This window comes from Gopherus flavomarginatus, chromosome 11 (assembly GCF_025201925.1).
Source record: "Gopherus flavomarginatus isolate rGopFla2 chromosome 11, rGopFla2.mat.asm, whole genome shotgun sequence".
Taxonomy (NCBI): Eukaryota; Metazoa; Chordata; order Testudines; family Testudinidae; genus Gopherus; species Gopherus flavomarginatus.
In genome coordinates this window covers 50,518,256-50,781,859 of record NC_066627.1, presented here as the reverse complement: position 1 = coordinate 50,781,859, position 263,604 = coordinate 50,518,256, and the positions used below count along the sequence as shown (strand labels likewise).

At 53.1% G+C, this 263,604-nt stretch overlaps 10 protein-coding genes across 23 annotated transcripts; 4 read left to right on the top strand and 6 right to left on the bottom strand.

Annotated features, from left to right (window-relative positions):
- The first annotated feature begins 1,479 nt into the window (after positions 1 to 1,479).
- Positions 1,480 to 15,537, top strand: DUSP15 (dual specificity phosphatase 15). Its single transcript, XM_050918416.1, has 7 exons — positions 1,480 to 1,941; positions 5,883 to 5,916; positions 9,087 to 9,169; positions 10,168 to 10,217; positions 11,291 to 11,365; positions 11,944 to 12,115; positions 14,958 to 15,537. The coding sequence occupies exons 1-7, from the start codon at positions 1,921 to 1,923 to the stop codon at positions 15,168 to 15,170; spliced, it is 648 nt and encodes a 215-aa protein (XP_050774373.1). The 5' UTR covers positions 1,480 to 1,920; the 3' UTR covers positions 15,171 to 15,537.
- A 12,306-nt stretch (positions 15,538 to 27,843) lies between these two features.
- Positions 27,844 to 36,251, top strand: LOC127031489 (interferon regulatory factor 4-like). Its single transcript, XM_050918346.1, has 8 exons — positions 27,844 to 28,314; positions 28,756 to 28,942; positions 29,707 to 29,810; positions 30,228 to 30,339; positions 32,365 to 32,484; positions 33,619 to 34,014; positions 35,078 to 35,196; positions 35,747 to 36,251. The coding sequence occupies exons 1-8, from the start codon at positions 28,141 to 28,143 to the stop codon at positions 35,885 to 35,887; spliced, it is 1,353 nt and encodes a 450-aa protein (XP_050774303.1). The 5' UTR covers positions 27,844 to 28,140; the 3' UTR covers positions 35,888 to 36,251.
- A 2,879-nt stretch (positions 36,252 to 39,130) lies between these two features.
- FOXS1 (forkhead box S1) lies at positions 39,131 to 41,924 on the top strand. The gene has a single exon (XM_050918324.1). It carries the CDS (start codon positions 40,007 to 40,009, stop codon positions 41,582 to 41,584), a length of 1,578 nt encoding a protein of 525 aa, XP_050774281.1. The 5' UTR covers positions 39,131 to 40,006; the 3' UTR covers positions 41,585 to 41,924.
- A 15,202-nt stretch (positions 41,925 to 57,126) lies between these two features.
- MYLK2 (myosin light chain kinase 2) lies at positions 57,127 to 73,428 on the bottom strand. Of its 2 annotated transcripts, XM_050918287.1 has the most exons (15): positions 73,198 to 73,428; positions 71,435 to 71,649; positions 71,058 to 71,143; positions 69,757 to 70,132; positions 68,817 to 69,188; positions 68,608 to 68,765; positions 67,440 to 67,545; positions 65,661 to 65,754; positions 65,248 to 65,357; positions 64,332 to 64,473; positions 63,223 to 63,293; positions 62,686 to 62,814; positions 61,862 to 62,014; positions 60,965 to 61,097; positions 57,127 to 59,691 (listed from the first exon to the last, which is right to left on the bottom strand). In XM_050918287.1, the coding sequence occupies exons 3-15, from the start codon at positions 71,065 to 71,067 to the stop codon at positions 59,611 to 59,613; spliced, it is 1,935 nt and encodes a 644-aa protein (XP_050774244.1). In that variant the 5' UTR covers positions 71,068 to 71,143; positions 71,435 to 71,649; positions 73,198 to 73,428; the 3' UTR covers positions 57,127 to 59,610. The 2 variants fall into 2 exon arrangements, with proteins under 2 accessions (XP_050774244.1, XP_050774243.1); XM_050918286.1 differs by having other exon boundaries at positions 68,608 to 69,188; positions 73,198 to 73,427.
- Positions 73,429 to 80,231: 6,803 nt separating this feature from the next.
- Positions 80,232 to 113,810, bottom strand: TPX2 (TPX2 microtubule nucleation factor). Of its 8 annotated transcripts, none has more exons than XM_050918267.1 (17): positions 113,639 to 113,810; positions 99,935 to 100,104; positions 99,511 to 99,633; positions 97,887 to 98,022; positions 97,122 to 97,256; positions 96,196 to 96,318; positions 94,523 to 94,656; positions 88,049 to 88,206; positions 86,912 to 87,083; positions 86,585 to 86,723; positions 85,761 to 85,977; positions 85,415 to 85,513; positions 84,370 to 84,546; positions 83,319 to 83,465; positions 82,685 to 82,796; positions 81,446 to 81,633; positions 80,232 to 80,645 (listed from the first exon to the last, which is right to left on the bottom strand). In XM_050918267.1, the coding sequence occupies exons 2-17, from the start codon at positions 100,035 to 100,037 to the stop codon at positions 80,535 to 80,537; spliced, it is 2,274 nt and encodes a 757-aa protein (XP_050774224.1). In that variant the 5' UTR covers positions 100,038 to 100,104; positions 113,639 to 113,810; the 3' UTR covers positions 80,232 to 80,534. The 8 variants fall into 8 exon arrangements, with proteins under 8 accessions (XP_050774224.1, XP_050774226.1, XP_050774230.1 ...); XM_050918269.1 differs by having other exon boundaries at positions 99,935 to 100,064; XM_050918273.1 differs by having other exon boundaries at positions 99,935 to 100,000.
- Positions 113,811 to 117,875: 4,065 nt separating this feature from the next.
- BCL2L1 (BCL2 like 1) lies at positions 117,876 to 147,104 on the top strand. 3 transcript variants are annotated; one of them, XM_050918412.1, is made up of 4 exons: positions 117,876 to 117,900; positions 118,266 to 118,334; positions 119,997 to 120,673; positions 144,270 to 147,104. In XM_050918412.1, exons 3-4 carry the CDS (start codon positions 120,122 to 120,124, stop codon positions 144,405 to 144,407), a joined length of 690 nt encoding a protein of 229 aa, XP_050774369.1. In that variant the 5' UTR covers positions 117,876 to 117,900; positions 118,266 to 118,334; positions 119,997 to 120,121; the 3' UTR covers positions 144,408 to 147,104. The 3 variants fall into 3 exon arrangements, with proteins under 3 accessions (XP_050774369.1, XP_050774368.1, XP_050774370.1); XM_050918411.1 differs by lacking the exon at positions 117,876 to 117,900 and having other exon boundaries at positions 118,219 to 118,334; XM_050918413.1 differs by lacking the exons at positions 117,876 to 117,900; positions 118,266 to 118,334 and adding an exon at positions 119,440 to 119,528.
- A 1,032-nt stretch (positions 147,105 to 148,136) lies between these two features.
- LOC127031523 (cytochrome c oxidase subunit 4 isoform 1, mitochondrial) lies at positions 148,137 to 158,156 on the bottom strand. Its single transcript, XM_050918429.1, has 5 exons — positions 157,976 to 158,156; positions 155,878 to 155,974; positions 152,270 to 152,431; positions 149,609 to 149,740; positions 148,137 to 148,652 (listed from the first exon to the last, which is right to left on the bottom strand). Exons 2-5 carry the CDS (start codon positions 155,972 to 155,974, stop codon positions 148,516 to 148,518), a joined length of 528 nt encoding a protein of 175 aa, XP_050774386.1. The 5' UTR covers positions 157,976 to 158,156; the 3' UTR covers positions 148,137 to 148,515.
- Positions 158,157 to 159,154: 998 nt separating this feature from the next.
- LOC127031487 (bactericidal permeability-increasing protein-like) lies at positions 159,155 to 179,532 on the bottom strand. Of its 2 annotated transcripts, none has more exons than XM_050918344.1 (16): positions 179,452 to 179,532; positions 174,259 to 174,395; positions 172,540 to 172,654; positions 169,891 to 170,019; positions 168,543 to 168,698; positions 167,107 to 167,170; positions 166,261 to 166,321; positions 165,798 to 165,889; positions 164,908 to 165,084; positions 164,191 to 164,250; positions 163,568 to 163,735; positions 163,257 to 163,324; positions 162,833 to 162,875; positions 161,938 to 162,001; positions 161,743 to 161,819; positions 159,155 to 159,378 (listed from the first exon to the last, which is right to left on the bottom strand). In XM_050918344.1, exons 2-16 carry the CDS (start codon positions 174,359 to 174,361, stop codon positions 159,337 to 159,339), a joined length of 1,419 nt encoding a protein of 472 aa, XP_050774301.1. In that variant the 5' UTR covers positions 174,362 to 174,395; positions 179,452 to 179,532; the 3' UTR covers positions 159,155 to 159,336. The 2 variants fall into 2 exon arrangements, with proteins under 2 accessions (XP_050774301.1, XP_050774300.1); XM_050918343.1 differs by lacking the exon at positions 179,452 to 179,532 and adding an exon at positions 174,678 to 175,066.
- Positions 179,533 to 192,708: 13,176 nt separating this feature from the next.
- On the bottom strand, positions 192,709 to 194,412 carry ID1 (inhibitor of DNA binding 1). 2 transcript variants are annotated; one of them, XM_050918436.1, is made up of 2 exons: positions 193,849 to 194,412; positions 192,709 to 193,214 (listed from the first exon to the last, which is right to left on the bottom strand). In XM_050918436.1, exons 1-2 carry the CDS (start codon positions 194,245 to 194,247, stop codon positions 193,170 to 193,172), a joined length of 444 nt encoding a protein of 147 aa, XP_050774393.1. In that variant the 5' UTR covers positions 194,248 to 194,412; the 3' UTR covers positions 192,709 to 193,169. The 2 variants fall into 2 exon arrangements, with proteins under 2 accessions (XP_050774393.1, XP_050774394.1); XM_050918437.1 differs by having other exon boundaries at positions 192,709 to 193,211.
- Positions 194,413 to 223,476: 29,064 nt separating this feature from the next.
- HM13 (histocompatibility minor 13) lies at positions 223,477 to 252,451 on the bottom strand. Of its 2 annotated transcripts, XM_050918352.1 has the most exons (13): positions 252,220 to 252,451; positions 250,113 to 250,211; positions 246,934 to 247,016; positions 244,906 to 244,994; positions 244,018 to 244,103; positions 243,724 to 243,849; positions 236,789 to 236,846; positions 232,622 to 232,705; positions 230,949 to 230,985; positions 229,533 to 229,635; positions 227,964 to 228,049; positions 225,171 to 225,368; positions 223,840 to 223,936 (listed from the first exon to the last, which is right to left on the bottom strand). In XM_050918352.1, exons 1-12 carry the CDS (start codon positions 252,412 to 252,414, stop codon positions 225,218 to 225,220), a joined length of 1,197 nt encoding a protein of 398 aa, XP_050774309.1. In that variant the 5' UTR covers positions 252,415 to 252,451; the 3' UTR covers positions 223,840 to 223,936; positions 225,171 to 225,217. The 2 variants fall into 2 exon arrangements, with proteins under 2 accessions (XP_050774310.1, XP_050774309.1); XM_050918353.1 differs by lacking the exon at positions 225,171 to 225,368 and having other exon boundaries at positions 223,477 to 223,936; positions 252,220 to 252,447.
- Positions 252,452 to 263,604: the final 11,153 nt, after the last annotated feature.

Here is a 263,604-nt window from a genome sequence, read left to right as displayed (position 1 = left end):
GCTCCGGGCTCTGCCAGGGATTTTCAGACCTTTGTCAGGTCACGTGCTCTTCCTGCCTCATTTTCCCCACCTTAAAAAGGCAGATAATGTGTCTTCCCTGCAGCACAGGGTGTCATGAAGTGCTTTGTAATCCACAGCTGATGGGTGCCAGAGAGACAAAACATTATTTCTTTACTAAAAGGACTTAAAGGGAATCTACCTGCAGCCTATTTTCAAAAGAATGCCCAATTCTTTTTACACCATTCCACCTTTGTCAGGGGCCTGCTGCCTGGTTGTTTGCACAGCTCTCAGTGTGCATGAAACTTTGCAGAAGGCAGAATGTGAACAGGATCCCTGCCCCAAATAGTTTAAAGTCCTAAAGGCACAGCAGATACAGTACCAGTACAAAGTGAGTCACAAGGATCTAAGCAGGTCCCCCATTATTATAGTACCAAACGCCTCACAATCTTTAAGGGATTCAGCTTCACAGCATAACACAGGACTATTATCCCTGCTGCAAACATGGGGAACTGAGCCACAGAGAGACTAAGGGATTTGCCCAAGGTCACACAGGGATTGTCTGTGGTGGAGCAGAGAATCAAACTGCAATTGTCTCAGTCCCAGGCTAGCGCCCAGCCAGATCCAAAGTCCTCTAAAGTTCAAAAGCGTTTGGATCAGGAGTTTTGCCTGAATGCCTCTCAATGCTGAGCATGAGCATGTAGCAAAGAGGGCAGGTGGTTACTTACTGCTGGCGGCTGGCATCCCTTGGGGAGCGGGCTGAAGGAGGTATGTCTGTAGATAAGGAGCGTACTCATGAACATAGTATGTGGTAGGTTTCCGAGTAGCAGCCGTGTTCGTCTGTATCCGCAAAAAGAACAGGAGTACTTGTGGCACCTTAGAGACTAACACATTTATTTCAGCATGAGCTTTCGTGGGCTACAGCCCACTTCATTGGATGCACGCAGTGGAAAATACAGTAGGAAGATATATATATATATATACACACAGAGAACATGAAACAATGGGTGTTACCATACACACTCTAACTAGAGTGATCAGTTAAGGTGAATATGTGGTATGTGCTCAGGCACCCTGACATTGATGGACAGTTCCTGATCGCCACTTTCTGTGATCCCTTGACCTTGCATTCCACTCTGCGAAGGCTGCATTATCACGCCTGGCAGTACAAAGCAAGAAGTTACCCAAGAGGAAGGGAAGTTTTGCCTGTGTGTGAGTAGCAAGAGCTGGAATTGCTACCAAGCTAAGCTGCAAGTTTCTCTTGAGAGGTAGGAGTTCTGGTCTCATAGTACTCGCTGCCCTGGGAGATACAGGCAGGAGCCTGCATCCCTTTGAGCATTCAGCTGCACGGCTTAACAGACCTTCCTTCTAAGAAAGCAAGAGGGACAAAGGGTTTTGTTATTTCTGCAACACTGAGGCTTTGTTCAGATTTGCTTGGAAAGCAGGAGCACTAAGTCAGCAGACAGCATGGCCTTAGCACTCCCACATGAGTGCTGAGAGGTGGGGTTTCTCCTCTGTTGTCTCTGCCCTGGGCAAGAGAACAACTGGTACAAGGCACTTTGAGAGTAGCTTCACCATCTGGGAGGGAAGCAGCTCCCCGCAGGAGAAGGGCTTCTGAAGGGGCCGGCTGAGGGATTCAGTGAAGGTTTATTCTGTGCTGAGATGTGCAGCTGCTGCAAGGAGATCAGTTTTGCTGCCTGTGAAGAGAAAAAACAAGCAAGCTGCCACTATTACAACAAACAAACAAACTCTCACAAAAACCAGCGACTGTGGAGGTGTAAATCTCTTCATGACCAACACTGACATCCTGTCATTGAACATTTTGGAGAGGCAGCTAAGATTTCAGCTGGGGAAACGCCGTGCCACAGCATCAAGAGACAACACCTGCGCCCCCCTGGCCTTCCACAGTAATTGCTTTGCACCATGGGAAATGGCATGAACAAGGTAAAGATAAACACTCTGAGACACTAGTTTTGTGGGTCTCTGTTCTCTCTGAGACAGGCTTTTCAGAGCTTTTAGAGTGTGAGGTCTCTTTATTGGACTCTGTTTCTTGGAAAGCAAGAGCCAGGTGCCACTTCATGTTAGATTTCAGGACACCCTCGTGTATGCTTAATTTTAAAATGAAATCTGTTTAAGGGACTAGCAAAAACCAGCTTTTCTAGTAGAGGTGGGTCTTTAACTACAGATTGAGCACAGCTGGACAAGAAACAATTTGGGGATTCTTTAGAGGTCATGCAATTCAGTGGGTGAGGTCCTTCTTACAGGTCTGGAGTGTCGGTAAGGGTTCTAAGCAACTCTGCTACTACCCTAGGAAGACAGTGAGTAGACAGGCATCAGAGCTGATCAATGGTGATCCTGGGATTCCTCCCCAGGAGATTACAGCAGTGCCACCAGTGAGGCCAGGAGGTCAGTGCATGGCCCAGGACATTACCCTGTGAAGGTGGAAGAAAAGTTTTACATCACCTTAGAGAACTAGATGAGATAAGCACATGACAAGAGATCTCTAAGGCATGAGCTTGGTACTGCCCCACTCGGCTACTCAGCTTTTCCAGCAGCAGCTGCTCTAACACCACAGACTTTACTGTATACAATATCCAGGGCATAGCTTATCAGAGAGGGCAGCCACTGCTTCTCCTTCAGGGAAGTTTTCCTAAGTTATAAGAAAGTGACTTTATTTGCCTATGTAAGAACCTCCACTCTTAATCCTTTAAGCATTCTCTCTCTCTCTACACTATCACTGCACAGCAAAGAGTTTTGTGATATTTTGGATGAACGATGCAATATATCAAAGCTATTGTATTTCACGGAGGAGTAGGACTGAATGAGGCATGTTACTGTGTAATAAGGACATTCCTGGATACATAGCCATTGCAGTTTCCCTTTTAGCTGTGTCCTTTCATTACAGCAATCTCTTAGCATCTAATTTCTATGATACACCTCTACCCAGATATAAAGCTGTCCTTGGGAGCCAAAAAATCTTACCACCTTATAGGTGAAACCGTGTTATATTGAACTTGCTTTGATCCACCAGAGTGTGCAGCCCCGACCCCCCGGAGTGCTGCTTTACCATGTTATATCCGAATTTGTGTTATATCGGGTCGTGATATATCAGGGTAGAGGTGTAGTTGAAAGTTAGTTTGTTAAAGGCACATTGCCTATATAAATTATATCCAAATTGTAAATGTTTTAAAAACACTCTTATGAACAATGAGGTCAATAGAAACATTTCCAAATTTACTTTAAAAAAAAAAGTGAAACTGTAGTTTTAAGCTTTCCCCTGCAGTGTCTGCAAACCAACCACTGAAACATCAAGAACTTGAAACTGACTATAAAGAAGTCAAATGCTCGACTAGGAAATAGGGAATAACTAGCTAGGTGGTCATGCTGCTGAAAAGGATCTGGGGGTTATACTGGACCACAAGCTGAATATGAGTTGTCAATGTGATGCAGCTGCACAAAACGGCTAATATGATTCTGGGGTGTTTTAACAGAAGCATTGTATGTAAGACACAGGAGGTAATTGTCTCACTGTACTCGGCACTGATGAGGCCCCAGCTGGAGTATTGTGTCCAATTCTGGGTCACAACAATTTAGGAAGGAGGTGGACAAATTGGAAAGAGTCCAGAGGAGAGCATCAAAAAGGATCAAAGGTTTAGAAAACCTGACCTATGAGAAAAGGTTAAAAAAACTGTGCATGTTTAGTGTTGAGAAAAGAAGACTGAAGGACAATCTGATCACAGGCTCCCATATGTTAAGGGCCATTTTAAAGAGGACTGTGATCAGTTGTTCTCCATGTCTACTGAAGGTAAGACAAGAAGTAATGGGCTTAATCTGGAGAAAGAGGCATTTTAGATTAGACATTAGGAAAAACTAACTGTAGGGGTAGTTAAGCTCTGGAACAGGCTTCCAAGGGAGGTCATGGAAGATCATTGGAAGCTTTTAAAAACAAGGTGGACAAATACCTGTCAGGGATGGTCTAGCTTTATTTGGTTCTGCCACAGCACAGGGGGCTGGACTCAATGACTTTGAGGTCTCATCCAACTTTACTTTTCTATGAAATGTGAAAACGACTCCATTAGTTTTCATTGGCCCCAGGCTGAGAGAAATGTAAAAATGTAAACAAAGAGGTTATGAGTACATTGAATTTTTAAATGTCTCACTTCTAATAGTCTAAGGTGCTATTAGTAAGGGAGTAAAGAAATGTTTGTTTCCAACCTATGGTTTGGAAGTTCATTCTGTCCCTAACAAAGTTAAGTCTGCAACAGATGTCTTCTCACTATGGGAAATAGCAGCAGGTAGATTACTGGAATTGAGTAATTGTGGGAATTAAAGTATTTAAAACTTTAGGACCAGATTTTCAGAAGTTTAGGTGCACAATTGCATGTGCAAAATGTGCACCTCATTTGAATGCATAATTACCATGATTGCATGCACAGATCAGACATGCAGTTGTGTTCCTAAATTCTGTGACAAACTGGCCTGCTATTCTTTTGTTGGGAACAAGTTTTCTTCAGAAGAAAAAGAAAGAAAAGGAAGGACTTCTGATAGGACTGGCACTATTTGGCTAAATGGAGGAGGGAGTGTGATCTAGTGATCTGAGCAGAGGACTGCTGGATTCTGTCCCTGATTATGCCACTGACTTCATAGTTGGCCTTGGGCAAGTCCTGTAACTTCTGTGCCTTATTATATCCCTGTTTTAGAGATGGGGAAACTATGTTCTAATTCCCCAGTGCCTGAGGCTTAATGGATAAGTGACTTTTGAGGTTCTCAGATGAAAAGCATAGCAAAGTGCAAATTGTTGTTAATTATTAATGATTATTTAAAAAAGCAACAGCAGTTTCCCAGAGTCACATCCTTCCAAGCTGTGACAGCCTCAAAGGAGCCACCAACTTATTGTCTAAGACTGAACGGCTCCAAGGGCCAAATTCTGCAGTTACATCCATTCTGTGATTCTAAATGTGATGCCATTCCAAATGAGTCAGTAAGGTTGCAGAGATTTAACTGAGGGCAAAATGTATCCAGTAGTATCTTTGGGCCAATAAGCGAGGACGGGGGAGTTTGTGTTCTTTAAGTGACCAATTAGAGATCTAAGACCGGCCATAGGGAACAGGTGTTTTCCTCCTTCCCATTTATGGGCTTGATGGTATGATTCATGCCATTGTTCTTACTGGACCTGATCCTGCCAGGCACTGAGGAGCCCGTTCGCTGAGTGCCACGCTATAGAATTAGCAAGTTGTGAGATGTGCTCTGACCCCAGGGATGGGCGGGCTGCTAGCCCTCCTTACGCAGGAGACCCATCTCACAGGTCGATGGACGCAGCCAGAGTCAAAGCAGAACCCTCACGCTATTTGAGGCACCATGCACAATCTCTGTCATCACAGGACTTGCTTTAGTGACTTCACCAGCAGGGGGGTGGGCAGGGGTCCAGGAAGGGGGAGGGTTGGTGGCACAGAGTGGTGGTTTCCTTTTTTTGTTTTGGTTCTTCTTGGCTTGTTCTGAGAGGCAAGCATGCTACATGCTTCCTCTCTGTCTGAACGCTGGATGGGGCGGTGGGGGGGAGAGAGGGAAGGGATGCATCCTGACTATCACTACAAAAGATGTTTTTTTTCCCCTCCTGCTGATAATAGCTCACTTTAACTGATCACTCTCCTTATAGTGGGTATGGTAACACCCATTTTTTCATGTCCTCTGTGTATCTTCCTACTGTATATCTTCCTACTGTATCTTCCACTGCATGCATCTGATGAAGTGAGGTTTAGCCCAGGAAAGCTTATGCTCAAATAAATGTGTTAGTCTCTAAGCTGCCACAAGGACTCCTGTTCTTTTTACTAACACACCAGGAGTCGCCCTCTTTCAGGCTGAATCTTCTCTTTTGTGTCCTGCAGGTTCTCCCTGGACTTTACCTTGGGAACTTCATAGGTGAGCAGCACTGATGAGACCACCCAGAGAACTGTCTGAGCTGGGAAGTTACCGATAGTCTGTGTTGCGTGATGTGTATGTAGTCCTCTCCCCACTGTCCCCCATTATGAGGGAGCCTTGTTCTCTCCAGGCCCTGACAATACTGTGCGTGCTTATTTAAACCAGAAGCACTGGTATCGAAGTGATGAATATCCTGAGAGGTGACATCCATAAGAGCTGGAGATGCTCAACTACACAACTTGTCCTACAGAAGACAGGGACATTCAGGGGTTGTTCTGTGCTGCATGGCCATGGGAGAGAGATTTCGCCCTGATTTGGTCAGGATTAAGAAGTGTTGTCATATCTCATTAAGCTCCCTGTGCTCCTGGGTCACTCTGTCATAGGCATTGTCACCATCGTGGCAGGCCGAGAGGCATCAGCACCCCCTGCAAGAATCCCTTCCTCTGACTTCCTGATTCTTGCATTTAACTCAAGTGCCAACGGCAAGGCCCTGCCTACTCTCCTACCTACCTCTGCTCTCCTCTCCTCTATTCCCTTTTCTCCATCTCTCACTCTTCCCTGTGCTTGGGAGAGGCGCTCTGCCCCTTGTCCACTCACGGCTCTCGTGCCTCACCTGCTTTATTTCCCAGTGTGATCAGTGTTCTCAGCCCCGTGCAGGGGTGAGATAGGAAATTGTGGTGCCCAGAGAGAGGAGTAAAAAGCTAGACAGGTAGGAGGGGCTCTCGTTCAGTTCGGGGGATGTGAACCACAGCTGTGAGGAAGACAGAGCTGATGATGTTGGGGAGCAACGGTTAAAGAGCACCAAACTGACTCTGGGCATCATGAAGTAGTACCACACATGTGTGACTCCGACTGTCTTGTGTTCCAACACCGTGACTCTGCCTCTCCCACTCTGACACAACATCTTGATACCAGCTATAAATATCACAACATTGAGGGTGGCAATTCTTCTGCCCTACAGACAACTAGCAGTAGACAGGGAAATCTGTTAGCTCATGCAGTATACCAGTGGTCACCTGCTTCCCCTCTGGCACATGGTGTCAGAAACCCAGCTGGCCGCCTGCTGCAAAATATCACTGTGTGGTGTTTGCAGGCATTGTGTTTCTCTACGATGACGATGGCACATGAGCAGCAGAGTGTAACCATTTATTTCCCCAGGCTCAGAGCAGGAGATCGGGGAAGGGAAAACAAGACAATTCTTCCTCTTGTTCCCCCTTACTGGCCTCAGTAACTCATAGGATCTCAGGATTTACAGGTGGAAGAGGCCTGGTCAATGAGTGAGGCTATGCCCCTGCCAGGAGAGGATACAGTGGAATCTCCATCCTTAGAGGTTTTTAAGGCCTGATTTGACAAAGCCCCGGCTGGGATGATTTAGTGGGTGTTGGTCCTGCTTTGAGCAGGGGGTTGGACTAGATACCTCCTGAGGTCTCTTGCAACCCTCATCTTCTATGATTCTATGATACAATCCCGTCAATAGAGGATGCATCTGATAAGACACTCAGTTATCTCAGAAAGGCCATTGGCTTTGTTTCTGTGCATTAAAACAGGCAGTTAATTGACTGAAAAGCCTTCTCGGAAGCCTTTGTCCAATGCACAGGGGATTCGAGAGTAGTTTGGACCAAGACTCCGAAAGGCAGTGGGAACACAGATTCCTGACCAAGATGAGGGATTACAACAGGGGAAGCACAGATTCATAGATTTTAAGGTGAGAAAGGGACCATTACGATTGTCTAGTCTGACCCCCTGTATATCACAGGCTAGAGAATTTCACCCAGTTACCCTGTACTGAGCCCCGTATCTACAGCAGGCGGCATCCAGAATACTCAGACTCCAGGTTAACCAGAAAGGTTAAACAAGTCCAAGGCCTGCTACATTCAGTCTTGGGCTGGTGCCACACAAGCACTGCTCAACCAAGACATTGTGGGTCATGAGAGAGATTTAAAGTTCAATAGCTTGTGAACAGGCCAGAGCTAGAACCATGTTTTCCAATTGAAAGCATCCTCTGTCCCTGGTAGGTCACGAAACACTGGAAATTAAAATCATATCAGTCTAAGTACCGGCATTCTGACTGCCAGCCCCTCAGACTAAGGTAATACAAACAGATAAAGGGATGGGGAGCTCTTGCTCTCCCCGTATCCCCCTTGAATTCTGACATGGAGCAGCTCTCTTAGATTCTCTATTGTATTAAATATTTATCTAGTGCCATTAGCACATGATGCTTTAGAACTGCAAGCCGATGCTTTACACCACTTGAACGTTTAGAATCCCAAAGCTTTGAGATGGGAAAAGGTAGGGCCTAACTAGCAGCTTGCAAACTAACAGCTGCAAAAATCATAAGAGAAAAACCTGCTGCAAAGATGCCTAGTTGGCCAGACCAGCATGCCCACCTTGCAGAAGATTAACCCTAGTCCTGAACTAGTGGCCAGAACCAAAAATACTGAGACCTGTTAGAGGAGCTAGGCCCCTGTTCTGTAGGAAAGGGGAGGACATCTAGGAATCCTCATTCAGGTAGGTGCAATTCAGAAGATGACAAATGCAACAAAGCTACTTGAGCGTATGTCAGGAGAATTGGGGAACAATCATCAGCTGAGATAAGTTCAAACACTGAAGAGTTCAGGCAGACTGGGCCACTCTCAGACGTGCTGTAAGTGGGTGCAGCTCCATTCCTGCAGTTAATGGGTAGGGTAAATTGTGCATGCAGCAATACAAGCTGCTAGTATTTATGGTATGCTTGCATGTGGGGGAAGAGAGTGTTCCTTCATGTGGGAGCATTTGGATGTGTATATGCTGCAAATAGGTATGTGAATGTATTTGCAGGTGTGTTTGCACACATTTTTCCAAGCATGTGTTCATTATGCTGTGGCATGTTGGTGTGTGTTTGAATTCATTCAGGTGTGAACAGGCAGGGTACGTGTTCATTTAGGGAGGTGTCTTTTGGTGTAACGTGTGTGCAGGCATAGGGATTTATAGGTTGTTTTCATCTGTGGCAGCATTTGCTCACCTGCAGTATGTATGGGCACCTGTATATGTGTGTGTGTGTGTATAATGCAGCTATGTGTTTCTATGATGTGTGCATGCTTATTTGTCTGCAGAGGTGTGGCAGGCATGCTTGTGGGACGTGTAAGAACTAAGTACATACTGGATTCTCATTGTGTTTTTCCTTCTTTCAGATGCCAAAGATTTGGAGCAACTGAGCAGGAATAAGATCACTCACATTATTTCAATCCATGACTCTCCCCAGCCACTACTGCAGGTAGGTACCTAAGCCCCTGACATCACCCCTCTGCCTTCTGCTCATCCACTCGCCCCTAACATCCTCCTTCTCCCTCAAGAAGAAAAGCCACAGTGATAGCTACCCTCCCTTCAACAGAGCTGCTTCATGTGACTCATGGTCACATGAAGTGTCATTTTGATGGGCAGCTGAAATCCCAGGACACGGTGCTGCTGAATCAGCACAAGCACGTCTTCCCTAAATGGACTTATGACCCACATGTGCCAGAGCCGGTGCTGTGGGTTAGAAACGAACAGCAGCTCCCCGTGCGGGAGGTGGAGATGGAATAACGCTCCAGGCCTAGCGTGTCTGCTGTGCTTCGCACCTCCTGCACCTCTCGTGGGTGCTTGGCTGTTCCAAGCCTCGTGAGACGTAGGGAGAACTGCCCTGGACTTGTTAGTGCTGTGCCTTTCCTGGGGTTTGTGTCCAGCATTCACGCTGGCTGCAGCAGCATTAGATCTGGCTCACAACTGCCTGTGCCCTGGCCTCCAATGTCAGTTTATTTCAATGGTAAATATATCTTCACCTCAAAAAAAAAAAAAAAAACAGTCCCAAAAGAACTGGGCAGCTCCTTCGGCCTTCCTGTGGATATAGCCCCCAAATCCAAGAATCCCAAAGATATACCCAGAAAGCAAAATGATCAGGGACTGTCTGCTCTTTGGCCTGAGTTAGAGATCACTGTGTCCTCATCTCTGTTTATCTTGTCGCTATCCGAAGTCACCGATTTCCTTCCCTGATCCCTCATTCCTTGGTCTGAATTCCCAGGTGGATAGTGGACATTGCTCCTTGGACTCTGGGAGCATTTCCAGGAGCAGAGGGAGGAGGTACTTGCTGGGGTTGGGGTAGGGAAGTAGTAAGTCAAGTGCTAAAGGAGAGGTGCCTTTGTAGAGTGAGCAGCTCTGGGGCAGCACTTTGGGAAAATAAGACCTTCTGATCTCTCGGGGGTCCTACGTTTGACCTGTGCATTTTATGCATTTCAGGAAATTACTTATCTTCGCATTCCTCTGCCGGATACACCCGAGGCCAACATGTAAGTGCCAAGCCAAGGCTGCTCCAGAATCAGAGTCCCAGGGAACCTTGGAGCTTGCAGGACAAACTGGGGGATAGGCACTAACTGCACTGCTGAGATCTCAAACCAGCTGACTCAGGTGGACACTCAGGATGGCACCCCACAGGAGAGTCCTGTAGGATGAAACAATCATACCATGCTGCTGGGACGGCGTCACAGTGCAACATCCTGCCTGAGCTTAGTTTGAGAGGTCACAAGCTAGTTACAAGTTTCAGAGTAGCAGCCATGTTAGTCTGTATCTGCAAAAAGAACAGGAGTACTTGTGGCACCTTAGAGCCTAACAAATTTATTTGAGAATGAGCTTTCGTGGGCTACAGCCCACTTCATCAGATGCATAGAATGGAACATATAGTAAGAAGATATATACACATACAGAGAACATGAAAAGGTGGAAGTTGCCCTACCAACTCTAAGACCACCTAAGCTAGTTACAGACTCCCTAAAATCAGGATGAGTGGCAGCCCGGTTACGGCACCACTAGAGAATCCAGTGGCCACAGACCACTGCGGGGGAGGGGTAGCATGCTTAGCTGAATAAAAGGGGGGCTGGGGGCAGAAGGGGGAAAGGGTCACACTGTGGAGGCATAAATAACAGAGCAGGGCTGTGCGGGCCTATGCAATGCACCCAGCACTGAGGTATGCGAGCGCTAACCGAGGGCTCAAGCAGACAAGCTGCCAGAGGCCAGAGATTGGCTCAATTTCATTAACTCCTGGGAAGTGCTCCACAGTCCTTGGGTGTGCCTACTGGACTGGTGAGTAGAGCACTGGTGCCCTCCGGAAGCCTGGCAGCTGCTGCTTTGGAGTCCTCTGCTGCAGGGTGCGTTGAATAGCCAGGAGCATCAGCCCCCCAGCATGGCTGGAAGCACATGCACCATGCTGTTAAATCAGCAGCTGTGAATGGTACCTAGGAAGGAAGCAGTGATCACTATTTTACTTGGCTCTCTTTGCCCTGCGTGCCATGGGGACACCTGCTGCTCCTGGTAAAATCCTATTTCACAGCCTGGAGTCTTCATTCTATTTTATTTTTCCCGCTAGCAAGAAGCACTTTAAAGAATGTATCAGTTTTATCCACTACTGTCGCCTGCATGGAGGGAACTGCCTTGTTCACTGGTAATGCTCCCTTCCAATGACCCTTGTGCAGCATTCTCCCAAGTACAGTGCAGTGGGAAACTGGGCTGGGCAGCAGAGTCCCCAGAAGGCCCAGGCTTTGTAGAAAACAAACTGGGCTGCAGCTTACGAACCAAAGCAAGTGGCTGACGGGCTCTGGCTGGGGACTGGGGTGGTGCCTGAAGTCAGAGATCACACGAGTGTCTCCCTAGCCCAGCTTGATTTAAGGATGCCATTGGGTTAGGGGACTGTTTACCAAGCAGAAAGGGCAGCATTAGCTTCAATTGTAATGGGGAGGAAGAGGAACCGATTTAGGAGCAGGATTCCAGGAAGTGGCTCGTGTTTTCACTTCTTCTAGGGACTGTAATGTTTGTATAGAGATAATCAAGGTCATGGTGGAAGTGCCCTGTCTCTAGGAGAAGAAATTCTCTAAGGAGGAACTGAAATAGCCATGAAGAAAGAAGGAGCGCATGGTGGTGGGGGTGCCCCTGGGCTTGAAGGAGGATGGCTATGATTGGGGGTAGGGATGAGGAAGAAACAGCAAAATCAAGGTCCTGATTTCCCGCCCCCCCTGACTCCAGCCTTGCGGGGATCTCCCGGAGCACCACCATTGTTGTCGCCTATGTCATGGTGGTGACAGAGCTAAGCTGGCAAGAGGTATTGCAGGCGGTAACAGCAGTGCGGCCGATTGCTAATCCCAACCCCGGCTTCAAGCAGCAGCTGGAGGAATTCGGCCGTGGCCCCGCACGAAAGGTGAGAGCAAAAGGTTGGGTATTGCCATGGTAACTGTGGTCAGTCCTTATATAACGCTTCCCAGGCACTGTGCAAGCCCAGGGAGAGGAGGACTCAGAATCCCCAAAGAGCAAGGGAGAGCTTGGAACCGAGAGAGAGAAAGGAAGTTCATTAGAAAGAGATGGATCAAGACGTAGGATCCAGCAGTGGGGGAAGGCATCAGAGAGATCTATAATCCCCCACAGAAGAGAGAGGCTGTCCTGAGAGAGATTCCCAATGAGAGAGGCACACAATCCACCCTCCTTCCAAACACAGCATATGGCCACGCCACCAGGGCTAGCACCTCGCCAGGCCTATATGACCCAGACTCCTGCCCGTAGCTTGGACCAGGTCTCCACCAGGTCACTGTAGCACTCATCGCCTGCTTGACCATTCTGCACTGCCCTGCCACTTCATTCCTATCGGTCACTCACATGGCCACAAGCACAAACCAGGGGCATGTTCCTTGCCCCATTTAACAGGACAGCCTAGGTAATTACAGGCCTGTTCGCCTGATGTCGATCCCAGGCAGGTAGTGGAGCGGCTGACACAGGCCTCGATTAATAATGAATAAAGGAGGGCATTGTAATTAATGCAAGCAGCATGGGTTTATGGCAAATAAATTCTGTCAAACTCATATATATACTTCTGTAAGGCATTTGACTTGGTATCAAATTATGTTTTGATTAAAAAACTACAATGATATAAAATTAACATGGCACACACTGGCTATTAATAGGTCTCAAAATGTAATTGTAAATGGGGACTAGTCATCCAGTCAGTATGTTTACAGTAGGGTCTCGCAGGGATTGGTTCTTGGCCCTATGCTATTTAACATTTTTATCAGTGACTTGGAAGAAAACATAAAATCCTCACTGATAAAGTCTGCAGTTGACACAAAAATTGGAGAGTGATAAATAACGGAGAAGAACAGGTCACTGATTCAGAGCAATCTGGATCACTTGGTAAACTGGATGCAAGCAAACTATGCATTTTAATATGGCTAAATGGATATGTATTCATCTAGGAATAAAGAACAATGGCCACGCTGCCAGGATGGAGGACTCTGTCCTGGGAACTAGTGACTCTGATGGTGGATAATCAACTGAACATGAGCTCCCAGAGTGCCACTGTGGCCAAAAGAGCGAATCTGGGATGCATAAACAGGGGAATCTTCAGCAGGAGCAAAGGGGTTATTTTACCTCTGTGATTGGCACCGATGTAACTGCTGCTGGAATCCTGTGTCCAGTTCTGGTGCCCACAGTCGAAGAAGGCTGTTGATAAATTAGAGGCAGTTCAGAGAACATAAGAACTTAAGAACGGCCGTATCGGGTCAGACCAAAGGTCCATCTAGCCCAGTATCTGTGTACCGACAGTGGCCAATGCCAGATGCCCCAGAGGGAGTGAACCTAACAGGCAATGATCAAGTGATCTCTCTCCTGCCAACCATCTCCACCCTCTGACAAACAGAGGCTAGGGACACCCTTCCTTACCCATCCTGGCTAATAGCCATTTATGGACTTAACCACCATGAATTTATCCAGTTCTCTTTTAAATGCTGTTATAGTCCCAGCCTTCACAACCTCCTCAGGCAAGGAGTTCCACAAGTTGACTGTGCGCTGCGTGAAGAAGAACTTCCTTTTATTTATTTTAAACCTGCTGCCCATTAATTTCATTTGGTGGCCCCTAGTTCTTGTATTATGGGAACAAGTAAATAACTTTTCCTTATGCACTTTCTCGACATCACTCATGATTTTATATACCTCTGTCATATCTCCCCTTAGTCTCCTCTTTTCCAAGCTGAAGAGGCCTCGCTTCTTTAATCTCTCCTCATATGGGACCCTCTCCAAACCCCTAATCATTTTATTTGCCCTTTTCTGAACCTTTTCTAGTGCCAGTATATCTTTTTTGAGGTGAGGAGACCACATCTGTACACAGTATTCGAGATGTGGGCGTACCATGGATTTATATAAGAGCAACAGTATATTCTCAGTCTTGTTCTCTAGAGAAGAGCCATGAAAATGTTTCAAGGATTAGAAAACACAATTTAGAGAGAGAGATTGAAGGAGCGCAGTCTATTTAGCTTAAGGGGTAGCTTGACTACAGTCTACAAGTACCTACATGGGGAACAAATATTGAATAATGCTCTCGCCAGTCTAGCAGAGAAAGGTCTAACACGATGCGCTGGCTGGAAGTGGAAGCTAGACACATTCAGACTGGAAATAATACACTCTCCCCATCCTCCAGTACCGTGCATATCACCTCTCGGCCTCCCTTGCATCCAATGTTGCAGGATCACCACTTCCCAGGACCTGGGATTTCTGTCCATTTGAAATATGGCATCTGCCGCAGCCCAAGCTGGGTTATTGGTTTGCTCCTGACGGCAAAGGAAGAGCACCACCTATAGAACCATCAACACCTGTTACACCTCAATATATCCTGGAGGTTGCCCATCTAAATACCAGGCCAATACATTTCCCTTTACAGGGGCCAGTTCCTCAGTTGGTGCGAATGAGTATCACTATTGGCTTCCATTGAGCTACCCAGATTAATACCAGATGAGGATCTGGCCCATAACGTGTGGGTAGTGCAAGAGAGAGGCAGGAGAGGGTCTAGGAGCCGTGGGAGAGGAGAATAGGCCACAGTGTGTTGCAGCACATGTTCAACCTCAGGAATTCTGCCCTTTGTGACATAGCTGAACAGGGCCATCACAAATCTCTGAAGTACCTGGCATTGGCCACTGTCAGGAGACAGGATACTGGGCTAGATGGACCATTGGTCTGACCCAGCATGGCCATTCTTATGTTCTCCTTACACCCTGCAGATTCACAGACACCTGGAGCAGAGATATGGAGCTGACACGTTCAATGATGAGAAGGAGATAAGGCTCCTGCTTCCAGCAGACAGAGAAGGCACATCCAGGACAGATGGACCCATGCAGGGACTGGTGCCAAGGAGCAGAGACATCAAGAACACAGTCCCCTTTCTGCTACGAGTGAAGCAGATGTTCTCCTGCATCCCCACGTGTCTGAAGTGAGTCCGGCTGAGGCACAGAGAGGAGGGAAGTGAGGCATTCTGGGAAAGTGCATAGCCTAATGTATCAGACTGGCAAATGCCAAGGCCTAGAAAGGGACATCCCTGCTATTGTATGTCATGGGAGAGGTATGGTCCCATGGAGCAAGCACAGGCATGGGAGCCAGGAACTCCTGGGTTCCCATCCAAGCTCTATAGTCTTTCTGTGGCCTTGGGCAAGTCACCTAACATCTGCCTCAGTTTCCCCATCTAAAGTGTGGGGGGTTAATTCTTATGTTTCTATTTCCCAGGCTGCTGTGAGGGTTGGTTAGTAAATATACAAAGGACAGTGGGAGGGTTAGATGTGCTGACTGTCATCATAAGTGAACAGAAGGGCCCCGGCTTACTGAGTGCTACAAATCAGCTGTGCAGGAGGGGATTTTCCTGCTGCTAAGAGCCAGTGTTGGAAAGCAGCAGCCAGGGATGGACTTTGGCAGCAAACTGTAACACTTCAATAAATGCTGCCCTGAACCCATACAAATAAAATAAAGCGTGGGGGGATGTCTCTTTATAGATGAGGGTTTCTCATCAGCAAGTGGTTTCCACTGTCCGGGGGGATCGTATAAGAAGTGTGTGTGTGTTTTCCATTAAACCCAGTACAGCAGCCAGGAGACAGCTCTCATGCAGGCAGAGGTCCAGATGTAGGCAACAGTGAATGGTGTGTTAACAGGGTTGCACTACATTTCCCCTGATCCTAGTGTGCTCTCCCACAGGGCTCCAATAATATTTAACACAGGGCCAAGTATTGCTAGAGCTGAATATGAAGCCATTTTGTTTGAAGACTCTTTACATACTTATTTCTTAATAAACGTCTCATCAGTGCAGAGTTTTATGTACATTTCAGCACAGGGCAGAGTTTGATCTGAAAAAAGGGGTGTGCTGATTGGGGAAGGCTGGGAGTGAGCAAGGCTCTCTGGAGCCAGAAAGAGCCTTTGGGAGTATATAACATCCCTGCCAATGGTGCTCCCGCGCAGCCGCAGCGTGGACTAGGATGTTAATTATTAATGCATACTGCTAGTTTAGTTACACAGTGCCTAATGTGCACCAGTGCTTTGCAGAGCAAATAAAGAGACAAAATCTCTGCTTTGAAGAGCTTACACAGCCCATGGCCCCAGTCCCACAGGGAGCTTCACCCATGAGAACCTCTGCATCTGCAGAGAGCTCCATGGACATCACAGGAGGCAATGCAGGCATGGGGCTCTGTCTGCACAGAGCTCAGGATCAGAGCCTGACATCATTCCAGCTGTTTTGGACATTGTGACGAACTGGGAATGTTCTTAATATTTTCTCTGAATACTGTGTTGGTGCCTTAGTGTCCCCATGGCAGTTCTTAAATATCTGGCAGAGCAAAGGGCCAGTGCACCTAAATGCCTGACCCTCTGTCTCCTAGCAACTGATGGCCTGGGCCCCTCCTCTGCAAAGGTGCCAGCTGAAGGTGTTGGAGACAAAGGGATCAGGTGGCCTCCTGGCCCAGGAAAGGAACTGAGCAGAGAGGAGGGGCTGGAGGGGGTGGTTGGTCTGGAGCTGGCTGGGGATGAGGAGTGAAGTGCAGACGTGGGGGGTCTGGCTCACTGCCCCCCAGAATGGACCCGGCCGAGGGGTCCAGTTCTCTGTACCTACAAGCTCTGTTTTAGACCCTGTTCCTGTCATCGAATAAACCTCTGTTTTACTGGCTGGCTGAGAGTCACGTCTGACTGCGAAGTGGGGGTGCAGGACCCTGTGGCTTCCCCAGGACCACACTGGGGTGGGCTCAGTGTGGGAAGCGCACAGAGGGGCAGAGGATGCTGAATGCTCCAAGGAGAGACCCAGGAGGTGAAGACGTGGGAGCTTCTTGCCCTGAACAAGTCTGCTCCAGGGGAGAGGAGGCTCCCCAGAGTCCTGACTGGCTTGGTGGGGAGCAGTTCCAGAGCATCACCTGGTGACTCCGTGACAGACATTAAAGTTAATAAATTAGTGTAAAAAACAACTCTATTAGAGAGTGTCCCCCTTCACCCTCTGTCCTGACATCTAGTACTGCCCCTCCCATGGCAGCATTGTCCTACCATCTCAGTCCTGGGTGACAAGAGCTTGGAGGCCCATGTGCGAAAGTGCAATTCTAAAAAAGAGTGAAGTAAAGAATTCATACAGCTGTGTCCCCGAGTGCGGACTGCCAAAGAACTGGACATGGCTGGCAAGCGCCCCGGGAGCCTGGATAGCGAAAGGACGTTGACTTTATCCCTACCACACCAGAGTTAAATACCCAACAAACCTGCACCTTTGGGCACCATATTCCTGCCTCTACATTACCCAGTAAAATCAGAGGACAGAACATCATCATAACGGCTGCTGCTGCCTGACACCCTGGAGATTCCTGAGCAAGGAGCTCTTTGGCGGGACACATGAATCTGATTGGATTCCTAGCCTGCAGGCTCTTCAGGACATGGGCTCTATCTTCCTAGATGTCTGTGCAGCACCGGGCACACTGGTGCCTTAATCCTCCCTGGGTGTTACAGCAGACGAATTGAATACCAGTCACCTTGAAGTGCTCGATAAGTATGCTGGATTTCTATGATTCAGTGCTAAGCATTTTCCTATGGGCGATGCCATTGGCTATGCCCACACTGTGAGCTATGAGCGTGATTCCCCTGCTTGTGTTCACATGCCAGTGCTGGGCATTGCAGCCAGGGTAGCCCAGGGAGTGAGAGTGGAGGCATAGCTGAGAAGTGCCAAGTGCAAACCCACCTGAGGCCAGTGGATATGTACTTGCCGCTGCCCTGTGCTCCTGTGTCTACACTGCTGTTTGTACTCACACTAGCTCCAGAAGTGTTAGTGTGAGTCCGTGTATAGGAGCAGGGGAAATCGCCCCATGCTTGTACTGCAGACACAGCCATAGTTCGGCTCTGTGTTGCCCACACTGCACCCTTGTTCAGGAGCCCTGTTCTTATGCTAGGCAGAGGCTGGCTAACAGCTCAGAGCCTGCCGGAGGTGGTGACATTCTGAAAACCAGACATGCCCCTGTCACCCAGCCCTCCTTTTGCTGGACGGTCCCCAGCCTATTGTGTTGAGGTCCCACCGCACTGGGCCCGGCGTCTGCTCTTATGTGTCCCTTGGTCTGAGTAGGCTGCAGCCTCCATCTGTCCTCCCTTCGCAGAAATGGGCCCCACAGCCCAGCTGCCCCAGGCCCTGTGCTGACTGCCCTGTCGTTTAAGCCCACCCTCTCCCAAGGCTCTAGCCATGTGGGCACTCAGGGTTTACAGTTCACCTCTTCCGGGACATGCTCTAGTGAAAGCAGACAGCCACATGGGTTTTGTGAGGGTTCTCAAAACAGCCATTCGCCCCTCCTGCACACCGCAACTCCTCCTCCTCTGTGTGCAGAGAGTTTCCTTCTTCCATAGCAGGTCACGCAGCTAAGTGAGACCCCTCTGCTTCAACATGCCCCTTTGTGCCTCCACCCTACCCACTAACCCAAGCTTCCTGTGTCCCTGCGGGTTCCTCTGAGTTCCCCTTTTCAATTCCTCAGCCTTTGGGTTTTTAATGGTTGTGGTTTCTAGGTTCCCTGGTTTCTTGGTTTCCCTTTTTGGGAAAATTCCATGGCTTCAAACTCCAGCCCCACAGACAGACATGGCCAGCTGGTTTCTCCAACTTCAGCCATCCTATTGTTCAGAGGTGCTCCCACTGGAATGGGAGCGATCTAGATGTAACGATAACGAGCCTCCATTGCCCCTGGACTGGGAGATATTGTGGCACAACCCTGACAGCACACGGATTCCACTTGCGTGGAGGCACCTGATGTTACAGCAATTTCATAGCATCAACCAGAATTCATAACTTGTACATCGAGAGATTCCCCCATGCCTGCGGTGGTATATTCCTCATGCCAGGGTCCCACATTCTCTCCTCCCAGGCGAGCCACTGCGTGTTCCCCATTATTATTTATTTTCTTTCTGGCTGGGAGAGGAATTACTCAGGATGTCAACATGTTAAACCCCATTGGGATGATGGGCGGAGCTGAAATGCATAAATGATAAGGCCCAAGGGGATCACTCTGATCATCTAGTCCGACCTTCTGTACAACATAGGCCATAGGACTGCCAGGATTGCCAGCCCCACATGTTCAAAAATCAGGATTCAGGCTCACCAAAAATCATGAGATTATGTAAAAATAACAGATGTGGTGATCTTTTTATTTGCCTTCTGTTTTTGAGCCTGTAGAGTGCACTGGGGTCACATTTTGGAGCTTTCTCCACAGCCATGAGGGCTAGAAATGTACTTTTTCTTTAAGAATGAAGGCTGATGTCATCCCAGATCCACTTGACTCCAGGAGCTGGGGCTTTAAGGAAAACAATAATTATCATGAGACTCGGCAACACTAGACTTCTCTGAATTAATTTTGGTTTGAACTAGAGTATAACTAGAGATGGGGCCATTGTGCTAGAAGGTGTGAATGGCTACCATCACCTAGTACTTTGCTCTACAGTCAATTAACAGACCTATTTGAAGCTGATGGGTGTGTTAACCTGATGCAAAGGTGCAGCATGACCACCATTTCCCCTGGTGTTCCAATTGTCACTAAAATCAATAGGGTTCTCCCCAAGGATGCCTAGAATTTTCCCTGGAATTTTGGAATTGATCAGATGCAGTTGTCGGAAGTTCTCATGTTACAGATGCAGAAGTGTCGCTGAGATGAGTGTAGAACTTGCTTCACTTGGCCAGTTATAGAGTTTTAGGCCCTGATTTTCAGCCAGTGAAGACACCGAGGTACATAGGCAGCTGCACACCTAACTTCTGCATAATGCAACTGCACACCTGGATCAGGTAGCTGCACACATAACTAAGGAGATGTATTTGCGTATGCAGTTTCCTAGTTTGCATGCTGAAGTGTCAGACACAGTTATCAATTAGGCACACATTTTGTGCAGGCAGTATTCACCTGAACTATTAAAATCCAGCCCTTGCTGGTGTGATGAACTAGGAATGTTCTTAATGTTCCCTCTGAATACTCTTGTTGCTTCAGTGTCCCCATGGCAGTTCTTAAGTATCTGGCAAAGCAAAGGGCCAGTGCACCTGAATGCCTGGCACTCTGTCTCCTAGCAACTGATGGCCTGGGCCCCTCCCCTGCAAAGGTGCCAGCTGAAGGTGTTGGAGACAAAGGGATCAGGTGACCTCGTGTCCTGGGAAAGGAGCTGAGCAGAGAGGAGGGGCTGGAGGGGGTTGTTAGTCTGGAGCTGGCTGGGGACGAGGAGTGAAATGCAGACGTGGGGGGTCCGGTTCACTGCCCCCCAGAATGGACCCGGCCGAGGGGTCCGGTTCGCTATATCTACAAGCTCTGTTTTAGACCCTGTTCTTGTCATCAAATAAACCTGTTTTACTGGCTGGCTAAGAGTCACGTCTGACTGCGAAGTGGGGGTGCAGGACCCTGTGGCTTCCCCAGGACCCCGCTGGGGCGGGCTCGCTGTGGGAAGTGCACGGAGGGGCAGAGGATGCTAAATGCTCCAAGGACAGACCCAGGAGGTGAAGACGTGGGAGCTTCTTGCCCTGAACAAGTCTGCTCCAAGGGAAAGAAGGCTCCCCAAAGTCCTGACTGGCTTGGTGGGGAGCAGTTCCAGAGCATCGCCCGGTAACTCCATGACAGCTGGCAAAGCAGAAATGTATTTATATTTGTGGATGTGGTTTTGTGTATTTGAAGTGCAGCTGAGGGCACGGTTAATTGTAGGTTAATATTTAACTCCATTTTTGCAACGCTAGTTCATTAGCATACAAAGTATAAAGATTATTAAGTAGCCTCACTTTCCTCCTGCAAATGCTGCCTAGGAATCCAGACCAGGGATAATTAGATCTCTCCTGTTCAGTATGTCACTGCCTCAGCTATTAGGAGAACACATGAAATCCCTGGCTGATACGAACATGTACAGTATGAAACTCTCCCCAATTTATATGTGGCTGGATGACAAGTTAATGGGCTCAGATTATCCCCTGGGCTCTGGATTTGATCTATGGAGGCCACTGGAATGGGGTTTTTAATGCCTTGAGGGCTTCACAGTACATTTCCCAGGAGAGGAGGAGGGACATAAGCGCTTCTTTAGTGAAATAGACGTGATGAATTCACTGACTCCCTTTCGATGGAATGAAGTGGTCTGACTTGCCCTTGTTGAGGAGAGAACAGTGTCATGCCAGCTACCTAGGTAAAGTGTTACCATGCTAGAGTCAAAAGCCATCCTTGCCCACTGCCCATACACATCGCTGTCACCTCCCTCTTAGCTGTCCTGCCTATTCTTCCTTTCCTGGAAATTGGCCGGGACACTGACTCCTGGCCTGAGTCAAACTGAGATTTCACTGCGTCACAGAGACCAGCCTGATGGAATTCCCCTCCGTAGTGAGTGCGGTAAGAAGAGTGATTTCCTGTGCTTCTCGAGTTCCCCCACGCAACTGCCTCGAAACCAGTTCATGCAAGCGAAAGCTTCCCGGTGGGCTGGGTGACACAGAGTGAGAGTGCAGGCAGAAATTAACAGCAAGGAGGCCCCTGCCTTCTGTCACTCGCGCAAGCTTTGCCTGCGAATGTTTCTCCTCTGTGACAGTGGATTGATCCTAACCTGGAGTTTCACCCTCCAGCCCCCTGAAATGCACATCTGCCAACTCCCTCAGGGGCAACAGCAGGTTCTGCAGGGCAAAACTCCAAAGTGGTGCCTTTATTCTGTCACTGCCCATGGTTCAGTGTCTGGGTGCTAGGTACATCACAGCATGAAGCCAAGGCCCCTGACCCAGGCAGCTTGCAGTCGAGATACACAATGTGCAGAGATGCCAGACCAAGGAGGGAGGGATTCCACATTATTACTATTTGCTTTTCCTAGTGGCCCATTTTTGTGAATCTTAGGGGGGTTTGACCCAACCCTTCCCTTGTTGCCAGGCAAATCCTTCAGGAAATCCTTTGGTCTCAGCTCTGCCCACAGGTACACGCATCCAAGCCCACTGGCGATGTAGAGCCCAATCGCATTGAAATCAATGGAAAGCTCCCCTGGCCTTTGCTGAATAAGGGAGCTGGAGCAGGCCTGGCGGGGTGGGGGTAAATCTGGATCTCAGCGAGATTGGGTGGATGTGCCAGATCAGGCCCATTGCATAAGGAGAATGATCTCTCTGGCTCCGCAGTGTCCCATGTACAATATCCACCCTGCTGGAACAGAGCAGAAACACTCCAGCTTGCCAGACAGGTTGCAAGGGCTCCAGAAACGTATCCTGTGTGAGGCTGGGCATCCGTCCTAGGGCACACCTGCCTTGTAGGGCCACTGCAGGCATCCCCTGCCTCAGCTTTCCCCTCCCAGGTGGGGCCCTTCAGCCTTCCCCACACAGGCTGGGTTTCATGCCAGGACTCAGCCCTTCAGCTGAGTAACTAAAACTTAACTCCTTCCATGTAACAAGAGCCCAGCCCAACAAGAAGTTCTTCCTCCTGCTACCCAGCCTCCTGGGCTCCCGTAAAGTCTCTCTGTTCTGGGACAGAGCACTGACTCCCAGGCTACACTTGCTCCCTGGGGTTTCTGCCCCTCCATGAGTTCTCTGCCCTTCTGCGAGGCCCAGGAGTTCATCATGCTGCCACCTGACCCAGGAGGAATCTCGCTCCCTTAGGGGAGGCAGCTAATGATGGCACTGGTAGGGCTGGTTGAACAGGTCCCCTGGCACTTAAAGATGTTCCAAAGAAGCACTGAAGCTCACTGAAGTCTGGGGGTGGGGGGGGGGTCTCTTGCTGGTCCGTCTGCACGGTCCATTGCAGAGAGGCTCCTTGCCCCTTGTTGACCCTGCACAGGGTCAGGCCCAGTACTGCTCAGTTTGCTGGCCCAGTTAAACAGCATGGGGAGGCCCATTGCTAACCCAAGCACAATTAGCACCTGTAGCTCAGTACAGGGGTCCCGGAGAGCAGGCTGGGCAGGTCTCTATAGCACCCCCAAAGCCAGACAAACAGAGCCCTGGAGTCTATGGCACATGGGGACAGATGGGGGAACACAAGGGTGTCAGTCAGCCTGGACATGCCATGGCTTATTCATTCCAATGATTTCCATTGAAGTGAGGTGGTTAGGTTTCAGGAGCCCCACACCTGCCCCCTCAGACCTCAGGCTACCTCCCTCATGGCACCTCCCTGCTGGGCACCAACAGGATACAAACCTTTGGCCTCTCGGTTGCTGGTAATGACTAAAATGTGCCACCCTGAGGGCTGGAGCAGGGACAGGGAGCTCCCCGGTAAGGACAGAACAAACACCCAGAGGAAAACTACATCCCCAGCCCCAGCCCCAGCCCCCAAAGGCCAAGGCTCTCTGGGCCCTGAGTCAGGGCAGCGACCGCCCTGGCAGGCTCCTTCCAGCCTTTCCAACAAACAGAACCTGCAATTGAACCTCTCCAGGGAGAGTCCAGTCCTGTGGCACACCAGGTCTCCTACCTTTGTTCCTGTCCAGTCCCCTTCACCTCTGAGCAAGCTCTTCCCACCCCCCAGCTTCCATCCTGTTCCTGGTTAAATGCCACCAGCTGAAAGCTTTCTCACACCCAATGGCAAGTAACAGGCCAGGCCCTGCTGGGAATTAACTCCTTGTTTACCTGCTCCAGCATGGGGTCGGTGCACCCTGTCCCTGGGCTGTGCCAAATGAGTCTGAAGGGGCTCTGACAGATTCTATGGGCCAAAGTGTCCACCTCACACAAACCAGCACTAAGTGGAGATGCTGCTGCTCAAGAACTGAATGGGCCAGCGAGTCTGACTGAGAATGGTGCAGGCTGTGAAGTGCCGGGGCAGACAGACATCCTTGGACCAGGGTTGAGAGACACTGGCAGGGTAGCATGGGGGAGCTTGTCCTGCTCTGGCCCACGCTCTCTCTGTTCTATGGATAAAAGATTTTTACCCTGGCTGCTAATCTGGCATCTTTCGCCATTATTCACCTCACTACAGAACAGACCAGCCCTGGTGGGAGGCAAGACCTAGATGTGAGACAGAGAAGAGCAGAGATTTGTACGAAAGCTGTTGGACAGCGGGTGCTCCATAGACACAAAGCCCCCTCTGAGCAGATCACCAAACAACAGACCACCTCGTGGTTACAATGCAGAGGGGGGTGCATATTGGTGGCTGCCCAGGAAAATGATTTGCAACCAATATCATTGCAGAGAGCTGGACCCCATGTTTATTGCTCTCACTGAAGTCACCCGTGCCCCCAGCATGAGGGGGGTTTGCTGGCAAAAGCAGGGCAAGGAGAAGAACATGAAATTAAGACTAGGCCTGGCCAAAATATTTTGCATTAAAAGTTTTTGGCTGAAAAATCCCTTTTTTCCAAACATTTTTACTGAAATCACTTTCAAAATTGTTATTAATGTTCTTCATTTACAAGAAGCCTCTGTTTCTTATTAAAAACCAGGCTTTAGTCACCATATTTTCTTTAAATGATTTTAACAAAAATATGGATGAAAATATTGGTTAAATTTTTGGTCAAAAATGTGGCACGCAAGTGGACAAAACACAGAACAGAGAGGCTGTTCTCAACCCTGCAAACCAGATCCAACTTAGAAATGTTTCACAACGTCGTTTTCCCTTTTGGGGGCTAGGTTTAGTCAAGGCATGAACATATCCTTCCCAGGAGGTCACTGCATTGATTCCAAGCAGCTTTGTTTTCACTGCCAAGAGAGGTGTGTTTGTATATCAGAGCTAACTTGGGATAGTTCTCTCAGGGTAAAACCCTAGAGGAGACAAGACTGAAGGTTTGTCTCCACTGCAAAAAGGTGTGTTTTTAACTTGGCTCAGTGAACTCAGCTTAAAGCAGCAGTGAATAAGACATGGCAGCAACTCAGCTTTAAAGTGGGGTTAGCCGTTTGCAGGCTCCCCTGCAGGTTTCACCCTGAGCTGCTAACCTGAGTTAAGAGGTGAGTTGCCGTGTCTTCACTGCTATTTTAACCCAGTTTAGCTAACTCGCTAACTAACCCATGTTCAGAATACACCTTTCCTTGCAGTGAAGATGTACTCAAAGGAGTTTCAACCTCAGTGCAGCTAGCTGAGATTAATCCCAAGTGGGGGGATAGGCTTAACATTGATAGTTATGACATTTTTGGAGGTTGCCCCAGGTGTCCATGGCAAATTACTACCACCTGCTGTGGGACAAAGCCCTGCCCGTGTCCACCAGGGCAAAGTCCCCCCAGCCACTGGCTACTGGAGACACAGGTGCTCTGCTCTGGGTTAGTTCGTTACATTTTATTACACTTGTGGTCCCCCGCTGGGCACACCCATCCGTGGAAGCAGTGCTCCCCAGTTCACTGGTTTTACCTGCGTTCAACACTCTCCTTAGGGCAAACTCTTAGACAGGTTTATAGTAAAACCAAACTGAAGTTTATTTAACAGAGCTTGAAACAGAGATTCAACTGAAAGCAAGAATAAGGACTTGGAGACACGAGGTTACGGGGCAAGAGCAACATAAACTGCAATCTGTAGCCATTACTTCATAACAAGTTACCTTCCTGTCTGACAAGGTATTTCTCACCTCACAGCTCTTTTCTAGTTCCAAAAGCTGGAAACCAATTTTCATGAGACAGCCCCAGCTGGTAGAGTCACTCCTCTGTAACTGAAACCACTCGGGCCATTTCCTGTGCTCTTACACAATCACAAGCTATTGTCTCTTAGCCCAGGTAGCCCCCTCCTGTGAGAATTCTCCTGGGGTTCATTTGTCTTTGTAAATCTTCCAGCCTGCATCTTGCTGAGACAGTAAATATAGGAAAAAGAATAGGAGTCCTTGTGGCACCGTGCCTATTCCTATTCTTTTTGCAGATACAGACTAACACGGCTACTACTCTGAAAGCAGTAAATACAGGCTGTCTCCATCGGTGCTCCCTGTTTCCATGTTGACTGGATCAGCTCTCAGCCTCCCACTCATCAGGTGTTCGGTTGCATTCCCAGCGAATTTGGAACATAATATCTACGTGTTCTGTGGCTCTCAAACTGTTTCCCGTGCAAACCTCTTGCAATCCCCATGGCTTAGCTTTCAGCAGAGCCCCACACGACTGCCCTTGGGTGAAATATTTAGAAGATGGCTGGATCGGGCGATTAAACCCACCTGGGCATGGCTGGGTCACACTAGCTACAGTGAGCTAAAAACTACAGGGCTTTCTCGCTGTGCAATGCTCTGCTTCCGGCAGTGAAGATACAGCCAATGCCATATGCTGGCCCGGCCCAGCACTGGTCATCTTCCAGCTCCTGGACATATTTCCATTATCAACACATTAGTAATGGGCAAACAGGCCTGACCTTTGGAAGTTGTCCATGCCCATGGTTCAGTGGGAGACTCCTTCCATTAGTATCCAGTTACTAGCTGGAAATGGCTCTATGATTCATTTCAGCGAATGACCAGCTATAGCCCCAAATGCACCCATCTCTCTGTAACTTGCTTGACAGTGACAAGGTCACCCTTTTATCTATCGATTTTGCTTCATTGTTTCCCATTATAAAACCCCAGTTACAGCCTCAGGCCAGGGGGGAGCAAGATAAACTGGAAGATGCCAGGGTTGAACGATTCCTTTACAGCACTGCATTGTGGTCAGGAAGCGGCTGGTGACTGACACAGGGCCAAATCCAGCTGCATTTTCCTTATTGCATAGAATATGAAACAATGAAAACGTTGATTGTTCGCTGGAGAAGCCCGTTAATAACCCAGCAGCTCTGGCTTCCAGCCACAGCAAGGAGTTGTGGGAAATACAGGGAAGCCAGGATCCAAGCAACAACCAGGTCTGGGTCCCGGTTTCCATATGGTTGCCATGCAGTGTCCTCCCACCTGTTCTTAAAGACCCACAGCTAGCAGGCAACCAATTTTTCATAACCCCTGGAGAGATTGCTACACTGCCAGGCTCTACTCGGGCTGGTGGATGGAGTTAGAACAAAGTAAAACTATTTCTCCATGTTTATTCACTGCCCCCACCCCACCCCCCCACACACTGTTCCTCACAACTTCTTGTCAACTGCTGCAAATGGGCCATTCTGATTACCACTACAAAAAGTTTTTTCCTCTCCTGCTGGTAATAGCTCATCTTAACTGATCACTCTCCTTAGAGTGTGTGTGGTAACACCCATTGTTTCATGTCGTCTGTGTATATTATATATCTTCCTACTGTATTTTCCACTACATGCATCCGATGAAGTGGGCTGTAAACCAGGAAAGCTTATGCTCAAATAAATGTGTTAGTCTCTAAGGTGTCAAAAGTCCTCCTGTTTTTGGGGGGTTAGAACAGGCTCAAGAGGTGTCACAGGCTGTGACCTTCCCTGCAGGCTCCCAACCCCCTGAGCTCTACAGCGCTGCAGGAAGCAGTCACTGAGCCCTGCCCTGGTCCCATCCACACAGGTAGGCACCGAGCTAACATCATGGGGCACCAGAACCTAGGCCCTGACCCAGGGCTCACCGTCTGGCTAGTCCCAGCCCCATGCCACCTGGGGGAGAACAATCCCCATCCCAGTCCCCTGGCGAATGGGGGGTCCCTGTTCCATGGTCCCGGGAAAGTGGGGTGCTCCTTGACCCATGTTACTTGGGGACAGGGGGGTCCAGCCCCTTATCCCCTTCTCCCTGAGGCTCCAGTCCCTTAGTTCTTACACAAAACTGAAAGCAGCGGCCGCAGGAAAGAGAAAGTGAAAACGTCCTTGCGCTGCTCTTTCGCTTTCGTCCTGCCTGCTCCAGCACCTTCTCCGGGGACACAGACGGTGCCTGCCCCCCGTGAGCGCTTCACTCCGCGCCCGCCTGGCTGCGCTCCTCGGCCCGCTCCCGCGGGGATCGGCCAGCGCGCAGGGCAGGGCCTGGGGGGCCAGCAGCGCAGCGCAGCACAGCGCAGCCCTCGGGCCGCCGGGGGATCGCGGGGTGAGAGCCGGGCCGGGCGCTTTGGGGTCCCGCGGAGAGCCCCGTGCGCAGCGCGCCGGCGGGGCGCCGGGGCTAGGAAGGGTCCGGCTGGCCAGGGCAGCGCACATGGCGGAGACCGGGAACCACATGCGGCTCAAGGAATGGCTCATCGCCCAGATCGACAGCGGCAGGTACCCGGGGCTGCGCTGGGAGAACCGCGAGAAAACCATCTTCCGCATCCCCTGGAAACACGCCGCCAAGCAGGACTATCGGCAGCAGCAGGACGCGGCGCTCTTCAAGGTAGCGGGCGGGCACGTGGCGCGGCGGGCAGGAGCCGAGCGGAGCAGGTCCCCGGGGAAGAGATCGGAGCCTGCCGCCAGCCTCTGGGGCGCGGGATAAATCGCAGCGCCCAGCGCCTGCTCCCACCCTCAGCTCCAGTCCAGCACCTCCCTTCGCTGCCTCTCCCATCGCCCTCCCCCCGGCCCCCGCTCCCTGCGCCCTCCCCAGCCCTCACACCAGTCTCCTGCCATCCACCCCCTGGTCTGCGCCACCCGCAGCCCCCCAGACTGGCGCTTGTGCCCTTCTCTCAAGGGCTGTTCCTGGCACCGTGCACCTGTGCTGCGCTAGGCACCTGCTAAGCTGCCACCTGCCTGGTTCTTCAAGAGGCTGGGTGGGGTGGCACCTCCTGTGGTTGCAGGGCGAAGTGCTGGGCAGCCTTTGCCCGTTTCCTTGCCGTTGCAGGCCTGGGCTGTCTACAAAGGGAAATACCAGGAAGGAACAAAGGCAGACCCCTCCACCTGGAAAACCCGCCTCCGGTGTGCCTTGAACAAAAGCACTGATTTTCAGGAGGTCCCCGAAAGAAGCCAGCTGGACATCTCCGAGCCATACAAAGTGTACCAGATCCTGTCAGATGGAGCCAGAGACCCTGGTATGGCGTCCTTGCGACCTCGGTAGGGAGGTTGCCTCTTCCAACTTGAGATGGAGCCACAGTTTCTTGTTGCTTTACAGGAAGCATTTCCCACCCCTCCTATTTCACAAACAGGGCCCAACCCAGAGTCACTTTTCCCTAGGCTGGTCCTATCCCAATCACCCTCCTCTGCTGGGATCCAGTCTGCGCTGGGTACATTCGTTCGTTTGCAGAGAGCACCCAGGTCTGGGCCTGAGGGAGGGGAGCAGTTAAATGCCAAATGGGGCATTCTTATCCCCAACTCCACCTGGGAGCTAGGCAGGGCAGTGCCCGTGCTGGGGCATTGCCATGTTCAGAAGGAAATAACCCCTAGCAGCAAACCCTCCCTGCCACCGGGGTGGGGCATTGGCAGAGGAAATGTGTCCTGATTCTACAGCAGGGCTCTTCCAGCCGCTCAGCATCCCCTGGAGCCGGCTTTGGGAAGATAGAGCATGTCCAGGTTACGAGGAGCATGCCCATAGCTCAGCAATGCCAAGCACTTAGCAAGCAGAATACGTTCACATTGCAGGAAACTTCGTCCCTCAGCTTTTCGGGGTTCATTCGAGGTTGCTGGGAGCTGGGGAAGTGCTGGGTTTGATTTCCTTATGCAACTGTGGAGCCACACTTTTCAGTGAAAGGAAGGGCATGAAGTCGTTCTTCTGCGCAGAGATCCCAGGGAGGGCGAGTATTCTCACAACAGCTCTATTGCTCTCAGGCGAGTAACAGATTTGATGTTATCTCTGCAGAGAAGGAAGGCAGCCTGGAGTCCCCTCCCCCAGAAGAACAGCAGGCGAGCCAGTCCCCAGCCCCCAGGGACATGGAGAGGGGAGTTAACTGCGAGCCAGACAAGGTGCGAGTGGGTTGAGGTTATCATCTCCACTGACTTTTCACTTGGCCAGTTCTCTTTCCTCCTTTTGTCTTCCCCACAGAGAACGTGGGTTCCAGGTATGATAACAAGTCTTGGTATTTTATGAGTGTCCCATGCAGATCTCTGGCTCCTTTCATTTCATGATACTTTGTATCTGTCTAGTGCCCTTTATCCAAGGATCTCAAAGAGCTTTACAAACATCTAGCTGAGAGCCTTGCAGCCCTGCTTTGAGGTAGGCAAGGACTGTCCTCATTTTACACATGGGAAACTGAGGCACAGATAGCAGGGAAGTGATTTGTCCAGAGAGCCTGGAATAGAACTCAGGTCACCTGGTTCCCAGGTCTTTGCTTGACTCCTCCCTTCGTCCTGTTCTCATGAGTTCTGTTCTCTTCCTCCCAGGCTAGCGTGTCCTCGGGTTTGGAAGAGGATGGGAAGAAGGATCTGATGGAGACCTCCCAGACTTCTCCAGTCCCTCTGGTCTCCCACTTACCAAGTCATCCAGCAGACTCGGGTAAGGAAGGGGACTTGTCCATTCCCAGCCTCTCATCTCCTTGCCAGTACCCACGACAGCGGTTGCTAAAGATGTTAGTTTTGATTTTTTTAAGATTAATTTCACTCATTTTTTGTTCACCCCCCTCACTGCTTCTGACCAGGGATGGCCCCGAGCCTTAAAGTCTGGGTTCAAACTCTCCCAGGGTTTGGGCTGGCTTCTGATACCCTCTAGTTCCGCAGTGGTTACAGGAATCCCCTACTCTTTTTCAGAGTTCCCTTTAATTGAGTGAATTCTGTCACTATAAGACATGGGCACAGACCAGAACCAGTGATCCAAATACCCCTGCACTTTGGATGCGGATCTGAAATCATGGTAGCTCTGCCCATCTCTGGTAACTATATTCCAGCCAGGAAGCTAGCTACCCTAACAGATAATGTCCCAACTCAGAGCTAAATTAGTTCACTTTACTCAGTGCTTCTTGTCAGCAGCCTGCGAAAGAAACATGCCCTCGGTCGGTCCCTGCACTGACTCGGGTTTTAGTTACACAGTGGTTCTCAATCTTTCCAGACTCCTGTAGCCTGTTCAGGAGGCTGATTTGTCTTGCGTACCCCCAAGTTTCACCTCGCTTAAAACTACTTCCTTACAAGATCAGACATAAAATACAAAAGGGCACAGCCACTAGTACTGAAAAAGTGCTGACTTTCTCCCCGTGACCATATAATTATAAAAGGAATCAATTGGAATATAAATACTGTACTTCCATTTCAGTGATACTTCAGCCTGTTTTTCACCTGTGAGCCTTGTCTGAAGCCCAAGCCCCACCACTGGGCGCTGAAGCATGTCACTTAGCTTCACGGGCCTGCCCCAGCGCTGTGAGGCCCCAGGCAATTGCTCTGCTTGCTTCCTCCTCATGCTGGCCCTGCACTTCCGACCCCTGGGTGAGAACCACTGAGTTACAGCACATGCTGGTAGTGCTTTGCCAAAGCCCTGGCCCAGGGCTATGGTGCACAATTTCGGCCGTGTATGCAGGGCACAGCTCATTGACATACACTGCCTAGGACACAGCTGCTCTACAGTGAAAAGATCAGAGTTACCATAAATTAGGTAGCGTGTTGGTCAGAACCTGGGAACCTGCTTTTGATCCTTTTACTTCCAAGGGCTTTTAAGAGTTTCCTGAGCAGCGAGCAAAGGGCTGTCAGCCTGGCTGGGTTTCCGGCTCCCGATTCAGAGCAGCTGTGGGAGTGTGTCTAATGAGTAGAGCTCGAGAACACAGGCAGGACTACTGGGTTCTGTTCCCAGCTCTGCCACTAACTCACTCTTTGATGTTGGCCAAGTTACTTAGTCACCTCTAGGTGCCTCATTCCATGCCTCCATATAACGAGTGCAACAGGACTTCACGCCGGGGTGCTCAGGGCCCCGATCCAGCCCTGTTTGGCAAGTGCTTTGAGCTGTGTGGATGAAAGGCGCAATATTTTCTGTTGTTAGTCTTTGTCAGCTGCCTGTGGGTGCCATATAATGAACCTGTTGGCTGCTGTCAGAAATGTCAGGTGCATGCAGACAGAGCAGCCCCGTGCTCTGTAGATCTTGGGAACATACGTGGCTGAGGAAAGGAGAGCAGGGGTGGGAGAGGAAGAACAGGGAGAGAGCTACAGGCGAGAGCATTTGTTGCCCAGGTGTCTAATAGACAGAACATCTAAACTCCAGGCACAAATCCTGCTCACTCTCTCCCAGCCAGACACACTTTGTTCTGTGGGGCTGCATGGGTGGGAGAGAGAAGAGATTTGCCACGAATCTGTGGGAACATGGGCCATTCTGAGCCCTGCTCTGCTGCTTCCCAGATGACTTTTCCTGCAGGGCAAACAGACTGCCAGAGAGGAGCTCACCAGCTCATGGGCTCTCTGCCCCTGCCCTTGGGAAAAGCCTGGGCACCCAATAACAAGTGCTGCGCTCAGGAGAAACTCTCCCTGTCTCCTGAGGCAAAGAGGGCATTAGACTGACTGAAAGTGGATAACTTTGCAAGCTCAGTTTGTGGTTTGTTCCTAGGGTATCAGGTGAAAGGGGTTTTCTGTGGCTGGAGCCCAACACACGCTCGCTTTCTGCAGAGCCCACAGCCGAGTGATCCCAGCTCCAATCACGTCCCCACTGCAGACATCAACAACTCAGGTAGAGGAATGGAAGGGGGCCAGCCTGGGATCTCCCCCTCTGCTGCACAGGGGACAGAGGCAGAGGGGGAGACTCTGGCCCTATTGAAATCATTGACTTCAGTGAGGTCAGAATTTCACCCACTACTGGGATTCCGGGGCTTGGGGTCTCCAGACCGTTGGGAACTGAAGTGCCCTCCTACAGTTTGGGTGCTGAGGTTCTGCTGGGCTCTGCCAGTGGGATCCCAGTCCTGGCTGGACAGACGTGCACACACCGACCAGGGCCCCTGGATGGCCATGGGATCAAGGGGTGACCCCTGGCTTTCTGTCCCTTCTGAGGCTCATTCAGTGTTTTCAGTTAAGCGTGTGCACATAGGGGAATTAGGGGTTTGCCCTTCCCCCAACGCAGCAGCTCGCAACCCTGGGGCTGCTCTAACTTACCAGATGGTCCCTGCAGCAGCCCAGAATTGGGAAAGGGTGTAAATCCCGCTCTGCCTGGCTTGCCTTCGTGTGGGGGCGGGTGTTCTGATCCAGGGCAAGCTGGGCCCGGCTGGGTTTCCCCTCACAGCACCAGGTGCTCGCCGTTCCAGCTAACGGTGCCTAAGCTCCTGGACCAGGCCCATGACAGGAGCGCCTGGCCCCAGCACTGACATCCCTCCTCCCCTCCACAACGCCTCCTGGCCTAACTCTAGGCAGCCGGCCGGCAGGTCCCCCGCTGCACCCTCCACTGCTGCAAGCTCCCCGCAGGAGCAACATCCAGCTCGGGTGGGGGCTGGGCCCCAGCCTGCACTGTGGTTCGGGGCAGCACTGAGCGCATGGCCTGGCTCCTGGCAGCACAGCACGCTGTGACTGCTCCCCTCCAGTGGCTGGAGAGGTTCACTGCTGAGGCAGCATGGAGCAGGGGGTGTTACCTGACGCTCTAGCGCCCTGCAGCACTGGGCTGCCTTCCAGCCACCTCCCTTCCTCCAGGTGGTTCCCTGGGAGGTGGCTCGGCTCTGTCTGAGCCAGGGAGCTGAGCCCAGGGCCATCAGTGGCCGAGGGACCCGTTCAGTGCCCTGGCTGTGACTGAGCGTCAGTGACCCAGATACCCACCAGCCCCCACTTTCATCCATTGCCTCTGAGAGCTTCCCCTCTTCCCTCCCCTGCCCCCGCCCAGATTGCTGGCTGCACGTCCGCCTCTACTACCATGACGTGCTGGTGAAGGAGTTCACCACCCGCACCGCTGAGGGCTGCCGCATCACCTACCACCTGGTGCCGGCTGACAACGAGCGGCTCTACGGCCCATCCTCCATGGAGCAGATCCAGTTCCCCTCCCCCCGCCTGCTGACCGGCGACAGCAGGATGGCAGGCATGACAGGCGTCTTGGAACGGCTTCTTCCCCACCTGGACCGGGGCGTCCTCCTGTGGGTGGCCCCCGAAGGCGTCTTCATGAAGCGGCAGTGCCAGGGCAGGGTGTACTGGAATGGGCCCATGGCGCCGCACAACGACCGACCCAACAAGCTGGAGAGAGAGAAAACCTACAAGCTCCTGGACACCCAGCAGTTCCTGCAGCGTATGTGCCGATTCAGCGTGCCCGGGGTAGCTCAAGGGCATGGCAGTGACATGCTCGGGGAGTCTGGGAGACCTGGGCAAAGGACATGAGGAGGAGAGGAGCACACAGCCCATCTCGTCCTGCCCTACCCACTGGGCACTTGCTCTTTGCCTCAGTGACCAGGGCCTGGGAGGCGCTTGTGCTCTAGTACGTTACAGAATAGGGCAGAATATGGGACTGAACTGACTGGAATGTCTGTGCCTTGCTAGCCTGTGCTGGTTTGAATCAGAGCCGCTCAGCTGTGTGTTATATGCCCTGTACAGCCAGCAGCGATTCTCCTTGGGCTCCAGTGCTAAGAGCCTGTGTTTTAGGAGCAGGAGTTAGCTTTGGGACAGGATGAACCAGTACGACCCACGGGTTTCTTCCTGCTGAGACCCCCATTTGGGAGCTGGAAGGAGCTCGCTGGCTCTACTGCCTAGGGAGGGGACTGGCATGAGTCCCATTCCTGCTGCTACCTCCCTCCCTCCCTCCCTCAAGAGATCCAGGCCTTCCCCATGAGCCTGTGCATGGCCCAGTGAAATCTCTGTGCCCAAGATCCAGTGACCCTGCAGGGTCCTCCCCCGGTGCAGATCCTTTGGACTGTCGTGTCTCCATCAGCCCCCGGGGCAGGGTCTGTCCAGCCCCCAGGCGTGTGTGCGTCAGTCTCTCGAGAGCGCTCCAAGCAGGAGCAGCACCAAGGTTTCTGATGCCCTAGGTGGACGGCCATTTTGCCGCCCCCCGGGGCCCCGGTGGACCTACCACAGTAATGCTGGTGGACAGTCCGCTGCTGGAAAGGCAGGTCCACCAGCGCCTTTAGACCAGCACACCGTCTGCAGAAATGACTGCGGCAGCTCCACCGGAGCCTTTCCAGCAGCGGACCGTCCGCCGGCATGACTGCCGTAGGTCCACCGGACCCGCGTGCCACCCCCCCCGGCAAAATAGCGACCCCCCCAAATTCTAGCGCCCTAGGCCATTGCCTAGGTCGCCTAAATGGTAGCGCCGGCCCTGGCTCCAAGTCACAGCTGGAAATGCTTGTGGGTTTCAGAACTACGGAGCTACCTGAGTCGTGGGGAGCCCGCGCCCCAGTATCAGATCCGCCTGTGCTTCGGAGAGGAGTATCCCCCTGCCCCAAGCCAGAACTTTCAGAAGCTCATCATGGCCCACGTGAGTATCAGGGGCGGGCAGAGGGGGTTCTGCTGGACTTGGCCGGCTGTTTGTCCGGGGTCTGTCACGCTGCTCCTGTGAACTCCGGGGTGGGGCACAAACACTGACTTTTGTTTTATCCTGCTCCGCCCTGAGGCCCCGCCCTTGCTCCGCCTCTTCCTGCCCTTGCTCCGCCCCTCCCAGGTCTTTCCCCCCCCCGGCCGCCACTAGCTCCTCTCCGCGACTGTCTCCCATTGCCCTGAGGTGTGGGTTGTAAATCGTGCTCCTGAGCCCTGGCACAAAGCAGGGCACAGCAGCGGGCGCCTGGCAGCTCTGACACATGCTGCTGCAAGAAAGGAAGCCAGAGGCTTCGTAGATCCCAGCCCACCCTGTGCTGGGCATGCAGGAGCGCACAGAGTCAGCTTGCCAGGTCGGTGCGTGCTGTCAAGAGGCAGCCAGTGAGTGCCGGGGAGCGAGGGAGGTGGCCAGGGTGAGCTGTAAGGTAGAGCATGGCCCTGCCCACGCACAGTTTGTCTGCCTGCAATGACCCGGCCACTCTCTTGCGTTGCAGGTTGAACCAGTGTTTGCGCGAGAACTCTTCCTTCATGCCCAGCGCATGGGGCCGCTGGCACAGCGCGACTCCTCACAGCCATATGCTACTGATGCTTCCAGCCACATCACCCAGATCCTGAAGCAGCTGTGCCAGCCCTGAGCTCCTGGTAGAGGAAGACGGAGCCAGCAAGGTGCCTCGACCTCACTCACCCTCGAGCCTGTGTAGCATGGAAAAGATGGTGCCCTCCCCGCACACACCCCACTAGCCCTGTCTCTGGAGGCCCTGTAACCCAGGAGCAGCATGCCGCTGCACATAACGACTAGAGCCCTGGAATCGGCCCTGTAGATCTATTTGCATTAGCCCCTCTCTGGGGGAGCATGTGCTTTATCTGCAGCTCAGGCATGGGGACTTCATCCCAGACTAACCCGTGGCAGGATAGCTGGGATGTGGCTCTGCTGGAGTACGACAGGGGAGCTGGGACATGGCAGGTTACGTTGATACAGAAGAAGTGTTGATTTTTGTACCCTGGCTGCTGTGATTTATTTCTCTGGCTGCAGCAGGGTGATGGTTAGTTCTGTGACCCCAGGAACCTGCCCTTCCGTAATGGCTGTGAATGAAAGCGCTGGTTCAGGAGCACAGAGCTCAGGACAGGGCAGTGGGTTCAGGGCAGCTGATGACAATAAAGTAAAATGGAGACAGTAAAAGTTACGTCCATTCCCCCACCTTGGAGCAGTAGCTCCAAACGTTGCCATCTGAATCTAGTGCCCAGCAGCCCCACAGGGCAGGTGCATTCAGCCCAGAGCAGCTGCCCTGGAATTCCCTGCTGCGGGCGCCGGCTGCTCGGGAGAGTGAGTTCCCCGCAGCGGCTTTGCGGCCCGCAGGTGCCATCTAACGGAGAGCAGGCAGGAGCGGCATTAGCTCGGGGTCTGAGGAGAGGTTAAAGCCAGGGCTCTTTCCCCTGGCAATCACGGGCCTGGCTCTCCCAGCTGGGAGATGAGTGCGCTACCTTGGCCTGCCTCTGCCAGGCTCCCGGGATCAATGCTGGCGTGGCCTAGGGCTGCTCTCCTCACCTGGGGACATGGCCTGAAGAAACTTTCTGAGGTCCCCAGTGCCCAGCTCCTGGGATGGCCCCAGCCTCTGTGGTGAGAGGCTGGCTTGGGCTCATGGATTGGGCCTGGGAACCGTGAATTCCTGATGTCTAACCCCAGCCCTGGCAGTGACTGTGTGTCATGTCCCGGCTCCGTGCCTCAGTTTCCCCCTATGTAACAAGGGGCTATTACTGCCTCCCTGATCACTGGGCTGATCGGATGCCCTTTGCTGAGTGCTTTGGAAACGGGTGCAGGATCATTACTGGCTGAGCCTGCTGCAGTGACTCCTCCCCCCAGGCATGTCAGAGCCCCTGCTGCAAGCCCAAGGGCAGCGCCAGAGGAGCCAGTCTCTCTCCCTACCCCACCACTGTATTTTAGCTTTGCTCTTGGCTTGGCCAAGAGGGGCACAGAGCGGGGACTAGCTGGGAGGGGGCTGTTTGCTGCGCCAGGCTGGGCACGCCGGCTCCAGCCCCAGTACAGCATAAGCAGCACGCTTGGCTTCGCCTCAGCAGACGCCTGTTGGCTTGCAGCAGCCAGCATGTGAATATGAGAGCAGAGGTTTGCAAAGAAGGGCCCACACCCCTCCCCTGCATGGCCTTGGAGAGACTTTCTGGGGCGGGGGCAGGCGGTGTGGGGTGAGGAGCAGCTCGCAGGGGAACACCCCTTCCACCTCCCGCCTTGGGTAAGCAGCACTCACCTCCTCTGCAGTGAGAGTGCCCCCTCCCGTTTTCATCAACTTCAACCCTGGGGAAGCCTGCAGATGCCTGGCTCTGCCCTGTCCTTTCCCAGGGGAGCAAAGGCGCCTTGGCCCTGGCCCTGCTGTTCAACTCGGAGGCAGAGCAGTGGCTTGCTGGGCTTGTTGCATTCCAGGCCAAGTCTCAACACGCTGCCTGTGGGGCAGCTCTCCTCCCTGTCCTGCACACTGGCCTCCCTCTCCATCCTGGCTCCCGCTCACCTTCCCTTCAGCTCACCCGGCCACGCGTCACCTGCTGTCCCACGCACGGGCCCTCCGCACGCCTTCCTTCCAACCTCTCCGTCCTGCTACCACTTGTTCTCCAGCCTACCCACAAGGCACTGCACTCGTTTCCCGGTCCCTTCTCCTTTGGCTGCCCGGGCACCAGCCGCACAGCAATGGGGTCAGCTGGGCACCGGATGGGACCTGGCCCAACAGCAGGGAAATGCTGGAAAAGTCAGGAGTCCGTGTTCACAAGAGCTTGCCTGAGATTCACTGCGTGGGAGAGGCTTCCCTGATGCCCTCCACGGGACTGCCCAGAGGTGGGTGCAGCTGGGCTTGCAGGGCTGAGCCTGTCAGAGGGTGGGAGGCCCCAGATGCTACCCCACGGGTAGAGCCTCATGGTGAGCACAGGACAGCGACGAGACCCCATGGAGAGTAAATCAGGGAAAATGAGATGCATAAACCTCAGGAAACAGCTAGGTGAACAATAGAGAGAGAAAACTCCACTGCACCAGGGTGCCCAGTGCCAGCCGGGAGCATCCCTGGTGCAGACTCCCTGCTGTTAAATCACCAGCGCTCCCTGCAAAGGGGGTCTCTGAGCAGTGTGCAAGCTCCCCCAAAGGGCTCCAAAGCCAGGGCATCGGCTACCGGACACGAGAACCAGCCTGCCCCGGGAACAGTACCTGGCACAGAGCGAGGTGGGGACTGGCTGCAGAGAGCAGCCACTTGGGCTAGTGAGGCAGGAGGGAGCCAGGTCTCAGAAGCAGGGACTGGGAGGCAGTGTGGCCTAGTGGTTTGAGCACAACTGAGTCCCAGTCTAGGATCGAGTCCTGGCTCTGCCACTGGCCTGCTGGGTTCCCTTGGGCAAATCACTGCAGTGCCCAGTGCCTCAGTTTCCCCACTCCATAGGTAAAATGGGGATAATGATACTTGTAAAGTCTACCTAGGGACGGGCTCAGTGTTACTGTTATTAACATCCCAGGTCTCCACTAGAGGGAGCCAGGAACCTAGAGGAGTTTATTCTCCCAGGACAAACTAGCTCCCCCTTACCCAGGGTGCCAGTGACCCCAGCAGCCCTGTGCACAGTGACACGCTGCCGCCCCCTTGCCTGCAGCCTCCCCCTACTCTGCCTTGCCTTGCCTCTTGGTTACCACCTCCGAGGCGCAGAAAACCAGGCCACTGGCCATGCACCCTCACACCCAACCTGACCGTCCCCCGCCCCCCCAGCTCTTTTCCAGAAGCCTGACCCCGCTGCCCACAAGTCTGCCCCCCTCAGCCCCACTGGAAGCCCCACCCCTGGGCAATGCATCTGCCCCACCCCAAGCTGGTCCCCAGCCACTGGACCTGGGTGTGCCCCCTGCCGCAATGCACATGGTTAGCTGCCAAGTTACCTCTGTGTGTAACAAAAAGCCTGGCATGCCACGTCCCCCGACTGGCACATGGGCACAGAAAAACAGGCCAGGCTGATCAAAAATCAGCCAGTGACTGCCAGCTCTGCACCCCTTCCTTCTCCCCCTGGGGATCCCCTAAAAAGCCCAAAGTCTCCCCACACCATTCTCTTCCCTCCCACAGGCTCCCTTGCCGGGGCAGAGGGGCAGGCAGGGGGCACTGAACATTAAACATTCGATAACAAAGCCAGTGCACAGAGCTGGGGAGAGCAATGGTGAGCAGATCCCCAGGAGATCTGAGACCCCCCAAAAAGATGGGGCGAGGGGTGTGAAAGAGCCCTAAGATCCCTCAAAAGAGGGAGCATGAGTGCGGATCAGAGACCTGGCTCCCCAGCGAGAACGCGGGCACAAAACCCAGGCTGCCTCACCCCAGGGCTCCCCCAAGGACAGAAAGCCTGGTACTGAGCTCCCAACTCCCTCCCTCCCTGTCCCTTCCACCCCCTTGCTTCCCACCCACTCTGTCTGGGAACAGCAATGCTGCGTGCCCTGGATTGACCAGCAGCCTGGTTGTGTTTCCTCCTCAGCCGCCTGGCTCAGGAACCTCTGAGAATGAACAGGAGACGGATTATCAGCTCCTTCTGCCCCTCGCTCCACCCTAGGCGGCCCCCACAACGCTCCGGGCAAGAGGAGGGACTTTCCGCCCCCTTTCGCCTTTTTCAGAGGTGGGAGGCTGGGCTGCAGCAGAGTTTTAACCGAGTTGGAACAAGGTTTCCACAGGAGTCGGAGCTGGGAGTTCGCAGCGGCCAGCTGCTCCAGACGGGACGGGAGGGATCCCTGCCTGGGAAGGATGCAATTGGAGTATCCCATCCCTGCCTCCTCTCTGCGCATCCTGCCTCCTGTCTGCGACCAAGGAGGCTGCGGCAATCTGGGGATGGTGCTAGCCCCATGCCCCAGCTCAGAGCCACCCCAGAGCAGCGGGTCGAGTGCTGGCAGCGGGGCCCCCTCCCAGATGGGTGAGGCCACCAAACCCCCCTACAGCTACATCGCCCTCATCACCATGGCCATCCAGAGCACCCCGGAGAAGAGGATCACCCTGAGCGGCATCTACCGGTACATCATGGGCCGCTTCACCTTCTACCGGGACAACAAGCAGGGCTGGCAGAACAGCATCCGCCACAACCTCTCGCTCAATGAGTGCTTCGTCAAGGTGCCCCGGGATGACAAGAAACCCGGCAAGGGCAACTACTGGACCCTGGACCCCGACTGCTACAACATGTTCGAGAACGGCAGCTTCCTGCGCCGCCGGCGCCGCTTCACCAGGAAGCGTGGCCTGCGGGATGCGCCGGAGGGCGAGGCTGAGGGGGCGCGGAAGAAACAGCCCAAGTACCGGGCCCGGCAGCACCCCCAGCCCTTGGCCCTCTTGGCCGAGGGGATCAAGACAGAGAGCAGCTACCCCTCGCCTGCTCCCGCCAGCCAGATGCTCAGCTCATGTGGGGGGCGGACAGGAGCGGGACAGGCGCTGACCTTGGAGGGCCAAGTGGGTACCAAGGAGTGTGGCCAGGGCAGCAAGGAACCCAGCATCCATTGCCCAGAGCAGCCAGGCCAGGCCAGCCTGCTGACCCCTAGGAAGTACCTGCAGAAACCCAGGCAGGCGTGTCTGTACCCTCTGGAGGGGACAGAGCCCAAACCCCAGCTCTTTGAGAAGCAGCCCTGCTACCCAGGCCTCGAGGGGCACCTGCCGGAGACCCAGGGGCAAGCTCTCCCTCAGCTAAAGGAGACTGTCTTTGGGGGGCTTCAGCCCCCCATTCAGATAGCTCAGCCCCCATATACTGCCCCGGGGGAGCGAGTGACCCAACAGCACCCCCAGCTGACCAGGGACATCAAGGAACCGCCTCAAGCTACGCCAGCCCCAACCGTGCCTCCCGACAGCGAACTGCAGGGTAAAGAGTCTGCAGCGTGCACCATGGGGCTGTCCCAGCCATTCAGCCAGGTGGCCCCCGTGTTCCCAGCCCTGCTGGGGCCCAGCAAGCCCTCGCTGCCCTGCAGCCGGCAGCCCTCGCCAGCCTGCTTCCCCTCCTTCGAAGGCGACGGCTATATCAAGCCGACACTGCCCGTCTTCAGCTCCTTCGGCTGCTCAGGCTCTGACAGCTTAAGCGGGAACTACCAGTGCCGGGTGCAGGCACTGAGCTTCTGCATGAATGAGAGGGCATGCAATTCGGCCCTGGAGCACCTCCTGACAGCGTCACCAGGTGCAGCTCCCGTGACCCCCATCCAGGCGCCCCCCTTCAGACCCGCCGTCCAGCTGCAGGGGGAGCAGAAGGAGTCGTGGGCTGGGAGCCCGTTCTCCCTGCCAGGAGGGAATGGTTACCAGCTGGGACTCCCCCACTGTCTCTACAGGACACCTGGCATGTTCTTCTTTGAGTGACAGGCCCTGCCCAGGCCAGACTGTGCCCTCACAGCCTCTCTTGCCACCCACTGCTGTGCCCAGGACACCCCTGGCCATTCCACCTGCCCTTCGGAGAGCTGACTCCAAGGAAGGGACTCGCCATGTAAGTTATTCTCTCCTGCTGCTTCCTGCCCAGTGGTGACTGCCTGATGGAGCTAAGAGGGACCCGGGCTCCGAGGGGAAATCACTTTGGGTACCGTACCACCCGCTGCCAGTGTCCTTTTGCCATGGCTGTTATCCCACCAAACTAGAACGCTGCGTGGGAGCCAGAGGCTGAATGGAACTGTGTCCTGGCTAGTGGAATAAAACGCATCCCCCAGCTCCATCTCGCCTCGGTGTCTCTGCCTCGGGGGCCTGGGAGCGTCATGCACAGGGCAGGTGGGACTGAAGAGGTGGGGGGCAGGGGGGAGAAGGTGCTGCTTGGGGTCAGCTGGTTCTCGCATGCCCTGCACCTTGACTTGTCATTTACACTTCTTGGCACCACGGGTGTTCTCCACTCAGCCCTGCGGGAGCATGGCACACCCACTCTGCACCTGTGTTCAGGTGGGCAGCGGGGACCCAGCCCCCGAGGCTTTACTGTACTCTCTAAAGCAGAGTGTTCAAGAGACCCACGTGGTTTGTATTGTAAGCAGGTTTCTGCCCTTAGCTCGGGGCAGATCTGTCACAGGCACATGGGCCTCCGGAGGTTTTCCTTAGAGGGAGGAGTCGAACAGGCAGTGCAGGCTCCTGGGTGAAATCTGAGGCTATGAGCTGCTGAATTCAAATCCCAGCTCGCCACTGACGAGTCTGGGCCTGTCGCTAAGGCCAGATTTTCCACAGTGACTAGTACTGTTGAGACATTGTAAAGAGGCGGATTTCAGAGGGTGGCAGGTGCTCAGCAGCTCCAGGAAACCAGGATCCTGCGAGGTGGCTCCAGCTGGGCACCCAGTGATGACTGGCTGCAAAATCAACGGGCGCCTTTGGAAACGTGTCTGCCCATCTCAGCGTGGCTGAGACCCTGCTGTAAAACAGGGACATGCCACGTGCATCCCGGGGCCCTGCGAGGCCCAGCGCTGTGGCCATGCCCTTCCCAGACACAGAGATCGTGGGCTGGGGTTTGTAAGGCACTTGCTGGCGGGAGAGGGGGGGAGAAAGGATGTCCTAACAATGAATTTGAATCAAATAATGAACTAAGCCATGAGGGGCTGCGCTCGCTGCAGCCACCCACCTGGCAGTGCCCCTTATGGCAACAGCACTTCCTGGGGCAGCATACGGCTTCCTCTGCGCCTGCGGGGTCGGGGGCAGGAATCCTACCTCCTTTAGCTGGTCCCACTTTCAGTGGGCAGGAGCCACGTTGCCCCGCCTCCCGGGCAGGGCTTCTGGGAGGGGCCATGCCCACCCCATTCCCTGGTGGAGCTCGCTCACCTGTCTCCAAAACGCGCCTCCTGATCTCCATGTGTCAGGACACAAGGTGGGGTGGAGGGAGCGAGAGGTCCCAGCTGCAGTTCCAGCATGCCGGTGCTCTGAGCCAGCTAGGGAAGGCTGGGGGACAAGGCTGGGACTTGGGAGACCCTGGTACAGCTGGCTGCTCTGCTGCACATTGCCTGTGCTTTAGGCTCAGCCGTTCCCCTGCTATATGCTGGAGGTCAGAGCCGTGCCCTGCCCCACGGGGAGAGTGTGTGCTGAGGGGGGCCAGGTGAGTGCCTGAGGTAGAACCCACCTGAGCCTCATCTTCCACCGCGGGAGCAGTGTGAGTGTTAATCGTGTCCCTGCCGCAGGCCTGAGCACAGTTCAGTCCCCTCTATGCCAGCGGGCCTGATGTGTGATGGAGCTGTGTCAAAATGCTGGGAATGGAGCGTTTCTGTACCACAGCCTGAGCCCAGAGCAACAGCCAGCTGTGAGTGGCAGGAACCCTGCCAGGTCACGGGGCCCGCAGCATGCAGGGTTAATTGAACTCCAGAGCCTCCAGGTAGCAGGAACAGTAGTTCCCTTGGCAGGGGCTGGGCTGGGCTGGGCTGGGGGTTGTGCCATGTTTGTAGCCCCCACAGGCAGGGAGAGCGTGCAGAAACCACATCAGAGATCTAGACTACCTTGCTAGGCTCTTTGCATCCCTCGCGGAAAAGCCCAGAACTAACCTGAGGCTAGGCGTTCGACAGGATGCAGTGAGGGACAGCCCCAGATCAGCCCCTGGCATGGCTCGGCAGAGAGGAAAGCAGCAGCAGGAGTAGGGGAAAGTGAATGTGGGTTTGCAGAATTCTTCCAGCTTTACTCATCCAGGACGTCGCTGGTGAGGTCACCCAGGTCTGATTCAGTGCTTACTGTGTGACTCCACAGGAGAGGTGCTGGATGTACATGTGGGGCAGGAATTTGCTTGCCTGGCCCTGGGCAGCAGGACAATATTTGTGCCGGGCTGAAGGTTGCAAGTAGCAGGGCAGGAACTGGGCTGGGATACGGCGTCTGAGAGTTTCTGTGGGGAGGCCAAGGCCTAATACACGAGTCGCCAGCTGAGTCAGAGAAAAAGGAAGTTGTTCTAGCCGCAGCTGTAGCTAAACTCTGGGGGGCAAGGGAGCCCCCACTCCCTTGAGAAGTGTTTGCCAAGCTAATCCCCTCCCTCTCCTTCCACCGAGGGTGTACAGCACCTCACCCCTCCCCAGTCTGTGCCTCTCCGGAGCGGCTGGCTGTCCTTAGACATGGTTCCCTGCTGGGGGTGTGAGCAGGTCCCAGTCGAGCTCGCTGCCCAGTCACCAGTATCTGGGCTGATGTCTCAGCAGCGCCAACACCCCCCTGGGATGCAGCATGGCCCTTCGAAGCGGCCCCTTCCAAGAGTCTGCCTGGCTTTTCTTCGAGCACTGTCCCAACGCCCGACAACAGATGGGCTCAGCCACACGTGGAGGGCGGGAGTCCGGGGGCCCTGGGCTGAGACACTGATCCCTCTCCTCACCTGCCAAACAGGGAAATGCTGAAACTGCTGAGCTCCTGGCCATGAACCAGGAGAGGGGGCTGGAATTACCCAGTGGACAGAGGGGATGGGGTTGCCAGAGCCACCGCCACTGCCACCCCACAGGCATCAGTTGCGAAAGAACAGCCCGAAGGCCTTTTGGGGCATCCTCTAACGCTCCCGGGCCTGAATGAAAACAGGGCTAGTCATTCTGGCCTCCCCTGGCAGGGCCACGTGGCAAAGCCAAGCCCTGGCTGAGTCCCCTTCTGCATCTCCGAGGGAGATGGCAGGACAATTCCTTCCTCCTTCACTGTGGTGTGGAAAGGAAGGCTCCAGAAATCCAGCATGCTGCTGCGAGAAACACCATGCCAGGGCCACCCCAGCCTGCGGCCGCAGCACCCAGGAAATGCCAGGCGAATGCAGCACTGCCTACGAGGGTGAGCCTGCTTTTCTAATCTGAGGCAAGGCAAAGTCCCGGGCAAGGGCCCGGCTGCTGGGAGCAGCTGTCTCGCATTTGCCCCAGCCCCAGGCATTCATAACCCTGGAGCCAGGCCCAACAACATGAGAGGTTCTCTTACAAATCAGGAGATTTTATACAACAGCACATTGTGGGCTCTTTGCCTTCTAGGGTTTGTGCCTTGAGGGGCTACATTTTAAAGCTTTTCTCCGCAAGCATGAGGGCTAGAAATTTACTCTTTTAAAACAAAAGCTGAGAGTCTCTTGTCTTAATCTGACTCCAGGAGCTGGGGCTTTAAGAAAAACGCAGATTATTGCAAGACTGTCAATAAAACGATGAGCATTGGCACCACTGGCGAGTGTCCTGTGTCCTCCTCAGTAGTCACCCTGTATGTGTTTGAATCGGTGTCTAACCAGGCACAAGGCATGTCCACATGGCGGGTTACTGCGTGGCACCCCTGGGCATGACTGCAGTGAGCTAGCTTGCCGCACCGCCAGGTGTGGACAGAGCTACAATGCGGCGAAAGTCCCAGCGTGTGGTTTTTCAGCATGGGCCACACAGGATGTTTCTGACTGGCATGTTGGTGTGATGTACATTCACACCCTGCCTTGCTGCACAGGAATTTGCCATGTGGACAAGCCCACAGACTCTGCTCAGCGCCTGAGAAATGAGCCTCTTTGTCCCAGGCCACAGCCACAGCCCATCCAGAGCCTTCCTCAGAGGCCAGCGAACCCCCAGAACCTCACCTAATAATGCCAGGATGTGAGATGTCAGGCAGTGACCCCCTGATGTCCCGAAGTCTGTCAGCCTCGCTAGTGTGTCCGCACAGGCCCGCACCTCGGACTAGCTGGCTGCACACGTCCGAGGAGTTGTGTATTAGCAGCTTTGAAAAACTATCAGAGGTACCTGCCGAGGCAAAGACAGTTTTCACTGACCTTTCCCATGATCACCGACAATAATTAAACCATTCAGTGGTGTTGCCTCATCCATAAGGTGGCTGAATAGAACCTTGACCAGCTGCTTTATAATCCTGTCTGAACAACATAGCCCTGGGCTAAGATAGACCTGCAGTCTTGGGATTTTCCCCCACACCAAGCGTTTGCCTTGACAATATATTCTAGCAGGGAGCTCCACTGGTTAGATGCAGAACACAGCATCAGTGCCTCTTCCCCAGTCTGTTTGATGCTTTTGGAGAAAGGCCAGACAGGCAGACACACAGGGCTAGCAAGCCCAAGGAGCCTTATTTTCCAAGCCTCAGACTGAAGAGAGAAACGTCTGCTCCTCTGTTTTCCTAAATCCAGAAATGTCAGAGCCTGTGATCTCCCTAAATGCCCCGTGGCCATACATGGGGCAGGACAGAGGTTTATGGCACCTGAGACAAGGGAAGGGCAGAGAGAGGCAGGACAGGAAGAGAAGGGCAGAGAGACAGCATGGTGAACCGAGGGGGGACAGACGAGGGGGGAGCTCTGAGGAGAGCAAAGTGAAGGAGTGTGAGCCGGGGAGGAGACCCTACACTGAATGAGCCCAGTGACAGCTCCCGCCCGGAGGGAGCTGGGCAGAAAAGGGGAGACAGCCATATATGGGGCTCGATCCTGCAGGCCTGGTGCCCCTGCCACACCCGTTCAGCAGACAGCCCCACAGGCTGCCTGAATAGGGTGAGCAGTCACCTTTCTCTCATGGGGTTTTCCCTCACGGAGTGCCGAACATCCCACATCTGGGCAGGAGGCGCTGGGTTCTGTCCCCCAGCGATGCCGGTGGCCAGCGCTGCCAGGCTGGGACTCTGTGCGGGTTGGGACTTTGTCCCATGGGTTAAACACTGGGGAAGCGTGTGTGAGTTTGGGGGTGGGACTCCCTACAAACCCACTTCACCCTCCATTTGTCCACACACACCTGCCCTGCCACTCCTCGCCCATTCTGCAAACGGAACGGAACCAGAGGAAACAAGCCAAGCTCCAAGGGCCGCTGGGCCTATCATGGTGTGTCTGTGTTTCGCCCCGGCTCCTCCTGAAAGCCACGAGGCAGGGCCTTGCTGGGTGAGGGGCCCAGCCAGGTGACAGGCCCCAGCTGTTCCTCAGTTTCTCACCAAGAAGAGCCGAAGCCAGAGAGAACATGCACTCTGCTTAGTGGAGGAGGGAAGGGGCTGGCGTCACTCAAGAGTCCAAATACATTTCCAGCTGCGTCACCCCCCGTGAACAAGCCCAACCAACCCCCCAGATCCTGGCTGTGCCCAGGGGCAGAGGAGGCGCGAGTCATCATCCAAGGAACAGGATGGGACTTGGGTCCAGGTTTTATATTCTCCCTTTTATTTTATTTTTTTCCCAGTGAATAACAGTATTTCGGGCCATAGATCATGTTGGCGTCTGAAAAGCTGTCTGTGAAGGGAACGTCTGACCTCAGCTCCCTCCTTCTCACATTCCCCGGGGGCACTGGAGGAAGTGAGCCCTGCTGAGCCGTGCCCAGGGGCCGTCTGGTTCCCACAGATCCAGGCCAGGCCTTTCACCCGAGCTGAGGGGTTCCAGCATCGTGGCTGGGAATGTGCTTTCCACCCTGCAGCTGCCTCTCTCTCTCCCACCCTCCTCCCCCACAGTTTTCCACCAGAGGCTGAAATCTCGAGCAGCGCAAGATAAGCGAGAAGCAGGAGCTCCCAGCATCGCAGGCTTGTGGGGGTGGGTGAGTGAGTTTTCGGCGGGACCCCAAAAGCTGCGGCAGAAAAGCTGAGCCAAGGGCTTTGTCTGCATGTGTGTGGTACGGGCTGCATGTGCTGCTTATCTGATTGGTACTGGCGGGCTGGAGCTTTGCACATCAGCTTGGAGCTGTTCCCTGTGCTTGTCTCATTCCTGCCGGGGAACGTCTGACCTCCAGTGCCTGTGAGATCACACAGCACAGGCAAATGGCTGTGAAACCCAATCAGCGCCTCAAGCAGGGCTGGGGCAGACACAGGGCAGGGCCAGGGGGCTCTCAGCCTCCCGCAGCCAATGAGGCAGAGACGGTGCCCACCCACCTGCAGGCGAGCTGGGCTGGGGTAGAGATTCAGTTCTGGGGTTAGTTGCCTTGGGCATTTGTCACAGAGTCCCCGGGCAATGCTCTGGAACTGCTCCCCACCAAGCCAGTCAGGACTTTGGGGAGCCTCCTCTCCCCTGGAGCAGACTTGTTCAGGACAAGAAGCTCACACGTCTTCACCTCCTGGGTCTCTCCTTGGAGCATTCAGCATCCTCTGCCCCTCTGTGCGCTTCCCACAGCGAGCCCACCCCAGCGGGGTCCTGGGGAAGCCACAGGATCCTGCACCCCCACTGCGCAGTCAGATGTGACTCTCAGCCAGCCAGTAAAACAGAGGTTTATTCGATGACAGGAACAGGGTCTAAAACAGAGTTTGTAGATACAGCGAACCGGATCCCTCGGCTGGGTCCATTCTGGGGGTCAGTGAGCCAGACCCCCACGTCTGCATTTCACTCCTCATCCCCAGCCAGCTCCAGACTAACAACCCCTCCCAGCCCCTCCTCTCTGCTCAGCTCCTTTCCGAGGCCAGGAGGTCACCTGATCTCTTTGTCTACAACACCTTCAGCTGGCACCTTTGCAGGGAAGGGGCCCAGGCCATCAGTTGCTAGGAGACAGAGTGCCAGGCATTTAGGTGCACTGGCCCCTTCCTCTGCAGCAATCACACACCCTTATTCCACCACCTAGATACTAAGAACTGCCATGGGGACACTGAGGGACCAACACAGTATTCAGAGCAAACATTAAGAACATTCCCAGTTCGTCACAGCATTAAAATGCATTTTACTGAGAACAGAAACCTGGACTGAGAGGGCTGGGTTCGCCCCTCGGCCAGACCCTCCTTTCCCAGCCTGACAACAGCACCAGGCCCTTTGCCTTCCCCAGCCTGGAGGATGCCGACAGGTGCTTGGCCTGAGTGACCACAACTCAGAGGAACTATTATTCCTCTGTAGCCAAGGCCTTCACCAGCCCTCACCCCCTCTCCGATGGCCGGACACCTCCTCCTCTGGAGCCAGAGATTTTCTCCTCCTTCTTTGGTCATCGCTTTCCTCTCAGTCCCCTTCCCACACACTCCGTAGTCTCTAGCAAAGGGGAGCACCCGCCCTCGCCGCTGAGCCCCAAGAGTCAGCTGCCCCCTGGCTCCTTTTCTCTGCTGAGTGACTAAATTCACAAGAGCTGCCCAGTAAGTCCGTGCCTGGAAAAGCCAAGGGCTGCTCTGAGCTTGGGGGTCCTTTGCAGTTGGAGCAGCCCTGGGCTTGGAGGAGGCAGAGATGGCGCCGTAGGGGCTGGCCACTATGTTCATCTCTAAGGTGAGGCAAGATAGCGCTAGGAAGTGGAATCTCTAGGCAAAGGAGGGCGGCTGGGAGGGAGCAGAAGTTTTCAGGGCCAGGATCAGTACTTGGAAGCTACAGGTACCGTCCACCCCTCTGCCCACCTTGTTCCCTCCTGTGTTAGTCTCTGGTGCTTTGGCTAGTCCAGGCCGAGCGAGTGTGAATGCTGCACTCGGCTCCTTGCTACTTCTTCAAGTCACTGCAAAACCCACAGACGATTCAAACTCTTGAAAGCCCCATCAAGGCCACGAGAAAAGGAAAACATCCTGCCAGAGCTCCCGGAGCCTCCACGTGCAGGGGCCAGGGCTGCTCTCCATTCAGCCTGTACCCTGGGGAGACAGTTCGTCATTACCGCGCACAGACAGAATGTCCTCAGTTGGGGCTGGCTCTGGGCATAGGTCTTATCCTCATGGTATTACAGCAAAACTCGGGGAATGGCTGGAGCTGCATTCTTGTGACTGCCTCAGCCGCCCTACAGCACAGGACCCGGCAACCATGCCTATGTCACCTCTGTCTGATTCCACCCCAGCACCAACACACACACACACACACACCCGGGCACTGAGCCAGCTGCGTCTGGGCTGCATTGCAGCATGGCATACAGGAACCTCCATGCTGAGCCCTCCCTGCACTACAGTGCCTCAGCCAGGCGCCCGGGGCAGCATGCTCCAGGTAAGGTCCTTACTAGAACATCCCGACGGTTGTTCTTAAACCTCCCTAGGGAGACCCTAATTCCTCCTGAGCCAGGCAAGGGGAATAATGATGGTTTGTTTCGCAGGCACCGTGGGAAACCCCGACCTCGTCCCGTAACAAGAACATGCAAGCGGGAAGTGGCTTCTGGTGCTACCCTGCCAATGCAGCCTCCCGAAGCTCCTGCCTGGGGTGGGGTGGGAAATCATTCTCTGTTTAGGTCAGTGCTCAGCTCTCTCACGTCGCTTCGCCAGCAGGCCCAGCTTTGAGCAGGAGCGGGGCTGTTCTCTCCTGGGGCAGAGGGGATTCCTTTGCTGTGTTCATTCATTAGCGACCATGCAGGCCTCTGCACAGCTTCTCATGTCCCCTTCCGAGGAGCAGTGCTTCCAGGAGCTGAGGCTTGGGAGCTGAACACTTGGAACTAGACTGTTGCTCTTGGACCTCCTGGTTCAAACACCTGCCGCTAGCACCCTGCTCTCGTCACCCCGCACCAGCCAGGGCTCAGCACAGAGCAATTCCTCCTCCAACCCAGACAGTTCTACCTTCCGGAGGAGGCAAGAATCATCCTGGGAACCGGGGCTGCACAGGAGAAGGCAGGCATCTGTCCAGCCCACCCACCGAGCGCAGAGCAGCAGCAAGGAGGAAGGAGAGAAGCGAGGGCGTGGGAGCATGAGGCAGGGGAGATGCTAGGCACTGCTGGGGTTTGCTGTGCTTGGAGAGGAGCTGGTATTTCTACGTGCATGCACATGTTATGGTGTTGCTGGACAGAGTGAAGGGCAGGTCCTGGGAGCCCCAGCTGAGCCCCTCTGCAGATTGGCCCTGGCATGTGAGCCTGACTCTAGCCCCTCCTGACTTTCTGGAGGGGCAAAGCTCTGGGCCAGAGCTCTGGCTGGTGTAAGGTGGCATAGCCCCATTGGGGTCAAGGGTGGGGCAGCTGAGGAGGCCTTTTCCCCTTTTCTCATGGGGAGGATCAACTCTCCAGCTGGCTGAGGTGAGGCAGAGGAAGGCACTGGGCCATGGCCTACTGGCCGTCCCTCACATTCTTGCTCAGAACCAGGATGGGAGGGACAGGTGCTGGCACCATCACCGCCCTCTGGCCCTGTTCTCAGCTCCCCACCGGCATCACCAGGAGAAAGTGGCGGTGCGACGCTAGTCTAGAGGGAGATGACGCCCCCAGACTCCCACGCTGCTGCTGCTGCTGAATGGAGGCTAAGCATGGGTGTGGACCAGGCCATGCCACAGTTAAACCTATTCACACGAGAGTTGTGAGCAAGCTGAGGAGGGGACTGGGTGAGGAGGTCTCCTGCTGGCTCCGAGGACGTGGAGGAGGAGCCAGGGAGTAATGGGCTTGCACCAAAGTGATGGGGAAAAGGTTAAAAACCAACCAAGGTAGGGGAAACAATGAAACCAAAAGCCCATGGGCCCCTGCCATGTATCCCCCCCCATATCCACCTAGCGTTGCCAGCTCTGGGGGGCAGGTCGGCTTGACGCCGTCACTCAGGGGTCCTCAGGACCGTGGCTGGGGCGACCTGACAGGCTAGGCCAGCCCAGAACTGAGGCAGATGCCCCATGACTGTCCCTCCGCCACCCCCCAGGCCTGGAGAGCCATGAGGGAAGAGCTGATGAGGAGACAATGACCCGTTTTTACCCTCAGGTGCATGTGCCGGCCGGGAGGGGGCGGGGGTGTTGGGTGAAGAAGCACTAGCACAGCAGCGTGGCCCAAAGGGGCACTAGGGCAGCTGCAGGAGTGACCTAGCAGCCACCACTGCAGGGCACGTGCTGTCCGGCCCTGCTTAGGAACCGGATCAGCCTCCAATGCACCAGCCCCTCCCCTTACTGCCTGCCTCACCCAGCCTCCTCCTCCTCACTGCCTCCCAGGGAGCTGCACGTCCCCAGCCAGCCATTTCCTGCCCCCAGGCTAGTCACTGGAGGATTCTTTGCACAAATTCCTCCCATTCCTGTGTTGCTCCCTCTGGGGCTGTCAGACCCTCCAGCCAGGCACCGAGGCCCCGCAGCCTTGGGAGCAGTGGGCAAAGGGGGACAGCGAGCCAGTGGGGCAGAGGGGAGGAATGGAGCCCTCCAGCCTCATTACTGGAGTTGGTGTTTTCAGCCCCCCCTCCCCCCACTAAGATAGTTTTCGCCTCTGACGTAGCTGGATTCCGGGGAGCATGGACTGGCCTCCGTCAAGGGTTTGGAAAGTACCTAGTGCAGATGACAGGGGTAGGGCTGAATTCAAACTGGGAGCTGTAGTGATGGGGTCAGGGCTAACCTCACCCTCTGACAAGTCCAGCTGTGGGGAGCAGGCAGCAGGCTCAGTTACACGGGGAAATAGCCCAAGTGCAAAGATCGTGCAAAATAAGAACGCTCACTGGGGAGCTAGGAGGGGCTTCTAGCTCAATCCACTTCCCAGGTGGATTCAGCTAAACTGTACACAGGCACTCTTCAGCCTTGTCTACAGTTGCAAGTTAACGTGGATTAAGGTGGGGTGTGAATTTGGTGTGCAATAGCTATTCCTGATTGTCGACATGGCCCAAGTGGGTTCATCTAATCAGGAACCAGGCTGTCTTGGTCCAGAATAAGCGTGTCCCCACAGGGAGTTAACCAGGAACAGCTCCATGTTTAGAAAAGCCCTCCTTGCCGACTACCAGCACCGACCTGGGCTCCTGCAGAATGGCCTTGTGCTTGAAGTTCACACTCTCGCTTATTTCACACTAGCTGCCCCTGCACACAAGTCCCGACTGGCGAAGAGCGGCCAGCACGTTTGCTTTTCTCTTTTGGCCCTGCTGCTGGCAGGGCAGATTTGGCTGCCTGGTGAGACAGTAGGGCCCTCAGCAGCCAGTTGTGCAGCTCATGTCTCAGGCTGTTCAGAGTGCGTTTGATTTAGGGGAACCTTAAACAAGCAGGGCCAGGTTGGCTCAGGGCAGTGGTGACACACTAGGGAACCTTTCTTCCAAGGTTGCTGGGTCAAATCCAGTGTCAGGCCCCCATTGCTCAACGTCTTTCCCAGCTGATGGTTTTGGTGAGCTGTAAATTTGAGGGGCTGGGGGGAAAAGAGAAGAGACTGTTACTCTCGCACCTAGGGGTCCATGCCACAACTTGACTGGTGAGAGTCTCCCACGAGAGGTGCCAAGGAGGGAGCGGAGCCTTCTTGCCCCGCACTGTGCAGGCAGGGGCTGTTCTCTGGCTAGAGAAGGCTCGAGTTGCCAGCATCTTTCAGCAGGGCAAAGTCAGCCAAAGTCCAAACAGCCGCCACGGCCACCTTGTCCCGGGGCGGGGAGAGGCATCCAAGGAACCACGTACCACAGCATCAGTGGCTTTGAGCGCACCAGGCCAGCTGCAGCTGGGGGAGCAGAAAGCTCATTTTGGAGCATATGTGCCAGCTCTCGCTGCAGCGCCAAGGCTGCAGTGAGCTGCTCCCCAGAGTGTCACCTGACCCCCACCCCCATCTCTTGGCCTTTCTGCCCTAGCCGTGGGCTCGCAGCATGAGGAGCAATCGCTGCCACAGGCCAGCAGAAGACAGGGAGCGCTGGAACCACGGCAGCATCCCAATTATGCGAGCCCTTGAGCTGCACCGAGCATGCTCCAATCACTGGGAGTCAGACGTGCAGGCCCCAGGAACTGGTCAGGGTGGGAGGCTGCGGGAGCTCAGCTAGGTGCCAAAAGTGGCGACTTCATGAAATCCTCCCTCTGCTGTCACATCTCCTTGGGCAAGGATGGTCCCAGGGCCAGGGGCTCCTGGAAAGCAGGATGAACGTGACCAGCAGAAGGCTTAGAAGCAAGAGTCCAGGTTGCTTTCTTAAGGGGCCAGGAATGGTTTGGCCCTGGGGGTGACTGCACTGCACTGCAGCAGCCCCCCTTTCCCCACCCACCAGGGCTTTGGGGAGAAGGGGGAACAGATGTCACTGCATGTGTGCTTTGTACACAGGAGAAGCAGACCCCTCACCCCACACCAGTTCCAGGCACCAGCCTGCACCACAGGGGCCGCCTCCAGGAAGAGCTCCCCGCTCTTCCCCTCTTCTCCGGCCCGAGACGAGTCACTGCAAGGGAGAGCGCTGGCTCTGCCCCTAGGGGACAGTGGCTTTGCCTCTCTGCCTGGGCAGGCCCTGGCTCACGGCCGGGCTGTTTTTAGCCTGGAGCCGAGCAGAGTTGGCAGTTGGGGTTAGTCCGCATCTGAGAGACGGGAATCAATAACCCAAAGCCACTTACTGGGCTGGGAAGGTCCCGGGGGAAGCTAAGGAAAGCAGCCCCACGCCATGCCCCCTCTGCAGAGCTGGACGATAAAGGACACAGGGCAGGCTGCCGGTCTGTCTGCATGGTTCCCTGCCCTCTGGGCTTTAAGGGCTATTTGTCCATCTGTCCAGGTCTCTGTCTGCCAGGGTAGGAGCTTTATCCCCCTCCCCCTCCCCCTCCCTCCAGCCCGGCCCCAAGGTGGCTGATAGAATCCCAGGCCGAGCTCAGCTGCCAGGGACCAGACAGGAAAGAGACGTCACCAGCCCTGAGTGTAACTCAAAGCAGATGGGGCCGTTATGTTTGCCAGGACCGCAGGGTGGTCACAACAGGAACTGGTCAAAGGCTGTCAGCAGGAAATGGTCTGGGAGGAAACTCCCTAGGCCGGAGGGGAGATGGAATTAGTTCCCAGGCAGCTTTAACCACTTCAGTGCCACAGGTACTTACCACCACCGCTCGCCCCAGCTCAGTTCAAACCGCCCACACACGGGCTGCAAACTCTGCCCTCTCGTTTACTAGGCACCCGTGACCCAGGAAGAAGGGTGTGGAAATACAGCTGGGGCCCCCACACGGGGCAGAGCTCTGGGCCACCCACGCTGCCTGGCCCACACTGGCCTCACACCCTGAGTTAGGGCACCTGGAGGGCCAGGGCAAAGGTGTGAGACAAATCCTGGCTAAAGAGAACACAGAGACCCCCACCAGAGAAGAACTGGACCCAGCCCCCTGTGGGGAAAAGCTCCCACTGGAGGCACAGCTGGGCACTGCTGCAGGGAAGCTCCCCGCAGTGGAGGCTAGAGCCCAGTCCACACTGGCTAAAACGGCAGCATTGCCTGAGCCCGAACCACACGGACACTCGTCTCCGCCTCCAACGCAGGCACCTCGGCTGCTCTCGCACAGCAGGACGGTGCAGAGCCGCGTCTGGCCTCGCAGGGTCGATCCGGTTGGGGAGCGCTGCCAGGGAAAGCCTGAGCCTCTGGCCTGACTCACTCTCCTTCCTCCATCTGATTCCAGCTGTGGGAAACAGCCTCTCCCCGTTTCCCGCTCCATTAGCCAGAGGGAGCGATGTGGTGAAAGTGACAGGGGACGCGGCGCTGGCAAGCCCTGAGCGGCCAGCTTCCAGTGCCGCGGTGGCAAGGGGAGAGGCACATTTCGGTCTCTCCCAGAGAGGGGCCTTGCTCCCGTCTCCAAGAAAGAGAGACTGCCAGCAAGAGGGGAAGCGGGTGAGATCGGGGAGCAGAACCAGCTGGGGTGGGGGCAGAGCCCAGGGCAGGCAGGGCCCCCTGACCCAACCCCAGCGGGCAAGCGAAACACCTCATCCTGGGCAGCTTCCAGCAGAGTGCTGTAACTGAGGGTCAGCAGCCCAGCCCCCTCCCCCACAGCCTGTAACATCCACCCCCCGCCCCTGAGCCCCAGACCCCAACTGCACCATCCCCTTTTGTCTCAGCCCTGTTCAAACAGCAGCATCCAACCTCCCCTGTCAGACAGAGCCTCAGGGGGCATATTCCACCGAACTGTGGGTGCAGCCTGCAGCTCCAGCCCTGGCCAGCCTGCCTTGGAATGTTACCGCCTCAGCGCCCAGCTGGAAAGGGACAGCCCCCTACTCAGCCCCCGGCTGGAAAGGGGCAGCCCCCTACTCGGCCCCCGGCTGGAAAGGGACAGCCCCCTACTTGGCCCCTGGCTGGAAAGGGGCAGCACTACTCAGCCCCTGGCAGGTTCCCTGCAGTTCACAGCCTAGCCATGGCATGTGGGGACAAGGGATGCTTGGGGAGGAAGCCCCCTGGGCAGTGAGGTTGTTGGTCTGTAAAGAAGAGGCGAGGGTGGCAGGCCTGGACCTTCAGCCCTCTGCTCCACCACAGAATAGCCATAGCACAGGCAGCAGTGCTGGAACGTCCCACCCTGCCTTGCCACTAGCCTCTGCTCCAAGCTGCAGGGAGTCGAGGGGGAGTGAGCCCCATGGCTCAGGCAGCCCTGTCCTCGCAGCTGGGGATGCCAGGGAAGGTGGAGGGGTTTGGGCTGTGGACACCATCCCACTGGTAGCTGGACTGAGACCCAAGCTCGTTTGACACAGGCCCCCATGGGCAGATGGCTTCAGCTCCCTACTCCCCAGCTAAGCAGAGAGGCCCCCGGCCCACACACAGAGTGCCTCCCCCCGCTCCTGGCAGCTTGGGGACCCAATTCCATGGGATATAAATTCTTATCCCGCGCTCAGCTCTGGAGTGGTTGAGCACCTGCCCCTCATGCACTGAGTATCTGGAGAGGGGAGAGGACAGCCAGCAGCCCGGACAGAACTGAAGGGGCATCATTCTGTGAGCAGGGTGGGGAGCATGGGAGGGAGCTGGGGACTGGAGAAGGGGCACAGGAAGCTGCAGTGGAAGGAAGATCCTGCTCTAAGGGCCAAGGCCTAAGAATAAATGCGAGATTCGCTTCAACACCTGGCTTCTTGCCCCCCCAGCACGAATGCCGAAGGCACCCTGTGGACAGGAGCCAGGGACCTGAGACACTGAATCCTGAGCAGCTACAGAGAGCCGGGGTTCAATCCTCAGCTCTCCTACATCGGCAGGGAAGAGGAACTCAGAGGTCCAGGCCCAGGCTGGCACCGCAGCTGGCTGGTAGCCAGGAAGCCATTTTCAGTCTAAGGCAGTGACTGGGAAGCGGAGGAGCTGGTCGGATCACCCCAGAGAAGCTGGAGGAGGCCTAGCTAGGGCAGAAGGGTTCCGTAAAGGCCAAGCATCATTTGCTCATTTCACATGGGCAAGGAGGAAATGCTGAGGGCGGTGAGAAGATTTAACCCACTCGCTGATCTCAGGGTCTGCTCCTGATGGGGACATGAAGACCTTAGCATAAGGCCGCCTGGGGCTCAGAGCCAGCCCCTCCCACCTCGTACAATACAATCCACTACAAGCACTTGGCATCGGACCTGTACATTTATTTACATTAAGCCGAGAGCTCTGGGCTCTCTCACGAGAACGTATGTCTTTCTGCACTACTGCGGGGGCTGCTGCTAGGGAGGGCACACACATACGGGGGCTGGGGGCTGTGCTCTGCTGGGCAGAGGAAATCCAGCGGAGCCCGGGTGAACATGGGGCAGAGGGAGAAGGGTTCTAATGAAGAGATCCAGCCCTCAGCTGGTGTAAACTGGTGCAGATCCTCTGAGGTCAATGGAGTCCCACCAATGTACCCCAGCTGCGGGTGTGGCTCAGTGCATGGGCTGTGGATGAGGCACTTTGGGGCTGGGCCAGGTGCTGTCTGGTTGTTTCTGTGCCTAACAGATACCGGCTGCCCGTTAGCTAGCACCCTGGCTTCTGCATAACGAATCGCCTGTGGACGACACCAAGCCCAGGGGTCAGCTGGGCGGCAGGGGGCCTGGTCTCACACCCGCTCTGCAAACCCCCTCCCAAGAGAGGCACAAGCCCTCCGACTCCATGGAGGATCCCCCCACCCCACCCCCTACATCAGCACACTGGGCCGCACCGGATCTCCCGCATCACCAGGGGAGGCAGCTCCCACGCTAGAGGGGCCTAGATCCCCCCGTGCAGCTCAGACATTACTGGCAGGTCTGCAGCGGGTTTCCCTCGGACCCAGCTGTTGAGCACGATGGTTCAGTCTCAGGATGGAAGGCAAAGGAATCTCCAGAACCTGAGGTATCTCCCACACTCTCCTCCCATCGGGGGGTCCCTGGGCCCAGCGAGCGAAGGGCAGTTCCTGTGCGTTGGTGGTCAGTGCTGAAGCAGTCCTTTCATATGTGCAGGGGGAGAGGCGAGCCCAGCTGGTCTGCATTAGGATGCGCTCTTGCCTTTATCTTCTGGGGGGCGTGTGAAGGGAAGGTTGTGTCCTCCCCCCAGCTGGCAGCTCAGAAGGGCAGGGAGGTTAGGAACTAGCACAAAGCCTCGTTCTTTCTTCCCTGGCCTCCATCTGGGGAACGCGCCTGGAATCTGTGCTCTGCACTTCCTCCTTTCCTGTGCACGGAGCCTCCCGGCACTAACAGGAACTTGGCCCTGCAGGCTGGCTTCTAGGACCCCTCATCATGGGGAGAGGCGATTTTCTGCTCAAGCAGCAGCCTCGCGTGCTAGTCCAGCGGGGAGCAGATCCAGAGGCTGGCAGTAGCCATCCTACCTGTGGGCCAGGGAGTGCATACTGCACTCAGAGGGCTCGAGTGCAAATCCTGACACTACCACCCAGTTACGTTACTCCTCCTGCACGCAGGAGCTGGGAGCACAGATCCAGACAGCCGTACACAGACCTCACTGCAATCCTGAGGCTGTGACCACCAATGCTGGTGACAGGGCCATGGCGAGTCTCCTATTGCACTCAGAGGCCGAGAGCAGGAATCTTGGTTCTCAGGTAGTGACTGGTGTGTGGTGCATACTGAGCCCAGCAAGAGAACAGACCTTGCAGCACTCAGCAGGCTGGTCTGCATGTCCCATTGCAAGTCACAGAACGGGAGGGGAACACAAACAGCAGAATGCAGGGTATTGCAAAGTGGAGTCTACCGATGCTGCAGTCTAGGATTTGCAAGGTGCTCTCTGCACCTCCGGTCGCACCGTGCGGTGGGATTCCAACTGGCAATTTCACAGCTCGACGAGTTCAGCGCAGTCGTCTCACTACAGCAAAGGATCCAGGCCAAGAGCAGCACAGGGAGGATGGGACTCAGCCACACTAGGGGATGCAGGAGACTTGGACTGGTAATTGCACAGTTGGTTAGGATCAGGAGCCTATGGGGTGCAGTGGGGTAGCTGTCACAGCAGCACAGAATCTGTAGCAGGGAGACAGGGTGCTAAGATGGCAACACCACACTTGTGTGAGCTCCAGAACAGTAATCTCAACTGGAATCAAAGGTATAGCATGTCCTAGTGGTACAGGATCCAGGAACCATGTCACAGACAGCGGGAATTCCAGTGTGGTGGTATTGAACCAGCAGGAGATCCACAAAGGCAGCTTTGCAGCAACCTGGGATCCGGATCCGGAGCTTCACACAGGGCACAGGACCGAGAGGAGTCATCTCACAGCAGTTCAGGAGCCAGAGCAGCATTATCCCAGAGGTCCGGACCCTAGAGCAGTGGCAGTGTGGGATAGGATCCAGAGCAGGAATCTCATGGCAGGGACAGAATCTAGAGCAGGATGGGATCCAGCGGTATCTCACCGCAGTAGGAGCAGGAATTTCACATCTGTACAGAACTGGGGTATCTCAATTCATTGCCCCAGCGGTGAACTCTGTGTTTGGGAAGCGGATTGAATCCAAACCCAAGTGGAGATCCTACTGCCTCCAGAAGCAGGGACTAAATGCCACTCTCCTGTGCAGTCCCCAGGGAGCAGGCCTTCAGTGCACAGCTCAGATTTCAGGGGATTGCCCTTTGGCCTTGCTCGAATCCCACCCAGCTCAGCCCTGCACTCAGACACCCAGCGCCGTCAGGGATCCCGAGCTGCTGATCTTCTTGAATCGGTTGGCAGCACACACGCCAATAAAGTTTTTCTGTTAGGGAAACAAGAAAGAAGTTATTCCCCATTTGGAGGCTGGACAGCGCTCGTTAAAGAGGCCTTTCTTAAGGGATGGTGTAGGACTCAGATACACCAGTCCCTAACTCTCCCAGCGCGGGACACTGCAGGCGCGCTAGGAAGTGGTAGACGGCAATGGTTCTCAAAGCCAGAGGATCACTGGGGATCCCCTTATGGGCCACTGGGGATCTACCGATCTCTTTCCACCAGGCCACAGAGCTGCTTCTCTTGACCATCTGCCAGTCTTTGAGCAGTGACTCTTCCAGCTGCCTGCCACCCATGCTCAGAAGCCTGGAACGTTTTCAGAAACTTCTTAGCCAAAATAAGCTGGACACCCACAGACATCCCTGGCCCCCTGCGTGGCTTCCCAGCACCAGCTCAGTCAGGACTGAATCAGAGACAGAAGCGAAGTGCAGAGCGCCCTGGACAGAGGAAAGCGGCGGGGGCTGCTGGCAGCGAAGCCCAGCCCCCACCGAGAGGAAACCAACAACACAGATCCAGGCTCGGAGGAGGTTGCGGGCAAAGGGAGTGGCCCCCCTATTGCAGTCGCTCTGCCCTGACATTGATTCCTTCTGTGGCCAAGCCCTGGGGCAGGCACAGAATCAGGGGGCAGAGACCCTAGGGTTTACCCCGTACGTAAAGAGCAGTCCCTGATGTGGGGTGCACGCACAGGGTGCCCTTTGCACAGGACACAGGGGACAGTGACAGCAGGGGATGGAAGTGAGGGAAGAACCACGTGAGGAGTAAGAGACATTTCAGGGAAACTCCACATCCCTTAGCACAGTGCGACTCCTCACTCCAGAGACCATTTCTGCTGCCCTTGAGTACGCCACACAATTACCGCTCCCTTCAGTGTCACGTCTAACATGGTCCCCAGCATCATTTTAACGTCAGGGATGGGGGGGTCACCCTGAGGGACAAATCCATGAAATCAGGGATGGGGGGTGAGAGTTGGGGCAGCGGCTCCCCCAGGCCTTAGGGCACAGAGACACCCTCAAGCTCTCCCTCCTTACTGCCCCATACTGTTGGCAGAGGTAGGGCCCCATCCTCCTCTCCCACAGGAGTCCTAGCACGGCTCTCTGCTGCCTGTTCTGTGCACTCGAGTGGGGGCAGAGCGCTCGCTCTGGGAGCTCCCGTCCCTCAATCCCTTCAGGGAGCCAGCGCCCCAGCCGCCCCATGGGCTGGCCTCCCCTCCCAACACAGGACTGTCCCCATGGCACACAGCGATCGAGGGGGAGCCTCCTTCGTACCTTCCAGCGCCGCCGCATGACATACTTCCGGAGCAGGACCTGGGATTTCAGGCGTCGGTTGCAGCGCTTGGCCTTCTCGGCCAGGTCGTTCAGCCAGGGGTGCTGGAGGCACTTGGCCGCGCTCATCCGGCCGCTGCGAGGGAGAGGAATGCAGGTGACTCCTGTCTCCTAGTGGGGTTCGATCGCCCGCGCATTGCTCCTGCTTTCCACTCCCCACCCCAGACCCATGGGTGCTGCCAGCAGCCTTTTGTGACTGGCCCCAGGCCTATGTTAATTAACCCCAAGAACACACTGAGGGAAAGGAGGGTGCAGTCATATTCCTGCACATGCCTTGAGGCTGCTGCCGGCCACATGAGCCTGGCCTCCTCGGCTGCCTCCTCTGGGTAGGGTCACAGTCTCCTCTCACCTTGAGATCCTCCGTGGAGGCAGGGGCCAGGCACTGGAGCCTGATCTCTCCTCCCTTCCTTGCTTGGAAAGGACTCCAGTCCCCTCCCTCTTTCCAAGAGCCCTGGTTATGAGACGCCTTCCCCAGGGCCAGGATCTGGCTGAGCCATCAATGCTGCATGGACCCTGCTGTTACCATGGGGTGTAGCCAGGGGAAATGGGCAAGAGGAGGCTGGCCAGGTCGTCAGTCAACATAGGCGCAAGGACCTGCGTTGTCCTCTTGGGGCTGCCTGTCTCTGCACCCCCAGCAAGTTTGGCAAGACTCAGATAGGAGCATCCAGTCATTGCACCAGGCCGCGGGCGCGCATGGGGAAGGAGCAGAGTCACCTGCCCACAGGTGGGAGGTGATGGATGGGGGCTTGCTGCCAGAGGCTGGCCTCAGGCCTGTGCGCATGATAGCAGCTGTGCTGGCCGCACCCAAACGCTCTGGGCCGCCCTTGGCTAGACTCAAACCTCTTCTGCTTGATAATCAGATTAGAGACGAAGTCCTTGGCTTCGTCCGAGATGCCCTCAAAAGCTTCCTCGTCGAAGTACCACTTGGCTTCCAGGACATTGTTCAGGGTTTCAGTGTCGTCATCTCCCAGGAAAGGGGAGAGGCCACTTAGTCTGGGAAGAGAGGAGGGAGGGAGGGAAACATCACAGGTCTCAAGCTGTGCTCGGAGCCTTGGGAAGGGACAAGACGCAGGCCCTGTTCCTCAGCGGGTTCCCAATTCCTTCTGCACAAAACCACTCGCTCGCTCCCTCCCTCTGCCTGGGATCATGAGGAGAGAGGCCGGGAAGCCAGCCGTCAGTGCTCTTAGAAAGGAACCAGTGTGTTCCCAGCTGGCATCTTGCTGCGTTCCCATCCTGTCTCAGCCGGGAGAGGTGAGCTATTTCCTGTCCGCTTGCACAGCCCGCCCCTCCCAGATGTTCCAGCCACCCAGCTCTGAGCAGCCGCTGGACAGCTTTGAGAGAGGGCAGTCAGTGCTGGGGAGAGGTGACAACTGGCAGGGTCAGCCCTGGAGGCTGGTGGCCTCTATCCACATCGCCTCAGGCACCCGAGGAGGTACCCTGCCTCGTTTTACAGATGGAGAAACTGAGGCTCGGAGACTGGCCCAAGGTCACCTGACGACTGGACTGGAACCCAGGTTCTCTTGCCAGCCCTTGGCTCTAACAGCTGCCTTGTACTCCTCTCTCACACAGCTCTGCCGCCAGCCCGGCCACGTCACTGGGTAAATCCCAGAGTGGTTCTCACTCTCCCCCAGCCCTAGTGCCACCCAACCTGGGCCCACGCTTACAACATGTAGGTGATCACGCCCAGACTCCACATGTCTGTCGAATAGGAGACTTGGTCGTAGTTTACCACCTCCGGGGACAGGAACTCAGGGGTCCCAAAGTTGACTTTCAGCTTCTCCCGTGGGTTGTATCTGTGGGCAGGAAGAGCCGGGTCAGTGAGAGCACCCCCGCCCGTCCACATTCACCACCTCCACCCACATGTCACTCTGGCGCTGTGCTGCTCCGACCCAGGGAAGAAACATCCTGGCTTGGCCCCAGCCTGAGCCAGAACCAAGCCGGTTATTATAACGGCCCCAAACCGCTATCCCCTGCGGGGCATGGCTGACTCGGCAGAACTGCTGCCAAGCCCAGACTGCAGATTCCACCCCACCCCGCTGGGATTCCTTCCTGCCCTTCCTCAGGGCCCACAGCAGGGTCAGGCGTAAGGCCAGTGCAGCTGGTCCCCGAGCATGGCCTTTGCCCAGCCCCAGAGGATGTGGGAAGGGAGAAAAGCAGGAGGAGAGAAGGAGCAAGCCAAGCCCCAGAGAGAGGGGAGTTACCTTCGCGCCAGCCCAAAGTCGATGATCTTCACCATGTGCCCCGTGGAGCTGACACACAGGATGTTCTCAGGCTGCAGGGATGAAGTTCCTGAGGTTAGAACCCAGCTCACGGCTACGCGCCCGCCTACCCCAGCCCAGGGTGCGATTACAGGCCACCCGCAGGGGAGTTTGAGACAAAGGCCCGCTGGAGGCTAGGCCAGTTTTCCCCTCCATCCCTTAGACGCATCAGGGATGTAGTCTGCAGGGTTCTCAGACCACGTACAGCGCCAGTCCTTGCACCTCAGTGGAGGCCACTGCACCTTTCACATCCTTGCCCCGAGCCCCTCTTAGGCACTGGAGTGACGGAGAGGCTTGGAGCCCAAGAGGAGTTAAAATGCCTGCCTCTCCCAATGCATTCCTAGTTCTGACTGCCAGTGTCTCCCAGGCCAAGCCGTGAATGGAGCAAGTCCGAGAGACTCGCCTCTCCCAGATTGTTCCTTGGCCAGCCCCTGCCAGCCCCGACACCAGAGTACCTCAGCGGATGCTAGGACTGCAGTTTGTAGGCTCTGAACGAGAGACGGACACTGCTCTTAGACCCACCCGGACCAGCCGCAGCGATGTGCCACAGATCCCCCTCGGCTCTCCCCAGGCCCCTAGGGCCCTGCTCCCAGTCCACATGCTGAGATCTGCCCTTTGAATAGCTTGGAACGGACCCCGGATCGGAATGGAGCCCACGGTTCTACCTGCATACAAGCCACACCGACTCGGCCTGGGCTGGTCTGCAAAGCCAAGACTCCAGCCTCACTAGCCCGCGGGATGGAGCCCAGGGTGATGGTCTCCCTCTGGGGCCCAGTGCTGCCACCAGCACTTACCCGCGGGACTCCCTGTGCTCAGGAGTTGGAAGTTTCTGCTTCTGGATGCCTCTTCTCCCCAGACATGATCCGGCTGGGCTTGTTACGCACTCACGTACCGAGCTCCCCCCAGGCAGCACGCGCCCTCCTCACGCCCAGGCCCCACTGCCAGGGGCTCTCTTCTCACTGAGAGCAGCCCTTCAGCCCAGCTTCAGAACCTAGGAAGGTTCCCCCCCAGCCCCCCAGCCTCGCTGTACCCCCTCCCTCCACATGTGGCACCTTGAGGTCCAAGTGCAGGACACGCATCTGATGCATGAAGGTGATCCCGTCGCAGATCTGCCTCACGAACACCATGCAGTCCACTTCTGTCAGCTGGTAATCCTCGTCGATGATGCGCTCAAAGAGCTCCCCACCCTCCACGCTGTGCACAGACCAACCACAGCGTCACCGGACTGCGACGAGCAGACCCCGGCCACCACGGGCCAGGCAAGTGACAGCCGAGCCACCCTGCCCTGCCCCTGCATAGAGACGCTCCCCTACGCGGTTCCAGGGGCACAGTTCGCAGGACCTCCCCCGGCCAGGGCAGAGGCAGAGCAGGGTGCCCCTCTCCTGAAGCATGGGGATGCAGAGGGTGGGTTACTAAGGAGACCCCTGGCCAAGGCTGTGGCGCAGAGGAACTGGACAGCGCAGGAGGTCATTCATTCTGGGTACAGGTTCGTGAGAGAAGGGGAATTCTGCAGGGAGACCCCAGACAGGGAACAGTCAGAGGGAAGCTGGAGGCAGGGGCAGGCAGCCCCCCCATCCTAGCTCCAGGCAGGTTAGCGGAGAGGCTATCCTAGCCAAGATCCCAGCACAGCAAGAGGGAGGTTAGCGAGATTGCCTTCATTTCAGGGGTATGGGCTACAGATCGACTCTTCCAGACCGGGTACCAGGGACTGGGATGCAAGCAGAACCGAGCACTGCCTGGGCAGGGAATCCTCCAGCCAGAGCACAAGGAAGTGGGGAGAAGGAGCCCTTGTTGGGACCTGTCACTGCACGGTAACTCCCACCAGGGGACAGCGGCTGAGCAAGACTGCCCAGGAGGAAGGAGGTTCCCCGCCCTCGGTGAACAAGCACAGCACCGTCAGGAAGCTCCTGTGTCAAGCTGCCCAGGCTGCCGCCCAGCCGCAGCCCCATGCCGATGGGTGATACTCACAATTCCATGAAGAGGATGATTTCCCGTGGTGTCTCGATGGCGTCATAGAGCTGGATCAGGTTCCTGTGGTTCAGCTGGTTCATCACCTCGATTTCAACCAAGGCCATCTCCTGTGGGACATGCACTGCGTCAACGCGTGGGCAGGGCTGGGGGAGTCGGCAGTCACAGCCCACAGAGTCAACACGCCAAGCCACCCGCTCAAGCCCAGGTCTGCTGGCACTCCCGCCGGTGGCTGGCCCGCACACAGTCACATGTTCGTTCATGTGCATGCAGACTGGCAGACGTACACACCCCACCCAGGGCACACAGTGCACAGATGAGCATGTGTCTCTGTCCAGGCTAACGCATGGCTACACAGACACAGCCACACAGAGACACATGCACAGGCAGACTCAGGAACACTCAGGACGCACCTTGTCCTTCGAGCCCTGTTTCCTAATGATTTTGGCTGCAAGTTTGAGCCCCGTTCCTCTCTCGGTGCACGTGCGAACTTCGCCAAACTTCCCCCTAGGACAAAGAAAAGCAGTTAGTAGCAGCTGTGATTCCCCCCTCACCTCCCCCCCACCAGGCATGATCTAGCCAGAGGCAAGAGGGCAAGCTCAGAGGCTAACTGCAAAGAGGCCAAATTCAGCGGGGACATCAGTGGTTACAATGCCCATTCGCTGGCACCCCATAGAAAGGAGTGGGCAGGGAGGTGGGTTACCAGTTCTCAGGGTAACTGACCGGTTACATGAACTAAAGCTCAGTCCCAGGGGGTCACTGGATTCTTGGGGTTTCCAAGCCTGGAGAAGGCGCGTTCCTAAGTGAAAAGCTTGGTTTTAGCCCCAGAAGCCCTGCACAAGGCTCCCCTCAGGGCTGTTCAATGGATTTCCTTCATCCAAGGAGGCACTGATGACCAAGAAGCAGCACTTCTGTTCCAGAGAGGAGGACTCCGCAGCATGCCCAGCCCTTGTCAACACAGGGCAGGACTCTACAGATCCAGTCCGGCTCTCCCACAGGGCAGGGCAGGGCACTAGACAGTGGGCTAATGAGAACATAAAAATGGCCAGACTGGGTCAGACCAAGGGTCCATCTAGTCCAGTATCCTGTCTGCTGACAATGGCCAGTGCCAGGTGTCCCAGAGGGAATGAACAGAACAGGGAATCATCAAGTGATCCATCTCCTGTCTCCTATTCCCAGTTTCTGGCAAACAGAGTCTAGGGACACCATCCCTGCCCATCCTGGCTCATAGCCATTGTGGACCTATCATCCACAAACTTATTTAGTTCTTTTCTGAACCCTGTTATAGTCTTGGCCTTAACAACATCCTCTGGCAAGGAGTTCCACAGGCTGACTGCGCGTTGTGTGAAGAAATACTTCCTTTTGTTTGTTGTAAACCTGCTGCCTATTAATTTTATTTGATGACCCCTGGTTCTCCCTCTGTGCTCAGGATGAAAAGGGCATACAAGGTCCTGGTAGCACATGGACAGGCACTAGTGGGGCAGCAGAGATGGGGCTGGGCCCACTGTACTGAGCTGGGACGAATCTTCAGCTGAACACTTGGTCTCTCCAGTCTGCCAAGCGAGGGGCACCTTGTCTCTGGGAGGTGCCAAGTACCAAATGACGAACATCTGCCTCAGGCAGCCTGAGCACAAGTCTCCCTCCATCTCTGCCCACTTTGGGGGCTCAAAGCAGGCAGAGCTGGACAGGGGAAGTGGTGGCAAGCCAGGGCCACCACCAGGAGTAGTGCGGGTGGAAACGTTTAATTGAAATGGCCAGACAAGGGCTGAAGGTTTGGAGAGACACGGCAACAGAAACAAAAGTTGGGTTATTTTCAAAAAAGAAAAATGAAACATTTTGAAAGTATCTAAATGTCCCAGGGTGACGTTTTCGGAGCAGAACGGTTTGATTTGGTTTCTAAATGGCTTTTTGAAATGAAAAAACAAACAAACATTGTTTTACAAGCATTTTTTAAGGTTCAAAAAAATGACATCAGAACAAACTAACTATTTCAATGGGTCCAAGGGAGAGTTTGAGAAACTTCATTTTGCAGGAACTGTTGATGGTTGGGGCTTCCCCTCTCTATTTCTAAATAGAATTTTTTTTCCCAAAATCACGGAGTTTCCCACAAAACAGAAAACACGGCTGGGGCCCGGCTGCGCCCCGGGCCAGTCTCCCAGCCCACGGCACTTCCCTTAGCTGCTTGCTCTTACCCTCCCAGCATCTCCTTGGTGTTGATGTTGAACTTGCTGTTCACGGTGCCGGATTTCAGGGAGACAATACGATGGGCGAAGGGAGCAGGTGGTGGAGGAACATCATCTGCAGAGACAAGATACATGGGACCACCCCGCTGCTTCCTTCCTTCTCAGCTGAGTCTATGGGGCTGGCGAGATCCTCAGGAAGCAGCCCCCCCTCCCTCCTGGCTGGTGGACCCAAAGCTTCACCCACTCCTGGGGCGAGGCCGGCACCTAGTGGCAAAGCCTGGTACAGCCTGCAGCCAGCACCTCCACCCTCGCCTCACGCTCCTGTCACTTCGCTGCTGAGTCACAGCACGTGGCCCCCCCTATAAATAGCGAAGGATGCCGCAGACCACCCAGGAGCCTGACAATAAATCAGAAGGTTATCAAGCCCATCAGCAGCTCCAGTTTTGTTCCATAACCCTGTTAGTCCCCTTTGGACCCCACCAATCTCCTTGACAGCCCCTGAAAGATCCTCACAGCCCCCTCTGCAGTCACAGACCCCCGATTCCATGCTGACCACCAAGCTCCCCTCAAGCCACAGTCTGCATTCCCCCAGCCCTATGCACACCCCACACTTCCACCCAGCACTGTCCCTCCCACGCTGCTGATCCTGGGCCCCCAGCCCAGCCCCAGGGTATTTCCATGCTGTGCCACCCACCCTTCAGTTCTGGAGAGCTAGCCCTTCGCTCCCGGCCCTCTGATCCCCACGCTCCAACCCTGCATTCCCCACTGCTCACTGCTCGGGCCCCAGCCTGCCCTCCCTCTCAACACCCCTGCACTGTCAATCTGCACTGCTCCAGGACACGCTGTCCTAGGCAGGCAATGCAGATAGTGCAAAGATCTGAGTGACACGTCCCAGGGAGCTCTTGGGACTCCTGCCCTGCTCTTAGATAGCACAGGGAGAGGCTCTCTCTGGGCCTCGCACTGTGTCAAAAGAAAGCAGCAAGAACATGCCAGCCTCAGAGCGGACACAAGGCTTCCCATCCCAGCAGCAGGATCCTGGCCCGGGGACAGGTCAGCTTCGTTTAAAGGGAACCAGTAGCTGGAGTGCCATTGGTGGGCAGTGAGTCAGAGACACCGGCACCCTCGCTGTGCCTGGATGGAGCCCACCCTACATGCCTAAGAGACGGCACAGCCTTACCCAGTATCTGGAAAGGGTCCTCTTTCCCAAAGTCTGGCGTTAGGTAGGGGCTGGGCGGGGGCTCCACTTCTTCCTCCTCTGATGAAGGTGGCTGTTCCTCAGCCACAGGGCCTGTTTTCCCTGCATTTCCAGGGCTGTCCAAGGCTGGAGAAGGCTGCTCCACTGAGCTGGGCTCTGCAGGGGTCTCGTCTGAAGCAGGGTGGGGTAGCCCCACCGAGCTGGGGGGCTCTGCAGGGGTCTCGTCTGAAGCAGGGTGGGGTAGCCCCACCAAGCTGGGGGGCTCTGCAGGGGTCTCGTCTGAAGCAGGGTGGGGTAGCCCCACCAAGCTGGGGGGCTCTACAGGGGTCACGTCCTCACTGCTGCTAGCTGGGCTGGGCACCTCACTTGGGGTGGGTTTCTCTGGACAAGTCTGGGCTCTGGGGGCATCCGAAGCAGGGCCAGGCACCTCCACAAGACTTGGCTCTGCTGGCAAAGCGCTGGCTCCTTCGGCAGGAGTTGCTGGACCCTGAGGGCTCTTCTCTGCACATGCTGCTGAGGCCCCTTCAACTCCCATCTTCACCCCCCCGGGCTCCTCCCCTGGTCTGAAAGTGAGAGGTAGCAGTGTGAGCCTGGCACGCCTGATCCAATCCGCCGTTAATGCCTCCGAAGACAGAGCCAAGCTGCTCGCCCTAGTCTGCACCTCACCCCGCTCCGGAAAGCTCCTGTGCCCATGGGGGCGAGGGAAGCCCCTCCGAAGGTTGAGCGCCTGAGTGGAAGGGGACCCCGGAGGCTGGGCCCCGGAGGCATGTTCTGTACCCAGGAGCGGGCTGACTCCAGTGGCAGGGTGGGGCCCAAGGGAAGACGGTCCCAAAGAGGCCAGGATCTCAGAAGAGCATCCAACGTGGGAGCACAGGCTGCACCTCCCCAGAGAGGAGGAGGCTGTACCCCACCAGGTGACTTCCCTTTGGCATGTGGTTCTCCAGGGAGCCCACCCTACTGCAAACACTGCAAACCAGGCACATGTGGAGGACTGGGGTGCAGAGCAGGGAGGGTGGATGAAGAGAGGGGACCTTAGCATTAGGAGACACTCTAGGGCCTCCCCACTGCACCAAACCAGCAGGCTAGCCTCCCGAGAGGATCAGATTCCTAGAGAGAGAAGTGAGATGTTACCTCTGGCTGCTGACGGGACAGCTCTGGCTCCGCTGGGGAGCTGGGGGCTCGTGCTTGGAGGCCGCAGGCTGGTTCTGGCTTTCTGCCCCCTCTTTGGCCACTGCTTTCTTCTCACTGGCCTTCGTCCCCTTCCCAGCCACGGGGACGCCTTTCTCTCCAGGCTCTGCCTTTTCTCCTCTCGCCACTGGCTGCGAGGTTCCTGGGGCAGACTGGGGCAGGCTCTCTGCTCCTCCAGGGGCCGTGCCCTCCCCCACGTTGGTGCAAGGCCCGGTGTTCTGGCCCACGGGCGCCCCCTCCGAAGGAACCATGGCAGCGGCTGGCTGCTCTGCGGGGCCCTCCAAACCCTGGAGCATCTCTGCGGGCCTTGGCGAGGCTTCTGCACAAGAGAAGAAAGTCAATAGCTCCCCAGAGGGGTCTGATCCACCCCCAGAGAAGAGACCCACAAACCCCGATCCTAGCTCTCAGCTTCCCTTCGTTACATAGGCAAGTCCCTGGGTTCAGACCCTGTGCAAGATGGCCAGACAGGCCTTCTGCTCTCCCTTCTCACTCCCGACCCCCTGGCTCCAGACGGCATGCACAGGGACGCCTCGTGCCCTTCCAACTGGCTTTGTCGGGGTACTTGGGTGGGGCGAGGGGGGTCCCTGTCCCGCACCCGGGGCTGGCCGCGGCGCTCACTGGGAGGCAGGGCCCATGAGGCTCAGGGCCAGGCTCCCCCCTGGCCAGATCAGCACAAGAGGAGCAGTTCTGTAGGAAGCAAGCTGAAGGTCTCCAGGGGAGTGGGGACCCCCTGCCGCCCCAAGGCCTTTGGCTGCCAGGCAGATGGGCTGAGGCCTCCCCCACACCGGCCCGGGGAGTTCAGGGGGCTCAGGCCATGGCCTTGACTACACTCTGGTCCTAGGCTGGCACCAGGTGGAGACTCAGCAATTCCTAGGCGGGGGTGGGGGTCCCAGCATTAGCGTGCAGACCCGCATGTGGGGGCCTGGGGCGGCTGCCCTCACTGCAGACAGGTGGCGAGAGGGGAAGCCGATCAGCTGCTGGGGAATCCCGCCTCCAGGTATGGGGCAGACGCTGCTCTGAGGTCTGGAGTGGGGCGGTTTCCTGTGCGCCCTGGCGAGGCCCCGAGGCCGGGGCCACACGCAGGACTGAGCCCCGCGTGGAGGAAGCAGCAGCCAGAGCCGCACCAGGCAGCATAGCGACACCCCCGTCCCGCCCAGCGGTGTAGGCAGTCCCTGCTGCGGCAGATCCCCCGGTGTCCCGGGGGGACCAGCCACCTCCCAGGCCAGCTCGCGGGGCACCGTTACCTGCTTCCATGCTCGGCTGCCCTGCTCGGGGCTTCCTGCTGCGGCGGCCCTGGGGAGCGCGGGTCCTAGCACCCCCTCGCCATGCCCTAGAGAGAAGGGCCGGGATGTCAGCGGCCAAACCCCACCGGGGAGCCCCTGGCAACCCCCCCGCCCCCCGCGCAGACTGGACGTGCCCGGCCCCTGGGCAGGGGCAGCGCAGCCCCCCGGCACCGGAATCCAACCCCCCGCGGAGCGCAGCGCTGCAGCCGGGGAGCCGGGGCTGCTTAGCGCCGAGAGCAGAGCTCCGGCCCCCGGCCACCCAGAGACGGCAGGCAGGCAGCCCTTAGCCCCGCTGAGCCGGGCCTGCTCTCCCCTTGGGGGGCCGAGGGCCCGCTTACCTGGGGCCCCCGTGCAGCCGGCGGTCGGAGCAGCATCCGAGCTGTGCCCGTGCTGGGACAGAGCCGCCCCCTTCTATATCCGTGGGACGGAGCCGGATTAGTGTGCGGAGAGCCGTGTCCCTTACACCAGCGTGAGCCCCTTACGCGTCGCCTTTCAGGCCACCTGTCACTGCTGGAGCGCGTTCAAAGGACGCTCCATTCTCCCCCGGCCGCTCCTGCGGGGCGGGGGGATTCAAACAAACAGAGAACAGACGCCAGAGGCCCCCCCCCGCCGAACTCCGCCCCCGCCCCCCCAGGGGGCACCAGCCCCCCAGGAAATGATCCTCTGCTGCAGGGGTCGGGGGCCTGGACAGCTAAGTGCCCCCCCACTGCCCCTTTGAGCGCGGTGCGGGTACACCCGGGGGGGATTCGGTCTCACGCCTGGACCCGAACTGCGCCGTGCTTCCGAGACCCCCGGGGAGCCCAGTGGGAGCCGCGCACCAGGCCCGGAGAGGGGGAACTGCCGGGAGGGACCCGCTGTGCGCTCTGCAGCTTTCAGTCCCGGCCCGCTGGGCCAGGAGAGCCCAGGGCAGCCTGGCATCCCGCTCCCAGCAAGGCGCGGGGCTGCCCGGGATGGTCCCGGGGGCAGGAGCAGGCCCCTTGCAAGAGCCCCCCAGAGCAGCTTCCCGCCCCCTGCCCGGTGCTCCCAGCAACCCTGCAGTGAAACCACTGTCACTGGGACCCCAAAGCGTGTCACGTCCCAGCCTAGCAAGCTTAACACCAGGGAGGAGGAGAGAGTAAACCCCACGGCTGGTGCGGCCCTGGGGGAGGCGGCCCCACCCTGCCCATATCCCTTTGGGGTTTGTACAATGCTCCAGGTCCCTTCAACAAAGATCGGGAGACTAAACCTCCCCCTTCAGAGCAGGGCAGGTGCAAGGATGTTTCCAGCTCTAGGCGAACCTTCCACCTTGCGCCTCCCCATGGCAGCTCTCTGGCCTGAGGTGCCCCCGCCCCAGCTCACCCCTGTGCTGAAGGAGCAGCCTTCGCTGCTTCACTTCTCCCACCTCCCAGGCTTGTGGGCCTAAGCTGATTGGCACCGCAAGCCTGGGAGGCCGGAGAAGTGAAGCAGCCACAGCCTGCTCAGGGAGGAGGCAGGGAGTTCCCCTGCATACCGCCCCCCATGCTCCCCTGCCCCAGCTCCCTCCGCCTAAATGCCAGCGGCGACCGGGGCAGGCGAAGATCCGGCTGCCGCGGTCGCTGCCGAAGAAAATGGTGCCCCCCAGATCCCAGCACCCTAGGCGACCGCCTAGGTCACCTAAATGCTTGCAGCGGCCCTGCCTCGGAGAGAAGCGAGCACCTGCTGGGCGGGTGGCGCTACACAACTGCAGTTTAATTAGAGGTTTGAGTCCAGTCTTTGCGTCTAAGCCCTAGCAGGTTCCTGGGTTCATTGCGCAGTATTAATAACCGGAACCATGCTGGCTGCTCCCCCCTCCGGCCCCAGGAAGGCCAGGACATGCCCAATGCTGAGTCATGCCCACTTCTTCCACTCCTCAAAAGAAGGGGGAGGGCAGAGGCCTCGACTTCTGACCCTTTGCTTTATATCCAAAGAGCTACTGGCGGGTGCACCAGCCGGGGAGCTGGGGCTAGTGGCTACCGCTCTGGCCTGCAGGCAGGAGCCCCGGCCTCGACTGGCAGCTCTGACTGACTCGCTGTGTGCCCTCACGCAAGTCACATCGTGCCTCAGTTTTCCTATCTGTAAAATGGAGAGGGCAGCAGTCACTTACCTGCCTTGCCAGGGCATGGATCGGTTCCACCAGTGCATGGAGACAGTCGATGGGCTGGTGCAGCAGCTGCAATTAGGACAGTTGCTGTGGAGGGGTGGCAGCTCTTTGGGGACCTCAGAAGGCAAGAGGCCAGAGTCCCCCAAGCCCAAAGCCTTGTTGCTCACTTAGCCAACTAGGAAGGTGCAATTCAAGCTGTTGCAAGGCTGGCGAGGTTCCCAGTGAGGCTGGCCATCAGAGCGATGGGATTAACTCTGGCTTCCCCACCCGTTGGCCTTTGCCTGCTGCCCAGCTACAGTCTTCCTCCAACAGGTCTCCGACCTCCTGCTGCTTGGAGTTCATAAGCTTTGAGTCATCCCTGCTAACACTCCCCAGCTTCTCCCTCCTCCTCACCCCCCCCAAAAAAGCACTGGAGACTCAAGACATAACTGTGCTGCCCACTGCCTGCTTCTGAGCCAATGTCAATAACTCCTTATGACTCAGAGTCGTCTAGCACCTCTCACCTAGTGCACTCAACTTCCCTCTTCTATCCCTAAGAAAGCAGCTACTTCTGGGGTGGAATGCACCAGCAGTAAAGTAGCACACACCACTGGGGGCAGGAAGAGGTGGATTCAGTAGAAGCTGCAGTAGGTAGTGCAGGTAGGCACTACGCTAAGCTGTAGTAAGATCTAAATACCTCTCCCGTCCCAAACAGCCTCCCCTCCCTCCATTCCAACCCCTCCTTAGAACACAGCTTTGCCACCAGCTCTTTGGTGATCCCCTTGCCAGAGCCAGCCCCCAATATGCAGCATGCACTAGGCTAGGCTGGAGATCCAGAGTGGGCAGATTGGAAGCATGGAAGGAGAACAGTGCCTTTCTAGCGTAGCAAGTGCCCTGTCAGCACTCCCACCAGGCTCTGGGCTTTTAGTGACCGCCAAAGACCTAATCACCACCAGACCCCATGGGATAGGGCACAGCCTTGTGAGGTGTTTGGGTCTTAAGTGATGCCCCTCAGGAGCCTGCTGTGCCCCACTGCAACCTTCTCTAGGGCTGTTCTCAGAGAAAGAGAGTGAGGATGGTCCAGTAGTTAGGGGCTGGCCTAGAACAGGAGACCTGGGTTCAATTCCCTGCTTAGCTGTCTAGTCCCAGTGTGATCTAGGGCAGGTCAGTTAGGGGAAACTGAGGCCCAGGCTACATACCATGGTGCCCTATGTCCTGGGGAGTCGGGTGAGGCGTACAAATAGCATCCAGGGCTGAATGAAGCATCATAACACAGCTCCAGCAGCCTGGGCAGCTTCGGCCCCTCAGCCTCCAGCAGGCAAGTGGTTAAAGCCTGCTGAGGAAGACACTCATTTGCACAGTCACTCCTGATCTTGGCATGAAGCTCAACTGCCAGAATGGGCCTGGAAACATCCCCAGCCCTGGGAGGTGGTGATGCCAAGCAGGGTCTTTAAAAGGAACTGGTTAGGAGAGGGGTTGCCCTGGCTTGCCCTCTCTTCCCTGATCAGCTGCACTGGAAAAATGGAGGCAGTGGAATTTAAAGAATGACCTTTTCGGTTACAACACAACTAGCCCATGCCCCAGTGCTTAATATCGAAGAGGCAGGGTTTGCAGCCAGCCCTCCGCACAGCGCCAAGAGCCTCTCTCTCCCCAATGCTATAGGGGGCTCAACCCAGCAAAGAGCTTCATGGCTTCTGCTGCCAGGAGACAGGGCTAGCGTTCAGTGCCCGGCTCCCTACGCCCTCGCATTCCCAAAGCCAACAATGCGGAGCCCAAGTGACGATGCTGCGGGCTTCTAAGTAGGCAGCGGATCCCCTAATTCTTGTGCTGGGAGTCAGTTTTAACTAAGAGATGAGCCAGGATTCAGGTCGGACTGTACTGAATGACAAGAGCATTGTTTATGGAGGGCAGTTTACATTGTTCCCGCTCCACTTGTGCGCCATCCTTTCCTTTTAGGTTAGGGATCCAGCAGATCTGGGGGCCTCCACTCTTCCTCAATGTCAGGATCTTGAGGCAGGGAAGGGAGCGGGAATTGCAGCAGAGTGCAAAGTCTCAGGAGGATTTTGCAAGGAAAGTCTGCCTGGGTTTGGCTAAGTATCCAACAGGCTGCTGCAGTTGCCCTGCTTCTAGCCAGAGAGCAGAGGCAGCTTGCTGCCCAGCTGTTTGGGCCACAGGGCAAGGAAAAGTCAGCCTTGCTCAATTCAGAAAGCTGGGATGGAAGGGAGCCAGGTTTGGGGTCGCTGGTAGCAGATTCTGCACAGCCTTCCTCTGATAAGTAAGGCTTACTCAGCTCAGGAGGACTCTTCCCTTCAAATGGGACCAGGCGAGCGCTTGCAGGATCAAGCCCGAAGGCTGTAGCCCAGACCTGCCCTAGTTTAGTTAAACTAGGTCAGTTAGGCCTTGGCCAAGTCTGTGCTGGGACACATATTTCAGACCCAATGTGACTCAAGTGACTTTGCTAAAGTCAAACCATTTTGATGGGTTTTATTCTAAACTAATGGCATTTACACAGACTGGCACCAAAATAGGTAAGTCAGCTTAAATTCACACCATATTAGTTTGATGCAAATCTGTCTGGGGACCCGCCCTTTGCATCTACAAATCTTAAGGCAAGTCAAGAAATATGTCACAATCCCTCACTTTGTTTTCTCAACCCTAATTCCCCATTCCTGTTGCTGTCCTTAGGCTTCTGCTCCCAGCCAGCATGGGACATGGCCCCATAACAACTGGGTTTTCAGTAAAGTCCATCATGAGAGCTGCTGGGACCAGAACATCTTTGACAGCAATTTATCATCTTTGTAATCTGTCAGTGAATAAAATATCAGGTTTTAAAAGGAAACGCCAAGTGCAGGCAGACACCAAGAGCACATTTCGGTATCCAGGTGACAAGCAGGGCTGGTCCATATCTGAGAGATGCAGTTACAATCACACCAAACATACACACTGCACTTGACCACTAAAGACACTTAAATCCATGGTGGTCCTTGACTGCCTCAAGGCAACAGTCCAGCTATAGTACTTGGAACAGCTCTGACAGGAAGAAAGCAAAAGACGTATTTTCCAAAAATGGCTGGCCAACTCCCATGACCACACGGCCTCATAGGAACCGAAGACTATGAACTGTTCTGTACCAGCATGTTCCTGTATTGGCCACTATTGTGATGCACTGATTCCTTTCAGTGGAAGGGGAGGTGGAAGTAATCTTATGTCCTCAGTCATGCTGTTAGTTCCCAGCTGGACTCAGCTTCCTAACCTGATTGCTGGTTCTCTGGCCCCTCCCTTGGTAACTCACTTGCAGCCCAGCAGCACCGACAGAGGAGGGTGGAAAGTTTGGGCTAACAGGAGAAGATGGGAATGAGAAAACATTTGCTGGTGGGGAGGGAGGAAGAGAGGGAGAGACAGACTCAACTGAGGTAGTAGTCACTCGATTGGTGAGGTCATTTTAAAAATGAATCTGGAGAATTGCCTGCAAGTACAATCCTGCAATGGTAAGGAAAGGGGCAAGGACTCAGCTTTGACATCAATGGTGGGTGGATAAGGAGACTCAGTGAACGTCTCTGCCAAAGTGATTGGAACAAGAGTAATAGTGGTTCCAAGTTGATGCATCATTAGGCTTAAAAGCTAACACGACAGTAGTTTGTGCAGCTAGTTCACATCTTCATTATTGTTTCAGCATCCCTGGCTGCATTTCCAAGCAGGCAGAGTGCACCAGGTTCTCCTAGAATGGTTAAGGACTAAGGCACACATCCTTAAAGGTATTTATGCTCCTAACTTATTCTGAAATAAGTGGAAATTAGCCATTGTGATTTGAGGATCTGGACCTAAATCCTTTATTGCAGAAGCAAGGGTATTGCAGAGGAGAACAGAAGTTATAGGAGACAGTCAGCTCTGTTCCAGCGCAGCAGCTTGGTTTAAAGCTCCTGAATGGACAGCTCTTGCCACTTGTAGAAGGTTACTCAAGGTGGTAACTCAATTATACATGAGGCAGAAGCTAAGCTTTCATCAATGGATTCCATTGCACACACGGACTACAGAGTTAAGTTTGTATGAGACTAGGAATGATAGCGATGCTGTCAATTGACCAGAAGACCAGTTCACTCATAGCTCAGAGTACACACTGGAGGCAAGCAGAGAGAGGCACTACGTTATTGGCTTTGGGCAAGCGAGCAGGAAAACTTGTCCAGGGGACTGGATGGCTATAGGGGACATCTAAGCCAACTATAGCCTCTTACCAATATGCAGCTAGAAATTCTCTCCTTTCCTTAGGGCAGCAGCCAAGATACCTAGAAGCCACCTCTCAAGACTCATGCCAGCCACGTATTGCTGCATCTTTTTCCCAGTTGTCTGCTCTGCCCCTGCACCAAACCCCCACTGGAAGAGTGAGGTACTTTGCTTTTCATGGCCCAGCACACCCCAGTCCAAGGCTATTCCATTCAACTCTTTCTCTCCATTTTGAGCTTCTCTATTTAACAGCCAGTGACAGAGTTTTGAGATTGTCTAACGAGGCTCCGGGAAAACAAACATTATGAGAGCCAGTAGTACGGGCAACAGGCAAGGCAGTTGTAATTTTCATCTTTCAGTACCAGTCAAAGATGTGCAGGCAGGCAGGATTAGCGTTACAGAATGGAGCCTTTGAACTGTGCTAGAAAGTACCAATGGGTAGCATGGGTCTGTAGATGGTTTACATCTATAAGAAGTGAAAGGGGCTATTTTTAGGACAGTTAGAGGAACACCCCCTCCTTGCTTAGACTTCTTTATATAATGTAGTTACTGGAGTGGGAGGAGAGGGAGTAAGGCAAAGTTGGGGGCAGAGTGTTTTTACTGTCCCTACCCCAGCGCTCATGAGCAACTGAAGCAATACCTATGAAGGGGAATGCTTGCTGGATTCTGTTCTAGACACACATTCCTCAGGCACTTGGGCCAGTTGTCACTCTGAGAGTCCAAGTTTGAGAACGAAAAGCCACACTCCAAAATGACTTTTTAATAACAGTGTTCCAGGTTGCTCTTGAGAGCAGGAAACAGACAAGAAAATGCCAAGTGTTTTTCCACTTAGGAACTTGAGCCAGCATCCACATTGGCTCTGGTTGGAAAACAGAGTGTCCTGGGATACTTGGCAAGGCATCAAGCACGCCAGTTCCCTAGCTACACAAGCGTCACAGCTCTAAGCACCACACACTTTAACCTTTATGCTCTTTTCATAGGCTTGAGAAACTCTACACAGCCAGACCTTGTCTGTTCCCCAAGAAACTTTATACCTGGTCTAAATTGAGTGTCGCAGCAGGCTGCGAGGCAGATGGTGTCAATTCAGAATGAGAACAGTGTCCCTACCTGAATCCTAGCCACTGCACTGAAGCTTAAGATAGCCTGCCTGACTCGGCTGAGAAAGACCCAGCTATGTAGTCAACAGCTTCTTAACTGCCTCTATCAGCGCTCCGGATTTCCCCAGACAAGCTATGAACATATTGTGACATACCATTCAGGGAATGGGGAAAGAAGGAAAAAATCCAGGTATTGTAGAAATGATGACCCAGAGTTGCGCAATGCTACTAGGCACTACTCAGTGTTGATCTGAAGTTATTAGGAAAATAATGCAATTATGAGGAAATGTATCCTAAATGCTCTGAACATTCAATTGCCAAGATTTAAATTGACTGCCAGCAGGAGAGGTACCAAGATTTCTTTCACAGCGTGACTCATGTCTGACTTCAGCCCAAGGTAGTGCCACAGCATTAGCTAGTCAATATGCACAGCATTAGGAAAGGCTGGAGGGAAGCAGACACTAACCAGCCCAATTATCCGCCAGCAGACAGTCTAGCTCCTTCAGCAAGAGGAAGAAGTTCTTACCAAGTTTTAAAACTAAGTAGTTCCCAGCTCCTCAGTCACAATATGGACTTGGTCTGTCACTGAAGTAAAAGTAATAGCATTCCAGGAGGGAGAGTTCTGTATAGCTGGTATCTCCAGAGAAGGGGCAGTTAGTTACCTTGGGATTTGACTCTGAAGTCATCCTGCAGGGATCCCCTTCCTTTAGCCACCTCCTGAGATTAGCCTCTCAGAAAAAGATCAATTTTCAGTCTCTTGTGCCTTTTCATTTTTAATGCATTTATTTTCTGTTGATGGAACTGGCATCTCTGAGAACTTTGCCTTCTACTAAGTGGAAGGAACTGTCTAGTGTGTTTGGAGGGCAGCATTTATGCTTTGCTGGAGTAGGGAGACAGACAGTATGAGGCCTGGCTCATGTTTTGTCCCACTACCATGGCCCTACTGGGTGAGCTGCCCCGCTCCTCCCAAGAGCTAACTCCCACTCCCAGAGCTAGGAGACTTCAGTCAGTCTCCTGCTAGAGAGCTAAGACCCAGGACGGAGAATTCTGCACTGATGGAATCACTGGAAATGGTTGTTTCCTTCTTGCCACTGCCCCAAGCTAACGTTAGAGAGTTTGTTCTTGCTGGAAAAGTTTGCATGGCTCAACCCCACATCATTACAGCCTTATCCCAGCCAACAGACCATCTAGGAGACTCAGCCCACAGAAATAAATGCATCTCCTACAAGTGGAGAGGGCCAGGGCCCAGTGACCTGAAGCCCTTACATCCTTGAGAAGGCAGCTGAAGCAGAAGTCAAACTGGGGGAAGAGAGGTGGCCATAATCACACAGCACTCTGGAATACTCCCAAGCCCACTCGCAGGGCTAGAGCAGGCAGTCTCTCATAGTAGATTGCGTGGATAACCATATGATATTCCCACTTATTACTTTGCTAACTGTTTTACTGATCATCAATGTTGACTATTAACAGTCTTGTCCGTCGGCATCGGACTGAGCACCCACTGAAATGAATGGGGCAGTTCATACCTCACCTATGGTTTCAGAATCTGCAGACTAAGGCATTACTGAATGACACAGTTCAGACTGAGAGTCACAGCTGGAGATTTGTTTTAAAAAACAAAAACAAAATCTTAGATTCTGGAAAACAAGGCGGCAGCTTGAAGAGGTGGCCAACACCTGATAGGTGTGCACCAACTGAATCCAAGATACATCTGAACCCTTCCACAAAAAGGGAATTGAGCCCGGCAGAACACCTTTTACTTTATTAAAGTATGCAAAGTAGTTAATTCGTGTACACTATTAAAACCTGGCTCAGTCTTTAAGATGAACATTTCTACATGTTGGGTGAAGCCACGTGACTGGTGATCTCCATCCAGGCACAGCATATTTCAGCCACTTGCCTCTGTGAAACTGTTAAAGCTACTCAGTATCAAATAAAATAATGGAGGCGGGCATTCATTTAAGAGGAGTCCCAAGTTAGATGCAAGTGTTTTCTCTACACTCAAGAGGCTAGGAAAGAAGGGCTCCTACACAATGGTGCAGATCAACACCGAAATCGGTCGGAAAAGTTCGGAGACTTTGGCACGGTCAGAGGCTGGTCACTTGGCTTCACCTCCAGACTGCGGTACTTGCGAACTGGGTTTGCCTTGTGTACCTACAAAAACAAAAATGACAGCCAAGGGTCAGTTACCCTCATCCCAATTTACCATAGCACAGATCAGCAGCCACCAGGAGGATGCAGTCAGGGAGCTGTGTTTAGGCATTAAAGAGTAATGACTGTTTCCAGTGGCCCGGGTACTACACCCTGAGCAGGAGTTCTCAACCAGAGGTCCGGGGCCCCCTAGGGGGCCTCGAGCAGGTTTCAAGGGGGCCTCCAAGCCAGACCAGCATTAGACTCAGTGGGGCCCAGGGCAGAAAGCTGAAGCCTCACTGCCTGGGGCTGAAGCCTGGGTCCCTGAGCCCTGCCACCTGGGGCTGAAGCCTGAACAATGTAGCTTTGTGGGGGCCCTGTGGGCCCAGGCAGTTGCCCTGTTTGCTACCCCATAACACCAGCCCTGTCTTTTGTATGCAGTGGCACAAGTGGGCTGTGGAGTTTTTAATAGAATGTTGGGGGGGCCTCAAAGAAAAAGTTTGAGACCCCCTGCCTTAAGCAACCTGATGTTCATTTGTAGGAGCCTGCTTTAGTGTTTTTACTGTTCAGTTCAAGCTGTGTACATGTACCCTGAGGCCCTGAAGTACTGATGTGCCAGGTTAAGAAAACAATCTGGCACAAGTATCAATAATACCTCCAGGGGGATTGGTTTTTAGACCAGTTTAGGAGACAGGGGCCTTGGCAGATCACTACAGCAGTAGACTCAGGACTGCACTTGGCTGCTGCATGTCCAAGACAGACAAGTTAATAAGCCCAGTCAGTCTGTGTTCCAGCCCCTGACCAGGAATAGCCTGCTCATTTACCAGTTCCTGTCTCAGCCTGGAGAGTTCTTCTTTCTCCCGCTCAGCCTCCTGCTGTCTTGCCTCTTCTTGAAGCTTCTCTTTCTCAGTTTCCAACTCAGCTAGTCGCTTTTCAAACTCTTGACGCTCTTTTGCTCGCTTTTCTGTTGCCAGCTCAAAACTTTCAGCAACTATGGAACCAGAAAGGCTCTCTAAGTTTAGAAAGAGGGAACAACATTGGCATAACAGTCACGCAGAGCATAGCTATGTTAGGGTTAGACAGAAGTCTCCTCCTCTAGAGGTCCATGCTTTAAGTGTATTAGTGGAGGCTGTTAGGATTTTGGGAGAAGGAAGGAAGAAAGAACTTTATGCATCTGGGCTGCTTTGATACAGTGTCAGCTCTCCAATAATGGGCCAATGAATGTATGCACTGGTCAGTCTAGGGCAGAGGTTCCCAAACGTTTCTTATTGTGTACCTCCTTCTAGAGCTACCAGCTGCCACTGTACCTGTACCTTTCTTCTTAACACACCTGTCTTCAGCCATCTGTCCACATTTCACTGTTACGTGCACATAGTTATATTGCAATGTATACAACTGAAGCCCACTTTATGGTGATTTGAGGTGACGTGTGTCAGCGTCCGTGTTTTCATTAGCACATCTTGAAGTAAATTAACTACTGTATTTTATATAACAAATTCCCATAGAGATTTAAAACTTTGGCTGAGTTGCCTAATACGAAAATGCAGTAAATAAATAAAATCCACCCTTACATACCAGTTTGGGAACCCCTGGTCTAGGGCACTTCTTGGAAGAGTTCTTTACAAACAGGCTTTTAAGGAGAAGGTTATTGTAAGATAGAGAACAGACAAAAGCTCCCAGTTCCCACAAACCAAGCTCTGCCCCTCTTCATAAAGGGGAAGGGAGGGAAAGACTGGCAGCTGCTACAGAAGTGTCAGCTGTCTCTACAGGGAGCTCCTTGCATGTGCTGTACCTTATCCCAAGCTAGTAACCATTATCTGCCAACTGCAAAGCTGTTAAAGCAGCTGCCACGTTAGAACAGAAGATGGAGCAGTGAAGAGGAGCCTCCCCTCCCCCTGGCACTCAGGCTGTTAGAGAATTTGTTGACTAAGTATTGCACAAGCACCACTAGCTATGTGGATACTAAAAAGGTATCAGCAGGTTTTCCCAGTGCAGTTCAACAGCACTTGTCCGTCAGCCCTGGACTGCCAGCAAGCCAGTGCAGTGAGTGCATGTAACTCCACCTGATACTGGCTTGCTATCCCTCTTTGGCACAAAAGGCTCCTGGTGCACAACGGTGTTTGGATTAGCTTTGAAACACGCTGCCTCTTTTTGCCGTTTCAGGTCTTCTTTGATCTGCAGGGGAAGAAGGGTCCTGTCAGGAGCTGAGTAACTGAAATGCACCCCACTCTGCCTCACAGAGAACAAAGTTTAGACTTCAGACAATTCCATAAGTGAAAATGGAGAGAATTTAAACCCAAAAGAAATGTAGCCAAGCAGCACTTGTCTGCTTGGCATTTGTGCAGTGAGCTGCCTGGAGAGCAGCTTCAAAAGCCAATGGTCAGTTTTATTGCAGCACTTGGAATTCCAACCTCAGAGTACAGGAGAGCTCCAGCTGTGTACGGCTGCCCTGGGAAATAGCAGCTAGCAGCTGTTCAGGTGTGCTTTTCACAGCACCAAAGGTCTGATGAGACTTGAACCCAAGGCAGGATAATTTGCTGCGTGAACCATTGCCAATATACCGCTGTGACGAATGAACTGGTTTTAGATACCAACAAGTCCCATTTCTGCTTAATTGGTACTTGATATAGAAGCCAGACTCTTCAGGCTCAGCTCTGGAGTTGCTGTGCCACAGAATTGCTGTCCCATTAGTCCTACCTGTTGCTGCCAATTCTGCAACTTGGTAGCTCCCCGTTCATCTGTCTGCAGATGGAAGGGTTCTGGTTGTGTTGTGTTCTTCACTTTTTTTTGTGGCAAGTTGATGTAGTCAAACTGAGGCAGGGGTAGTGCTTTGAACTTTGGTACCTACAAGAAATAAATTCAAACTTGAATAATGGTAAGAAATGTGCTGCTTGGATTAAGATCACCCTTACTTTTCAGGTGGCAAACTTGAAACTGATTAAGGAAAACACTATACTCCCTCATCCTCTGGTGCTTACTGGTACAAGAGATGCCAAGGGCAGGGTTTTCAAAGGAAACTAAGGGAGTTAAGAGTCCAACTCCTATTGAATTTCCAATGGGATTTGGGCTCCTAAGTCCCTTAGATACTTTTGAAAACCCTAAGGAATTTAGCTGACTCAAGAGGAATAAACATTTACAGGGGTAAGATTATCCAGCAATGCATTAGTGATTAAAAAGATAACTAATGGTTTAAGAAGGAAAAAGGTCTTTCTGCTTCAGGAAATAAAAGTCAGACTAATGGGGGGTTAGGAAGAAGCTTGCTTTGCAGGCCTGCCTTTCTGTAACTGCCTTTTGAAGGATTTCTTGCATCTTCCTCAGAAGCATCTGCTACTGGCCTCTAGACCACACAGCCCAGTGCATCGATCCAGAATGGCAGTTCCCATGCTTCCAATGAATATTGGGCAAACAAGAACAGAAGAAGGAGGAAAACAGGAATTCCATTATTTTCCTCCAGGGATTTACGGACAGTGAGATGGACAGTTGGAATATCTTCCCAGGTGAAGATATTCCCTAGAGATCCATATACTCTTATCGGGGGAACTGAAACCTTCCCCCCTACCCCCCCATGATTTTGTAGCACTCTTGAGATCTTGCTAAATAGGTTTGCGAAAAGCTGTACATCTGGTCAGTCTACAATAGCAGTTATGCTTGAACATGAAACCCCACAAGCATTTCTGCCAATAGCAAGAGACGGGATTTTTTTTTTTTTTTTTGGAAACAGTAATCCAACACATTTCCCAGTACGCACCTCCTCTTTCTGCAGCTCTTCTATTTTTTTCTCCTTTTGCATCCACCTCTCTCTGTCACGAGAGTCAAAAGAGAAGGGGCACACTTCCACATGTCTCTGCTCTGGGGCTTTAGGTTTGAAGGGCACTCCATAGTGTGGCATGGGGTTAGCTTTGATCACTGGGACCACTTCCTCTCCCTAAAGAAACATCAGCATTAAGGAGACAGGCTGAGAAACGCAAGACACACACTGATCCCCTGACCAGTGTTGTTCTTTGATGACAGGTTTAGGACTTTTGGTGATGGGAGATTCCTAGTGTTGCTAAAAATGAAGGGCTTAAGACTGGCACATTGTCCTCTCCTACTAGGAGGCACAGTAAAGTGTAACAGACTGCCACAGGAATAATAATGCAGGTATCAATCTTGAGACTTCTTGGTGAATAAGCTGAACAATGCAAAATCTTGCTTGTTCTACTACTCACAAAGGTTGGATTGTAGTTTCTCCACCCACCCTCAAGGGCCCTGGGTCTCCCCAGGTAGCACCAAGGTATTCAAGCCAGAAAGGCCTTCATCCTGCTTATGAAGAAGCTCCCCTTGCACCTAGAATAACTATAGTGAATAATACAAATCCTGAACATCCACTTCCCTCCCCAGCAGATTAGCATCAGGGCCAGAGCCCTCACTCCTCAAGAAGGCTATAAGCCATGTACTTTTTCCCGGGAAGACAAAGTTAGTGACAGCAGCAAAGGGCATACATTCAGTACCTCAGGAGCCCAAACAATGTCCCTTAAAATAAAAGGTCTACTTAGTTAAATGTATTTTCTTAAGAGGATTTGATTTCTCTGAAGGACAGAGAAAAGGTGATTCCCTTTGGGAGGTAATGGCCATTGGAAAGAGGGCTAATTGGAGGTCTCTCCACTGAGTCATTTTCCCCAAGTTTGAAGGCAAGAACTGCTTAACCAGAAGACCCATTACTGCTTGTGAAGTCGCTGCTGGTTGGTTATGGGAAGGGTAGGGTCCCAGCTGCCACAAGCTACAGAGACCAGAAACCGTCCCAAATTAGTCACCTTTTCTTCCTCTCTGTCAGGCATTCGGATTCTGTTCTTCAGCGCAAAGGCTGGGGATTTAGGAACTGTAACAGGAAGGGGCTTCTTTTCTGGAACACCCTGTCAGGAGGAGATAGTAAAGTGAGAATTTAGCCCTGACTAGGCAATACTTCACAGGAGCACCCTGGCATAAATTAACCCACTGTAGCTCTTCCCTGACGTGAAGTGATATTCAGAGCTCTTTGGTAGACACAAACTGCAGTACAGCATCATAAAGAAATAGGGAAGCATGCTCTGAAATGGAAGCTTACTGCTGCTTCAGATGTTCTCGTTTCTTGAGCAGAGCTTGTGTTGCAAGAGTTCTTACCACAACATCCTCCAAGATTTTAGCTGGACATGGCCTGGAATGGAATTCATAATGCTCCTCCTCCTGCTGCTTCTTGCTCTCTCGCTCTTGAATCCTTTTTTCAATTTCCAAGTCAAATCCAATAGGCTGTGTGGGCTCTTTCACAGGGGGTTTCTTGGGCAGGATTGGCCCACCCTCTATGATCCTTGGATTAAGCTCCTGAGCTTTGAATTTGTATCTGCATGAAGAATAAGGGGACAATCATCTACACACAGAACAAGGCAGAGAACAGTCATAAGCAGTTTTTCCCTTGTCACAACAGCAGAAATCAGCAACAGTGACCAGTTGAGCCTTGTATACTTCACCTTAAGCATAGCTCCGCTTCCTTACTAGGAGTCCGCAAGGATCAACTAAGCCACTCACCACATCTTGAACATGGAGTTCCCCAGGCGCAACCTTACCCATTGGATTACGTGACTATGTGTTTTTTACTTTAGAACTCAACTAGAAAAACAACAACAAGTCTGGTTGTAGGAGAATTTATACTGCACGTGGTGATTGCACTTGCTTATTAGGGGAGTGTTACTAACTATAACTCTTGGCCAAGAGTTAGAATCCTTTCCTTTTATGAACTGGATCATTTTCCAAATCCACATTAAAATTATCAATCCTATATCCTTTTGCTTTAAATCTAGATCCATTAAGCCCATTTACACTATTGTTTATAGCTTTACACAAGACTGTTCCTCAGAAGCAGTAGTTTAGCACCTGGAGACTTATGGGTTGGTTAAGGTTGCTCTGTGGACACTAGGATGTTTCAGTGTCCAAACAATGCTTCCACTTACTGTCGGAGCTTCTCTATTTCCTCGGCCTCCAACTCAGCTGCACTCTTGCAAGTTACAGGTCTGAAGCGCTGTTTTGTTTGAAGCAGGGGAGTTTTGGGCTGTGTAAGCCTGGCCTTCAGTGGCTTTACTGGAATGGGACCTACAAATCCAAATCACAAAAACTAGTAATTAATAGCCTGAGCTGAAACAGATAATTTTAATTAGAGCAGATGGCCAGGCTCAGAGACACTCACACAAACTAGGCAGAACTTTAACAAGTTACTGCTTCCTGCTCCCCTTTTACCTTGGTGCACAAATTACCAGTTAGCCCACTTCGCTAAGACTTACTTTCATCGGTCCTCCTGCTCCTCAAATGGTAACGAGAGGGAGTACGTTTCTGGAAGTTTTCAATCTGCTGAGCAAGGGGGACATACTCTGATGTAGTTTCTTCAAACTTCCTTTTGTTGCCACAGGAGAGATTGAAAGGTTTGGGGATGGTGGGCCCCTTCACCACTCGTGCCTGGAAAGAGAAGTTGCTGGTCATTGTAGCAATCTAAACAAGGCACTCCACCAAAGCCTCGCTCCTACATGTTCCCGCTAGTAAGGGAAAGTGTAAATGCTTAACATGTGACAGAACAGGAGGGAGGCACTGTACAATCATTCGTTTAATCCTCTATGCCAACTGATTAAAGCATTCTAATCTCCTCCTTATGTTCTAGTCTGCCACCTCAGATACTGTAGTCATATCTTCAGCTTATATTAAATGGACCCCCGAAGTTCTCTTCTCTCAAAACTACTTTAACAGCAAGAAGAGAATCCATGCAGAGATGAGAGCACAGCTCCCACTGATTTGAACAGATGCGCATGCTCAGCACTGCTGAGGATAGACCCTACTACACCTGAAGAAGTGGGTATTCACCCACGAAAGCTCATGCTCCAAAACGTCTGTTAGTCTATAAGGTGCCACAGGATTCTTTGCTCCTACTACACCGATACTCAGATGTAGCTAAATAAGCAGACTCCAGCTTGAAAATAGAATCCTTGGTATGTTACTGGGGCTGAGGACTTGTAATAGCCTTGCTGATAAGGAATCACCTGTAAGGAAAGAATACTTAGTTCCTATCTCAGAGATCTGAAGCGCAGGGGTACTAGGGAAGGCATACTCCTCTATTTTCAGAGGATCCTCTTTTTGGAGCCTCATGGGAACTCAACCCGTTGGAGTAGTAGAGGGGATTCCAGATTCCACTTACAAGAAGCTCTGGGATGGGCCAGACTGGAAACTCTGCAGAGATGCTGACAGCCAGCACGGCGATGCTCAGTAAGACCACAGCACCTCTATTAGTTGGTCACATCCCACATGACCTCTTACATTCACACCCAGTTAATTACTACCAGAAAATCACACATTAGCAAACAGTAGAACAGGAAGAGCCACCAATAGATTTAGAACAATCAGGTAGCACCCTTGCTGCCCTATCTTCTCACCGGAGACGCAGGGTGCTTTCTCAGAGCTGCTATGAAATCCAGCTTCTTGTATTCATTCCCAGGTTGGCTTTCTGTGTGCTGTTTAATCCTCTCATCTGTGCAGAAATGGAAGTCAACTGGCTTTGTTACCTGGACAGTTGTTTTCTTCACAGGTTGTCCTAAAAAGGAGAAAACCCCATGAGGCTGATACCAAAGAGGAGCAGCTTATGCTTATCCAAAATCTGTGTTCTCTATGCAGCTATGTGCATTACATCAGGCCTGCAAACTCATCCTCAGCCCTTTATATTTCACAAGATAATTAAGCTTTGTTTCCAGGTAGATTTGTGGCCCAATATACTTTGGACATGTCATTTGATATGGTTCCAGAAATATGCTGTTAAGAATGTGGAAAATCTGTTTTTTGTGGATATGTCTGTCTCTCTCTGTCTATTCAGTTATAGTCATGCTGTCTGCTATATGGTGCAGAGATCTGACTCAGACTGACATACAGTTACATGTGCAAGAAAGCAGATGATGGTTGTAGCCAGCCCATCCCCAACACTTAAATACTAAAGAACTTGGAAATGGTTAAAAGCCTCAGTCCTGAAATTATGGGGAAGAAGAGGGTCTGGAGACTAAGGCCTACAGTGAAATTAATGCAGATTAAGGTAGGGTGTGAATTTAAAGCAGAACAGCTATTCCTCACTAACTCCCTGTGTGAGTACTCTTATCCTGGATCAATCCAATCCACTTCCAAAGTGGATTACACTAATACAGAACAAAACCCTTATTCCAGAAATCAGAGTATCCACACAGGGAGTCATAGTTAAGGGCTGCGAATCATTCACGGAGGTCGCAGCATCCATGACTTTCTGTGACCTCTGTGATTTTTGCTGCATTGGTGAGGCTGAACCCAGGACCACCCCAGCAGCTGGGGATGCCCTGGGGAAAGCTACCTTGGCCATTGCTCTGGCAGCCCCAGGCAGCTGGTCCTGAAGCGGCAGGGGCGGGGGGCAGCACCTGGCCATCTCCCTACTGGAGCAGCAGCAGGGCCTTAGGCCCGCCTGGACTGTTGGTGGGTGGTCCCATGCGCTGCCCCCTCCCCCAACAACAGCAGTTTCAACCAGTTTGTCTGGTACTAAAGTTAGGCTCACTGGCCTATAATTGCCAGGACTGCATCTACAGCCTTTTTAAAAAATGGGTGTCACATTAGCTATCCTCAGGTCATCTCGTACATAAGCAGATTTAAATGATAGGTTAAATACCACAATTAGTAGCGCTACAATGTCATATTTGAGCTTCTTCAGAACCTACAGAACCTACTATCTGGCCCTGGTGATTTATTACTGTTTAATTCACCAATTTGTTCCAAAACCTCGTCCAATGACATCTCAATCTGGGATAGTTCCTCAGACTTGTCACCTAAAAAGAATGGCTCAGGTTTGGGAATCTCCTTCACATCCTCAGCTCTGAAGATTGATGCAAATAATTAATTTAGTTTCTCCACAATGGACTTATCTTCCTTGAGTGCTCCTTTAGCATCTCAATTGTCCAGTGGCCCCACTAGTTGTTTAAAAGGTTTCCTGCTTCTGTTCTACTTAACCTTTTTGCTATTACTTTTTGAGTCTTTGGCTAGCTGTTCTCCAAATTCTCTTTTGGCCGAATTATATTTTTATATTTCATCTGCCAGAATTTATGCTCCTTTCTAGTTTTCTCAGTAGGGTTTAACTTCCACTTTTCACCTTTTTGCCTCTTTTTTTTACTTTGTTTAGCCACAGTAGCACTTTTTTGGTCCTCTATGTTTTTTAGTTTGCACCCGTAGGGCCCCCCCACAGGGACTTCCACTGCAGCACTCTGGGGCGTGCGGATACTCACACCGCTGAATTGTGGTGCAGTGCAGATAAGCCAAGAGTCCTCAGAAAGCAGGGATACCAGGGTTAAGTCAGGACCATCTAACAATTTGTCTACAGATAGACACTCAGGAAAATTAATCCAAATTAATTAAAGGTGTGAATTTAAAAAACGGATTCGTGAAATTGCATTGGATGGAGTATCCCCTCTTTACTGTGCAGCGCACCCAGCGGTACAAAGTGATACAGGGCCATGCATGGTAGAAAGGGGATAGTTGGGACAAAAAGATAAGGTGGGGTGGATCCAGTTCTTGCTCTGGTGAGCTGTCTTCAACTGCGCCTTCAAAAGGCTTGTCTGGCCAGAAGGAGGCTTGGGTTGGCCAGAGCCCTGGCCTTAGGACAGGTGTGGCCTTTTCCTGCTGCTCCTATTCCTTCTCCAGGAACCATCCTGACAATTCTGTTGGTAGAACCTTGGAGGAGGTTGTGGCCTGAAGTGCTTCTGCTTCGTGGAGGGAGTGTGTAGGCCCAAAGATTTGAGGGTGGCTCTAGAAATCTTTCAGGCTATGTAGCCTTTTATCTGTCTTCTTGGCAAACAGTCACACCCTCAAAGGAGAGGTCCTGTATGGTCTGCTGGACTTCATATGGGATCCAGAAGCCCCTTCTCATGGCCACCCCTGTAGCCATGACTCATGGTAGCATCAGCACAGTCCAGTACAGCCTGGAGGGAAGCTCGTGAGATTAGCTTGCCCTCTTCAACCAAGGCTGAAAACTCGGCACGGGAGTCGAGGGGGAGCAGCTCCGTAACTTGTGCCATTGCCACACAGGTATTAGAAGAGTACCGGCTAACAATGCCCTGTTGGTTGGAAATATGGAGTTGCAATTCTCCCATATAATAGACCTCTCTCTCAAAAAGGTAGAGTCCTTCTAGTCTCCCTGTTTTTGGGAGAGGGCCCTTGGAAGCCTTGCCGCTTGCACTGATTGGCAGCGTCCACAACAAGGGAATCAGGTTGTGAGTGGGAATATAGGTGTTATTAGTCCTTAGAGGGCACAAAGTATCGCCATTTGCCACCCGCGGTCAAGTGCAACAACGAGGCTGGGGTCTGCCACAGAGTCTTAGTGGTGTCAGCAATGTTTTGTTTTTTTTAATGAGTGGCAAGGCAATACGGGAAGGCCCAGAAGGTGCAAGGATATACACCATGGGATTACAATACTCAACTACCTCCTCTGCCTTGATGCCCAAACCCTGGGCAATCCGACACAGCAATTGCTGCAATACCCTATTGTCTTCAAGTGCTGGTGCTATGGCAGTGCCTGCCAGGGCTTCGTCTGGCATCGATGAGGAGGATGCTCCCTGCTGTCAGCGCCCAAGGGGTCCCGGGTAGGTGCCGACCTGGACAGCGCCATGCCCCTTAGTGCTTGGGCTGTGGATGACTGTAGCCATGCCCCTTAGTGCTTGGGCTGTGGATGACTGTATCGGTGCCGCTGTCAGTGCAGGAGCCGAAGTCTAAGCCAGTGTTGACAGCGTCGACCCACGTGGTGGCTGGTCGATCGACCAGAGGTGGAATAAAGGTGGCCGAAGCTACTGACATCACTGAGTGGGACCCCTGGTTCCTTCCCTGGCTCTGGTGGAAGGCCCAGGGAGTCCAGATGGGCCACTGTGATAAGTTCTACCACTGCGGTGGCAATCGTGCCAGATAAACGCATCTGTCCCGCCGCAACCGGGACCTCCTGCTCTTGTCAGAGCGGTAGGAATCTGACTCCAAGGTCTCAGAAAAGGAAGACCATGGAGAAGACGTACTTTGGGGAACCAATTGTTGGGAGCTCGGGGACCGACTTGGCTCTCTCTCTCTGGAGGAGCAAGTGCCAGAGGGTGCTGTGGAGAAGGAGAACGCTGGGACATCATTGCTGGCTTCCCCCTTGATTGCACCTGGGGCCAGGGTGGTGCTGATGGTGCTTTCTGGCTTCTTTTTCTTCTGAGGCATTGGCAACTGAGATCGGTGTCTACCTGCCGGCTGGCTGCAAAAAAAGCCGTGCCAGTGCTGAGCGTCTCAGAGAGTCCTTTCTTGGCACCAGTTCCTGGGATGACGGTGCTGGGGTGCTCTGCATCTATGATTACATGCTAGGCGAGAGGTCCTCTGACGCCGGGTCCAAATGGGGTCAGAGAGTTGCCTCCATAAGGAGAACTTTGGGCCACCGTTCCCTTTCTTTAATAGTTCTGGGATGGAACTCGGGACAAATTTTAATACTGTCCTTTTGTGACCTTCCCCTAGGCACCTTAAACTAAAGGCATGAGGGTCACTCTTTGGCATGCACTTAATGCAGACCTCACAGGTTTTAAACCCTGGGGACTGCAGCATACCATGGCTGCAGGGAGTCAGGGGTGATGGGTGGGGGGTAACACCCCCAACTAACTGAAGATGAACTATGGCACTTGACAGGGAGTGCTGTGTACCAGTGATGGTGAGGCCAGGCTGGAGCGATCAGTATCACCGAACCTTGTTTCCCTCCGTATCTTGAGAAGCACCTTGTGTATGAGAGGCATAGGAGGAAAAGCATATAGGAAATAGCCTCCCCCTCAGAAAGTCTGGCACGCGAGGCATACTGCTCTCTGTTCTCTGACATTGATGTGGAGAGCAAGTTCCGCCTGAGACCAGAGGCCTTGAGTCACCTGATTGGAATTGACATGAATAAGCACTCGAAGAAGAAAGCAGGGACACCAGGGTTAAGTCAGGACTATCTAACAGTTTTTCTTCAGACAGACACCTTAATTCTGAACAAGAGCATCCACATAGGGTTTTAATGCAATTTAAAAGGCATAAATTTAAAGTGGGTTAGTTAATTTTGATTAATTTTCTTAAATATCCCTATGTAGATGTAAGCAGAGTCAGGATGAGCTCTACCCTGATATCTGGTGGTGAACTGTGGTGAGTTGTGGAAAAGAACTTCAGGGGCTGATCTTGTTTGCATAGGCACACCCACCCCACCTAGCATGAGCCCACAGCTGCCCAAATGGTCACTTTGGCTATGGTGGGATCCCCAGTTTCTCTGTTATTGGGGCAGGAAGAATAAAGTGTTGTTACCCTGATTATGTGAATCAAGGACAGTGAAACTGTTTTATGACAGAGGGACTCACCATCAACTCAATAGCACTCGCTAGACAAGGGACATGTGTTCCAAAACCCAGTGAATTGAGAGATGCTGGGGACAGGTATTTGTACCTGAGGTGTTTCAGGTCCTCAAAAACAGCCCATACCAAGTGCACCTCCTCCTCCCTCCACTGCGGAATATCAGAGCTAATTTTGATTCCATTAGGAGGCTAGTTACAGGCTGCTGAGTAGAATTCACTTTGGGCCATTGGCACAACAGCACTGAGGTTCCCCTACAACAAGCTGAAATCACTAAAGAGCTAAAATTACTGCGTGCTGGGGGCGGCGGGGTACCCTGAAGATATATTGCTGAGCGGCTGGCGGAGCACAGCAGTTTGTGAGATGGCTGTAGCAGCTCATGGGACAGCGAGTGGAGTTGTTTGCAGTGGTTCATGGAGAAGACTGCAGCAGAACCCCATGGAGAGGCGGGGCAGTCAGCCTCGGACCACATAAGGTGCCCCTTAACACCCCCATATGCCCTCCCCCACTCCATTTCCACCCAGGCTGGGAAGTAAAACTCTGCAGAAAAACTTTTTGAACTCTGGGGCTGCACTGACCAGGGACAGAGACTTTTGGGTGACTTTCTGGGTTGCTGGACTTAAGACCCTGAGGGGAAAAGGACGCTGCCAAACTTACTTGGGGATGGGTCTTTTGCTCATGGTTTGTGTTATGAATCCTGTTTGTGGTGTTTCCCCAACCTAATGCTGCATTCTTTCCTTCCTTTATTAAAAGGATTTTGCTACACTCAGACTCGATGCTTGCGAGAGGGGAAGTATTGCCTCTTAGAGGCGCCCAGGGGTGGTATGTAATTGTCCCAGGTCACTGGGTGGGGGCTTGAGCCGGTTTTGCATTGTGTTATTCAAACGGAACCTCTAGATACTGAACCCGGCCCTTGTTGCTGCCAGCTCAGATGGGCAGAAGGGTTACATAGACAAGCCCCAAGTCTTCAGGGAAGTGATAAGCATAAGTAAGAAGATATGTACATAGAGCTTTTGTTATTTTTACCCTTCTGTTTTGAAGAAGCTGTCTACAGTCACTGCATTTTCATACTGAGGACATGCCCAAAGGGAGCATCCAGCAGGTGCCAAACCCTGTTGGGACCTGTTGCCTGCCAAGGAACCAGTCTAAAACTGAGGTGAATCATGGGATTCTACTCTGAGAAGTGGAAGTGCTGCTCTGTCCCTGGAACCATGACATGCATCAACCCAAACCCTCCAGACTAGAATTCATACAAGACACAAGACAATCTGTGGATGGGTTAGTGAAATCAGGATATATCAGATGCCCATGTCAGGATCAGGGCATTTTATTTAGAGTACACCCACCAAAGAAAGGGAAGGTGACACGCAAACAGTTAAGGGGGCTCAGACTGCATTCCATGTTCTGAGAAATGGCCATATGTTGACATTTCCCTCCAGAAGGCACTCTCCACAGCCACACCCACACAGGTCACTAGGAGGGCATGGGATGCTAAGCCTCCATGTTTAGCTAGAGCCTACCTGAGCCAGCAATAGCAGCTATCAGGGACTCTTCATTCTTTTTGCGTAGATCCATTGTCTCCTGCTGCAATTGCTTCATCTTTTCTAGCTCCTGCTCCTCTGTGCTCTTTAGCTTGCCAGAAAGACACTTCCTCCTGAAAAAGAGTGAAGTATGTCAGAAAGGTAGAGAGAGGAGTTGTGACGCAAGGCCAGAAAGGGTTAAACATCCTGCAAAATAACTAACCCTCAAAAGACATGTGGAGGGATAATGTTTGTGTATTCACATATGTATGAATAGGGTCAATGATATAATAAACAGTCCCTGTCTATGCTGTATTCTGATACTTCAGAGATCAAAAGAACATCCTGCATTTAAATGAACTGTAAACACGAGATATCTCTGTATTTACCTTTCTTTGAAGTGTACTCTGAATGCTGGAGGAACAAGCAAATGGCCTAATGTTAATTTGTATAGCTAAGTACTAGCGATGGACCTCCTTCAAAGTCATCCTAATTACCTTTTGTTCCCCAAGGAAATACCAAACTTGTCAAAAAAGGTCGTTAAATTGTATAAAAGGTCCTTGGGTCCTGATTCTGTCATCTCAGATCTGCTTGGGCTTCATGGGGGAAGTTTGAGTCGCAAGACAGGTCCCAGTTATGCTGGTACGCCCTGAATATGATATTTGGATATCGGAATATAACTTATGAACTATTTCTAAAAGAGCTCTTTGCAACTACAAAGCTCACCATCTCTGCTATGAATCTGAATCTTAAGAATTGAACTCATGTCTGTATGTATATTGATTTTTTTTTTAACTGTACTCTCTTTTGTTTAATAAATTTTAGTTCAGTTAATAAGAACTAGCTGAAGCGTATTTTGGGTAAGATCTGGAATATTCAATAACCAGGGAGGTAATGTGTCCAATCCTTTGGGACTGGTAGAACCTTTTCTTTTATATGATGAAATAAGATTTTCAGAAATCATCATATTTGACTTAGATGCCTGGATGAAGGCCTGAGGCTGGATCCCTTAAGGGAACTGCGTTGTTTGGATGTCTGAGTAACCAGTAAGCGAATAAAGAAGCTGTTTTATGCTGTATTGGAAAATCTAAGTATTGGAATATCCACCAGCTTTTGGGGGATTGTCTGCTCCATTCTTTGCAGTTCACCCTAATTGAATGACTACAGCTGGCCCCCACTAGGACCCCAGTCACAGGAGTGAACAACTTCCACAAGTTTACAGGAGGTTTATCTGCTCTTCAACAGCCTGAGGAGATACTAACCCCTTGCCAAACCTCTATGATCTCAACAAGCATAACTTCCCATTTCTATTTGATATTGCATTCCCACCTCACAGACACATCAAGTGAAGATCTGCAGAGCAGAATTGTGACTTCAGTGCAGAAGTCTAACTCAAGTTCCAGAGACACTATTCAACAGTTGGCTAACTACAGTCTTTGATTTTGTATCTCGAGGAGTACACATACAGCTGGTTGGGCACCTAAAGGCTACCTCCTCATTAATACTTGAGGATTACTGTATACATGCTCAGAACACTTGCGGGCACACTATCTCTCCCACCCACCACATAATAGTAAGACTTGAGACCACAAGCTTTCTTTAAATGGTCATATTTTAAAATTACAGCTACTAGCACAAAAGAGATTGTTCCCATTCACAGGAAAGCTACGTACTTCAGCATTGTTGGCGTGGTAGGCATAGTCAGCTTGCCCTTGGGTCTGGCTGGGGAGAGTTCAGTGCTCTGGGAGCGATCTCTGTTCGTCGATACTTCAGTCATTCTCTCTCTACTGCTAGAGCTACAGTGACAAAATAGATAAAGATCAACACAAAACTGAGCAAGCCATTCCTGGATGCCAGTGTTTTCAGTGCAACACTGGTTCTAGCTCTCACTAACATGCCCTAGACATCCCAAACACCTAGTGAATTCACCAGTCATCTGAAGATAACCCAAGGAAGAGCCTTACCTGGCCATATAGCATGGCACTGGTGGTCTAGTTTTCCCTGGTACTCTGTTAAAGCTGCAAAAGGGAAGACTAATTACTGAAGTTTCAGAATGTAGCTTCTCCTTCCAGAATGGGCTTTGATGTATGTCTGGTAGGTGGAGAGAGTAACTGCTGAGTCATACATCCCATCCTGTGACAACTGCACTAGTGTATCGTTTTCTTGATCCAAAGTTTCCTAGCATATAGTGGAGTCATATTTAAATTGAATTTGAGAAATATTCTCTTCTCGTAGTCTAGAATTGTTTGACTCCATCCTCACTAGTAGCATGAATCAAGCTTAAAGACAGTTCACAGAAACACTGGGCCCAGAGTGATAGGGATTAAGAAACTCACAAAGCTGTATTACTTGCTATCTCTCCCCCTCCCACCTAGCATTCATCCTCAAATTTGGAGAGAAAAAATAAAACAAAAACAAATCACTGGATTCATTTGTTATGGAATTAATATCATGAACCAGGTCACCATCACCTCTACCTAAGCCTACAAGTCCACCTCATCTAGGCTGAAGCCTATCAGAAGAATGGTCTCCAAGTAATTCAACAGATAAAAAGCAGCACTCCCACCACCCAGCCCCAAGCAGGACTCTGGTGATGTACATTTTCTGTTTCTTGGTGGGTGGAACATCTTCCTTTTTGATGGAGGTGACAGTGCATCTCTCTGCTTTGACTTTGGCCTGACGTTTGCGTTGCTGGGCATTCTTCTGTTTTGCTGACAGTCTTCTGGATACCCTCCTGCAGGAAAGAACAGTGTCAAGTCTCCCATGTGGTCTTTGGGAAAGACAGTCAGTTCCACATAGTGTATTTCAATATCTGCTGGAAAGAGTCATTGAAATCCAGACATGCTTCAGAGGAGACTAACAGCAGCTAATTGTTACACTGCTAATTGAAACCCTAAATCATTTCTGTTATTTGTACTATGGTACAAAGCCCCCTTGTGCATTTAGGTTGCAAGTCTGAACTCAGCTTCACTCAGTAGAAACTTCTGAGTATCACCAACAGCAAAGGGACTCTTAGAGCCTCAGTCCAATTCCAGATATCTACACATCCCGGAAATCACCAGCACAACTGGCTCTCAGCCAACAGGTATGAAACTGAACTACCTTCTTATCCCCACAGATGGGGCCTCCGGGTTAGGAAATAGGCACATTGACAGGACAGCACAGACAAGCTCACTCCGTGCTGTATGTGGTGGGTTAAGCTGATATCAGTCTCCAGTTCTATCTACATGGAACCATTCATGAACATTTGAGACTACTATGCCATCATTGCTCACCTAGTCCAGGACACAGCTTGGGCATGCTGCTGCTGAGGATCACCACTAGGCCTCACATAGAACTTGGTTAAGCTGACAAGCATTCTTACCTTTGAGAAGCTCCTGAAGGAGCAGGAGGTGAAGCATCATTTGAGGGGACTCTCCAGGCTGCTAGAGAACCGACAATATTCTGCGGTCTCAACATTGCCTGCGCCATTTCTCTCTCCTCCATCTCATGGTTTTCACCTAATTGGGTGGAACAGGGAAGTTAGTCTCTGCTTTTGAACAGGTTAAGGCTATGGCTACACTAGACAGTGGCACAGCTGCACCTGCACCGCTATAAGATCTCTAATGTAGCTGCTGTAAGCTGACGGGAGAGCTCTCCTGTCGACTTCATTAATCCAGCCCCAACGACCAGCCGTAGCTATATTAGCAGCAGGATCTCTCCTGCTGACACAATGCTGCTCACACCAGCACTTAGGTCAGTATAATTTATATCACTCGGAGGTGGCTTATTCACACCCAAGTGACAAAAGTTATATCGACATAAGTGGTAATGTAGATATAGCCTAAAAGAGGGTAGTAGAAAATACCATATAAAAGCTCGCTAAATGGTAATAGACTAAGAAGGTTCGGTACAGAACAGACTGAAAGGCTGCCCCTTCCCCCGCCCACACACATTTTTAGAGACTGAGCCTCAGGAGATGTTAGTACGCAACTATGGAGATAGTTTAGAAAGCCAAGGGCTTATGTTTCTAGATATTATAGCCGATCATCGGGAAATGTAGGGACACCACACACACCTCTCTTGCCCTAGGGAAAAATAGGACGCAGGAATTCTAATGAAAAATCAGACCCGAGTTTGCTCTCTGAAATATGTAAGTTTTTAGTTCTCTTTTCTGCAACTTAAGTCAAAAATGCTTTATCTAGTTTAACGTTTCCCAACTGTAAGTCCGGTTATGAAAAGAACATTGTTTCAAATCCTTCCCTCTACATTTTAATAAGTCTTGTTTTACAAAGAATTCTGCTGTTGAGTGGGATTTTCACATATGCTTTTCTCAGAGAGAACTACCAGGATAAAGAGTTCTGAAACCAGGATACTCCACGCTTGTCTTGGTCGAAAAAGCATGGTGGTCCCCCAAAAATGTGCTGCAAGTGGCTCAGGCAGATAACTCTTAAAGAGGAAATGTAGAGATCTTGGAACTGGATACAGAGATGGAGGTGGGTCTACTGGTGACATTTTCCGATCAGCAGGGGAGTAACATTAATCTAGGAAAGTGTGTTTATAAGGTGACAGATGGGTATGGTATCTTGGGCAGATGCAAGATTCTTTATAGGAAGTTTATCAGGTTTAGAGTTGACACCATCTCTAGTATTAGAACCCAACAGAAGACTGTGTAAACAAATAAAAGGAAAAAGTTAAACATAGAACCCCAGAAGCAAGAGTGTTTGAGACACCTCTATAAACTGGACAGTAGAGAGGCATGACCGAATACAAAGTCTGGTCAGAAGACAAAATTTAAAAAGGCAGGAAAAAAATGTCTCACATCTCCAGAGTGCATTTCTAAACTTTGCTTGTGAACTAACAAGTCTGAAAGGGTACTAAGACATGTCTGTCATATCTTTCCAAGATGACCATAAGAACCTCACAGAACCATGCTGGACTAAGCCATTATGCCACTTAGCACCAATGCCTCTCAACTTCTGGTGGATGGAGGAATTGTGCCAACTTACTGGATTTCACCATTGGTGAAACAATAGCTTGAGGAAGATTAGCCTTGGAAGAGGCAGGCTTGTGCTGCAAAACAGTCGCCACATTGTCTGCAGGAGGGACATTCTCTGAACTGGCTTTCAGATCTGTGAAAGAGTAAACACTGTCAACACATTCTATATTAAGCATTTGTAACAATACCACATGGTATACAAGTAATTATATTAGTTAAGCCTGACATCAACTCACTAGTTCTGATCAGGGATAGCATTTTACTGTATTTGGGTTTTAGACATGTCATTTACTGCATAATTCAACATAACCTACTTGCTATAGAAGTCAAGCCTAACCTAAGACAGTTTCCTAGAGCCGGGACATTTTCCTTTCCCAAAGCCTCACCTCAGCAGAAAGGAGACTCCATAGTCTCCCGAACGCTCAGATACTTACCAAACCATGAATCTACACTCTGCATGTCATCATCACTCAGAGTCCTGAAGTTGATGTAGGTAGTTTCTGCATCATAGGAATAGGAAGACTGTGGATGAGACATTTTCAGCGCAGTCTTGTCCGCAGAAGTCTGTCACATGTACAACCACAAATCAGTTTTAGATTAATCACTGGGGGGGGGGAGGAAAAGTGTTAAATTTAGGTTATTTACTCTAAATCACAATAGGACTTGTTACTGCTCCACACAATGGTGGAAATGTTAGACCCTGAAAGTCACCAGTATCAAGCATCTCTAGAGATGGAGGACAGAATGCATCAGACAAGACTCCTACTTGGGCTCAGAAGCACTAGGTATTATTGCAACTGCAGAGAGCATCTGTATCTAGTTTTCATGTCAAATGATAACAGTAGTTTATCTAAAGTTTGTTACTCTCTTATTAGAAAGCTTTAGATTCACACGAAAGAATCATGCCACACCTCTCAACATCGGAATTGCCCTTGAACATTGTTGAATGGTTAACACTGTGCGGACAAGCCCAGCCACTGTGCCATCCACAAAAGATGCTGAGTATTCTACCAGTGTTGACCCTAGCTCCCGGAAAATGTCCTCCATTTGTTGGATCAATGCTAGCAGGTGTCTAAAGCTTAGATTTTAAGATGCCACACCAAGTCCTCCAACTGGAAGAGAGAAGCAGCTCTGTCCTCTTTCATCTGCATAGCCTCCGTAAAGATGAAAATAGGTCTCTGCCACTCTATTCCCTCTCCCAGTTAGTTTGGGAGGAATGGACAGTTTCACCTGTGGAATTGTGGAACACTATAGTCTTGTTAATTTAAATCTACTGCTGCTGCTGAGCAAAACCAAGAACAGCAGCTTTAGCACTGTTGTTTAGAGAGTCAAATAAAAAACATGGCATCAGGCCACACTGAAAGTTTTGCAGCCGTAATGGTTAGAAGCTTATTTTGAATAGAAAGTTTAAGTTCTGTAAAAAGTGATAGCTTTGCTGTGCGCCCGCCTACCCCACCAACCACACTTGGTAGGGAGATCTTCCCATTCACTGCTGGCAAACATTTTTCAAGTTGTGGTCCTTAGTCTAATAAAGAGAAACCTTCTACACTTAGTGTGGCCTTCAGAAGCAACTTGGAATTCTGCTACCATCTTGTTATATTAAACACCTCCATGAGAAAGGATTCTCAGCAACATTAGTCATTCAAAAAAACCACGCCTTTGTACAATGAATGTTTAATTGCAATACTACAGAAACAGACACGTACTTCGCAACAATGCTGCAATGTCTCTTTATTTAAGCATACATACAGGATAGCAATGTAAACCCACAGAAAATGCCACTTCACTGCCTGCTTGGTTTGCAGAGCTAGTATCGCCTGGACTGTGTCTGCTTGGTGCTCCATAACCTTTAAGAGCTGCTCTGTGGCTTCATTCTGGCTTGCCGCATTCTCCTTTCGGTCCCTCTTCTCGCTGTCCTGCCACTCCTTCAAATTTCTCTTTTTCGGCTGTTGAGTGCATCATAACATCACACAGAAAGTCCTCCTTAGTTCTTCTTGGCCACTTTCTAACTCTGTGCAGCCATTCAGCCACCGATAAAGTGGGAGTCTGGGCTCCCAAGGTCACAGAATGTCAGGGTTAGAAGGGACCTCAGGAGGTTATCTAGTCCAACCCCCTGCTCAAAGCAGGGCCTATCCCCAGACAGATTTTTGCCCCAAATCCCTAAATGGCCCCTCAAGGATTGAACGGACAACTCTGGGTTTAGCAGGCCAATGCTCAAACCACTGAGCTATCTATCCCCCTCTGGTCATCTCTCTGAAGTTTAAATGCAACATTTTACAGAAGCAGTATTGTTTGCAATACACAGAATAGGGATTTAAAACACAGCCAATACTCACACACCTGTTACTAACTGGCTCACCCCAAGCTAGTCCACATAAGCCACAAGACCACCCCCAAATGGTGAGTAGCCATAGGGGCAGGGTAAATCAGTCTTCCTGGACCCTGCTGTACACTGGGCACATGGCTCGTGGGGAGAGCTAGCACTGTAGAGGGGGCCTGATAATCATTCCTATCCTCACACTTTCCACAGTGGCGCAGGAAAGTTACCATTAATGGGGCAAGAAACAAAGCAGGTCTGCCAAAGAACCTGCACCTGCTTTCTGCAACCCTTCTGCCCCCAATAACTCGCTTCAGTGATTCCCAAAATCAAATCCACTTACCAGGAGCTTCCTCTCCTGTTTGCACTTCGCCAACATCCAACAGCTGAAACTGGCTAGCCTCCGCCGGGGTAGAAAAGAGATCCTGGCTGCATGCATCTCTGCCTCTGGGCCCGCATCCCCCTTCAAGATTTCATTCTCCTGGCTCAGCCCTCTCTTGACTGGCATGTGAGCCACCAAAGTATCCACAGTGGTCTTCGCAGTGGCGGTAGGGTCATCACCAAGTATCGTGCCCAGTTCTTTGCAGAACTAGCAGCTCGTGGGCTCAGCACTGGAGTGGCAGTTTGCCTCCCATGCCTTGTGGTAGGTATTCTGCAGCTCCTTCCCTTTGACCCTGCACAATGTGTCCTGGTCATGGCCCTTTCTGTTATGTATCATGAAATCTGTCTGTAGATATCATAATTCTTATGGCTGGAGCGCAGTTGGGACTGGACAGCCTCTCCCCAAATGCTGCTTAGGTCCACCAGCTCAGCATTGCTCCAAGCAGGGGATCGCCTGGTGCATGGAACAGGCATGGCCACTTGCATGCAGTGGTCTCAGCACATCTTTCCATCACCAAGCGAACAGGAAGGGGACTTTCAAAATTCCAAAGGAATTTACGTGGGCATGGCAATTGGTTACCTGAGGGCAGGGCAGTAGAGTTCAAACAGATGACCAGAGAGGCAAGAACAGGCATAGTGGGACAACTCCCGGAAGCCAACTGCAGTGCTGTAATCGACCATGGCGTCTACACTAGCACCACAGTGCTGTAGCCCTGGTGCAGAAAGCTGTACGCCTCTCGTTCGGGGAGTTGGTGCACTAAATGGCTTTGTAGTGTGGACATCTCGCGTGTTAACAGCGCAGAAAGTTGCTTTACTGCGCTGAAACTTGCTAGCGTAGATAGAGCTTTAGAGACTCTCGGATACAAGAGAAATCCATGAATTAAGTTACAATTCCTTACATAGCAACCATTTAACATTTTGCACACAAGATCAGAGCTCATACAGTAAGGAGTAATGCAGACATTAAGACAACATGTATGCTGCAAGAGAGATATGGGGGTGGACGGAAACCTTATGCAGCCGTTTGCTGTATATGAACACAACTGCTTCGGAGGCGGGCGATATTCTTGATCACCAGAAGCTGAACAGAACAATTCACTGCTTAAACAAGCCAGGCATGTTTCAGTCCAAAGCAGTTTATATATGCCTAAAAAAGGTTGGCTCCCTTCAGCAGGAAGGTTTGTCTGGGTATAAATCAGAGTACTATTAGCAGGTGCCATTGTAATTTACAACTCATGGATCCTCCCTTCCAAAATTTGCTGCATACTTGAGAAAGCACCAGTCCCCCTAACATAGAAGTGCTGTAGCTAGGGAGAAAGTTGTCATTAGAGAAGAGTCATCTACAGGATTGTGGAAATGTCAGGGCAAGAGCTTAAAAAACTGATAAGAGGCAAGCAGAAAAGAAAGCCATGGCCAAAACCAACTGTAACTGAGCTCAAGACACGGCTGGAATCGGATGCCTTCCTGTCCCTCTTAATCAGGATCGGGTTTCTGTCAACACTACTAACTTTTTTTTTAAATCAAGTGCGTCATCTGCATTCTTCCCCCTCCCCCTCCAAACAAGCCAATCTGCCAAGCTGGAGCACCAGGCATCAAATTTCACAAATATTTGTATCCACTGCAAGATTCCAGTGCCAGACTGCCATAAAGTTAACAGCTCACTGAGAAGCCAAGTTACTTCTGTTCTTACTGTGACATATCTAGAGAATGTTGCCTGATAATGGGGAGGCAGTTATTGAGTTAGAAGTACGCTTATGTTCTGCACATTTATGTGGCTAAGAGAAGTCAGACAAGCATTAATAAAGTGGGAATGTTTTCCCAGTTGTACACAGTGCACCTCATATTTCTTAGAAAGCCAGCAGGGAGCTGGCAATCTGACTCCAATGAGACTGAGATACGCCATTTCCTTATCTAACTATTTGCTCAGATTGACATTTATAGGTCTCTTTCCCATTCCCCACACTCTGCATCCATTCTCCAACCAAGTCAGATTTATAGCAGAATAGTAGTTTATCAGAATGGCATCTCAGAGTTGTACACATCAGTTTGAACTCTGGACTCTGCCATTTGAATCTAGGTAGATTATGGAGTTTAAGATGACTTGACAACTCCTTAGAAATGTTCATTCTAGTATTTATAACCAAGATGAGTTTAATCAGTTTGTAGGTTATGTATACTGTGCACCCCTCAAAGACAAGGTGCTGATATGCATTTTGAAATCCCAGGTACACTTATTAACCAAAACATCTGACCAGAGGCTAGGAGTAAAGGCTGGCATCCCACCTCAATTCTTCCTGTAGGACATTGTCCTATTCTACTATTTAACAATCTCTCCTTCCATATGATCTGCACTGGGAAAGTGCCTGCTGACACCATTTTTACCAAAGGACAGTTTTTCTATGATGGCAGGCATGGGGCACATCTACTTTGCCAAGTTCTCACTCTGGCTCTGCTCAGCTAGTTGACCAACATATGCTGCATTTGTGAAGGATGAACATGGTTAGTTACAGAACTGCACTTCATAGAGTACATAACGGACAAGAGTTGAAGTGGTCAGTTTCTGTTCAGACTAAGGGCTTTTCAATGCACAGAGTTACTCCTGAATAATTATGTGTTGACACTCTTATTCCAGAATAAGGGTGGTTCGGAGTAAGCTAAACTGGAACGAGGCACTCTTACTCTGGAATAAGAGGCCACAATTATTCAGGAGTAACTTTCGGGCTTTAAAATTTACAACCAAACCTAATCCAAAATAGTTTTCAAGCATAGACAAGCCCTAAAAATCAACTAGAGATCTACCCAACTTTCCAAAGAACTAACCAATTACATATAACACGAGCATGTAAGTACAAAATTAGAAAGGCCAAGGCACAAAACAAGATCAAACAAGAAAACATTCTACAAATACATTAGAAGCAACAGGAAGACCAAAGACAGAGAAGGACCATTACTCGGTGAGGAGGGGGGAGAAAGAACAACAGAAAATGTGAAAATAGCAGAGGTGCTTAATGACTTCTTTGTTTTGGTTTTCACCAAGAAGTTTGATGGTGATTGGATGTCTCACATAGTGAATGCCAGTGAAAATGAGGTAGGATCAGAGGCTAAAATAGGGAAAGAACAAGTTAAAAGTTACTTACAAGTTAGATGTCTTCAAGTCACCTAGAATACTCAAGGACCTGAATGAGGAGATACCTGAGCCATTAGCAATTAATCTTTGAAAAGTCATGGAAGATGGGAGACATTCCAGAAGACTGGAAAAAGGCAAATATAGTGCCCATTTATAAAAAAGGAAATAAGGACAACCCAGGGAATTACAGACCAGTCAGCTTAACTTCTGTACCCGGAAAGATAATGGAGCAAATAATTAAGCAATCAATAAAACTCATGGATTTTCACAAAGTTCAGTGGCCAATGGCCTCAGATATTTTTGAGCATAATTTGCCTATTTTGACCAGGTAAGCGAGATCTGAGCTGTGGTTCTCAACCTGCAGCCTGATCAGCACACAGCTGTGGCCCATGCGACATCCTCAGGGCCATACAGGTAGTATTGGATGTGGCCCACAGTGGTAAACAGGTTGAGAACCACTGGATTAGAGCATAAGAAAAAGAATCACTGTTCTCAGTTTTCATAATAAACAGGTACATAGCTCTTCAGATTTTAGAATAGTCTAATATTGGATAGACTTAAGATTGTCAGTAAAGACAGGGCACTCTCTCTTATGGAGAGCCAGAACTGTTCTTTGTTCCAGACTTTGTAACCAGAGTGTGAATGAATCTTGAAATTCAGAAACATCAAATATGCATAGTCTACCGAGGATGACTGTGCCAACTAGAGAGACCACAGATGATGGCATAGCAGCAGGCCTCGTGTAGTGAATTTCCCAGATGTGGCTTAGTCCTGCAATTGCATGAATCCCTGGGGCTGCCCCCTGGTAGAGTCAGGACATACACCTCTTTGCGCATCAACTCGTTTGAAAGCGATGTGATGGGGTGTTTTTATCCATCCTGGCAACATGGCCAAAAAGCACCCAACACTGCTTTTGAATATGAGGGACTGAAGGAAGACCAGATATTTTTTTAAAACCTGTGTCTTGACATGTTCCCTGTTTTAGTAACTTGTTACATTGCTGTCACACCACAGTGCCTTTCAATATATAATGGAACAATCCTTAAAATCCCTACAAGATCTTATTATTCTGTTTTACAGATGGGAAGACCAGGGCAAGGTAAGTAACTTGCCAAATGTGACACTTTCTCAGGGCACCCAGTATCATAGGTCACCTGGTTACCCCCTGCCTCCAGCATGAGGGAGTCTATCTTGTGGCAGCTCTTGCACAGCACCACTCTACCATTTAACCCTCTCCTCAGGACTCTGCCAGTCCTACTTTGCTTTGCAAGTTAACACTAGGTGTACCCCTATCCCTGAAGGGCATTCTCCCTATAGCTTCCAGCCCCGTCACTGGACACTCTCAACACTTACCAGTTAAGCTTTTGCCAAGAGACGGCATACATTACTCCTGGGGAAATTCTGCAGGACTGCGCACCCACAGAAAACATCCCCCCCGCAGAATGCCTGTGATTCCCTGCAGAAAACGGCAGGAAAGAAAAGGGAAGCCGCCAGGGGTGGGGACCATGGGTGCCCTTTTGGGGGGGATTGCCTACCCCAGAGGCAAGGCATTGGGGGGGCACACGGGGTTACCTGCTGCTGCCCCCCCCCCCCACCACTTCTGCAAGCACAGAGCTGCCCAGCTGAAGGAGGCTGCGTCTGAACTCCTCTGACTCTGCAGCTGAACTTCACCTCCTGGTTTCTAGTGCCAGTCATGCTCCCCTTTTGCATGCTGGGAGCCTTCAGGTTTTCTGTGCAACAGTGAGTGCCCGGGGTGGGGCTGGGTAAGGGGTCATGGGGAAATGACGAAGGGGTGGGGGTGAGGAGAATGAAATGAGGATGGGGAATCAGAGGGGCAGGGGGAGCAGGAGCCCAGCATGTGGCATCTTCTCAGCAGCAGCTGAGGCTTCCTTGTGAAACAGGTCAATCGAACCCTCACTCTGACAATCCCTAACCCTTCCTACACCTGGACCCAAACCCCACTTGGCCCCAAGCAGCTGCACCTGGACTCCCCCAAGTCCCACCTCCATGCCCCCCCAAGCCTCATCTCCCCACATCCGGACCCACACACTGAGGGCCCCCCCCCGCCCCATCTCCCTACAACCAGACCCCCCTGCTGAGCCCCAATAACCCTCACTCAGATCCCCTGCAGAGTCCCATTGCCCCTGCCATGCTGGAGTCACATTTATTTATTGACAAATTTTAAAATATTGTGCACATAATTTTTTTTTTTTTTTTGCGCGCAGAATTCCTTCAGGAGTAATATATAGAGCTAGAAGCTTACATCTTGGTTAGTACCACAGCACTCAGGTATATTTAACATAAGACAAGAATAAGTTTAAGTGATACGGAGTAAGGATAATGGAAACGGAACTGGTTATACAAACAAAACAGAAGTATAACATGGTTTCTAGAGACTAAAAAGTAACTCAGGCTACCATCCTTGTCTAAAGCAGTTTCTCCCCCTCATTATTATTAAATACACAAAGTAGGATTTAAATGGTTCCAACAGTAACAGACAGAACAAAGTCAGTTAACGAGCAAAATAAAATAAAATGCGCAAATCTGTGTCTAATCAAAGTGAATACAGATAATCTCACCCTTAGACATGTTTTAGTAAATTTTTTCCTCAGACTGGACACCACCTTCCAGGCCTGGGCATAATTCTTCCCCTTGGTACAGCTCTTGTTCCAGCTTAGGTGGTAGCTAGGGGGATTTTTCATGATGGTTCTCTCTCTTCCTTTGTTTTCTTCCACCATTTTATATATCTTTTGCATAAAGCGGGAATTCTTTTGTCACTCTCTGAGTTTCCATCCCTCCATCTCAATGGAAAGACACTAGGTTAAAGATGGATTTCAGTTCAGGTGACATGATCACATGTGACTGCAAGGCTTCATTACCCACTTGCCAGCACACAGGTATGCAGGAAGATTTACAGGTAAAACACACCCATCTGCAGACAATGGTCCTAGTTAATGGGAGTTATCAAGATTTCAAATCACCATTAATGGCCCACACTTTACATAATTACAATAGGCCCTTAGAGTTATATTTTATATTTCTAGTTTTAGATACAAGAGTGGTGCATTTATACAAATAGGATGATCACACTCAGATTATAAGATTTGTAAAGATACCTTATAAGAGACCTTTTGCATGAAGCATCTCTTAGCTACCTTATATTTACTTATTAAATCTTTATAAAACCATATAGACTGCACATTCCAAGGGGGTCTCCACCCACAAGAGAAAGTCTACTTAAACCCCTGGGAGATCCCTCCATTTGGTCTTCAGCTGGCTGAAGAGGGAGCCTCTCCACCCTCCAGGATACTTGGAAGAAACTGGAACAAAGGGGTGTGAGTGATTGCTTGACCCAGGCTAAAAGGAGATTAGTCTGTAAAAGGGAGCATTCTGGAACTGTTGAGGATCTTATCTGTATTCAGTTTTATTAGACATAGACTTGAGCATTTTATTTTATTTTGCTTGGTGATTTACTTTATTCTATCTGTTACTACCTGGAACCACTTAAATCCTACTTTCTGTATTTAATAAAATCACTTTTTACTTATTAACTCAGAGTATGTATTAATACCTGGGGGAGCAAACAACTGTGGATCTCTCTATCAGTGTTATAGAGGGAGAACAATTTATGAGTTTACCCTGCATAAGCTTTATACAGGGTAAAACAGATTTATTTGGGTTTAGACCCCATTGGGAGTTGGGCATCTGGGTGTTAAAGACAAGCACACTTCTGTGAGCTGTTTTCAGGTAGACCTGCAGCTATGGGGCAAGTAATTCAGACCCTGGATCTTTGTTGGAGCAGACAGGAGTGTCTGGCTCAGCAAGACCGGGTGCTCGAGTCCTGAGCCGGCAGGGAAAACAGGAGCAGTGGCAGTCTTGGTACATCAGTTGGCAGCCCCCAGGGGGAGTTCTGTGATCCAACCCGTCACAAGTAGGTATACATAATTCCTCATAGTGTTAATACATACACATCACAATGATACTAATGATCAGTGCATCACCAGTTTCCACTGATAGTCACAACATTCTTTACATATGAATACTAGGACAGCAATGCATTAGGTGTAGTGAGTTTGGCAGGCCCCATAAAAGTTGCTGACACAACAGTGAACCCTTTGCCAATGAGGGGTTCAATGACATCCAGGAATTCTATGGTAGAGCTGCTACTGCAGTTCCACTTGAGCAGTGGTTCTCAAACTTATTTTTTCCACAGACCACTTGAAAATAGCTGAGGGTCTCGGGGGACCACTTAATGATCTTTCCAAACGTTTGTACCATTAGCTAACTTTTGTAAAGCGCTTTGGATATAAGTGCTATATAAAATAAACCTTAATATGTTTTGTTTGTTCTACAAATAAAAGCACACAACTCATTTTAATATTAGTAATCTTATCTTTCTAATGCAATGGATGTGCCCTCTCCCCTGCTACAGCAGCCCCTGAGCTGGGGCTGGAAAGGAGGGGGAGGTCTATTTCAACAAATTGATGTTTTTTAAATGTTTTGATTTTGACAAAATTATTTCTAAAATGACTTTTGAAATTCTCTTTTCAAATGTGTGATGAACTAGGAATGTTCTTAATGTTTTCTCTGAATACTGTGTTGGTGCCTCAGTGTCCCCATGGAAGTTCTTACGTATCTGGCAGAGCAAAGGGCCAGTGCACCTAAATGCCTGACCCCCTGTCTCCTAGCAACTGATGGCCTGGGCCCCTTCTCTGCAAAGGTGCCAACTGAAGGTGTTGGAGACAAAGATCAGGTGACCTCCTGGCCCAGGGAAAGGAACTGAGCAGAGGAGATGGGGCTGGAGGGGTTGTTAGTCTGGAGCTGGCTGGGGACGAGGAGTGAAGTGCAGACGTGGGGTCTGGCTCACTGCCCCAGAGAATAGACCCGGCCGAGAGGTCCGGTTCGCTGTATCTACAAGCTCTGTTTTAGACCCTGTTCCTGTGATCAAATAAACCTCTGTTTTACTGGCTGGCTGAGAGACACGTCTGACTGCAAAGTGGGAGTGCAGGACCCTGTGGCTTCCCCAGGACCCCGCTGGGGCGGACTCGCAGTGGGAAGCGTACAGAGGGGCGGAGAATGCTGAATGCTCCAAGGAGAGACCCAGGAGGTGAAGACGTGTGAGCTTCTTGCCCTGAACAAGTCTGCTCCAAGGGAGAGGAGGCTCCCCAAAGTCCTGCCTGGCTTGTGGGGAGCAGTTCCAGAGCATCGCCTGGGGACTCCGTGACAAAATGTGCCTATGTTGTAACAAGAAGAAATTACACAACAGCACGATAACAAAAATGGAAAGTGTTTGTTCTTAATAGCTAAAGGAATCCAGTGCTCTGATACCAAATTTGACATTTCAGTTACTTTGGAACTTCTTGCACTAGCCCATTCTCCAATATACTCTTTAACCAAATGTTAAGTGTTTGTGTGTGTATGCAGCAAAGAATCCTGTGGCACCTTATAGACTAACAGACGTTTTGGAACATGAGCTTTCGTGGGTGAATACCCACTTCGTCAGATGCATGTAGTGGAAATTTCCAGGGGCAGGTATATATATGCAGGCAAGCTAGAGATAATGAGGTAGTTTAATCAGGGAGGATGAGGCCCTGTTCTAGCAGTTGAGGTGTGAAAACCAAGGGAGGAGAATCTGGTTCTGTAATTGGCAAGCCATTCACAGTCTTTGTTTAATCCTGAGCTAATGGTGTCAAATTTGCAGATAAACTGAAGCTCAGCAGTTTCTCTTTGAAGTCTGGTCCTGAAGTTTTTTTGCTGCAGGATGGCCACCTTAAGGTCTGCTATAGTGTGGCCAGGAAGGCTGAAGTGTTCTCCTACAGGTTTTTGTATATTGCCATTCCTAATATCTGATTTGTGTCCATTTATCCTTTTCCGTAGCAACTGTCCTGTTTGGCCGATGTACATAGCAGAGGGGCATTGCTGGTATATGATGGCGTATATTACATTGGTGGACGTGCAGGTGAATGAACCGGTGATGGTGTGGCTGATCTGGTTAGGTCCTGTGATGGTGTCGCTGGTGTAGATATGTGGGCAGAGTTGGCATCAAGGTTTGTTGCATGGATTGGTTCCTGAGCTAGAGTTATTATGGTGCGGTGTGCAGTTACTGGTGAGAATATGTTTCAGGTTGGCAGGTTGTCTGTGGGCGAGGACTGGCCTGCCACCCAAAGCCTGTGAAAGTGCGGGATCATTGTCCAGGATGGGTTGTAGGTGTGTGCATGTTTTGTTTGCAATGGCACCTGAATGCCACAAAATATAGTCTGGGATATACACCTTAATACACTTAAAACTGCCTTCTCCAAACAAGGATATTCCACCAAAGAAGTAGATAGCATCATAGAACAAACTACTATGACTCCCTGAAAGAGCCTGCTTCAATACAGCAAAAACTTCCCAAAACCCTTGCTCTGGCCTTCAAAGCACCCCACCCCCAAACCTCATCAGAAGCCAGCACCCCACCGACCAGGCCACACCAGAGCTTGCCAGAACAGATGCAAAAGCTGCAGCCACATCTCCGCTCCTATGACTATTAACCCCCCCACGCCCCAGCACAGCTCCCCCATTTTGAGTTGGTCAAAACTTCAGCAAACGTGGCAGTTGAGTCGGGGCAGAGAGACGGGCCTGGAGCAACCCGCCCCTCCTAGCAACAGGCCCCGAGCCCCGAGCCGGGCACGAAGCTCGGCGGCTGCTCGCCCCCGCCCCGGGCACCAGCGGGGAGAGGGGCCCGCTCCCGGGAACGCGGGACTCCCACCCCTCCGGCTACAGCCGGGCCCCAAGTCTGACACGGCCGGGGACCCACTAACGCCGCCCCCCCAGGCGGAGACCCCAGCCGGGACGGGCGGGAGAGACCCCAGCCCGCGGGGGCCAAGGGGCCCCGCTGCTCAGGAGCCAGCCAGGCCCAAACCCACTTACCGCCGCTCCCGCCAATCCCAGCCCCGCTCTGCGCGACAGTCTCCACTGCACCGCTTCGCTCCGCCGTTAACAAGTTTGAACAACGGCCCCTAGTCCAAACTCACCAATCACCGCGGGCTGTCATCCCCATCGAACGTGCGGATTGGACAAGCCGCGGGACGGAGCACAGTGCCCGGATGGAAACCAGCCCGCCCTGCTCTCCCATGAAACCAACTGCCCTCACGGAGACTTCTGGGACATGTAGTCTCCAGCCTGAGGGCGGCTCACACGGCAGGCGAGCGTTGAAACCACAACTCCCAGAAGGCAACAAGAACCGAAGTGCGTACCAATCCGAGAAGGAACTTTCAACGTTGGGGTTGAAGTGGCCAATCAGCTTTCAGTAAGTAAGGGACTGTTTGCTACGTTTCAGGAGCGGGGGCAATTGGTGTCCTTGGTGGCTGGAATAGTCCATTGTGAAGCTGATATAACTATGGAGGCAGGGCAGGTAGACTACAGGTGACACTGGCGCTTGGCTCATTCCCATACCAAACCCTTCCCCCAACTCAGTGGGGTGCCACGTCTCCCATCCCCTCCAGCCCCATTGCCTCAACTCAGTGGGTCGAGCCATGTGATCTTCCCCAGCATAGAGCTAGGGGGTTGTGCCCTTTTCCCTCATCACCTTCCATGCCAAGGAGTCTCCCTAGTCGGGCACCTCCCAGGATCGGGCCCAACACACCTAGCCAGCTTTACACCAACACACTTCTCAGTAGGTTTATTTGATTGTGCAGATGTCTAAATAACCCCCATTTTGAATTTTGGTTTGGTCAAAACTTGATGTGCTCACAAATAGTTTGGGGTTGCCCAAAACTGCATTTATCAGCAAGTGGTTTATTTGCTGAAATATTTCCCCTATCGCTAGCAGTAAAATATGGTATTGCACACTCCCAGATAACCCTGATCCTGCACCGCTCCCATAAACGGCCAGCATGTCCCTGGAGGGAGGCGCGGGGGTGGGGGGGGGACTCTGCACATTGCCCCAGCCTGCAGGCATGCTCCCACAGCTCCCATTGGTTTCAATTCCTAGCCAATGGGAATTGCGGAGTTGGTGCTCGGGGTGCGGGCAGCGCGCAGAGACCCCTGCCCCTCCTCCAGGGGCTGCAGGGATGTGCTGGCCACTTCCGTGAGCAACACGGGGCCAGGGCAGGCAGAGCCTGCCTTAGCCCTGCTACGCCGCTGGACGTTTAGCACCTAAAATCTCCCAGTTTGGCTCAATTCCAGGATAAAGCCCAATTCCAGGAGACTCCCAGCGAAACCAGGAGGTTGGCAACCCTAAGCGTAAGATCAAAACAGCTTGAGCAACCCAGACTTCTTTATTCCGTTACCTTAGTTTGCATGCAACCAGACTATTTGACTTTAAAACCTTACCCTGCCGAGAATACGTTACCCTTTAGTTGACTGCTCTTTGCACTGGCCAGGTACAGATAGTCGGTGTGATTCAGGTTTCCTCAGTTCAGGGGGTGGGGTGGGTCACACGGTCAAAAAGAACAACATCCTAGACCAAGACATGCACACATACCCTCATGAGGTTCTACACATTTAATTTCATCTGCCTGCCCTGTTTTGAAGCAGGTCAACCAATCAGGTTAGGCCAAATTTAGTGTTATCGCTTTGGCTGTAGAATTCATGCTTATTTTCTTGTAGCCAATTATTGTTTTAGTTTATAAGTTATGCTCAAGGAGATAGCTTACTTCTATATAGCCCACTGTCTCGACTGTGGTTTTCCTTAGTTTTCTAGGTAACTTACCTCTAAATGGGTTATTGGCTTGATTGTGGGTGAGGTTATCTTGATGACCTATGCCTAAAGGCCTAGCCCTTCAAACCCACATAGAAATCTGTTTTTTGGCTGCAGCGTCTCTTAACCACAAGTTCCAAATGTGGTTTCAATAAGCCGTACCCGGGGGCATGATCTATTATACCATATAGGAGTCAACATAAAATGTTGTCTGGCTGTAGGCAGTTGCAGCTTAATTTTGCAAAGCTTGCTTTTTAAAGATAATTTTGTGAAGCTCATTTTATAAAGCTTCTGGAAGTGTTAGGCCTAACACTGGCAATACTGTTGTTCATCTTAAGCTTGACAACACTCTTGCCCAAATTAATCACAACTGCCTATCATTACAGGGGCCAATATGAACATATGTAAGGAACTCACCCAGGAATAAGCACCACTGCAAACCACCCCATCTTTTGCAGCAAACTCCAGGCAGGGGCACTGGAACTATTTGTACAGTGGGAGTGCTGACAGCCATTGATCCAAACTATAAGCCCTGTATATGATGAAAACCACTTGGAGCCAGAGAGTGTGGCAGCACCCTAGTTCCAGCACCTGTAACTCTAGGGTGCCAGCCCCTCTCTTGGCCAATACACTGGGGATTAAACTGGAGAGCTCCAGAGCTAAAAACATCAGCTGTTACAGCTTGAGCTACTGTAGCTGGGGACTGTTAAGAACTCATATCTGCTGTAGACAGGCACAAAGGGGAACCTGAAAAACATACTCACCAAGGGGTTACACCATGCACACTTTGCACCAAGGGGTTACACCATGCACACTGTTCTGCTAACAGATGCAGAGTAGCATGTACAAAATTTAAAAACCCCAGCAAGACATGAGAAGTAATTCTTCTACTCTATTCCATGCTGATAAGGTCTCAGCTAGAGTAACATGTTGAGTTTTGGGTACCACATTTCAGGAAAAATGTGGACAAATTGGAGAAAGCCCAAAGGAGACTAGATTAAATGATTAAAAGTCTAGAAAACATGACCTATGAAAAAATTGATTTGTTTAATCTGAAGAAAAGAAGAGGGATGAGGGACATAAGTTTTCAAGTATGTAAAAGGTTGTTACAACGAGGAGAGTGAAAAATTGTTCTCCTTAACTTCTGAGACAAGAAGCAATAGTTTTAAATTGCATCGAGCATGGCTTAGGTTGGACATTAGGACAAATTGCCTATGGGGAGGTTGTGGACTCTCCAGCAGTGGAGGTTTTTAAGAACAAGTTAGATGCCTTAGGGATGGTCTAGTTATTACTCAGTCCTGATGTGAGTCCAGGGGAGAGACTAAATGACCTTGTGAGGTCCCTTCCAGGTCTCCCCTTGTGATTCTATGAAAATGCTCCATTGCACCCCCCACTTCTTTCTGCCTGAGGACGGAAAGAGCTGGAACAACCATACATGTGGGGTGACCAGATGTCCCTGTTTTATAGGGACAGTCACGATAGTTGGGGCTTTGTCTTATATAGGCACCTACTACCCCCATCCCCTGTCCTCATTTTCACTTGCTGCCTGGTCAGCCTGCATAGGTGACTGATGCAGCCCTCTGGCTTTTCAGCTGGAGCCGCTGGCATTTCCGCACGGTGCCATCTAAGCCCCAGGCATGGGAATGGATGCCCCATAGGGCTGTTGGCAGGGCTGGCCCACGCAGGACACCCAGCCCCACAGGACAGAGGCGGCGCTGATGGGCTGCTATGGGCACAGCCCCTCCAGCTGCCCGACAGCTGCAAAGTGACATCACTGAGCGAGCCAGGCGGCGCGGTCCCTTTAAATCTCCACTTCTCTAGGGCGGTCACGCGGTGTCGCCAAAGTCTGCGCTCTGACACGGCCTCCCGTTGTGTTGCGCATGCTCACTACTCACGCGTGCGCAGCCGCACGCTCAGCGAAACACATCTCGCGCATGGGTATTAACGCCCAGGCCTGGCCGGATGTTGCCGCCCCAAGCGTGAGACCCATTGGCGCATGCGTACTCCCCTCAGCCCTGACAAGGAAGCCGTTGGGGGAGGAGGCTGCTGAAGCGGCTCAAGCCCCGCGGGCTCCCAGCGATCTCTGTCCCGGCGTCTTCCTGGGCGGGGAGCAGGGGGTTGGGCTCTTCGCCAGCCTCCGAGCTGAGAGCGGAGTGGGGCCCGCAAGGCGTGAGTGACAACCGGAAGCTGCCAATGGGAGGATGCCTGTTGGTCCCGCCCCTGACCCCCCAGGGGGCGGGGCCGTGGGGAGGGGCAGAGGTGGGGGAGGGGAAAGGAGAAGGGGAGGGTCTCCTTCTCTTCTCCTGCTGTTTGTTCCCCTCCCTTGGCCGGCTCCCAGTTCTGGGGCTCTCCCCAGCAGGGCCTTTGGCTGGGGTGGATCTCAGGTCCTGGGTTACAGCCATTCTCTCATTCACCCCAAGCCTTTGCATGTGCGTGTCCTTGCCCCCCATCACACGCGGACAAGGGAACTGGAAGGCGGAACTCCTCAATGGCCTTGCCAAAGCCAAGGGAGTCAGTGCCTGGAAGGGAGGAGTCCTGGGCTTAGCCCATTAGCCCATCCTGCTACTCTTGGCTCAGAAATCACACTGGCTGTTCAGAAAAGAAGCCAATTCCTCTGTGGGCAACCAGCTAAGAGGGAGTTTCTGGTAGCATAGAGCCATCAGCAGCAACTAATTGGTACCTCTCCCACAGCCAGGAAAAAAGAGGGTCCCACAGGAGTGGGTTGCCAGGGTCCCAACAGCCTGCCCTGGATGCTTGTAAGATGCTATGAATAAGCTACAATCACTGTGACAAACTTCCAGCTCTCAGCATCAGTGGGTTACATCTGTAGGGTTTTCTTTACAATAAAGGGTGCTGGAACTTTAGCCTCCCTCCTCCAAAAAGTAAGCTAAGGTAAAAAATGGTGCTGATTTACATGCAAGACCTATCAGGAATCAGTGGCATAGTACTGAGTGAGCTTCATTAATCCCAACAGATCCTGCAACAATTAATCATGCCCACTCTACTTTTCAAATATACGTGAGACCCACTGGAAAGTTTATGAAATGCCATGGGTTCTAATTCTGCACCCTCTGCTGATGGCATGCATCTCTCCAAACAACAAAGAAGTATGAACTCTTGGGTTCTCCTAGATATATGGATTGCAACACTGGCAAGAAAGACCACCTTTTACCACCTTGCCAGAAGATTGCAGCTGTTTCTTTTGGATGAGTACTTAAAAACTGTAATCTCAGTTAACTACTGTAAATCCACCTGGGTCTGAAGATGAATGCTACGTAGAAATTCTAACTTGTTCAGCATGCAGCAGACTTTCTTTAAAGAAAGAAACTGCTAAGAGCTCATCACATGGGGACTTAAAAGTGTCCAGGGGCTCCCAGTTCATTCTTGAATATAAGAACAACCATAATGGGCAAGATCAATGGTCCATCTAGCCCAATAGCCTGTCTTCTCACAATGCCCACTGCCAGATTCTTCAGAAGAAATTAACAGCAGGGCAATTAACACACAATCCATTTCCTGTCATCCAGTCCTTCTAGCAGTCCTTCTATCAGTCAGAGGTTTAGCAACACCCTGACCACCTTGGCTAGTAGCCATTGGTGGCCTTATTCTCCAGGAATTTATCTAAATTATTTGTTTTAACCCAGCTAATACTTCAGATAGGTGAATAACAATCTTTGCTTTTAAGGAACAATACGTACTAGATCTTGATTATCTTGGAGATCACCTTCACATCTGTGACCCTGCAAAACAGATGTGCTCCAAGCCAAGTGAATGCTCTGGCTGACAGAGTCCAGATGAAATTTACAAGAGCAAAGCCTTCTCAACACACAGTTCTCAATTGGAGCTCCTCAGGAGAGGATATAAGAACTAGCCCAAGCCTGTTTGCTTTCAGAAGGTGATTTTAAAACTTCCAGCATTGATGAAGGCAAGAGAATGAATTTAAAAATAAAACAGCAATGAAAATCTAGGACCTCTATGTAAGGTGTCTGAGCAAAATATATTTGGCGCCTAGATGTTGTGTTGAGAGGCTTACTACAAATGCCTGAGAGAGAGGGCAGCAGCCAGAGGGGACTCTTGCTATGTATAGAGTTCCAAAGATCTGGGGGCTGGAAAGGGGGTGGGGCAAAGGAAGGGTTAGAAGACTAGTGGGGGAGGGACATGTGGGATGGGGAGCAGGGCAGCTCAATGCATCTTGTTGTGGGAGGGTCAGGGAGCAGCCTACTGCGTGCTGAGTCAGTGGCTGTCTTTTCTCCTCTGCAGCTGGTCCGATAGGGGCGGTGAACTGAGATTTCCCAGGCCAGAGCTTTCTCCCAGCAGCTACTCTAGAGGGTAAGTAGAAACACGCATGTATGTTCTCTCTCCAACCCATATTCTGATAGGGAGCCTATGTATCCTGTCTATTGTTACAAATCCTTGTGGTTTAGGTGAGGCCCACCCTATGCTGCTTCCCCTTGTAGGACCTAGGGCAGGGTGGAAATGGGGAAGAGAGAAGCTGCTCCTAGTAAAGCCATAGAACTGAATACAGTAAAATGCTTTTAATAAAGAGTATTGAGATGAAGGTAACTTCAGTCAGTGACTGAACTACCTAGTGATTTCTCTGTGGAACAATAAGGTTTCTTAATACAACTGATTACAGAAAGGTCTGAATATTTAGAATAACAGAAAGCCCTGGCCCTCTTTCCCTGATAGATGATGACTGTATTTGTGATGGTAAGACATTGAAAAAGAATGTATCTGGGGCATATTTCTGTAGGGTTATTTCTGTCCTTATATTGCTCCAGGGTTCTCTGGTAATATTACAGGGTTTCCCTTAAAATTCGATGGTGCCAAGTCTCGCCCACTTTTATATGTGATTGGATGCATTCCTTTTCCCTGGAAACCTCCCTCTGCAATGATTAACTACATCAGAAGTAATACAGCATAGATTTAATGTGCTTGCAGTCTTTGCTTGCTTTTCACGGGCACTCTGAAACTATTATGTGACTTCCTCTCCCAACTTTTGCTAACAAAGTAGGGTTGAGGGTGTGAACCTATAACTGGGATTCCAGTAAAACACATAAGGAGTCCGTTATAGGATCTCCTAAGGATGTAGTGGCACCCAAATCCAGCAAAGAGGAACTGCGTGGCTTCCATGCACCTGGAAGCTGGTGAAACTCAACCCAGGGCTAATCCTCTCTGGAATGGAAAAAGGAAAATGATGCTGTAAAGCTTAAAAAAACTCCCCTGTGCAGGCTGGCAGCTGCTATTGTTCTAGGCTGAGCCTCGCTAATTGTTGGAAAATGTTACTTGACAGGAATGAGAGAGGGCTGCATTGTTCTTTTAGTGCACAAGCAAATATTTCAAGGGACCTCACCCAGTAGTACGGGTCCCTTTAAAAAAAACAAACAAACCAGGAAGAGCTTTGATCTTCTCCGGGAGGCGGGGAGGAAGGGGGCGTGAGGGAGGGAGGGGCTCTTTGCGTTACTGCAGCAGAGCAGAGCTGCATGCACCACTCAATCAAGGTAATGGAGGAGCAGGCAGAGGGTAAGCGCTCGGGGCTCCAAAGCCTCTTTCTTTGCTTTCAGATTTCCAGCCTGCAGTGTTGCATGATCGCTTCGGCAAGAGCTGCTTTTTCTTCTGTGGCTTAGCAGTGGCTGACTGGGCACTGAGCCCTTGTTGACCTTAGGCAGAGGTGTAGAAACCCCTCAACCTTCTGCGCAGCTACATGACAAAAGAGCTTTCAGGCTTTCCCTCATTCATGTAGAGGTGGCTGAACTGATTGCATTTCATGTGCATGTGACTTGTGGCTGATTCAGAAGCAAGTCCAAGGGTTTTCAGTCCAGTTCTCATAGAAATTGATGGTTTTCCAGCATTTTTCTGAGGTTCTGCCTGACGTATAGCTGCAAAAACACTTGAGGGTTTCAGTTTAGGAAGAAGGTACTGATGTTAATGCCCTAACAGTGAGTATAATGTTGTATTAACAGTTTATTTGCCTCTCTTTTCCCTCTAAAGATTGTCTGCTCAGGGTTCAGATGTTTGCCTTGACTCCAGAGGAGAGCAGAGTCTGGACCTGGTAAGCACGTTGGTCAGCTTGTGTTCTGGACCATGGACTCCATGAGAATCCCCCTAATGTGAAAATGTCGAACACTAACAGGGAATTAGTGATTGACTTTCTCTCCTACAAGCTATCGCAGAGGGGATACAGCTGGAGTCGGTTCGAAGGGGAGGATGAGGTCAGGACTGATTCTGCAGAAGAGGCTGAGATGGCAAGTGTCCCTAATGGGAGTCCATCCTGGCATCCGGGTGCCAGCCACATAGTGAATGGGGCTGCTGGGCACAGTAACAGCCTTGAAGCCCATGAAAGGGTTCCAGCAACTGGAGTGAGGCAGGCACTGAGAGAGGCAGGAGATGAGTTTGAATTGAGGTATCGGAGGGCTTTCAGTGACCTCACTTCCCAACTCCACATCACTCCTGGCACGGCATACCAGAGCTTTGAGCAGGTAGTGAATGAACTCTTCCGGGACGGAGTGAACTGGGGGCGCATTGTGGCTTTTTTCTCCTTTGGAGGAGCCCTGTGTGTGGAGAGTGTCGACAAGGAGATGCAGGTGTTGGTTGGACGCATCGTCTCATGGATGACCACTTACCTGACTGACCACCTAGATCCCTGGATCCAAGAGAATGGCGGTTGGGTAAGAACATGTCTCACTTCCAAGGGGACCGTGCTCCCCACTCAGCTATAGTGCGAGTCTGATTAAAATGTAACTGGCTGAATGCCTTGTGCATGCTAGTAATTGTCCTAGATGTCCATAGTGAATCAAATGCAACTGGAATGAGCCTTTCCCTGCGCATTCTTAGCGATTTGCCGCAAGGGGTCACTCCATTGTGGCAGAGCCCACCAGCCAGGCTTATCTGAATCCCTCTTTCTTCTCAGCCTCCTTGGATGTTGGAGGAACCCTTTTGGCAGCCCCCATAATCCAGGCTGGCTCTTAAAGATGAAAGCCCTTGTTCCTTAGCATGTCGGACAGTGGTCGGGAACCTAGCTCAGGACTGAACCTTCCTTCCACCTTTGTTAATGCAATGACCCTAAAATGCCAGGGCTGGGCTTTGCGGCCAAGTGGGATGGATGATGATATGCTAGCTGTCCACCTCTGGAGATAAGAATTCACCTTCTGATTTGCTCACAAATAAAGTAGGCCTTCTTCCACTGGGTATCTGTCCTCCATGTAGTCTGAGAATTAAGGTGCATGGCTAAAACTGTGTAAAGAGAGCCAACCAAAACTCCTACTGCTGTATACCTGGCTCCCATCACAGTTGTTCCCCCTGCTCTCCTGAGCACCAAACTTGCGTGCCCTTTTAATGGGTTTGTGTTAACATGAGTAGGTGTGTTCCCACTGAAGTCCACAGTCTATTCTGCTCATCACTAGATGGCTTGCACTGTGGAACTTGTTAGGTTCAGGGGATTTTGCCAATGGGAGATGGTTGGCCTAGTTTATGCCTTGTTTTAACTCCTACATTCTAGTGGCTCATGTACTAGTGCTGGCTGGACAGGGGGGACATTCCAGCTACTAAAATAATGAGGAGTCCAGTGGCATCTTAAAGACTAACAGATTTATTTGAGCATAAGCTTTTGTGGGTAAAAAAAAACACTTTTTCAGCTACTGGCATTTAAGCACTGGAGTATTGTTTCCCTTGCCCATTGATGAGCTGTGGTTTTGAAAATTGTGTTCATCTTCGCAGCCACAATCAGTATCCCACCTTGAAAACTAGAGGAGACATGAGGAGGTGCTGGGGAGTATGGAGACAAGATTTTTTTTCAGCCCAGCCTTGCTCTGCACCTGCTCCTGGCACAGGTGAATTTGATCTGTCTCTTGGAGCTCAGGGAAGGCCAGCATTGGATCCAGGATAAAGTGGAGGAGTGGAGGCAGAAGGGAGGATGTGGAGCCCAGGAATGCATTTGTCCTGGGGCACTGCCTGGGGTGTGGCTACCCAAACAGATTGAATTTGGTTTCATGTTAATAACCAGGATTCTCACTGACCATCTCAGCAGGCTGTCTCTGGCCCATTAGCTCTCTGGCCTTGTAGATCACCCTAGCAGTAGCTGAATGCTGGGTTTCAACCCTCTCCTCTCCAGCTTTGTCTTTTAAAAACAGAGATTAGTCCTGGAATTGGGTGATCAACTGGAGATTTCCCAGTCTCTGTGGCCGTTGCTGCTGGTGACAATTGGGTTGTGTCCTGGAGACCTAGGCGATAATGCAATCTGATTTTGTAAATGAACTCTCTGGGAGATTTAGATTAAATCACTGATAGAAAGTCACTGGTCTCTGCTTATTGGGAATGCAATCCCCTCCCCCAGCCCAACCAAGTATCACAGTTTGTGCTTCCTTTTTGTCTGAGCACAAATTCATTGTTTGAAACAAATATTTGCTCAGCAGATTGCATGAGGGGCAGGATTCCTCTGTCTGACACACCCACTGGCTCCTGCTCTTAAGATGGCTATTAGCCATTTTTTTTTTTGCCAGAGAAGCAGCTTTGCTCTGTGCTGGTATCCCTGATTGTGATTCTAGCTGCCTTGGCTGGCTTGTATTGTTAGTTCGGCCGGCTTGCAACAATGTGGCACAGCCGTTGATGCAGGGAGGCCATGCAAATACCCATGATGCCCAAAGAGAAGGTCTGGGCTGTTTCTGTAGTTTCATCCACACTGAGAGCTGTAGAAAAGATGTAGGGTGCATCTACTGTGTAGGTCCATTACAGGGGCTTCAAACCAGACACCAGACTGGAGCTTTGATAACTTTAGTAGTGGTGCTTCTGGCCTTGTTAGCACTAGGCCTCCCACCTCCCCAGATTTCCCAATCTTGTTCCCCTTGTTCAGCTCTGCTGCTGCTAACATTGGTGCTAATGTTAATAGTGCATTACAACCCAACAGGGATGGAGGGTTATGGATATCTTCTGTTTCGCCTTCCCCCTGCTTGTAGGTGCAGAGAGAAACCATTGGCCTCTTCCTAGCTAGTTCTGCCATGAGCCTTTACCCAGTGAGTGCTCCTCCTGGCCCAATGATGGAGTAATCTCTCTGTCACTGTCCTCTTTGCACAGGATTACTGCTTACCAACGGTGTGTATGGTACATGCTGAGCAGCTATTGCCTGGCCCATTCACAAAAAATTGCCATAGCCAAGTCTGAAACAGAGGAATGCAAGTTCTGGCTGGCCTACTCCTGATATGTATCAGAATAGTTTGTTTTCTAGAGTATGGCAGCATTTCACTGCCTGCCAATTCCTGAGAGAGGGCAGGAGTAGGTCCAGACAGTCTTTTTGGGTAAGAGTTCCTGCTTTCCTGAGGCTGGTGAAAATGAAAGAGCTGCTGGGGTGCTTGGGATGGAGGGCCAGGATGCCATTATCAGAGGGAAATCCTTGCTTTTTTAGAGTGGGTGTGAATAATGCTTTTCTGAGAGCTCTGCAAAGGCTGGGAGTGATTCATCATGAATCACTCATTTACATTTCTAATAGAGATCTGGTCAGACAGTAAAGGCTGGAATTGAAGGTTCTGGCAACAAATGTGCAATTCCTTGAATAAGTGGGAACTGGAGAATATACTGCTGTTTGCTGATGCCGACTGTCCTGTCTCTTGACTGGGGCATTGAGCTTTGTCCCATTGGAGTAATTCAAACAGTTCCCTAAAGTACTGATTTCCTGGATGCTTAACATGTAAACACCAAGGAGGTATAGAAATTGAGGATGGCTCAGGGGAGTATAATGAGAAGTAATGGGCGAAGACTGAACAAAGGAAAGGTTGGGGTTCCGATTTCTCACTGGAAAGAACTATTAGTTGTATGTGATAGTGGAACAGTTTCTCAAGAAAAATAATGCCAATAGAATTATCTGAAGTCTGAAAAACTGGATGTCACTGGAAGGGGGATTCATAGATTCTAGGGCTGGAAGGGACCTCGAGAGGTAAAGTCCAGTACCCTGCCCTCATGGCAGGACCAAATACTGTCTAGACCATCCCTGATAGACATTTATCTAACCTACTCTTCAATATCTCCAGAGATGGAGATTCCACAACCTCCTTCGGCAGTTTATTCCAGTGCTTAACCACCCTGACAGTTAGGAACTTTTTCCTGATGTCCAACCTAAACCTCCCTTGCTGCAGTTTAAGCCCATTGATGCTTTTCTATCCACAGAGGCTAAGATGAACACGTTTTCTTCCTCCTCCTTATGATACCCTTTTAGATACCTGAAAACTGATATCATGTCCTCTAGAATGGACTAGATGAAGCCTCTTCCCCCTTCTTCTGACCTGCCCAACCCAAGGGAGCGCCCCAAGGGTCAGTCCTGGGGCCGGTTTTGTTCAATATCTTCATTAATGATCTGGAGGAGTGGATTGCACCCTCAGCAAGTTTGCAGATACACTAAACTGGTAAGCTGGAGGGTAGGGACAGGATACCGAGGGACCTAGACAAATTAGAGGAATGGGCCAAAAGAAACCTGATGAGGTTCAAGAAGAAGTGCAGAGTCTTGCACTGAGGACGGAAGAATCCCAGGCACTGCTACAGCCTAGGGACCGAGTGGCTAGGCAGCAGTTCTGCAGAAAAGGACGTTGGGGTTACAGTGGATGAGAAGCTGGATAGGAGTCAACAGTGTGTCCTTGTTGCCAAGAAGGCTAACAGCATTTTGGGCTGTATAAGTAGGGACATTGCAAAAAGATCAAGGAACATGATCATTCCCCTCTATTTGGCATTGGTGAGGCCTCATCTGGAGTACTGTCTGGTTTTGGGCACCACACTACAAGACGGATGTGGAAAAATTGGAAAGAGTCCAGCAGAGGGCAACAAAAATGATTAGGGGACTGGAGCACATGACTTATGAGGAGAGGCTGAGGGAACTGTAATTATTTAGTCCACAGAAGAGAAGAATGAGGGGGGAATTGATAGCTGTTTTCAACTACTTGGAAGGGGATTCTAAAGAGGATGGATCTAGACTGTTCTCAGTGGTAGCAGACGACAGAACAAGGAGTAATGGGCTCAAGTTGCAGTGGGGGAGGTTTTTATTAGGAAAAACTTTTTCTCTAGGAGGGTGGTGAAGCACTGGAATGGGTTCCCTAGGGAGGTGGTGGAATCTCCTTCCGTAGAGGTTTTTAAGGTCAGGCTTGACAGAGCCCTGGCCGGGATGATATAATTGGGGATTGGCCCTGCTTTGAGCAGGGGGTTGGACTAGATGACCTCTGAGGTTCCTTCCAACCCTGATATTCTATGAACCCAGATTTTGCCAGTTGCTGAGTGGTAGCCAGGTTGGACAGAGTCCTGCTGAGTTGCATTGCGGCAGGATGGAGTCTTATGGTGCTTTGTGGAGAAGACCCTCAAGAAAATGTGATTATGGAGAGTCCATTTTCTAATGTCATTTTTTTTTTCCGAATGATGGGAAATGACACAGACACTCGTCATGACAGGCAAGTTGTGCTCTGCATACACCCTCTGCTTTCAGAGAGAAAATGTGAGACTTTGCATCTCACCCTTCAGGCAGACTGTTTGCTCCTCTTCATGTCTACTCCTATGATTTCTGTTCCACTGTGGGGATTGGGAATAACCATGTTGAGGCATTCATCTCGCCCTCTTAGAGATGGCTGGGGTGGACTCAGTGGTACAGTTTGTGACTGCACTGTGTGCAGATGCTAAATCCATGCTTAGGTTGGATGAGCAAACTAGATGTGCTCTCAAGCCCTCCTATCCTGGTATGCTAATCTCTGTTCCTAGCATGTAGGACTCCCATTGCCATCTAAGGGAGTTTGTGTCTTTAATTATGTCCATTTAGACCTTTTGGTTTGGGCAGCGAGAGGTTCACTGGCTGATTAGACAGCTTGGATAACCAAGATTTGGTGTGTAGTTAACACTGTGAGATTAAGCATTGATTCAGATAGGTATATTGCATGTTTAAAAGAGCTTTATAGAATCCACTACATTTTTCAAGGAAATGCAGCTCTCTCTGGGTGGAATGTAGTCGTTTAACACACAGCAACACTGTACCACAGCTCGAAGACATGGAATGAAGACTAGGTGTTTGTGATGAGCACGGTATAAATACCAGGATAGAAGAATACAGTATTCTTATTAAGTTACAAGGGAAATCCATGTGGGCCAAATACAATTATGCAGACTGGACTGTGGCTAGCATACCAAAATTAATACTCCGACTCTTATATAGAAGTGACATGGGATCTTTAATGGCCATAAGTTGTCAGTATGACATCTTGGACAAAGGATGGTATCTCCAGGTGCACAGTCAGCTTTGACAGTGAAGTGGTCTCTAATTGTAAGGCTCCTGCATTATCAGGCAACTGGCTTTTCCTATTTTCTTTCCTCCTCCTGTCTTCTAAACAAATATCCCACCTATTCATCTACTCTGCGTGCTATCTAGGGCTGGGGAAAGATGTCTCTCTAGGCATCACCTGCCTGGGTTAAATAAATATTTTTCTGAACACCAGATGGTTCTCTTCTCTCCCAGCTGAAGCCCTGAAGATTCTGTCTTCTTTCCGTCAGATTCAGTCTCACTGTCACACTTGTGTGGAGCAGGGAGGGTATATCCAGGCACTCCCTGCAATCATGCTGATCCGTTTCCCCAGAAGATTGACTCAGTATCAGGTGGAGAGGCAGGGTGGCTAGTTGCAGATAGGGGCGGTCTGAACAATGGGATTGTTTGAGATCTCTGCTCAGTGTGCAGACCTTTGGCATCTTCTCAAACTGATTCGGAGCTGGGAGACTTTTCTGTACAGCTCTTCAGGAAATGCCATTGGAATGACTTCCATTGCTGCTTCCTGTCCCAGCCCAGCAGCAGAATTCCTGCCTGCTAAAAAGTGAAAGATGGAAAGAAATCTTTGCAGACTTTCACTCTTCACCCCACTTCCTCAGTTTTTGCCTCTCTTCTCTCCCTGTCTTTGTCCTATGTGGTGTCTCTCTCTGTGTTGTGCAATTTGATTACATTTTTTGAAAGTCTGTCATCAAAGCAGGAATCTGCATGTCAGAACTCCTGATCTCTCACCCCCTTGTTCTATCACTGATAACACTTCCCTACCTTGCAGGGTGGACTGTGAGAATTCATGTTTGTAAAGTTCTCTGAGATCCTGGGATTCAAAAAACAAAGTACTTTAAAAATACCCCAAGATGCATTTCCGAACTATTTTTCACTGTTACCGATTCTCAGATGCTCTCGTTAACTTTAGTTCCCCCGATCTGCTGGTGTTGTTTGAGATTGGAGTTCAGGCCCTGACTGTGAGCTGCCCTGGGTCTTTGCATGTTTGTGCTATTGAGATGCCTTGCCCGACCCAGCCAGAGGGGTTGGGAATGGTGAGCCCTCGCTCACCCTGTGGAAATTGCTGCTTTTTATGCATGTGCCTGACATGTATGGCCACACCTCGTTTTTGGGTTCCTGACTGGATGTCAGAAACTACATAAGTCTCCCTTTATATAATTTGAATGGAAACACACACAGCAGGTCCTCGGCGGGAGTGTGCTGGAGGCTCAGTGGTGATGTGATGTTTCAGGGCCTTTGCAGCTCTTCTTTCCTCCCCTCCTCCCTCCTCCCCTCACATTTTGTTGAGTGAAAGTTGGAGGAACGTTGTGGGAATAGAGTCCCTTTCTGAGAGAACCAGGAGCACTTCTCTAGGACAAATAACTATTTCCCTAGCAACTACCAAGCCTGACCAGTCCTGGGAGAAACTGGATTGGCGGGGTTGGGGTGGGGACGCTCATCTGAGAACCTTAACGATATCTGATAACAAAAGTGGGAGCCATCCCTGATTGATGCTGGTTGTTTCTGAGACAACAGCAGAATTGCTAGGCCGAGATGTCTCCCCCCCCTTTGTGATGATCTGTATACTGACGGCAGTAGGAGCTATAACTGCCATTGGCATCCTCCAGAGCATGCCTCAGTGGCCATCTCTCTGCTGAGTGGTGCTCTCCTCTCCTGCTGCCCCTCCTGGCAGGGCTGCTGCTCCTGGAAAACCCATTGTTCCAAAGTGGCTAAAGAGTACCATTGGTAACAGGGAAGGAAGCATTTTGGTCCCTCACAGACATTGCCCTGGTTGGGATGGGACCTGGGATTGTCTGTTTAGCGTTCCTCTCCAAGGCCAGATTTCTTATCTCTGAATGTTCCCAGAACTCCCTGGTCCTATCTGTGCTGTGCCAGTGACAATGACAGTCTATTGGCACGAGACCTTCTCAAGCTTAGTTACTGATTGCCCTTTGGTGTGCACTTAAAGGGGAGCCCCTGTCGCTGGGCCTGCGATAGCTCTCTCCACTTCACAGCATCAGGCCTGTCCGTTTGTTTCTAAAGAAGGAAGCATGGCCTCGTCTGAACGCACAGGGCAGCTTCGGTTGTGTCCTCTGGGGCAGTGTTCGTTGTTGCAGCGTTCAGGTGGGGGGATAAGGTTACAGTTTGCCACACAAGCAAAACAGCCCAAGCTGACTGGAGGGCAGAACCGTTAACAGATGGCTCCAGCTGGGGGTTACTGGGGAGCAGGTGTGGGTTTCGTGACAGGAAAATTTGAAGAGACATGTTGAGTTTGAATTCAGGAGGCCTGTAAGGTTGTGTGCCTTCTGCCACAACTCGCATGCTGGCGAGCTGGGTGACCTAGTTATGGTGCAGAAAACTGCTTGCTTTGTTTTTTATTTTTAGGCATTTCACTTATTTTTATTCTTGCGCTTATTTTAGATAGAGCGCAAATAGAGGAGCTCACCAGTGCTGGGAAGGGCAGCCTCCAGGCGGAAACACCCAGCACAGCTCCTCCATGCAGCCAGCATCTTTACATCCGCACGTGTTTTCTCCCAGGCACATGCTCACGTGTACTGATCTACTGCTGTCTCTTAGGATCCCATTAATGGGGACCCAGAAGCCCTCGGTGCTGGTGCCTGCCTCTAGGGGAGGGAGGGAGGAGTGGATGGAATTCAAAGGCCTCTTTGGAGTTTTAACCAGAGAAGTTTCTGCTGCCTCTGGGATTAATTGAATGCGGTGGTTGTTTTCCCCCTTTTAAGGGAGCGGAGAGTTGAATGAACATGGAGTTAATCTACTCTTCTGATTTCAGTGAGCTTTATACCCTGTGCAGTAACTTGCAGCCTCTTTGGGCTGCTCTGTAACAGGGAGTTCCGAAGGAGGTCAGCATGCAGCCAGAGCTTCTGAAGCAGGATTCTGTCCTGTTGTAAACTGTGCATGAAGGGATGGCTATGTATAGCGTACTGTGAGGTGCCTTGCCCGTGACAAAAGCGGCAGGTGCAGGCTGGGTTGGCTTGTTGGTTGGAAATAGAATCGTATGCTTGGGCTGAAGAGGGGAACGGACAGAACTGTCTGTTTGACAGCACAGGTGTCTGAGCACCTGGAGGCCCTTGACTGAGTGAGGAGAAAGGAGGGAAAAGAATAAAAGATCTTTCCTCCCCCCCCCCCCCCCGCTGATGTCGATACCAGTGCAGTCCTTCACCTGAAGCCAAGAGCTCCGCACTAAACAGAGCAAAGGTGAGGGAAGCACAGGAGTCTCAACACCCAGCCACACGTTGGAGCGAGCTGCCAGGTTCACCATTGTGTGCACTGGAGCTAGAATAAGGGTTTGTTTGACTGCTGCACCCTGGGACTGGTCAGTGCAGAGAGGAGGGGAAGGGTAGGACAGCTTCCACTCAGATGGTTCCTGCCCTTTCTGGACCATTTCACTGGTGTTTTGGACATGATCTTGGTCCCACTCAGAAGTCCATGGGAGTTTTGCCATTGGCTTCAGTGGGAGCGGGTTAATGGCATTCTGCTGGCAGGAAAGCTGTGGTGACGCTGTTGTCTCAGGCAGTGACTAGCTGTGCTGGTTAGGAAATGGAGGCTGTATACAGATGGTCATGAGTAGCCCTCAAGTGAAGCCCCAGCTTTGTGTATTGAGGGCATCCGATCTGAACTCCTATAAACCTGTGGCCATAAGCACATGGTTATGCTTATTCCATCCTGAAATCATGTGGCTCACCAATAGCTTATTGGATGAAACAATTATTTGCTTCCAGTGTGTGACTAAGGCCCAGAGTAGAGCGCTCCAAAGCAGCTTTCTCCTGCTGCAGTAGTTTGCCTTGCATATGTTAGGGAAGTACGACCTATTTGGCTCCCTCTCCTGTTGGTCAGGAGGTTTCTTGCTAAGTGACTTCATGGGCTGAATCCCTTGAGATTTCACATGAATTAAGAGGAACTAAATGAGTGCATCTCCCTCCCCTTCTCCAGCTCCATCCCAGGGGGGTGTTTGGAGGAGGAGCTCTGCTCAAAGGATCCCTGGGACTTACCCAAGAGAGAAGGGCTGAGACAGTCTATTTAAAATCAGAGTGGGTCTGTGTGTGGAAGGAGGAGTGGGTCCTGATTTCTTGTCTGTTTGGACCATTTTCCCAAGGCATGTTTTCTGTGGGGGAGCGTGTTCTTGCACCCAGCCTCTCAGTCTAGGGGGAGATGCCTACGAAATGACAAGATTGCACTCTGGTCACAGGCTTGAGAGCACTGTAGGGCACACCCCAGCTCTGGCTCCAGAGAATGAGGAATGTGGACGTGGTGTCAGGGTCCAGTGAAGCCCAAAAGTGGTGTCTTTGCAAAAGCTGCCTCCTTGCAGAAACTGTTGCCTCATACCCAGTTCTACAAGGATACAGGAACTTTCTTAATGCTTGGGGGTGAAGAGTGTGACTGGGTGAAAATGCAGCTCAGTTCCTCTCCTTGGGCACCACATACTGAAGGCATGGTCTCCCCCAAAAGTAGATGCTTGTGTTACATAGCAGCCTCACTAGGCACACAGCCATTGCACTGTTTTCTAGGCTTCAGATAGCTCTGACACGAGAGACACGGAGTCTTCCTGCTGCCCCTAACGTGCCTCTCTCACCACAGGCCAGCAGACTGGTCTGCCCTGTTGGGGCTCAGACACCATCTGTCCAGTGGGGAGAAGCCGCATAGAGACTGTTTTCCAAAAGGTATTAAATGGGTTAGTCCAAGGAAATGCAATCCCATTCCCAGCAGGTGCTAATCTCCTGAGTGGATCTGGCTCGACCTACGTGTTCCTCACTGTGCTTTTGTATTATGGCTTCATGGCTCCCAGCTCTCCCTCTTCTCTGTGTTCCTGATACTGGTTCTGGTCTGTGGCTCAGCCCAGATGATTCTGAGGGAATAACTTTCACTGATGAAAGTTGGATGCAAGTAGATTAGTCATTGATGCCAGCTCTTGTTTTGCTGCACATTAATGTTTCATCTGATAGCTGATTGCCTCGCAATAGAGTGAACACTTCTGTCCTCTCCAGTCTCTTCTGAAGTGCCCAGAACAGGCTGCAGCTTTCTGGATAACCCCTCTAACACGTTGGGAAATGCTGAAATTGCTGGTGAGCACTTGTCATCTCCGAGTGGTGCAAGCGCATTGTAGTTTCTGTGAAGCTGGTGATGAAACCAGTTTGACAAGCGTCCCTGGCAGCAGGGTTAGGAATGGAATGTGCTAGTGACTGTTTGTCTCTGCTTCGCGGAGTACTGGCTTTGGCTGTAGTGTGCACTGAACTCTGGAGGTTTATTGTACTTCCCACTCCAGTACCCAGTCTGGCTGGAGCCCTTCCGCAAACTGGGACAGCCTGTGTGCCTTACCTAATGCTTGTGTCCTGCTGTGTGTGAGTGGGGGTCGAGGGGGAGAATGGCAGAGGTTTTATCTCTACACAGCCCTGGGTCACAACATCCTGGCATTTGACAGTGATTGCTGAGAACTCAGGGTTCACATCACCCAGAATTCCCTGCTATTGTAATTGAAATTAACCAGCTGCTTCCATGTAGGTCAGTCGTTTGCATAACAGTTAAAACTGAGTCCCTGAAGCATTTGCACCTGCAGAGTCTGCTTGTATCTCCCCCCACTCGCCATGGAAGCTGGCAGTGAGTTACTGACAAAGCACTTGAAAGAATACTAGGGGCAGAACAGCAAAGCCGCATGTGAGGGGCAGCTCTGGAGAGGGGTTGAGGCCTGTTCTCTGATGTCAAATCTGACGTGGGATGTGGCGGGGCAGTGGGGGAGAGGTGGTCTATTTTCTGAAATATTTGGATTGCAAGGGTGGTGCTGTGCGCCGATGGCAATATAACCGCTTGGACGTTGCTGCTGCCTGACACTCAGGTCCCGGCTTTGAGGGATGTCTGAGCAGCCATACAACATGCAGGGAGGGGGCTTGTGGGGTTTGCAGCCTGTCATCCGGTTCCGTGGTGGAGAGAGATGGAGCAGCGGACCTCTGGGCTCTCTTGGGCTCTAGTAGTCACGTGGGGACCCGCTGAGCTGTGTTTACAGGATTCTAGCAGCAGCCTTTGGGAATACTCCTGTTTTCAGTTTTTCTGATAGTGCTTTTCTCCATTGAGCTTCATCTGCAGGTTTGTACATGCCAGTCCCGCGTGGTGAGTTGAGTAAAAGGCAGCTGTTGTTCCTGGGCTTTGCTGGAACCAGGGTGTTTCCTATTCCACACCTCGTCTTGCTCATTTCTGTATGAAACTATTCCCAAATGCACATTAATCCAAATTCTAATGGCAGTTGCTAGCTGGTGGCTGGGGTGCATCATAGGTATTTTAGCAGTAACACAGCTGCTGTTATAGTTACAGTCACAGGTATACTAGAAACACAGAGAGCTTCTTTTGAGGGGAACAGTGTCCTCTGGCTAAACACCAGCAGTTGGGAGTCAAGAGCCCAGGATTGTGTTCCCAACTCTGCCACAGACTGGCATATGACTCTGGGCTGGTCACTTAAACTGCTTCGTGCCTCAGTTTTCCCATCTGGGATAATAGTGCTCCACATCATAGGATGGTTTTGAGAGCTGACTAATATTTAGACAGTGCTTTGAGACTCTTGAATGAACAGCCTGGTGTATTTGCTGAACTGTTTGGGGTGTTTCTCTCTAATGGTACATGGCTCTTTCCCAAGCAGATCTTATTGGGGTGGCAGAGAGAGCCATGTGCGTGGTGGTCACTCCGCTGTGTGTTTACTCACTGGGTTGGGCTATAAATAAGCTCCTGTTTTACAGGCTTGGGCTGTAAATAAGCAGGCGTGGCAGTGCCATTGCTAGGTGGAAGGTGTGGCCCTCGGGCTGATCTGTTGCCTGTTTCCTCCACATGGAATGTTCTGTGTGAAAGGCCATTGAATTTTTTTTCTGAACCCTGCCCAAGCTGGCTTGCAAAGGACCAAGCTCCGTCCCTGTCATCTGCTCACACTTCCACTCCTATAGGAGGGACTCCTCTGCTGTCAAAGAACCAAGTGACCCATTCACATGCTGGCGCACTTCAGCCATGCCACACCAAGGAATCTTTCTTGGTACCCAAACCCCTTCATTCCCCTACTAACTGCCCTGCTCTCCTCTGTACCCCAGCCATGGTTCAGACAATATGCTGCTTCCCAGAGACTAGACAGGGATTATCCCCTACATCTGCTTCCCTCATCTGTCCTCATGGATCACTGCTACTCGCTGAATCCTGCTTGTACCTTGAAAAAGGAACTTGCTCTGCTTCACTTGCCTCGAACTTGGCCCTGTTCCCGATTTCACTATAGAGAGTGCAACTGATTTCCTTCCCACCTGTCTAGTGTTAGCATTTCAGATAGTTACCTAGACACAAGAGAATGAAACTCACCCAGCTAACAGGGTTGGTACTACCGATACATTTAAAGCTCTAGTTCCCATCAGTCTCCAGATAGGGATGTGAATGCCAGTGTCCTGGCCAAATTTCAAATCTGATAGATTATTGTTATCTACCGAGATACCTCCTTCACACCCAGTTGACATTGCTGGCACTGTTTAAACATCTGCTGCATCTCACCCCAGAGGTGGCTGCATTTTAGGGTGGGTGAAGTGATTGGTAACTGCCTGCTTTACACATTTAAACAGATATGCAAAGTGTTGTGGGACCTTCAGGATGCCAAGGTCAGTGCAGGTGTAGGGGGGAATGAGGATCCTGGTTGGGTGGCGGATGGAGCGGAGTACGAGCTGTGAATCTGATTCTGTGCATGTACAATGTCTTCTGACCAGCGGGGAGGGTGGGGGTGGCAAAAACAAAGAGAGAGATGCTGAACTGCACTGCTGAACCAGTGGATGGTTCCTGGATGACTTGGAAGTGAGGTGATACCTCACTAGCTATTGGCATAAGTGCTTCTGTTATATTTCACTATCACCTACTGCCCCATCCTTGTTAGTGTATCTGTTGACTTGGGGTTGGGGGAGGGGGGGAAGGAGGGAATGTGTGAAGTGCAGAGAGGGCCTATTGTAAAACAATCTACCCTTGGGAGGATGGGGTAAGCCAATACAGATTGTCTGTGATCCTCTTTGTAACGTGCTGTTGCTATCAGAGAGTCATCGTTTGAGCAACTCAGGAATTCTAAACATTTCCTCTCAGATAAAGGTGACTGGGGGAGGCTAGAAATATCTGGACATGTCTGGACTAGTCTGAGATCCAGAACAGGGGGCTGAAGAGGTTGAAACTAACACTTGGGGGGCTAGATCTCAGGTATAAGGGAAGCAAGGCCTTGAGTTAGTGCATGAACTGAAAGGTAACCAGGAGACCTGCACTTGGCTAGTCTCCAGTGTGTCCACCAAATCCTGAGCTAAAGCAGCCTTGTCCCTTCGTCCTGCCTGCCCCCAGTCTGGGCTTGCTGAGTCTGGGAACCGAGCATTGGGTGGGGGCAGAGCCCCATGCAGAGTGGCTGGATGGAGAGCATTAGTGACTTCCACAGAGTTCACTGGCTTCTCCAGGCATGTCGACATGGAAAGGGACGGGGGCCACTCTGCTGTGTGGCCCTCAGTGCCCTGCCAGCTACATGTTGTCCAGTTCTGGAGGAAGAGGAGGGTTGCTCCATGCTCCTCCTCTGTTGTCCCTCCCTGCCTGTAGTGCCTGATAGCTCCATGTATTCACCAGATGCCATTTATCTCTTGCTCAGCAAACACTTTCTTTTCTTAGAAATAAGCGCTTCAAAACAAGTCAAGTTCCAAGAAGAATTCTAATGATTTCCACAAGCTCTCAGACAGATGCTATCAAAACTAGAAACAAAATGCCAGGCCAGCCTGCTTGCCCTATCGGCGCTCTGCCAAGCCAGCCTGCTTCATCTCTCGTGCCCTAGCGAAGGCCCTTCGTTCTGCTGGGTGACCGCTCCCTATAGCAGTTCTGTTTGCTTGGTGTCTATGCAGCTGCACAGTGTCTTGTGGGGGAAGGGCCTTTGGTTTTATTACCAAGTGGAAAGACTTAGTTCTTAGTTTCTTTGTGACAGTTTTTGGTGCTATGATGAGATTGTGTCTAAATCCCTTAGTGCTGAAATCTATGCAAATATGGCAGCTTGTCAGTTACCAAGGCGTGCTACCACTCTGCCTGACAACACCCCCCCCCCCTTCCTGGAAGCCTTATTAGAGCAGGGCAAGGGGGTACTTGGGGACTGTTTAGGGGGAACAAGGATTTTCCCCCTTATTTAGCATTGGGCTCAATAAAGGAATCTCCACAGTCTTGATTCTCTCTCTTTGCCCCTGCCCCCCAACATAACAATATTGGTCACCCTAGAAACAAAGGTCTGGCAGTTTCCTGAGAGGATGTGGAGACAGCAGCATCTGGGGGAGCGGCGGGAGGGAGGGAAAGGGTTCTAGTGCACCTGACCAGGGCCAGAGATCGTGCCTTTGTCTCTTTTCTTCCCTGTTGTCTTGTGAGGCAGCCCCAGCTGCGAACTGGCAGATCAGGGAGCTGTTGGGCTGTGAGTCTACAGAATGACTGCGTGGACCCTTCTGAATAAACACTATGTTACCAGGGCCATTGGTGGGGAGGAGGGTGAGGCGATATATGCACTCAGCATGGAGGCTGGGGAGTGGCAGGGTTATGCATATCCACACAGCATGGCTGTTTGCAGTGGGAGGAGCTTATGCATTCCTGCCCAGCATCCTGCTGGGGAATCATTAACTAGCCCTTCCTTGGGAGCAAAGTGCTTCCCCTGACCCTGTAGCCCAAAGTGTTCTGGATGCAACTGCCAACACATTGAGGGCTCGGTTTCTCTGTTATCACAAACCACATGCTCACCTTCCCGCTCCCACCTGTAAATAGGGAGGACGTTGGAAATATACAAGAATCCTGACCTCTTTCTCTCTGGGCAGGATTCTTACATCAGTGGCCTGTCCCCTCCCCACAGCAATGGCGCAGAGGATACAATATAACAGGTCTGCAGTGCCAAAAGGAGCTGGTAGCCCTAAAGTGAAACCTATCGGCCTTCTGTGTTCCTCTTAATGGATGGGAATTATAGACACACACATCTGGTACTTCTTCCCCAGCAGAACGGTGAAGAATAAGGCTGGCATGGTAGGGCACATGGTATAAGTTAGCAGGAGTCTGTGCTGCCCTAGGGTCCTCTAATATTTCATTGCATTAGAGCGTGTTTTGCAATCAGTAGGTCATGGCCCCTAGGGGGACAAGAAAGGCGAACAGGAGACTCCACTCCCAAGGGGTTGAAAACTTTATAACAATCTCAGGTTAAACTATTCCCTATCAGCCTCTATAGGGGTTTATTGTTATCACTAAAAGCAGCAAAGAGTCCTGTGGCACCTTATAGACTAACTAGACTTCGTCGGATCTATTCACCCACGAAAGCTCATGCTCCAATACGTCTGTTAGTCTATAACAGGGGTAGGCAACCTATGGCATGTGTGCCGAAGGCGGCATGCGAGCTGATTTTTCAGTGGCACTCACATTGCCCGGGTCCTGGCCACCAGTCTGGGGGGCTCTGCATTTTAATTGCATTTTAAATGAAGCTTCTTAAACATAAAACAATAGTTTAGTTCTATATTATAGACTTATAGAAAGAGACCTTCTAAAAATGTTACAATGTATTACTGGCATGCAAAACCTTAAATTAGAGTGAATAAATGAAGACTCGGCACAGAACTTCTGAAAGGTTGCCGACCCCGGTCTATAGGGTGCCACAGGACTCTTTGCTGCTTTTACAGAGCCAGACTAGCACGGCCATCCCTCTGATACTTGTTATCACTGTTACATTCACTGTAGAAATCAGAGTAAAAACATGTAAGGGGGTTGTGAAAAGCTTGACTTGGGAAGAGGTTCGCCAACCTGATCCAGCTGTGAAACAGCAGTAGTGTGTATCTGAGGCTGCAGCCAGAGACCCTCTGACACCTGGATCTGGGCCCTGTCCAGCTGGCTGTAGTATGAACTACTTGTTAGGTGCTTTGAAGCACAATATAAACAGGAATGAATTTGTCCTCACTAAGACACCTGGGAGGTAAAATGATCCCTGTTTTACAGGAGGAAATTGAGGCAGAGAGGATAAGCAATTTGCTTCAGGCCACAGCAAGAATTGGTGTTGCTTGGGATTTTACATGACCTCCATCTGTTCCAAATAGGCCATTGAAAAACTTGCTTTTGAAATTGCACGTTTATCAATCTCTGCAGCAGGCTCGTGTGGCAGCCCACAAAAGGGAGGGTCTGTGACAAATGAGACAGGCTTCAGGCCAAATTCAGTCCTGGGGCAAGCAGGTGCAAAGCCCCGGGGCCTCTGAAAATCCCCAAATCCCTGCTTACTCCAGGCTGGAATTTGGTCATTGGTTAAAACAGCAAGGTGTGGAGGGATGGGTGCTCTGCAAGGAGCTGTGATGGAGGGACAGGATTTGAGGATGTTTCACATCTTCTAAGTAATGGGAGGAAGTGAGCTGCATTTTCTATGACTTATGGGGAGGAGCCAGTTTAAAAGCAGTTGGCTGAGCTACTTGTCAATCACAGCAGTAGCTTAGGAACTGAAACCCACGTCGCTGACCATGGCAACAGTCACAGCTTGTCTCTTGGTGTCTTGTCTGGATGGTAATGGGGACATTGCCAGGTGTTCCATGCAGTTCCTTGGCACAGCTGCTGGAGTCAGGAGAACCCTCTAGAGGCTCAGGCAGCAGGAGGGGATTTAGCAGAGAGCTGCCGCCTGTCTGATTTCTGTGCATCGCACAATAAGGCGTGACACAGACACAGGGTCACTCCAAGCTTATCTGTGCTGTTCCAGACTGGATGACTTACTGCAGCCTTCTTTATTCAGGAGAAAAACCTGCTAGGAAAAATGGCAGTCTGAATATAATACATACCCTGCTCCTGTGGGGGAAGAAAAGGGCCCTCAGCCCGGGTCAGGTTCGTCCAGGACACAGAGCTTCTCATGGAGTGCTCTGGGAGAAAAGTAGTGTCTGGGGCCCATCAGTTGCTGGTGGGGCGGGGAAATGCTTGGTTGGAAGCTCTCATTACCGTTTGTTGTTGTATTGATTTCCATTTGCTGGCCCTCCTTGGTCTCCAGTCCTGTGCAGTGTGATTTGTGCATAGCAGGGGAGCAGGCCTGTTTACTTACCCAGTGAGCTAGAAGAACAAAGCTTGCCTCAGATTTGCTCTGCTCTCTGGAATGCTGTTGGGAAATGTTTGCAAGGCCGGTTCCTGCTTTAATCTGACCGACAGGCATGCTTGATAAACCTCAGGGCTGCCGGGGGTAAAGTTCTTCTGTAGTCTGGCTGCGTACTGAACTTGGACCCCTCGTTCCATGAGAGCCAGGATTGCTGTGGATTAGAGCTCTGATGGACAGCCGTGCCGTTTACCTGGGGCAGGTATATACCTTCTGCAGCAGGAGTTTCTTGTCTCCCCATCCCTCCCCAGGGTCAGAGTTGTGCTTAATAGTAAGGTATTTAAACAAAAGCCTTGTGAATGCCCATTGCTCCTGTTGACTCCAGTGGGAATTCTGCACTTGGCATGGGGTACCCAAATTTGGCCTACATTGTGTTGCTGTATCTGGAAGAACCTCTTGCAGCTGCAGCGCAGCCCTATCCCTGTGGGTGGGGTCGGTGCTCTGTTCATGGAACTCTTTGGGGTGGGGCTTATTTTGGAGATTTGGAGTATCTCAGTAGGTGGGAAGGAGTTGGTGTCCTGGGTGAGTCAGCAGGGCTGCTGATGTTTCCATGTGCTTTGGACCCAGATGATCAGCAAACTCCCCAGCCCTGGAAAGGCATCTTCTCGAGGTCCTGACCAGACTCCGGCTCTCTGACCCTTCCAAGGAACCAGCTCGGGAGGGTATGGCCTACCTCGGTCATTCTCAGATCTCAGGCCAGGCTCTGCTGGTTCAAGGTTCTGCTGGGTGGTTGGGCGTGCAGTCAGGGCCTGCTCTCTAGCCAGACTGAGCATCTCACCGAGGAGATGCCATGTCTGTCTTCAAGCTGCCTTCCTGCAGTGACTATTGGAAATGTCACTTAAGGCCGAGACCCCTGCTCTGTGCATTGCTCTCAACTCCATGCAGCCCTAGGTCTAGCCTATGTCTTCAGGGGGCGCTAAGATGGGTAGGATGTCTACCCAGCTCAGGGAATGAGCCTCCCGGCCCCGCTGGGCAGACCTGTGCTAGTGCGAGACCCTCTAGCCTTCCAGAACCACTGCACACAGTGCTTTGAAGTTGTGCTTGGGTGGTGCTCAGGCTGGGTAGACTAGCAAGGGGAGGGCTCCAGAGCCTGCAAAGGGGAGGGTGGGGTAGGAGCTCTTGTTGCCGGGGCTAGGGGAAGAGGGTGGATCCTGCCACTAGTGGTGCAGGAGTAATGCAGTTGAGCGGGTGTGGTTATGGTGACAGTGCTTGTCCCGTAGGGTGTGAGCATCCCCCCCAGATCCAAGCTACTGTGTCCTTTTGCCCTCTCCCCTGACTACCTTCCCAGCTGCTCCCCACACTGTCCCCCTCTGATTCTGTCCTGTCCCTTCTCTCTGTCATGGGAGGGGAAGTTGGGCTCCAGTGGCCTCCTGTGCTGGCACGCTTTAAATCTACGTATATTTCAACATTCAGATGGGGGGTGGGAACCTGCCATCTGTTGGCAGGAGGTGCAGGGCTGGGAGGAACCAGACAGAACCCTGAGTGGCTGCATTCCTGGTAGATGCCTCAGATTGCCCTGTGCCCTGAAACTCCAAGGATCTTGTCCCAGAACACCCAGCTTTCCAGAAACGACTCGTGGAGCTTGATAATGCTGAATGCAGGGCCCTGTTGTGAGGACGCTCGCTGCCAGAAGGGCCGGTGTGTCCCACTGGGCGCTAGCTGTGGGTGGGAGGAGAGGAGTGGGCACAGAGCAGACACTAACAGACATGTGGTGTTTGTTCTTAGAGTAACCATAGAAAATTGGGCTCCAGTCATGGAACAGTTTGCCCAGTCCAGCCTCCCCAGCAAACAAAGCTCAGCTGTCTCCCTGCTGCCCCCGCCCCTCTTCCTGAGTTCAGCACGCTGTGTGCTTGTGGTGCGCCTCCTGTCCTGCTCTCGTGGTGTTCTCCCCTCCCTGACACACGCTTCTCTCATGACTGGTCCTGTGCTTTCCTTTGCCCTCTTTACACACAGTTCAGAGTGGGGTGCGCAGGGCTTCTGTGTCCATTCGGTGCCCCTGCCTGAAGAAGGCTGATGTACGTGGGGCCTGCTGCAGGAACACAGATGCTAGTCTCCCGCCTCTTCTCTCCCACACCCTCGGCTGCGGCAAAACTCCTGATGCCTGTTGGGTACTGACAGTGACAGGCAGTCTGTGGCAGGTCCCCAAGATATTGTTGGTGGGTGGGAGGCTGTAATGGGTAGTTCACTGATCTCAGAGGGCACGGTGCACCTGGTGGAAGGGGTAAATGCCTGCAGGTGAAAGTGACTGCAGGCCTGGCAGCTGGGCAGAGTAGCTGCAATTGGTGCTTATTCTGTGGAGGAAACTGAAGTGCCTTGTGCCCCACTAGCGGGGACTAATCTGTGGAGGAGCCATTGAGGCTGGGGGAGCTGACCCATCCTTCCCCTTCGAAGGGCCAGGGCTCTCTGCCGTTAGGCAGCCTCCATGTGCCCACGCTACAGTTTGGGGACCTGATCCGATGGCTGTTTAGGGCTCCGCCCTTGATCTCTCACAGAGAGTTCTGCCCCACACTTCCCAGGGAGGAGAGCTCAAACCAGAAATAAGCCAACAGGAAGATGGCAGCTCAGCTGCTGAGCACTGAATTGGTTCCATGTACACTGAAGAGAGAGAGCATTCCCACTGCAGTTACACAGTGCTTCCCTTTCAGAACCTGTTCTAGCCACTTTAACCTGGAACATTAAAACATTAAATATGTTTTATACTGTAAAGATTAAACACGTGTAACAATCCAGCCAACCTTTGGCAGAAACGGCAAGTGTTAATGTAAAATGCACACGTCCCTAGCGGTGGCAGCCCGAGAGCTGCTGGTGCCAAGATGGGAGAGCAGAGGCTCTGCAGAATATGGGCAAAGTCTGCACCCATAGAATCATAGCACAGGAAGGGACCTCGAGAGGTCATCTAATCCAGTCCCCTGCGCTCATGGCAGGACTAAGTATTATCTAGACCATCCCTGACAGGTGTTTGTCCAACCTGCTCTTAAAAATCCCCAATAATGGAGATTCCACAACCTGCCTAGGCAATTTATTCCAGTGCTTAATCACTCAGACAGGAAGTTTTTCCTAATGTTCAGCCTAAACTGCCCTTGCTGCAATTTAAGCCCATTGCTGCTTGTCCTGTCCTCAGAGGTTAAGAACAACAATTTTTCTCCCTCCTCCTTGTAACAACCTGTTATGTACTTGAAAACTTGTCATGTCCCCTCTCAGTCTTCTCTTCTCCAGACTAAACAAACCCACATTTTTCAATCTTCCCTCATAGGTCATGTTTTCTAGACCTTTCATCATTTTTATTGCTCTTCTCTGGATTCTCTCCAATTTGTCCACATCCTTCCTGAAATGTGGCACCCAGAACTGGGCACAATACTCAGTTGAGACCTAATCAGCGCAGAGTAGAGCGGAAGAATTACTTCTCATGTCTTGCTTACAATACTCCTGCTAATACGTCCCAGAATGATGATTTTTTGCAACAGCATAACACTGTTGACTCTTATTTAGCTTGTGACCCCCAATCTCTCTCCGCACTGATCCTTCCTAGGCAGTCATTTCCCATTTTGTATGTGTGCAACTGATTGTTCCTTCCAAAGTGGAGTTCTCTGCATTTGTCCTTATTGAATTTCATCCTACTGACTTGAGACCATTTCTCCAGGTTGTCCAGATCATTTTGAATTATAATCCTATCCTTCAAAGCACTTGCAACCCCTCCCAGCTTGGAATCATCTGCAAACTTTATAAGTATATTCTCTATGCCATTAGCTAAATTATTGATGAAGATATTGAACTGAACCGGACCTAGAACTGATCCCTGTGGGATCCCACTTGTTATGCCTTCTAGCATGACTGTGAACCACTGATAACTACTCTCTGGGAATGGTTTTCCAACCAGTTTTGCACCCACCTTATAGTAGCTCCATCTAGGACGGTTGTATTTCCCTAGTTTATTTATGAGAAGATCTTGTGAGACAGTATCAAAAGCTTTACTAAAGTCAGGCTATACCACATCTACTGCTTCCTCCCGTCCACAAGGCTTGTTACCCTGTCAAAGAAAGCTGTCAGGTTGGTTTGACACGATTTGTTCTTGACAAATCCATGCTGACTGTTATTTATCACCTTATTATCTTCTAGGTGTTTGCAAGTTGATTGCTTAAATGATTTGCTCCATTATCTTTCCGGGTACAGAAATTAAGCTGACTGGTCTTTAATCCCCTGGGTTGGCCTTTTTTCCTTTTTATAGATCTGCACTAGATTTGCCCTTTTCCAGTCTTATGGAAGATGGGAGACATTCCAGGACTTTTTTCAAAGATAATTGCTAATGGCTCAGATATCTCCTCAGTCAGCTCCTTGAGTATTCTAGGATGCATTTCATCAGGCCCTGGTGATTTGAAGACATCTAATTTGTCTAAGTAATTTTTGACTTGTTCTTTCCCTATTTTAGACTCTGATCCTACCTCATTTTCCCTGGCATTCACTATGTTAAATGTCCAGTCACCACCAACCTCTTGGTGAAAACCAAAACAAAGAAGTCATTAAGCACCTCTGCCATTTCCACGTTTCCTGTAATTGTCTTCCCCCACCTCACTGAGTAACAGGCCTACTCTGTCCTTGGTCTTCCTCTTGCTTCTCATGTATTTGTAGCAGGTGCTTTCTTCCTTGTTACATTGTTGGTAGAGGATCTCTGTTTGTTAGTGTGTCTCTGAAATTGTTTTCTTTTTAAACACGGGTGTTCCAATTTGTCTAGGCATTAGGGTGGTTCTCAAAGGAAACGTCCACATCTGACTCTGTTCGGTAGCTTTCGTCACTGTGTTCAAGGCTCGCCCTTCTCTTTTTCAGCGTTTGAGTTATTTCTGGTGTCTTGGGAAGTGGATGCACGCATGCCCTTCCTCTGGGTTTTGCAAGACCCCCCCTGCAGCAGGAACACACTCATTGTTCTCTTTCCCCAGTGCTGAAAATTGGATCCAATTGTCTTGTCCTTGGTGAACGTTCTCAGGATTTATAATGGCTGCATACCTTGTCCTCCTGGATTTTCCAGCCAAATCTGACAGAGTTCTTGTGAATCTTAATTGGTATTTTAATCCACGCCAAGTCCTTCATTTTCTACATTTTTCTGCAGCCTTGTGGGGCAGCAACCAGGCTTGGTTTGGGGGAACTTCAGGTAAAAGGGGCTGAATAAAAGGAATGTCCTGAGTGTCTTGGCTGCTGCTCAGCTGGCTTCTTGCAGAGCAGGGCAGGAGGCTGTTCTCCTGACTGCTGCCTAGCAAGGTTCAAAGGCCATCTGTATTAGTACCTGCTCTCCACCAGAGAGAGGCATGGGGGTGAAGGAGCAGTCACTGGCATGTGGCAAGGCAGCTAACAAGAAACATGACATTGCCCATCCTTGGGGGGCTCTCCCAGTCTGTTTCATGCCCTGCTCAGTGTAGGAGGCTGCTTGCGATGGTGCCATGGTGTGTGCGTGCACCTGGGGGCCCAGTCACTGTGAATGAGGTGTGTGGCATCATTCAGGAATGACTTTGTGGGTTTCAGGGAACCGGTATAAGCTCTCCTGGCACAAACAGTCTTTTGTTGTTATAAGCTGCATCTGTGCCAGGAGGGTTTGCTGGTACATCAAGGGCAGCAAAGCTTTGCTGGTGCAGACTGGGCCAGGCTGCCTGACTCGTGCAGGGCCTGCCTTGGGCAGTGTCACCTGACTCAAGAACAGGGCTTGTGCCTCTGACCCAGGTGAGTGCCTGGGGGAGCAGCAGTTCAGGAATCCCCTTGTCTCCTGCTCACAAGATGGATCCTGCGTTTGGTCATTGTCTGGTGTTTAAATGTGAGCTCTGCCCTGCCTCCCACACCCCGGCTTCTGCAGCTCCCTAACCCTTCTCTCTCTCTCTCTTTCTCTCTTCCCCCCCCCCCCCCCTTGCAGGAGCGGTTTGTGGATCTCTATGGGAATGACGCTGCTGCCAAGAGCAGGAAAGGCCAGGAGCAGTTCAACAGGTGGCTTTTGACCGGGGCGACTCTGGCAGGAGTGCTCCTGCTGGGCTCTCTGCTGAGCCGCAAGTAACCGGACACTGACTCCTCCCCAGCGCCCAGGATGGCCCTGGGCCTGTGGCAAATGGCAAAACCCCGTCACACTATACTCCAGAGCAACGTGATCATTCCAAGGGGCAGCGCCCCACCCGCAGCCCGTCTTGAAGGGCAGTGACTCCTGCCCCACAGATCTCTTCTGGCCTGCGTACCACCATCTCCCTTTTATCCTAATCTTCACTTACTGTTGGTTTTAAAAACCCCGGCGACCAAGGCAGCTGTTCCGCGGGCTGCTCCCCATAGGCTGCTGGGGACCCCAGCCTGTGTCCTAGGTCACCAAACAGCAGGGATTGGAGTGGAAACGTGCTCCCCCAGGTGGCATGGGGAGACGCCCTTTGGGGAGGTGGGGAGGATGTTTAGGGTAAGGCTCTAGGGGCAAGCCCCACCCCCTCCACACAGCCCCACTGTCATTGCAGGCTTTGTGCATATCTAGCAAGAGCCCTCAGTGCTTGGAGGGGTGTTCCAGGCAATGCCCAGCTCAGCTGGCCGTGGGCGTGGCAGGGAGGTGGGGAGAAAGGAGAAGTGTGCCTCTGGCAGACTGAACTGGGAAGATCTGCTGTTAACCATCAGTGCAGCTTCCCCTCCTGGGTCTGTCTGTGAGGTCAGCTGGTGCTGCGATTGCCTGGCTGCTGTGTGTGGCACCTGGAGCTGGTGGGAAGGGGTTAGGTGCAGCCAGGGCCCCGGGGCTGCCCTTGGCAGACCTCAAACCATTTCTTCTAGTTAAGGGGTAGAGTTTACATTAGGCGTCTCCCCAGCCCTGAAAGTCCTAACCCTTCCCCTGTGCTGCAGGAGACTCCTCCCAGAGCCGTGTACTGCTGCATGCGTCCGAATCTGCTCTCCCATTGCATCTAGCTCCAGAGGCCAAAGCCCCATCTCTACGCTGGCTGTGCCCAGCCCAGGGCACTCTGCTGGGACGGGTGTCAGGCCCAGCTTTGTGCTCCCAGGCATGGGCACAGTGGGATCCTCGTGCTGTTCTCTCCCTATGAATGTAGATTTCTGCAGTGACTTACACTGTGCCGCCTCCTTCCCTTTTGCCCTAGGCTGCCACTTTGTCCCTACATGCTGCAAGCACCCGATCCTGCACCCCAGCACTCCAAGCAGGTACCCTGCGTTCCTCGGCTCGGCTGCTCCGAGCATGGGCCTGGGGCTGCAAAGTGCTTTCCCACTCTCTGGGGACCAGGCATGTCTGGGTTTGCTCTTCTTGCTTGGAGTCCCCTAGCTAGTGCCAGGTGGGCGACTCACGGACAGAGAAAAACACTGTGTCAGCAGCAGTGCCATGGCAGGTGTTTACATTTGGCTTCTAATTGCTCCCTGCCTCTGCTAGCGGCGCTCTCTGGAGAGCCCGAGGAGCTTGCAGCAAGGACAGAAGTAAACACAGCTCTGCCCAGGGCCTGGTAGGAGTTCAGGTGGGGTTGCCCCAGCGGTGATGGGACTGTTTGCCCCACCCCCTTCCTACGCGCACCCTGTGGGCTAGCAGCAGAGTGAGTCTCTTTCCTCATTGCTGTGCGGGAGGGCAGGGTGGGAGGAATAAAGCAAGACTGCGGTGGAGGTGAGTGCTGCCCCGTAGGGAACCAGCAGGAGCATCATTGTCCCGGGGCCAGGGGCAAAGTAGGAGCCTGATCTGTCTGAGGGGATGGAGGAGCTGGACACTGGAACAGAGCACGGCCAGAGGCAGCCCAGCTGGCATGGGAGAGAAGGGGCTGGAGATGGAGGAAGGCCCCTGCCCACCTTCCTGATAGTTCCACTTAGCTGAGTTCCAAGTCTGGCCCCACGCTCTAGCAGTGAGCAGGAGAGTGTTCAGAGCCCTGATGGCCCCCTGCTAGCTCCAGGGTGACAGGTACTCCCCTGGAGCGCTCCCCGCTCGCTCAGCAGCAGCACGCTCGCTCGGATACCTGCTGTGCTTTTCGGGATTGCCTGAGTAACGGCAGCATTTGGTTTAATACTGGGCCTGCCACCATTCCATCTCCAGTGTGCATTCACCTCCTCGCGGGGCGTGGCATCTCCTGCTCCAAGCACAGGGACGTGCCCTCCCCTCCCTGCACATGGGGGGTGTGGGGCTGGAGAGGGGCTGTCCTCTGTGCCGCTTGTAGCCCCGCACCTCCTGTTCTCTCCTGCAAGCTGCTGAGGAGGAGCTGGGCCCTGCTAGTGCCTGCCTGGAGTTTCATCCCCCTGAAGCATTAACGTGCCGCTGGCTTTGAAACATCCCCCGTCTCCTGGGAGTCCAGCGTCAGCGCCCAACAGGCCTAGCAGGTGTCTGCTCCATGTACATGTTTTCTGTGCTCTGCTGTAAATACCTGAGAGTAGTTTTTATTCATTTGTGAATATTCTAATACTATTTTTGTTAACTGTATGTCTGTATTTATGTGTGTTGACAGTGCTCCCCCATCACCCTGCAGGGCATCTGCTATGCACTCTGCATGGGGCGGGCCCCAGGCCCCCACCCCCCCAAAGGAGAACCGGGGCGAGAGAGCAGGTCCCCACAGACACTAAGAACCCACCTTGCACTCTCAGCTCCTGACTCAGCCTCTCACGGTGCTGGCCGGGCAGTGTGGGGTTAGGCCCACCGAGTCCTTTGCGTGCGAAAGTCACTCCCGACACAGCTTGTGGCAGGCATTTTGAAATGCTTTGATTTGCAGGTGGAGGCTCAATCCTATTAATAAACTCTGTTGTTGGAGCTGTGTAGTTCTGTGATTCTTGCTGAGTAGGGCCCTGTCCCTACTGAGAGGCGTACCTGCAAAACGTGGCTACTGCTGCTCCCTCCTCTCTCCCTGTCTTCAGTTCACCCACTGGTGCAACGCTAGTGTAGACAGGGCACTGGCTGCTTTTAGCCACTCCAGCCCCGCTGGTGGCAGGTGGAGACGGTGTCGTGTGGAAATACCTGTGTCCTCTCTGTTCTGCCTGCACACTCGAGGAGCCAGCATGCACCAGCAGTGTGTCCGAGTGGAGAATGTGCCTATCCAAGCCCCGCAGGGCCAGGCTGACGTAGCATTTAGCGGTGCCTGCATGGCCCTACCTCCCTCTGTGAAATAGGTGGTTTGCTAGAGCCCAGCACTACGAGCTACAGCTGCCTGGGTTCCAATAGCCGCTCTGGCCCTTCGGTGCCTCAGATGAGTCACTTATTCCCCCTGGGCACAGCAGAAGCCCAGGACTCTTGGCCCTGCTCCAGAGCCCCAAGGATTGCTGGCAGGGTCTTCTGAAGATGTGTCCTGTGAAGCGCTAAGTGAATGAGCTACGCTTGCAGAGATTCACCTGGAGCAGCCTGTGAGGGTGAGACCTGAGCCTAATGCCACTGCACAGGCTGGGTGGCTGGAGAAGGAATGGAGCTGCCTGCACTCCCAGAATTCCATTAAAATGCTCCCATGAGCACACCAGCCCCCGGGTTCCTGCAGTGCCCAGGGCTGGGGTGCCACCCTGGCTGGCTCCTCGCCATAGACCAACACAGGCCTAGATCTCTGCCTCCCAGCAGGTAAGAACTGGTGATCAGGGAAGGGAGAAGAACCGAGTGACTGGAGAGGACAGTAGGCCTGGCCAGGTGATGCTTTAAGGAACTGCGCGAGGGCGAAGGGTTCCTCGCTGTACCTTGGGGGACAGGAGTGGATTGCGCAGGGGGAGGCTCTGAGGGGGAAGTTACCAGGAACCCCAGAGCTGAGAACAGTGGGTCTCTCCTCCCCTCCCCTTTGTCAGGTACAAGACAGAAGCTGCACACTGCAGATTTACTGTAGTGTTTTATTCCATGGGAGCAGGGAACGGACAGTGCCAAATGCTCATTCACCAGAGACAGGCTGGGCCACAGGACGGATCCCCCAGTGGGCCAGGGAGGGGCAGGGCGGAGACTGGAGCCAGCTCACTGCCCAGGACCAGGCTGCACAGCTGAGCTGGCGCAGGAGAGGGAGAGGTGCGGACAAGGCACGAGGGGTCAGGTGGGGGGGCTCGGGCTGGCAGCCCAGCGAAGGATGGGGGTAGGGGAGCCAGGCAAGAGTGGCTTTGCTCCAGCTGCTCTCCCCCAGAGCGCTGGCCTCTTGCTGCCCGGGAATGGCAGTGTGCAGGCGCTGCCCGCTGCAGGTGGGGGGTGGAGGGCGTCCCCTCTACTTCTTCCACTCGTTCTTGTCGTAATCCCACTTGGCGGCGAAGCCCTGAATGGGGTTCACGCGCATGTCCAGCATCCTCTTGACCTGCTGAGCCTTCCACTCGTCCGTCAGGGTGTGCGGCTTCGGGGGGAACACTGGGGACACGGCGAGGGGAGAGCTCAGAGCACCTGCCTGCCTGGTTCTCCACCCAACGGGCTGTGGCCACGTTATTCCCCATCTCCCCTCCCCCCGGGGTGTGGGATCAGCCCTGGGCATGGGCGGCTCCTCCCCGCCCAGGCTGGGCCGGGAACGTGGCTGGCTCAGTGGCATTACGTGGGCACCAGGCCAGCCCAGCACCTGGCCCTGCCCGGCCCCCCAGCAAGGGGCATAAGCTGGCTGGGCTCAGGCTTGTCCATGCCCGCGTGGTCCCAGGGCAGCGGGGCGGCCCCAGACCTGCCCTAGGATGTGCCGGCTCCGGCGCCCTCTGCTGGGTGAAGGGTGGCTTACACGGGAGGCTGCTTCTCCAGGAGGGGTTGGGAGAAATATTTGCAGCGGTTTATTTGTCCCTGGTGCCGTTTTAAAGAAGGGGCTTAGAAAACCTTCGGGCTCTTGCAGCCTGCGTGTAGCGGGGGTGAGGCCAGCAGGGCCCAGAGGGGGTTTTCAGGGGATCTGAGGACCAATGCCTCAGCAGGATCTAGGTGTCAGCTCTGTAGAGGGCCTGGGTGGGCAGGGTTAAGAGCAGACCCACTCGAGGGCATGCCCAGATGGATAGAAGTGTACAGCCGTGCTCTGAGCTCTGCTTCGCCAGCTCCTCTGTGCCCAGTGCCAGAAGCCAGGGCCTTGCTCCCTAGCCACTTCCATGCACTGCTAGTTCTTGCCCCAGCCCAGGCCAGAGCACGTGGCCAGCTGCAGGTCCAGGCCTGGATGGCAGCACAGCCAGGTTTCGAATGATGTGTCACAAACCCCAGCTCAGGCTGGGGCAGGAAGTTGTGGGCAGCGGAACATGGGGGAGCCTCTACAGTGGCAGCAGATTGTCACTACAGCCCCCCAGCTGTGTCCCGTTTGCCTTCTCACGTGTTGTCCTACAAGCCTACGGTCCATCTCTCCTTACCATAGACGCGCTGCCACCACACGATTAATCCAGTGAAGCCAAAGAATATGAAGACGCCTCCTAGCACCGTCTTCCATTCGCTGGATGGCCTATTCATCTCTGCGAAGGTCTGATTGAACTTCAGGCGATAGACTAGAGAGAGAGTTGCGAGGCTCAGGCAGCCCAGAGAATCCCAGCCCACTCTGACAGCCAGTCCGCTCCCCCACCCCGGCGGCTGCTGGAGAGACCGTGTTAGCACTGAGATTGCAGCCTCGAGGGTGCCTGTCTGTAAAGGGAGCTACAGACAGTTTTGGCAAAGGCTTTGTGGTAGCTGCTAACCTCAGAGCCCCCTCTGCCCCCCTCATCCCATCTGCTGTTCCCACAGGCTATTCCTGTGGCCAAGCCCCCATCCCTTGCACGGCCCATCCCACCTTTCCTCCTGGGAGCTGTCTGGTTTGTCAGGCCTGCTCTGGCAGGACTTGGACAGCAGTTAACAGGCACGTTGGAGACACGGTCCAAGCTTTTAGAGCATGAGTCCAGATGGGAAGAGCACTGAAATCGCGGGGACTGGGATACTGTCCCAGGATAATGGCTTTTGTTGCTTGGCAAATGCAGCGATGTCTGCTTTCCAAGTCCATCCGTCCGTGTTGGTCTAACGGTAGGGAAGTGCCTGCATCCAACACGGTAAGCATGAAGCCCCATGCACAGCAACTTGTTTTGGGGAGCTCTCCTGTCCTGTCAGCACTGGTGCAGCTCCAACGGTGGAGCCAGGGCTCGGGGTCTCTTCATCTCGCACTGTTCTGAGCAGGGCTAAGCACCATGGTGGTGACACTAGTGCTGCTGCTGAGGGCAGCAAAGATGAAACTGGCCCAGTGCTCAAAACGGGACTAGTTTTTCTACTGGAGACGCACCCTGGAGAGTCTATGATCGTGTTAGAGAGAGAGACAAACCCATCTGCACCTGGACCAGGGAAACAGTGGCAGAACCATGCTGGCAAGAGGGGGCTGGAGTGGTTGGGTCGTGATCTGGGAGCAGAAGATCTGGGCTCTTGCCACCTACAGACTATTGGACGTTAGGTAAGTCATTTCACCCTCACTGCGGCTGTTTTGCAGTGGTGATGATGCTTCCCAGGGCATTTCTAAGGCACTGATACGCTTGAGAGCACCAAGGCCAGAGTTAAGTTATCGATGGTGAAGGGAAATGGCCAAGGGGAGGGAAGACCCTGGAAGTTGCTTTGCTCAGCTGTAAACAGGACAAGGACAGAGTCCAGTTCGTGGTTACCACTGTTACCCAGCCGACGTATCAGCCCTTTGTGGCTATGTGCATTGATCTATGTGGTGGATTCTTGGCCCCCACTTGCAGCCCTTCAGCCACGTGCTGGTTCCTGTGTAGCCGAGGATTCCGGGGCAGCCTGCGTATTTCATGCAGTGGAGCTGGGGTTTAGTTTTCCATGCTCTTGTGTGTAAGTTTTGTCCCAGCGTAAAAGGCCAGTGTAATAGTTGTTGCCAGCAGGTTGTCATGTGCACAGAGCTTCCTTGGGCTAGCTCAGATGCAGGCTGGTGCAATATTTGCCCACTCCCCAGTGATTAGATGTATTGACTTGGAACAGATTTAACTGTTCGGCTGCTGCCTGCTCAGGACAAAGCGCTATCGATACATGGCTAGCTGGCTTTGTCTGGCTCCTCTTGTGGTGGAGAATTCTGGGGTGACACAGCATCCTCCCTGGCAGACACTCCAGCTGGGGGAGCAGCGTATTTAAGGCATTACACCAGCTGGTTTACCTGGTATGTCAACTAATGGTGGAGCGGAGAATGCAAGTTACAGGGGGGTTGGCAGCAGAAGGGGAGGGAGCTGCTTCCTGGCTCTGACTTTTCAGAGGCTTTTGGGCCTCAGCAACTTAAACACTTGGGCTAAAATTTCCACTGGCACTGGGGTTTCATCACCGCCTGGAGGCCTGGCCCCTGTGGGAGCTAAGATGACTTGAGCCTGACCCTGCCAGATGCTGGGCGTGCTCTGCTCCAGCTGAAGCCAGCAGGGTTGGGGAGGCTGCAGCTTGCAGGATGGGGCTCCGAGCGAGGGATATTGCCGGGGGGCGGGGGTGGGGAAATCCAACGCTGCATGTGCCAATGCTGATCTCGGCCAATGCCAGAAGCCCAGGGCACCAGGTACGGACCACGAGGGAGCCCAGGGCTGTTTCTCAGCAATCGCACACTCAAAGACAATGGAGGATGCAGAGTTCCCTTCCTTTAAATGAAGTGGACCTACAGGAATGCTGGGCTGGGGAGATCTCTAATGCCATGGCCAGGAGAGGGCTGGTTATGGTTTCTCTGTGTGGTTTAGCTGGTTGGAACATCTCTGAATAGCCCAGCACCTCCGTCCCTCAGCCAGAATGGGGCATGGGGCCTGTAGGACTACATCAGGTTCTCCCGCCCCTACTCGATCCAGGTCCCTTGCTGGCTTCCAAGGCCCTGGCCCCCCTGGTTCCCTGGGTCCAGCAGCATGGCCTGTCCCTCCACCCGCTGGGTCCCAGACACAAGCCTGCTCGGTCGCCAAGCAGGAGCTGGATGCTGGACAGAGAAGATGGGGGGGAGGTAACTGACCAGACCCCCCCCTCTGGTACCATGACCTCTCCCCTCTCCTGTTCCCACCCCAGCAACAGGGCTTCCGCCCCCTCCTGCTTACGGGCCACTTTCTCCTCGTTGCTCAGCTGCTTCCACGATCCCTTTTCCTTCTCCTTCAGGGCCTTCTGCTCCGCACCCAGGTCCTTGTGGTAGGGGACATCGGGGAGTGGGTAGCTGCGCTTGTCGCAGTACTGGGGCACCGACATGTCCTCTTGAGTCGCCACTGGAGAGCGGGAGGGCAGAGACTGGCCTCAGCAAAGCCCCAGCACATCCCTCCCGCTGCCCCCAGGCCGGCCAGCCGGGAGCGTCCGTCCCCACAGGGGCTGCACAGTGTCACCTCGGCCCCGGCCCAGGGCAGTACGGGGACCCTGACAAGTGTTATTCCCATGCTCCAGCTGAGCAAGGGCCACGCAGCAACTAGTGAACAGGGGCAGGACCTCAGGGGTTAACGGGGAAAACAAGCAGCAGTTTGTGGGAAACGGGCACTGGTGCCATCTTGTGGATAAACTGGGAACAGCGCTTTAAAGCTGCTGGGGAGAGCAGGTGAGGGGGTGGCTACAAGGAGTTTAACTTTTTGTCTCTCTTTCATTTTTTTCGCTGGTGATTTCAGGAGTACCCAAGGATGGGGGGAGGGGGAGGGGACAATAACAAAACGCAGCAATGGCCGAAGTCTTTTTTGTTTGTTTTCACCATGCAAGTTAGCAGCGATCGGACGACTAACCTAGCGAACATCACGGTAAGCAGGGTGGGATCTGAAGCTAAAATACAAAAAGAACAAGCTAAGAATTACTTAGACAAGTTAGGTGTCTCCAAGTCAGCAGGACCTGATGAAATGCATCCTAGAATACTCAAGGAATTGGCTGAAGAGATCTCTGAGCCATTAGCAGTTATCGCTGAGAACTTGTGGAGGACAGAAGAGCACCCAGAGGACTGGAAAAGGGCATGAAAAGAGGAACAAGGACAACCCAGGGAATTATAGACCAATCAGTTTAACTTCAGTGCCAGAAAGATAATGGAGCAATCAGTCAATCAATCAATCAATTTGTAAGCACCTAGAAGAAAATAAGGTGACAGTCAATATGTTTTTGTCACGAACAAATCATGTCAAATCAACCTAATAGCCTTCTGCCAGGTAACAGTCCTTGTGAATAGGAGGCAAGCAGCAGATGTGATATAGTTTGACTTTAGTAAGGCTTTTGATACTGTCTCACATGACCAGCTCATAAACTAACTAGAGAAATACATCCCAGATGAACCTGCTCTAAGGTGGGTGCAAAACTAGTTGGAAAATCCTGGGTGGAGAATAGTTATCAGGGGTTTGCATTCAAGCTGGAAGGACCTATCGAGTGGGGTCCCACAGGGATCTGTTCTGGTTCTGTTCAAAATCTTCATAAATGATTTGGACAATGGCATAAAGAGTACACTTCTAAAGTTTGTGGATGGTACCAAGTTGGGAGGGGTTGCAAGCGATTTGTAGAACAGGATTAGAATTCACAATGATCTGGGCAAACTGGAGAAATGGTCAGAAATAAATAGGATGAAATTCAACAAGGACAAATACAACATACGATACTTGAGGAATAAGCAATTGCACAAATGCAGACTGGGCAGTGACCAGGAAGTAGCACTGCAGAAAGGGATCTGGGGGGGACAGTGGATCACAAGCTAAATTTGAGTTACCAATGTGATGATTGTTGCAAAACCCATTCTGGGATGTGTTAGCACATGTGTTATAAGCAAGACACAAGAAGTAATTCTTCCACTCTATTCAGCACTGATAAGACCTCAACTGGAGAATTGTGTCCAATTCTGGGCACTGCACTTTGGGAAAGATGTGGACAAATTGGGGAAAGAGCAACAAAAACAATTAAAGGAAAACATGGCAGAAGAAGGAAGATTGAAAAAATTGTGTTTGCTTAGTCCAGAGAGAGAAGATCGAAGGAGCACATAACAGCAAGTTTCAAGGACATAAAAGATTGTTACAGGGAGGAGGGTGATAAATTGTTCTTCTTAACCACTGAGGACAGGACAAGAAGTAAAGGGCTTGAATTGCAGCAAGAGAGACCTAGGTTAGACATCATGAAAAACTTCCTAACTGCCAGGGTGGTTAAACATGGGCACAAATTACCCATGGTGGTTGTGGAATCTCCATCATTGGAGGTTTTTAAGAGCAGGTTGGACAAACACCTGTCAGGGATGATCTAGCTAATATTAGTCCTGCCTCAGTGCAGGGGCCTGGACTAGATGACCTCTGATTTTCCCTGAGTTTGCGGCTAGTGTTAAAAGACGTGTTGGGCGAGTGCTCACAACTTAATTAAATCTTTAACAAAGACTTCCATTCTCCCAAGTGTGAGTTACTCACTGAAGTTAAATATGTGCTTATCCTTTGCTGCAGTCTGACTAAAAATCCAAACCCTGCAGCGTTGCTCAACTTCCATGCTTGGGGTGGCCTCATTTCTCCACATAGGACCTTAATTTCTAATGTCAAAAGGTGCAGAGAGGAGAAGAAGAGGAGTAAAGCCCACTGCCTTCTCAAGCCCACTTTATACATCACAGAGGAGGGCCCAGGCCCAGCTTCCCCTGTCTTTGCCGGTTACCAGTCGGGGCCTTCCCCAGCACTCCACACCCAAGTCTGTTCTATTCGCTAGGGCCCACAGGGGCTCAGCGGAACCAGGACGCTGTGAGAGCCCAGAAGTTAGCAAGTAGCCCCATCCCTACGGGAGAAAGACTCACAAGTAGCTGCAATATCAGCACTTTGGAGCAAGCAAATAGCTGCCGTAGGAGAATTAATCAAGAGCTCCAGCCCCTGGGCTGAAATTCTGGCCCCATTGACGTCAGTTGCAAAACCCTCATTGCCTTCAATAGGGCCAGGAATTCAGCCAGGTGCGGTGGGCTGAGCCCTGGGGGAGATCAGCCTCAGACCGGAGCAGGACTGGAGAGAAAATTGTGTCATTCTATGAGCAAAATGTTCAGTGATTCAGGCTACGATTCACCCACGTAGTGTTTGTGCGGAGCTCTGAGGCCTAGAAAAGACCGATGCTGGGTAAGTGCTTGGTTAGAGGCCCCGAGTCCCATGCTGCAGGCCGAAGCAGTTTGCAGGCAGGGGTCAGGAAGGAATCCACTCCCTGCTCTCCAGAGTGTAGGGTTGGCCACTCAGGGTGTTATTGGGAATAACTGAGTCTACACTGAAGAACACACCTGCGGTGGCCTGGGTCAGCTGACAGGTTTACAGGGCTCGGGCTGCAGGGCCGTACAAGTGCAGTGCAGATGTTTGGGCTCCGGCTGTGCAGGCACCGTTGGGTCTGCGAGCCCCCTCCGGCCTGAGCTCTGCAATGTCACAGTCCTGCAGGCCGAGCACCTGAGCCAGCCGCGGGGGTTTAAGGGCAGGGGAGGCCTGAGGCCAGGCGTTCTTGCCTCCGACAGGCCAGGAGCCCCGGCTGGAGGCAGGCTGCAGAGTGGGGTGGCCTGTGGTGTGGAGCTCCGCTGTTCCCCAGGCACACGCAATGCTGCTTACGCAGCCCTCCGGAGCCACAGCTCCAGTACCAGTCTCCCTCTGCGGCCTGACCTGGACACCAGAGCCAGTGGGGGCCCCCAAGAGAAAGGCAGGAGGGGAGCCAGTGACCCCCAGGGCTGGCTCGCAGGGGCGTTGGGCGAGGGGAGTGCTCTTACCATGTCCGCTATGGCCATGTGCTGCTCTGATGCTGGCAGCGCCCAGGACTCCTCTCCTGGCCAGGGTGCCCACGCGCAGGGCCGGCAGCGAGAGCATCTGGGGGATCAAAGCATTGGCACCGCTGTCACGTGCGGGGCTGTGCTGTGCCGTCCAAGGGGGCAGAGCGCCACCCAGCTGCACCCCAAGGACCTGCACCGGCTGCCCCCCACCCAGGAGAATCCGGCAGTCTTGCTCGAATCCTTGATCTCCTCACCATCATCTGCCAGCGCAGCCTTTAGCAGCGAGGGGGGTGTCCCCAGCAGGCCAGATGTAGGGAAGGTGCCATCTGATTGGCAGCTGGGTGGGAACCTGGCTGGTCAGTGTCCCCCGGCACCACGTCCCCTCCCCAATGGCAGCTTCAGGCTCACGGTGAAAGGCCTTGGGCAGCAGAACCCAGCTGGCCTCAAATCTCTTGGTGCCCCTTGGTGGCAAGGATGGGAGGGATCATCCCTGGTGCTGCCCGGCCCTCCCCAGCACAGAATGCTCCAGAGTGAATGGGGGCAGGATCCTGTCTCAGGTAACTGCTCTGGAAAGAGGCAGGACAGTATCCCAAACCCACATCCAGGGGGCAAGGGCATGAGCAGCAGCCCTGGGAGTTGGCACAGGACTGCGCTGGGCACCTGGGTTCTGTTCCTGGCTCTGCCACTGACTCCTTGGGTGACATCTGGCTAGGCATGCCCCCCTCTCTGTGCCTCAGTTTCCCCAACTGCAAGACCTGAATGGCGTGTGGGGAGCATTGGCATTTGGGAAGAGCCTGTAGAGGCTTGGATGAAGGCTGCCAGAGCATCCCTGCTCCTGGTCCCTGCAGTGCTAGCGCAGCTTGTCCCAGGCCCAGCCAGCGAGTGGATTTCCAAGCTGGGTGGAAGGGCCGGGTGTGCAGAGCATTTGTTGCCTCCATTGCAAGCCGCTCCAGGCCGTGCCTGACAAGACTCATTTTCCTGTGATTTACCAGGCCGCTCTGCCTGCAACTTTCTTCCCCACTAGTGCCAGCCTCTGCTCCAGCTCCCGGGACCCAGGAGCGCAGCCGGTGTCCTTGCACCCCGGGTGGGCGGGCAGGAGAGCAGGCTCAGCTGCCGTGAGGGGTGCCACCTGGCCAGGTTTTCCCAGGCTTGTCCCTGTGTCGAGGTAGCTGTGCCAGGCAGTCTGCCAGCCGGCTCTGCACCCTGCCAGCTGGCCGCTTGAATGGGCACAGGACGATCCTGGATGTCCTGGGTTTTTTCTACTTCAGAGGTGGCAGCCCTACCTGCCATGGCAGCTCACCCCCACAATGCCAGCCTGGTGCTGGCCAGGCCCGTGGCCCCCATGCTGCGGGACTTGGGCACTCGGGGCTCCTGCCCAGCCACGGGGAGGGCTCCGTGCCCCTCAGCTCCGGTTGTCGCAGCTGACTCTGCCGCCACGCACTAAATAAGGAGACTGGGACTTGGCAGGGCCCCGTCCTGTCTGACCTCTACCAGCAGGACACAGCTAACCCACACGGGCAAAGGTACAGGGACGGGGCCGCAGGGATGGGCCAAAAGCCCCCAGCCCTTGGCCAGCGGGGCCCGGGGCTGCTCCCACCCTGGGGGTCACCCAAGTGCACTAGATGCTGATGTCAGAGCCGAAGGAATCCCCCCCCCCCCCCGAAATGCCTGGAGTGTAGGGGGAGCCTGGGAAGCTCCTTTAGTCCTGTGGAGTTACAGATACGGCCCCTCTCATGCCTTAGGGACTGGCTCCTGTCTCCCCCACCCAGAATCAGCCCCAGGGGCGCATAGGGGGCCCGGTAGGTTTGCAGGCAATTTCCAGCCGAGGCAGTGGGGGTGCAAGCTGTCTGTCGCCCTCTGCAGAGGGCTCAGACGTTCAGTTGGGGGCCAGCCTGCTCGCCAAAGTGCAGCTAGAACAGAGTCAGCCGCTCAATGTCCCTACTCTAAACCCCTCCGTTTGTGGCTCAGCCCCGGGCCCAAAAGGCTGTGGATCCTGCAGCCCCCGGCCTGATGTGAGAGGGCAGTGCCAGGTAGCTGGGCCTCCGGCTGCCTCGGTTGGCCCCCTGGCACCGGAGCAGGCAGGGCTGTGTGTACTTACTGCAGGACGAGGCAGGGCGGGCTGCAGCCAGCTGGGAAATGGAGGCAACAGGCGTCCCCGAAGTGCAGCTTGTGCTGGGTTCTGGGCACGGGGCCAGCGCACACACGCCGGCCAGGCCAGCAGAGACTCTTATTCTAGCACAACTCAGCTGCACAGACGTGGGATTGTGGGAGAACATACCACCCTGCAGGGCCCCCCCCGCCTCCTGCCAGTGCGCGGCCTCCAAGGGGGCACCCAGAAATCTCACTGTTCAAGCCCTCAAGTCCCCCCTCCCACCCGAGCCCTCAGGCCTGACCACTTCAGAGGCAGGACTGCATGGGCTGGAATGGATCCCTCCAGCAGGCTGGCAGGGGGCCAGTTCCCAGGCAGACGCCCCCCCGAGCTGGAGGCGCCATAAGAGTCCCTGACGCAGCCAGGCTCAGGCAGAGGAGGAAGGGTGGGGGCTGGAGCCACTGGTCTGCAGCCGCTGGCTCCTGAGCCTGACGCAGGCAGAGACGGTGCCGGGGCCGTTGCAGGCTGGTGACCTGTGACCCCGTGTGAGGCTTGGGCCCCAGCCCTGAGCACAGCTGCAGGCCAATGCTCCCTTTGGGGTCCCACCTTCCCGCAGCCCTGCCGTCACCCCAGGGTGTGTGAGAGGGGCCTAGGCCCTGCCTGATGCTGCTGTGCTGTGGGGAGCCGTGCCACACTCCCTGCTAGCCGTACCCATTGTACCCTCGACTCCAGGGGATGGGCAGGGCCCCTGGATGGCACGCCCCAGAAATCCTGCTGCTGAGGTATAGCAGGGGGTCCTCGTGTTCCTCCCCCACCCCAGCCCCCGGCTCAGTGGCTGAGCTCCCATCCCGTGCAGGCCCTGACGGAAGGGATGTGCAGCAGGTGGGGCTGGGGAGAAGGGGGTACGAACCGAGAGGCACGACGCTAGGCCCTGGCGGCTGTAGCCAGCCCAGCGGGAGTTAGAGCAGCCCGGGGGCTGCCTCTGTAGGGGCCAACGCTAGAACAGGGAGGTGCAAAGGGGGCTTAAAGCTGTCTCTCCCCCTCCCCTCCAGACAGCAAGGGGCTCAGAGATGCGAGTGTAGGGCTAGGGGGACTGAAAGGTCCTGGGGGGCGTGGAGGGGCAGATCTGGAGCGAAGCGGGGACTGCTGGAGGGGAAGGGGCAGAGAGGAGGCTTTAACATGACACGATTGAGGGCATAAAAAAATCAGTTTTACTTAAAGTAACACAAAATCCCCCCTCTGGCCCTGGTCTCCAGGCTGGCTCCAGGGTAGGCAGCAGCAGGATGCAGGGGGCGAGGGGAGCCAGGGGCTGTACGCGTTCTCCTGTAGGGCAGCGGCTCTCGCCCAGGGGGCTACCCAGCCATGGCAGCTCAAGCCTTGTACTGCACATCTGTGGCTACCAACACAAATCCCTGTGAAGACAAAATGGCAGGATGAGAGTCCGGCCATGTTTAATGACAGCAGCTGAGGGGGCTGTTTCACGGCTGGCGTAGGAGTGCTGGCCATATGGGGTGCAGAGTCCCCCAGCAGGAGTTGCTGATGGGGTAGGTGTGAGCGAGCTCCCTGCAGGACCCAAGACCAGGGGCACCATTTAGGGGGGGCAGAGGAACTCTACCCCCCCCCCCCCCCGGAAGTTTCGTACCTGAAGTCTGCTCACAGCACACATTCTAGCCCCAGATGGAGCTCCTAACTGCCATGTGATGAGTTTGGTGCTGCTCCCAGCTTCTGCCTTTGCGGCAGGGAGTTTGTTTATAAACAGAGGCAGATTGATTAAGACAACAAAAGACTTGTCATTACATTAAATTAAGGATCATTAGATGATCCTGAAAGCTTTGCCAGGCACTCAGGATAAAACATAGGGAAAAAAAACGGTAGGAATAAATGGTGAGAATGGAGAGAGGGACACCCACAGCTTGACCACTGCCTGCAGATGTGGTCGCCCCATCTCAAAAAAGATATATTGGATTTGGAAAAGGTTCAGAGAAGAGCAACAGAACCCATTAGGGGTATGGAACAGCTTCCGTCTGAGGAGAGATTAATAAACCTGGGACTTCTCAGTTTGGAAAAGAGATGACTAAGGGGGGATATGATAGAGGTCTATAAAATCATGACTGGTGTGGAGAAATTGAATAAGGAAGTGTTATTTACTCCTCATAACACAAGAACTAGGGGTCACCAAATGACATTAATAGGCTGCAGATTTAAAACAAACAAAGTATTTTTTCACAGTCAACTGGTGGAATTGTTTGCCAGAGGATGTTGTGAAGGCCAAGACTATAACAGGTTCAAAAAAGAACTAGAGAAGTTCATGGAGGACAGGTCCATCAATGGCTATGAGCCAGGCAGGGCAGGGATGGTGTCCCTGGCCTCTGTTTGCCAGAAGCTGGAAATGGGCGACAAGGGATGGATCACTTGGTGATTCCCTGTTCTGTTCACTCCCTCTGGGGCACCTGGCACTGGCCACTGTCGGCAGACAGGACACTGGGCTAGGTGGACCTTTGGTCTGACCCAGTCTGGCCAGTCTGATGTTCTTATATAGACCCCAGATGTATCTTCCCGCTGCTGTAACTGACTAGACCCCACACCCCTCCCAGAGCTGAGGTGGAACCCAGGAGTCCTGACAGGGTCTCTCGCCCTGCAGAATTAGTAACAGAGTAAGAATATACATTAAAATTTTAAATCTAACCAGTGCCCATTAAGTGACTCGCCACAAGATGTCAGAACATGTTGGCATTAGAGGTGAGTGGGGCTAATATTTATTTATTTTTCTTTCTTTTATATAAGTGTGATGGAGTGGGGGGTTTCTTGGTTTTTTTTTGTGTTTTCCAGGGGGTTGCATGCAGGGGCTGGGACTCAGTGTCCCTGGGTGTTACGGGTTTAACAAGGTGAGGGGAGAGGGAGTTTGATGTTACAGAGGACCAGAGAGGGAACTTGGGACCCCAGCCAAGGGCCTGGAGGATGGAGACCCCAGCGACTGGTGACTTGGTGACCCGGAAACCCAGCTCAGGAGTCACAGCCGGATCTGGCCAGTGGGGGACAATGGGCTGCAGGGAGAGGACCCCGGTGACCTGACCAGCCGGTTCCAGCCCGAGGAGCCAGAGGAGAGCTGAGAGGAGACGAGACCCATGCCTTCCTGTTTATGACCCTGTTTACCTGGAGAGAAGACAATGGACAGAGGGGGGGCTTGGGGCCCATGATATCAGATGCCCAGCTAGGAAGCAGGGCGCGTGCTGGGCTGGAGAGGGGGAGCAGGCAGGGCCCGCCTGGGATGTGCGGGGCTGAGGGAGGCCAAGCCTGAGGCCGGGGAGTTTCCTGGGCTGAGAGTCACTCCAGTCTAGAGAACAGGGGGCATCATCCCCTTCAGGGGTGGAGGCCTGGGGGGTCCAGAGCACGTGGATTCCCTGAGGGGGCTCACGGCGAGAGACAGACATGCTAAGACTCAGAGAGGTGTGGCTCCAGGAGGTGGAGGGGCCTGACCCCGAGAGAGAGTGGCCCCCTGAGAAGGGCTGTTGTACTGAAGGGGCACCCCCCACGGACCGCACGGGGTGAAGAGTGAGCACGACCTGTGAGTCCGTGACAATAGGAATTAGAAACAGTGCTCCGTCAAGTAATTGCTAAGTTGTCTGCCAAAAAATACAAAAGTTTTCAGGTAGCCCCTGGAATTATGGTCAAAGATGCCCCCACCCAGTCTGAAAAGGTACCCTGGCCACAGGCTTGGGGGTTCCCAGTGCAGGCACTGGGTAGGACGTGGAGTCAAGACCATGGCTGAGCCCTACCTGGTTGATTTTGACATGGGGATTCACCAGGCTGAGGTTATAGATGCTGGGCAGGGGGAATCCTTTCTTCAGCTTCTCTGGGGAGACAAAAGGAGCCCTGGTTAGGGGGGAGGACCCAGAGCCCGAGGGCAGCTGGGAGGGGCACTGCTACCCCAAGAGCAGGGACACGGGGTGGGGAAATGCAGCAGAACTCACTGTTCGCCATCGGCAATGCAACCATCCGCAGCGCAAGCTTCAGCAGGGTCTCCAGAGTTTTCACCTGCAGAACACAAGCCAGCTGGTGAGAGCTGGCACGGTGCGGGACAGAGCCTGGCTCCCCTGGGGCCGGCGGCTGTGCACGGTGCGGGACAGATCCTGGCTCCCCCGGGGCCGGCGGGGCCGTGCACGGCGCAGGACAGAGCCTGGCTCCCCCGGGGCTGGCGGGGCCGTGCACGGTGCGGGGCAGAGCCTGGCTCCCCCGGGGCCGGCGGGGCCATGCACGGCGCAGGACAGGGCCTGGCTCCCCCGGGGCTGGCGGGGCCGTGCACGGTGCGGGGCAGAGCCTGGCTCCTCCGGGGCCGGCTGGGCCGTGCACAGCGCAGGACAGAGCCTGGCTCCCTGGGGCCGGCGGGGCTGTGCATGGGGCAGGGCAGAGCCTGGCTTCCCCGGGGCTGGTGGGGCTGTGCACGGTGTGGGACAGAGCCTGGATCCCTGGGGCTGGTGGGGCCGTGCACGGCACAGGACAGAGCCTGGCTCCCTGGGGCCAGCGGGGCCGTGCATGGCGCGGGGCAGAGCCTGGCTCCCTGGGGCTGGTGAGGCCGTGCACGGTGCGGGACAGAGCCTGGCTCCCCGGGGCCGGCGGGGCAGTGCACGGTGCGGGGCAGAGCCTGGCTCCCCCATGCTGGTGGGGCCGTGCACAGCGTGGGGCAGAGCCTGGCTCCCCGGGGCCAGTGGGGCCATGCACGGCGCAGGATGATCCTCAGGCCAATCTCCCCTTGCGGTTCAGTGGCAGCTTTGGCTGAGGAAGGGCTGCGCACAATGTGCCCCTGGAAATCTCCTCGTCCTACCCTTCCCTGCCGCCCGCCCAGCCCCTGCTGCTGGCACGGCTCACCTGGACTGAGCCGACGTGGGACCGCAACACGGACAGGCTGAAGCTGTTGGAGACACAGAGACAAAGGTCAGGGCTGAGCGTGGTCGCAGCTCAGCCAGGCCTGGCCGAGGGGGCGGCTGAGCTCAGGAGACGCAGCGCGGACGGGAGGGCTCTGAGTTCAGTTTCTTGCTGGGTTGCTATTGGTCTTGGGATGAGCGGGGGGGAATTGGGGCTCCCAGCTGGGATGGGACCCCAAGGGCTGAGACATAAGCCCCTGGAGTTGTGGGTGTCTGGGTGGGATGTAAATCCCAGAGAGGGGGCAGGGCTGGGCTATAAACTCCAGGGGATAGAACCTCTCGTAGGCGTGGGCCCCTGGCTGGGCCATAACCCCTGTGGTTGGGGGAAGGGGAGGGGAGGGGAGGCTCCAGACAAGCCCCAGACTCACTCAGTCAGAGCCACAGAGCCCCCGACCTTGGCTGAGTCGAGATGCAGCTGCCCCGCCAGGCTGGCATCCTGCCAACAAAGCGAGATGTTTCTTGGATTCTTGTTATCAGCAAGAGCAGCTAAAACATGGCCCTGGAGGCCCCACAATACCGCCCCCCCCCCAATCCCAGCTCCAGAGCACAGGGCCCCAGCCTTCCCCCAACACTCCAGGTCCCTCAAGCCGGAGAGCTGGGGCCACCGGCCCTGCACCAATACGCCTGGGTCCCTGGGAGAGAGGGATCCAGGATGCCCAGGGCTCTGCCCAGCACTTACCAGGTCCAGCAGGAAGGCTGAGGCCAGGGTGGCGTTTGGCAGGACGACGAAGGCCTCGGCTGTGCCGAACAGGGCCAGGGCCAGGCTGTCCGGGTGGCAGGTCAGCAGCGGCTGCTTGCGGGCAGACAGGTGCAGCTCCATGGGCATGTGGGGGTAGAGCTTCCTCAGCTGAGCCAGGGAGAGCAAGAGAACGGCCCGTGAGATGGACAGAAACAGCCAGTGCCCAGCCCCGAGCCAGAGAGACATCCGCCTTCCGGGGCATGGGATACCATCCTCCGCTGGCCAGTGCAACCTCGCCCCGCCCCCCATACGTACACAGGGGGACACGCACCCCGTGTGTACATGACCCTGAACCCTAACCCGCACCCTCTGGGACTGCATGACCCCAATCCTCATCCATGGGCACGTGACCTCCTTCCCCTCTCCCTTCACGTGTGGGGCTCTGAACTCCCAGAGGGCTGAGGAGGAGTCAGGATAAGCACAGCCTGTCCGTTATGTGTGACAGCCTGGGAGCCCAGCTCTCCATAGGGTTGGGGTTTAACCCAGATTCAGCCAGTGGGGATGCATTTGCCCCTGTGCCAGGCGCAGCAGTGAGGGCACACGGGCTGCCCCAGCTGCCTCACCTCTGGGAAGAAGAGCCCCACGCTCCCGGTGTTCAGCCGGATGGGGGAGCGCTTCGGGATCTGCAACACAAACACACAAGACACCGGGTTGCTGGGGGAGCATGTGCCTGTGCCTGAGCACCTGCCACCTGGGACAGGCAGGTGAGGCTGCCAATGGGCGGGGCGGCCTTCTGCCTGGAGCTGCTCTGCCCTCAACTGCCGTTGGGCCACCACCTCTGAGATGCAAAAACCCAGGACATCCGGGATGATCCTGAGCCCAGAAACCTGCCAGCTGGCAGCCTGCACTGAGCTCCCGTACAGCTCTCCCAGGTCAGCGACCTCAAACGAGGGACGATCCTGGGAAAACCTGGATGGGTGGCAACACTGGGCACAGCTGGGGCATGTTGGCTTTGTTCCTGAGCCCGCTCCATAGATAAACAGCTTCCCCTCCAGCGAGCACTGAATCACGTGGGAAAATCTCCTGCAGCGACTGGATACAGCTCTCGGGAAAGGTCGGGTCTCCTGGGGGAGCTGGACAGGGCCCATGGGCTCCTGAGTGTCACCCTATTCTGGGGCTGAAAGAGCAGGGGGAGCATTCACCACACAGTCATGGAGGAAGGGGGAGATGCACCGGGAGCTGCTTAGCCCAATCAGGGAGAGGAGGGGACTCCCTGCTGCTCCCGACCAGAAAGCAGAGAGGCCCCTCATCCCACATCGCTGGCTGTCCCGGCGCCATACCATGTCGTCCCTGAAGTTTTTCTGCAAGGCCCCCGCCGTGAAGTAAACGAACGCAGCCGAGTTGGCCGAGAACTCGGAGAGGCCAAGAAGCAGCATGTGGTCATCCTCGTCAGGCAGCAAGAAGGGGGCGGGGGAGAAGGGGCTCTCCCTGTGCTTGCCCACGCCATAGAACTCGCCCTGGAGAGACGGAGATAGGACATGTTACGTGTCACTCCCCGGGGATGGGGCGACTGCTGGGTCAGGCCTGGGTGGGCCGCGCAGGAGACAATCACAGCAACTGCTGGGCAGTAACGTGGATTTGCCACATACGCCTGGCTCTGCCGGCATGTCCGGGGCAGTCTGCAGATCTGCTTTAGCCCAGCACAAGTCATTAGGCTCAATGCAAGGGGACGGGGGCACTCTCTGGCCTGGCTAGACAGGAGGGGAGAGCAGATGATCTAAGGTCCCTCTGGCCTGAGGTGTCACAAGGGCCCTGAGAAAAGCAGGAAACTGCAGGCTCCATCACTCCAGAGACAGACAATCAGCCCTAATGGGGAGTGACCGAACCTAACTGGGGTCAGGGGTAGGTGTGGGTCCAGGGAGGGGCAAGTCGCACTGGCAGCTTTGCTCCCCCCACACCTAGAGAGAGGTGCAGTGCCCAGCCAGCAGGATTGCACTCTGCGTAGGCAGCACATGCCAGCAGAAGAGCCACAGATTTAGATTTTCCCACTTTGCCCCTGAAGAGCTGATTTCCCTTTACAAACGTCTCAGCTGCTCTCAGCCCAGGAAGTTGCTTTTCTGCTTGGCAGGTGTCCTGCTCCCAGCAGATCTGGGCCAGAAGACGTCCACAATGTTCAGGGAAGTCTACTTCCTCCCCAAAGGGTGTCTGGTGCCCAGCTCAGCTGCTTTACCTTCAGGTCCATGTCTCCATGCTCCCTGGCAATCACTGGCTTGTTCACCAAGGAGTAGTCAATTGCAGCAAAGGGGTCGATCTGGGCTGAGACTGCAGAGAAGCCGGAGACAGAGGAACACCATAGCACAACCCAAAGTGGTGAGTCCTCATATCCTCTCCCAGGTCAATAACGCCCAGACAGCTCGTCTGAGTCAACCCTGATGTCCCCTGGAAAAAGCTGGAGGACCAGCCTGTCTTTTTTCATTTCTTCTTAATCACCAGCTGAGTTGAATTCGCATCCTGGATTCAGTCGAGGTTTCGGCCCAGATTCAGCCTGAGCTGCCCATTCCTGTCCTGCTGCCTCATACCCTGAATTCCCACCTAAGAATTCTCTGATATTTGACCCAATTCTCAGGCTTTCGGACGACTCATCCCATCTGCCCCCCATGTTGCCACACGTCTCCATGGCTCCCAGTTCCTACCGTGCATGGTCTTCAGGACTCGCTGCAGATCACTGATCCCTTTCCCGAGCTCAGGACAGAGCTGGATGGAAAAAGAGAATGTTACAGATTCAGAAACCCTTTCCCAGAGGAAAGAACAGGCCAGGGGGCTCTTGTGGGGCCATGGAGGAGCTGTTTTGACAGAAAAGCAGGATCAGCCATAAGGTGAATGGGGAGGGTCTGTGGATACGTTATAATCACCTCCTGTTTAATTTCCTTCCTTCCTTTCCTTGCCACTTCCTCAGGTTTAGAACGCTCCTCTGCACAGAATGGCCCTGGGTTTCTCAGCTGGGTTTCAAATAGAAACACTGATACAATCCCCACCCAGGAGCTGCTGTCCACTGCCCCAGGACAAAGGGGTGTCCAGCATGACACACAGGGGCAGGGATGGTAGTGGGCCGATATTTCGCCCCATGTGCCAAGTACGTTAAGCAGGAAGCCTGAAGTGACCTGCACTGGTACAATAAGGCTAAGTGTAACATGCTGGCCAACATCTCCCTCTAGTGGCCTGATCCAATAGTGGAAACCAGCCTACCACGCTGCCAGCGAGGGGAGTTACTCCTTTAGCTCAAGCGAGAAAGGTCTGTGCCGCTGTGCTGAAGGTGTAGGAGCAAGGCCTGCTGATAACCTGTGTTTGGAGGTCTCACTCCACAAGGACTTTGCACTCAGCAGCTCCTCTAATAGCAATGAGCGAATGAGTTTAGTGCTTGGCGGGAGAGGCCGGGAAGGAAGACACTTGTTTAGCATTTGCTGATCTCATCCTCCTGCTACCTCCCGAGTCCTGGCAGACAGGGCCGGGGAGCTGCTCTCAGCAGGATGAACACTCACCTGCCTATTGACTTCATACCGCAGGGGTGCCTGGAGAGCCCCCGAGAACAGATTGTAAAGCCAGCTGTGGGGAGAGAGAAGGAGAAGAATCAGTGCTTAGTGCAGAGCTATGGGCGGGGGCTCCCGAAGCACTCAGCACTGGCCCAGCTCCGTAACACTCCCAGGGCTGTGTAGGGCAGCACTCAGAGCATTGGCAAATCCCACTCTGAACAGTCAACCTCTTCAAAGCCTTGGGACGAAGCTCCACTGCCCTCCATTCACAATCAAGGGCAAGCGATTGCAGTGGCCTCTTCCTGAGTCTGCAGACAGCCTGAAACCACAGCTCTAGGGATGTGACCTGCCCCCATTCATCTCCAGGGGATACTGACATTCACGCCTATGGTGCTGGCACACCACGACCCCGATTTTCAGTGATCTAGGTGTGTCACTGTCTGCCTGGTTTGCACAATTTCAGACTGGGTAATTGCATGTGGCAGCGGCCAAGCAAACAGGCAGGCTGCGTGCCGGCCCTGCAGAGACCTGCATCGCTTTTCCCAAGGTCTGAGGCTGAAGACAAGAGTGACTTCGCCCGTTTCTGTCTCAGTTAGTGCACAAGGGCCATATTGTAACCTCCCTCGTTGTGCAACTCTGCTATTGGCCAACGGGAGATCTGTGGGGATGGAGGGACTTGCCCCATATGTCATCTGCCTGGCCACAGACCATAAGTAAAAATGTAGGTTGGCCCCGCACTGCAGAGTGATTCTGACACCTCGACCTAGAGGACTAAAACCGTGGACATGACCTGGTCCCAGCTGTGAAAGTCACTGGTAGCCCCCTTAACAGCTTACAAGCAGCCAGTAGGGAGAAGCAGAAGCCTCACGGACACAGTACCCTGAACGTTTGAACTGTCTCCCCTTATCAGTGTTGAGGCTGTTGAAGCTGGTTCTTAGCTAGTTTTTGCTGAGCAGATTGCAGAAGTGCAGGGTTTGCTAACTACCAATCAAATGCTAGCACGACTGAAGCCTGTGTGTGAGTGTGTATAAAAGATTCTTAATTTTTGTGTTAAGTAGAGTCTTTTGTACCAAGGTACAGGCTCTCCTTTCTTCTGCAGAATAAAGCATCTTTTCCTCATCCCTGTCAGGCTGTTATTGGCTCTCAGCTAGGCAGACCCAATATTTCAGTAACACAGATCCCCCTCTGAAAAGACTGCTCTGAACCTGCCCCCATCTCCCAGCCAGCCCTGCGGTCCAAGCCTCAGCATGGTGCTTTCCACACTGGGGCAGAGAGTGAGCAGGCCTGGGCTCTGTGGGATAGAGAGGGTGTGATGAGCAGAGCGCAGCCTGCCCCGCCACACAGAGCGTGCCCCCCTTTAAGGGAGCTGACAGTATACGCAGCCTAGCTGAGCCAAGCTCGAGGGGATAAGGGATGTAGCAGGGCCTCAGGAAGCCAGAACTCACCTGGCTCCATCATGGAACTTCACATCCAGCCTCCCGATGCTGGAGCGGCAGTTGGTGCTCCACACCTGGGGACGGCCACTGTCATCCCTGCTCACCCCCAGCTCGGTGGAGAGGGACAAGTCGCTCACGCTCAGGTCAAAGGAGCCGCTGTCGGGTCTGGGAAGGGAGGAAAGCATGGGGCAGTTTAGCACCTGGCGGCTAGCGGAGCTCGGGCTGCCCTAGCTACGGGCCCGGAGGCAGAGGTGAAAGCCCCAGGGAGTCGGCACTGGAGAGAGGACTCAGAGCTGCACCTGCTTCCCACACTGCCCTGCACTGCAGGGACTTCCTCCAGGGGTTGGGGGAGCAGTGCCCCCATGACCATCCAGGCCTTGGCCTCTCTGCTCAGCTGCCCACAAGGCTGCCAGCTGTGCCCGTGGTTTCTGCGAGGGCAGCTGCCCCCCTAGGAGCTGCACTCAGCACCTCTTGCCCAGAATGTACCACTCGCCCAGCACGGAGTCGTCACCTCCTTTCCCTGCCTTCTGTTCCATCACCCCAGAGCCGTGTCCCCCAATCTGCCCCCTCTCCCTCCCTGTACCTGTGAAGCCATGGAGGGGAGCCAGGGCATGGCAGGGGAGGTTCCCTCTTGCTCTTTTCCCTCCCTTCCAGCTATGCTCCTGCACCAAGGTTCAGCTTGCAGGAACACCCCCTAGGCTGGGTCACCGATGGCCCCAGGGAGCAATATGTCCGCAAAGGAGAAGGCATTTGGTGCTCCCTTCCCTTGGTCCCTTTAGCAAAGGGACTCACATCTTTTTAGACCCATGACCGAGCGAGGAAATAAGGGCCCTGCAGCGCTTGGGGCCCCCAACCAATGCCAGGCCCTGTGGGGGGGCTAAGGAGCTGGTAACTGTTGCAGGAGCTCTGCCCTCCAGGCAGGGGATCAGAGTTCTCAGCACAAGCAGGAAGGGGGCTCAATGTTACCCTCTTGGGGTTGCACCGCAGAGCGGCACTGGAGACAGCAGCCACAAAGCAGGGCCCCGTCCGACCGCTCCCCAGAGCAAAATTTGCCCCTGGCCAGACCCTGTGTCAGCATCTCTAGTGCCAGTGCTAGCCCCCCTGTCCTTCCCACGAGGCCACAGTCAGGCTGGGCAAGTCACATCTGCAGGTGCACGCCCCAGAGCCCCCGCCCAGTGGAGGTGACCCAGCTCTGGTTATGGTGGAGAGTAGCACATGGCATCTGGGATGGCTCTGGCCCTGGGTGGGAGTTTGGGGAGCTGAGGAGAGTGTAGGGGTGGGGTCCCTGTTGTCCCTGGGGCTATGGAGGGCTCCCAATGGCCTCACATCACAGCACCAGCAGCAGAGTAGCCCTTACACGAACAGGACTTTCACTCGCCAGACACCGTGGAGCTGGACACGGGCACTGCTGACCACGAGCCTCACGCCTGTCCCCTCAGAAAAGCTTACGACAGACTCATTCAGCTGCAGCTCTTGAATCTGGATCCTGCAAAGCAGCAGAAAGACAGACATCAGCCCGACTGCCCTAAGGCCAAACGCTCCCCCAAACGCCCCAGGAACAGCTTATCACAGGGACCTCGGGAACTTCCAGGAACCTCCGTGCCACGTTCCACAGGGTGTGTGGCTGGGGGATGGACTCCTGGGGCTGCTCTCTGCACAGCCTCTCTGGCCACTGGGTTCTAGAGAAACTGACAACACCTGCGAGTGTGCATGTGTGTGTGTGTGTTGGGGGGGCTGTGTGTGTATGTGCGTGCGTGCGTGCATACACACATCTGCATATGGATGTGCGTGTGACCGTGTGTGTGCATGTGGGTAGGTGTGCATATGCCGGGGGTAAGGGGGTGTTTGGCCAAAATTTTCAGGAGAACTCAGCACGTTGAGTGCTGAATCCTGGATAATCAGGCCCTGAGCTTATCTAAATGTCCCCCCATTCTCCTCCATTGCGAACATTCGGGGAGCAGCACTGGTTTTAGCACCTTGGGGAAAGGGACATTTATTGCAGCTGCTGCATCCTGGGAGTGTGGGAGAGAAAGAGAAAGCAGGTCAGATCTATGGGTGTGTGTGTGTGTTAGAGTGAGTCAGGGCAGAGCTCTCAAGGTGGGGTGTGAGACAAGGAAGCAGGTTCAGTTGGTATCACCTATGCAGGAGTGATGAGCTTGTGGCTAAGACGAGGTGAGAGACACTCACAGAGGGAACGCGGGGGATCGGCCTGAGTGGACAAGGTGCGAGGGAATGGGAGGCGTTGAGAGGATTTGTTAGCGGAGGAAGTTCAAGAAAAACACTCAGGCGCCTAATTTCTAGTGCATCTAAAACAGCTCGGTGCATCGAGCTCCTGCCCTGGCCACCCTGGTGCAGTTTGGAGTCAGAGCAGTTGAGTGCCAGTGGGCACTACCCAGAGGGCAGAACATTTGACTGATCTTGGAGGCAAAGGTTACAGGTTCTGTAAAGCAGCTCACGGCTCAGAGCCCCAGCACCGTCCTGAAGCCGGAGTCACTGAGCTGGAGGTAAGACTGTTACAGAGATGGCCGGCAGGGACAATCTAGCAGCTAAAACACCCATCACTGCAGCATCTGGGCACCTCACCATCTAACTGTGAGTGGGGGAATGGTCCCACTAGTGTGGGAAACTTTCCTGGTTTATACACTATCCTGGTGAAATGGGCTAGCGAAAGGATCTGAGTCCCCGCTCCCACTCCCTTTACACATGGGCCTGCCTGACCTCTAGGGCTCCCCTTCCTCTCTGCCGCATGGCAGAGTCCTTGTAACCCCGACATGGCTGGGCCCCCCGTCTTGTCGTGGTCACGTAGGACAGGGGCTAGGGTGTCTCCACTCTGGGGCACCGTCTCTGCACCAGACACCTCCCTGCCCCACTGCTCACCACACTGAGTTCAAGCAAATAAACATTTTTAAACAGCAACCAATTTAAAAAAATGGGGCTCCGCGGGCCTGGGCACCACACCCGGCCGTCTCGGAGGTGCAGGGACATTCCTAGTCTGCTCCTCACAGGGTCCATGCCCCTGCCCAGGCCCTGGCTGCGCTGCCATGACACCGGGGCTCGCAGCCTGCTCTGGCGGTGCCCACACACCTGCAGGCACTAGGGGACAGGGCCCATCCCCCCAGCGTCGCTCCCATCGGGATCACGAGCCCCTCCCAGCCCAGCCTGCAAGGCCTCGTGTCTGAGGCCTCCCTGTGCTAGGTCTGGTGCCCAGGGCCACTGGACTCCCCAGTCGCTCACTCGCTCCAGCCCCATTCACACCCTGCCTCCATCTCAGCTCCCGGGGCTGCTCCTCTGGCCCTGCTCCCAGCCCAGCCAGGCTCCTGCTCTCCCCTTAGCTCTGCCCCTCCGGCTTGGCCGCTCCACCTCACATGGGACCCTGGCCTCCTGACTACCTCATTGGCCTGCCTGCACTGTCAGTCAGCCTGACCTGAACCAATGGCCTCTGCCCATTAGCTCTGGGGACTGTCAGTCTCAGGATCCTGATTTCCCATTAGCCCTCCCCCTTTCTTTTGGTAGTGGGAGAGGACCAACCCAAAAACCTGCCCAGAGTTTCAGTGAGGGCCCACAGTCCCCTTCCATAATGCACGTGGCCCAAGGGCACACAGGGAGCCCGGGGTGGAGCAGGGATTGAACCCAGCTGGTGCCTGCACCACTGGGCCACCCAACCTCATACCATGGTGCCAGGCAGCCCCGACCCCGCAGCTGAGAACGGCAGTCCCGTGGCATGGAAGGGAGGGAACACCCCCTCCGATGAGATCCCGCCTGTCTCCCGCAGGGTCGGGGCCCCAGGGGAGTGGCAGGCCATGGGGGGAAGGCATTCTCTCATTCCAACCAGCTCACGTCACTCATGCCCAGCCCCGAGCGACTCTCATCAAAGGAGCCAGGAGTCCCCGTGATGAGCCTGAGGTGTCTGGTTCAGAGGGCCTGGGACCCCACTGACCGTGTGTGTGTGGGAGGCATAGAGTGTGTTCCTGGCCCCAGAACCAGGGAGAAGGAGCCGCGCTCTTACCTGGACACGGAATAGCCCACGTCCCCGATGAGAGGGATGTTGTATGAGCCATTCAGATCCGGGATGTACTCCTTCTTCAGCAGTGACTTCATCGCCTCCAGGCCGAACTGCTGACCTTGAATCAGAAAGCAGGCTGGGGTCACAGCAGAGCCCATGGAGAACCCCCGGGGCCATGGCAGGGCACTGCAGAGAGCAGGCTGGGATCATGGCAGGGCCCATGGAGAGCCCCTGGAGCAGTGGCAGGGCACTGCGGGGAGCAGCCAGGGGCCATGGCAGGGCACTGCAGAGAGCAGCCAGGGGCCGTGGCATGGCACTGCGGAGAGCAGCCGGGGGCCATGGCAGGGCACTGCGGGGAGCAGCCAGGGGCCGGGGCAGGGCACTGCGGGGAGCTGCCGGGGGCTGTGGCAGGGCACTGCAGGGAGCAGCCAAGGGCCGTGGCAGGGCACTGCAGAAAGCAGCTGGGGGCCGTGGCAGGGCACTTCAGAGAGCAGCTGGGGGCCGTGGCAGGCCACTGCAGAGAGCAGCTGGGGGCCGTGGCAGGCCACTGCAGGGAGCTGCCATGGGCCGTGGGAGGGCACTGCAGAGAGCAGGCTGGGGTCATGGCATGGCACTGCAGAGAGCAGCCGTGGGCCGTGACAGGGCACTGTGGGGAGCAGCCGGGGGCTGTGGCAGGGCACTGCGGGGAGAAGCCGGGGGCCGTGGCAGGGCACTGCAAAGAGCAGGCTGGGATCATGGCAGGGCCCATGGAGAGCCCCCGGAGCAGTGACAGGGCACTGCGGGGAGCTGCCGGGGGCCATGGCAGGGCACTGCAGAGAGCAGCTGGGGGCCGTGGCAGGGCACTGCAGGGAACCACTGGAGGCCACGGCAGGGCACTGCAGAGAGCTGCTGGGGGCCGTGGCAGGGCACTGCAGAGAGCAGCTGGGGGCCGTGGCAGGGCACTGCGGAGAGCTGCCGGGGGCTGTGGCAGGCACTGCAGAGAGCAGCCGGGGGCCGTGGCAGGGCACTGCGGAGAGCTGCCGGGGGCTGTGGCAGGCACTGCAGAGAGCAGCCGGGGGCCGTGGCAGGGCACTGCGGAGAGCTGCTGGGGGCCGTGGCAGGGCACTGCGGAGAGCAGCCGGGGGCCGTGGCAGGGCACTGCGGAGAGCTGCCGGGGGCTGTGGCAGGCACTGCAGAGAGCAGCCGGGGGCCGTGGCAGGGCACTGCGGAGAGCTGCCGGGGGCTGTGGCAGGGCACTGCGGAGAGCTGCCGGGGGCCGTGGCAGGGCACTGCAGAGAGCAGGCTGGGATCATGGCAGGGCCCATGGAGAGCCCCCGGAGCAGTGGCAGGGCACTGTGGGAAGCTGCTGGGGGCCATGGCAGGGCACTGCAGAGAGCAGCCAGGGGCCATGGCAGGGCACTGCAGGGAACAGCTGTGGGCTGTGGGAACAGGAAGGTGGTGACAGTCTCACATCCTCCCTCCACGCTGCCCCACGGCATGCAGGGGAAGGAGCTCTCTGGGAACGTTCCCCAGGCTGGCTGAGCCAGGTCGTCCCCCTCTGTTACGTAGCACATGCTGCAGTGAGTGCTGGGGCTGCTCCCAGAGCATGGATCCCAGGGGACGGGGCCAGCCCATGTCTGGCTCAGAGGGAGAGCAGGGCCCTGGGGATGTCTCCAGGCTGAGAGCACAGGCGACAGTTCCAGTGAAAAACAAACAGGGTAATAACTATGCAGAGCCACAGACCGTACTCCAGGCCCCTCTGCGTTATTCTGCCTTTCAGGCCGGCATTGGTTCCCTCTGCCCGACAGCCGGAGCCCAGCAGAACAAAGACAAATGTCCAAACCATCCTCTCGGACCGGAGCTGGGATCCTCTTCACCACCTGCAGCAGGGAGACAAAGGCACGCGGCTAGCAGCACTTGACGGCCCAGCCCAGTGCTCCCAGCACCCCTCCCACAGCCTCCCATGGGAAAGCTCCAGGCCTGGCGCTTGCAGCACAGGGCTGGGTCCCCAGCTCAGCTCTACGGCATGACTTTGGGCCAGTCCTTTGGCACAAGAGCCACATCCATGGGAAACCACTTTCCTCTCTCCCCAAGGAGCTGCTTGGCAAGTCTGGGACAGTGAAGCCAGCCTGGGGACCCGGGACTCCGACCCTAGCCAGTACCTCAGCTCCTGACGAGACCCGTCACTCCAAGTGCACACCCGGGCTAAACCCAAGACACAACCCCACATTTTTATGGCTCGCTGGCTGGAGAGGAGTGGCTGTGATGTAACGGGGCTGGCCTGTGCTGATGAGTCGGCAGGAAAGCTTTATCGCTTGGGCTTCCCACTGCTACGGATACTTGCAACAGAGCCGTTTTTCGCCCCGCCTGTGACACGAAAACGCTGTTCCTGCGGCCTGCCAGCGAAATCCCGTCCTTTCCCCACACAGTGACGCAAAGGGGAAACCAAGAGAAAGGCCCGGCTGATCAATTTGCCCCTGATTGCAAAGGGGTTTTTTCTCACACAAGCTGTTGGGGAAGCAGCTGCTCTTTGCATGATCACAGAATCCACACAGGCCGGGCGGAGAGTTGTACAGGTGTTGGGGATTCATTGCTCACTGTTTGCTAGTTATTAATCACTCTCCTGCCTAAAACCAAGCTGACGTCATGTGCCCAGGGTGAGTGCTCACACTCCAGGAGGGAACAGTCCCGTGACACAATCCCTGGGAGCGGCCAGGCTGGATCAGACCCAGGGCCAGCTTGCACAGTCACTCTAGCGGGGCAGCACCTGATGCTGCAGAGGCAGGTGGCCGATGGGGCGTACTCTGCCCCTCCCTATTAGAATGTATTATCTGTGTTACCATAGCACCTAGGAGCCCAGGCCTGTACCAGAACCCCCGTGTACCAGGTGCTATACAAACCAGTGACGCCCACATGCATGTTATGGGCAGGCCCCTGGTGGGGGAGCCTGGTACAGGAGTTGGCCCCATGGCAGCTGCGAGGCGAAGCAGCCCTTCCTGCTCCACTGCCCACTCAGATTTAGCCCTGCAGCCCCTCCCGGACAGGGGCCACCACCCAAACTTGAGCAGTGCTGAGCTCTCCACGCATCAGCTTGTAATGCCACTCACCCAGTTTGGGCCCTCCCGTCCCCTTGGTGTGATGGAGCTGGCGGTGGGTCCACCAGAGCTGCTTCTCAACCCTGTTCGGGGCCTGACTCCTGCATCAGGGCTCCCTGCCAGGGGCCTGCCTAGCTTCACCTCACCTACAGCAGCCCCGTCCGCTCTGCTCCACCTGCAGGTCTCACTCAGCCAGCGCCTCCAGACCGGCTTCAAGTATGGGGAGTTGCACTGAGTGCCCACACGTGGAAGCAGGCAGGAGGGGAGCCCTGGGGGGGAGGGGGCTATGCCGCGGGGTTCATACCATGTGAAACCTTTCTGGGGCACCCCAGGACAAACACAGAACAAAGCGACGGTCCCTGCTCCAAAGAACCTACAGTTTTGGTGGGGCTCATCCTAGTCTCTAATAGAATCAGCTGAAGCCCTGAAGCAGGAGGTTTAATAGCCCTGCCACCATTCTGTGCTAATCCTTGATATTCTTGTTATCCATGAGACGTCCAATCCCTTTGTGATTCTTGCTAAATTCTTGGCCTTAGTGGCTCCCTGTGGCAGTGAGTTCCACAGTCTCCTCTCACACTGTGTGACAGGCATTTCCTTCTATCAGTTCTGAATTTCCTACCTTTTAATGTCATAGACTGTCCCCTTGTTCATGTGTTACAGGAGAGGGAGAACAGTTGCCTCTGATCCCCCTTCTCTAGGTCATTTGTTATTTTATAGACATTTAAAGGGGGCAGTGATCAATTCTTCGGCACGTCCACTGAGGGCAGGAGAAGAAGGAATCAGTGTAGGTTGCAGTTTAGGTTCGATAGCAGGAAAAACTTCAAACTCTAAGGAGAGGGACGCACTGGACCACATTATCCAGGGAAGTCGTGGAAGTCCCAGGAAGGTTTTTTTGGAACAGGTTAGACAAACACCTCTCAGAGGTGGTCTAGGTGCATCTAATCCTGCCTCAGTATGAGGCAGAGCTGAGCTGACCTCTGGAGGTTCCTCCAGCCTTACATTTCCATCATTCTACAACCCTTCCCCTCTTACTCGTGTGCTCTCTAAGGCAACGACCTCAGTTGGTTCAATCTCTCTTCAGAGGAGAGTCTCCAGACCCTTCTCTAGACCCCTCCAGTTCTTCACTCTCCTGTGCGCCATGGGTGGCCATGGGGCTGTGCCACTGCATGGAAAAGACATTAGAATATTCTCCATATTAGTCCTGTCCCGTTCCTTAGGAACTCCTGACACCTCAGCCGTGCTTGCGAACACACTTATGCTTTGAGCAGCGTCTCTATCACGCTGTCCACAATGTCCCTCAGGTCCGTCTCCCAGCACTTCAAAGGATCATAAAAACGGCCAGACTGGGTCAGACCAAGGGTCCAGCCAGCCCAGAATCCTGTCTCCCAACAGTGGCCAATGCCAGGTGCCCCACAGAGAATGAACAGAACAGGGAATCATCAAGTGAACCATCCCCTGTCGCCCATTCCCAGCTCCTGGCAAACAGAGGCTAGGGACACCATCCCTGCCCAGCCTGGCTAATAGCCACTGACATGGCCCTAAGGGTACATCTACACAGCAACTAAGCCACCGCTGCTGGCCCAGGTCAGCTGACTCAGGCTCAGGCTTCAGGGCTGTAAAACTGCTGTGTAGATGTTCAGGCTTGGGCTGGCGCCTGGGCTTTGGGACCCCCATGACAGGGGAGGGTCCCAGAGCTCAGTTTTTAGTCCTGTGAGCCCAAGTCAGCTGACTTGGGCCAGGCAGGGCCAAGCTGTGCGTCTTTTTGCTCCCATATAGATGTGTTCTAGGTGAGCAGCTTAGGACCAGCTGTGGGTTCAATGGAGTCACATCAGCAGCTCAGCCAACACTTGTGCCTGATAATTGTATCGACACAAATCTGGAGCCGGGGAAAGCGACTCATAGACAGAGCAAAGGGCTAAACTCAAAGTCAGTTAATTCACACCGAACAATTCCAGCCCCATGAACCCTGGGCCAAAAGATGTGCAAGCCAAAGGAAAGAGAGGGGACTGGGGAAAATCCTGGGGGCGGCCTTCCATTCTGCTGTGTCACACACAGAGCATCTCCCCTTCCCAGCTTGCATCAAGCAAACTAGATCCCTACCAAGTGTGCAAGAGGGGATGGGAAGAGCCACTGGATATAGGGGGATCAGGAGCCGTCACCTCTCAGAGCAACGTAATGCCCGCTAATAACAGTGCAGCTGGCCCATGGGATGCAACGGGCTTTGGTCGGATCCTCAAAGGTATTTAGGCTGCTGACTTGCATGGAAATCAGTGTGTTAGGTGCTGAGGAGCTGGGCCATGGTGCCTGTGTATGTGGGAAGAGGAGCACCAGAAATACTTCAGCTAGAGAGCACTACAGCAGGTGATGCCAGGACTAGATACCTACTGGTGTGGTTTCCCACTCTGGTGGGGGACATCCTGCTTGGGGGCACCTCAAGTAGGATTTTAAATGTTTGAAGGAATAGTAACCACGCACATGCAAACCCCAGAGGCGGATGTCCCGGCCCCACTGACATCAGTGCGAGTTTTGCCATTGACTTGGCTCTTGGTTTGACGTCAGTGGGAGCTCTTCCCCAAGATTTGACCCCTAGATTGTGAGTGTCCACTTCCCTCTTGGCAGAAAGCAGCATCGGTCATGCCAAGATTCCTGCAGCCCGCAGCCTTTTCAAACCTGTCACTTGGCAAAGCTCACCTCCTGCCCCACGCAAGGTGTGGCTAAGCTACTGCACACGTCTGATAATATGGACACCAGCACGTGCCTGGTCCTGCCTCGCTAGGAAGAGACCCTCTAGAGTGAAGTCAATGACTCTAGCCAGGACTGGAAAAAACCTAAACTGGAAAATCACGTCCCCTCCAGAATTACTGCCACATAAGGAACCCTCTGAAGCAGCAGCCCAGTCTTAATAACAATTGTAGCTTGTACTCACAACGCTTCGTAGTGCTTCCAGAGAGAGCCTCTTTCCCACGAGGAGTAGAAAGCCCCCTGCCTGCCAGCAATGTCAGAGGGCTTTGCCTCGTGCCATGCCCTACCAGCCTGACAAACACATGGGACTTTTCCACACCTTGTTTGCAGGCAGGAAGCAAATCAGGATAGAGCTGCCAGACACCCTGTGTTTCCTCGCAGAAAGGACAGAGGGGAGCACAGGCTCTCTGGGACTATCCATCCATATTGCCCCAGAACATTCCCCGGTACGTGTCTATCTCCAGATCTCCCCCTCCCCGGCCCCTGCTGACAATCACTTTGGTCTCCGAGCCCAGAGAGGGCTGCCAGTCACCAGACATGGGCCGTTGGCCCCAGAAGGAAATTCGTTCTTTCTGCTTCTATCCTTGGCTCTACCGGACTCACTGATGACTTGAGCAAGTCACGTGGCCTCGCTGGGCCTCATTACCCCAGCTGTAAAGCAGGGTAAGCATCACCTATGCACCTGCTGGCCTCTTGCTGGCTAACGCTGCCTCTTGAAATGTGCAAACCAGTATTATAGCAGCAAACAAGTCCCTGCTGCCCGGCTCCAGTCCCTGCTGCAGCCTGGGCAGTTACTGCAGCCCCTGGGAGCCACATGGCTGCTTATCCACTCTTCCTCTCTGTGCCACGATTCCCTCCTGCTCTGAGTCGCCCATGCAGTGCATCTTGACCCAATCATTCTGCGCAACTATGGATAGACAATAACCAATAAGACAAGCGCCTAGTCTAGCCTTCGGGTCCTGACTGCACAGCACAGCTAGATTAGTGAATTGTCTATGACCCAGCAATATGAGCCCTAAAAGCATGAGTTAGCTGGGCTCCCCAGATCCTGGCTTAAACCTCCACTGAGCCCTCGCCGCAGAAGGAATGATGTTGATACCTGTTCACTCCTTGGCTCCGAAGTCCTTGCAGCATCCAAACAGGTTGATTCCAGTGGGTCTAAGTCCCAGCACCAGGACAGCTCCTGTTCTTATAGCCTGTGTTGACATACAAGGTTGCCCAAATTCTTGACAATCTGGTTGAACCAGAAAGGCGCCAGAGCTCCTTGCTCCTAATCTCAACAACACTGTCAGTCCCGCGTCTCCAGCTGAGTCACTGCCAGCCAAGCCGGATGAGGAGTGAGCGGAACTGCAGGTCCCCTGGCACTGCGGGCATGGCCTAGCTCGCTGGTGGTTCACACCTAGTGGGCCATGTGGCTCCAACACGCAAAGAAGTGGCCAGTCCCTGCATTAGGCAAATCCCAGGATGGATCAGCCTGTTAGAATCTGCTCTCCAGTGACCTCTGCTAGCTTGACAGACGCTGGCCAGAGGGCGCTCCAGGGGTGGGGAGAACACAAGCACCTTTGCATGGCATCCCTGCGGCTCCCCACCTGGAACTCCGTTCCCTCAGACATCGCTTCCCTTCAGGCTCTTCCCAGATGCACTACAGCCAAGGAGCACTAGCTCCGTCCCTCCATGGCTCCTTTCTGTGCATGCCACCACCCTCAGCGTGTGCTCTTGCTTTGCCTTCCCTTAGGAACTCAGGGCTTGGCTGACGGATTCTGCTGAAGCCCTGGCATACCAGGTAGATTAGCGATGTCAGACGAGACGCAGAGCAGTTTCGGCAGCCCACAGCTGGGGGACGGGGGTTGCTGAGCCAAGGGTGTGGGGAGCGGGATACACTGCGGCTGTCCCCAAACAGGGGTCTGCCTTGCAATGGAGCCTGGAATGAGCCCAGTACAGACACACCCAAACCTTTAGCTCTGTCTGAGACCTGGATTAAACACAGCTAGGGCTTTCTACCCAACCGGATGGTTATCAGGCCTCATTCAGCTGTGCTTGGCCATACTAATTGCCATGAAACCCCAGACCAGTTTGTTGGGATCTTAGGCTCACATCCCTCCCCAGTTCAAGTGACCGCTGGGCTCGGCTGCAGTCACCAGCCCATGGACCTTGGCCAGCAGAAGCAGAGGAGCTGCAGAGGCTGAGAACTCGTGCAAAATTCCAGCAGATTGTTCTTTATTTCAAATATGACAAGGCCACCTATGTGCAGCCCAAAGGAGCAACAGAGGCCTAAGGAGGGGTCATCCAAGGGGAGGGCTCACAGCCATCAAGAGAGGCACTGGAGGGGGACTGAGTGGGCAATGTGGTGCAGTGTAACCTTAGCCAAGATGCCAAGGAAATGCAGCAGTGCTGTTTCTAGACTCCCCAGCTGCACGTTCCCCTCACTGAGCCTTCAAACACTGCCTCCATCGGGGCTGCACCTCGCACACAAGCTGGGCAGGGAGACTCAAATCCTGAGGCCTGACTGTCCCTTTTGAAGTAAATGAAGAGTGAGCCTGCACCAGGGCAGGGGACCGTGCACACTCCAGTCTTCCAGAGCTGCACTGTGACAGGAGTTAGTGTGGGGAGAGGGGGGCTTTAGAGAGGCCAGACAAAAAATAAATGCATCCAAATGCCCCTGATTCACAGCTCCTGGAGCCCCACTAGCAGCAGCTTGACCCCACCTAGAGCAGTGAGTGTTGGCTCACAGACAACGGGGAGGCAGTGCAGTGGCTGCAGCGGAAGCAGGAGGCCGGACTGTACCAGTGTGGAAGCTGCATGCAGGGTCCGGATGCAGCCCAGAGCCCCCGGGGGCTGCAGCTCATGTCAAGTGGGGTGAATCGGGAGAGCTGACGAGACACTCCCCTGACTCGGATCAGTGCAGGGGTGCAAACGCCTCTGCGCTGTAGCACGTCGCAGAGAGCTGCACATGCAGCATCAGTCGCACTGCCCAGGTGACTGGCCATGCAGAGCCGAGCTCCATTCAATCTCCAACCTCAGCAAAGCCCTTAAGGAGCAGGGCTCACACCTGGAAACAATTCCAAATCCCAAAGCACACAGGTTCCACTGGTGTCAGTACGGCAGCAAGATGAAACCCACTGTCCTGCTGCCAGGGGTACCAGCCTCCCCCACTGCTCACTGCAGCAAGCCCGAGTGCCAGGGCCCCTGGGGAAAGGGTGCATGGCCAAATCGCCCAAGGCAGCTTTGACTCATTCCTTGTCTATGCAGCTGGGAGGGGCGGCGTGTTGAGTTCAGCACACACTGCCAGTACCCGTTTACAATGGTGCCAGTGAGCCAGCCCCATGCTCAGAAGGGACCTCAGCCTGCTCCACATGCACTGCACCCCGAGACCCTGCCAGCCTGGCCGAGGGCTTCTCTCCACCCCCTGGTCCCACCTGCTGGTTCCTATCTGTCCCCGGCCACACCCCAGTGCACCTCCAGCTCCAGGCAGTCTCTGCTTCCCACCACCTGTGGGGCCTCGCCTGTCTCCCCGGAGCTGAGCTGCCTGGGACTGGTGCAGAAGCCTGGCCAGTCTTGGTCAGTTTGGGGGTGGGTGGGGCAACGTAGGCAGCTTGACTTGGCCCCTCCAGGCAGGTGTGTCCTGAGGGATCCTGGCTGGGACAGGCCCTGGCCTGGCTGATCGCATCACTCCCGAGGGCCCGGAGCAATTCCCCACCCTGGCACCAGCCCTGGGGGTGCTGCCGGCTCAGCCTGGCAAACACAGTCGCCTCCCAGAAGGGCCTGTGAGGCCGGAGGTAGGGGGTGGGGGAGTGGGCTTCTGGGGGACCTGGTGGGGTACTGGCCTGTGAGGGGGGTGGGAAAGATGTGTGTCTTGGGGCACTAGGGAGTAGGGGTTCTGGGTGGGGTTCTGGGCAGTTGTGGTGGGGCTGTGGGCAGGGGGGCGCTGGGCAGAGATGGTGTTGTGCAGGGCGCTGTGCATTTGTGGAGGGAGTCTGGGGGGCACTGGGCATGGCGGGTCCATGTGTGTGTTTGTGTTGGGCAGGGGAGGCTGTGTGGCACAGCATGGGCCTGCCCGTAGGGGAAGGGTCACGCTGGCACCACAGGCCAGGCTTTCTCCTTTGCTTGGCTAATCTAACATACAAGTCATTCCGCTGAATGCTTGGAAAAATGTAAGTAAGGGGAGTGGCCCGTGGGGAGGATTTGACTTGGCCACACTTCTTTTTAGGAAGGCCACGCCCGCTTTTTCTTACCGCACCCCGGAGAAGAGAATGAGCCCCACAAATCACCTTCCCCATCTGTCTGCAGCAGAAGGAGGCCGGGCAGTAACTCCCCCAGCGAGGGTGAGGCGTAGCTGGTGTCGTTTGTGTTGACTGTGCCTTCTGCCCTAGCTGGGGTGAACAGGCCTCGAGTGTCCCAGCAGGCCCCTGGCTCCAGGAATGTCTCGCGAATGCTGAGCACTGATCACATCTCTTACTCTAATGCCAACCAGCGAGGTCACGGCCAGGTCAGGCCCTGGGCAGCACCTGTCATCAACTCAGCTGGCCCTGCCTCCCACATGCCGTCCGTCCGTCCGCAGGGATTTTGCACAGGCAGGAGTGATGCTGAGCTAGCCAGGGGCCTTTTATCCACCTCATCAGGGATCCTGACGTCAGAGCCGGGAAAGACGAGCTCTTTGCACCTGGCAGAGCAACAAAAGGGCTTGAGGAGGCACAGAGCAGCAGCGATTGTGTTGGGTTTCAAAGGAGACAGTCGCACTAACCCTCTCCCTTTCATCAGCCTGCCGGAAAGAAATCAAACCCGTCAGGCCCAGCTCCCGGATCATCCCAGGAGCCCTGAGGAAACCGGTCTCTGAGCAGCCCGTCTCGCTTGCCCTGAGCCCTCTCTCTCTCCTCAGCCCTTGTTGGGAGCCAGGGGCGCTGGCTCTGCTATTTCAGCCCCCAGCACCTCTCTTGCCCCATCGCAAAAGCAGGCTGGCCTCAAACGCCTCACCCCAGTCGCCTTGTGCCGGAGGAGGAAGACACCCCCCCTCTGTACTACACTGGGATCACAGTCCCACTCTGGGATCTCTGGCCATCATAGGAACGTAAGAGCGGCCAGACTGGGTCAGACCAAAGGTCCATCCAACCCAGTATCCTGTCTTCCAACAGTGGCCAATGCCAGGTGCTCCAGAGGGAGTGAACCTAACAGGCAATGATCAAGTGATCTCTCTCCTGCCATCCAGCTCCATCCTCTGACAAACAGAGGCTAGGGACACCATCCCTTACCTATCCTGGCTAATAGCCGTTAATGGACTTAACCTCCATGAATTTATCCAGTTCTCTTTTAAACGCTGTTATAGTCCTAGACTTCACAACCTCCTCTGGCAAGGAGTTCCACAGGCTGACTGTGCACTGTGTGAAGAACTTCCTTTTATTTGTTTTAAACCTGCTGCCTATTAATTTCATTTGGTGGCCCCATGTCCTTGTATTATGGGAATAAGTAAATAACTTTTCCTTATCCACTTTCTCCACAGCACTCATGATTTTATAGACCTCTATCATATCCCCCCTTAGTCTCCTCTTTTCCAGGTTGAAAAGTCCTAGCCTCTTTAATCTCTCCTCATATGGGACCCGTTCCAAACCCCTAATCATTTGAACCTCTGAACCTTTTCTAATGCCAGTATATCTTTTTTGAGGTGAGGAGACCACATCTGTACGCAGTATTCAAGATGTGGGCGTCCCATGGATTTATATAAGGGCAATAAGATATACATCCCCACCCATCATGATATTTCTGGCCAGCCTGGGATTCAGAATAAGCAGGTGGGTTGGGTCTGATGGGCAATTTTGATGCCCAGTGTGAGTTTTACCCTTCAGCTTTTCTATGACCTGCAGGGTGCAAACTGTGACTCTTTGGAACAGCTCAAAAGCATGATAGCATCTCTGGGGGAAACTGAGTCGCCTCGGCTGCATTTGCTGTGTCTTTTGCTCTCTTCAGCATTGCTAATGCTGTCAAGTATCAGAGGGGCAGCCGTGTTAGTCTGGATCTGTAAAACCAGCAAAGAATCCTGTGGCACCTTACAGACTAACAGACGTTTTGGAGCATGAGCTTTCGTGGGTTAATACCCACTTCATCAGATGCATGTGGTGGAAATTTCCAGGCGCAGGTATATATATGCAGGCAAGCTAGAGATAATGAGGTAGTTCAATCAGGGGGGATGAGTCCCTGTTCTAGCAGTTGAGGAGTGAAAACCAAGGGAGGAGAAACTGGTTTTGTAATTGGCAAGCCATTCACAGTCTTTGTTTAATCCTGAGCTGATGGTGTCAAATTTGCAGATGAACTGAAGCTCAGCAGTTTCTCTTTGAAGTCTGGTCCTGAAGTTTTTTTGCTGCAGGATGGCCGCCTTAAGGTCTGCTATAGTGTGGCCAGGGAGGTTGAAGTGTTCTCCTACAGGTTTTTGTATATTGCCATTCCTAATATCTGATTTGTGTCCGTTTATCCTTTTCCGTAGCAACTGTCCAGTTTGGCCGATGTACATAGCAGAGGGGCATTGCTGGTATATGATGGCGTATATTACATTGGTGGACGTGCAGGTGAATGAACCGGTGATGATGTGGCTGATCTGGTTAGGTCCTGTGATGGACCTAACCCTGATTGAACTACCTCATTATCTCTAGCTTGCCTGCATATATATACCTGCCCCTGGAAATTTCCACTACATGCATCTGACGAAGTGGGTATTCACCCACGAAAGCTCATGCTCCAAAACGTCTGTTAGTTTATAAGGTGCCACAGGATTCTTTGCTGCTATTGCTAATGCTGTAGCACAAGGGCAGGCAGCAAAGCAAGGGCGATGCTGTTCAGAGGCCAGAGGAGTAAAATAAAGGGACCTGAAGGAAAGGGCTGGAATTGTGTCTTCTCCCAATTCTCCGCAGCCCCATGGCCTGTGGCACCAGCAAGGTTCAAAGCTCTTTGCAAAGGGGGAGGAGGGTGTCAATATTACAGTCCACAGTTGTCATATGGGGAAACTGAGGCACAAAGAGGGGCAGTGACTTGCCCAGGCCCATGGCCAAGACAGGCATGGAAGCTAGCTCTCCTGATGTCCCTCTCCATGTTCAATCCTCTGGACCCCAGCACTCCTGGAGGAGAGGCCTTTTCCTTAGAAATCAGCTGTGCTCCTGGAAGAGGAGAAAAGCCAGCGCACCCGCTGCATGGGTGTCAGGGTGTGGGACTGCATCCAGGCTGAGCACCCTGGAGCTCATTCATGGTCTTCGGCCCGTCATAAATAGAGGATCCACCAGAGGGCACCATAGCACAGAATTTGGCCTCCCAGACATAGCCCTGACCCGGGGCTGGTACCTTTGCTGCTCGGCTCTGGCTTCTCCCAGCGGCCCCAGGCCTGACCAAAGCCCGGGTCGCAATGGGGCTCAGGCAGGGCCTTGGTGTCTTCCCGCTCCCTTGCTCACAGCCACGCAGGGACGGACACTCACCCAGCAGCCAGAACCCCAGGGAATCAGGGACTCTGGCTTTACAGGGCATTGCTACAATGGTCCCGTTTGCGACAAACCTGGGACCTTTCTGCCACTTTTCACTCCTGGCGAGCACCCTCCCCTGTTGCTTGGCAGCGATTCCAGACCCAGCCTCTCCCCTTAGGCCCTGCTCTAGACAAGGGTTTGCAAACACTGCCCTGGGGGCGCTCGCAACCTCCCCCAGCAGTAGTCACTGCCATATTCCTCCGCCTGCCGGCTCTGGAGACCTCCCAGCAAGGCAGGGGCTGGCCTCCAGCCTCGGGTGGCACTGTGGGGGGTGGGGAGATGCACACAGCTGGTCCAGCTACAAGCACAGGGATCTGGGCCAACGTGTTCTCTTCGCCTCACCTTCCTCCTGGGCTGCAGACCCTGCAATTGCTGCTTTTGGCAGGATGTCTCTGGTTGTCTCTCGAGCTCATTTATCCTCATTGCTTCCATTGTTTCCTCTGGTATCTAGTCCCATGTGTTTGTTACTCTGTGCAAGGAAGAGCCCAGCTCAGATTCCCTCGGCTCTAGGGTGGACGATGGATCTGCTGCAGCTGCTTTCTCAAGTGCCTTGAGAATCGCAGAGGCTCTAGAGTTGGCAGGCTTGGCTTCTCCTTGGGCTTCTCCTATGGGAGGTGACCGGTAGATCGTACGCTGCATTCCAGAGAGATGCTAATTGTGCTCCCGCGCAATAGCGGCATCACCCGTCGCATTCCCTATCCCTGGGATGAAAGCTGCCACCCTGGTCACTTGTGATCATTAGGTAGGAGCAGGAGTTAACCCAGATGAAATTCAACTGATCAGAGTTTTGTCTGTCCACACTGCCAGTTGACACCCTTCTTCACTTCATATCCCAAACTTTGTTAAACAGCTGCCAGGTTCCACCCGAGAGGTGGCTGCGTTTCAGTGGCAAATTAAATTAACCCTGTACAAAATTTGCCAAGAACTTTGGGGATCCCTTGGGACAAAAAGGGGGATATAAATTGAAGTGTTACTTAGGGTTATTAGTACTTCCAATGATGAGTCATTACAGTGGCCTGTCCCATTCAGCACATAGTCCCGTGCTGGGTCTCTTGATCGCTGACTAATTAGCTCACATTTCTCTTCATTGCCTGCTTGGCACCCGCAGGCCCATCAGATCCAGAGAGTGTGAAAACCAGAGCGGCCTGCATAGAACAGCTAAGGGCTCAAAACTGAACCCCTCCCGCCCCACAATCCTCCCTCACCTCCTCCCCAACTACCAAGGCATCCCATGACAGCTGCCCTGCCTCTGAGTCCGTGGGCTTGCCTAGAGCCGGGAAATTGGCACAGGGGTGAGCACACTGATGGAGTGACACTGCATCAGTACAAAACAGGGCTGGGCCTGGTGTCACTTACCCTGGCAACTTCCCCCTCACACTCCTGCACCACACCTACAGTTGGCAGTTGCGTTGGGGTCGCTCCATTGGTGCAAACTGTACCTCCAACATAGACAGGGCCTTAGCACACTTGAGACATAGGTGTGTTTGCCTTTTTTTTTTTTTTTAATGTAATTGACCCTTCAGCCTCCTGCAGCCTTCTTAATCAGGAGAGACTAACACCATCCCAGTGGCAAATCCACCCCCGGAATTCCTAGTACGCCAGCTGGGCCATCGAGCAGCAAGGACAGGAGCTGAGAACTGTACAGATAAAGGGGGCCAGGAGGATATCGAGGTCCTTATGAGCTGCCCCATTGTCTCTCTCACCCCCCCGAAGGAGCTAGGGCTGTTCAGTCCTTCCGTGCCTATGAGAGGCTGCAGCTGGCCAACAAAGTGGCAACCTGCACAGGATTCCAGGCAAAGGACTCATTGCTCACTACAGCCAAGATCCTGAGCCTGCCCAGCACATGAGGGGTTAACCAGGGCAGGCTCCACCAGGGAAGTGCTGCTGCTTCCAGGCAGCTAACACTATGTCCCACCTCACGGCCAGCTGGATGGTCTGTGAGGGGCTCAGTGGGGAGGCTTTCTGGGGTGGGTGGCTCTGACGGGCCAGGTTAGCAGCCTGGGGCTCAGATTCAGCCCAGTCCTCACTCACAGTTGCTAGCATGGCCACCCTCCCGCCGCAGGATCCATGTAGCACGGCTGCTCTGGGGAAGCAGTCTGCATGGTGCACCAACCCCCCCAGACCAGCACCCCCTGGAATGCCAGGCGAGGCCCCACATCCCACGGGGGTGTAGCTAACCCAGCTATTCTGACCTAACGTGTGCAGGAGCTGGGAGGAACTTCAGGGGCGCCTTGCATTGCGCTTTCTCTCCTGACCAGCCACCTCTGGCACTGTACTGCAAATCCAGCACAACCCCCGACTCATGCCATGGCGCTGAATAGCCAGGCAACGGCGCCCTTCTGCCAGGCTAGCTCAGTGCCCAGGGAGGCCGCCTGCAGGTCATGCCGTTCCTGGAAGCTCGCAAGAGACACCAACGCTGCTGGGATGTTCTCCCTTCTGTTTGGCTGAGGATAGGAGCTGGGAGAGGGGCGAGGGAGTCCACCCAGCTCTCCAGGGCTCTGGTATTAAGCCAACCCCAAAGTGGAGAAAGGGATCACAGGGCAAACTCCCCCCAGGAATGAATGGGATGGGTGGGGTGTGCTAGGAGGGGCTGGAGCATGCCCTCCTTCACAGACACCAGGGAAAAGGGCAAACGACTTGCAGTCCTGGGACACAATCACAGGAGCCGCCCTGGATCTGGGAACAGCGACTTGCCTGCACGCTGACACCTGGGCACAGGGATCGCTCCATCCACTTGTGCCCAGGGAATAGGGTGTCCGGCATCAAACGGAGTCAAAGGCTCCCTCCTGTACCCGTATGTACCGAGTACAGTATCCAGCACATGGAGGAGATGGGCCGTGGCTCTCTCCTGTGCCCATATGCGCCAAGTACAGTATCCTGCCCATGGAGGCGACGGGCCATGGCTCTCTCCTGTGACCGGACATGCCGAGTACAGTATCCGGCACATGGAGGAGATGGGCCGTGGCTCTCTCCTGTGCCCGTACGCGCCAAGTACAGTATCTGGCACATGGAGGCGATGGGCCGTGGCTCTCTCCTGTGCCCGTACGCGCCAAGTACAGTATCTGGCACATGGAGGCGATGGGCCATGGCTCTCTCCTGTGACCGGACATGCCGAGTACAGTATCCGGCACATGGAGGCGATGGGCCGTGGCTCTCTCCTGTGACTGGATGTGCCGAGTACAGTATCCTGCACATGGAGGAGATGGGCCGTGGCTCTTTCCTGTGCCCATATGCGCCGAGTAGGCGATGGGCCGTGGCTCTCTCCTGTGCCCTCACGCGCCGAGTAGGCGATGGGCCGTGGCTCTCTCCTGTGCCCGCACGCGCCGAGTACAGTATTCGGCACATGGAGGAGATGGGCCGTGGCTCTCTCCTGTGCCCATAAGCGCTGAGTACAGTATCCTGCACATGGAGGTGATTGGCCATGGCTATCTCCTGCACTGAGGCCCTGGGGGTCAGGTTCCCCCTAGACCCAGCTGTCCATTGGGCCTCCTTGGTTGCGCCCCCTTAGTTTGGAATATCACCGAGGGAAAGTCTGTTCCATGCTAACGCTCAGTGAGTAAATCAACCCTGCTGTGGCATCTGGCGCCCCGGAAGGCTTGGGTGGGGTGAGTCAGGCCCACCGGATAGCAGAGGCCAGCTCCAGTCCCGGCTGCGGTGCCCTTTGCCTGTCTATTGCCCTTTGAGGCATCCCTGCAGCTGGGGCTGGAATTACACAACCCCCTCTGATGCAATTTCCTCCTTCTGAGCACTTCTATTTACAACTCTGCTTATGAGGTTTTGCAACAACGTGTGGCGGAAATGCAGGCAGGCCTGGCATTTCCAAAGCGAGCAGCACCCTGCACCCCTCATTCCCTTGCCCCTGCTAAGTCACTGCAGCACTGGCCCTTCACAAGCTCCTCCTGCTTCAGCAGGAGGCCAAGCAACTCCCCCTTCAGCTCCAGTGTCACAGCAAAGGAGAGGAGCCTGCCTCCAAACGGTGCTGAACCGCTGACTCAAGGGATGACCTCGAACAAGTCACTTTTAACCGCCTTGCGCTTCACTCAACCCAGCTGGAAAGTTGGGTAAGGCCTCGACCTTCCTGCAGGCCAGATGCTGCTTCTGAGCTGGGACGATTCGGATTAAAAGAAAACTCACTGCCCTTTTCCAGGCCCCTGGAAGCCAGGGGAGGGGGCTACTGCGCTTCTGTCCCTGACCCTTGGCTGCACCGTCCCATTCAGCCACCCACCTTCCTCCCGGGAAGCGAGCTATTCTTAGAGCCTTTCAAAGGGGCTGCAGGGCTCAGAACAGAGGGCTTCAGCCTGCAGAGGAAACAACTTGCGTTACACTAGTACTTCGAGCTGAGTTCAGGACCTCCTGGTGCTGTGACAGTCCCTGTCCTGAAGAGCGGACTGTGGAAACAGGCAGCCAGAGGATGGGCGAAAGGATGACGCTACGCAATCAGCAATGGGAGAACTTGGGCACAGAGGGATTCAGTGACTTGCCCAAAATCACACAGGGAGTTTGCACAAGACCCAGACTCCCCTCCATGCCATTTCCACCACACGAGTAGCCTGCACCCTTCTAATCATACACCCACACTTGCCTAGTGCCCCCCCTCCAAGGATCTCAAAGCACTTCACAAAGAGCAAGACATTCTGTCTTGCAACACCAGTGGGTGGCTGCTCAGATCATTGTTCCCACTTTCTAGCTAGAGAAACTGAGGTGGTGATGTGACTTCCCCAGTCACACCAGAAATCAGGGGCAGAACTCGCAACAGAACTCAGGTGTCCTGCCTCACAGCCCTGTGCCCTCACCACTTGATCTACCTGTTCACACTCAGCTGCCCGTGCCTCCTTGGTTCTCCTGGCTAGTTACTCTGCCCTATGCCTGAAGACCCTCCTCTTGTTGTCCCGTACATGCCAGTATCGCAGTGCTCATGGGCCTACAGATATAGCATGGGTCCAGGAAGAGAAATCACTGTAGAAAAAAAGCATGAGGTCAGATTGTCTCCTGCTGGAACCTCCAATTCAATGGGTCATGGAAGCATTTCTAACTAACATGCTAAAGCAGGTAAGAACCAGCCCAGGCTAAGGGGAGCTGTTCTGTATGTTCTCAGTTGGAGTGGCTGGAAAGTGGTTAATCTATTTACTTTCCAAGCAGCAGTTGAAAAGAGGGAGTTTTGTGTGTAACGTCTCTCTCTGTGTCTCCCTCCCTGAGTCTCTTGTGCAATGTTTCTATGTTCCCAGGGCTGAGATGCAGCTGTGGGGGTGGGACGTTAGCTCCACAAGGCAGCCGTGTGTGCTAGGGAGGGGGGGCTGAGTGTTTGTCTAATAGATCTGTGCCAAAGGCAGGCCGCCTGCCTGGGAAGGGCCTGCAGCCTCAGACAGAGAGGCGCCTGTGTACACCTGGGGAAGGTCAGGTTAAATAACTGCACATTCCTTAGCACACAGCTGATTGAAACATTAACAAACGGGCAGGCTGAGCCAGGCTCCAGATGGGCTGGGAGGGAGCCAAAAGGGAAAGAACAGAGCAACTCAGGAGAGGGAACAGCCGGCTCCTCCACTGGTGGCTGTGGCGGGGCGGGGGGGGTCCTGTTAAACAGCAGAAACCTCAAAGCAAAACTGTTTTACCCCCCACCCTGAGTCCAGCCAGCTCCCGGCTCCCTCCCAGCACCTGCACTGGGCAGAGGGGTTGGCACCTCAGCTTTACTTTTAATTGGGGGGAAATATAGTTTAATGGTTAAAAACCTCTAAGACCAAATAGAAGCAGGGTGGTGGAAGTTTAGAAGACAGTGTGATGGAGGGGAGCGTGAGGATTAGCCTCTGCAGAATACAATGGAGGTGCAGCTGTTAGGGGGATTTAATTTGTGTCTCAGTCCTGGTGCATCCCACACTCCCATTTAAACACAGCTGATAGTGGAAGGGGGCAAGTTATCAGTTAACACGGACAAGATTGGATACAGAAGAGTACGAAGCTCCAACTAAGCTGCTATTGAGGAAGGACAGTGAATAGATGGACTGAGGTCTTCCTCCCTCCCCAAAATGGGCTGTAACTAGGCTTAGATTTCGTTGGTAATGTCACTGCACACAGCATATTTCCATTAATAATCAGAGTTTATAGATGGCAAAAGTAATAAAATGTGTGAACTGCTATTCAATTTAAGGCTATTTACTTCCTAGATGGTGATGTGTTTTTAAAGTGATAAAGTATTAGCTTTTTCAATCTCAACAGCTGTCATTCTAGTTAACACCTCTGGTGTCTCTCCCTCCCCTCCCCATTCCCAAAACTGGGGGAATTTAAGCTCAGAGAAGGTTAGAATAAACATTTTTATACCTCTGATAAAATATCAAGTTGAGTTCTGTCCACTTGGACCAGTCACCCAAACTGGCTGGCCCATCACTTTCTGCCAGTAAGCCAGGACATACTCCAGCAGCAACGAGCCAGGAGGTTGGTACTGGCCCAGCAGGTCCTTACAGGAGAGATCAGCACAGTTAGTCAACCTGATCCCTCCCCAGCATACCTATTACATTGCCCATGAGAGGCATCAGTCCTGGACAGCTGCAGAGGATTTACCTCATCTGAGAGTCCCAGGATTTCACTCCACCACAGTGCACTTCCATGACTAGATGAACCCAGGCTGTAGTTGCTCAGGGTTTCGGACTGACTGAACCAGGGCTCATACTAATGCAGGCACATGTGGCCTTTATGAAGTGATTCAATAAATGAACCAGTTTGTACCCACTGCCCTAAAATTTACTAGTGCTGGTCACAGAGCCAGGTCCAGCAAAGCACCATTTAAAGCCCTGTTTAGAAGGGCCCCATTGACTGGTAGGGGCAGAGGGGAGCCGGGGCACAGAACTACAAAAGGAGACAGTTCTCCATAACAATCAGTATTTGTTTAATAACAAAAACTCCAACTATTGTAGAACAATATTCTCGGTAGCATCATTGTAATATACAATACAGGGAATATTCTCAGCAATCTGAGAAGGATACAGGTTTCATTTTTTTAATATAAAGTTAAGAGAGTCTCCAATACAGAAAAGTCTCAAGAGTCTTTGATGTTGCAGCAGCAGCTGAAGAGCCAGGGCTGTTACAAATAGCCCCAGTCCTGGTTCCTGTTCCTCCTTCTAGGATCCCAGAAGGCTCCACACGCAGGTGAACAGGAAGGCTCAGCACAAACTCCCCATCCTCATCTCCTTCCAGAGACTTGCCACAGCTATCCCTTCAGACGACCCCTGTGGAGCTAGAGAGGGGGAGACACCAGCCAGACCTCCCCCTTATGGGGAATAGAGTTACTGCTCCTCAGCCCTAGGAGTGCTCCATGCTCCCAGGCAGGCACTCAGTGGCAGAGGATCCTGTCGCTGGCACTCACACAGGCAGCCTGCTGGAACAGAGAGGAGGCAAAGGGTAAATCACAAGTCTGGGGCCATGGTCCTGCTCAGTCTCCTCTTGCTGCAGGCTTCCCTCCTCCCCATCTCATGCCTTCAGGAGAAAGGCCACTGCCCATCACCACAATGTCACATAGGGACCTAGCCAGGGTCACTCCAGTTCTCCTGCAACCAGGCCAGACCTCTCACAGTCACAGCCTTAGAGATATAAGTAGAGACTATTCCCAAGCCGCCTCCCCACCCCTATTAGCCTTGCCTGGGGCAGAAGGCTCCAGGAGCTGGCTACACTGGGCCTCCCCAGGCCTGGGAGCCAGATCCTGGGAACCCATAGCAGCAAAGGCAAGTACAATCACTCTTTCCCCAGGCACTGCTATGAGGAAGCCCACAGCAGGCTGGTCAGGTCGTTCTCTTCCTTTGGAGTGGGATTTCCAGACACAGGAGCAGGGGACCTCAAGGGACGGGGGAGAGGAGGCACTGGAGCCCAGCACAGGTGTGGGGGAGCCCAGGAAGCCCAGGTCAGATGGCAGCAGAGGGGAGTAGTCAGGGAAGCGGGCAGAGGGGCTCAGAGCACAAGGACGGGGAGCAGCAGCCGGCGGGAAAGGGAGAGGGGCCCCGAAGCAGCCGTCTCACCTCCGCGGCGCCGCCAGGCTCCCCGTCGGGGCCGCCCCCCAGGGGCTGGCCGCGGGCCGGCGGGTGCTGCAGCTCCAGCTGCAGGTCCCAGATGTAGTCGATGACGTGCTGCAGGATCTCCACCTTGGAGACGCGGCGGTGGCGGGGCAGGGTGGGCACCAGCGCCTGCAGCCGCGAGTAGCAGCCCTTCATGTCGTAGAGCAGCGAGGCGGCGGCGGCCGCCTGCTCCGCCTGCTCCAGCAGGGGCAGCCCCCGCGGGGAGCCGCCGCCGGCCCGCGACAGCGACACGCTCTGCTCCGAGAGGCAGCGCACGGCCTCGCCCGCGCCCCCGCCCAGCCGCACCCGCTTCAGGGGGCAGCTGGGCCCGGGGGAGGCGGCGGCAGCGCTGGCGACCTTCATGCTGGACTGAGAGCAGGACAATGATCCGTCGGCGGCAGGACCCTGCGAAGAGCACTGGCTTACCCGCGGCCGCGCCGGCTACTTATAGAGTGCGGGGCCCTGGGGGCGGGGCCAGCTCCCTGCCCGAGCAGCCAATCCGACAGGCCCTCCTTGAGGGGGCGTGGTTTCCAGCCCGCCCTCCGCCCTTCTCCCTGCCGCGCGTTTGGAGAGGGTTTTAAAGGGACAGTGACGCGCAGAGACAAATGGGTTTGGGGGCGGGAGGGTTTCACGTGCGTGGGGAGTGGGGTGGCGCGCAGGTGGAGGCCGCTTGAGGGCATCTGGCTGAGAAAGGGGGAGGATTAAAGGAATGTGACAAGCACTTGGAATGGCTTTTTAACGACCGTTCCGACACCGCCCCCCAACTTGTTGGCAAAGTCTCCTCCCCCCCTCCCCGCAGACAAATCCAGCTGCCCCACAGGATCTACCCCTGCGGGGCAAAGAGACAGAACTCCCCCCCCTCCGCCCTCACAACATACACCCCCAGCATGCAAGAGGCAGAAAACACTGCGGGGGCGGGCGGGGCATTGCACAGTTCTCCAGCGTAAGAACAGAAAGGGCAGAATGAGTCAGACCCCGGCCCGGCCAGCCCAGGACACTGCCCCCCCCCCGGCAGCACCGGGCTGGGAGCTGGCGACTCTCAGCCCCGGGAGCTGGGTGCGCGCTCCCATGCGGAGGGACTGATCGTTAACGAGTGGTTCATTGATGGGTGCGCGTATTAAGCTCGGACATTCCCAGGGCTGCGCGGCAGCCTCGGCGGGTCTGAACCCCGCTGGGAGGGAACGACGAGGCGCCAGCAGCCGGCACAAGGGCGCTTCTCAGCTCGCGGATCGCTGCTCCCCAGCGCCCCGGGGTTGTTGGTCCCATGGCGGGGGCGCTTCGCAGCCCGCTCGTTGCAGATTGTCTCTGCGCCCCCGCAGCCAGCCCGGGCTCCGCAGCCCCCGCCCCCGCCCCCCGCCGCAGCCGGGCTCTGTGTCTAAACAAGCTGCTCAGACCGTTAGACGCCAGGGCTGTGACGTCACCCATTCATAAAACTCTGAGCGCTGTCAGCCTGGCGCCTCGCGGGCGGTGCCCATGGCGACCACAAACAGGGAGCCGCCGCCGCCCCCAATCACCTGCAGCCTGGGCAGAGCCTGAGAACGGCCCCGGCCCGGCGGTCATTTATCACCTTGCGGGCCAGGAAGGGAGATTACCGCCCCCCCCGCACCTGCACCGCCCCGTGCACCCCCGTACATCAGCTTCGGGGGCTGGCGGGGGGGCTCCTGCCGTCCCCTCCCCAGGCTTCAACTAGCTAATCAGGCTGGCCCTGGCAGCCCCCCCTCCGGCTTGGATTGGGGGGGGCGGGGTTGGCTGGGGGGTTGTTTTCTAATACGAGGAAATGAAGATTTCTTTAAATAAAAAAAATGTCAGGCACCGCGTAGCCTGGGGTTGGTTCCTTGCACTTCTGTCACTGGTGTTCACAGCGCTTTCCAGCCCCCATCCGTTCAGTCTGATGACACTCTAGGAAGCAGAGATCATTAGTCCCACTTGACCGATGGGGCAACTGAGGCACAGAACCATTAAGGAACTTGTTCAGAATGGGCAGGGCCAGGAACATGACTCACATCTCCTGACTTCCAGGCCAGTGCACTATTCAAAGACCACCATTCTTTTTATCCTGTTATGTGTTAGAGCTGATTTTATTTGCAGCTAATCAATAGTCTAGCTTCTATAGGTTTTTATACTACTTTCATCACCACAGCATCTGAGCGCCTTGCAAGAGTGCATTAATCTGTGTTGTCATGTGCTTGTTCTGTCCTGTGCCCAAGGTCAGAAGTGTGTGCAGTGGGGTGTCATGTTTTGGATTTCTTTTTTTTAATGTCTACACATATATCTGTCATGGGCCCAGGGTAGGTGCACATATGGATGTACGTTTATGGTAGAGAAGGCAGGTCAAAAACATGCCTTGTACTTGAGGTAGAAGGGGGTGAGATTTGGGATGGTCTCATAGACTTTAAGGTCAGAAGGAACCATCGTGATCATCTAGTCTGACCTCCTGCACATCACAGACCACAGCACCTCACCCACAGCTCTGGCTGAGTTTCTGAAGGCCTCAAATCTTGATATAAAGATTTCCAAGTTACAGAGAATCCCGCATTTATTCCCTTCCCAACCACAATATGGCGATCAACTAGACCTGGGGTATGTAGTTGAGACCAACCCACAAGCCACCTGGGACAGGTCCTTAATTCCTGGGCAGTTCATCCCGCTGTGTTGGGCTAGCCCCCAAGGAATCTCTGTCTCCTGCACAGAAGAGTTTTACCCTTAGTCTAATGAGTCCCACTGCGCCAGAGGAGAAAAACTGGCAAGCACCGTCTATATCTTGAACCTTTCGGCTCTTTTAGTGACACTGGACCCAGGTCACTGAGTGCCTTGACATAAGGGGTTCTATTCCTGCACAATGGGAAGAGCAAATATGCCAAATAAAAGCCATTGACGTCAGATTTTCAAGGGCCTTCAGCCCTGTCTCTACCATTCTCCCCCCACCCACACACACATTTTTTCATGCATACATCTGGGCTTGCACAAAATCTGGACTGTGCATAAACTGCATGTACGTCCCTATATCGGCTGGTCAGACACCAGGTGCCTGTTCCATTGGCCTGTAAAAACTGCTATAGCAAAACTGAAAAGAGTGGCCAGGGTGACAGTGTTGCAAGATTTGGTGCTGAGAGTTCACCCTGAAAAAAAGAGGCATTTTGGTTTCCCAGTTGTTTAGACTGATAGAAGCTGTTCTCGCTGCACATGCCTTCCTGGGGTTGTCTTTAGCAGACACACGCAGCATTGCCAAGGCTGTTCCTCCTACACAGTGCTCTTTTGTGGGTCAAATTTTGATGCTACAAATTTTATCTTTTACATTTTTATGGCCTGACACGGAATGTGACTCAGGAGACCTTGCTCCTGTTTATTTTTTGTAGAAGGGGGATTTTCACGTTATTTATTTATTTTGCAGTTGTAGATGACTCAGCGTTTTCATCTCCCTCGACTCCCCCAGCGACCTCTGTGCTAACTTTTTGCAAGATGAGGAGACAGGAGCCTGCTACTGGAGGCAGAACTAACTTTAGGCCCAAGCAGTGCAAACCACTTCATGGGGCCCTGGTTGTGTGAGGGCCCTGGCTGTGTGGAACCCCTGGCCACTTGGTGGTTAGACTGGAAAGGAGTGGCCTGCTTCCCAGCTGGCTTGACCTCTTCCTTGGACAGCAGAGCCAGAGAAGGCTCATGACTCACCCCCTGCTGCAGTAGTTTGGGGCGCTGGAAGGGGTCCCTATCAGGATTACTGCAGCACCTGCTCTGGTTAAGGATCTGCCAACATTTCCATGGTTGCGCCTCGTTTTCAGAGGTTTGTAACTTGGCTGGACTTTGCCTGGATTGAGGCTTGACGTCAGTGGAAGGAGACTTGGACCCAATTAGGGTGCCAACCCTGGAGTTAAAGATTATGTCATGTGATGAAATCTCCAGGAATACAGCCAACCAAAATTGGCAACCCAAGACCCAATACAAGAATGCTAGGAAAGCTCAGCTCTGATCCTTTCTGTCCATGTCAGTGTGGAAAGCCCCTCACCCCGCAGTGATCCCGATGGAGGAGCTGGAACCATCTGTTGGAAAGTCTGCTCCTTTTCCACAGGGGTGCAGATGGAAATAGTCACAAGAATAGAATTCACACAAAAGGAAACCGCCCCACCTAAAGACCGGTGAGGCTGTAGCTGAAATGCATGCAGAGGAGGGGCTGCTCCTTCGGGTTTTATCAGCCACATCGTCGGTTCCTGTCTGCCTGTCCCAGAGTAGCTCTTAGCCAGCCAGCAGAGTCCTAGAATGGCAGACAGCCATGGTCCAGCCCACTCTGCCAAGGTGAGACTCTTCACAACTGTTGGGGCCTGATTCTTCCCACCTGGCACCGGGTCTAGGGGCCAGGAACTGTGTGGAACAGGCAGCGTTTCACCATAACGACTCCACACGCCTCAGGGCAGGGGGGAGCAGGTCCCATACGTAGAGCTGTGAGTAAGGGGCTGCCAATCAGTACCTGGGGGTGGGGGTGTGCCACTGTGGATAGAGCTCAGCGCTAGGAACCTGTTCCTGATGTTAACCCTCAGTTCTGTCTGGCTTGGCTCACCTACTGACAAATCATGCCAATGGAAATCAGATTAGAAACCAACCTGGGTAAATCAGGGCACCTGCTGGGTATAGACAAGGCCTGCGTGTCGCCCCAAGCAATTCCTTACTCTTTGCACTCCGTGGGTGCTGCACTATGCAAGCCCAACAGCAAAGACGACGGCTCCTCTTGTGCTGCGCATCCAGCCCCGCAGAAACACGTACATCCACTTCCCCACAAAGAGCCCTGCTAGAGCCCAGTGCACGGTACGGCCAGTGCAGCATCGCTCTGAGAAGAGCCAGGGCAGGCGCGGGAAGTACAGGCTCAGGTGAAGCAGCAGCAAGCAAGAAGCCTGCTCAGCGCCCCCCCGTCTGTGTAGAACAAATCTAGTCAGTGTCTGTCTCAGCGTCTCCCGACAGGACAGTGACATCAGCCACTCACAGATGATGCCCATGTATGTGGACACTGACATGCTGGCACATCTGCGCCCCCCCCCCCCCCCGCCACCAATACAACAATACAACCATCACTGGGGTGGGAGGGGGCGTCTGCATCCTGCCTCTAACCTTACCCTGTGGCAGTTAGATCGCAGCTGGCGGAGCAGGGAGCCGGTGTGGCAACAGATGAAGGGTCCCACTCTGCAGCTCCAGCAAACATCAGGCTGGTTTATGAGGACATCCATCATCCCACGAGAACAGACTCGTGCACCCTCTTGCATTCCCCCTAGACACACGACCAGTCTGAGCAGCACGAACAGAGCAGGGCATCCAGGGTGCAGAAGTTGAGGGTAGCAGAGCCGAATCTGGCCATTTCTCATGATTCCTGTTCTCGGCTACATGGACCATGGGAGCCCCTTGCAGGTTTGCTTGAACCATGAAAGACAATATACCAGGCTTGAAAGGTGCATGGAGCAGGCAGCATGGCCTGGCGGTCAGAGCAGCGGGCTGGGAGTCAGGATGGCTGCGTGCTCGTTCTGCTGCTGCCACTGACTGGCTGCGTGACCACGGGCAAGTCAGTTAATCTCTCAGCATCTCACTTTCCCCCTCTGCCCAAAGGGGACAGTGATTGCTACCACAGAGCAAGGGGGGAGGGGTGGCATTGCAGGTGCTTTGGGTGCACTTGGAAGGTGTTATAGGCTAGAAAAACCATGAATTATTGTTTATATTGCAGCAGCCCCGTGTGCACGGCACTGGACAAACACAGACCAAAAGCTGGGCCCCTGGAAGCATTCATTACTATCACAGGATCCCAGCCATGGCGGCCTCCCGCCTGCCTACGCGCCTGTCCTGCGCACACACTGTACAGACCCCCGTGAGCAGTGACAATGGCACAGGGAAGGCTCCCGTCCATGGCGCCGAACACAGATGACATAGAAGTAGCTGAACCTATACAAGAGCCAAGCAGAGCCCCTGTACACAATCCTGCTCCTGCAGGAGTGAAAGCAAAGGAGTCCCCTCTGCAGGAATGGGCAGCGGGGATGGATCACTTGGTGATTCCTTGTTCTGTTCATTCCCTCTGGGGCACCTGGCATTGGCCACTGATGGCAGACAGGACACTGGGCTGGATGGACCCTTGGTCTGAACCAGTCTGGCCATTCTTATGAGACAAGGTGATGTCAAGGGAATGGACAATGAATGCTGGGGACAACCACATGGGCATGGCGGGGGCTTCCTGCCAGCTGGGCCAACACTCCTGGGTGCTGCAAGAATTCCAAAGCCTCTGACACATCAGTGGAGACGGTGATTGCCTTGAAGCGGAAGCATGGCCAGGCACATGGGCTGCCCCTCCAGAAAGCTGTCAGGCCTGGCCTACACTAACTGCACTGGTGCCACATCTCACCTTTCGTTAATCCGGCGCAACACTGCATGTGGACCAGCCCCAGGGAGGGGGTGCAGTGGGTACACTCCAGGAATGGGCATCAGAACTCTTAGGGTTGCTGCAGACTTGCTGCGTGACCGTGGGCAGGGCATTTAACCTTGCTGTGCCTCACTTTCCCCAACTGCAAAATGGGGCTATTGATATATTTACCCACTATACATGAGGTGCACGAGGCTTAAGTCATGCACTAATCAGTAACGTGTGTACCAAGCAGTCAGCGTCTCCCTGCCCTGGGAAGGGGCTCCAGAAACAGAGAGTCCGATCAATATTCTCAGCTCCCCAGCCCAGAGCAAGATTCCATTTCCCAGGCAGCTCGAACCCCCCGAGCTCATACAATCCATCCCCAGCTCCTGCAGAAAGCTCCAGGCTCTTTCACAAGTCTCCGTCTTTCACTCTTTTCAAAAGCCGCTTATATAAGGATCTGCACCCCATCCTGTCCCAAAGACACTCAGTGAAAACGGGAGGGGGCAGTAAAGAAAAAGTCACTCCAAACTGCAGCCTCCCTCCCCCATTGCACGGCACACACACACGCACACATGAGTGTGAATATAATATTTCGGCCTCGCCTCCCCTCCTCCTCCCGCTCCAATTCCCCCTTGAATGTGTGGCCTGTAGAGCAGATGAAGCAGAGCCCAGCTGCGCAGGGGCATTGTTGGCTGCAGCAGGAAGTATTGATAGCCTCTGCAGCTGAACAAAGCCTGAAGAGGTTAGAACAGGGAGCCCCAGACAGAGCGGCTCCAGCCCAGCTCTCTCCCACAATCCCACACTGATCTCCCATTGTTCTCCCGCTGCCCTCCGCTGGCTAAGTGGTGACCTGGACTGGACAGGCTGCCAAGACAACAGGATGTGAAAGTTAAAGGTGTTATCGCGGGAAGGTAGAGCCCAGGCGCCTTCGCACCCAAATTCCGGGGCTAGGAAATGGCTCCTTTCCTTGGGACTGGGCAGCACGGGGCTCCTTCCCGCTCCGTAGGGGGTGTGATCACACTGCCTGAGCGGGTCAGTGACAGTCCCCCCGGCCCTGCCATTCCTTCACTAACCCCCACCCTTGGGCGGCTGGGGATTAGAAAACACTGTGGCGTGTGTGGGATGCTCACTCCCACAAGTCATCCAGCAGGAATCTGCCTTCCTTGCCCCGCGCCTGACAGCAGCTCCAGCTGCCAAACCTCCCGCAATGCAGCCCCCGGGTCGATCCGGCTGGCGAGCGCTGCGTGTTGACGAAGGCGGCTGCGGCTGCTTCCACAGTTGTTGGGGTAGCGAATTCAGTTGTCTCGTGAGATGAGTGGCTGCTCAGCTGGATTGCACCCCCTACTCGCATGCACCCTGTGATACACCCCATGTGCCAACCCCCAGTGCTGGTGGGAGGCTCCCCGAGGGAGAGGCCAGGCTCTCCTTGGAGCAGCTCTGATAGCAGGTCTCATCAAACACAATACTGCCTTGAGCAATGGCTCCAGCAGCCAGCAGAGCTTCCCCCAGCCCTCAGTGAGTGGGCACCCCGCAGCACAGCTGGCGCTCGCTGGGGCTCTGGTGTCCATATGGGCTGTAATCAGGGGGTGCCTACCTCCCCAGACACAGCTCAGCATGTGTGCGCCTCTGCACCGCCTCCCACGCACGTCACTGTGCCTCAGAGCCACACTCCCACCTTTGCACCCCTTGTGCTTCACTCGCACGGCTTTGCACGCGTCCCTGTGACCCACATCAGAGACACGGCCCTCTCAGCCTCCCCGACACATTTCCTGCACGCCTCGTGCGAGCGCCGAGCCCCCCGGTCCACACACAGGGTTTGCTGGCGAGAGACGCTGACGGGATGTGAGCAGCCTGCCCCCAGCCTGCCGCCTCCCTCTGCTCACTGAGCCAGAAATGATCTGGTTTAAAATGACTCAACTCTGCAGAGCTCAGTTTGGGAAGGGACAAAAAGGTACTTAAGGGCTAATTACTGAGCACACTAAATCCATCTCCCCTTTCTTCTCCCTGCCGCCCTGTGCAGGGACATCTGGACACAGGAGGTTTGGGATTAATCTGGCTGCTCTTGCGCTGGCTGCCTCCCCGATGGCTTCCTACCGCGGCCACGCTACTAATGCCAGTGACAGCTGTGCGTGCCGCTGCCTCCTCTCATCCCTGGCCCACTGGCTGATAGGGATGGGCCAGCCTGGAGCAGGTGTGCGAGTGAAGGGCAGCAAAGCAGGCCTTGGGGGGTTGCGCCCTCCCCCCGCCGCAGGGCCTGTGGGAAAACGGGCAGCATGGCCGAGAGCCGGGGATGGGGGGAGAAAGTGCAGGCGTTTCCTGTGCAGCCGGGTTAGCCCAGCCCTGCAGAAGGGCTGCCTCCATCCTGGCTTCACTGCAAGGCCAGTCCCAAGCACCTGCTGCAGGGGTGGGGCAGGAGCTGTGAGTCACAGCCGCAGGGCACTGCACAGCCGATTGCTGCCTGGCAGGATGGGCTGCCCGCTTGGGAGACAGGTCAAGGACTCAGACAGGGGAGGAAGGCAGAAAAACATCTGGGCAGGGCAGAGTGTGGGGAGGGGGCAGGGTCCCTGGGGGAGGACGGTTGGAGAGACAGGCTCCCATTTGGCTTTAATCCGCCCCCCTGGCACCTGGGCCCCCGGGCTGTGGGGAGGCCCCTGGCTGGAAGTGGATGTAGTTTTCACAGTCTTGCAGTGGGCAATTGGGCCCTATTGTCTCAGGCCAGCCCTGACTTGGGGCTGGGGTCGGGGACACACTCAGGGGCATCGGTGGCAGGGAACACGCATGATTCCGCCCATTCATACAACAGCACCATCCCGGTCGGATCCGTCCTGGAGCAGCCTTGCCCAGCCGTCTCTCAGCTTGGCCGCAGCAGTGCATTCTGCATCTCCCAGTGCACCTATCCCACAGCGCACAGCTGTCCCTTTGGGTCCCTTCCAAATGCAATGAAGTACTTGGTGCCCGGGCAGGCTCCTGCCACTGAGCTGAGCAAGTCCCTCGTTTCAAGCCCGGCCCACCCAGCCCAACTCCATGGAGCATCTTGCTAGCTTGTCAGGGGATCTGGATTGGCCAGCTGGCCAAACTACCCAGGTCCCTATATCCCACCCACCCTCCAGGCTCAGGCCTGTGGGGCGGCCAGGACTGCTACTGTGCACAAGCAGCAAGGGAACAGAAGATACCTCTTAGGCAGTGCTGCCCAGGCTCCTCGCAAGCAGGGCTGCTCCTGGGCTGGGCTGGCTGTGGGGCATGCAGGGACCCTGGCTATTGTTCTGTTCCAAAGTCTCTTGCTGACCCGTATCAGCTCGGGCCAGGCCTGCCCGGCACGGCACACCAAACCCATCTGCTGTGGCCTCAGCCAAGCCTGGCTGTGGCTTTTTTCAGCAGTCTGTCTTTTCTCTCTTGCTCACACCCCCGGATTCCCAGGGCGGGTACTGCCGGCAGGGCGGCCCCACCATTCACAGGGCCCAGATGTGCGCCTTGTGGGTGCCCTGTTCCCACACAGCCTCTCAAAGCAGCTAATTAGCCCCCATCTGCCAGCAGCAGCCGCAGCCGCAGCAGCCACCAGCGGTGGCATGTGAGGGGCTATTGAGGAGCAGGGCATTGTGTGCAGGAATGTCTTTCACTGCCTGAGCCGCGGCTGGGAGCAAGGCGGGCTGTGCAGCCAGGCCAGGAACAATGCCAAAGGGCCTGACTCCTCTCACCGTCCCTCCAGCCCCGCTTAGCTCTGTAGCTGGGCTCATGGCACATATTAGCCTCATGTCAAAGCTCAGGACTCTAGGGGCAAAGGGTCGAGTCGTAGCCCGCTCCCTACTAGGAATGATTGGCCTGGGCCGAACCCAGCTCCCCCCAGGATCCCATTTGCTGATGCTCACAAGCGCCTCCAGGGCATGTAGTTTGGTCACAGGACACGAGGGGCTGAAATCCCCCAGGCCAGCTCACACCCCTCCACCCATTGCTCCATAGACCTGAGACACAGGCAGGTGAAGTGAGCCCCAGATGGGGAGCCAGGAACGTCACAGCTCTGATGCACATTCACTTGATGGCCTGGGGACAAGTCACTGTACCCCCCTGAGCCTCAGTTTCCCCATCAGTTACAAGGGGATGATAAAACTGGCTTACCTCCTGGCGTCACCGTGGGGCTCCATTCACTAATGCTTGCACAGCAGAGGGCCAATCTCGTCACTGGGGGGCGCCCACTGAAGTCAGTGGCGTTATGTGACAATTCATCTGGCCCCCACAGTACTATCTCATAGTGGTAACTGGAAGGGGATTGCCAGTGGGAATCCAGCTGCATTTCCCCTGGCACTGGCATGGCGCAGAGGGGGATCTGAGTTCGGGCGAGGATGCCAAGCTGCGGATTCTTCCACAGAATGAATGGTGGGGCCTAGATGCCACATGAGGAACCCATGCATAGATACCCCAGGGAAAAACACCTATGACTACACCCACCCCTCCGTGACCACGCCTTGATTCGACGCGAGCTGCTGGCGCTAGGCCCAGAGCTGTGGGAGGGAAGGGAAGAGCAGAAGATTTGGGCTGCAGTGCTGCTGGCTGAGGGGGCACTTCCAATCCTACGGCCAAATTCGCAGCCTCCCTGGGCATGTAACCGGTGCACGCAGTCCCCGTGAAACTTGCAACTGCATGTGCCTTCTGCATTGTGCAGCTCTCCACCCAAACTCCGAACAAGCCAAGGGCCTGGGGGAAAGCGGGGCAGCCTGGGACTCAGCCGACCATGAACTGCAGGGAAGTGGCCAGCCCAGAGGTCATCATTGTTCTGAACTTGGAGAGGGTAAAGATCTAAGGAAAGAACGGCCTTTGCTGTGTCACCCAGGGGCCCGGCCCCGGCCCTGACAACCTCAACCTTTTCCAGGCCACCCACTAATCAGGGAGCTTGACTTCCCCGCTGTTGGCTGGGGGTCAGCGAATGCTGCTGTGAGTTGCCCTTGGGGGTCTGTGGAGTGAATGACCCTGCTTCTTTTCTCACTGGGGATGAAAACCTGCTGGCTCATTGGGCTGGGACGTGAGCTGGCTGGGCTCAGCTCTGGGGCCTAGGGGAGACGTGGCTGCAGCACAAGCCCAGCCTGGATGGTTCTCCTTTCCCAGGAGAGAGGCTAAGGGATTGAGGGGGGACACAGGGCACAGTCCTCTTGCCAGGCCGCTGGAAACGTGGCTTCCCTGGCTGCAGCTGCCCTATGGCTGGAGGGTCCCTGCGCCCAGGCCAGGGGCCGCAGCCTCTCACCACAGCCACAGTCCCAGGCCTCTGGTCTGTCACCAGCCCCCCCCATCCCACTCCTTGGCTGGCTGCTGGGTTGGGGGACAGGGCCCTGGAAGTGCCCGGAGTTCCCCATGCGTCTTCTCCAGCCCGGCCGCACCCCGTGCGCTCCTCCAGGCAGGCAAGGCAGTTCCTGCCACACGGTTCTCACCAGAGACTGGAAGCAGCTCATTACGCACCAAAGGCCCCAAGCTGCCACCTGCCTCCATGTCAGGGAATTGGTCTGGGCACCACCGAACTCCCTGGTAAGAGTGACGCAGCCCAGCCCCTCCCTGCCAGGTGAGTGCAGCGAGGGGGGGGTTACAGTGGATGCTTCGGGGGCAGCAGAGGGAGAGCGTGAGTGTGCAGGAGGCTGGATAGGAGGAGCTGGGTGAGTGTTGTGAAGCTACTTCCAGGGACAGCCCCAGTCCCAGCCGCACAGAAACCTCCTGCCCGGGCAGAGCAGCGGGAGCTCATCGCCTCTTGGCGCCAGGGGAGGGGAGGAATCAGAGAGGGAGGAAAGGGAAGCTCCAGAGGGCTGCTGAACAGACGAGCTAAACAGCAATTGCGACAGACAGCCGGGAAGCCCGGAGGCCAGGGAGTGAAGGAATCCAAGGTGGTGCGGAGGAAGAGGAGGTTTCATGAACTGCTTTTCTCTCCATTACGCCTGGCGGTGGGAAAATCAAACAGGTGGTTTGAAGGCCATTGACAATGTGCTCTGGCTGTGGCGTGAAAGGCTCCGGGATGGCAGGGTCCCTGCACAGCATCTTGGACAGCCTCGGACTGTGTCAGAGTGCAAGACGAATAGCTTCATTACCATTTGAATTCTGGGAAACAGGAGAGGAGGCCAGTAACACCATCCCTGTCCATATGGCACTCGCTCAGAGCTAAGCTGAGGATTGCTGGCAGATCCCAGCTTCTTTGAGCAGAGCAAACGTTGCCCAGCAGCCGCGGATATCAAAGGCGCTGCAGACTATAGGCTATTCACTTGGGCTCTTCAAAACAAGGTTTCTGATGAGACCACACAAGGCAGGGCTGGAGTCTGGTTCATCGCCAGCCAGCTCCTCCTCACTGCACCAGCACAGAGGAGATGACTCAGGCTGTCACACGTGGTACTGCAATTAAAGTGTTAACGGACTTGCCCGCGGCTGCCTTTGAAATGAGCCCATGCGTCCGACGAAGTGGGGATTCACCCACGAAAGCTCATGCTCCAATGCGTCTGTTAGTCTGTAGGGTGCCACAGGACTTTGTTGCTTTTTGAAATTGAGAGATGTGCCCGGGTTAAAACCCAGCACATCCTAACACTCCTTCATTCTAGGGGCTGAGAATCTGCTCCAGGATCTGGGCCCCTGTCTCTACAATGGGCCAAATCAAATCCCTGGATAAGAATCCCCTCGCCCTTGCCATGGTGGAAATTCAGAGCCCCACTCTGGCAGCTTGTGGTCCCCCATGTACAAGCGCTTTAGTCCCTCTATAACATGGTGGGGGGGAACCTGGCAGCGTTCGCTGAGGCGCCAGGTGGGAACAGTCCACATAAACATTTGTTCCTACTGGACTCCGACCCGCAAAGGCCTGGTGTCCTGTGCAGAACCCCGGCTGTCACACACACAGCGCTGCCGCCCCAGCGGATTTGCTCTGATCCACTTGCATTTATCGCATCCCGAGTGGGATCTGCACAGTTACTCCCGGTTCACTGCACCTGCAGTGCAATCACTGAGCCCTCATTCTCCGCAGGCACTGGACACTCCCAGAGCTCACCCCACGCCTGCGGCTTGTCTCCACTGACAGCGCTGCACCAGAGCTGCCGTGCCCTGGTAGCACTTAGTGAAGACGCTACCTATGCCAACAGGAGAGCTCCTCCCGCCGGCGGAGTTAATCCACCTCCCCCAGAAGCCGTAGCTGCGTCGACAGGAGCAGCTCTCCCACCGACTTAGCACAGTCTACACTGGGAGCTTGGCCAGTACCACTCCATCGCTCAGCTGCACCCCCGAGCCACGGAGTTGGACCAACAGACGTTGACAGGCAGCCCAGGGCTCAGAGGAGTCGCTGCTGGCTCCCTGCAGATTAACTGCCCAGTCACTGTGATCCCTGCAGACGGGGCACCAAAGTGCTGCGGAATGTCCTGTGCAAACAGCAGCCATGCAGCTGAGGGCATCTGAGCCATAGCAGTGAAATTGCTGCCATCAGTGGCTTCACACCCATCAGAGCAATGGATGAGATTCTGGGTGCTGGATCGGGGACTCATCAGAGCTGGGATGGAGTTACTGCAAGATCAAAGCAATCAGTCCCTGGTCATTGGAGACTCACTGCCCTTCTGGCCGATTCCTGCTGCCTGGCCCGGGGCACTCAGATGGGTGGCCTGTGGTCAGAGCAGCCAGTCACAGAGCTGGCAGTGCAGCCAGGGTGTACTCCCTGCAGGGAGAGGGCCAAGCACTGCTCATGCCGTCCCTGACACTGGTAACGAACAATTCTCATCGCTGGCTGCCAACAGCAAAGGGGGGCAGTGCCCTGGGGGCTAGGAGGCGAGGGAGGGAGTGGGATCTCCATTCTCCTGGCACTCTGCACATGCTGGCCCTGGCCGGACACCCCAGGAATCATCCACACCCAACAGGGCCCTTCCAGCACCTTGCGTAGGGCACCGGTTCTGGTGGGCATTTAGCTGGGGCCCGGGGCCAGAGTCACCCTGCTGTAACTCCTCCCGCGTTCGGCCCAATTTCCACCAGCCCTTGCTCTCAGCCCCCCCACTCCCCTTCATGCCCCTTGCTTAGCCAGGGCTGGGAGAAGGTGGGAGCAGGGTGGGGGTGGGGGAGGCACCCGGTAACCAGCTTTGCTCCAGATGGCACTTTATTTTGCTCAGATGTGCAGCTCCTTCACATGCAGATGGCCACGTTTGTCTCTCTCCACTGGCTCTCTTAGCATGACAAAGCTGGGAAGCCACTCTGCCTTTGTGAGCTCCAGGAGAGGCCAGAGCCTCCCCGCTCCTTTCTCTCGAAGAGATTAGGGCTGGGATCCGGGGGAGGGGAGCCCAGCCAAGGGAAATGCTGTTCATTGCTCCTGCTTCCCCTGCATGGGGCTTACTCCTGATTTATCCTGGCACAGAGGAGAGCAGGGTCGGCATGGGCAGGTTTGAGGAGCACGTGGGCTTAGCCAAAAACCTGTTTGGCTGAGGGCATCTGTGCTGAGTGAATGCACAGAGCATGTCTGTGTCCAGGGCTTCGTGCTGCTTCCATCTGACGCTCTGTGTGGTTCGTCTGGAGGAGCCGTGACTCACCGAGCTGGGGGCGGGCTGAATCGGAAGGCCACATGGCATTGGTTTGCGGGAGAGTTACGCCAACCATCAAAAAATCCCAGGCACGACAGATAGTCCTCCACACACGCACGTGCACACACGGACTTATAGCAAGACAAGTTGTTGTGTGCACTGACGGGCGGTGACACACACACACACACACATGGATACAGACACACACATGCAGGGACACAGTGATATTCACAGCAGACACCTATATGAAAAGAACAAAACTTTGGACTCATAAAACCCGCTGCAGAGAAGTCACTGGCCATGGCCCCATCTCCAATGCTATGCTAATGACGGTTACACGGCTATACAGTTTTCACCAACACATTCTTCCCCTGTTCTGTATACGCAGCCCTGCTGCCATGCACACAGCTCTAGGGTGGAGGATGCAACTGACTGGGGCACCACAGCACAGTGCACAGAAGAGAAGGGGGTAGGGCAGCAAGCTACAAAGACAAAACCCTTGTCTCCTGGGACAGGTCACAGATTTAACACCCAAGTGAGTGGACAGGACCTTGTTTGTAAGTGTTGTCCCAAAGACGCACACCGTGTAAATCAGACAGGACTTGCGTTATCTGCCTGGCCATGGATCCAAACTGTGGTCTCAGGAACTCAAGGTATTTCCAAGCTGAGACCTCCCCTTTGCAGCCAGCCCTCCGCAATACAGATAACTCAACCACAGACAATTAAAAGCAGCACCAACAAACAAAGGTTTTACCCATCACCTGAAAACATCCTCCCAATTCAAGCCCCGTCCCTCAACTCTCACCTTCTCTGAGCCACAGTTGAGACGTTTTTCAGAGTAGCAGCCATGTTAGTCTGCATTCACAAAAAGAACAGGAGTCCTAGTGGCACCTTAGAGACTAACACCTTTATCTGAGCATGAGCTGATACTCAAGTAAAGGTGTTAGTCTCTAAGCTCAGACAGTGGCAGAGTTAGAGGAAAGCTATTGCACAGGGGAGCATGAAAATGCACAAAACTCTAGCTCTGACAGTGAAAAGATTAAATGAAGGACAGACAGAATAGCTGGCCAGCTGGGACAGCAAAGAACAATCAGGGCTAGAGGCTTCATGAACATCAGCTGAATACGATGGAACAAATCTACCCAAAGCATTAAATGGCACCAAACTTTAGCATGTGTGTGTGTCCTTGGCAGGAGCCAATGGGCTGGGATTTAGGCTGTCAGGATCCATGTTCCTGCCGCTGGCACCTCGGTGCTGGAGTTAGGAGGCAGCCGACTCCTCGGGACAGTGTCAGTAACGGCTCAGAGTCCGAAATCTGCCCTCAACTGCCCAGGGTGTGTGACTGGCCAAGAGATGGCTGTGCTAGAGGACAGTGACAATTCATGTGGACAGACAGCCTGTGGCAGCATCCAAACAAAACGGCTGGGGCCTGATCCTGCTAGGGTGACCAGATGAGAGAGAGAAAATATTGGGACATGTGGGGAAGGGGTCCGCTGGCGGAGCAAAAAAAAAAAAAAAAAAAATCCAAGTGCTGCCGGAGGAACGAAATATCGGGACAAATTGCATCCCGACCGAAGATTGGTTAGGACGCGGGACAAACACCTAAATATCGAGATGTCTGGTCACCCTAGAGCCTGCTGTCCGGGAGCCTTCGAGGGGAGCAGGACTGGGCCCTTAATCAGGGCAGACGGAATTGTTCCATTGTACCCTGTCTTATGCACCCCCTTCAGTACTAACCTCCCCCATCCTGAGCTCTTGCACCAGGGCTCCTGGCTCTGCTCCATGCTCCTGGCAGGCCGGTTTCCCAGCAGTCTTTGCTCACGCACCTGCCAAGAGCAGCTGGAGGTGGGAGCCATTCTGCTGCAGGTGGTGGGTGCATTGCACGGCCTGCTTGCCAGCCTGTCAGGTGCTCCCCAGGGAGGTGGGCTTCCCAGGGGCCTCTAAGATCCTGAGGCCACCTCTGCTGCCAGGTGGGAGGAAAAGTAGCCCTGTCACAGATGGTGAAACAAGAGGCACCCAGGAAGGCATCTACTTGGCAAGGCAGATGTGACCCAGTGTTGGCTCCCTTTGCCCATGAGCTCACTAGCTGCACAGCTGTAGCAAGGACAAGGCCTGGGAGCTGCCTGAGAAACCCTCTATTCCCTCCCCCTCCCATTCGCTTCCCCTCCCCTGGCTCCATCCGCTTCAGCCCAGACCAGCTGGAGCCAAGCGCCCCTTCCTGGGATTTATCCCAGCTTCCTGCCCCTCCTCGCGCAGGCAGACGTCAGGCTGTGGCTGTTCGCGCCTGTTTCCTTTCTTCACTTCAACCAGGAGCTGCACCAGGGTGCGGGCAGCCGCCATCCATCACACCCCAAAGCGGCGCGAGCAGGGCTGGCCTCGGCACACAGTCAAGCACCCCAGCCTGGCTGGGAATCAGCAACCCCGGGAGAAGCTCCAGGGCCGAAGGGATGAGGGACAGCTGGAGAGGAGAGACGTTATTAACTCTGGGCTCTGACGCAGCAGCCACCGCAGCAGCTGATTACTAGAGGGAGGCTCTTTGGGTCACAGAGATCGTCAGGGCCAACTGGGGCTTCGGGGTCATGCTGGCGGGCATGTGTCAGACTAGAGCAATCCTAGGCTGCCAGCTTGGTGGGGCAGGACTGTTCGTACAGCACCTAGCACATGGGGTCCTGAGCCATGACAGGGGCTCCTTGGTGCTCCCACCAGACAGCTAATGGATGGAAACTGGTTCGTAGCAAATGACCCTGGAATCCCTTCCCACCCCCGCAAGTGGGTATGGAGGTCACCCACTTTTCACCAAGATCACTGCCACCAGCATGTCCGCTCCTGAGCCAGGCCAGCCGCCCTCCCCAGGAGACATAGACCCTGGGTCTGTTCTCACCTTCCCATGGAAGTTCTCCTCCCATTGCATTCCCACGTGGGGTACCAGCAGTGGGGATGCTAGTGCAGATGCGGGCCGGGGGCAGCTGATGCCCAGCCTGGTACAGGCCTGCACTGGGCCAATGCTAGATGACAGCAAAGCACCCTCCAAAGTGCCTCTCGAAGATACTCAGGCCAGTTGGTGCTGGGGGGCTGCAAAACGTTTTTAAGAGCTGTTGAGTGGTCGCTCGTCACATTTCTGCAGGCGCTTTGCTCTGAGCATTCCAACGGCGGATTCTCACACCCCAGCTGGCTCTAAGAGCTAGGTCACCCCCCCCCCGGGCCCCACCAATCGGCTTTGTCACAATCTTATAACTTGATGGGCCTGAGGCAACAGCTCCCATTGATCCAGTGACAGGATCCGGAAGGTGGTTCCCCTAGAGACGCGGCTGACATGGAGAGGAAACCAGAGGATGTGTTGGCTGATGGCTACAGCGGGGCCTGGGAGTCAGGATCCCTGGGTTCTGTCCCCCCTCCAGTTATTGGCTCCCTGTGAAACCCTGGACAGGTCCCTTCAGCTGCCCATGCACGCCAGGCAGGTGCTAATGCTCAGCTGACAGGCAGGTCCGGGGAACGTCCATTAACATGTGGAAAGCACTTGGGGAGGCTTGGATGGTAGGCAAAGTAGGGCCTGGCAGGCCCCAGGCTGCAGGCGCTAACAGCTATAATGCGGGGAAGGGCCTAAGGCTGCTCCCAGCTCAACCACTTCATTGAAGTCCAAAGTTTTAACTCCAAGGAGCATAGGCAGAGACAGGAGCACGTGAGTCCTCGACCTGCCCCTGAGCAGGGCTGCAGCACAACCAGCCGGGCAAAACATCCCGGCTACAGGCAGCGGGCGACACAGCAGCTTTGAGCTCAGGGTCCTTCCCATCCCCCAGTCCCCAGTGACGCTTGGAGTCATGACGTTGGTTTAGCCCATTGGAGAGACGGGACCCACTGTGAAACTCATGTTCCGATCCCAAACCCACCATTGGTGAGAGTTCTGGGGGGTCTGGCTCTGGGGAGTCCAGGCCACAGGGAAGGCAAAGGAGCTGAGCTGAAAAAGCCTCATTAGGTCCCATCGCCACCAGAATTTTTGCACCACTGTAGCTACACCCATGCAGACGCCTGTGGTTGATGTCAGGTGGGTAGGTGTATAATTCACACCAGTGCAAGGCCCATTTTGCATTGGTGCAGGGTGTCTTCATTAGAGAGGCCAAGGCTGGCACTAGTATTATATGGTGGTTTGGCCCTCTGGGATAGTGTCGTCTACTGTGGACCAACTCTCGGTTCCAATCCAGCTCAGAGGAATTGCAGAGTTACTGATCCTGCCTTGAAAGGCCAGGCTCCCTGCAGAGGGTGGGGATGGAGGGAGCTGCGGGTGAGGTGGGGGCAGCCGCAGTGCAGGAGATGGACTAAGGGGCTGTGTATTCCTGTCCGCCATGCCCTGCTCCAAACACGGCCCTGGAAACATTCCTGCAGATTCTGAAAGACAAACGGAGATTTCCTCCAGGAGTGGCGCACATTTCCTCCACTGGAAGACGGCTTTCCCATCTGGAGGGACCCCACGGAGAGAAGGAAGGTGGTCTCAGCAGCTGCCCAGACAGAGTGGAGCCGGCTTGGGGGGAAGAGTGACCCAGCCTGGGAAGCTGTGTTATTGTAACAACTAAGAAGCCCAGGTGTGGAGCTGTTTTGCTGCTACGCACACCAGGGGCAGGCAGAGAGGAGTGCGCTCACAGCGCCTCGGGCTGCAGTTCATGCTGGCACACGCAGCGAGAGAACGGGGATCTTCCCGTGACCTTTCTGCTTCCTTCCTAAATGCCCTGCCCCTCCCCTGCTCTGCATCCCCATCTCTTATCTGTTCCAGGCCAGGGCCTCGCACTGTTCCAAGGGCGAAGGCAAGTCCCCCCGGCCAATCCTTCCGCTCCTAATTTCAAGGCCAAGCCACCTCAAATTCGTCAGGCCAGTCGCCTGGAGGGGAGGAGGCTGGATAGCACACAGGCCTCGCTTGAAGGAGCTGGCATGGGTATGTGCTGAGCAGGGAACAGAAGGCTGGCTTTGTTCTGTCGCTGTGTGCTAAAGCGTCCGGAAAGGGACAGGAAAACGAGGACAAGGGAGGTAACACAGCGCGACAGCATCCCCAAGACCAAGGAACGGCTCCCCCTCCTTGCTCCCAGCCCCCCAAAGGCCGGATGATGGGATCAGCACAAACCTGCCCATGTTATCGGCTGTAACAGGGGGTCTGGTGGGAGACATGCTGTCCACGTTCATTCACACTAGAAAGAGTCTCCACTGAGTCCCACGCCCTGCACTGGAGCCACTTGATTACAGTGCCTCCCTCTTCCCCTTCAGCCTGGGCTGGCAGGCAGAAGCCACGCAGCCTGGAACAGCTCGAACCAGCCTCGGCTCAGTGCCCTCCCAACTCAATGGAGGCCAAGTCAAGCCAGCTGGCCCCTCTTGGAACCCCTCTGCCAGCCTGGCCCTAGCGAGCTGAGAAATCACCTCTCTCTCCACACCCCTCCTGAAACTGGTGCCCAGGCCAGAATAGTCGAGCCAACGCCCCATGCAGGAGGCCTGGCCACAGCCCCCCCCGTAAGGGAACAGGCAGCAGCAGGAGCAGGGGAGTGTGCCCCTAAAGAAACCTTCATACACAGCTGTGCAGGAGTCTGTCTTCACGCCCCAGCCACCCCACCAGCCAGGAGAAGGTGGTGGGATTTTACACATACAGAAGCAACATGTGGTAGCATCCTTCCCCTGCCCCCCCCACCCCAGGACAGAGCTGCTTTGATCCCGGAGGTGGAGAGAGGGGAAAGGCTCCGGGCACCAGGAACAGAGAACCCTGGAATCCAGGACTTCTGCAAGCGCCTGGTGGAACAATGTTCTCACAGGTTTCCCAGGCTACTGGATCCTGCAGTTGAGCAGGCTCCTCCGTTAGCTTCCCTGCTCCTGCAGATCATTCCTCGTTCCAAGGGCGAGACTTGTCAAAATCGGTGATTTAAAGTCTGGGGCCCAGGATCTCTGCACATGCATTGTATATAGTATGTACAGGACTGCCTACGTTCTGCAGAGGTCTGGGGCAGGGATTGGGAATTGGGTTCTGGAGCCTGGAGGAGCAAAGAGAGGCGATGCAGATGGAGATCCTAAGCTCCCAGGGAACCTGCTGCTTCCTCGCTCTTTGGAGCTCTGCAGAGCGCGCCTCGCCCTGGCTCGTCTGGAGTTCAGGCTGAAGTACGTCTCAGTCACACGTTTACGCCAAACAAAAAGAAAACTTACACTGCCAGCGTCGTGGGCAGAAAACTTGTAGAAAGCAGGAATGTCAGAGTTAAGGTTAAATTGAAAATAAATCCCACCATCTGACAGTCTGGAAGCGCACAGTTAAAATCACCCAAACAACCTTAACTCTGCCCTTTAGTGACACCAGCTTCTTCTCTTCCGTAGACATTCACCTCCGCGTTCCTGATCCAAGCTCTCAAGCACAGTGCCAGCTGCTCACGTGGGAATTAGAGCGGGCTGGAGAGCAGACGATTGACTGGAGAATGCAGTTTTCTCTAATTTCCTTCTACCTCCACTTCTAATGAAATAGCCTGACCCTTCTACTCAGAGAACACTGCTAATGACCAGGGGAAAGGCCCAAATTAAAGCCTTAACCTCTCTGGGCTGTTCACCATAAGGGATTAATGTTCAGATGGAATCTGTGCCCAGAGCAGCTGAGTGGAAAGGCGCTAGGGTTAACCTCGTTAGTTCCAAAGGAAATCAGGGAGAGGGGGGAGAATAGGGATGAGAGAACTGATGGGAGTAAAGTACGAACTGGCCCCAAGCAGTTTTTGTTAATTTGTCTTTTTCCTCCCCATGTTCAGTTGTTTCGGCACTTCCTAGCACCGGCTGGGACCAGCAATGTGGGAACACTGAAAGAAGTTCACGTCTGCATCCTGGGGACAAGACAGGAGTGGGGATCTGATTAAAAAAAACTATTCAGAGGGCTCCAAACGGATCTGGGGAAGCGGGGTTCCAGGGAGCGCAGGGAGGCATGCTGGGATCGAGAGGAGCCAGTATTCAGCAGTACTCCTGGAGCCGGGGAGTGCTCTGGCATTTAATGCAACACACCAAGGGGTGAGACGTGACAAAATCCAGAACCACATACACCCTGTCTGACGTTTGGGCCCCACTCGGCTGCTGGAGGCAGAAATCAGGCCTTGTTTTGGCAGGGCAGAAATGCAGAAGGATCCAAACACTGACTGACTTGGTGCCAGGATTCACACACCCGGCTCCCAAGTACAGTAGATTACATACCCTGGGCACAAGTGCCAGTCTTTCAACACCGAGCCTTGCACAGTAGGAGCCACACCCCAGCAATGCTCAAGGGCCAGGCTTCACCCTCCCACTTGGGAGACCTCTACTCACTCCCACCATCCTGGTGCTGCCAGAGAGTCTGCAGCCTGGCTTCTGGGTGCAGTAGGGTTGGCCTGCCAGGGCATTAGTGCCAGGGTTCATCCTCCCAGCTGCCTCCACAGTGTGACAGTCAGCCCTTCTCTCCCATCTCCCGGGCTGTTTATGACTGCTCCTATGCTCACTGAGTGTCATTTTTCCATGGGACACTGGAGGCTGGTGAAATCACATCTGGAGTCTAGACTCAGTGACTCTGTGGGCTGGGCTTGCAGGCTGGGCTGTGCCCAGTCCCTGCTGCACACTGTTTGCTTAGCTGGAGGTATTTAATTGGAATTAAAGTGGCCCCTCTTGTTTTTGCGGACAAGGCTGTTGGAAAAGTAGCTGTAAGTCATAGAAAACATCTGTAGGAGACGGCGAAGGGTCATTAGATGGCAGAACACGAGGCGCCACTTTTAGTGCTCGCAGCCGATGGAGAGAATAATAGTTCAATACGGCTTTTGTGGAGGAGCTGCCAAGCCAGCAAACACTTCTATTTATTCTGGCACTGGGCATGGGGAGAGACGTGGGGATACTCCAGGAGCTCCTGTACTGAAGGGCAGTCTCTACGCCAGCAGGGGAGATGCTGTGCGTGCCATCACTCCAGCAGTCTGGGGCTTGCTCTAAGCTAGCCCTGTACAATGAGGCTCCTTGCTCTCCGCTCGGAGAGGAGTGTCCATCAGAAAACCCTCTTGTGCTCCTTTCTTTTGCCCCTGGGGAGCAGAAGATCCCATGCTAGCGAGGCTAGTGCTAGCTGACTGGGCTTTTTGCCTAGGAAGGGAATCTGAAACCAGTGAGCAATTACTGGCTGGCTGGGTGGGTGACTTCACAGAGGACATGGGTCAATCAGCATCCCACCTACCCAGGCCTCGTGCACACAGGCTCACCCGTTCCAGCCCTTGGCCTTGCTGCAACCCCCCAGGCAAAGCTGCTGCCAGCCCTGACTTGCATGAGAGCAGCTTGCCCATTCCCAGCACTGGCACACATCCTGGCCTTTCTTGTCTATATTAGCAGGTTGCGCTGCTGCAGCTATTCCAGCGCCTGGCCTCCGAGAGCAGGAATCCCTAGTGCAGGCCAGGTCTGACTCTCAGCCCTGCTCAGGCAATAGTGCTGCTTGGGGCATTCCATCAGAACAGCCAGACTGGGTCAGACCAAAGGTCCCCCTAGCCCAGTGTCCTGTCTGCCGACAGCGGCCAGTGCCAGGTGCCCAGAGGGAGTGAACAGAACAGGGAATCAAGTGATCCATCCCCTGTCGCCCCTTCCCAGTTTCTGGCAAACAGAGGCTAGGAGCGCCATCCCTGCTCAGTTCGGCTAATAGCCATTGATGGGTCTAGCCTCCATGAACTTCTCTAGTTCCTTTTTGAACCTGTTATAGTCTTAATGGGCTTCCCCCATTAGTGCTCTCACTGCTCCCAGGATCCAGACCAGACCTCACAGACTAAGGTCAGAAGGGACCATTATGATCATCTAGTCTGACCTTCTGCACAATGTAGGCCACAGAATCTCACCCATCCACTTCAATAACTATTCCATTCTAAGCTAACTGATCCCTTCTCTAATCCATTTCAAGGCTCAGCGCAATCCCAACCCCAGCCCCAGCTTGACCAAACCCAACCGTGATGCTGCTTGAAGGCATCACAACTTCCCTGCTCGGTGCTCTATTATCCAAGCGTCCTGATTCCAGAGCTCTTGGAGGTGGGTTATCTCCATTTCACAGGGGAGCCCAGGGCATAGTGGGTCAGGGCCTGGGAGTTTTTCTCAGGACTACGTGGGCACCTAGCCAGTCAGATCATAGGAGTTCAGAGGGGTGGACCTCCCTGCAGAGCCTCCCTGCCATAAATGGAGCCGCTCCCGGTGTCCTGGGACACGAGCAATCACTGACACCCCCGCAGCAGGCAGCTGCATTCCTTGCTCTGCTCTGGGCACTTCTGATGGCATCAGCCAGTGCAGGAGAAAACAAAACCTGGAATTCAGGTCTCAGGGTCCACAAGGGTTTCTCCATTCACCTTTCAGGATTGGAAGGACCCACCTACAGTCAGAGGAGTGCCAGGAGTTAGGGGTTCTGGGCCCTACATGTCCAGCCTGGAAACTTCCACTGGCCTTTAGAAGAAGGAGAAAACAGCCGTTCCTCTAGGAGAGTTAACGGGATCACTTCAACACATCACAGGAATGGACATGATCTACGAGCAGGGGATTGCAAAGGTGGGATTTCTTGCATTGCATATAGGAGCGGCTTCCCATGTGCCAGGGCTCCAGCCAGCCCTCTTAGAAGCACATAGCTCCTGTGGCTGGGTGCAATAAGCATGTGGACTGGGAAATGGGTTTTCAATGGTTGTCTCCTCACGATTGAAATGGCCTCCTGGCTCAGACAATAGAATAACCTCCCAGAAAACAGCAGCAGCAGCAGCTGGGAACCCAGACCACTCACTCCTGGCCCAGGGAGATGAGAGAGGCAACTGCTCAGTTGGAGACCCCCTCGGAAGCAATTCAGACCACGCTCTCCAGCTGGAGACGTCCTCAGTACTGACAAATTGCATGGATGGATGCAGGGCTGCGGTAGCTAGGTCAGTCCCAGGACATTGGAGAGACAAGGTGGGGGAGGTAACGTCTTTTATTGGACCAACTTCTGTTGGGGGGAGAGACAAGCTTTTGGGCTTAAATATGACCCAAAGAAGAGCTCTGTGTAAACTCCAAAGCTAGTCTCTCTCACCATCAGAAGTTGGTCCAATAAAAGATATCTCCTCCTGCACCTTTCTAAAGTGCCTTGAGAAATCCCAGCATGTTGGGTGGAGTATGACAGTGCTCTTTGAGCTAGGTCCATCGGTCAGAGTATGGGCCAAAACCAAATGCTCAAGTCTAGCTGTCCATGTCCTGTCAAAGGGGAGACCAGGTTGCCTCCCGGGTGTGAACGCAGCACCTTCTGATGCTGACAAGCTACTGCCCAGTGACCACACGGATTCCATGGACCGCGGGCTGGCCCCGATGATGTGAACTCCTGGGGTTCTCAGCTCACTGCCTCGCCTGTCGTGGCACTGCAGACACTCTGCCGCTGCTTCCCCAGCTGTAAAAGGGGGTCATGTCCCCCCTCTCAGAACAGAGCTTGGAGAATGAAACAAGTGCTCGGAATGCGATGGACTATCCAGAAACCCAGCAGCAGTGGGAGACGGAGACTCATCTGTAGAAGGTGCAGGAGAGAGAGATGTGGAGAGGGCGGATTGGGAGCTGGGGCCAGCCCTGGAGACTCTGGCAAGAAGATAGATCCCTTTATACCCTGAGAACAGCCAGGGTGGAATGAGGAAAACCCATTTACCTCCAGGGCAAGGCCAGTTCAGCCTTTGAATTCTATCGCAGGGTCCGAGCTGCAAGCCCTTCCCTCTATCTGCTGCAGCCAGGCCTGGCCTGGCACCCTCCAGCCCGAGGATGGAGGAGGGGAGGTGTAGCCATGGGAGCCTGAGGTCGCTGGCCTGCAGCATGGCTTGGATCCCTCAGCTCTGTGCATCTTAAGACAGGCCATAGGCATCTCCCAATCAATCTTAAGACAAACGAGTCCCCTGTCCACTGTAGTTCTGCATTTTGGCTTCTTCTCACGCTTTGTGCTTGAGCCCAGGCTGAGTGCGGGGCTCCCTGAACACAGCTCTCGCTTGTTAAGCTTTGCTCCCCGGCCACGGGGCCCGGGTCAGCAGGCCAGCCCAGTAAATCTCGCCTGCTGCTGCCTGCGAGAGGCTGCGCAAGGCCTGGAACAAACCCATGAGCTGATGGCCCAGCTGTCCCTTTGCCCTCACTGGGGAGGGGCGAGCAGGGTGAGGGGAGGGGATGGTCACTTAGAAACAGCAGAGCAACGGAGGCTGCATTGATACGGCTAGGCCAGGCCTTGTCCAGAGGGCAGGGCCGGTCAATAAAGGGGCCAGGCTCCCACCTGCACAGGGACACACAAGGGCCAGCGTGAAGGAATCAGGCAGCCAGCGGAATCCCACTGACAATGGGAGGCAGGGTGAGGGCTGCAGATGTCTTGGCTTTGGAGCGGTGCCCCTCCTCCCTGCCCTCCACGGCTGGAGCTTTGAAACTGCCTTTTACCGAGGAGCTGGCTCAGGGGCTCACTGCCCCAGCCTGCCCCCCTTTAGCCAGGTCGTACTCCCAGGCGCTCTAGCGCGGGGGGAAGGCTCAGCGCAGGCTGGAGGCTGGTGGGGCCCAGAGCCGAAGCATGTTAGGGCTCCTGGCTGCAGTTCCGCTTTGGCACCTGCACTCATGGCAGAGGGAGCTGCTGCAGGGGGGCAGGGGGCAAGGAGCCAGGCAGGCAACCAGAGCACAGCTCTCTGCATGACTCCACTGCGGCCTGCACGGGGACAGGACAGTGCAGGGCCGCAGGGCAGGACATGGTGCCCGATGTGCCGGCCCAGCCCGACGTGCAAGATCCTGGGAGCGATACGGTGCCCGGCTGGGAGCAAGGGCTACCCCTTATGAGACAGGGTTCATGCATACAGCCCCCAGAAGCCACAGCAGGCTGAGCACACTGTGAGAAGGCAGCAAAAGATCAGGGCACCACAGTTAGGAAGGGCCAGATGAAGGGAAGCAGAGGCCTTAGACATAATGTAACATCCTCCTGCCCCCATGGCTACCCCCCAACTTTCCCCTCCACTTGCAGTGTCAGTGGCAGAGAGATCCCCTCCCCAAGTGGCAGGGGCAGCACCTCTCTCCAGGGACGGCAATGGGCCCCCATCTACCCTCAAGAGACAGAAAGCCCCCCCCCCACCCCAGTACTCACATCACAGCTGCTGCAAGATCTTGGGGAGGGGGGCTGGACCGGCAGTACTTTTCTCCACTGGCCACACAGCTCTGTTGGTATGGTGTGTGGCTGGAGGTGGGTCGAGTAGTTAGCACCCCTTGGAGCTGGACAGGGCAGTTCACCCTCTACGCTAGCGGTTCAGGCTTCTGCACACTCAGTTCCCATTGTCGGTGTTTCTTGCACAACCAGGACTAATTCACCCCCCCCCCCTTTAAAAATGCCAGCCTGGCTTTCAGTCCCACAGCTGGGGCCCTGCCACAGCCCCTAGTGCTTCTGTTTAATCCAACGCTGGGATTAGCGGACAGACATTGCCAAGGCTAGCACAGGTGCTGGGCAAAAGCACCAGTTTTAGTTAAGGCAGCCTGAGGCTGGCAGCCAGGGGCCCCGAACCTGCAGCAGTGCCGTGCAGAACATCCCTCCCCAGGGGAGGGCAGTGAAGCCCTGCCACTCACTGTGGGTAGCAGCACTTGCACACCCATGGGACAGGCCAGGACAGACCTCTCCCAGACACCACTGCTCTCACTGATCAGCTTCCCTGCGTGCAGAATGCTATGTGGGTACCATGGAGGTGCGGCCCGCCCCCAGTCCTGCAACGAATCACTGACCCTGCCCTGCTTCCTTTAGCTAAAGGAGGGAAACTAACAGCTGCTCCACTGAGTCCTTCAGGGAAAAGATCATGACAGGTTGCCCCAGGACGCACATCCAAGGCCAAACGCAGAGGTGCCCTAAGAAGGGGCAGAGGAGACTAAAACTCCAGCAGGTAACCGCTTACAATCAGAAGCATCTGACCTTTGCTCCGAACACGCTGAGATCCCTGCAGTTTCCTCTGGCTTGGGGCAAAACTCTCTCAGCAAGAACGCAGGAGCCTGCCGGGAAGCGAGGTTAGCTGGGTCTGCCTACTGGCTAGACAGGGGCAGTGAGTGTGTCAGTTCCTAGAGTACTCTGCTGCTAGCCTTCTCCATCCAGAACCACAGCAGGGCAGGCTGGGAAGAGAAGCCCAAGGTCACAGATGTGTGGGACCTTTTCAGAGACAAGCTTCTCCGCCCAGAAAGCGATAGGGCCCAGCAGTTATTACAGGGACCGTGAGGCCCAACAGTGCCCAAATGCACAGACTGGCAGGGACAGGGATAATTTCTGCTGTTGTGTTTGTAGGACAATGGGGCCCTGAATCGGGGTCTCTGGGCACAAGCTACAGATGGCAGAGTCAGATGTGGATTGTCGGTCTCAGTCCCTGTAGCTGAATATGGCCCTGAACACTGGCTAATTCCTTCGCTCCGGTTCAGGATCCTAGCTATCAGACTGGGGCTCTAAGCCCCAGGAGTTACAGAGGAGAAGCCTCAGGATTTAGGGCAGGGAATGGATCTGACACATTTATCTTGTCTCCTCCTTCCGGCCCCCGCCTCTGGGGCGTATTTTCTGGCTCCCTGGTACTTGGCATAGGACAGGCAACACACATCAGGATAGCCCTGATCACCTTCATTGCTCCCTGCCCAGCCCCTCTGCTCCTCCCCCTACTCCTCTTTCCACCTGCTCTGAGCAGTGACAGGCTCCCAGGAGACCCTCGGTCCTATTCCCCACCCCCCTTGTGAGCTTCCTTCTTAGGTGGGTCAAGGTGGGTCAGCTGCTGGGTTGGGTTCTTCATGGAAGCAGCAAGACTTCTGCCCCTTGTCCTGCCAAGCAGCAGCACCCCGGCAGGTGGATCTTCTCTCCCAGGAGGTGGTGTTCCCACCATGCAGCTCTCCCTGACACTGTAGGACGGCCAGCGCCCTGCAGGTCACTAGAAGCACCAGCAACGCTCTCCCCAGAGACAGACGCTTCAAAGGGGCGTGGGACAAAGCACAAACAATTCACGTGCACTGATGTCAGCCACTTCCACTAGTGCCACTGCAGCTTTGCTATTGGCCGAGGGGTCATGTGATCTAAGCCAAACCAATCGAGTGGGGCCCCCTCAGCTGTGGCTCCCCGAATCCCACGAGACGTTAACGAGAGAGGAAGGATGTTATGGCCTAGCTTGAGATCAGTGAGACCTGGGGTCATGACATTCTCTGCTCTGCCACAGCGCCCGTTGACCTCGGGCAGGTCACTGTGTGCCTCAGTTTCCCATGTGTACAATGGGGATAACAGCTCAACTCTGCCCCCTGGGGCTTTGTGCGGATGAGGACAAAGGTGGACTGGAGCTCTGATACGAGGGGAATGGGGTCCAGATGAGAACCTAAGACAGAAATTAATGGGAAACAGGCATCCAACTCCTCCAGGCTGTCAGCCCCACCCTTCCTCTCTGTCAGGGGCCAAGTGAATCACGTGTGTGTGCAGCAAACGGAGGGAGTGACTGGACTGGAGTTCTCAGAGAAAAGCACCTTCCCAGGCTAAGAGAAAGCAACCTCCCCACCCCTGCCCACTGGGCAGTGATGCTGGAGATCACTTTTTAGCTTGGAAGTAATTAACCTCATCTGCACTGAACACACTCCAGGCAGGACTGCACCCGGAGTAGGGGCCAGGCGACCCCCAATCCGCTGCTCTGGGGTAATGAGTGTTCTCCCCACTGGGGCCCAAAGGGAGAGGTGAGCTCCCCCACCCACTTAACACCAAGGAACAGACCCAGACAGCTCCTCCATCCTCTGAGATGGTTTAATATGAGAGAAAGCGAATCCACAATACAAAATTTAAAAACCAGCCCCTTGGTTTCCCCCTCCCCTTTTCTGGAGATGACAAAAAAATGAAATAAAAGAAGGGAGTGTGGCTGCCCAAAGCACTGTGTGGCCGTGAACAGGCCCCAGGTGGAATGTCGGGATGGCAGGACTTCGGACAGAGATGTGGCTTACAGAGATTCTCCCATCCCGACACACACGCGCGCGCGCACACACACACACACACACACACACACCATGATGCTGATACACAATTGGTCTTCATCTTTATCCCTTGCGATGGGGCCTGGATCCCAGCCTGGCCTGGTCCCGACACGCCCATCCTGGCCCAGATGTGCAAGGTCACTTCTCTTTTTTATCCGTTTCCATCCTTGCATCTTTGGAGTCCCCAGGCTCCTCCTTTGGCGTGGAATTCTCCTCATAGCTGAGGGCAAGAGAAGAAGAGGTGTTGGGAGTTAAGCAGCTGCAGTTTCTAGGAAAGTCAGTGCCTCTGCTTTGGGTGAAAGTGGGTAGGGAAAGTATGGATCAGGACCAAGGGCAGCCAGCTGCACAGAGAGCGGAGCTTTCCAACCTGCCCCTAGCAGTGCAGATCACTGGGCTACAGTTCACACAGAGCAGGACTCCACGCAGGTGGGGAGAATAGCTCCCACGGTCACTGCAGTGTTACACCGCCAGACACTGGATTCAGCTGAAGTCACTGGGAGAGGGGAGGCTGACAACGGCCATCCTGAAGACAACGCAAGATGCACTGTCATACCTCCCTCCCCTCCCCAAATATACATTCCAAACTGAGAAGAAAGGATTTCACTACAGCAGCAAGGCGCACAAGCAGGTACACTAACATACGCTCCGGTCAGCCCACTGAGCATGCACGCCGATGGAAACCCCCTTCCGGTCAAGCAACTGAGAATTCAGCTCAAGCCAGCCCTGGCTTGTGTAGGTGGCACGTGGATCTGAGCGCTGGCTCCCAGCGCCACGCAGAACATTCGGGCATCCTGAATAAAAGCATTGCCCCTTGACACTGTCCCCTGTACAGTGTGGCACTGGCATTTTCATGAGGCCAGATGGGCCAGGCTGTGAAGAGCACGAGTGCCTGGGACAAGTGACCTCAGTTAAGTCAGCAGCCGGGGGGCAGGCTATTCAGTAAGGCAGATTTAGGTTGTTTCTTCTTTTGGGTGGTTGGCTCTGGCTGTCTGAAGGGAAGAGCGTACGCAGAGGCTAGTCCCTCAGCAGACTTGGCCATTTAGGAGAAGCCCCACACTAGCGACATTAGGAGCTGCAGGGGAAATCAGAGGCGAACCTGGCAGCAAGGCCTTCAGGCAGATGGTGGAGAGCTGAACACGTGCAATGCTGCCACCCATGCCTTGGACACCTCTGAGCTAACGACACCTGCTCCAGCCCCCCGAGGCACTTGATCCTTGGGGGTGCTATTCTGGAGCCTGTGCACTGGGCTCACGAGCTGGGTTCGGACTGGGCAAGCAGGTGGCCTGAAGGTACTCTGGCACTTAGTGCTGGGACCCAGGACGCCGTCAGGGGAGGGGCACCGGTTCAAAGGAGGAAAGAATGAGCCCAGCCCAGCGTAGCGAGGCAGATGGCCACAGCACAAGCCAGACACCGTGGAGCTGGGAAAGAGTTTGACAGAACTGGAGAGACCCTACCTGGCCAGAGACAGAGACAGACAAAGAAAGGGCATCGGGTGCGATTGCTACATGGCGCTGGGGCTTTGCTGCCGGCGTCGGCGGGGACAGGACAGTTTCTGCTGCATTGAATCGGCAAGGCTGGCCGGAGAACCCGACACGGTTGGGAAGTGGGTAAGTCTTGGTGTGTGTGGCAAGATTTCAGCAGAGGATTCATAGCTGCAGGAAAGACAGGAAGCAGGAAGGGGACAGGGAGGAATGGGATAGAAGGGAGAGAAAGAAAGGAATAAGAAATCGCTTTGAGTGATATGTCTGCAAACCCTCCGCCCTGCAAAGCCTGCCTGCTGTCTCTTAAACGGCGCTTCTGGCCCCAGCACTGGGGTGAGCTGGGGGGCTCACACTGCTGTGTACGTCATGTAAGCCTGGGGGGCGTGAGCCTACACGAGTGCAGCTGTATGAGGCGTGAGGGGCCGAGGTCTATGGCATGGCCGTACCTGCACGGGACCACGGACAGCAAATGGACAGGGCCCGGCAGGAGAATAGAATCGGGCACCAGTGCACAGAAGTGCACCCAGGGTAGGGCCAGGCCCAGAGGCCTTTGAGAGGCAGCAGACCAATACGTGCAAAAGCTCCTCCATGCAGGTCTGATAGCTAGCTCCTCTGGGCGTGCTGGCTATCGGATTTCCTGGGATTAATTCAAAGCACAAAGGGAGATGGGAGGTTGGGGACCTGCCTAAGGGGGCACTGCAGGGACACGAACCCCAGAGAGTTAGCTCCAGCCTGCATTCTGCCCCCCCGCCCGAGCCCATATATCTAACTGTTCCCCCGGCTTCTTCTCCCACGTCTTCCTGGCTGCCCCAACAATCCCCTCGGTAGCCAGGCACAGCAGGCAGATCCCCTCTTCTTAGGGCACTGGTTCCGTGAAGCCCAGCAACGGGTTTACAATTGCCCGGCCATTGAAAACTGGGCAGCCATTCTACTGTTTGGGCACCTGGTGCTCTGTCCAAAACCTGTAAGCTCCTCAGAACAGAGCCACGTCTCCACGTTCAATACACATTGCAAACCGCAAGGGATTGCGGGCCGAGAGCTTGTGTGGAATTTAGGGCAAGGGACCATCCTCAGACTAAGGTGTGCTGCCAGAAGAGCAGGTGGCTGATGGAGACACAAGGAGCAGTTACCCATCTCAAATCACAGACTTTCAGCGCTCACAGGAACACAGGCTGCATCAAAGCAACCTAGGATCCTCCACCTGGTGGAATTCCTAGGGTGGGGAGGCTTCCGTCTCTCCAGGCACATGAGCTCTATCAAGTTCCATTTCCGCCTCCAAATACTGGAGCAGTTTCAAGAGATGCTGGACCCCAGAAACTTTCCTAAGACATCCAACCCCCGCGGTCTCTGCAAGACAGTGACTCCCAGAGATGTAGAATGCTGTGTCCGCCTCCAAGATGCTAGGAGGGTATCGCTCTTCCTTATCACGTTAGTTCTAAGGTGGGCTTGCTAACAATTGAGAACCACACCGGGGCAGGAGCTACGCGCGGCATCCATGCCGGCCCAGCACTCCAGACCATTAACCCTTCTCGCTCTGCCACAGGAGTCCACGAGCTCCTTGTTCAAATACCGCGTGTACAAGCAGCTTGTCTCTCACCAGAGCCGTCTCTAGCACAGGAGGGGATGCTGCAGCAGGCTGGTGAGTCACAGGCATGTGTGAAAAGTGGCTGCAGGATACCAGGTGCACAGGAAGGATGAAGCCAGAACACACAGTGCCTGCAGCAGCGACTGTCAGAAGCAAACATCAAAGAGCAGGCAGGTGCTGAAGGGACTGGGAAGAGGGGTGAAGTCCCAGCGAAGAGCCACAGTGGGGAAGATGCACAGCAGCATTCCCTGGGCTAGGAGATGGGGAGGGAAAGACTGGTTCCACTGGCATCCAGCAGGTGAATGACAACTCACCCCTTTACTCGAACACGCTTTTGCCCCCATTCGTTTCTGATCAATCCTGTGTCGGCCCAATGGGTTCAGGCCAGCTGCCAGGCCTGGAGCCGCGGACCCCCTCTGAGCAGACGGAGGTAACAATGCAAGGAGCTCGTGTTTCCATGTGCCGTGGACTGTCCAAGTTCTCCCGTGACATGTGAGAAGGATGCCAGCTCTGGGGAGGAACTTACAGGGCTCCATTGTGGCTGGGAGGGTGCAGGACCCCCATGTTGGGGACAGGCCAGCCAGAAGGTGCCGGAACCAGACTGAAGGGTGCTTGCAGTTGCTGGCCAGCAGGGCTAGAAGCACCCCCTCTGCAGAGCCGGGACTGGGAGTAGCACAGAGAAGAGGGCTACATAGCTAGGACCTGCTCCGGGTGACGGGAAGGATGATTAAACAGGCCTCGTGGCACCCGTGATGATGAAGCATGCCATTACCTCTTCAGGCTGGGCTGGCTCTGCTCCCTTCCCCCAGCATCCACTGCAACAGCTACTGGGTGCTGACGAGCCAGCTGTGCAGGCCCACCCTCTGACTTCACCCCAGCTCATCGGAAGAGTGAGTCAGAGTTCACGGTGCAGAGCGATACCAGAGGCCTCACCTGTGTTCCAGCCCTGGCGCTCCCACACAGTTACCCAGGAGGAGGGTAGGGACTGGGCTACAGGAGGAACGCTCCAGGGAGACGTGTACGAACACAGATTCGCTCCCTCCACCCGTACACACGCCCACGTGCCCACAGCATGCCCAGATGCACTCGTCCGTTTGCCTGCGCCCCAGCATGGGAACACCTGCACATTTCAGGCACTCCCAGCACTGCCGGCTAGGGAGCCGTGCCAGAGACTGACTTACCTGAACATTTCGGTTACTTCTCCCTTCACCAAGGCCACGAGGAGAGGGAACCCAATGCAGGCAGGGACCAGGTACAGCAGGGCTGGCTGAGGGGGAGGAAAAACAGAGGCAATTACTGCATCCAACAGTTAGAAAAACCAACACAGCCTGCAGCACAGGCCCTTGGGGAGGAACGGGGCTGGCTTGTCTCGGGTTCACGGCTGGTCTCAGTCCCCAGATTATGGAGTAACTCACACACGAGGGAATGCTGGGCATGGCTCAGGGCTAGGGCTCAGTGTCAGATCTTTCCTTTATGCTCCAGAAATCTGTAAGCGTCGAGTCCCAACATACCCTGGCACCAGGGTGAGAACGTGACCAGAAGTCCCACACTCTGGCCCAGCACAGAGCACTTCCAGGAAGGGGAGGGTGACACTTTACAGGTGCTGACTTTCTGATAGCCAAGGTCCCGTCCGCTTGTCTAGCACCCACCTAGATGGGGACTAACGATCTGGGGATACAGCCCCAGAGGAGGAGCAGAGAACCCCCAAGTATTGACCACCCCTCCTCAGAGCAGCCCACTGCCCCAGGCTAACGGAATTACGTGCTGAGGGCACAGAGGCTGCCACGCTCACTCAGTTTCCACATCTTGTTCATTCCTTCCTCCCCTGCAGGGGGCAGCTGGGAAGCATTAAAACTAGCAAGGTATTTCTGCCGCGCTTGCACCTGCTCTTGCGATCCAGAGACAAGCCCAGGTGATGCTCCCCATTACTAAGGGGCAGGCTGTTCTCAGCACATGAGCAGAGCTCCCCACAGACGTGATGGAGTCGCAAGGCCAGGGAGAACCACCTCCCTCCTCCAGAAGACAGTAAAGTGCAGTTATACTAGAGATGCCTGCAGCAGGTTCCACCTTTAGTGCCTGGGAACCCCAGAGCCAGTTTGCCCAATTTACAATTGGAGACAATTTGTCAATGCACACTTCATCCGGGAGCTGAAAACCCTGCTGGCTAGACTGCCTCCTGCGTCACCCTGGCAGGAGGCACCCTGCAGGAGGAGCTTAGCAGACAGGTTTGCAGATGCATGAGCTCTGCTGTGCTAGAAGCAGTGAACGGGGCAGGCCCCAGTAACCTTTGCATTTCATGCAGTCTCTCCCCAGCCAGGTGCTCCACTCTGGTATGAAGCGCACACCCCCAATATGAAAATGCAAAGCGGAGCGGCTGTGTCTAGCATCGCTTGCTGTGATGGCAGCTCAAGGTGGTCACCACACAATCTCAGCTCAGAGATACAGAGTCGATTCTCTGCCCCCAAGCAGCACTGTCACCCTGATCGTAACACAAGTCCTGACCAAGCTTCGCCAGCCTGCTGCTGCACATGGCTGCCTGAGACTCAGGGGTTAGCAGAGCGGTAATGGGCAGGGCACAGAAGATGGGGGATTTGCCAGCCCTTGATGGCCAGGGACTGCAAACTCTGTGCAGTGGAAGGCATGCTTTACAGATCCTCGCCGCACAAACACAGGGAGGTCTTATGGCCAAAACGGCAGTTTTGCAGCTCCTTTGACAGTGTGAGGCAAGGCCAGTTGGACAGCAGGTTTACCTGGGCATGTTTGAAGATGTGCATGATGAACATGGTCAGGCCCAGTCCAAAGATGTATGCCACAAAGCTGGTATAGAAGTACGTGTGCGTGTTCTTCTTTAAACTATAGGGAAGGGAAGAGAGCAGGATTAACATGGGCCCTGAGAGTGGCAATCCCCAGACCACTCCAGCTGATGGACTTTGGGAGCTGTATCAGGGAAGATCTGCAGCTGGCCTACAACCTAGTGGCAACACATCCACACAGGAGACTGACATCCAGGCTGGCAGAGACCGTCGGCACCACTGCTCCTGAGCAGCCACTCCTGCCCGTGCTCAGAGTGGTGCAGAGCATCTGGTGAGAGCACAGTCCAGTCCTGGAGAGGAGGCTGCCAAGACACGAGGTCTCTGGAAGGATCCTGGAACCCGCAGTCCTTACCCACTAAACACAAGAAGTGCCTGGCAGCCGTACCCCATTAACATGAGTGAGGAAGCTGCAATGAGAAGCCCTTCACCAAGGGAGCAGCTCTTCACCTGCATCTCCCTGCACCCATTCCCCGGCTGGGCAGCTGTTTTACTGCAGGCCAGGCCGGGGCAGAAGCTTCAGGCAGAAGCACCCATAGCACTTCCAGTCCTGCACGAAGCCAGCACAGATGCATGTGGCAAGTGGAGCGTTTGAGCAGGAGTGGGAACCTGAGGGAAGCGTATTCAGCAGCCCATCTTCCAAGGGCTGCAAGGTAAGCACTGAGAACTAGAGCCCCAGAGGCAGGCCGAACGCCATGTGGGAAGACCCTGCTTTCCCTACACATGTGAAAACAGCCCTGGCAACAGATGCGCACAGACAACGGGTCATGCGTCCAGAGAAGTGCTTCTTGTGTGTGACAGGACGACTCCCAACAGCTTCCCACTGGCCTACACCATCAGCAACAGTGGCCCTGAGCGCTCCTCTTCCCCTTCTCCATGTGCCCAACCACACACTGCTGCCTCGCTTCCACTTCTCCCAGCTCCACCACAGCTGTCTCCTCTCTGCTCTTCCTCTAGTCCCAGCACGTGCAGGATGCTGCTCTCACGCACACAAACGCAGCAGTTTCCAGGGTCAAACAACATGACAGGGCCCCAGTCATTTCATGGCCCAGATCACAAGTGACTGCCCCCTGCCCATGGACTTTCCCCAGCTAGCTCACAGATCTGATCTTTCTGGGCTTGTCCAGCACCAGGCTCTTTTCACTCACAACGACTGTTGCCTTCTCCTTTCTTCTGCTGCTTTCTAGACTAATCCTGTGGCCTCCTGTCAAAGCTTCCCCAACTCAAGGCTCAGCAAGAGACAGCTGGCCACCTGGCCTTCCTCGTCTAGTTCAGCAAAGCACTCTGGGGCAACTTACACAAACACAGTGCAAAACAAAGCTGTCCAGTAGACATGCTCCTAGAGGCACAGCTCACCTGATGTCAAAACGCAGCAGCAGAGCAATGAAGATCCCTGAGGGGCAGAAGCACAGAGTTAGAGAATGGGATGGAGAGATCACCTATCTGACAGCTGGTGCCGAATGCAGAGTGATGAGATGATTCTGTACTTGGCCACGGCCACAAGCACATTTGGGACCACAGCACCCTCTTGTGGTTGAATTCAATATTGGTCCAGTTCTAGTGAAACAATTCCTGACTCCCTGGGTATTGTAAAGCAATGGTTCTCAACCAAGGCACATGTACCCTGGGGGTACACGGAGGTCTTCCAGGGGGTACGTCAACTCATCTTCACTACCTAAAAAGCATTGGCGAAGTCAGTACAAACTAAAATTTCATACAATAACTTGTTTATACCGCTCTATATACGGAAATGTAAGTACAGTATTTATATTTCAAATGATTTTATAATTCTATGCTAACAATGAGAAAGCCAGCCATTTCTCAGTAATAGTCACTGAGACCACTTTTGTATTCTTATGGCTGATTTTGTAAGCAGGTAGTTTTTAAATGAGGTGTAACTTGGGGGTACACAAGACAAATCCCACTCCTGAAAGGGGTACAGTGCTCTGGACAAGTTGAGAGCCACTGCTGCTGAGCACCCAACCCCAACCCCTCGCTGCGAAGGGAAACGGCAGGAGCGGGAGGCACTGAAGATCAGGGGAGTAAATACAGGGGCACTATGCTGGGGCACAGGGCAGAGTAAGCCACGAGAGGGAATGCATCTGAACCCACATGCTCACCCCACTTCCTTTCAGACAAGTGGTCCCTAGCCTGGAATTCAAACTGGTGACCAAGTGCTGCTGTCTCCATCACCATGCTGGGCAGCACATGAGCACATTCCTTAAGGAACATTTCCCGGGCCCTAACCAGGAAGGGAGGCCTGACATACCTGCCGCACACTAGAGCTAGATTACGTGACAAGGCCCAGCACGTCTGTGAGCATCACTAGCTGTGCCGCCAGAAGCCCTCCCCCTTCAGAGAACACTTTTCAGTCTAAAATGCTTCTAAGCCCATCTGCTCCCACCGGTTCCTTCCCTAGGGGCCCACGGTAGCGGTTGGGAGGGAAAGGGATCTCCTGAGAGTCCAAACTCTGAGAAGGAGGCGGCAGCAAAACGGCAGCATATCCCTGCATCAGCGCTCCCAACGAGCGCAGCCCAGGCCAGCCAGCCCCAGCTCCCGGCAGCCCCACGCTGCGAGCCTGCAGCAGGCTCTATATGAATGCATGTAATGGAGCCATCTGGTGCTAGGATTGGCAATGGCCTTGCTGCACATCAGCACGGCAAACAAACTCCACAGCTATCATGACAGCTCCAATGCCAACACCTGGCTTCCCTCTACAACCTTTCCCATACGCCTTCCCTTCTCCTTGCTCCCTTTCCTGCTCCCAGCTTCAGGCTCCCCAAAAGCCAAAGGCTTCTCCAATCTCCCTTTGACAGCCTCCATTCTGGGCTCCCCCTCACTTCAGAACCACGAGACTTTGTCCTCATCCAGCTCTTATGCAGAGGATTCCCTGGTTGACCTGCAGCCATTCAGCTGTATTTGTAGTGTACACTCCACACCCAGGCCCCAGCAGGCCAGAGTCGAAGCATCAAAATCGTATCCCGGGTTGAGTAACACTTTCTATTAACACACCATCCATTCATCTTTACCTGGAATTACAACATCTCCAAGACCCAACATGGCAAAGTTGTCAGCCTCCAGCCCCTTTTCCAGCAGGTCCTGGGGGAAAACCACTGGAAAAGCAGAGAGGGAGCATTACACAGGAGACGAGCTCAGGTTTAAAAGCACAAACTCAAGCTGATGCTTTGGTTGGAGATTAGCAGCAGGTGTGCATACGTACAGGAATGGAAAGACCTACAGGTGAGAGTTCTCTCTCCAAACTCAATCTATTCTTATTGCCACAAAGCTGCATCAACTTACTGCATATCCCCCCACTGCAGGCCCTGGAAAGCAAGGGAACAAGGAGATAAATCATTCAAATCCCATTCACATGACACACTTGCAAGCCAACACCCACAGCAGGTAAATGGGGAGACACATGCCCCATCTACATGCAATTCTTCTGTTCACGGCAGCTGGGCTCCTCCTGGTGAGCTGGGGAAGCAGTGGTATTAGGACATTCAGAGCTTCCTTTGGTGAGGCTGTCCTGACTTCGCCCATCTCGCAGGCAGCAGTGCTGTGTGGCGCCAACTTGGGGGAAGATCACATTGGGGGGGGGGGGAGAAAGAGGGAGGTGGGAAGCCTCCAGGCATCCTGCTCTGGGTCCCCCAGCTGGAGATGAGTCCAATAGGGCTGCTCAGGTGGTTTGCAGAAGCTGCCGTTTCTAGAGAGGAGCCGATAGTTTCGGTTCAAGACACTTCACAAGCTGAGCTGTCCCATCTCTCTACCCGGTATTAGAAGCAGGGGACGACATGGCGGGAGGGGCCAGGGAGATGGGAAAGAAGGCAGCGGATGGAGCATCATGAACAGCCTGTAGCCATCCAGGCCACAGGGGGCCAACAGTGCAGACTGACCCGTGCCCGAGATGCAATAGGAATGCATGGCAGGTTTGTCTGGAGTGGGTGGGCTGTTAGCTAAAGGAACCCAAAGAAACAGGCAACTCAGGAAAAAAGGTGCAGTATGGTTCTTTCACTATATGTGAAAGCAGAGAAAAAATCTGGTAAAAACTGATATGAATCCAGCAGTCCCACAGACTCACTATGGAAATTCCCTGCATGCCTAATAAGAACACGGCAGCAGGAATATAGTACCGACCACCTGACCAGGATGCTGATGGTGACTCTCAGAGATTCAAGAGGCTACAAAAACAAAAACCCCAATAATAACGGGGATTTCGGCTAACCCTGTATTGACTGGGAACACGACACCTCAGGACAGGATGAAGAGATCAAATTTCTAACAACTGGAACGCACAAGGGGAGGGGCAATTCTTGATTTAGTCCTAAGCAGCGAACATGATCTGGTCCAAGAGGTGAACTGCTCAGTAACAGCAACCAGAAAATCCTTGGAGCGGGGGCAGGAAATATCACAGTAGCATTTCACTTCAAAAAGAGGAACTGCACGAAAACGATAAGGCTAGTTAAATGAAAATTAAAAAGAACAGTCACAAGAGTGAAATGCCTGCAAGCAAACTTTTAAAAAGATACTGTAATAGAGGCTCAAAATATATAAAACTAAAACGAAAAAAGTAAGAGAGCCAAAATACGCCACCATGGCTAAACAATAAAAAGTCCTCCTTTAAAAAATGGTAGTCCAATCTTACTGAGGAAAATAGAAAGGACTGTAAACTCTGGCAAGTCAAGCATAATTGGGCGGCCAAAAAATAATTCAAAAAGCAACTAGCAAAACAGAGACAAACTAACAGCAATTTTTTTTTTTTAAGTACATCAGAAGCAATAAGTCTGCCAAGCAACCAGTGGGGCCAGTGGATGATCAACGTACTAAAGGAGCACTCAAGAGAGGCTAAATGAATCCTTTGCATTGGTCTTCACTGCGAGCGAAATTCCCACAAGTCATTCTTTGTAGGTGACAAATCTGAGGGACTAATGTCTGAAGGAACTGGAGGTGTCACTAGAGGTGGTTTTGGAACAAACTGATAAATTAAACAGTCATAAGTCACCAGGACCAGATGGTATTCACCCAAGAGTTCTGAAGAAATTCAAAGGTGAAACTGCAGAATTACTAATTGTGGTATGTAATGTATTGTTTAAATTAGCCTCTGTACTAGATGACTGGAGGATAGCTAATGTCACACCAATTTTTTAAAAAGACTCCAGCAGCAATCCTGGCAATTACAGACCAGGTGAGTCTAACTTCAATACCAGGCAAATTGGTTGCAACTATAGTAAAGAACAGAATGATCAGACACAGAGATGAACACAATATGTTGGGAAAGATTCAACACAGCTTTTGTAAAGAGAAATCATGCCTCAATCAATTAGAATTCTTTGAGCGAGTCAAATTTGTGGACAAGTCAACATGCATCTGACAGAGTGGGTATTCACCCATGAAAGTTTATCCTCCAATATGGTCTGTTAGTCTATAAGGTGCCACAGGACTCTTTGCTGCTTTTATAGATCCAGACTAACATGGCTACCCCTCTGATACTTGACACCATGCAAGGCACTGCATTTAGCTGTATGGAATAGAAATCCGTCAACCTCATGAAGAAACTTGCGCAAGTACAGACAGATATCTTCCTTTCCAAATGCAAACGGATGGACATCATACCAAATGGACTGAAGGTGAAACATCCATTGCTATCTACATACTGCACAGACCACAGTGAGAGATTATATCATACTCTATCGAAGAAACTGAGGAACCATCTGATCAGCATCCTATACAGCAAACAGGAAAACATCAAAAAAAAAGAGCTCTCTAACCTGGAGACTCATAAAATAACCAACCTTCCACACAAACAGACTTTACTAAAATAAGACAGGAGATCTACATTACACACTTCACCTCTCTACAAAGGAAAAAGGACTGTAAGCTGTCTAAACTCCTACCTGCCACATGGGGCCACAACAGTGGTACCCCAACTCACCCAGCAAAATCTGGAGACTAAGAGGGATTCTATGAGCCAAAAGTGTGCCTTTGTTGCCAAGAAGGCTAATGGCATATTGGGCTGCATTAGTAGAAGCATTGCCAGCAGATCGAGGGAAGTGATTATTCCCCTTTATTCAGCACTGGTGAGGCCACATCTGGAGTACTGTGTCCAGTTTTGGGCCCCCCACTACAGAAAGGATGTGGACAAATTGGAGAGTGTCCAGCGGAAGGCAATGAAAATTATTAGGGGGCTGAGACACATGATTTATGAGGGGAGGCTGAGGGAACTGGGATTATTTAATCTGCAGAAGAGAATCGTGAGGGGGAATTTGATAGCAGCCTTCAACTACCTGAAGGGGGGAGGGGGGGAGGGTTCCAAAGACAGTGGAGCTAGACTGTTCTCAGTGGCAGCAGATGACAGAACAAGGAGTAATGGTCTCACACTGCAGTGGGGGAGGTCTAGGTTGGATATTAGGAAACACTATTTCACTGGGAGGGTGGTGAAGCACTGGAATGGGTTACCTAGGGAAGTGGTGGAATCTCCATCCTTAGAGGTTTTTAAGGCCTGGCTTGACAAAGCCCTGGCTGGGATGATTTGGTTGGGGATTGGTCCTGCTTTGAGCAGGGGATTGGACTAGATAACCTCCTGAGGTCCCTTCCAACCCTGATATTCTGTGATTCTATTCCAGCTTTACATGCAAATCCCCATGCAGCCTGAACAGTGGTGCAGCTACCAACACCCCAGAATACTTCAGATTCCATGGCTTCAGGTACCTTTCAGATCCCGTGTCTGATGCACCTGCCTTGTTCAGTGGCTGTAGAATCTCACTTCATACATCTGAGGTGACCCTGAGTCCCCATGATTCCCACCTTAAAGGCTTTGTACTGACCCCCTTCACTGGCTGGGTCAGGTCTCTGCAGATATTCCCGCCCAATCATCAGAGACCTGAATGCCCACGTCCAATGCTACCCTGCCTGGCAGGTGTATTGTACTTCATGGTGTGCCACTGACAGGACACGCTGGAAAGACCTATACAGATGTAGAGCAAATGGCTGCGAGAGGATCCAAATTCCTCATGGACAGAGTGTAAGCAGGGGTAGAATTCCAACTCTGAGAGAGGGAGCCCAGGAAAGAATCGACTCATGAACAGGGGCACGCACAATAGAATGTAAAACAAGCCAGGTGGAGCACAGAGCCCAGGCAGGGAGGGTGATGGGCAGGAGACAGGACAGGTCCTCCCAGAAAGCAGGCAAGATCTACTCACGTTTTATTGGTGCCTCAAATGATTTGGCAACAGTCACCATCACGTTGGTGCCAAAAACCTAGGAGCAAACAGTCCGAAGTGAAAACAGAGGCCCAAGTAATAACGAAAGAAGACTTTCTATTACAGCGGCCTAGCTGCAGCTACCACCACCAGAGCCAGTTGTGATCACAGCAGAGCTGAGCTCCCGCCAGGCACAGAATCACAGTATTCACTTTCTACTGATTCACATTAGTTGAGTGTGAAGCCAGAGTAACAGGAGTGCAGCAACTCTCCCCAAAGGACCTTATTTCTGGAGTTTAAAGTACTTGCTCTCGACACACCCACATCATATCTTGTTTGAAAGATTATTTTAGGTACATTTAGATGAAGGATTATGTGGAATTGTCAAGTGGTGCCATAAGCTTGTATGTAAGGTGAAACAATGGTACACAAAATGAGAAAGTCATTTTTTGGACTGTTCCAGAAACACTAGCATGACTACGACTGGAGTTTTTACTGTTTAGATTAATTTCAACACCTTATTATGGTAGTTTTCACCAATAAATACCAAACAGCAATGTATTAAAAGATCTGTATTGGTTTTGCACGGGTGTTTTTCCCAGAAGTTATGCTGTTCAGCATGCATGTGGCAAAAGTGGTGAAGATCAACATTTTGCAATACAGTAACATGAACTGTTTTCACATCATAGGAGATACTTTGACAATTAAGAAGACACGTGATGGGATGAGGGATAGGCTCAGTGGTTTGAGCATTGGCCTGCTAAACCCAGGGCTGTGAGTTCAATCCTTGAGGGGGCCACTTAGAGAAATGGTTTAAAAATCTGTCTGGGGATTGGTCCTGCTTTAAGCAGAGGGTTGGACTAGATGATCTCCTAAAGTCCCTTCCAACCCTATAATTAGAAAAGTTTTCCTATATTTTTAATTGAAGTTTGCTGACCAGACCAGTTTCACACTGAAGGTTGGGAACCAGTAACAGTAGAGTGCATGCCCTGCACAGTGGAGAGGTACAAATGTACACAAATTCCTAACATAAGGCTTTTCCATTTGTAAATACAAAGTCGCATTTAGCCTGCCTGGTAGGTTTTTAATTTGCTGTTGCCTACGCATGCAGTACTAGCCTTTGAAATATTCTAGCAACTAGCTTTTTAATTCAGTGACACTTTATGCACAGGTCAGTATTAGTGTTAAAGATGACAATACACAGCTTCATATTATGAATATACAAAAGCTTTGAGAAAGAAGGGGCCTAACAAGAAGTAGTGATGACAAACCTCACAAACAAGTCCTTTCCTCTGCACTGAAGGGAGATGAAAAGCATGTTACAGCTCTTACCAACCATGTGAGCAGTAATATGACAAACCCACTTGACACTGTATCACATCTAGAGCAACATTTCTCAAATGTGGCCACCAGGGGCTTTTCTTGCAGTCCCAGCTTCTTGGGTGGTGATTCGGGGGTTGGGGAGGAAAGGAGCAGCCCCTCCCCTGGGGCTGCCAGGAGGGGTTGGGGCTTGCCCCTCTTTGGAGCCACAAACACCAGACGAGCAGACATCCGGTGTGAGTTTCCCATCTTCCCATTGCAGTGGGGCTCAGGCTTCTGGCTTCAGCCCTGGCGTGGCGGGCGGCAGGCTCTGGCCACGTGGCACCAGGATCCTGCCACAGGTTCTGAACATGGGGCTTTGGCTACTCAGCAGTAGGCTCCATTTGTTGCCTGCAGGACTCCATCCCCGGACTCACCACCCCATCACTGCCCCTGCTGCCTCCCTACCCACCTCCTCATCCAAGGTTTAATTTGTTCCCCGGCTTGCCAGAGCTGCATAAGTCTGCTGTGAAAAGTGATATTAGTTAATATCAGTTTTCACTGCCTCGCAGCCAGCTAACAGGTCTGTTAATATAACTTTTCACAGCAGCAAACATACAAATCACTTTTCACAGAGGCAGACTTACTAGCCAGCAAGTCTAAAAAATGCAGCGAAAAAAGCAACAGAAACAATAAAAAAAGACAAGAACATGCAAAGCACCTTATTTGTGTTTCTATTCTGTTTAGGTCCAGTAAAGAATAGAGACACAACTGTACTTATTTTTATTATTAAGTTTGCAAAAAAAAAATGTACATAATAAATTACAAAGATTTGGACATAGACATGCGAGTATTTGTTTTTCCCTAAAGTTAATTAAGTATTTTAAGAAAAAATTGTCGAGCAGCCACCAGCAAAAGTTGGTGGCCGCACTCTGAAGCGCCAAAATTTTTTTTGTGAGAACACTTGTGTCATAAACAGATAGTTAAGGGTTAATGTCTCTTTTACCTGTAAAGGGTTAAGAAGCTCAGTGAACCTGGCTGACACCTGACCAGAGGACCAATAGGCGGACAAGATACTTTCAAATCTTGGTGGAGGGAAGTCTTTGTTTGTGCTTTTTGTTTTGTTGTTGTTCGCTCTTGGGACTAAGAGGGACCAGACGTACATCCAGGCTCTCCAAATCTTTCTGGATCAGTCTCTCATGTTTCAAACTTGTAAATAATTAGCCAGGCAAGGCGTGTTAGTCTTATTTTTGTTCCCTCAACTTGTAAATGCTTCTTTTTGCTGGAAGGATTTTACCTCTGTTTGCTGTAACTTTGAACCTAAGGCTAGGGGGGACCCCTCTGGTCTACAGAAATCTGATTATGCTGTAAAGCATTTTCCATCCTGATTTTACAGAGTTAATTTTTACCTTTTCTTTCTTTAATTAAAAGCTTTCTTTTTAAGAACCTGATTGATTTTCCCTTGTGTTAAGATCCAAGGGGATTGGATCTGGACTCACCAGGGATTGGTGAGGGGAAAGGAGGGGGATGGTAAATTTCTCCTTGTTTTAAGATCCAAGGGGTTTGGATCTGTGTTCACCAGGGAATTGGTGAAGTCTCTCAAGGCAACCCAGGGAGGGGACGAAGTTTTGAGGGAACAGAGAGTTCCCCAGACACTAGAATTCTGGGTGGTGGCAGTATACCAGAGCTAAGCAAGTAATTAGGCTTACAAGTGTCCATGCAGGTCCCCACATCTGTACCCTAAAGTTCAGAGTGGGGAAAGAAACTAACAACCCGATTTAGAGGTGCTTACCAACATAGCTACTGGACTACATGTAACATCACATGTAAAAAAGTCTCTACTGAAAACAGCAGATGTTGGTGAAGAACAAACAGATTCAGGAGAGGTGCACTTGATTCTAACGAGACCCGTAGCTTCTTCAGCCCAGTCAAGAAATCTGGCATCAAAAGATTTGCTGACATGGCCAAGATGACCAAATTTAAGTCTGACCAGGGAGGACACAGCAGCAACCAATCCAGAAAATGTTTTCCATGGAGCCCTGTCCTTAGCAAGGTGCAGAGATATTTCAGTGGTAACTGTTCTTAGTCACCCAATAGGACCTGTACCTATGTCCCTCTTCCACACTGATACAACAAGAAGAACAGACAAAGATGAATTAGGACATCAACTGGAAGCTCACGATGGAAGAATCAGTAAGTTAAGAGCGTGCAACAGAGAAACCACAGTGTACATCAGAAGTGCGATGGCTGCCATAGAAATGATGGCACATTCCAATTCCACACCTTCGATGAACTGGCTGCTGAGTACTTGAGGCAGATCCAAAAAGGATCTGACAAAGCTAATTTGCCATCGAAGTCTTTGACAGATACAACAGTAACTCTGTGAAAACTGCAGAAAGACAACACCGGACAGGATCCAAGGAGGGATGCAAGAAAGAGCAGGCGATTGATGGATGCCCTGTGCCTCCAAGGAAGAAGTTTCTAAGGCCTTGTCTACACTACAAAGTTTTGTCAGCAAAAGGTAAGCCGTTTTAATCAAAATCACGGTTGCAGGCCCTCACTAGCTCCTTGTGTCAGCAGAGTGCATCCACACTAACAGCTCATGCATGGACACAGAGAGCAGTGCACTATGGGTAGCTATCCCACCGTGCAAGAGGCCACGTGGTGCTTTGGGAAGGGCTTGCAATGCCTCAGTAGATTGTCAGCCGCTTTTTCAACTGAAGAGTCCGTGTTTGTGCGCACGTGGTGGGGGAGGGGCAGAGAAGAGTGGTATGTCTTTGACGGGGAAGACAGCAGGCTGACCGACCTACAAACCCCCGCCCTCTGCCCCTCCCATCATCCCCTGGCACTGCTTGGAGTCTGCATAGCAGTCTCTCCTGACAGCCCACTCTGCCTGCCTGCCTATGGCTCTGACACTCCCTGAGCTCTCCCACAGCCTCCTCAGCTATCGGGAGACATCTTGAGCAGCTCTGTAGCTCTCCGTGCTGAGAAATGGCAAAGCAGCACAGTAGTCCCCCCTGTCCCCAAGCTGCAGCCTACCTGCTGCTGTGTTCCTAGTGCAGGGCAGAACAGGAGGCTTCCACATTAACTTTGTTCCCCAAACAGAGCAGCACACTGGGTTGTCGGATACTTCCTGGAGTTCTGAAAGGGGTAGGGGACATGCACGCAGGGTAGGAGAGATCAAACCAGTGAGCAGAGCTGTCACAGTGGGCATTGTGGGATACAGGCGGAAGCCAGTTATATCGACAAAACAAACAGCAGTGTCTAAACTGACACTTTGTTGCTTTCACTTTGCCGCAAAAAGCTTTATACCTCTTGTTGAGGTGGTTTTAAATGGTCAGCAAAACAGAAGAGTTTTGCCACCAAAAGTAGCTTTGTAGTGTGTATCCCTCCCGTTTTGTTGGCAAAAGGCAGCTTTTGCAGACAAAACTTTGTAGTATCGACAAGGCCTAAATGTGGCATCCAGCAAGCAGTCACTTGTAATATTCCTCTGACTAGACGGTTCAAAATATACCTGAGGGTGCATGAAAATGCTCAGCACAAACACCCCTTCTGGCTGGCGATTTTTCCAGTAGCACTTGCTCTTCACTACTTTCCGAAAATGGAACAGAGAGAGAAACATGTGGATTGAAACACTCCATTACCAGCACAACTAACAAGTGTTGCACTTCATACTTGTGCGTGCAGTTTGTGATGTACTCATTCCTGACTCCTGCAACATATCTCCTGCTGTACCTGCATTAACAGGATGTGACTGTGTCATTCCTATTTGGTGTTGGGGAAAAAAAATCCACGCTTAATGTTGTTAAAACAAAGACAGCTTACTGCTTCCGGGAGAGAGGACAGACAAGCTGTGATGTCTGCAGCAAAGAGGTTGGTATCAGTGCTGTCTGAAGTGAGAAAGAAAAGACGACCCACACATCTGAATTGCTTGTGCCTGAATCTAGCCATCAAAAAGGACAAGTCGCTGGTCAAACGCTCACCATGTGAGGAGAGTTTTGAAGTGCATGTCAAAAGAGCATCTTAGCAAACAAAGATTTGGATGTCCTTGCACACAGGTAAGCCAGACAGTGAATCACCATCGTAACATGGATAGAAAAATGTGGATGATAAATTACTTCCTGTATTCTTCAAGGGCCAGTTTGCATCTGAGCTTCTACAAGACCTTATTTGTGCCTGTACCAATATGGGCTGCTGCATAACTTTATGAGTTTAAAGGGTAAAACAAAATCTAATAGATTATGACCTCAAAGCATCAGAACAACAATACAGAGAGACATTAAACTAACAGAAGTGAATGCAAATATTGAAAGTGGTCACTAACATATGACGGTGTCAGTTTATCCCTGTTTCTATGGTAATGGCACCACTTGAAAGCTCCATATCATACCTCATCCTAAAGCAGACATCATAAGGTTCCAAATGACGTATTATGTGCATGTGTAGAGAGGATACATTAAGTCGAACAAATTGATGGTGCCTGCCATTGGCCTAAATTCACATGAAGGCATTTCAGCAAAAGTACAAACTGCTGATTTGGCCTCAATTAGCAGACAATGCATAGTTTTTGTCTGGAAGTTTAAAACAGGACTGAATTAAATAAGAAGTGTAACAATTGCTTCTGACAACTGTATTTTGCTCCGTGGCCATCTATTTTTATTGTATTATCTGGAGGAACGCGTCCATTTTAAATATTGACATCTTTTTGTTGGACTGATAGAACACGTGTTTGTCAGGACTCTTCAATTCCTGGTCATTTCATGGCATCTAGTTTAGATTAAGCCAACTGTAGATCTATAAACCAGAGGCCAACTAGTTCCTGGCCAGTGAGATCCAAGAGTTAGCCTACAAAGAGACAAGAGTATGACAGAATGGTGCAATCACTGCTAGAATGTCTATTATCATCAAGGAGTGAGGTCAGAAAGCTCTAGCTAGGGCCAAAGAGAGGACAATGTCCAGAGGGACTTTCCAGCAGACTGGGCCTTGAAGCAGCCACCAGGACTAAGGAAAATCTTTAACAAACATTCTAGCAAAACTTCACACCAACATTACAAGAGGGACCTGCAGCACGTTCAGTAAATTATTTATCTGCTCCTTATTGTAAAATCAATACCTTGGATCCCAAATTGTGAATGACTCTCACTGAACTACGTGACTGTTTAACGCTGAAGAGACACATGAAAAGAAGCAGCAAGGACAAGTCCTTTGTACAGAGCCAGGAAGTTTGGCTGGAGACTGCTTGTAGGAACAGCGGAACAATCAGCTGAGAAAACCAGATATTCTAGAGCAAACAGAGAGCAGTGCTGGTGCCAGCTGCATTATGCAATGCAGCAGGTTTCTCTCGCTGGAGAGATGCATGCTCCGGGAGCCACCCTATGGAATTAAGTGAATAAATTGGAAGAATATTTGCTGGGCCAAGTTTTGGCCAAAGACCCTGTCATTTCCCCTCCCTCCCACCCCTCTTGCTTCTGGGAAGAGGAGAAAGTGTAAACCCGATTGTAGTCATGGTTTCCAAGATTCCTTCCTTTCCCAAAATTAGCATGACATCATATACGGCCAACTCTGCCAGAAAACCCACAGAACAGGGTGGCGTGACATTGCTTCTCCTCCAACACCCACGAGCCATGCCTGCTTACCCAGAACACATCATAGATGAAGAGGCCCCCGAGCAGGATGCACCCAGTGCTGACGTTGTTCAAATGCAGGAGCTCCACGCCGTTGAGAGAGAACGCCAGTCCAAAGAGATTGTTTGCAATCCAGTGCTAAGGGCCAAACACAATAGGAAGATGGATCTAGTTCAGCACAGCCAGCGGCACAAACTGACTATTCCTTGCAAGCAAATTACCAAGAGACTCCCAAGTGTGATCTAGGGGCTGTTCCTCCCCCTTCCTAGTTTGAATATCCCACTGCTGCTTTGCTCCCTTTCTTACCTTCCTCAGCAGGTACCAGACTCCAACAACGCTGCTCATGGCCAAGCACACAAGGTCCTTGGAATCAAACTCATAATTCACTATTTCTGTAACAAAGATAACAGCATGATTCCATCTACCCGCACAACTCCTCCTCCCACTCACACAGGCAGAGCAGTGACTAGTGTGTATATATATATATAGCAGGTGAGCAACACAGGACCACCGTGGCAACTTTCCCAAACGAGTGACGGAGTGACACTGCACGTGCAAGTGACCAATTCTACAGTAACCACATTCAAGTTAGGGGTGCATTCAGAATTGAACTTGGAAAATCCAGACCTTTCCTTTCAACCAGGCCACTTTTCCTCAGCAGATTGTCTTGCTGCCAGGAAGGACGCTGAACTCAGGTTTGCTGGGATTGTATACACACAGCTGTCTCAGGAGGTGTATGCCTTTCACATTCACACAGTTAACTAGTGGAAAGTACTACTTCTGCTAGGTGAAACATTCTACTTGTGCACAGACCATCAGTGCGTGGAGATCAGGAGCACCGTAGACAGCACTAAATTACATAAAAGCCTTAGATAAAAATATTAACAATGAATTCTCTTTATCAGTTTCATTTCTGCACCGCCCTGATACTGGAATCTTCCATCTGACCAGAAGGCAGCCGACAGGGAGACACTAAAGAGGTCCAACAGCAAATGCACAGTATCTAAAGAGCACTGGTATATCCAAACAGACCCTAGCAGCATGGAGTGGGGAATGAGAGGCAGAGAGTCCAAAATATTTTGATTCAATGAAGGGTTGAAAGTTGACAAGCTGAGGGAGAGTAAGAGCACATGAAGTAGGAAACAAGAAGGAGAACAATAAAGTCTCAAGAGAAAGCAGGCAAAATAGAAATACCTTCCTTGTTTTCCCCTGAGCCCTGCGTGAAAAGAAGCTGGTACTGTTTGCTGGGGAAGTTAGCTGGGAAGAATTTGTTCATGATGGGGCTGAAATAGAGATGGAGAGAAGGTCAATCCTGCAGAAGCACCTGTGAATTCAATGCACTTCCCTAGCACCTCCAGGATGACTGCAAATCCCATTACAAAAATTAAGTCCCAATATCTCTGCCCTATCCCCACTGTACAGATGGAGAAACTCAAGTACAGAACAACAAAGTGACTTGCTGAACATTCCTGAGATACTGGCACAGCCAGGGCTGTGACTGTCACCAGGTTCTAACCGGCAAGAGACAGTCTTTGTAAGGTTATAGGCAGTATTCAAACCAATTTGTAGGGGGGCCTGCAGGGGACCATTGCTGGGTATATTTTGGAAGCATGCCAATTTGGTGCAATTGGCTGCATTCCAATGCTTTTCAGAGTCACCCTCGGCAGGGTTGGCTTAGCATTAGCCAGAGAGAAAAGGGAGCTCTGGAGGCAGAGAAGCCTAATCCCAATTCTGCTAGTGCTCAGGAGTGATGGTTCTCATTTCTCATCCATCACACCTCCTAACACCGTGAGGTTGTAGCTCATTCTGGATTGCCCTCTGTATGCCCCAGCCCACCTAACAGTTTCTAGTGTATCTTCCTGCAACATCCCACGAGTCTCCTGAATCAGAAACTTGCAGAGGAGAGACCCCCATTCGAAGCCTGAAACCAGCAATACCATCTCAGGCAGTAGCTAATGTGTTTGTGTCAGCACATCTAGAGAGAAAAAGGCAAAACACCATAATCCAAAAGCCTGGGGAAAGTTATCTCTGTCCCAAAAGCCCACAACCTCCTGGGTTTGCAGGGCCCAGTTGAACGAATATCAGAAGTCAGAGGGGTCCATGTAGGGATTAAAACCCCATCCTTTAGGTTACAGGATCTTTCCCCTCCTAGCACCACCCCCAAAAGGCCCCAAACAGCTCAGTAGACAGGAAGTCGATTCCTCTCTCCTCACAATAACTTTACTTTTCTAGAAAAGCTCAGATGAGATTGCAACATCCAAGGCCAGATCCTACCCTATTCTAAGGTGTAAAGGGCCCTTAAACACTGCCTTCCATGGGCGACCAGTTTCCCCTGAAAAGGCAGAGTCCTCAACTGGTGCAAAGCTGGCAGAGCTGGCCCCTCTGGTGGATGGGGCAGGAAGGGGCAGGCTGGAGTACACTACACTCTAGTGAGCCTTGCTGGTGCAATGAGCTCCGACTGCTCTAACTTGCAGTGGGAGGCAGGGCTGGCTGTGGCTAGCCACAGGCATGGGGGATGGAGCAGGACGGTGGCCCAATTCCACCTGCTTCCTGGACCGTATCACATTTTGTCCCAGCGCAGTTGAGAATTTAGCCTGCAGTTTTCACTGAGGTTTGTGCTTTGTAAACACATTTCCCAACTGGCTTTGCCGAGGCACAAGCTCTGGCAATAAAAGCCCATTGAGGATTTCACAACCATCTCTCTCGGTTGCTGTTCAAAGCAAAACGTTCTCTCTGTCCTGCTTAAATACAACCTACGCTGTAAGCTGCTCAGGAGAGGGACAGTGCCTTGCTGGGCATGCACACCTATGGTGCAGTAACAGCATAAATCCAAATGCTTTTGCAGGCAGCATAACCCAGTGCTTTGTCAACCAGCCTGGGGCTAGGGAGAGCTGGGTTCTATGCCTGGCTCCTCCACAGGTCTACTATGTGACCTTGGGCAAGTCACTTCACCTCTCTATGACTTACAGACAGGGAAGCTGAGGCAGAGACGATGTTGCTGCCCTCTTTTGTAACGTGCTTAGAGTTCTACGGATGAAAAACGCTATGTAAGAGCTAGGTCGTATTATTACTGCTGCAAGGTAAGAGCACTCTGGGAATAAACAAGTCCAATCTGCCCTCTTTCCTAGGTGCACATACGCCAGAAGGCATTTCCCTATACACTCCCCTAGTCACCAGGACAGAGTTTACCATGCAATATTGAGGTATCCCCCCAGCTTTTACCTGATGGTGTGAGACAGGGCTAGGATCCCCAAGACAAAGAAATACATGGAGAGCAACAGATTGATATATTCTTGAGAGAAGATCTAGAAGGCAAAAGAATGAGATTCAGTTACAATTGCAATTCCCACCTTGCAGGTGGCAGAAAAGGCAAGAACTCCTTTACATGTTACACAGCTGTGATGTAACTAGCAAGTTACTCGTCACTGCTTTCTGGTCACGGTTGTGACAAGTGACTTAGAATGACTAAAACTCGACATATTTACTATATTTCACACCAGCAGGATTAAAATAAAAAAAATTAAAATAAATGACTAGTTCCCCAATCACATAATAAGGGCCATGTGGGATAGCTGGCCATCTCCAGAGTCTATATTACCACATGCAACAGCGAGCCATTCAGAATGATTAAAAAAAAAAAAAATTGCAGGAAAGGGCACGCATTTTTTCCAAACACTTCTCTTTTGGAGAAAAATTCAGCATGTGACTGGAGCATGAAATTGTTAAATTCATGCAACAGCTTGAATACAAAAAATGACAGAGGTTGACCTAGTCCTGCCTCAATCTAGGGGACTGGACAAGATAACCTCTTGAGGTCTCTTCCAGCCCTACATTTCTATGAAAACTGAATTAAGGTAGCATTCCCCTTACCCTTCAGTTCCAAAGGCATGCTAAACTCATGGTCCGCCCTACCCCTCTGAAATGCATGAATGCAGGCTATAAGGCTGCAAAATTTCTCTACCTGTCCCTCTCTCTCTCTCTCACACACACACACGTAACCTAGCTAAATGTGCCAAGAGGCACTTAGGTCACCCTTTGAGCTTTTCTTGTACTCTCCTAAAACAGAGAGAAATTAAAATACAAATGCTTATTACAGAGTAACATCACAGTAACAATTTAAACCTATCCAAGTGAAGGCTCATGTGGCAACATTAATCTGTCCACATTGCACACGTTTAGCACTTTGCCTTGAGACACTTCACAGCCACACCTGGCATGACCAAAAGATAAGGGATAGTAAAGGTACCCGAGGAGTCCTGCTAGCATCCTGACACTGCAGGATATTGGGTCTCTTAGGGAGAATACCTTCTCTGACCACAGGCAAGAAGGAACTGACCAGAACATTTGATGGGCAGTATTTGTAACCATGGTGGGGGGGTGCCATAAATAGTAGGGGGATGCCATAAATAGTAGGGATCCTGGCTTCTGGTCTCCCCTATTCCAGGAGCAAGAACCCTATCCAGATGGTATTTTTAGAGAGGTATTCCCCCATCCCCAATGCTCACATAACTCAGATATGCCTGAACCAATTTCATTCAAGTAGTCTAAAAATAAATTCCCCCTGGACTGGAATGGAAGATTACAGCCCAGAGAAGTATGAGAAAACTGTAAGTGATGAAGGATTAGAATGGCAGTTGAAATGAATTCTTAAATAAGGCCTCCTCAATAAAAGAAAGTCTGTACTGCTTTAACTAAGCTGATTTTAAATTGTAAACTAGTTAGGCCTGTACATTCCCCCATATAGACAAACTTAAGACAGTTTAAGCTTCAGTTTAAATTGGTAATTTGCTACCTTAAGCGCAGCTACATAGGGGATTTGTATGGGTTTAACTACATAGGTCAACTTTAGTACAGGTTTCAGAGTGGTAGCCGTGTTAGTCTGTATTAGCAAAAACAATGAGGAGTCCTTGTGGCACTTTAGAGACTAACATTTATTTGGGCATAAGCTTTTGTGGGCTAAAACCCACTTCATCAGATGCATGGAGTGGAATATAAAGTACGGAGGCATAAATACACAGCATATGAAAAGATGGGAGTTACCTTACCAAGTCGGGGGTCACACTGACCCTACTCCCTACTGTATGTTCCACTCCATGCATCTGATGAAGTGGGTTTTAGCCCACAAAAGCTTATGCCCAAATAAATGTGTTAGTTTCTAAAGTGCCACAAGGACTCCTCGTAATTTCAGTACAAACATTCTCACACAGATGAAGCTTAAGTCAATTTAGTTACATCAGTGCCACTATTCTCATATACAAGGCCTAAAGCCATTACTGCCATGACCTCTAGCTACAGTTCTGGCATTTTCATGTAACCCGAGATGTGGGCATGGGCACCAGATTTGTATAATTTTTGGTGGTGCCCAGAATGGGTCCAGCAGAGCTGTCCAGTCCATAGGACGGACTGGGGCAACCCTGGGAAGAAGCAGGGCGAGGGCTTGGGGGAAGGGGTGGAGTGGAGCAGGGGCAGGAAGAGGCAGAGCAGAGGGTGAGCTGGGGCCAGGTCACTTGCTGCCGACAGTGCCAGCCCCCCTGCTAATCCCCCAGATCCCCTGGACCCTATGCCCCTTGAAGTGCGGGGCCCAGGGCGGTTGCCTTGGTCCGTCCTATGGATGGGACGGCTCTGAAAATATCAGCCCAAACATTGGTGGAGCCGGGTCCACCTTCCTGAATATTGGTGCAGTATAGATACCACGGGCCCATATAACTCGCCGCCTATGGATGTGGGTATAGTAATTCTCTGAGGCTTCCCCTATGAAACATGTGGAAGATTGTCTATAAGTAAAAATGTCATCTTTTACCTTCTCAGCTAGCTGGATAGCTTGCATTTATCAATGCCTAAGGCTGATTACAGCTGGAAAGGAACATGAAACAAACTTGGAAGAAGCTACAGTTCATATACCTTCATTCTTCTCTGCTTTCGGTCAGGTCACTGAGTTATCAGTTACTACATCTCAGACTTCAGAGACAGCACCACAGCGTGTCAGGGAAGGCCACATGTGCTTAGTAGTCTGAGAATCGACTCAATTTCCATTGGCTCTTTGGCCTTATTTTATAAGCAATTACTTGTACACAGACTCAGACTTGCCATAAAAGTCAGATAATTCAGAATAAAGGCTGTGACTCCATCCCTAATGTCTCTCACTGCCTAGCAATGTTGCAAGGATCTCTAAAACCTGTGCAATTTCAACATACTGTGCACCCAGAGATCACAATACAGCAAGCCAAAAAGAGCCTTTCAGACTCCTCTTTGAGATGTCTGCACTGCAGGCTGTGATCAGTCTTGATGTGATTTAAACATGAATGCAGTAAGGTAGAGAGGTTAAAACAAATGACAAGCAAAGAAGGGAGCTTACACATTCTATGGCCCCCAACAACATAAGATCTAAGTGGCTTACTTACTTTGAAGAAGAGGTAGAGTCCGAGGAGGGTGCAACTGGCGACAATCGGAAAGCGAGCAGCCTCCCGACTGGTAATAGTCTCTGGCATATCTGAGGCATTCTAGAGAGGGAAGAAGAGCACATCTGTAGATTAGTCTGCTCTCTGTATCAACACATTGGGGAGAAGAGGTCCAGAAGCACCAGCAGAGCTATCAGCTTGCTGGAGTCTGCAGAACTAATCAACGCTGGGCTCACATGGATGCAGGTTGCTTGCTGGCTTCCAGTCATCCCTGCCGAGCCTTTATTAAAAGCATAAACTGATTCAGAAACAGATACCTGCCCACCTTTGTCTTGGCAGGAATCGCCAGAGTTTACTACTTTTTTGGTGGGGGAGAAAGCAGCGGGCCTTCTGAGCTGACCTCCCTCCCCAGTTCTCTCTTCCTACTCCCCCAGCTCAGCAGAGGAGTGTTGGACACTGCTGGTTCTGCAGCCCCTTTGTGCTATTCTTGCATCAGAACTGTTTCAACATTATTCATATTCTTGGCTTCATTTAGCTTCCTCATCTGTGTATGCCATATGTTTATTACCTACTGAATGACAGTTCTGTCCAGCCACCGATTTACTCATCACATTCTTCGGATGCACCCTTGCACTGAGCCACTTACTAGTGTGAAAGATGTATCAATTTTGTAAATTCCTTTAAATAAGGAAGCATCTATTAGGTAACTTGAAGTCTCTTGTTTTGACCGAGCAAAGTCTGATTCTCTCAGTGTAGGTCCTCAACTCCTGAAATGATCTTTTGTTCCCCTATACTGCATCCTCTCCATGACATCAGTAGCCTTGCTGTGGTACCCAGACCACACAGCAGAGTATAATGGCTAGCAGTCTACTTGGAATGTGAAAGCAGCGTCACTCACAAACAGCTGACTGTACTCTACACTTGGCATTAGCTGTTTGGCTAATCAAGACACAGAAACTTTCACAACACACTTGCAATCCTGCCTGAGCAGAATGCACCCTACTGCTACCACTTATGCAAAGCAACCATATGAAAGTAGTGACGACTCATATAGAGCATACAGCTGGCTGCTACACAGCATTCCCCAGCTCAAGACAATATCTAAGTACCCAAAGAATTGTTCATTCTCTGCAGCAAGGTCTGTTAACTCCACAGCTTTATTTCCATCCAGCACATACTGAACAACGTGGCTATAATAAACTCCCAAGGCTAGGTATTAGAGAAGAAAATGTGATAAAACTGGGAAAACCAAGGTGAGCTACCATTACTAGACAGCCCTCAAGAAGGGGACAGGCTAATGCGCAAAATCATAGAAATGCAGGGTTGGAACAGACCTTGGGAGGTTAATCTAATGCAGTCTCTTGCAATGAGGCAGGACCAAGTACACGTAGACACCCTGAAAGGCGCTTGTTTAACCTAAAGCTGGGAGCACAGTTCTCTCAGACAGAGAAGGCATCTCCGTGGAGGATAGTGAGAGGACGCAGGAGAAAGCCAGAGGAATAGAAACAGAACCCAGGCTCAGCTGTCTGGTGGATGCATTACTCAAAAAGGGATGATGGTGCTTAGAAGCTTTCCAAGGATACATGAACTTCTCCTGAGCCAAGAGGGGCACTCACTACCCAGGGGGCAATAATCAAGAAAGCAGAGGTACCCTATGGGTTACCTCTCTCCAGATGGGGAGAATGAAGGCAGTACTAGGGGATGAAAGCAGAACCCTATGGGTCACAGGCAGAGATGAGGGACCAGTAGCTAGAGGGCATCTCTTGCCAGGAGGGGCGCAGTACTACCTGGGGGGATGAAAACACCGTGGCCCCCATGTGTGCACATATGGCTCCCAGTCCCTGGATGAGGCTCAGGACTTTCCTCTCCGTGGCATGAGCGGTGAATCTCTGATCAGAGCAAGACGCTCAGGAGGCCTCGGTGTCTTAGGGGCGCAGTGGGGGACCAGAGCAAAAGGCGGACCTGTCACTGGGGGTCAAGCAGAGCAGCACCAGGCGGACTCACGGCCCCTCCGCGTGGGCGGTACCCGGGACGCCGCAGACACGCCACGGGGCTGCTCCGGAGCACGAGTCCCGCGAGGGGCCCGGCCGGGGGGGGGGGCGGAGGTTACCTTGCTCTTGGCACAGGTGACGGAGCGCAGCGCCCCGAAGAAGATGGGCAGCAGCGCCATGAGCACCAGGCTGCCGTAGGCCAGGGCCATGCCCTCGGGGGTGGCGGGCGGGCGCGCCGGGCCGGCGGCGGGGGCCTCCCCGGGCCCGCTCACGTTGTGCGCTTCGCTCAAGGGAGACGTAGCCTGCTCCGCCATCGCTGCCTGCTCCCAACGCGGTCCGCACTTCCGGCCCGGCAGCCCCGCAGCGTCAGGGACACGTTCCCTTAAGAGCCGGAAGTGAGAAGTGCGCGTGCGCCAGCCTGGCCACGCCCCCTAGCAACCGAGCCGGCTCCGTTACCAAGGGACCTGCTGCTGCGGCTGCACCAACCGGGGATGAGCAAGGGACACGCCTAGGCCTAGACCAGCCCCTCCCCCTCCCCCTCCCGGGCCCATCCTTCCCCCGGGCCGGGACCCCTGCCCCGGCCTCCCTCCTCCCGGCCTGGCCCCCCCAGCGTGCCCCCCCCCCAGGCCAGGCCCCCTGCCCCGGCCTCCCTCCTCCCGGGCTGCCCCCCCCCTCTCCAGGACCCCCACCCCTGGCCCCCCAGCCTGTGCTCCCCTAACCTGGCCCCCCGCATCCCTGGCCTCCTTCCTCCTGGCCCCCCAGCCTGCCCCCCCCTCTGGCCAGGACCCCCGCCCCGGCCTCCCTCCTCCCGGCCTGGCCCCCCAGCCTGCACCCCCCTCAGGCCAGGACCCCGACCCCAGGCCTCCCTCCTCCCGGCCTGCCCCCCCCTCCAGGACCCCCACCCCGGCCTCCCTCCGCCTGGCCCCCCAGCCTGTCCTCCTCTAACCTGGCCCCCCCCACCCCTGGCCTCCCTCCTCCCAGGCCTGCCCCCCCGGCAAGGACCCCCATCTCTGGCCTCCTTCCTCCTGGCCCCCCAGCCTATCCCCCCCTCTGGCCAGGACCCCGACCCCAGGCCTCCCTCCTCCTGGCCTGGCCCCCCCACTCTAGAGACGCCAATTTTAGTTGGACGTATGCCTGGAGATTTCCTCACAAAACATAATCTTTAATTCCTGGAGACTCCAGGACAATCCTGGGGGGTTGACAACCCTACCCAACCCCTGGGCCAGGCCTGTCTCACCCATAAGCCCTATCCCCAGGCCCCATCCGCTCTCCCCTGGCCTGCCCCATCCCTGGCCTGGGCCCCCATTCCCAGGCCCCTATCCTTGAGCCTGTGACCTGTGTCCCCAGCAGGGTAGAGTAGGGGCTCGCTTCCCACAGGGCCACAAAGAGGCTCTTGCCAGGAGGGAAGAAACAGAGCCCCCTTCTCCCATCCAACAGCTTCTAACTATCAGCCTCCTGCTAACCCCAGACTGACAGAGCCCCCAAGCAGCACCAAGAGGAGCTTGGCAGAACTCCTAGCAGGGGACATGGTTTCACCCCGGCCTCCAGCGGTAGAGCCCCTTACTTCCTCCATCTTTTGTGCTTACCCCTGGGCTAGTTGGCTTATCCCCTTGACTAATAGGTATCTAATGAGCTTTGCAAGCCCTGTGTGGAAGTAGAGACCTGTGCACTATGCTGGTGCACCAGCCAGCATGAGCTGCATTCCCAGTCACTCCCCCACCCTGATAGTGCAACGCGTACGTGGATCTGTGCCACACCCCATTTAACAGGCCTCCATGGGTACTAGATAGACTTGACTGTGGCTGGGCAATTAGGGCTTGCGTGCTTTGATTATTGGGCTGGCTTGTGAGGCAGGTCTCTTGTATTAGTTTAGATGAATATATGGGCTGAAGGTGTTAACATAATGTGTTCACTGTCCAACAGTGATGAACCAGGTCCAGGTTTTCATATACAGAGACCTCGGGCTGCTTAGTGCCATGGCAAACACACCAGTAAAAATCCTTTTAACAAAGGAGAACACAATAGTTAAAGCATTTAAAATATAAAATATGAAACAAGACTTTCATTTTACCAACAACCTTTGTTCCCTTTCCCTGTAGCTGAAGAGAGTGTTTAGAAGGAAAAACCCCTTTGTCTGACAATCACTTAGATGGAGTCAAAGATGCTGTTAAAATCTGTTCCCACTTCATCCCAGGTGGTGTTTGGGATTCAGCTGGAGCCAGTGGAGGTGGCAATGTCATTTGAACATAAGAATGGCCACACTGGGTCAGACCAAGGGTCCATCTAGCCCAGTATCCTGTCTTCGGACAGTGGCCAGTGCCAGGTGCTTCAGAGGGAATGAACAGAACAGAGAATCATCAAGTGATCCATCCCGTCACCCATTCCCAGTTTCTGGCAAACAGAAGCTAGGGACACCATCCCTGTAAATCTTGGTTAATACCCATTGATGGACCTATGCTCCATGAATTTATCTAATTCTTTTTTGAACCCTGCTATAGTCTTGGCCTTCACAACATCCTCTGGCAACAGGTTCCAAAGGTTGACGGTGTGCTGTGTGAAGAAATACTTCTTTTGTTCGTTTTAAACCTATTAATTTCATTTGGTGACCCCTAGTTCTTGTGTTCTGTGAAGGAATAAACAATACTTCCTTATTTACTTTCTCCACACCAGCCATGTTTTTATAGACCTCTATCATACCGCCCCCCAGTCGCTTATTTTCCACAGTCCCAGTCTTATTAATCTCTCCTCATACGGAAGCTGTTCCATACCCCTAATTTTTGTTGCTCTTTTCTGTACCTTTTCCAATTCCAGTATATCTTTTTTGAGATAGGGGGACCAGATCTGCACACAATATTCAAGATGTGGGCATATCATAGATTTATATAGAGGCAATATGATATTGTCTGTCTTATTATCTATTCCTTTCCTAATGATTCTCAACATTGTTAGTTTTTTTGACTGCTGCTGCACATTGAGTGGATGTTTTCAGAGCACTATCCACAGTGACTCCATCTTTCTTGATTGGTAGCAGTTAATTTAGACCCATCATTTTATAAGTATAGTTATGATTATGTTTTCCCATGTGCAGTACTTGCATTTCTCAGCATTTGGGTCCCTCTTTCTGCTCAGTCTAGTCAGGATTTCTCTCAGGATCAGGATGATGAAGGCCTGGCATCTCAGGAGACGGTGGGCATGGCAGCCATGATGTTGAAGCTTGCTCCAGTAGCCAAATTTTTCTCCCCAAAGTCTACTTCTTTAAGGATTCACAAAGGAATGATGGTTGGAATAGCCCATCTCATTATTTTGTCCACCAGTTAGGTCTAGTTTCCAATGCACCAATTTTGGTTCACTGATTTCTGTTTACCAAGCATGATCTTAGCACAGTCCATGAGTTATTTCAGGAGGTCTTTTTATTTGGACTAATTCAGTCTGTCTCACTTTCATACTTTTTCCTCCATCAACTTTTGTTGTTATAGGTTATTGTGACATCTTATGACCTTTCAAGTACTTCTTACAGTTGAGCTCATAATTAGGATAAATTTGTAAGCCCAGTTATTACGATGGGTAATAATTGTGATCACACAGCTGGCACAGGCCTAAGGCCAACACAGCCGAGGTGTTATAAATATTTTCTTTGACAAAGTGAGTACAAGCTGTTATATAACTAGACATTTCACACGGCACAGCTCTGCATCCCCCATGGCACAAAATAAACCTGGCTTTTTAGAGCACGCAAGTCAGGTCTTTTTTCTAAATGCCACAACTGTTGCTACATATTCAACTGTATTCATGTACTACAGCTATAGCAATGGAACAGGGTGTTATTGATTAGCTAATCAACCAGATCACGAGTTGCCAGCCAAGTGGCATTTGCCAGGCAGTTGCTAACAGCAGCAAATTCCCAGATAAGAGACCCCCAGATTAGAAATGAGAGATCTCTCTTTCCTTTTGTGTCTGGAGATTGACCCACATTCCGATCACTCAAGCTGAAAGAGATGGAGAACACACCCTGTGACAGAGAAAGGATATTTGATCCAGACATGCGTCACCTTGAGCAATTCAGGCAGTGAAAAAAACACTTCTGTGTGGAGGGCTTGCCACAGACCTGGCCCCATGTCTTCATGAGATTTCTGTCGGAACAGAGCCCGCCCCCAGGCTAGTGGAAATGTAGTGCATTACCATGCAGAGGATCCAGTGTTGGGACTTGTGCTGTAGTCTTTCATTCCTGGGTTGGCACTAGAGAGTGACACTGCAAAGGTAGCCACAGCAAGAGGGAGTCCCCCTCAGATCACTCTCCAGTGAAGAGTTCGGCTGATTCACAAGTATTCATGTGGGCATTTAGGGAGGGGCGGAGGGGGAGCCATTTCCAGCTCTCCTCATCCAGAATGATGGTGGGGTTGATATAGGATTCATACTGTGAATGGGATATAATAGAGGGGGAAAGACAGAGGGTTGCCTGGGTCACCAGGAAGAGCTTGGAGGAACCGTGATAGAACAAATACATCATCCTCAGAAAACTCTTACCTGAGCTGGCTGCTTGGAGTGAGCTGCTGTTTAGCCTGAGAGCAGCCAGAGGTCAGCAGAATCCAGCTGATAGATGCGTGGACTAGATGCGGCCCGCGTGGAAGAGAAGACTTTGCAGCCCCTCTCTCCATAATCTGCATCCGGAGGGCGACACCATTGAGCGATTTAGTGTGTCTGGTTGTGTTCAGAGAGCTGCAGTGTCTGAACTGCTCTAGCTTGGGACAGCAGTTGTTTTTCCAGTTACTGAAAAGTCTCTGATGCTAGTTTGCTGCCTGGGCAGGACCACAGGGACTGATCACTCACAGTGGACTGGGAACAACACCAGACAAAATGGAGCCCCAGCATCTACAAGGTCATCCCTTAGCATCAGAATGCTAGCCAGTCTGGCTCCCTTCAGGACGAGTATAGCATCAGTCCAATAGTCACTACCTGGATAACAAAAACTTGATAAAAGGGTGCTTAAATCTCGCAGACAAAGGTGTAACAAGAGCCATGTGCAGCCTGGAAGCTGTAGCTAGGCAAATTCAGACTAGAAATAAGGTGCAAATTCTCAACAGTGAGAGCAAGTAACAACTTACCAAGGGTTGTGGTGGATTCTCCATCCCTGGAACCTTTTAAATCCAGATTGGATGTTTTTCTAAACAATCCGCTGTAGGTCAAACCAGAATGAATTCAGGGAAATCCTATGGCTTGTGTTATCCTGGAGGCCAGAGTAGATGATCACAATAGTTCCTTCTAGTTTTATAAGCTATGACTGTGATCCTTAAGTCTGTATTTCAGGACTAGATACCGCTGTGAATAGGTGCTTGATAGACAGACAACCAGGGTACTCCCTGGCCTCCCTGCAGCTTTGTGTAAAAGGGTACAATATGCAGAGGTGAAAGTAAGCAGGTACGGGCCGGGACGGAGGACCGGTAAGAAAAAGTGCAGTAGCTACCAGCAAGAAAATGGAGCATTCTCTCCCTCTCTGACTCCGCCCCTGGGCTCCAGCAAATTGAGGGTCCGGGAGCCCGGCTCCATGAAAGTTCGGGGCCGGGTCTCCCCCCTGATCCCACCTGCTGCCCCCCCACCCCTCCCCTGAGTGTGCCCCGGCCCCCCCTTTGCTGCCTCCATGCACCTCCCTGGGTCCCAGAGCGTTTGTCTCTCCCCATCCCCTGCAGCTCCATGCTGCCTGCCTGCATTAACTGCTGCCACAGGGTCCTAATGCCCCCCTCACTCATGCCAGGGCAGGCTGCCCTTCCCTCTTGGACCCTTTCATTTTCCAATGGGACCCTCCACTGGTACAGCCACCGCCCTGCCCACAGTCACTGCTCTTGCTGCACACTGGGCAAGGGGCAGCCCCAGTGAAGCTACAGTGAGGGGCAGCAGCAGGGAAGGAGGCGCACATGTGATGGCAGACCCCCCCCCACCGGCATGGCACCCACCACAGGAGAGGCGAGGGGGATTCCTGGACCTGAGAGGGGCCGTAGGAGCACGTGCAGTGACAGTGGGGCGGGGGGTGAGTGTGCTGCCGGGGGGGGGAAGGGGGTCCCTACCCCAGAGCTCACTGCTGCCAGCAAGGAGAGGGCTGGGGGGAGTCCTTCTCTCTGGCTCCAGTCCCAGGGCAGCCTGCCTGCACCCCAAACTCATCCCAAGCCTGCCCCACCACAGAGCCCATATGCCCAGCCAGAGCCCTCATCCCCCCACACCTCAACTCTGTGTCCTAGCCCTGAACTTCAACAGCCCAAAACCCTCATCTCCAGTCCCAGTTAGTGCCCTCATCCCCCTGCACCCTAACCCTCTGCCTCAGCCCTGAGTCCCCTCCCACACCCCAAACCCCTCATCCCCAGCCACATCCCAGATCCACCCCCAGCCTCACCCTACAGCCCTCACCCCTGCTCCCCCTCCCTCCAATCCCCAAACTCCCTCCCAGAACCTGCACCCCCTCTCTCCACATTCCCTCCCATCCCCAAACTTCCTTCCAGAGCCTGCACCCTGCACCCCAGTTCCCTGCCCCAGCTCAGGGCCTGCACCCCAGACCTCCTCCTCCACCTAAACTCCCTCCCAGAGTCTTGGATGTGTGGGGGGTGGAGTTTGAGGGGGCAAAGTTTGGGCAGGGGCAGGTTCTGGGCACCACCAAAATTTCTACAAACCTGCCACCCCTGCTGGCAAGAGCTCGTGTGCCATACCGGGGTGGACCAGCTTCCTGAGGCAGCAATTTAAAGGGCTGGAGCCCAGAGCCCCGCTGCCAGAGCCCTGGGGTAGCAGCTGCGGGGCTTGGGTGGTGATTTAAAGGACTCAGGGGTCCTGCTGCCGCTACCACCCTGGGTCCTTTAAATCACTGCTGGAGCCCCACTGCCACTACCCCAGAGCTTCGGGACAATTTAAAGGGCCAGAGCCATTTAAATAGCCCCCGGAGCCTGCCGGAGCCCTGGGGTAGCGGCGGCAGGGCTCTGGTGGCTACTGAAAGGGTACAGGGCTCCTGCTGCCTCTATCACCCTGGGCCCTTTAAATAGCCACCGGAGCCCTGCCACCGCTACCCCAGCGCTCTGGCAGCAGGGCTCCAGAGACAATTTAAAGGGAACTGGAGGGTAGCGGCAGCTGGAGCCCCAGGCCGTGCTGCTGGAGCCCTGGGGCTCTGTCGGCAATTTAAAGGGCCTGGGACTCTGCTGTGGTAGCAGCAGCTAGAGCCCCGGGCCCTTTAAATTCCCATATTTAAATTGCTTCTGAACCCCAGGGCTCCCAACCACCTCTGCAGCTGGGAGTTCAGGGGTGATTTAAAGAGCTCGGGGGTCTCAGCTGCTGCTACCACAGCCCTAGCCCTGGGCCCTTTAAATCCTGATTTAAAGGGCCTGGGGATTTAAAGGCTCCGCCTCTTCCGGTGGAGGCCACGCCCCTCCTCAGGATTCCAGAATACTGCAAGTCCTTTAAGTTACTTTCACCCCTGACAATATGGGGGAGGGGTCCCTCATTTTTCTTTATTTGTAGGCTGTTCTATGGAGCACTGAATGCTGGATATAAGCAGAGCAGTGTAACTGCAGTTGTGGTTTGTGTTGTGGAGTCAGGGTACCAAAACCCTCCTTGTTGAAGATGTGGTGCCAAGAACTTTTACGCTTTGCAGATGAAGTCCTGGTCCAAACCCTAAAGTAAAAACTCTGTTCATGGCCAATATAGGGTACAAAAGGCTCACCCACTTACTGGTTGGGGACATGGGAGAAAAGGCCTCCTGTCCTGTGCTTGGAGATGTGGCCCAAGGGCTTTCTACACTGGTTGTACCAATGAAACAGACCCTAAGGATGCCTGGCCTGCCTCCAGGAGCAGTTTGTGTGTTGCTAGCTTCTTTGTGCACAACGCTTCTAATACGCAGAGTGTTGCGTATTTAACTTTCCTTGCAGCTGCTTCTCCTTTCTCATCTCCACCCTCACCGCCACGATGGGCTTCCAAAAGAAGGCAATAAAAGAGAAGGAGATAGATATACAGCTAGCAGAGGAATCTGAATAAATTACTAAGTCTGGAGCTATAATCATTAACAAATGTCCCTGTTTTATGCTGGGCTTCCCTGTTCTGGGGCTGGCTGGTTCAGAGCGAAAGCTAACCGCTCTGAGTCTTCCCTTTTGCCTCACTGGATCCTTCTCACCCCTATTCTTCCTTGGATCCCACCTGCTGCAGGACTCAACAGAAAACTCTTCAGGAAAAATGCCTCTTAAATGAAATCAAACTTTCCATGCAGCTGGACAGGAGCCAGGGCGCCACTGGAAAATTGGCTGAAATGTGTGTTTTCCTTGTGAATATTTCCTTCCTTCCTGGGTTGCTGGCAGCTTGGCTGTGTTATTAAGCATCCTCCTTAGCTTATACACTGACACTCCTAGACTGGTGGGGAGGAATAGCTCAGTGGTTTGAGCATTGGCCAGCTAAACCCAGGGTGGTGAGTTCAATCCTTGAGGGGGCTACTCAGGGATCTGGGCTAAAATCAGTACTTGGTCCTGCCTAGTGAAGGCAGGGGGCTAGACTCCATGACCTTTCAGGGTTCCTTCCAGCTCTATGAGTAGGGCCACCCAGTGGGGCAATTTGCCCTGGGCCCTGCAGTGACCCTCACAAGAGTTCTTTGGGGTCCTTCACTTACTCCAGGGGCCCCAGAAAACTCTCATGGAGCCCAGGCCCCTGGAGCTTCTTTGGCAGCAGGGGGCCCTGCTACTGAAGACCCCAGGCCCCTCTGAATCCTCTGGGCAGCCCTGTCTATGAGCTAGGTATATCTCCATAAAATAGTGTCCCCCTTTCCTAAATGCCACAGAAGGGTGGGAGGGTCTTGGTGCATTTGGGATGCAATGTCCTCTTCCCAATTCATCCCTGCAATTAAGCTCTTTTGAAATCAGTCCTTCTGCTTCCTGTGGATCCTTCTTTTGATGCCTAAGCCTGTCTGTGTAGGTGTCTATCTCAGGGTCTTCCAGTCCGTAGGCGCTAGCCCTGAGTGAGGAGGTCATTCACACATATTCTCTGATCAGGGAAGTCATAAAATTCAAACCTGGTAAAGGCAGTGGCACAGGGTAAGTGAGCCCTTTCTGTCCCCCAGACAAGGACACGTGTCCTTCATTCGTAGCAATGAGGGATACAGCAGCTCTGTTTCCAGCCAATAAAACATTACCATCCTAAAACGAAGGGAAATTGGGATTTACTCATCATAAAACATGGTGACTCTAGCTGGGTGCAATGAGAGTCACAGGTTTCCTATGGCTCTGAGTAGGAGAGTTTAGGTAGGCTCAAGTTGTTAAGGCTACTTGGTAAATTTAATCTGTCACAAACTACCAGTCACTGAACCCAAAGAGCCATCTGCTTCACTCATGACTAATTACCTCGTGTGCAGCCTCATGGGCTGTGCATCTCGTGAACGTATTGCAAGGAGACTGCAGCCCTGTTGGGGCTTCAGAATGTGTATTAATGTCAGAGTTGCCAAGTGGAATTCAAGGTGTTGGTTTTAAGCCTATAAATCTTTAGTGATTTGGGTCCTGATTACCTGAGAGTTGGCCCCTCTCCCCATGCTATACGGGACCTAGAGTGCTGAAACGAGCAAACTTCCTCTCTCCCTACGGCTGCTGGCTCCAGGGAATGACAACATCCGTCAAAGCCTTATGGGCTGCCCCAACTAGCCAAGGAGAGCATGAAGAAACAGGATGAAGGGTGCACTTGCCTCTTGAGAGGAAAGCAACATAGTTGAGTTATCAATGCACTGGTACCATTGGGAGGAAGAGTTTAGAATATGCTTTGCCCAATCCCTTTTAGGCTCTGTCTTGTGTAGATGAGAACCTATGTAGACTCCCTCCTCAGGCCCTAGGCTACCAGCACTTCTAGCTATCTTACAGACACCACTGACTTCCTGAGGAAACTATAATCTATCTGTGATCTTCCTAAAAACAACATCCTGGCCGCTAGGGATGTAGAAGGCCTCTACACCAACATTCCACACAAAGATGGACTACAAGCCATCAGGAACAGTATCCCCGATAATGTCACAGCAAACCTGGTGGCAGAACTTTGTGACTTTGTCCTCACTCATAACTCTTTCACGTTTGCGGACAACATATACCTTCAAGTCAGCGGCACTGCTATGGATACCCGCATGACCCCACAGCATGCAAACATTTTTATGGCTGACTTAGAACACTTCCTTAGCTCTCATCCCCTAACGCTCCTGCTCTACTTGCACTACATTGATGACATCTTCATCATCTGAACCCCTAGAAAAGAAGCCCTTGAGGAATTCCACCATGATTTCAAGAATTTCCACCCCACCATCAACCTCAGCCTGGACCAGTCCACACAAGAGATCCACTTCCTGGACACTACATGCTAATAAGTGATGGTCACATAAAGCTAGTTTAAATTCAGAGTGCAAGCAGGGAAAATAAGCCCAAGAAGGAAAGAAAGACAATTTCTTTAATTTGTCCCCTGTGACAAAGTTCCTCCTCTACCTTGGTGGTTCCTGCACTTATTGGCAGATTTGCTCACCTCAGTGATCTTCCCCACAGTCTGGATCAACTCCTCCTGTGTCTGATCAGGAGTTGGGAGGTTTGGGGGGAACCCAGGCCCACCCTCTACTCTGGGTTCCAGCCCAGGGCCCTGTGGATTGCAGCTGTCTATAGTGCCTCCTGTAACAGCTGCACAACAGCTACAACTCCCTGGGCTACTTCCCCATGGCCTCCTCCAAACACCTTCTTTATCCTCACCACAGGACCTTCCTCTTGGTGTCTGATAACACTTGTACTCCTTAGTCCTCCAGCAGTACACCCTCTCATTCTCAGCTCCTTGTGCCTCTTGCTCCCAGCTCCTCACACGCACTCCCTCTCCTTTGGCTCCTCCTCATCTGACTGGAGAGAGCTCCTTTTTAAACCCAGGTGCCTTGATTAGCTGCCTTGATTGGCTGCAGGTGATCTAATCAACCTGTCTGCCTTAATTGGTTCTAGCAGGTTCCTGATTACTCCAGTACAGCCCCTGCTCTGGTCACTCAGGGAACAGAAAACTACTCATCCAGTGACCAGTATATTTGCCCTCTACCAGATTCCTGTACCACACTGATTGGGATCTGTCACACCCCTCTAAAAAAATCTATTTCAAGGCTCAGAAGGGATGATTTCTAGTTTCATATTTCAGGCAAAGGGGAGATAGAAAGGTCTCTAGGGAGCTCTAGTCCCAATTTCTATGGGGCTGGTCTCCTGGCCAGGAGAGTCTCCTGTCATTGTCTGTCCTTCTCTCACAAACAGCAGCTGTAAACCATATTCTAAAGCAGGGCTTGGCTGGTAACCCCTTCATGCAGGGAAAACTCTTCCCCTTACTGCCCTCTCCCCACCTCTACATTACTTTATCTCAACCACATTCAGTCCCTGTCCCAGTCCCTTGAAAGCCGTAGGAATCCAGCCCCAGAGTGTGCTCTTTGTCAGCGATAGACACATGCACATAGTGGAATCAAGGCTTCTCATTTTCCACGCTGACTGAATTATGCCCTACAT

Excerpts from the sequence above, each read along its gene's own strand:
- DUSP15 (XM_050918416.1), top strand. The coding sequence starts at position 1,921 with ATGGGAAATGGCATGAACAAG. Across the intron at positions 10,218-11,290 it reads GATACACCCGAGGCCAACAT|CAAGAAGCACTTTAAAGAAT; the intron begins GTAAGTGCCAAG and ends TTTTCCCGCTAG. Across the intron at positions 12,116-14,957 it reads GCCGTGGCCCCGCACGAAAG|ATTCACAGACACCTGGAGCA; the intron begins GTGAGAGCAAAA and ends TACACCCTGCAG.
- LOC127031489 (XM_050918346.1), top strand. The coding sequence starts at position 28,141 with ATGGCGGAGACCGGGAACCACATGCGGCTCAAGGAATGGCTCATCGCC. Across the intron at positions 28,315-28,755 it reads AGGACGCGGCGCTCTTCAAG|GCCTGGGCTGTCTACAAAGG; the intron begins GTAGCGGGCGGG and ends TTGCCGTTGCAG. Across the intron at positions 35,197-35,746 it reads AGAAGCTCATCATGGCCCAC|GTTGAACCAGTGTTTGCGCG; the intron begins GTGAGTATCAGG and ends CTTGCGTTGCAG.
- FOXS1 (XM_050918324.1), top strand. The coding sequence starts at position 40,007 with ATGCAATTGGAGTATCCCATCCCTGCCTCCTCTCTGCGCATCCTGCCT.
- MYLK2 (XM_050918286.1), bottom strand. Across the intron at positions 65,755-67,439 it reads ACCAAGGAGATGCTGGGAGG|GGGGAAGTTTGGCGAAGTTC; the intron begins GTAAGAGCAAGC and ends TCTTTGTCCTAG. Across the intron at positions 59,692-60,964 it reads TCATGCGGCGGCGCTGGAAG|AAAAACTTTATTGGCGTGTG; the intron begins GTACGAAGGAGG and ends TTTCCCTAACAG.
- TPX2 (XM_050918267.1), bottom strand. The coding sequence starts at position 100,037 with ATGTCTCATCCACAGTCTTCCTATTCCTATGATGCAGAAACTACCTAC. Across the intron at positions 96,319-97,121 it reads CCCACCAAGAAACAGAAAAT|CTCTAGCAGTAGAGAGAGAA; the intron begins GTACATCACCAG and ends TTGTCACTGTAG. Across the intron at positions 88,207-94,522 it reads AGCTGCTATTGCTGGCTCAG|GACAACCTGTGAAGAAAACA; the intron begins GTAGGCTCTAGC and ends TCTCCTTTTTAG.
- BCL2L1 (XM_050918412.1), top strand. The coding sequence starts at position 120,122 with ATGTCGAACACTAACAGGGAATTAGTGATTGACTTTCTCTCCTACAAG. Across the intron at positions 120,674-144,269 it reads TCCAAGAGAATGGCGGTTGG|GAGCGGTTTGTGGATCTCTA; the intron begins GTAAGAACATGT and ends CCCCCCTTGCAG.
- LOC127031523 (XM_050918429.1), bottom strand. The coding sequence starts at position 155,974 with ATGCTCTCGCTGCCGGCCCTGCGCGTGGGCACCCTGGCCAGGAGAGGA. Across the intron at positions 152,432-155,877 it reads ACATGGCCATAGCGGACATG|TGGCGACTCAAGAGGACATG; the intron begins GTAAGAGCACTC and ends CCCGCTCTCCAG. Across the intron at positions 148,653-149,608 it reads GTGGTGGCAGCGCGTCTATG|TGTTCCCCCCGAAGCCGCAC; the intron begins GTAAGGAGAGAT and ends CCGTGTCCCCAG.
- LOC127031487 (XM_050918344.1), bottom strand. The coding sequence starts at position 174,361 with ATGGTTTGGACATTTGTCTTTGTTCTGCTGGGCTCCGGCTGTCGGGCA. Across the intron at positions 168,699-169,890 it reads CGAGTGAAAGTCCTGTTCGT|ACCCGACAGCGGCTCCTTTG; the intron begins GTAAGGGCTACT and ends CTCCCTTCCCAG. Across the intron at positions 164,251-164,907 it reads AAAACTTCAGGGACGACATG|ATCCCGAAGCGCTCCCCCAT; the intron begins GTATGGCGCCGG and ends TTTGTGTTGCAG.
- ID1 (XM_050918436.1), bottom strand. The coding sequence starts at position 194,247 with ATGAAGGTCGCCAGCGCTGCCGCCGCCTCCCCCGGGCCCAGCTGCCCC. Across the intron at positions 193,215-193,848 it reads AGCCTGGCGGCGCCGCGGAG|CAGGCTGCCTGTGTGAGTGC; the intron begins GTGAGACGGCTG and ends TCTCTGTTCCAG.
- HM13 (XM_050918352.1), bottom strand. The coding sequence starts at position 252,414 with ATGGCGGAGCAGGCTACGTCTCCCTTGAGCGAAGCGCACAACGTGAGC. Across the intron at positions 244,104-244,905 it reads CTCAGGGGAAAACAAGGAAG|AAATAGTGAATTATGAGTTT; the intron begins GTATTTCTATTT and ends TCTTTGTTACAG. Across the intron at positions 232,706-236,788 it reads ATTTGAGGCACCAATAAAAC|TGGTTTTCCCCCAGGACCTG; the intron begins GTGAGTAGATCT and ends CTGCTTTTCCAG.